This window comes from Myotis nattereri, assembly GCF_964212035.1.
Source record: "Myotis nattereri genome assembly, chromosome: X".
NCBI lineage: Eukaryota > Metazoa > Chordata > Mammalia > Chiroptera > Vespertilionidae > Myotis > Myotis nattereri.
Genome location: NC_138078.1, coordinates 108,916,648 through 109,154,112, shown reverse-complemented (window position 1 = coordinate 109,154,112; position 237,465 = coordinate 108,916,648). Strand labels below are relative to the sequence as shown.

General features: G+C 39.7%; 1 protein-coding gene across 1 annotated transcript; it reads right to left on the bottom strand.

The window, feature by feature from the left end:
- Positions 1-29,629: 29,629 nt before the first annotated feature.
- Positions 29,630-222,131, bottom strand: DOCK11 (dedicator of cytokinesis 11). The gene is made up of 53 exons (XM_081081274.1): positions 221,907-222,131; positions 175,999-176,115; positions 175,818-175,907; positions 175,079-175,161; positions 173,699-173,768; positions 172,696-172,791; positions 157,184-157,318; positions 154,180-154,357; positions 153,706-153,785; positions 151,375-151,458; positions 147,401-147,541; positions 145,993-146,205; positions 140,129-140,251; positions 138,605-138,687; positions 135,391-135,513; positions 135,010-135,086; positions 131,608-131,792; positions 131,451-131,516; positions 129,196-129,288; positions 126,272-126,395; positions 121,740-121,861; positions 121,167-121,253; positions 119,985-120,074; positions 114,260-114,378; positions 112,696-112,765; positions 112,490-112,615; positions 111,781-111,852; positions 108,555-108,701; positions 105,744-105,827; positions 104,810-104,921; positions 102,454-102,632; positions 91,331-91,447; positions 89,834-89,909; positions 89,141-89,250; positions 87,070-87,184; positions 81,162-81,228; positions 79,648-79,695; positions 78,109-78,251; positions 76,703-76,818; positions 74,533-74,670; positions 69,836-70,018; positions 66,552-66,665; positions 62,514-62,729; positions 62,367-62,424; positions 48,198-48,304; positions 45,103-45,225; positions 42,918-43,031; positions 42,233-42,379; positions 37,269-37,479; positions 36,712-36,902; positions 36,202-36,302; positions 34,609-34,747; positions 29,630-31,400 (listed from the first exon to the last, which is right to left on the bottom strand). The coding sequence occupies exons 1-53, from the start codon at positions 222,006-222,008 to the stop codon at positions 31,278-31,280; spliced, it is 6,228 nt and encodes a 2,075-aa protein (XP_080937400.1). The 5' UTR covers positions 222,009-222,131; the 3' UTR covers positions 29,630-31,277.
- Positions 222,132-237,465: the final 15,334 nt, after the last annotated feature.

Genomic DNA, 237,465 nt, shown 5'->3' with positions numbered 1-237,465 from the left:
GGGGGGCGGAGAACCACAGCTCTAAATATAAGGGTCAGTGCCATACTGTGTAATTGGATTTTTTAAAAGCACACAACTAACTTTCCATGTGTTTCTTTTCTGTGGGTATGAATTGAGAGGATGGAAAGTGAGGCAGAAGGATACATATTAAATAGAGAAAGTGGGTGACCAAGGGCCATTGAAGTTGGGAATGGAGGAAACATGGAACCCTTTATTTGCTTCCTATTGCTGCTGTAACGAATTACCACAAATTTGCTGACCTAAAACAATACAGTTTTATTATATTAGAGTTCTGGAGGTCAGAAGTCTCACTGGGCTAAAATCAAGGTGTGGGCAGAGCTGCCTTCCTTTGGGAGGTTCTAAGGGAAAACCTATTTCCTTGCCTTTTCCAGCTTCTAGAGCAGGGTTGGGCAAACTTTTTGACTCGAGGGCCACAATGGGTTCTTAAACTGGACCGGAGGGCCGGAACAAAAGCATGGATGGAGTGTTTGTGTGAACTAATATAAATTTAAAGTAAACATCATTACATAAAAGCGTACGGTCTTTTTTTTTTTTTTTTTAGTTTTATTCATTTCAAACGTGCCGGAATGGCCCACGGGCTGTAGTTTGCCCACGGCTGTTCTAGAGGCTGCCCACATTCCTTGGCTTGTTGCTATACCACTCAGACCTCTACATTCCTTCTTACATCATCTCTCACTCTGACCATCCTGCCTCCATTTTTCATTTCTAAAACCCGTTTGATTAAATTGGACCTACCAGATAATCCACGATAATCTCCCCACCTCAAAACCCCTGATTTAATCACATCTGCAACATTCCTTTTTCCTTTTGCCAGGTAAGGTAACATATTCACAGTTGTCTGGAATTAGGATATGGACATGGTGGGTGGGGAACATTTTATGTTACCATCTCCCAAAAAAGAGTCATGTCTGGATGGATGAGACCCACCAACTGAGGTGTATTTTGTTTGAATTAAGCCAATGTATATACCTGAAATCTGTTGCAAATAATATATCAATAAAAATGCTGATGTAAATACACCTAGTTCAGAACCTCCCCAAAAGCCATGGAATGTTGAACCCATCCAAAACAAAGTCCTCACTCTTGGCCCTCAAATTCAATGCATATTTATTGTCCTTTCAGGAACTGTGGTAGACAGCCATTACAAATACTAGTAGGCCCTACCAACAAAAGCTACATCCAATGCAAGGGGCTATTATAAAGGCAAGAACAAGGAACTGTGGGAAACAAAGAAGAGGCATCTTATGGGAGGGAAAGGACAAGGAGAGCTTCCAGAAGTCAGGCCTGCATGTACTGAATTTTAAGATACCGAGTCCGGTTCAAGGTTCATAATAAATCCTTGCCTGCATATATTATTGAACAAAATAATGTTTATGAAAACATTTTGTAAACTACCAAACCCTGTACAACTGCAATATTATTTTTCAGTTATTTCTTATAATGTAATTTCTAAATTAGCCTGCAGATAGGCCAGTCTCTAACCTAAGACCTCTTCTCCCATCACCACACGCATGCATACTTGTTGACATTTGCCATAAACATTATACAATAAGTTTATAATAATGTCTCCAGAATCATTATGTCATCTGCCTTTAAGAAGTCTCCAGTGAGAACAGGAGCCCCTGAGGACTGGCTGAGTGCCATTGGGTACATTGTCTGCATAGACTAAGCAAGCGAAGACTTAATGAAACAACAGTAATGGCAGGAAATGATTAGGAAAATGAGGGTCAGAGCTTGTCATTAGCCTCTAGAAAACACCCTGAGAATTTGGACAGACATTGTGAGCGAAACGACAAAGGGCAGTGGTGTGGCCTGCTGCTATCTGTGAGTAAGACTGTTGCAGTCATTTCCACATTCTCTGGACCCTAATTATCAAACATTAAAAAAAAACTTAAGGAGGTCGTAAGGGTTAGGAGTGCTGTTTCTTCAACATCAAACTTTTATTTGTAATCTTTATGTCCTTTAACTGAATGAGCATCTTGGATGGAATTAAGCCACTGTCCTGTCTGCAGGAAGATGAAGATAAATGGAAGGCTTTCCAGGAACTGCAATAAACAAGAGCTCTCGTTTTGCCTTGTGTAATCAAAGTCCTGATGAGTCAACATCAAGTTTAGCTGCTTTAACCCTTAATTCATCGAGCCCTGATGACTTGGGTGTGAGACTACCATTTGCCTCTACTTGCACTTTAGCCTGAGGTGGCTGGAGTTCTGGACTGACCTAGTCACCTCAGCCACTCGAGTTGGCTCTCTCCTTTTCTCTAAGGGGAGTTAGAAAAGGGCACAAACAGGAAAATATCTGGGAGGAAAAAATGATGTCCCTCTTTCCAAAGTCAGGCCTTCTTCCAGCCACTTAGAGATACCCTCCTGAGTTCATAGCTAAGAATTCTGGTTCCTTAGGCAAAAGTCTCACAGAGGGTCTTCTACCTTTTATCAAACAAAAACCAAACAGATCCCCACCGCTACTGCAAAGCAAAAAGGGAAGTAGCAAATAGGGAATTTCCCTCTGACACTAGAGCAATGGTTCCCAATGGGGGCAATTTTGCCTCCCCAGGGGACATTGGGCAATGTCTGGAGATATTTTTGGTGGTCATGACTTGGGGTTGTGGGTGTGCTACTGGCGTCTGCTGCATATAGGCCAGGGATGCTGCTAAATATCCTATTAGGCACAGGCCCATCTCCCACAACAAAGACTTATCCAGCTCAAAATGATAATAGTGCCAAAGTTGAGAAATCCTGAGCTAATGTCCTCTTTGTTATCTTTTGTACTTCACCCCTACCCACCCATTCTCCTCATGCCCACCAAAAATCCCAGAGAAATTAATGCTAGAAGTAGTTACCTTTGACACCTCTTTTCTTTGTATCTACTGTTCATAGTTTCTCCACCCCATCATCTAGTCATGTAATCACTCGCATCATAAAACACCTCTCAGATCTCTTCTCTACCCTCCTCACCTCCACAGTTATACTCGGGTCCTTATGGCCCTTCCCTTATACAATCAATACAGTCTTCAAGTCCACCTTTCCTGAGATAGATCTTTCCAATGTGCAAATCTGATCCTTTCACTCCCAGCTTATGTTTCTTAAGTGACCACACCTTCCCTCAAATTCGACAAAAGGAAGTCCCAACTCCTTTGCCTATAGTCTTGTTTCTTCATGTCGCATTCCCCACTCTGCCCAGCTTCATCTCCAGCTAGTCTCCTCAAGTCACTTGGCACTCTTATTCTCCTAGCTAGCTGGCCATCTTTGAGCAATTTTGTTTGGTCTACGTCATGTTTAAGTTTATTTAGATTTTGATGTCTAAAATGAAAAGAAAATCAGGAGATTTTGCATAACACTCCCTATTTCCAGCTTCTCTGGGGAAATCACAAGTTCTGGTAACATTGGACCTGCAGTCCAGTGTGCCAATAGTCGGCAGGCCTAAGCAGGGGTGACCACTTTAGCAACAGGGCACATGCTCCCTGGCTGACCTTTAGCAACAGGGCACATGCTCCCCAGCTGTCCTGGCACTTATTACCTGCCTGGATCCTGTTTGTCACCTCTGATATTTTCTCACTGTAACTCTTTCCTCTTGCTGTTCTCTTTGGCCAGAAAGCGTTTCCATTCCTCAAATGCCATTTTTTTTTGGCTTAACCCACAAATGCAAAATTCTTTACTCCCTCCTATATGTGTGCTAATAGCACTTAACAAATTCTCAACCATAGCAAATAATACAGAGGTTTGTGTGCATGTCTATTTCTGCCACTGGACTCAAGCTCCTGAAGGCTAGAGACTCTGTCCAGGCTGACCACAGGAGTTTCACATAAGAGGGGCTTAGGAATAGTAATCTGATTGGAAGACACAACATCAGGGGGCTTGACTTGAAGCCATGTGTGTACAGGAAGGACATTGCCCTTACTTAGATTTTAAATTTATCTGGGACAGCTTGAGGGAAAACACCATCTGGCACCACAGCGAAGATAGAGATGAAAATAACATGGTAAGTGACATCATGCACTCAATGCATGGTTTAATTGACTTGAAGGTTCCGGTTCTTCAGCAAGTGGTTTTCTTCTACTAGTACAAGTTCATTGTGGCTCACTCAAGGGAGTACTGTTTGCACAAGATCCTTTGAGTTTAGTCTGAGGCAGAGTAGCATGGTGCCAGGTGTCTGAGCCAATCTGCTGAGGCCCATCAAACTCTAGATCTCTAAAGTTTACAGCAGTTATTGAACTGACTCTTGGATTCAACAAGGCACTCCGCTACTCAAAACTCTCCAATGGCCCCCAAGGCCCCACACCATTCTACCGCCTAACTTCCTCTCTTTCTGTTCTCCCCCATGCTGACCTCATGGCCATTGCTCACACCAGCCAAGTACACTCTGCCCAGCCTATTTCCTCTGCTGTTTGTTCCCACCTCAAAGAGAGCCCCAGGTCTCATTCCCTCCCCTCAATCAGAGACCGCTCATAGAGGCCACCCTGGCCGCCACATCCAAAATTGAAACCCCCATCCACACTCACTTGCTATCCATCCCCCTTCCTGGGTGATTCCAGCTCTCCACACTGGAATATAAGCTTCACCCATCAGGGCAAGGAATTTCTTCTGATTTGCTCCCAGCTGTATCCCCAATACTCAGAACCATCTTTGATACATAGTACATATTCAATAAATATGTTAATGAGTGAATAAATTACACTTTGCCAGGTGCTGTGAGGGATAACAACCAACCAATCAACCAACCAACCAACCAACCAAGAAAAAGAAGCATTTCTTGTTGTTGTCCTTGAGAAATTTCCAGTCTATGTTGTGGAAAGTTATGTAAAGCAATTAGAGAAAATGCAAAAAACAAAAAAACAAACAAAAAAACCCCAGAAACAATAAAAAATGCTCATTTGGGATATAGGCTTCAGAGAAAGGCGAGACAGACCAGTGTGGTTGGAATTGCTTTTAAAGGTTTCTTGGAGTAGATTGGAGTTGAACTAGACCTTGAGAGAAGGGAGGGAAGGAGAGGGAAGGGGAGTGGGGAGAGGAAAAAGGCAAGGGAGGAAGAGAGAAGCAGTCAGTTTATAGCAAGATCTTAAGCAATAAGGAGTCACAGCAGACTTTTACAAGCAAGATAGTTTATTTTAACAAATGTTATAACTTAATAAGCTTTCTTGTCATTCTTATGTGTCTAGTATGTTTTTCCACATCTTTACTTTCCTGTCTCTACCATTCTGTTTTAGATGTGCTCTTGGAAACAACATGTAGTGCAAATTTGTTTTTTCTCTCCAATGGGCAGTCATTGTCTTTTAACTTTAGAGTTTAGTTCTAATATATTTATACTTATTTCTACTATCTGATTTTGTGCCATTTGTCCCATTTTTTTTTTCTGTTTTGTTTTATCCTCTCCCCTCTTGACTTCTTTGAAATGTTGTGGGGGACTTGGATTTTGTTTTTTCATTTCAAGAGCATTTTTATCTTTTGTAAAATAGGCATCACAATAGTGTCTATCACAGTGTTTGTGGTAAGGATTAAATGAGATGAAGAAACTCATATAAAATGTGTATCCAGTGCCCAGCACATAATAAACACTAATAAATGTGAATTATTATTAGAAGTTCTAGTACTCGTTCATCTTTAGGGTTCCCTCATCTCTTGCGGTTCCGCTTCTGATGTTCTCCTTTCTGCTGACAATGTCCCATTTGTTCTCAGTCCTTTTTCTTTCATTTCTCCTTTGCTGCCATTCAATTTCCTGTTTCCTCTTAATCATTCATGCCCAGGCCAGCTATATGTACAGGCTTCCATGATGAAGGCTCTTGGGGAAGAGAGTCAGGGTGGAGAGGTTTGGTGGCACAGCAGAGCAGGAGGAGAGACAGTGGTGCCTTGTCCACTGATTCTCATTCCACAAGATGACAAAGACACTGCCCAACACACAGACAACTCTGCACATCACTCTAGGCTGGCCATGGTAATATTGGATCAGCTGGAATCATCACTTACTCTGACATGGGTATAAAGACAACTCACCAGCTAGGATACCATTTGCTTCCTTAGCACCTTCACCTGTAGATGCTCACTGTCCACTCTCAAGAAGGAATCTTGCTGTGGGAGAGTGGGTGTCACCCCACTAGAAATTTGTATATGTACAAACCAGAGCCTGGAAAGAGGAACAAGTTGTGCTCAAACACATTGTGGTCAGAGGAAAATTTTGTCATAATTGTTGTGACATAGCTACAACTAAATTTAGCAAGCTGTGTATGTGTATGTGTGTGTGTATGTGTGTGTGTGTGTGTGTGTGTGTGTGTGTGTGTGTGTGTGTGTGATGCTTAGAGAAAGCAACACATTATGGTTCCAAAAAGCAAAAACCCTTCAGATCAAACAAGAAGCCTCCTTCTAATTTGGTATTTGATTGCCATGGCAATTCCTTACTCCAGTTACTTCATATATTTGCTTTTACTGTGTCCTCTTTCAAGATAGATTGTGTCACTGGAGGAACAGGGTCACTTGGTGGAGTTTTGGGTGTTTTTCAGTTCTCTGGTGGTTTCCACACTTGGATCATGCTAAGTGAAAAAAGTCAGTCAGAGAAAGACAAATATGTATATGTGGAATCCAAAGAGCAAAATAAACAATCAAACAAAATTGAAAGAGACGCATAGACAGAGCCCGAACTGGTGTCTTGCCAGACAGGAGAGGGGTTGGTGGGCTGGGTGAAAAGATGAAGGGATTAAGAAATACAGATTGGTAGTTACAAAATAGTCATGGGGGAACGTAAAGTGCAGCATAGGGAATAAAGTCAATAATATTGTGATAACTACTTATGGTGCCCATTGTGTACTGGAAATATCAGGGGAGCACTGTGTAAAGTATATGATTAGCTAACCACTATGCTGTACACCTGAGACTAATACAAAATAATATTGAATTTAAACTTCAATTTAAAAATAATGATTCCATGAGAAAAAGGAGGCCTTGTCCCCCTGGATGTAACTGTGTGTCCTAAGTCACTATACATGTATCGCTATATGTCCTTTGAATAATATTCAAATCAGTATGATCTGACTCACATTAGATTAAAGGAACTTAACCTTGAAATCCATTCTACTTTGGGATAATTGATTTAAAAAAAAAATTCTGGATTGTAAAAAAATATTCCGGAGAATGTGGATTCTTCTTTGTCTCTTTATTTTTTCTCTATAAACCTGCCAAAGTCCACAGTTTATGTTGTACACTCTATGAGACGCATATAGTGACATGTGTCCACCATTATAGTATCGTATAGTTTCACTGCCATAAAAATCAGCTGTGTTCCATCTATTCCGCCCTCCTCCATAACCCCTGGCAAACACTGATCTTTTTACTGTTTCATCTTATCCACGATGTCATATATTTGCAATCATACAGTATGTAACCTTTTACTATGGGCTTCTTTAAGTGCATTTAATTTCCTTCCAGTCTTTCCATGGAACACCAAGACTGTGCTCCAACAATTGACAAATCTGTCTATCTATAGTGCTAATTGAACATTAATATACAAAGACAATCAGTTTTGACAGTTATTGGCAAACTTGCAGAATTTAAGGACCCAAACCAGAGACTGTATATTATTTATTTTCTTGCTAATCCAACATGTAGAGAAAAGTCTTTTTTTAAGTACATTAATTTAATTTAAAATATTAATTCATTACCTTTTTGTACTATAATATCAATATAATACAAATAAAATAAAAATTTTATTTTTCATTAAAATTATACTGGCATCATTATTTAGATAAAGTTTAATAAAATAATATTTTCACTGTCAAAAATAAATAAAAATACAATTTAAAAAAAGAAGTAAAAGAGGTATTGAACTTACATATTTTGAATGGGCCTCACTTGAATATGAGAGTCTAATCTTTTCTTGTTTATTGAATTTATTGGGGTGATATTGATTAATAAAATTATGTAGGTTTTTGTTTTGCTTTTATAATATTATTATTTTAAATATGTTTTTATTGGTTTCAGAGAGGAAGGGAGAGGAGGAGAGAAAGAGAAACATCAATGATGAGAGAGAATCATTGATCGGCTGCTCTCTGCACACCCTACACTGGGGATCAAGCCCGCAACCCGGGCATGTGCCCGAACTCTGACCTACTGGTTCATAGGTCGACGCTCAACCACTGAGCCACACTGGCTGGGCTATATAGGTTTTGAGTATACATTCTACAGCACATCATCTGTACACTGTATTGTGTATTTACCCCCTTGAGTCTCCTTCCATCATCATTTATCCCCCTTTATCCTCTTCTACGTCCCCCCACCCTGCTTTCCTCTGTGAATCACCATACTGGTCCATGAGTCTCTCTATCTTTTTTTTTGCCTTTGGCAATTAAGCAAATACTTTTATTCTTCACCATAAATTTTAAATAGATGGTGTTGTATTTTTAAATATTTTTATTACAAAAGAACAATTTCAACTTACAATAGAGATGAAATGCACTACATTTCTGACTATATACAATAACAAAATGCCTTGCCATGATTGAAAATTTCTAAAATTACGAGCTATATAATGTATTGGATCTGTCTTCATCAAAAAGAATGCTGCTACCAGCATGGAAACAGGAGCAATTTAATTTCCTGCAATGCACAGAAAGTACATGGAGTAGAAGGTGAGATAAACATATGCTGCAGACAGAGGTGCAGAGTGAAACACATCTAGGAGGAGAGAGAGTTTTAGGAAAGAGTGGGAAAAGGAATGGAGAGGGAGAGAGAAAGGGAATGGGGAGAGAGAGAGGCAGAGAAATAGGGGGGGAAATGGGAGAGAGGGTCTTGTTGCAAATTTAGTAGTCAGATAAATATTTGATTTACTAGTAAAATGACTCTGAGGGAGTTTACCTCCCCTAGTGTTCTTTAAACTTTTTAAAATCTGAAGACCCCCTTAAATTCAATCCTACTTTCTTTCCATCTCTCCCACAGGTATTCATTCTAAGGACATGCCTTACTTAGCCTGCATTATAACTCTGTCTCAGGGTTTACATCCTGGGGAACATAACCCGTGACAAGCGTCTAACACGGTGCCTACCACATTTATGCTTAAAGTATTGAAGCAGTTAGTTTCCTCAGTTCCAGGTAGACTTGACTTTAAACAAACTAAATTTAATAACTTCTAAACACTTGTGAGGATTATACATTTTATAAACATGTTCTTTAAATATCTTAAGGTATTTAGGAGACAATGGGATTTATTTAAAATAAGGTATAATCATTAGGGAAGTACAGATCAAAACCACAATGAGTTACCATTTCACAGCCATTAGGGTGACTATTATTTAAAACACACACACACACACACACACACACACACAGGAAATAACAAGTGTTAGTGAGGATGTGGAGAAGTTGAAACTCTTGCGTATTGTAACATGGTGCAGCCACTGTGGAAAACAGTTTGGCAGTTCCTCAAAAAATTAGACATAGAATTATCATATTATCCAGCAAATCTACTTCTAAGTCAGTGATGGCGAACCTTTTGAGCTCAGCATGTCAGCATTTTGAAAAACCCTAACTTAACTCTGGTGCCATGTCACATATAGAAATTTTTTGATATTTGCAAGCATAGTAAAACAAAGACTTATATTTTTGATATTTATTTTATATATTTAAATGCCATTTAACAAAGAAAAATCAACCAAAAAAATGAGTTCGCGTGTCACCTCTGACATGCATGTCATAGGTTCGCCATCACTGGTCTAGGTATATATCCAAAAGAACTGAAAGCAGTGACTTGAACAGATATTTACAAACCCATGTTCATAGCAGCATTATTCACAACAGCTAAAACATGAAAGCAACCCAAGTGTCCATTGATGGATAAATGGATAAGCAAAATGTAGAATATACATACCATGCAATATTATTCAGTCTTAAAAAGGAAGAAAATTCTGACACATGCTACAACACTGATGAACATTGATGACATTATGCTAAGTGCAATAAGTGAGTAACCAAAGGATAAACACTGTATTATTCATTTTATATGAGATCTTTAGAATAGTCAGGTTCATAGAGACAGCAAGTGCAATGGTGGTCGCCAGAGGCTGTGGGGAGTGGGAAATAGGGAGTTATTGCTTAATGCATAAGTGTTTCAGTTTGGGATTATGAAAAAATTCTGGAGATGAATGGTGGTGACGGTTGCACAACAATATGAACATACTTAATGCCACTGAATTGTACACCTAATGGTTAAAATGGAAATTTTTTATGTTATGTATATTTTACCACAGTAAAAAGTAAAATATTTTCAAAAGTATAAATATGACTGAAATCTTGCAGTACATTAGTAAATTGGTTGCATAGAATAGTTAATGAATTATTTCTTTTTATGGCGAAATAATAGCTCATTGTATGGCTATACTACCTTGAAAACATTATGCTAAATGAGAGAAGCCAGTCACAAGAGACCACATATTGGCTGATTCCATTTATATGTGATGTCCAGAAGGGGCAAGTCTATAGAGACAGAAACTAGTTTAATAGTTGCCTACAGCTGGGAGGAGGAGTGGGATGAAAAGAGGAATGACTGCTAACGAGGCTAAGACACACAGGGTTTGGGGACAGGAGGGATGGGGTGATGAAACTGAAAATCATTGAATTCATTTTAAATGAGTGAATTATATGTCAATAAAGCTGTTGTTAACAAATACATTAATGAAAAACAAAATAATAGAAAAGACTCCCTTGAGGAATATCTTTCTTGATTCATCTAGGAAATTAAACTCTTATGCCTCAATGTGAAAAGGTTCATGGGTGTTCTTGTATTTCCTGTCAATCATTCAGTAAGTACTTAGTGAAAACTTTTTGTGGATAAATAACACTATTAAAGGTACAAAGCAATCTACAAAAAATATTGTCTTAAAATACATGTCTGCCTTTCAGAAGCTTGCACTCTGATTAAGGAGACAAGATATACACACATGAAATGAGATTAAGGCAATGCCATGTTGGAGTTCAATTATCAACTCATGATAATGATTCCATTTGCCACACACAACCAACCAAATTTATTATTATTATAAAATTAGTGATACTGAACATAAGATTTCATAGTGGCTAAGAGCAAGGGCTCTGAAGCCAGACTGCCTGGTTTGAATCCTGGCTCTGTCACTTCCTAGCTGCGTGCAATCTTGTGCAAGTTTCTTAACTTCTCTGTGTCTCAGCTTCCTCCTTTTGAAAATGGGGATGATCATGATAATAACATACTTCAGAGGGTTGTTGTGAGGATTAGATATGTTAATTCATGTAAAGTACTTAGAAAAGTTCCTGGCACATAGCAAATGTTCAATAAAAGTATTAGTTACAAAAAAAAGTATTAGTTACTGTTATTTCCAGAAAATAGTGAGAAATCCCTTTGATGAATATTGAATATTTAAACATACATTTTAAATATATTTCTTAACAGAGCTGTGACCCTTTTACCGGAGATTTCGGCAATGCATATGCCAGGATGTCATTCAGAAATGTCACAGTGTTATTGGCTCGGGGTGTCAAATGTCTAATATCCTGGCTGGGCACAAAGTAGGGGTTCGATAAGTAATAGAATTCAATGAAAAAATGTAGTTTAAAATGTTAAAAATTTTGGTTGATAAGATTATGCCATTTTTTTTGCTCCTTTCTTTTTCCCCAAAATGATTGGATTACTTTTATTTGGTTTTATATTTTTACTAGAGTCCCGATGCATAAAATATGTGCAAGAGTAGGCCTTCCTTCCCCCAGCTGCTGGAACCAGATTCCCTCTGGCACCCGGGACCCGGGCTTCCCTCTGGCTGCTGGCAGGCACCCGGGACCCGGCTTCCCTCGTAGCCCCAGCTTCTTCTGGAAGGTCGTCTGGAAGGATGTCTGGTCTAATTAGCATATTACACTTTTATTATTATAGATTGTTAATATATCAAACCTACAGAAATGTATAGGGACCAACATGATGGACACAGATATACCCATTAAACTCAGTTATAACTTTAATAAGGTTAGCTTTATTAAACTGTGATCCTATACCATATTTGCCTGTGTTTGCTTTCCCTCTTTTTAAGAATTAAGACATTATAGATAGAATTGACACCCATATACACTCTTCCCAGAGTGTCTCCTAAAACCATCTCTCCTTAGAAGTCTCATTATGTCTAATATTTTTATACTACTACTACTACTACAATGAGTATATTCATAAATAATGTGGGGATATTTTGCATATTTTAAAACTATGTAAAATGGCAATCTATATACATGTCATTGTAAAACTTGCCTCCTTCATTCAGCATTTTGTTTGTGAGATTCAATGTTAACACATGTAGCTATAGTTCATTCATTTTCCTTGTAGAATATTCCAGAGTATGTATGTTTACTTATCCATTCTGATGGAGGACATTTGTATTGTTTCCATTTTTTCACTATTACAAACAGGACTGCTATGAACATTTTTGGCATCCATGCAAGTTTCTCTAGGTGTCCATCTAGAAATGATATTTGCATCTTCTACTTTACTCCATATTGCCAAATGGCCCTGTAAAGTCGTTATACTCTTACCAGCAGTGCCCGCAAATTTCCATTGCTTCACCTTTTTGCCAAAACTTATTTGTTGTGCTTTTAAAAGTTTTGCCAATTTGATAGGTGTAAAATGGTCTCTTTGTAAAACATTTGGAATGATGCCTGGTAGATAGTGGGGTCTCAAGAGGGTGAGTTATTATTTTAATTAACATTTCCATAATCAATATGGATGTTGGGTGCCTTTTCCTTTGTTTACTGGTCATTAAAGTTTCTGCTTTTGTGAACTACTAGTGCCTTTTCATGTCCTTTCCCTATTGTTTTTTACTAGGTTATTTGTCTTTTTCTTATTGATTTATTGTGTTATTTTTCTTGCACTAATCCTTTGTTGCTTACGTAGTCTGTTGCATGTTTTTTACTTCATTTATGGCAGGGGTGGACAAACTTTTTGACTCGAGGGCCATAATGGGTTCTTAAACTGGACTGGAGGGCCGGAACAAAAGCATGGATGGAGTGTTTGTGTGAACTAATATAAATTCAAAGTAAACATCATTACATAAAAGGATACGGTCTTTTTTTTTCAATAGTTTTATTCATTTTAAACGGGCCGGAGTTTGCCCACGGCTGATTTATGGTGTCCTTTGTAATTTAGAATTACATTTTTTATTTCAATGTATTCAGATTTATCATTTCCCCCTTTGGGTTCTGCTTTTTATACTTTGTTTATAAAATCCTTCCTTATTAGTGGTTATGATTTGTCAAAGAGCTCTGTTTTTCTGTCCAGAACACTCGGTAACCAATCTTTCATTTAGTCTCCTCTGTCAATGGACAGGCTTTTTTCTAATTTGCCATTTCACTGATGGAATAACTAATTGAGGGTCCAGGACTTATATGACACTCTTGGTTTCAAGACCTTAGCTCCTCTCTATGCATTGTGCTGAAAGCTGAGAGAAACAGAATTTAAAAATAGTAGTGGCATCAACAAGAGAATAATTTGTCTCACATAACAGTCCAGACTGGTATGGAATGTTTGTCCATACCGTGCTCTCAGGGACCCAGGCTCTTTCTATTTTGTTCTTCCAATCTATGTAGCCTGTTTTACAGATGCCCTCATGGTCCAAGATGGCTGCTCCTTAAGCAGCCTTCATTTTTACATTGCAGCCATCAGGAAAGAGTAAGAGGTCAAGAAGACAAGACATGACAGCTGTCATTCAAGGAAGATTCTCTGTAGCTTCTATATGACATTTGCTTTTGTATCTCATTGGTAAGAACGTAGTCACAGTAGTCTTTATTCTGGGTGGTCATTTGTCCAACTAAAAACTGGGAATTCTGTTACTATGGATATGGAGGAGAATGGATATCAGGGGATAACAAAAGGTCTTGGCCATAGTGGTCAAATCCCAAGTCACTAGATCATATGTTGCCTGTATACCACTCTAGTTTTTAGTTCTCTTCTCTTTTCTGGCACCTTATTTTCTCGCAATCTCAATTGTGCCTTTCAGCCATTCATTCAGTAAATATTTATTGAGCATCTACTATGGGCTAGGAACTGTTTTCAGAGCTGGAGTTATAGCAATAATGAGACAAAGACCCTGCCCTCATGAAGCTTACATTCTAGATGAAAGAGACCGTAACAAACAAGAAAATGCAATACTATAATGTCAGAGGGTGTGAATTGGTATGGAGAAAAATAAAGCAGGTTATAAGGGGATGGAGAGTGCTGGGAGTGGAGTGAACAGTTATTATTCAGGGAAGGACTCTGTGTTAAGGTGACATTTGAATAGAAATACCGGAATGAAATGAGGAAGAAAGCTATGACATTATTCTTGGCAAGAGCATTTCAGACAGAGGTAAGAGCAAGTGTAAATGCCCTGAGGTGGAAGTGGACATAACGTGTTCAAGAAACACTTAGGAGGCCTGTGTGACGGCAGCAGAGCGGGGAAGTGGAGAGGGATGGCAGCAGTGCTCCAGAGGTACCAAAGTGCCAGATCAACCAGGGCTTTTGCTTTTATTGGAGAAGAGAAGCCATTGGGAGATTTGAACATAGGCATGCCATGATCTGCCTTACGTTTTAAAAGAATCACTTCAGCTGCTGAGTTGAGAATGGACTTGAAGGTAGTAAATATGGGGAAGATGGGGGTCCTAATATATGGCAACAGGAGAAGATTTGGCTTTGGGTAGTGGGCACACAGCTCAATGTACAGATCTTATAACATAGAAACCCATACATGAAACCTATATGTTCATGTTGACCAATGTCACCCCAATCAATTTAATTTTTTAAAAAGGTAGTAAATAGTGGTTTCAAGGAGGTAAGTTAGAAGGCTATTGTTGTTGGCCAGGCAGGAAATGAAAGTTATTTGGACTAGGATTGTAGTGATGAAGATGGTGAGAAAAGGTAAGATTAGAGCTGTATTTTGAATGTACACCCAAAAATATTTGCTGAAGGATTAGATGCCAGGTGTGAGAGAAAGAGAGATGATGGATTGGCCCCTTAGGTATCTGGCCTGAGCAACTGATTACGTGGTGACACCGTTTACTGAGATGGGGAATTCTGGGAAAAGAGCAAGTTTTGGGGGTGGAAACCAAGAGTCCTGTTTAACCAGGTTAAATTTGAGCTGTACAAGGGGAGAGGTCATTATAGAATTGGGTATAGGATTTTTGAATTTAGAGAAATTTGAGTTGGAGATACAAATTTGGGCACCATCAGCATATCCATGGCCACGAGATTAGATAAAATCACCAGGAAAGGCAGCAGAGAGGCTGGTAGATTTGGCAACCAGGAGGGTGAGGACATTCTCTTCTTATTTCTCCTGATTTTTTCCTTAGTGAAATCAGAAGAAAGATAATTTGCTGAAAGTGAGATTGCAGAGAGGAAACGAGGTTAGAGGAGAGGGCAGATGGTATGAAATAACTGTTTGTGAGATTATATTTTAAAAACATTTCTAGGTGTTTGTTGTGATTTTTGCGTTATCCAATGATTAGTTTGCTGTCACAGCTAATTTTTATGAGGATAAAAGGTCATTTTAAATTAAAATACATGTAGATACTTAACAACCATCCTGTCCAAAATAATCCAAAAGATGGTTTATTCAGAAACGGACTCATTAGACAACATAAAAAAGAAACAATAAAAAATGTTTCTTAAATTACATCAAATGAATAAAAGAAAATAGGAACTGGATCGGCTTTCCTCTTTATTTACACAAGAGGGCTGACACCAGAGTGATTTACCTTGTTCCCAGCAAGATTTGGTGAACTCCCATGATAGTTTGCCACTAGTCATGTTTCCAGAAAAGAATGCTACCCCTGCCCAATGCCACATTGAGAGTATAGACAGGGCAGAGGACTAAACATTGAGAAGCAAATGCCTCAGATGTCCTTGTCAGGTTAGCTGGGTCCTAGCTACATGCAGATGGTGTGGCTCCAAGCTAAAACAGGTCTGTATGTCCAGTCTGGAGAGCATTGGAGGAAAGGGACCAGACCCAGTGCAGCCAGCCTCTGAGGTTAGACAGAACCAGCATGCGCTCAAGTTGTCTCTCCATTCTTTGCTTTGGAGTCCCTTTCACTGGGACTAGATTACAGAGAACCATTAACTCTCCTTCCAGGCCACCTCAGAAAACAGTGGCACACAACAAACATACTGTTTCTCCAGTGCCAGGTGAAGGAAGAGGCAAACTCATCTGTAGCTTATACTTCACCCTACCAGGAATTTAAAAACATGAGAAGCACGTGTACTTCCGCATATCTTGGTTGTAATGGATCTTTCCCTGTAGTCTTCACTTTTGCTTAACCGTCCATGTCAGAAAACAATATGGACAAGCACCTGAAGTAAAATAGTGTAAGTATGGATGAAGAAGGGGGACAGATTCAAGAACTGTTTAGGAAGTGAGCTTTGTAGGACTTGCCTGATTAGATGTGGGAAGGAAGGAAAGTGAGGATTCCAGAGCAGTTAGATCCAGCCCGCCTTTCTCTATAGGATGAACCCAGGACCCAAGAATGGATTTTCCATTTTTAAATAGTTGGAGAAAAATCAAATGTCTCTCCATTCTTTGCTTTGGAGTTATTTGTAATCTGGGACTAGATTCAGTGGTTGAGTGTTGACCCATAAACCATGAAGTAGAAGTTTGATTCCCCATCAGAGTTGTGGGCTTGATCCCCAGTGGGGGCATAAAGGAAACAGCTGATTGATGATTCTCTCTCATCATTGATGTTTCTATCCCTCTCTCCCTCTTCCTTCCTCTCTGAAATTAATAAAACCATATTCAAAAAACCAAAACAAGAATATTTCATAAGATATGAAAGTGTTATGAAATTAACATTTCGGTGCACATAAGCTTTATTGGAACACAGCCCCATCCATTTGCTACATATTGTCTATGGCTGCTTTCTTCCTGTAACAGCAGAGTTGATTAGTTGTGACAGAGACTGTATGGCCTGCAAACCTTCAAATATTTCATATTTGGCCCTTGATGGAAAAAGACCATTACTCTAGATGACTTGTAGGTTTCTGGCCTGGGTAACTGGATGGCAGGTGGTGTCATCACTGAGATGCAGAACACAGGAAGAGGGGCAGGTTCCCAGGGAAGAGGTGGAACCATGGTGATTGTGAGGTGCCTGTGGGTCCCCAAGGGGAGAAGCCCAGCAAGCAGCGGGTATAAGGCTCTAGAACTCAGGAGAGAGGCCAGACTAGAGAATGTGGATGTGAATGTTGGCACTCTTTTCCTCCAGAAGTGAATTTCCACATTTCTATAGTCTCTTCCCACTGTTTTGATAGGGGGTTTGGAGCTCCAATTTTATCTTCAATTTCAGTGTTTGTTTTAAACATAAAGTTTTAATTTTTGTATAGAATCCTAAAGGTGTGGTACAACATGGGTGAAGACTGCAGAGTGGGTTCCTAAGAATATATTTGAGAAACTAGAGTTACCTTAGTTTCCAGTCTTCCTAGGATGTAAGGCCTTTTCTTGTTTAAATTATAGCTAAATGGTGGGGGAAATGGCATAAGTGGATCTTTTGGGGTTTTTCTTCTAAGTTGTGCTTAGATAAAAACAAAACCTAAAAGGCAGCATTTTGTATTCCTGAATGCACATGGATTCCTTCTGAAAACAATGTGTTGACACTCAACCACTGAGCCATGCTGGCCGGGCTGAAAACAATGTTTTTCACAATATAAAGATAGCATTGATTTTTCTGGACACCATTTATTTCATTCGTTTAAGCCTTTTTGCCAAAAAAAGAAAAGAAAAAAAAAAGACAATAGCCGAAACTGGTTTGGCTCAGTGGATAGAGCGTCGGCCTTCGGACTGAAAGGTCCCAGGTTCGATTCCGGTCAAGGGCATGTACCTGGGTTGTGGGCACATCCCCAGTGGGGAGTGTGCGGGAGGCAGCTGATCGATTTTCTCTCTCATCGATGTTTCTAACTCTCTATCTCTCTCCCTTCCTCTCTGTGAAAAATCAGTAAAATATATTTTTTAAAAAAAGACAATAAACTCTTTTGCCAAAATCAAATGACCTTAGGAAGCTTTGATAACAGAAACAGAAGTGGGGGTTGCAAGAGCCTGGGGGTGGCTGGAGGAGGCTGGGTACCATCTAGCAACTGCCGTCTGGTGTCAATGAACTAAATTTTTTCTTTCTTCCTTCCTTCCTCCTCTTTTTATTTTCCTGGATCTCTCTTCTTTTCCTCTTGATTCCATTTAGTGTGGAGGCTAAGAGCATGAATTTTTACATCAGATTCTCTGGGTTCAATCAAGCTCTGCCATTTATTGTGTGAACTCAAACACGTTATCTAGCTTCACCATGCCTCAGCTTTACCATTCATAAAATGGTGGTAGTATTAGTAATTACCTCACAAAGTTGTAGTGAGCATTAAATGAGTTAATTTGTGCAAAGCATTTATAACAGTCCCAGGCACATATTTAACTACTATATGAGTTATTATTAATATCATCATTTCCTTCCCTAACCTTTGTTCTTCTTTCCCTTGTTATTTGCTGCTCTGCAATTACCCTACAGATATTACTGCCTAAGCATGAGTCTTGTTTTACTAACGTTGAGGTGGTTGTGTTTTGCTTAGATGTGGTTCTGTCTTTGGTAGTTGCTTTTTTCAGCCAACCAGAGCAAAGTGGAACCTCTATGACTCAAGGGTGAGTCCTCACCTGAACAAGTCCAGTCCAGGTGTCAGTCACCTTGGTAAAAGGCCTATGTTCGGGAAAGTCTTCATTGGCATGTCTAGTGAAACTGACTCTCCATTTTCACCAAGAAGATGTCAAAATGTCTGGGAGGGGCCTCCTAGGGTGAGAATTTTGTGGGGGTGAGAAGCAGGAAGAAAAAGCAAGGAATTTACATGTCTCTGAAGTGGAGCCAGCCTTTTTTTTAAGGCTAGATATCTCAGATGTTCATTTCCCTTTTGTTCCTTTTTAGAGTTCCATAAAGACATCTCCTCCTCCTCCTTTGACTATTATTGTTTTTTAAGTTCCCTTTGATTTATTAAATAAAATATAAAATTAATAATATTTCAGGTGTTTACATTTTCATATGAAAATGTCAAAGTGTAATTTTCCAGTTGATAAATTGAAACCTTGCTATATAATAGTATCCATAAGACAAAACTTTTTATAATAAGGATATAACTAGGAACTCTTCCCAGTAGGATTATATACATAACGTGAGCTAATGCCACACACAGAGCCCTAATCAATTTTCCAAGTGGGTATAGAAAGATGCTTCATATATCTCCACTAAGAAATGGCAGATATTATAGGTGGATAAAAAATGATGGCAGTTAAATGTAAATGCATCCTAAAAAATATTATAATGATTATGTGTTTACTTGTATGCTTCCCAAATCTCTGTTAACCAGAATCATTTGTTTTTATTAGTTGCTATTGTACATAAAACAATTATAGCATTATTAAGGTATTAGACATAATAAGGATGTTTTGCTAATGCTTACCCTATTTACTTCTTATAATGAAGAAATTATAAAGACGGGAGAAAGTTCTCTTTAAACTATTAAAATACAAAAAATGTTAGCAGTCATTTAAAGTTAATCACCAATAAGTACTTAAGTATACAGGAATCTAGTATGAAATTCAATGTATCTCTATTAGATATTCTTAACTCCAAGACGAATTGCTTATATTTCCAACACTGAAGATCAGAAGCAGATTTTCTCCACATAATGTAATAAGGCAAAGACAGAAAAGTTTTTCACCTTTTCACCCTCTGTAGCAATCTGGATAACATTTGGGACGAGTCGAGCAATTTTCTCCTTGGTCATGAAGGTTATATTCTTTAAAGCAATAGAAATTGCCGTTTTCCATCTGAAGACGTTGCTATGGAAACATAGGCAGTTTTCTGAAAGGTATAGTTGTCCCTGAAGCAAAATGTCTCACAGAAGAGCACAAGCATAATCTGCTATCAGTTTCTCTGTAACAGGTAGATATGTGAACTCTCGTCTGTATTCCTCATTGACTATTATGTATGTATTTATTTTTAATCCTCATCCAAGGATATTTTTCCATTGAGTTTTAGAGAGTGGAAGAGAGAGGGAAAGACAGAGAGAAATATTGATATGAGAGAAACACATCGATTGGTTGCCTCCTGCATGAGCCCCAACTAGGGCCCAGGCCAGGGAGGAGCCTGCAACCAAGTACTTGTCCTTGTCTGGAAACAAACCCAGGACCCTTTGGTCCGCAGGACTATGCTCTTATCCACTGAGCCAAACCGGCTAGGGCGATTATTATTGTTTTAATTTGCATTTCTTTAATAAGGAAGTTGAACATTTGTTCCTGTTTATCAACCATTTATATTTTCATTTCTGAAAATTGCCTATTCATGTCCTTTACCCATTTCCTACTTGGAAATTAATCTTATTGATTTGTCAGTGCTCTTTTTATACTAAGGATACTTATCCTTAATCTATCATATGTACTACAAAGATTGCATTTCAAGAAATAAATCAATAAATGGTGTTGGAATTATTCAATAAATAGTGTTATAATAATTGGCCAAGTATTTGCATGAAATGTAAGGTATCTCTACCTTACTATTTACACAAAAATAAATTTCAAGTTGATCAGAGATTTAAATGTAAAAAACAAAACCCTTAAAGAACCAAATTGAACATGTATAACTATGTGTACAAACTTGAGGTTGGAAGGTCTTTCTAAGAAAGACTCAGAATCCAGAAGTCAAAAAAGAAAAGCAATTAATACATTTGATGACATAAAATTTAAATTAAAAACATAAGTAGTCAAAAGAAAAATAAATAAAATACAGGGGTTGGCAAAAGTATGTTTACAGTTGTGCGTATGCAAAACAGAGTTAATGAAGCTATTGTAATCATAATAACCTGCATGTCTTTTTTCATACAAACAACTGTAAACCTATTTTGCCCACCCTGTATTTGTAGTACATGAAGATTTTTATATACAGCTGGATGTTATATTACATTCTTCTGCCTGTGTTTCCATATTAACAAATTCCCAATTAAAAAAATTAAGACTTTTTTAAGAGCAGTTTAAGGTTCACAGCAAAATTGAGGGGAAGATACAAAGACTTCCCATACAGCCCTGCCTCCACACATGCACAGCCTCTGCCATTGTCAACATTCTCCACCAGAGTGGTATATCTGTTAAAATTTATGAACCTACATTGACACATCATAATCACCAAAGTCCAAAGTTTATATTATGGTTTACTCTGGTATTGTACAGTCTATTGGCTTGGACGAATCTATGACGACATGTATCCTTCATTATGGTATCATAATGACTATTTTCACTGCCCTAAAAGTCTTCTGTGCTCCACCTCATCATCCCTTCCCACCCAACAATCCTTGGAAATCACTGTTTTTACTGTCTCCATAGTTTTAGTTTTGCCTTTTCCAGAATCATACAGTATGTGGCCTTTTCAGATTGGCTTTTTCACCCAGTAATATGCATCTGAGGCTCTTCCATGCCTGTTCATGACTTGACAGCTCATTTCTTTTTAGCACTGAATAGTACTCCACTATCTGGATGTACCACAGTTTATCTATCCATTCATCCACTAAAGGACATCTTGATTGCTGTCAAGTTTTGGCAATGATGAATAAAACTTGTAAACATCCATATGCAGGTTTTTGTGTGGACATAAGTTTTCAGTTCCTTTGAGTAAATACCAAGAGCACAATTGCTGGATCACATGGGAAAAGTAGGCCTCATTTGTGAAACTGCCAAACAGTCTTCCAAAATGATTGTATCATTTTGCATTCCCACCAGCAATGAATGTGAGCTTCTGTTGCTTGACATCCTTGCCAGTATTTGGTGTTGTGTTTTCCAGATTTTGTCCATTCTAATAGGTGTGTGGTTGTTTCTCATTGTTTTATGTTTATTTAAATTTCTTCCTTCTTGAAAGTTATTACAGATATCCCCTCTCCCCCACTGATGTCCTCTATCCCATTGCCAAATGTCCCGTGGTAGCAAAATCACTCCTGATTAAGAACTACTGCTCTGAGATCTAAGGGACGATGAAGCAAACAAATAACCAAAGTGAGCATGTGAGGTCAGCTTGCGGGTGCCAGTGGTGAAGGTTGTGGTCTAGGCAATTCAAAGTCTTAGTCAGTTGGTCTCCTGGAAAGGGGAAGTACAAGATAACCCAGCCCAACTCTGCCACATCCTGGTAGAGGAGGTGGGATGGTTGGGTAGCTGGCTTCTTAGGATTGTCCCAGCATCAGCTTAGGCGGTGAAAAAACAGACCAGGGGCAGAGACCCATTTGCTCATGGCCATCTGAATGAGGGAGACTGAGGGCAGAGAGGTATTTATCTCTGAGAAAAATTCCAGATTTGGGGTGTTGAGAGGAAAAGTACAGTTAATTTCACTTCAAGATGTTTACTTAGTGCAGGTTTGTAAGATGCTAACTAAATGTCAGTTTCCCTGAATCTGCAACAGCTGTGGAGGCTTGCTAAAATGCCCTTAGGTGAGATGGGCTGGAATTATGGGTCATGGTTGTGGAAATTGATTTATCCAGACAGTGGGCATTGTGAACCTGGTGAGAGTGCCCAGCACAGGAGTATGCAGGTGCTCCTGGAACTGAAAGGACTGAGTGGGTTAGTGCACTGGGAGGTAGGGGTGAGCATTTTACTAGAATGCAAGGAGACAGTAGACCTCAACTCCAATCCCCATCACCTAAAGCAGTGGTTCTCAACCTTCTGGCCCTTTAAATACAGTTCCTCGTGTTGTGACCCAACCATAAAATTATTTTCGTTGCTACTTCATAACTGTAATGTTGCTACTGTTATGAATCATAATGTAAATATCTGATATGCAGGATGGTCTTAGGCGACCCCTGTGAAAGGGTCGTTCGACCGCCAAAGGGGTCTCGACCCACAGGTTGAGAACCGCTGACCTAAAGAGAATGAAATGTCTATAAATAGGTTTAGTTGGGCAATATTTCCCTTTAAGGGTTTCTATAGCTACAGAGAAATGGACAGGAGATGGGGCAGGGGAACTCTGAAAAACTTTCTGATCTATTTTAAGAGAGCTGTAAAATAATTATCTGTGAGCGTTGACAGTTGAAATCCAAATGAAAGGTATAAATTAAACTCAATTGAAGGAGGCTGTGTCTTAGATTCTGTAAAGGGAATACTGAGGGAGCAAGTCCCATCAGTTCAATCTTAAATAAAAAATAACTCTGGGTAATTCAGATAGTAAGAGGAAGCCAGAGGAGGTGCCAGTAAGCAGAGAAACCTTACAGATGGGGAGCATAAGGGGCTCCTTCTCAATGTTCAGATGTGTATGGAATCTATAAACAACTGGTTTCTGTTCAGGAAGACAGACACAGGGACCGGGCTAATATTTAGCCAGGATGCACCAGTATGGCAGCACTGGTTGTGAACAGCTAGTATCTCTGTATGTTGGCTGGCACCCATACTGCACAGGAAATACTGTCCCTCCATGGGGGTGGGGGGGGGGGCGGGCAAAGATCTCCATCATATAGTGAATCTAGTGAGGCCAGAGGTGATCTGTGGAGTATCAAATGGTAACAAGGCCTGTCCTCGACCTGTCCATTTTCCCTCCTCCCCTTCCACCTGGAATGGAGGAATGGTTCTCATAGATGTGGTGGCTAGCAAAATTCTGCTATGCTTTGGGGTAACAAGTATACAGATGTTACCAATTATATGTAAGTGCCAGGTAGTGTTCTCTATGCGTTACATACTTGAATTTTCACAATGTTAATAGGTACAAGTTTGCAGATTCGAAAATGAAGGCACAGAGGTTAAGTAATATGCCCAAGGTCCCACAGCTTGGTAAATGACAGAGCTGGGATTCTCACCCAGCCAGCGGAGCTTCAGAGTCTGTGCACTTAATACCTAGGTGCTATATAGAAGTAATGCCAAAACTCTCAAAATGAGAGTCGGCATTAGAGGGCAGCCAAAGTCCCCAGATGAGATATGGGGACCAACTAGCCTATCCCCAACAAAGAGTCTCATCTAGAAGCACAGAGTTATGAAATCCCTGAGGCCATCACGGTGGTGGCAATTCAAGAGAAATGAAAAAAACCACAAAATGTTTAAACCAATGGGGACAGCTCTGTAATTTTCCTGGCTGAAGATTCTCTTTCCATGGCTAAACTTTGACTGAGTTTTGTTTCCATAACAAAGGAAGTGGTGGTGGTGGGTTACTTTGTTTTCAAAAACAAATATTCTTTGTATATATCCAAAATTATTTCCATGAAAATAATTTCTTTTACATGTGACCTGAAATGTATTCAGATAACCCTGTAACTACTTGGGGTAGTGGTAGAACAGTTTCCTCCTAGAAGTCTCTCATTTTCATTGTACTTATTCTATTAGGGGTAACTTTGTCAACATAGCCCCCCTTTCCTCTCATCCCTTTAGTTTGTGTGCCTACCTTTAGTCTGGGATTAGGAGGGCACAGTACTTTCATCATACTGATACAGTGGCTCTGGAGGCCTCTCAAATCCTGGCTATGCCATAAAAAAATTCTGAAATAATTCACATGAGTACTATAGGAACTGGTCAGCTCTGCATTGAACATAACTCCACATCTACAATGGCTTTGCTTTTGCTTCTAAATATTAAATGTTCAGGTATATCAGGGCTAAGCACTATTATTTATATCTTTCAAAGAGACAGAAGGTGTTTCTCTTCAAGGATATAGCATTCAGAAGACTCAGTGACTGAAAAAGACTACCCTTGAATTACCTATGAGATTATTAACAGTTTATCTGCATATCTGCCTATTGAATACTGACTGCCTTGATCATTCATATATGCCTGGCTCACAGTAATCAATAAATGTGTGATGAATGGTCTGCAATTGCCAGATTGCAGCCATGACCTGCTCACATTATAGCTTCCATTTGTTTTCTATCAAAGGAACATGCGGGCAGCATGCAGGATAAGGAGTCCAGAGCCTTTAAGATTCTCAACTCTATGAGATCTACTGAAGCAGTTATTACAAAATACTATAATACAGAAAGCACAAGACTTACAGCTCAGAAATTGAGGTTGCCTGGGGAATTTTCTACCAGGAAAACAAAGCAAATTGAGCATAGTTTTTCCGGACAAAAAGAAAAGGCTGATTTACTCAGTTTGAGTCTAAGACCAGAGGATAAGGGAGTCTGAGAAAAACAAGACAGAGAATGTTACCTGATTTTATATGCATTCTATTATTATTTTTGCTTTGCATGTCCCGTGCAGTAGTGGTCAGTTCATATAACAAAATGAAGAAGTTAATTTTTAATTTCCTGTTAAAAACTCTGCCTAAGGTGCTTCCTCAACACACACACACACACACACACACACACACACACACACACACACACGCTAGTTCCTACCCATCCTTCAAGGCTCTGTCCATGATTGTCTCCTCTGTGAGCATATTTTTGTTCTACATCTAGAAGGGTTCTGTCTACTTGCACACTTGTCATTAGTACTGATTTACTATTAGTAGACCTCTTTGTATTCTCTTTTTTGTTAATCCTCACGCAAGGGTATTTTTTCCATTGATTTTAGAGAGAGTGGAATGGAGAGGGGAGAGACAGTAAGAGAAGCATCTATGTGAGCGAGACACATCAATTGGTTACCTCCCACACGCACCCTGACCTGGGCGGGGGATCCAGCCTGCAACTGAGGTATGTGCCCTTGATCAGAGTCAAACCCAGGACCTTTGAGTCCACTTAACAAAACTGGCTAGGGCTGTATTCCCCGCCCCTCCCCTCCTCCTCTCTCTTTGTGCTGTTAATCCTCGCCCTAGGATATTTTTCCATTGATTATTTTAGATAATGGAAGTGAGAGGGAGAGACACAGAGAGAAAAGCATAGATGTGAGAGAGACACACCCACTTGTTGCCTCATGCACGTGGGATCCAGCCTTCAACCCAGATACGTGCTGACACTCTATCCAATGAGCCAAACCGGCTAGGGCCATATTCTCTTTTTATATGACTATATTTTACCTTACAATTTCTTTGAGCACTGTAATACTGTCCACATTACCTTGTACAAAGTGAAGGCTCCAGAAGTATATGCTTGTCTAAACTGGCTTTATTTCCTTGAGACTGCTTAAGCACTTATTCTGTGCCAAGCACTTTTAGGTTTTGGAGAAAAGGAGGTGAAAATCACAGACTCTACCCTTATGAAGCTTACCTTTTTAGTAAAAACATAGAAGAATTGAACCTTTTTTGGTCTCCCTAGAAATTGCAGCAAACCACAGGATAACATATAAAACTAGAGGCCCAGTGCACAAAATGCGTGCAGGGCGGTCGGGGGGGAGACCCTCAGCCTGGCCTGCGCACTCTTGTAATCCCTAGAATTGGGCCTAAACCGGCAGTCTGACATCCCTCTCACAATCCGGACTGCTGGCTCCTAACTGCTTGCCTGCCTGCCTGAGTGCCCCTAACCACTCACCTGCCTGCCTGCTCAGTGTGCGTCATAGCAACCAGTCATTCCACTGTTCAGTCAATTTGCCTATTACCCTTTTATTATATAGGAGAGCTGAAAATACTATGGACTGTGAGTCAGAATACTTTGGTCTCATTTCTAATTTGATGTGTATATTGAATACATTTCTTAACCATTGCCATCTATTTCCCTATACACCATATAGGAATAATATGGTTACTATGAGAGCCGAATCAGAAAACAGATGCAAATCATATTGGAGGGGAACTGTCTCAATCTGATAAAAAGCACCTATGAAAACCCCACCCCTAACAACATACTTAAAGGTGGAAAGACTGAAAGCTTTCTCCCAAAGATCAGTAACAAGACAAGGATGTCTGCTCTCACTACTGCAAAGTTCAAAGTAAGAAAATGAAAGGAAAAGAATGAAGATCGGAAATTAATAAGTAAAAGTCTCTGTATTTTCAAATGACATGATCTTATATAGAAAATGCTCATGAATCCACACACAAAAATAACCTTAAAGCTAATAAATGAATTTAGCAAGGTTTCAGGATACAAGGTCAATATACTAAAATCAGCTATATTTCCATAAACTAGCAATGAACAATCCGAAAATGAAATAAAAAACTCCATTTATAATAGCATTAAAGAGAATAAAATACTAAGGAATAAATTTAACAAAGTACATGACTTGTACACTGAAAACTACAAAACACTGCTGAAAGAAATGAAAGACCTAAATAAATTTTTAAATCCTGCATTCATGGATTGGAAAACTTAATTTGTTAAAAAGGCAATACTCCTCAAATTGAATTATTCACAGCAAAGCCTACCAAAATCCCAGCTACCTTTTTTTTCTGCAAAAATTGACAAGCTGAGTTTAAAATTCATGCAAGGGAAATATGAGGAATCCAGAATATCCAAAACAATTTTGAAAAAAAAAGAACAAAGTTAGAGGACTCACAATTTCCAATTTAATAACTTACTACAAAGCTACAGTAATCAAGATTATGTTGTACTGGCATAAGGACAGACATATACTAGTAGATCAATGGGAATAGACTGAGAGCCTAAAACAAACCTTTATACTCGTGGTCAAGATATTAAGGAATTACAAACTGTCACTGAAATATTTGAGTCCCCTATTAAAATACAAAATTAGCCTTCAATAAATAATTTCATGTGCCCCTGAAAACTTAAAAACGACATGTAAAGAAAAATGGCCAAGGGATTACTGGTTTCTGGTCAAGATGTCAGCGTAGGTAAATGTGGTATTCATATTTTTCCACAAATATATCAAAATTACAGCTAAACGACAAAACCACCATTGTTCAGAACTGCCTGAAATCTAGCTGAACAGACGTCCTACAACTATGGATAGAAAGCAGAAGTCACATTGAGACTGGTAGAAGGGACAGAGATGCAGAATGGGCTGGTCCCACACCCACAGGCAGATAAAAATCAGGAGGGATATCTCAGCTGCAGACATCACCACTGAGAAGTGAGGGGTCCCAGCATGACACCAGGCCCCTAGACCAGTGTTCCAGTGCCAGGAAGAGAAGTCCCCATAACTTCTGACTGTAAATACCTATGGGGATTGTGGCTGAGTGAGACTAAGGCTGCTGGAGTGAGTCCCAGTTGTTCCTCTTAAAGGAACCACAGACAGACTTACTTGGACTCACTCCCTTTGAGCTCCAGCATGGGGGCAGAGCTAGAAAGGCACCAGGAACATATGGGGAGAAACTGAATTATCTCTCTTCCTCTCACTCTAAAAAAAGCAATAAAAACATATCATCAGGTGAGGATTTAAAAAAACAACAACACACCACTGGTTATAAGGATGCTCAATGAACAGAGATAGGAAACATAAAATGGAACTAGAAAACATAGCAAGGAACCAGTCAGAAATGAAGAATACATGAACTGAAATGGAAAATACATTACAGGAAATCAACAGTGGAATATATGAAGCAGAGAATCAAATCTGAGATTTGGAAGATAAGGAAACGGAAAACACCCAATCAGAACAGCAAAAAGAAAAAAAGAATTAAAATAATGAGGATAGTATAAAGGAGCCTGGAGACAACTTCAAGCATACCAACATTTGCATCATGGGGCTGCCAGAATATTTGAAAACCCTATACAAAGATATAATGATGGAGCCCTACCTGGTTTGGCTCAGTGGATAGAACGTCGGTCTGTGGACCAAAGGGTCCTGGGTTCGATTCCGGTCAAGGACATGTACCTTGGTTGCAGGCCCTGGTTGGGGTGTGTGCAGGAGGCAACCAATCAATGTGTTTCTCTCACATTGATGTTTCTCTCTGTCTTTCCCCTCTCTTCCATTCTCTCTGAAAGATCAATGGTAAAATATCCTCGGGTGAGGATTAACAACAACAATATATATAAAACTTCCTAACCTGGTGAAGGAAATAGTCTAGGAAGCACAGAGAGTCCAAAACAAGATGAACCCAAAATGGCTCACATTGGGACACATTATAATTACAATGCCAAAGATTAAACAAAAAGAGAGAATCTTAAAAGCAACAAGAGGAAAGCAGTTAGTTACCTACAAGGTAGCTCCCATAAAACTTCCAGCTGATTTCTCAAGAGAGACTTTGTAGGCCAGAAGAGATTGGCACAAAATATTCAAAGTGATGAAGAGCAAGGATCTACAACCAAGATTACTCTACCCAGCAAACCTATCATTTAGAATGGAAGGACAGCTAAAGAACTTCCCAGGCAAGGAAAAGCTAAAGGAATTCATCATCACTAAACCAGTATGATATGAAATATTAAAGGGTTTTCTTTAAGAAAAAAAAAGATCAAACATATGAATAATAAAATGGCAATACATATTTATCAACTGAATCTAAAAAAGCCAAATAATCAAACAAACTGAACAGAAACAGACTCATAAATACAGAGAACTTTTTGACAGTTGCCAGATGGGAGAGGGTTTGGGGGGGATGGTGAAAAAGGTGAAGGTATTAGAAAGTACAAATTGGTAGTTACAGAATAGTCATGGGATGTAAAGTACAGCATAGGAAATACAGTCAATAATATTTTGATAACTATGTATGGTGCCATGTGGGTATAAGATTTATTAAAATGATCACTAAGTTATGTAATGTCTAATCACTGGGATATACACCTGAAACTAATATAATAGTGTACGTCAACTGTAATTGAAAATAAAAAATAAAAATGGCCAAATCAGATGCATAATCTCAACGATTTACTTGATCACAAAGTATTTAAAAAGCCAAGGCTCCATACAATCCATTTATATTTCAGTGTCTGTTTTTTGTGTGTGTGTCTGTAAAATAGGCTAAACTACATAAGAAAAATAAGTCTAACACTTAAAATTTACATGAAAGGCCGCCAAAATTATATGGATAATTCAAGCTAAAAAAGTTCTTCACATCTTGGTTTTTCCTGATTTATTTAGGTAGTCTGAGATTTCTTCATTATTAGAAATGTAATCCCTAACTCGCAGTTGCTAAGTCTGCAGTGGTTATGTACATTGACCCAAGAAATGCTGCAACCATCAAGTTCTATCAAAATACTTCCTAACCTTGTAAACTGAAGAAAATAATCATTACAAATTCCTACCTCAGGCTCTGCTGCTAAAGCTTTGAAGTAGCATAGTATGTACTGACTGAAATTTCTCAGAAATGTTTTGTTTAGCTTTATGGATAGCCTCAGATGATAAAGTTCTGGCAACAAATGCCACTTGCTAGGGAAACCCATGCCACATAGGAATCCCTTGTCTTGTGTGTTGGAAGAGACCAACTTGACTACTTGGCATCATCAGGTCAAAACTTGAAGGAAGTTCGGCTGGTGTTGCTCAGTGGTTGAGCATCAACCCATGAACCAGGAGGTCACAGTTCGATTCCCCGTCAGGGCACATGTCCAGGTTGGCGGCTTGATCCCTAGTAGCGGGTGGGGGGATGCAGGAGGCAGCCAATCAATGCTTCTCTCTCATCAATTTTTTTAGAGAAAGTGGGAGGGGGAGAGAGAGGAACATTGATGTGAGAGAGACACATCAATTGGTTGCCTACTGTAGGCACCCAGACTGGGGCTGGGGAGGCAACTGAGGTACATGCCCTTGACTGGAATCAAACCCGAGACCCTTCAGTCCACAGGCTGAGGCTCTATTCACTGAGCCAAACTGGCTAGGGAAATTCTCTCTCATCACTGATGTTTCCATCTCTCTCTCCCTTTCCCTTCCTCTCTGAAATCAATAAAAATATATTTCAAAAAGACTCGAAGGAACAGCAATCTTGGTATTTTTTATGTATGTGCTTTCTTTGTGAAATTTTCCTTATTAAATAATGCTTTTGTCTCTTCTAGCCCAGTCTTGACTACCAGTAGGCAAGATTTCAAATTATCTCCCCAATCAGAAATACCCATGTCTTATGGAAATTTGATCATTTTTTCCTCTAAGGATCAGTATAATGAATTGAGCTTCCTGCCAAGAAAAATGCTAAGTTCAAAGTATTATTTTCTTCACTTCAAATTACAAGTAAGTTTTACCTTTTATTGTGTTCTGTTATACAATTTTACATAGTACCATTATTATTTTAAGCAATAATTAAGCAATTTGGATTTATGTTTTTGAGCTCTATTCCTCAGTATATAGATTTACCTAAAAAAAGTACAAACTAAGCACAGGGGTGCAATTTTCCAGGCACTTCCACGTTGCTTAAATATTTACAAATATGTAAGCACCCTGTTTGAAAGCATGAAAATTTTGGTGTCAGAAGGGAACACTCCATGTATATCAAATCTTTAAGTTTTAACATTTGCACAGCTCCAAATATTCCTGAGAAAGGTCAGTCTCGTCCTCACTTTACATCTGTGGGTCCTCATATTTCAGCAGTGTATCTTGGGGAACCATAACCTCTGTCACTCGATGTACCACTAATTGCACAAAATACATGTAATGTGTCGTTCATCCAGGGAGAATGCATTGTGTCTTCTTGTATTATCTAAAACAAAGGAAATATGCATGTTTATAATGAAGCAAAACAGCCACTGCCAAAAAAGTATGTGTATATGAAATTACAGGCATATTTCAATTTATCAATGACACTTAGCTATTTAAAATGACATCAAGCAAAAAGAGCAAAAAATAACATTACCGACTTAAGTCTTCAAAGCTGTATTACAAAGGCAGCATAGCAAAAAAGCAGAAAATATCTGGTTATTCATTAAGAAAAACAAGACTGTAAACTGAAAAATTCAGTAAGAAGTGAGGGGTAATATAATCTTTAAAATATTTTTCTAGCACAGAGTCATAATAAGATCTCTAAACAGTGGACTCTTTGACAAGAGTTTATGGACCATCTTTTAACACAGTGGTTCTCAAGATCACCTGTGGGGCTTTACAAACATGCTGATACCCATGCACCTTCCCTGGAGATTTGGGAAATAATATTAAATGAAGAGAAGTGTCATGGTGCATATTTCTAAGCACACACTATAATTATATAAACTAATTGATACATAAGATTTTTATGGAAATGAAGAATGTCATCAAATATATTTCATAGCCCATAAATATATAAACACATATAGTCATATTAGTATACATATTTTTAAATGATCTATTTTGTGTGATCAAAAGCAACAGAGCTCTTATGTTTAGATTAGATGAAATAAAAGAATAGCACATATATAACTTCCAACATCTTCATTATACCATCCCAACTTAGGTTTCAAGTTTTCAATACTTGGTTCTCTCAAGTTAGCTCTGAAACTTGAGTATTAATCCTGCAAATCGGTCTATGGTGGCAGTAATGCATCATTATCACTTATGTTGCTATAAATCATGTCTTATATAAAATCTGTAAGAGACAATTCCTCTTTACAACAATCATCATTCATGACACGAATCTGAAAGCATATAGAGTTTTAAGAGATGACTAACTGTCCATACCTTTCAGATGTGACCAGTGAAATGGGCAACTCATTGTAAATAAAATAAAACATACTGAACAGACACTACAATGGCCACCACAAACTCTAAGAAATCTGTAATTAATAGTTTTAAGATAATATAAGTCCCTTTGAAAAAGTCAACAGCTTCAATAAGTTTTTAAACTTCTTTTTAAAAGGACTGTATATTTTGGTATACTGTGACAGGTTATATTGAAAAGAAAAAGCCAGGCTATATGTTTTTGTTAAGTACTCATTTATCAAACTCAACAAAATAAATCATATTTCAATACACATTTACATTTTTAAATTTTGTATTATATTTTCCTTTGGGAAACAATGTCTCAATGTATATGATTGAAAAGGAGCTCTCTTTTATGTGAGAATCTAATAAAAATATTGATTTACAAAAAAAATCACTATAAAGTCAATGTTTGCCCCAAGTAAGGCACATTCGAATATGATATATTATGACAAGAGAGCTTGCATAAATATAAACCAATAGAAACTAAGATTTTTCTTGGTTAGCTAACAATATATAATATCCAGGGTCTAAAATATTGGTCTCTACAACTAAATAAAATAGTCATGATTTATGGGAATTAAATGAGACAGTTGAAAAATATAAGAGCAGATTTGTAAAATCTATGGTTCAAGGGGAAAAAAACTATAAGATGACTGCTCTAAATATCTTGATCACAGTCATAGCAGTAAATTGAATAATTTGTTTTCAATTTGAATAACAGAGTTCATGCAGCTAGGTCATGCAGCTGCATGCAAATTAAACAATTTTAATATATACACATTGGCTTAAAATAACATGTATAATTATTTTATATCTTCTGTGAAAAAGGAACTTTTGCTGTTTATTTCCCTAAGGATTATGAAGAACAGAAACCCATAGACTGGACAGTTTCTAGGAATAAATTATGTCATCTATTTGATAAAAGTATACCACAGAAAAGTGATGGTAAAGAAAGGCATACCCCCTCTGATGGACTGAGCTTGAGAGAGAGACAATAAAGAAAGTGGAATGGTTCCCTACTTTCCTAGTTTTGATCACCTGGCTGCTTTAAGAAAGAGACAAAAAAGAGCCTATGAAAACTGAACAGCAAAAGGATGCCTTGGAACAGTATACACTCATTCCTAAGGGAGCTAACAGAAGTAAAAATAGAAAAAGAAGAAAAATAACACTGATTCCTGATTCCTTAAGCCAATAAGATTCCCAGCTATAGAGAAGGGCAATTAGGAGACTGGGACAACCAACTGGTCATTTAAAGATGGGATGATGAAAGTCTGGTTGACTGGATTCTCTATACTGTGATGACAATGGTTAGAAAGTTAGACTTCTGGTCACTCAATGCAGCCTTAGGCTAATAGTAACTAAATTCCCTATTGCTCTTCCTTAGAAAAAGCAGACAAAATAAATTCAGCGAGTAGAGCTTGATTTAAAGTCAACTAGTTGTTTTTCTAGAAAAATTCTTCTTTTCCCCATCATCCCACAGTTCTTTGGGTGCTAACCACTGTCAGACTGTTTGTAAGAACACCCTTTGTGTGGCAGTCTCACACAGGTGAGTGCCTTCAAGCAATCACTGAAATACAGACAGCAGGACAGATGTTGGTCTCCTTTCTGGAACCAGCTTTAAGAATGTGTTATCTAAATGGTTGTAGTTTAATGGCATAATTTGGCTCTAAGTGCTGAATGGATCTTCGCTTCTATACTTTTCAGGTTGGGTTTTACTAAGTTAGCTATAATTGTCATTAACACTCATAGATTAAAATGCTAATAAGTTTTATAAAAATAGGGAGTTTTGCAGGCTGTATGGGTATTAAGACAACTTCCAAATTTTGGAAATCACTCGGGATCTCACCTAAATAACAGTATCTAGTTTCTTACAGCCACAATAGGGATATTCATTTAGGGATTTGGCTACTGAGCCAATCATTAACTTCTTTAGGACCCTTCTATAGAGACTCATCCATGTTCACAGTAGAATGATGCAGACTTGTTCAGCTAGTCACTTCGAATGGCATTGTGACACAGAGCACAATATGGTTTATTTCTGATAATTGCTTTAGCAACTGCCTCAGATAATTGCTTCAAATTTGATTTGCATTATGTCATGTAAATGATTAACAATATGAGCAAATTTTAAAATACAGACTGAATAATTTCAAGGTAATGCATTTTGAACAGATTTTGTTAAGTAACACTTAAGGATCCAAGATCTTGTCATGTTCAACCACCCTAAAACTTACCTGCTCATGGATTATGTCAGACAATTCTTTCACCATTTCTCTGAAATTTGACTTTAGGCCTTCATGGTACTCAATTTGATCCTCTTTAATTAGCCGCTCATTTAGTTCAAGTGCAATGCTGCATGCTTGTATGAACTTCCTGTGGATGAAGATCAAAGATAAAGGTTTTGTTATTTACTCCCAGAAAGTCTCATTGATAATCATTTTGATATTAACTTTATGGCTTTTTTGCCTATAAGAGTAGAATTCTATAATTTCTCACTGTGCCTTTGCTAATGCCACATCCTATTTGAAATGCCCTTTCCCTTTGTTTTCTATCTTTTCTCTCAAGTTTCAAATGTCCTTAAAAACCTGGTTCAAAACATATAACCCTTAGTAAGCCTACTCGCTCAGTCATTTACTTGATATTACATCAACAACATTTGTGCTAACACTAATTTGCATCTGTAGATAATGAGTCATTCATTCAAAAATACTTTATTTTGGGCTCACTATGTACCCAGGACAGTGTTGGGTGCTATTGGTATGAAGTATCTGCCCCGAATTCATAAGAATGGGGGCAAAGTTGATGACTTACCATAAAAGTACTTTTCCATTATTTCGTGTATTTATGTTTAATATCCATAATTAGAGTGTAGGTGTTAGGAGACAAAGTACTTCATTGCTCATTTGTTTTTTATTCCTGTCATAGCAACTAGTAGAATATTTTTGTACATGCCAAGCCCTAACAAATACTGGTGAATGAATGACTACTGGTTACTCTGCAACCCAGAACAGCTGGTGACACACAGGAAAGTAAATGAAGTAAGTTGGGAGCAAATGAATGTATAACTTTAATCTACTTTACTTACCTGTCTCTCTTATTCTGAATGTAAACTCTTTTCATATATTAAACAGCTTCAAACATTCCTTAGCTTACAGCAGTGGTTCTCAACCTTGGCTGCACATTAGAATCACCTGGGAATCTTTTTAAAATCCTGATTTCTGGGCCTCATCCTCCAGAAATTCTGTTTCTTTGTTATGGGTTGGCCCACAACATTAGTAACAAAGAAACAGAATTTCCAGAGATTGAGGACCAGAAATCAGGATTTTAAAAAGATTCTCAGGTGATTCTAACGTGCAGCCAAGGTTGAGAACCACTGGCTTACAGTGATGCTCACTCAAGACAAGCTAGTACATGTGTGAGACTGGCAGAATTCAAGTGGAACTAAGGACATAGGACAGGAGGCAAGCTTCTCCAATCCTTCCAGTTCCACTTTTATTCCTACCCTAAATGGTCAGAAATGCTGTGGCATGAGGTCAGTGGGGCAAAGGAGGAAACTGCGTAATGAATTTAGGCTGTGTTTGTGTCACAACATCCAAAGCAATAAAGTAAGGTGGTTTATTTAATCTCTTGCATCACTAGGGCATTAATGTCCTGCAGCAAGAAAGAGATCCTGCATTTACTCTGTAATTACCATTAGGAGGTCACTTAAATATTGTAAAAGAGAACAGAAAATGGCTTTTTCTGGACAGATATTATTTGGTGAATATTTTGGTTTCTTTTAAGAAGAAAATGGAGTACAAGAATAGTGAAAACTACAAAGCACTTACCTAAACATGTCTTTCAACTCACTGACTTTCTTAGATGGATACTTGCTAGCTTGACTGTCATTTAAGAAAGCTCTTGCATATGCTAATGGACCAGCATTTACCTAGATTACAGAAGAAGGAAAATGAGAGCTGTTAGAATGTAAATTTTTGCATTTCTCTTAAGAAAACAATACCCAAATACATTAAAAATCTGCATCTGAGAAACGTATTTACTATTCTTACTGTAAGCTTATTTGAAAAATGATTAACTAAAGCAAATAATCTGCAAAGATGATATTCTAATAAATTAGTTAATGATTTCTGATATGTAAATATGGAATTTGGCTATCATCAGAGGAATTTATGTTAAAGTTCTCTTACATAACACAATATTTATTCGAATTGAACATAATTTCTGTATTGAGTTAATCAAAATTAATGCAAAGGTGTTTGCACTCAATAAGACTATACCACTTAGGAAAGCAAGAAAACACCAAGAAACATCTAATACGTGTTTGACAACCAACATACCTGCACTGAAACACAGCCCTGCAATTTCAGTTGGAGCTGAATCATGTCCACATCAGCAGAAGAGCAAAGTTTTTGCAGCTCTGCAGTTTTATCTTTTATTTCATCAGTAGCAACATCAATTGGCTTTAAATTAATCTGCTGTTCATAGTTTATAGGGATCCTCTTTTTCACATATGGAAACGAGTTTGAAGCTATTAAAATATTAAGATTGATTTACTATCTCAAAAAGTCATTTGTTCCAACAGTCAAATTCATTTTAAAAAATCCACTGTGCTTAATTTTCCCCAGGCCTTCTCTAGACAATACTTTAGGGTACCATAGAGAACCTTATTACTTCACTATTGAGAAAGAAATTATCTTTATGAGACCTTCAGAGCAATCACGATTTACATATAGGAAAACTATGATTTAGCACATCCCTGTTTGTGCAAGCCAGTGACTTAACAGCAGAACAATGAATGATTAAAATTTCAGTTACATTTTCTGGCTGGCCAGCTGCTATCTGTGTTTATTTCAAAGGACCAAGTCAAACAAGTCATATGCAAAGTCCTACTTACTAGTCAGGATTGTACGACGTTTGCACTGTTCTTCTATGCAGCCTTGCTTTTTGCCGGATAATGTATAAGGAGCCTCAAAAACAAATTTGTTGATATTATGGTTTCTTTCAAACTCAGTCTTTCTTTCTGTGAGTTCTTTGTCATCAAAGTAGGGCTTCACATAGGTGACTTGGATATGAGCATATTTTGGATCAAGCTCTTTGGCATTTACCTATAAATAAGAAAGTTCTGGTTTTTATTGAATAAAATGGGAAAAGGGGTACAGGTAAGCTACTAACTCTTTTGAGATCAATTGAGGTACATTGCCACTATGACTGTGTTCCCAATTGAACAGATACCTGGAGGAGGTCTTTGTTCTTTTTTAGGGATCATTTCCTTCTATATATAAGTTACAGAAACCTATTTGTAGATTACAGAAATGTAGGAAGAAGATAAAAACTATAATCCTACCACTCAGTAGTGACCATCATTTACATATTCATACATTTCCTTTCAATCTTTTTCCTATGCACATATATTTACAAAACTGAGATAACTGTTTTATAATCTGAGTCCTTAAAAATATATTAAAATGGTTAATTGTATATTTGAATTCCGCCTCAATAAACATGTATTAGAGCAGCGGTTCTCAACCTGTGGGTCGCGACCCCTTTGGGGGTCGAACGACCCTTTCACAGGGGTAAAACACATATATAATTACATATTGTTTTTGTGATTAATCACTATGCTTTATGTTCAATTTGTAACAATGAAAATACATCCTGTATATCAGATATTTACATTATGATTCATAACAGTAGCAAAATTATAGTTATGAAGTAGCAACGAAAAAAAATTTTATGGTTGGGGGTCACCACAACATGAGGAACTGTATTAAAGGGTCCTGGCATTAGGAAGGTTGAGAACCACTGTATTAGAGAGAGGACTCTGAGATGACAGAGCATCAGAAATCTACCTTCCTACCTAGACAACAGTTATATTGGCAGAATCTGTCTCATGAAACTATTTGGGGACTCTCTAGTCTGTTGAAGATTTGCAACTTCTGGGGAAAGACCTAAACAGAAAATTGCAGGTGATTTTTATTTTGGTCAGTTTCAGCTCTCGGCACAATGGCAGCTACTCATACACCTCACCTCAGCCCCATGTCAGGCAGCTGTGCACATGTTCCTGAACAGCATTATTCACAACAGCAAAAACATGAAAGCAACCCAAGTGCCCACCAACACATGGATAAACAAAATGTGACACATACACACACACACACACACACACACACACACACACACAAATATTATTCAGCCTTAAAAAGAAAGAACATTCCACAAGATGAAAATTGCTTTGAAGATGGTGAGTGGTAATGGCTGCACAACAATGTGAAGTAAATTAATATCATTGAACTATACACTTAAAAATGGTTAACACAATATATTTTACTGGAGGCCCGATGCATGAAAATCTGTGCAAGAGTAGGCCTTCCTTTCCCCGACTGGCTTCGCCTGGGCCCCAGCTTCGTCAGGAAGGACGTACAGAATGACGTCCAGAAGACGTCCAGTCTAAGTAGCATATTACCCTTTTATTATTATAGATGTACTCCATATCAGCAGTCGCCAACCTTTCAGACATCACAGACCACCAGTGATCCAGGGATTAACAGTTGGCGACCACTGCTCCAGATGGTGCCTAGGATCCTCTTTCCGTGTTTAAGCCAACTAACATTTACTTGTGCCATTGCCAATATCTTTTTTTTATTATTATTAGTTAAGGTATTACAAATGTGTCCTCATCCCCCCCATTAACCCCCAACCTCCCCCCCCCCCCAATATCTTACATTTTATGGCAGTCAGGCCTTTTTGTGTTTAGTGTAGGAAGCAAAATATCAAACAAACAACAGAAACCTTCTAAGAAATAGTCTCTGTAACTCTTTTTCCCTCCACATATATAAGATGGACAGGGGATAGAAAGTTACTTACCATCTTTTAACTTCTCCAAATCTATTCTACTTGCTCTTACATAAAAACCTAAAAGCCTATTTCCAGAAACCTTAACCTTCTTTTATCTCCCATTAAAAAGCTAGATCTCTCCAGAGAGCCATCAGGAGATAGTTAATTATCTGGCTAAGACAAAATACAGAAGTAAAATAAAAAAGGCCACGCCTGATTTTAACTTTATAAAGTGAATTATGTGTGATAAATCATTCCAATAGTACACAAGGGAATATATGAAAAGTAAAAAATATCTTTCTTCCCAGGTAAGACTCTAGTTCCCGTCCTCAGGGCTAACCATGGTTAACAATTTTATATGTATTGTTCCTGAAATTTCCTAAGCATAGCTTATACAAGTGAGTATACGTGAATAAGTTTTTACACAAATGTGATCATACTATCTATACAACCTGCACCTCATCTTTTTTCCTCCTAAGCAATATATCTTGGTAGATTTCTAAGTATTGATATGAAACTCTTAACACCTAGGTTACTATATCCATTCTGTGGGTAATACCACCATTTCTTTAGCCATATGGACATTTAGACTGCTTTCAGGTTTTTTCTATATAAACTTTGCAGCAATAAATAACTTTAAACATACATCTTAATGTATGTACATCTACAAAATAAAATTTTAAATGTGCAACTGTTGGGTCCAAGGAAACATACAGTTTAAAATATTGGGATATATTACTGAACTGCTCTTTACACTGTCTGTATTCTTAAGCACATTTTGTTCTTTGGCAAAGTAAAAGAGTGTTTTTTAATTTTTACTCTTACACACTAAGAAATAAGGATGTTAAAAGCAGCAACTTCTTATTATATCTGTTGCCTATGGGGAATGACTAAAATATTGTGCATACAAATAATGTCAGGAGTCCAGGCACCTGATGGTGGTTTGTCATTAGCACATGTTGTCCAGGTTTTCAGAGGCAGAATAAAACAGAAAACTGTATGCTGTTCAGCAAGCCTGGCTTTCCATTAATTTCCCATTTATAATATCAGTAGTGTGGTGGCAAGCCTAAGACTATCTGGCTACAAGGAGATAAAAATCTTTTGCTCTCTTAATACAATAAGACACAAAATAGTTAAAACTAGTAAGGAAAGAAGCAAGGAGGTCCTGCCAAATATTAATGAATTTTGGACCTACCAGTAAATCTATGTTTATATGTCTCAAGTTAAAGAGATGTAGGTAAATCTACAAAGTGAAGAGATGATTTTCACAGTGGGCAGTGAAGTCTCCACCATTGCCATGGGCTTTGCACTCTGGCAATGCTGCCTACTAGCTGTTAAGTGCTTTGCAAAGCACCATGTCCACTGGGAAATACTGCTGTGGCCTACAGATCCTAACTATATAGGTCCTTTCTATCTTAAAAATCAGCTCACTGTGGCAAAAAGTATGGAATTTCCTCAAAAAATTAAAAAGGGAATTCCCATTTGACGCAGTAATCCCACTTCTAGGAATAGGAATATATCATAAGAAATCAGAAACACCAATCAGAAATAACATATGTACCCCTATGTTCACAGCAGCACAATTTACAATAGCTAGGGTTTGGAAACAGCCTAGGTGCCCATCAGCAGATAAGTAGATTTAAAAACAGTGGTACATCTACACAATGAAATTCTACACTGCTGTAAAAAAGAAGAAATTCTTACCATTTGCAACAGCATGGATGGACCTGGAGAGCATTATGCTAAGCGAAATAAGCCAGTCAGAGAAAGATAAATATCACATGATCTCACTCATTTGTGGAATATAATGAACAACATAAACTGATGAACAAAAATAGATCCAGAGACAGAGAAGCATTGAACAGACCATCAAACCTCAGAGGGAAGGAGGGGAGGATAGAGTAGAGATCAACCAAAGGACTTGTATGCATGCATATGAGCATAACCAATGGACACAGACACTAGGGGGGTGAGGGCATGTGCTGGGGGTGGGAGTGGCCGGGGAGAGGTCAATGGGGGAAAAAGGAGATATATGTAATACTTTAAACAATAAAGAATTTAAATTTAAAAAAATCAGCTCTGTTCCTGGGCACTCCCATGGTAACTAAGGATGGTCAGAAATTTGTGCTATGCTTTCCTGAAATTCTGTCTATAGGGACCTATGCATTTCCCATGAAAGGGCCTCTCTTGATGGAACTTTTCTCATCCTGCCTTGGCAGGGCCTGATGAGATGGATAACCTTTAGAATAAGACCCAAGGTATCTCTCCTAAACCCACTTCATTATAAATATAACTACTGAACTAAGGATATCTTTAGAATAAAATGTGTGCCTTGAGATGATTTTAATCATTAAGTATAACATTGAGAATCATGATGAGCAACAGCAATCACAACAATAGCTAACATTTATTAAGCATGCTGGCTTCTATTATTATTAATGAATGTTTTTTATGTACCAGAAGCTCTAACCACTTTCCATATATTTACTCATTTAATCCATATAAAACTCCACAAGGAAGGCACTAATTACTATTATTTTAATCCTCAACAGAGGACATGCTTTTTATTGATATGAGAGAGAGGCAGAAGGGGGAGGAGGGGAGAAAGACACATCGATCAGTTGCCTCCCATAAGCACCCTGACTGGAGATTGAACCCACAACATGTGTATGTGCCCTGACTGGGAATCGAACCCGTGACCTTTCTGTGTATGGGATGACACTCCAACCAACTGAACTACACAAGCCAGAGCAAAGGCACTATTATTATCTCAATTTTACTGAGAAAAATAAGGCACAGAGAGGTTAAGTAACTTCCCCATAGTCACACAGCCAGCAAGTGACAGAAAATGGAGATTTGGATCCTGCTCTCTCTGACTCCAGAGCCCCTGTCCTTTCTTTCACTATCTGGAAAGATTCTATTTCCATGCTTCTCCTCCATCAGCTAATATAAAAAAAAAGTCAGGAGCAATATACCATGCTTGGAACTACCAAATCATGATTTCACAATGTAGGGTATAGTTACCTTGTCTGAATCCTGAATTATTTTCACATTCTCTGTACCAAATTTTTCACCATAAAGTTTAACAAGTCTCAGGGAAATCTCTGAGAGGCCAGTGAGCTTTGGCTCTTTGTAGATGTACTCCTTTCCATCTTCTTCTTCAAAAAAAGACTGTTGTAAAGTTAAACATAAAATCATTTATAAATTGTATGAGCAAACAGCATTTAAAGAAAACCTACTGAATGGCTACTAATAATGCATTTGAAATACATTTGAAATAAAAGTACTGAAATCCATGTCCATATATTACCCCTTTTAACTTCAGATAAATGAGAATTTTCAAATTCACAGTCATATGAACATGATTGGCCTAAAGATTTCCACACTAGATTTTTCTAGTTTCCAGTATACTTACCTGTTTTTTATTTGAAAGCTTGAACTACTAGATACTAAAAATATACTTTTGGAAGCTTAACAGAAAATGAAAGTGAGGGAAAAATTCAAATGCTATATGCTGGACTCTGACCTAATGGGTTTAGATATGAGAGCCACGGTGAACTTTGTACTTACAACAGAGGCTTCCTGTGGTTGTGATAGGCACTCTATCTGGACAGAATTCCAGAGCCAGTAACTGCTGCTATGGTTATCTAATAATGTAAAGGTGAATATTTAAAAAGAAAAAGAACTTTATGAACTAATGTGTACTTACTTGGCCATAAAAAGCAACTCTGAAGAAAGTGCCTAAAAGTCTTTTTTTTGTGTGCATAACCTCCAGAATTTTTGTGTAAGCTCCATGAAGAGTTCTATAAACTTGAGTAAGTTTCTGAAAAATGAGAATATACAAATCAGCTTTGTCTATTGGTTAAATATTAAATGTCTTTAAGATAAATGCCCAGGGATAAAAAAAAAAAAAAGATAAGTGCCCAGGGGATAAAAAACATTTCCTTGTCAAAATGGTTTTGATAGGGTCATTCACACCCCCATCCCTACTATCACAATTAGACAAAATCTTAACTTTAGGTCTAAGGATAGAGCTAAAAACAGTCAAACAACACTGTATTTTGAAGTATCATGCTTTATTTCATTAACATCTGAATGGTAACATGCACGTTAAAAATACTATATTATTACTGACTACTACTATTTTTGATATTTCTGAATTATTTAAACTGAAACAGAAGCAAAATGCTTTGCTTGAATCCTTAGGTGGAGAGATAGAATAAACAATTCATGCAAAAACTTTTGGAGATGAAATACAGATACAAAAATAAGTAATAGTATAAGCCTCAGTGAGACGTGCTTTTATACATGTACACAGATGTTTTCAAAGACTATGTTCTTCTGCACACCCAGAAAAGGAAAGCACGTGGTGCAAAGAACATTATCAAGAATGTGAAATGACAACCTATAGAGTGGGAGAAGATTTTTGCAAATTAAAATCTGATGAAGGTTTTGGATTCAGAAAATATTAAGAACTCTCATAATTTTAAAAAAAGACAAACAACCCAATTTTAAAATGGGAAAATCAACAGGTACATGAAAAGATGCTCAACATCACTAATTATTAGGGAAAAGCAAATCAAAGAGATACCACTTCACACCTATTAGAATGGCTCTTATCAAAAAGGCAAGAAATAAAAGCTGGCGAGGATTTGGAGAAAGGGAACTCCCTGTGCACTGTTGGTAGGAATATAAATTGGTGCAATTACTATGGAAAACAGTATTGAGATTCCTCAAAAAATTGAAAGTAGAACTATCAACTGACATGGCAATTCCATTTCTGGATATTTATCTGAAGAATGAAAAGAAACATGCACCCCCATGTTCACTGCAGCATGGTGATGGATGTTAACTGGACTTATTGTGGTGATTATTTTGCAATTCAAATATTGAATAATTATTTTGTACCCCTGAAACTGATATAATGTTATATCAATTATATCACAATAAAAATTATATATAAAAGAAAAAATATGGGCAAAGAACTTGAGTATACATTTCTCCAAAGGAGATATACAAATGCTCAACTAGTACATAGAAAGATGTTCAAAATCATTAGTCATTAAGGAAATACAAATCAAAACCACAATCTGACACCACTTCATACCCACTAGGATGGATTTTTTCTAAAATATATTTTTATTGATTTCAGAGAGGAAGGGAAAGGGAGGGAGGGTAAGAGGGAGGGAGGGAGGGAGGGAGGGAGGGAGAGAGAGAGAGAGAGAGAGAGAGAGAGAGAGAGAGAGAGAGAGAAACATCAATGATGTGAGATAGTAATTGATCGGCTGCCTCCTGCACACCCCCTACTGGGAATCGAGTGCCCTTGACTGGTTTTGAACCCAGGACCCTTCAGTCCACAGGTTGACACTCTAGCCCAGGGGTGGGCAAACTTTTTGACTCGAGGGCCACAATGGGTTCTTAAACTGGACCGGAGGGCCGGAACAAAAGCATGGATGGAGTGTTTGTGTGAACTAATATAAATTCAAAGTAAACATCATTACATAAAAGGGTATGGTCTTTTTTTTTTTAGTTTTATTCATTTCAAATGGGCCGATCCGGCCCGCGGCCCGTAGTTTGCCCACGGCTGCTCTAGCCAGTGAGCCAAACCAGCTAGGGCTGAACAGTATTTTTAAGGATTGTAACTTTCCAAGTGGACAAATGTTTCAAATTGATACATTAAGTATTTATATTCTATGATAAGAAAGAAATGTCATAATATAATTAACCTTCTATTCTTCAGAGGTCATATAGGAATAGTAACATAACTATATTACTACTTTTTCCAAGACCAAAATAAAATATTAAATCACAGATTTAATAAAGGTTTAATATCTAGAAAATATAAAGAACTCTCACAATTCAACAAAAATGGGCAATGATGCAAACATGCTTACCTCAAACTCACGGCGTTTCTCATAAATTGGAATGATCAGCTTGGAAATCTCAGAAATTACTTCATAACGTTCTGCTTTCCATAAGCCATCCACACATTGTTCTAGCAACTCCAGCAAAACTTCCTGCATTAAGAGAAAAAATGTAATCAGGAATTAAAAATAGTTTTAGAGTTCTGGGCAAATAAATTATGAACCATTTCAAGTTAACAAAAAATAAACAGAATGTACTAATTAAAATGAAATGCACAGGATTATATTTGTGTAACTATAGTTTGAAATAAAATACTTGAAATATTTGAAATTGAAACCATCCTTAAAAATATGAAACGAATGTTGACAATAGTAAACTACATTCGTTTTGTTTATGCATATAATGAAGACGTTAACTATACTTACAAATGGTAATACACTGAGAAGGATTATCTTTGAAAAGGGGTAAGTTGTTTGTTCCAAACTGAGGAGGTCTAAATTAAATTTTATTATTATTGGTTTAACTCATATATTTTAATACAGGCACTAAATCAGGGGTGGGGAACGTCCAGCCCATGGGCCGTATAAGGCCCATTAAATCATTTGGTCTGGCCCTGCCAAAGTATTAGGGGTGAGTTAATTAAATGTTTGACCAAGTATAGCAGGCTAATTTTTAAGTTGGTAATTTTGTATGGCCCAAGAATGTTATAAATATCCAAATGGCGCTTGGCAGAAAAAAGGTTCCCAACCCCTGCATTAAATGGAAAACCATTTTTATTTTTCATTTAAATAAACTTGGAAATCAATGTCTTTATTTTTCTATAGGCTAGTGTATAAGGAAGAAACCTTATTAAGTAAACTAAAACATTAAACAGCACTTCATAGAACATGATTTTATCTGTATATTTCAAATAAAGTATATGTATAAATTATGACTGCAGATCACAAACGAGTTGTAACAAATGTGTTTACACAGAACATTGAGTATAGTTATTGTCTAATAAGAAAAATTACTGCTTTCCTTGAGAGTATAAAAGAGAGTCAGGCTCAAGGACATTTTTATGAAAAAGCTAAAGCTGCTTTTTGGAAAGCAAGGACAAAACTTCAGTTGTGTTGATCCATTTATCTCCTCTGAACTCCCTGGAATCTTTCTGCTGCCAGTCATAACAACTGGAATTCTATGGAAAGTCATCTAAGACCCAAAAAATGAATTAATTTACCCAAAGGGTCACAGTCAGATAATGAACTGGAACTAAAATTCCAGTATCTCGATTCTGTTATGATTAATCCAGCAAACGTGTTTTAAATATCTACTCTTCTAGATTCTGGGCATAAAAGGAAACCTCACTCTCAAGTAAGTCAGTGATAAAGCTTGACATTTATGCAGCACTTAATGACCTATAAAGAGCCGTCAGGTTTATTGTGAAGTAACCAGGACAGTATTACTATCTTTATTTTACTGACCAGGAGACAGACCCGTACAGAAACAGTAGGTAAAGCTTCTAGGCATATCATTTTAGCTTAAGTAAACTAGAGTTAATTGAGATTTGCTTGTATTATAAAAAACAACTCATAAAGTATTTAGTATTTATGAAGTGTGTCTCTATCACTTTAACCTGACTGCTTCTTGTTTTTCTTAATACAACTTAAAAATGTATTCATATGGGACTACAATTCCTTAAATCTCTCTGCTTTTGATTTTTTCTTCTTTTTTTTTCATGTTCCCATTCTTCAATTGTAAAGTTCTGTATGGTTCAGTCCCTGGTCCTCTGGTCTTCATTTGCTATATTATCTCCCATCCTCACTCTGATTTAATTCTTACACAGATATGACTTCCAAATGCGGATTTCCAATCCTGATCTCTCTGCTTAGGTCCAGTTCTGAATTTCTCATGGCCTAATGTTTATTTCTATCTTGATAACCTTTTACTTCAAATTCAACACACATCAAAAACTGAATTCATAATCTTACCTGTAAAATCATCCATCTATCATTTTTCTCTAATATCCAAACCTGAAATCTCAAAGCTACTTTGACTCTTCCCCTCCTACAGTCAGCAAGTTTTCCTCTTTGTGTCAAAGTTTTGCCTGAATCTGTCACTATCTGGGTTTAGGCCCCAACTCAATTGCATCACATTGGACCCTTAGGGTAGCCCCCTCTCTAGCCTCTGCCTCTAGCCCCTATCTATCTACTTCCAATACATACTACCACTGAATTAACCTTTCCTCTTCTTTGCTTTGACCTTGTCATGATTCAGCTCAAAAACCTTTAATAGCAATTCAACAATGAATAAAGCCCAAATATTCATAGTTTCTCAAAATTAAGACCTCAGCTACTACTTTTCTCTATACAAATCCACTGGTTTAGTCCAAAGGATCCACTTACTTGTGCCTAAAACCTGCCTTATACTTCCCCACCACTTAACTTTTGTCTCTGCTATTCTCCTGTTAGTACGCCTTCAAGATGAACTCATTCTTCAAACCCCTCTCTAACCTAATACCTCCTCTGTTCTACTTCAGCTCAAAGGTATCTCTTTCACCTTTGACTTTGCATGGAACATACTGTTTATATTATTCAAATGGCACTATCTTATTTTCATTTTGTGATGGTGTCTTATCTCTCAGGTAGACATTAGAGGTTAAAGATCAGACATATCTAATTATCTGATAGCTCCTATATCATCAAGTTCAGAACCTTGCTCATAAGTCAGTGCTCAGTAAATATTGGTTGACTGTGTGACAACTGAATCCGTTTGCTACCCATATGAAGTTTAGAGTAGAAATTTTCCATTTCAAAAATACTTGTATGGATCCTCTGCTTAACTGTTACCTTAACAATATTTTAATGGAAGATTCTCCAAACTATGCTGACCCTGATCTGGTTACTGTGATGGTGATTTGAAGATAATAAATGTTGCATTTCTAAAACCAGACATTAGGAAGAGTTCCAGAGACAGGGTTCTCCACATTCCTAACAGGAACATCATTGCTCTGGGAAGTCTTAATGCTTACAGTTCATCAACCTTAGATACCTTCCAAATTAAGTTAGTTGTAATAATTGTTAAATAAACATATATTTAAGAAGTTAAATTTATATAACTGGCAGTGCAGGCCCTGGAATATTACTTCAGTATAATGGACATCCATCATTCCAGCATCTTCTTTCATTGCTCCTTCTTCATCTATATTGGGAGTAATTTTCTTGAAGGCTGAACATCCATTAGGGAATAATTCTGTATGAACAAAAAAACAGTGAAGTAAATTTATATATGAAAGTGTTTTGTAAATAACAGCCTTAGAGTGATTGGTTACCCTTAAAAATAAACATGGATATTCTTTGTGAGGATCAAAGGCACAAGTACAATTTTCAGTTACAAATATTTTAATAACTTATTTTCATTTACTATACATTCTACCAGTCTTTTCCCCCAAAAGTGAGCTCAACTTATTTACAACTAAGTTTCATTCTCTGACTACATATCATTTTCATTGGCTAGTACAGTAAATGTTTCTCTAGTGAGATCTAAAAACTGTTACAAATAATTTCATCCTGTGTTCAACTATGGTCTCACCTAAACAAGGAGGGCATGTACTTTTCAGGTAATCACTGAAAGAGTTTCTGTAACCATCTGTAGCTCCTGACTTTACTGGAAATTTTTGGGGAAAAGTCAGTTGTTGTGGGAGGCCTAACCTAGGACTTGTAAGACAGTCAGAAAAATAAAACAGATGGCGCTCACTGGAGCAGCTCAGTAGTTGAGCATCTACCTATGAACCAGGAGCTCTTGGTTTGATTCCCAGTCAGGGCACATGCCCGGTTGCAGGCTTGATCCCCAGTGGGGGGCGTGTAGGAGGAAGCTCATTGATGATTCTCTCTCATCATTGATGTTTCTACCCCTGTTTCTCTCTTCCTTCCTCTCTCTGATATCAATAAAACATCCTATATAATAAAGAGCTAATATGCTAATTAGACTGAACAGCAGAACGACCATCTGGATGACAGTCCAGATGAAGCTGGGCTGCAAGGGGCTGTGAGGGCTAGCCGGGCCCAGGTGAAGCAGCTGGGGCCAAACCCCTTGCACGAATTTCGTGCATCAGTGCCCTTGCCACTCTAGATGATCCAGCCCTTGCTGACATGCTGGAATTGGCTCCCCAAACCTGAGAAGGAATGATTGCTTGCTATCAGACAGTTCAGGGCATCTCAGTCTACATGTTATTGCTCCCTGTTGGCCAAACACATCGGGCCTCTAGTATTTTAAGAAAATAAAATAAAACAGATGGAAAGTATGAAGCATTCTTGGAAAAACAGGACAGGACACAGAAGAACCAGAGACTTGGAGCTAGATAGACCCACTTCTGTCACTAACTGTGTGCTTTTAGACATGTTTCTCTCTCTAAAACTTGGTCTCATCATCTGTAAAACAGTGATAATTAACTTATGATAATTAAATGAAAGTAAAGTGTTTAGAACAGTACCTATCATATAAGAAGTATTCAAGCCTTAACCAGTTTGGCTCAATGGATAGAGCATCGGCCTGCAGACTGAAGGGTCCTGGGTTTGATTCCAGTCAAGGGCAGTACCGCAGTTGTAGACTCCTCCCCCAACAGGGCCCTGGTCAGGGTACATGCAGGAGGAGGCAACCAATCGATTTGTTTCTCTCACGAAAATGAATCTGTCTTTCCCTCTCTCTTCCACTCTCTCTAAAAATCAATGGAAAAATATCCTCGGGTGAAGATTAAAAAAAGAAGTAGTATTCAATGAATTGTTATTACCAAACAAAGCTGCCAAAAATATACTAGCTTCTCCAAAACAGAATAAAATAATTGCTGCCAGCTGGTATACTAAATGACTCTGCAGCTGGATCCCTGGGAAGTAGGAAGTGAGTTCAAGCTGAGAACAGGTGCTACAGGATCGTGGACCAAATTGTCACTGTCAGGCAGGAGTTTAGGTACAGAAGACTACATGGTTGCCCTACAGATTCTGGACAGAGGAAGATGTCCAATAACTCCTGTTGTTGCTACGTTTACCCTTATCTAAGTGGGTAATTTTAGAGTTAAGGAAAATTCAGCCTCCTTATGACAGAATCTGCTAGTCAGTTAAAAGTGGCTGGTCACAAAGGGAACAAACACCTATTGCAATCTATTCTACAATCTAGAATCAATTGCAATCTAGAAAAAAACTATTCTAAAATTTCTCTAATAGTGATGCTTAGAAATAATGACTACTCACAGCTAAATATCTGGTAAGCATCCCAGGTGAGAAGTTGGAGAAGGAAGAAGGAAGGTTTAAGAAAGCCAAACCACATACTGCGATTTCTCAGAATTCTTGTGGGAAAAGATCATGTTACAGGACTTAGAGTTTGCCAACTCTTCTTGTCTAAATGAAAGCTAACAAGACACACGTGTACCTTCTGATATTATGCTTGATACAACATGGGTTATCAAGTAAGAACCACACTGTTATTAGAGATATGGAATTCTGGTGAGGGAATATGGAGTTGCTTTAAAGTACTTTGTCAAGAATGGAGAAACACATAGGGGGTGGTCAGTGGATTTCTGTTAAGGCAGAAGGCGTGTCAGAAATAATGAAATTTACTGGGCTTTAGAACTGTTTCTGTTCAAGCACATTAGCTAATAAAAACCACTGAAGAAAGAGCATGACACACTTCTTTTGAAAGTATGACACTTCATTTCCGAAGATAAGCATGTCTAAAATGGTCTGTTACGGACTTCTCTTCAAAGTACTGACCACAGCAAGATACGGAACCCATACCAGAATGTAAATCAATTCATTTCCTTCTTCGACAGAGTCTTTCCATGAAAAGAAAAGCAAGAGTCAGCTGAACTAAACATTGTACTCAGTGACACAGTTGATTTACATTCAGGACAACATTCCTCCCGATCATGGACCAGTAACAAACAGGCCTCAGACTGGCAGCTGGTCTCCAGGGCACTCAGAGTAGTCTTGCAGTAAAACATCTCAAATTTAGGAGAAAACCTTCCATTTTATCATCTCTATGAAATTAAGAGCTAGGCAGTAAGGAAGAGGGCCCTAAAACTTGAGTGAAACCACTCCCGTGGAGGGTTGGGCAGTGGGAGAAGGGGCAGCAGCCAGGCAGCCCAGGTTCCAGAAGGTTGTCAGCACTCGCCTGCCCCCGCAGCCATAAGGCCAAGAAAAAGGTCAGTTCCACCAAGGGGACAGTGAAGGAGCCTAAGAGGAGATGGGCAAGCTTGTCAGCTAAATCTGCTCCTGCAAAGTGGAAACAAAAAAAGTAAAAACAAAAGGGGGAGGGGAGCAAAGGGAAAACAGGCCAAAGTGGCTAACCAGGAACCTAAAGATCTGCATAAAGTGGAGAAACTAAAAATGAGGGGAGTCCAGACTTGGATGTAGCAGAAGAGAAAGAAGCCAGGTCTGATTAATATCATGTACCATGTCTCATCAGTGGTCCCTGCCTCCCTTGTATAATCCAGAGGAATATTTATATCAACTATTTTGGAAATGCAATGTTTGTAGTAGCTCTAGAAACATTTTTAAGAAGGAGGGAATTCCACTTCATCCCATTTTTTGTCTAAATTTAGCTTCTTATGCTGGTTGGGTATTTTTTTTTTTTGCGGGGGGGGGGGGGGGGGACAACCAGAAAATAGTGGGATATTGAATATTGGGAGAGGATTTGATTATCTTGGGTGTCAGCTTAATATTCCATAGATGGGGTAGTTTTTATATCCTACAATACAAAAGCATCCTAAATGGCAATATGGAATTAATCATGCATTTAATATGTCTTGAACATATTAAATTACTTCTATTCTCATGTTTTTGGTAGAATTATTTCCTAAAGAAAACCACTCCTTGATCTTGGCCTCTCCCTTTCAGGATTTTGTGCATCTGCAACATCTTTGGTATAGTAGTTCCAGTTTTCCTAGTAACTTTGTTAATGTGCTGTGAAAGATTGAAGATTTGATTATCTAGAGCAGTGGTCGGCAAACTCATTAGTCAACAGAGCCAATTATCAACAGTATGATTGAAATTTCTTTTGAGAGCCAAATTTTTTAAACTTAAACTATATAGGTAGGTACATTGTTATTAACTTAATTAGGGCACTCCCAAGGCTTAGGAAGAGCCACACTCAAGGGGCCAAAGAGCCGCATGTGGCTCGCGAGCCGCAGTTCCACGGATCTAGAGCATCTGATATTAAATTGTGAACTAGTGGGACTTAGATGTAAAAGCGTATCAACATTTGAAGATATTGGTACTTGATACTCTATTAAGGAAAATTAGCTAACTGCACATTTTATGCCAAAAAGTCACCGAAATAACTGTTTAGGAAAGAATCACAACTACATGACTTTTTAGATTTTGGGTACAAAAGTTAAGAATTGTGTACAAACTGAAATGTCTGTGTACTTAACCTCAAAACAACTGATAAAATCTCAATTATGAAAGAAAAATCTTGAGTGAAGAGATACAGAATGTAGTCTTTACCAAGAAAAAGGGTCAATCCCTGAAGGCCTTAGGCTGCTAGTCCATGGCTGAGGAAATAATTCCTGTCTGCTCTGAGGAGATTATTACTTTAAGTGATTCCAAAATCTGGGGTTTTTCATCATTTCCTTCTTCAATGATGTATATAATGCTGTGATTTGGGGGAGGACAAAATGCCCGAGATCAGATAAGGCTAAAGCATCTAGGGAGAGTGCCTTTTAGAAGAAGGGTAATTAGGTGTCTTCTAGAAACAGCTCAACATCTACTTTTGAAGGTTGTGTCTACATCACCTGGTATAACGACTTCTAGTGTGATTTTCAACTTCAGAGTCCACTATTTTTGCTTATGTGGTTCCTATGCCTGACGATATCTCTCTACCTAGAGGAGACTATTTCTCCTTTTTGCTTAACGTTATCAACACCCAAACAACTATCCAAGGATATGAGGGCCCTTTTGTTTGTTACCATCTTAAAAATACTTGGGGGAAAATTCTGATTCCCCTTAGTTCCAGAAAGATTTTCAGATGAAACAAGTGACTGATTCTAGAAGTGGCCAGTGTATATATCACAAGAGAAGGAGGCATGTATTAGAGGGCTCTCACAAAGCCCTACGTAGCATTAGATAAAGTGGTCTTGGAGAGACTATCGATTTTTCTGCTATGTGACCTAGATTCCTGACCTTGCCCTTCATAAACAGCTGTAGTTTCTGTATTCCTGGCTGCAATCCTAAGGAAAACAACATGCAAACTGTCCAACCCTTGATAAAATAAGACTGCTAGTCAGAAGAAGGGTAAGACATAAAAGTCCTGAAGGGAGGGCCAAAAAAGAAAAAAGAAAATCTGTGATTGGCAAGGCACTGGGGAATAAAAAGCTTTATAGAACCTAAACTACTAGATCCTGAGTACAAAACTTGGGAAAGGGATCAACATTACCCTATAAGGAATGAAAATAACAGACTCTCTGGGAAAGAAAATTCCTTTTCCAGGGTTGATGGGGGAGCCCTACAGGCCTAAAGCTTTGCTGAACCTTGGGTGCTATGTGGTGGTGGAAGAATGCAGAAAATTGACTCTGGAATTCCCTGGGAGAAAACAGTTGTGCCCTCACTCAGCAAGAGATACATAAAGTCTGACCTCCAGAGAATGAGATCTAGAACATTTTGAGGTTCTCAGACAAAACAGAAGTAAAGACATTTAGATCTGTAATTTTATATTTTTGGGGATGGGAATAACACCCAGTATCACCACCTCAAGGTAACTTTGGTAAAAGGAAGAGAATGATAATCCTTAAGGTCTGTCTAGTAGAAAGAACTAAAGCTCTAGCTGTAGGAAAGAAGTTTGAGGCTAGGGGCGTGGCAGGGAGAACTGTACACTCCCCACCCCCTTTCCCTTTCAGTTCAGTGTCTAAAACAGCGGTTCTCAACCTGTGGGTCATGACCCCTTTGGGGGTCGAACGACCCTTTCACAGAGGTTGCCTAAGACCATTGGAAAACCCATATATAATTACATATTGTTTTTGTGATTAATCACTATGCTTTAACTATGTTCAATTTGTAACAATGAAAATACATCCTGCATATCAGATATTTACATTACGATTCATAACAGTAGCAAAATTACAGTTATGAAGTAGCAACGAAAATAATTTTATGGTTGGGGGTCACCACAACAGGAGGAACTGTATTAAAGGGTCGTGGCATTAGGAAGGTTGAGAACCACTGGTCTAAAACATGAGAAAAAGGATTTGTAGACACCCCTGGGGAGCAAGGGCTAAAGTCCTTGCTTGTTTAGGCAACCACCCAACAAGACAAACTATTTTTTTTTCTTAAAAACACTATACAGGAAAACTTGTCTCTAATGCGACAGCTGGTCAGTAGTATTTTCATTCCACCTTGATTTAAACCAGGGGTGGGCAAACTTTTTGACTCGAGGGCCACAATGGGTTCTTAAACTGGACCGGAGGGCCAGAACAAAAGCATGGATGGAGTGTTTGTGTGAACTAATATAAATTCAAAGTAAACATCATTACATAAAAGGGTACGGTCTTTTTTTTTTTTTAGTTTTATTCATTTCAAACTGGCCAGATCCGGCCCGCGGGCCGTAGTTTGCCCACGGCTGATTTAAACAATGCTTCATGCCCTAGCTGGTTTGGTTCAGTGGATAGGGCCTTGGCCTGCTGACTGAAGGGTCCCGGGTTCGATTCTGGTCAAGGGCACATGCCCGGCTGTGGGCTTAATGCCCAGTAGGAGAGTGCAGGAGGCAGGTGATCAACAATTGCTGTGGTTTTTTTGGATGTTAGCATGACGCAGCTTGCCTGAACACCAAACACTATGTATGACATGTTTCAACAAGTGTAAATAGTGCTTTTAACTAATGATTTAAATATTTATTTAATAATACCTTCAAAGTTCAGTAATTCTCTCTCATTATTGATGTTTTTATCTCTCTCTCCCTCTCCATTCCTCTCTGAAAGCAATAAAAATATATTAATTTTTTAAAAATAAACTGCTTCGTAATGACTTCAAGAGAAATGGCATAAGACTTTGAGAAAACACAAACTTTTTTGGCAATTAATATGCCAGAGATTTATGATACAGCTAACTCTCCTTCCCTTTTGTGTTAATTATCAAAGGACGCTTAATGATAGAAAATAAAGGGCTCCGGAATTACTCAATTATTTTTGTTAAATAAATTTGTCTTAAAAGTATAAATGAAACTTTTTTTTTTTAGTTTTGCATTCAAATATACTTTCATTTACTCTGTGAATATCCAGGTCTTGCCTAGATCATGGAGTTCTCTGACTGGATGACAGGTTAGATTCAGTTTTTAACTTGTTTTAAATTAGTAGTCTCCTTTAGCATAACTATCATAGTTTGATTAGATAATTAACAAAAGAAGGTGTTTTAAATCATATGAATGATTGAATCTAAGGGAAAAAAAGTCTGAGGATTTTCCCATTGCCACCATTTTAGAATAAGGTTTTCTAGTTCAAGCAAGTAGCATAGTCCAGATTTAAAAATAGACAGCACCTATAAATAAACATGTGAATTTTTCCTAAATTTAACATTATTTTTGTTTAAAATGAAAAACATCACCTTTTCCTACTCAGAAAGGGCTCTTTGATTTCTATGAAGTATAACTTCTAAAAAAACTTTGAAGGTATTATGAAATAAATATTTAAATCATTAGTTCAAAGCACTATTTATACTTGTTGAAACATGTCATACATAGTGTTTGGTGTTCAGGCAAGCTGCGTCATGCTAACATCCAAAAAAACCACAGCAATATATATCTATAATAATAAAAGCATAATATGCTAATTAGACCAAAAGTCCTTCCAGACAACCTTCTGGATGAAGCCAAGGCTGCGAGGGAAGCCGGTGCTGGCAACTGGGGGAAGGAAGGCCTATTCTGCATGAATTTCATGCATCAGGCCTCTAGTATTCTGTATTAGTTGCTATTTTATCTCCTACTAGAGGCCCAGTGCACGAAATTTGTGCACTGGGGGGGGGGGGGAGAGTGGGGTAGTCCCTCAGTCCAGCCTGCTCCCTCTTGAAGTTGGGGACGCCTCAGGGGATGTCCACCTGCCGGCTTAGGCCTGATCCTCCCCCCGCCCCCACAGATTGGGCCTAATCCAGCAATTAGACATCCCTCTTGCAGTCCAGTGCTCTTGCAGTCCAGAACCCCTTGCTCCTTACTGCCCACCTGCAGTAGAGGTGGGAGAGGCTCCCGCCACCACTGCTGCGCTCACCAACTGTGAGCCTGACTTCTGGCTGAGTGGCACTCCCCCCGTGGGAGTGTACTGACCACCAGAGGGCAGCTCCTGCATTGAGCATCTGCCCCTTGGTGGTCAGTGAGCATTATAGCGATCAGTCATTCCACCAGTCGTTCTGCTGTTCGGTTGATTTGCATATTAAGGTTTTATTATATAGGATAGTTATATTTCTAAAGCTTAAGGATTGAGAATGGAAATAAAAAATTCTTGAGTTTTGATTCATTTTGGGGTCTTTGCATTTGTGAAAAATAATTCTAGGAAAATAGCCTATACAATAAAGAGGTGATATGCAAATTGACCATCAAACCCTCACACAAGATGGCTTCCCCATGTGGTCACAAGATGGCCGGCAGGGGAGGGCAGTTGTGGGCGATCAGGCCAGCAGGGGAGGGCAGTTAGGGGTGAACCCCTGCAGGGGAGGGCAGTTGGGGGCAACCAGGCTGGCAGGGGAGGGCATTTGGGGTGAATGGGCCGGCAGGGGAGCAGTTAGGCATTGATCAGGTTGGCAGGAGAGTTGTTAGAGGGTGACCAGGCTGGCAGGCAGAAGCAGTTAGGGGCAATCAGGCAGGCAGGCAGGCAGGCAGGCAGGTAGGCAAGCGGTTGGGAGCCAGCAGTCCTGGATTGTGAGAGGGATGTCCGACTGCTGGTTTAGGCCCGATCCCATCCCACCGGCAGTCGGTCATCCCCTGAGGGGTCCCAGATCGGAGAGGGGCACCCCCCTCCCCCAGTGCACGAATTTCATGCACCAGGCCTCTAGTTTAATATATTTAACTATTTCAATATCTAAAGAATATAGTTTTACACTTAGCAGACAAAAACTCTTATCTCACATGTTGACTAATTTAAAAGCTGAGATAATATAAACCTAATTTCTCTGAAAGATACACTTAAAATTTATTCAGTACTGTGTTTAGGGTTCTCATATCTGTTAGTTTATTTGGAATTGCAGTGTTCAAGTTCAATATTTATTTTTACTGTAATTTCACATGTGCACCAAAAGGAGAAAACTAGAGTATACCAATTGCAAGCAAATGCATTGTTCAAAAAAATTTCAGTATCAAAGCCCTAGACAATTTGGCTCAGTGGATAGAGCATCTGCCTGCAGACCGAAGGGTCCTGGGTTCAATTTCGGTCAAGGGCACGTACCTTGGTTGCAGCTTCCTCCTCAGCCCAGGCCCTGGTTCGGGCTCATGTAGGAGGCAACCAGTCAATGTGTTTCTCTCATGTCGATATTTCTCTCTGTCTTTCCCTCTCTTCCACTCTCTCTAAAAATCAATGGAAAAAAAATCCTCAGGTGAGGAATGAAAAAATTTCAGTATCAAACAGAAAGTGTTAACTTAAAATATAAGTAAAATGAATCTACATTTTTAAAAAAATATATTTTATTGATTTTTTACAGAGAGGAAGGGAGAGAGATAGAGAGTTAGAAACATCGATGAGAGAGAAACATCGATCAGCTGCCTCCTGCACATCTCCTACTGGGGATATGCCCGCAACCCAGGCACATGCCCTTGACCGGAATCGAACCTGGGACCTTTCAGTCTGCAGGCCGACGCTCTATCCACTGAGCCAAACCGGTTTCGGCATGAATCTACATTTTAATCATGATACTAAGTTTGGGAAGACTCTTTTTAGAAAAAATTTCTCCACATGAGTGGTATTAATAGAGGCAATCAGACTCTGAGCCTTAGATGTAAAATGAAAGATACATAGTTACTGGTAGAAATTCTGTAATTAAAAAACAAAACAAAACATGGCTGTATTTTTCATAGCCAAAACCAGAGTGATATCACACCCACAATATGGTTTCATTTTGATCTAAGATTACTCATTCAACTGCCTTAAAAGAAGTAGCTTGGCCATTATGATAGATAGTGAGAGATTTCTTTGCAATGTCCATTGCCAATTATTTTTTTGATATATAACACTGTATAAATTTAAAGTACATGTGTTGATTTGACACACACACACACACACTGAAAATTAACACAATAACGCTAATCAGCACACATAATTACCATTTTTGGGGCGGGGGAACATTTAAGATCTACTCTCTTAGCAACTTTCAAGTATATTTTGTTAATTATAATCATTATGCTATATTAAATCTCCAGAACTTATTCATCTTGTAAGTAGCAAGTCTGTACCCTTTGAACAACATCAATAAAAGCCAAACTTATATAAAAACCATTGTACTCTGTTTTTATGCAAGTTTAGCTTTTTTAGATTCCACATATAAGTGAGATCATATAGTTCTTGTCTTTTGCTGTCTGACTTAATATAATGCCCTTGGGAGTCCATCTTTGTTGTCACAAATGACAGGATTTCTTTTTTTTTTCATGGCTCAATAATATTCTGTTGTATATTCTGTTGCCACATCTTTATCCATTCACACAGATCCTTTTCACATGTTTCCATATTACTAATTAGCATCCTTCTATTTCAGCTTGAAGAACTTTCTTTGGCATTTCCTGTAAGGCAGGTCTAGTGGTGATGAATTCCTTCAGCTTTTGTTTGCCTAAGGAAAGTATTTGTCCTTCAATTCTGGACAGCTTTGCTAGATAGAATATTCTTGGTTGGCAGTTTTTCTTCTTTTAGCACTTTACATACCACCCCACTCCTAGCTAAGGTTTCTGCTGAAAAATCCACTGATAGCCTTATGGGGGTTCCCTTTTAAGTTCTGTGGATGAAAAGCGGGCCACATAGTAAACCTGAAAAGCTCAGGGGAGGTCTGTGTGGCGGCCTTACAAACTCAGAGACCTCAAGTAACCACAAAAGATGGTCTGAAATTAAAACTTTTTAAACTAAAAGCAGTTTATGGCAGGTAATCATGTCCCAGGCTAGAATCTTCCTTGAAAAAAGTCAATCTTGACCTTAACTGAACCTGAGCCTGTCTACTGTCTTTTACATCTGTGATAACAGGCCTTTGGAATGCCAAGGTAACTTTCCATTTTCTGGACATCTCCAGACATACCACTACCAGAGCAGAGACCATAAATCCCCTCATTATTATTGTTATCATGTTAATTTTTGACTGTTATCTATCCTGTAACCAACTAGGCAAAATATGTCTGTCATTTTACTTTTTATCCAAGCCCAGAGGTCCCCCCACACCACTGCTTTGCTTTCTCCAGCCTCCCTAATCTGTCACTAATGGATTTCACTTCCTCCTCCTCCTCTTTTGATTGTAATGTATAATAAGGTACAAAACTGTCATTTTTGGGGAGCATTTTCCCAATCCACTGAGGTTTGGCTTCCTAGCAATTGTCATCTGTTTGACTAAAAAAACTCATACAAATTTTTACAGGCTTGGGTGTTTCTTTTTTAAAAATATATTTTATTGATTTTTTTATATAAAGGGAGAGGGGTACAGTGTTAGAAACACTGATTAGCTGCCTCCTGCACACACCCCCTACTGGGGATGTGCCCGCAACCAAGGTACATGCCCTTGACCGGAATCAAACCTGGGACCGCAGGCCGATGCTCTATCTACTGAGCCAAACCAGTTAGCAGTGGTCAGCAAACTGCAGCTCGCGAGCCACATGCAGCTCTTTGGCCCCTTGAGTGTGGCTCTTCCACAAAATACCGACTTCTGTGCATGGGCCACGAAGTTTCAATCGCACTGTACGTGCGCACCCGCATGTGGTATTTTGTGGAAGAGCCACACTCAAGGGGCCAAAGAGCCGCATGTGGCTCACAAGCCGCGGTTTGCCAACCACTGGAAGGCTTGGGTGTTTCTTATGTTGACACTTTCTTCATTCTTTTTTCTCCTCTGACTGGATAATTTGAAAGGTCCTCCCCTTTAATTCACAGATTATTTCTTCTGTTTGATCCTGCTGGTAATACTCTCTATTTCATTTTTCACTTCATTGTATTCTTCAGCTCAAGAGTTTGTTTGGTTCTTTTTAATGATTTCTATCTCTTTGTTTAACCTCATTTTGTTCATGTATTTTTTTCCTGATTTCATTGAATTTTCTTTCTATTTTATTGTAACTCAATGCACTTCCTTAAACAGCTATTTTGAATTCTTTATTAGGTAAATTACAGCTCTCCAAGTGTTTGAGTTTGATTACTGGAAGGTTATTGGTAATGTCATGTTTCCTTCATTTTTTCCCCTTTATTAAGTTATGACAAATGTGTCCTTATCCCCTCATTGCCCCCCCACTCCCCAAATCCTGCCCTCACCCTCACCTCCTGTTGTCTGCGTCCATTGCTTATGCTTATATGCATGCATACAAGTCCTCTGGTTGATCTCTCCCCCTTACCCCCATCCTCCCTTACCTTCCCTCTGAGGTTTGAGCATCTGATCAATGCTTCTCTGTCTCTGGATCTGTTTTTGTTCATCGGTTTATGTTGTTCATTACAATCCACAAATGAGTGAAATCATGTGATATTTATCTTTTCTGACTGGCTTATTTCATCTAGCATAATGCTCTCCAGCTCCAACCATGCTGTCTGGCATTGCTGTCTTCACATTTGAAATAGCAGTCACTTCCAACTGTCTTCACTGACTGACTTTGGGAGAGAAATGCTTTCCACCTGCCTTGCTAGGGATTCTGAGGGTTGCACAAATTTTTTTATGGATACATCTTCTCCATACTTCTTGTTCCCTCTTGTGGCAGAATTCGTAAGTTTGTATGCCTTCTCTCCATCATGCAACACACTGGGCCAGGTGCAAACAGCCTCCATTTTTGCTTTCCCAAGAGTGGTGATAAAGTTCAAGTTTGTGGTCTCTCCCTGGCCCACAGATTCTGGCCTACTTTTTGCTTGTGCTCACTAGCTATCTGCTAAAGCTTGCTCTTGCTGCCATCAGGAGTATGCATAAGAAGTTGGCTATAGAATAGGAGAGGTGTGGTTGAAGCACATGGAGCACTGGAGGGTGCTTATGGGCCACTTGGAGGGAACCAAAGGCTAAATGTCCCTAGCAGCTTGTCGGTGGGCTTCTTGAGCTAGTATATGAACCATGTCTCTTTAATGCCTTCTGAGAGTCCTATTTGCCACTTTTCCAACTTCTTCCTGCCCCCATCCCCAGTCCTGAAGCTCACAACTCAGCACTCTGGATGGGGCAAAAGAGCAATGGGCCTCTTTGGCAGCATCCTGTACAGCTGGGGAAGCCAGGTGTCCATTCTCATGCTCTCTCTTTCCCCGTGAAAGAAATCACAGACAAGATGTCTCTCTTGGCACTGAGCTGTGCCACCTTGGGGAAGGGGTGACATGAGTAAAGTAAAACTTTACCCTCTCCAATGCATTTAAACGTGTGTGTGTGTGTGTGTGTGTGTGTGTGTGTGTGTGTGTATACTCTAGTGGCATGCTGGAATTTCTCCACTGGACTCCTACATTTCCACCAAGGCTCTCTTGTCTATGGGTGATTACATAAGATAGTATTCTCCAGGGGCTCCTAGACTGGGAAGGGCTGGAGCCAGTGCATGAGCCATTGCAGGATCCACAACCAGGACTGAGATCTGTCTGCCTATTACCTAATGCAGAGGTTGGTAACATTCCTCCCAGGTTCCTTGGCATAAGGCACTAGGTCCCAGAGCTCCCACAAAGACAATTTTGTCTCTGGATGGATGCCAAATTGTTGTGGGGGGGAGGACAAACAAGGAATGTCTTATTTGGCCATGTTGATGATGTGCTGACTACCCTTTAATACCAAGGTACTGTTGCATTAAAGCGGCTGTGGAGATTAAATCTGTGGGCAGTTGTTGGTGAACTTGAGGCAGATGAGGGGAAAATACGTGGATGGTATTATCCAGAGCTTCTCATGAGCCTTACGAAGAATTTAATCTGTGGTAGACTTCCAGGGAGACAGTGTTGGAAAATAAACACTGAATATCAGGCTATTTAACTCTTAATGAAAGCAGAAGGCAAAATGAACAATCTAGTTTTGTTTTTTTAAAGAACAACTGCTGTTAAACACTGAATGAGGCTAAAGGTGAACATTTTTTCAGAGCTCAATTATATCACATTCACAGCTGCAAGCTACAAGGATAAAAACTATTGCACTAACTGAAATTCTCCCTATCTCTAATAACAGAAATATCTTACTTTTTCGATGAAGAAACTCTGCAACCAAAGCTGCTACATGGACATAACACATTGCTGCCTGAAAAAAGGATGACAAAGAAAGAGCTGTTAGAATGTGCTCCAGGGATTTGGCAAGGCTGTGTTTAAAACAAAGCCTTAAGTAGTTACCTCTGAAAAATCTCCATTTTTTACATGAATCTTGGCCATGCTATCAAGCCAGGTTTTCCTGAGCTCTGGGGTGCTTGCATAGGACTTGGCTAAGCTATACTGGAGATCAATTAGCATTTCAGGGTCTTTTTCATGCTCTTTCATTTGAGCAGTGGCCATAAGAACGGTACGAATTCTCTTGGTCAAATCTTTGACTTCTGTGGGAAAAGCAGTTGCCTAATTTAAAAACAAAAAACACATGTTCATTAATATTACTGATGTGCTCTAAACCTCAGCATTCAATCCTAGGAATAACATATGATTTTTTTTTAAAAAAAATTGATTTTAGATAAAGGAGAAGGGAGAGGGAGGGGGAGGGGAAGGAGAAGAGAGAGAGGGAGGGGGAGAGAGAAACATTGATGTGAGAGTGAAACATCGATCAATTGCCTCTTGCAGGCATCCTGACCAGGGATCAAACACACAACCTGGATATGTGCCTTGACTGGGAATTGAACCCACAACATTTTGGTGCACTTCAACCAACTGAACCATACCAGTCAGGGCAACATACATTTTTTTTAATCCTTGTTACAGTTCTGGGTATTTGGTTCTTGGCATGGGACATGTCTAAAAAACTTTAAATTAATTCTTTTCAAAATATCCAACTAGCTCAGGCTTCAAAGGCTCTAAACTTGATGGCAGTATATTCACAATACCTAAAAGCATGGACACTGGAGTCATGCTACCAAGCCTTGAACCCTAGCTCCTCCACTGAATTCTACAGCCATAAGAGTAATCTACAATCACTTTATTGTGTAGTTTTAATTACAACAGTAACTAAAAATTTTTTGTTGTCTTCTCCCTTATTTTATTTTTTTCATCATCATTTATCTCCTCTTCCACCTCCACCAATCCCCTCCCCCGCAATCATCACACTATTATCCACATCCATGAGTTCTCTTTTTTTCTTTTTTGTTCAACCCTCCACCACCAACCCTAACACCTCCACACACACCAGAGTTGTCTGCCTGCTCTCTATCTATGAGTCTGTCTCTATTTTGCTTGGTAGGACAATAACTAAAAATTGACAGTATACTTTGTATTAGGCAGTGGTCTAGGCATTCTTACAACAATCCTGTGAGCTAAGGACTATCATAACTCATTTACCAACATAAAACTGAGGCACAAAGCAGTTAAGTAGCTTGGTTAAAATATTATAGTCGGTAAGTGGTAGAGACAAGATTTACACCCAGGTAGTTTGGCTCCAGAGCTAGTGACCTTAGCCTACTCTTCCATACTGACAAGCATACCCATCCCATCCACCAACTACTACATGCATATACTAAGGGGAAAAAATACTACAAAGTGTCCACTTATACAAATTAGAGCTTATGAATCATAGAGAACTCTAAAGAGTTTAAAGAGATAATTAACCTCTCTCAAAGTGTTGTTTTGATCCCCCCCAAACCAGTAAGTTACAGTTTCCTCTTTATTATGGCCATTAAAATAGTCCTATCACTTTCTCTTAACCCCACTGAAGTAATCACAATTATCTGTATGATTAAAGATATAGGGGTTAGGGAGCTTTCCAGTGTGAATATAACCCAAAGTGGAGGAAATCGTTTTTAAAAGTGCCTTCTTTATCCCTTTAAAGTAATACTTATATACATAAAGTATCTTCTTATTCATTAAGAGAGATTCCATTTACTGGAGCAAGGCACTCCCTGTTCTAACAGGGTTTATTGGTAGTGAATGACCAATAAACTAAGTGACTGACTAATAAAACTAAGTCATTTAAGAAATGAGTCAATGCAAAAGATTTCCTATCAAGGAAAGCCAAAACACACCCCTATGACTGTGAAAAAGTTGGCTCTTCTAACTTTTATATAACATGGAATTAAGGATGGTAACAACTCTTAGAGTATGAGTAAAAGATCCTAAATGACAGAAGCCATTTCTGTGTTCCTATACTTATCTCCTGGGGAACCAGTAGAACTGGCTGGAAAGCAAACTTTCCCAGCCTGACAGTGTTTTGTTTTGTTGGTTTTTTTTCCCTTTTCTTCAGTCTAAGCAATGTTCCTGTGGGAATATTTTTTTTGCTACATAGATCTACATGTCCCAAACATCAAGGACACTATGACTGTGAGCTTTATTTTTTTTCAGATTTTAAACAATATTGTCCAATTATGTTGGAAGATGACCTTTCCCAAGAATGGAGATGATTCCTCTGGGAGGAAAATTTCTTTATTGGCAAAGGATTTCTCTTTCCTTGTACACATATAGTACTGAAGATCAGAACCTGCTTTCTGTGCAACAAATGAATTTTGACAATGGTATAGGTTTTAAGCAAATAGGTAAGAAAGAGGAATGGAGTTCAGGGTCTTTGGGAGTGCCAATAAGTATCTATGGCAAACCTGACAAACTAATTTGAAAGAATATATGCACCCTTATGCTCATAGCAGCATTATTTACAACAGCCAAGATTTGGAAGCAGCCCAAGTGGCCATCGGTAGATGAGTGGATAAAAAAGCTGTTGTACTTTTACATAATGGAATACCATTCAGTCATAAAAAAAGAAAGAAAGCTTACCTTTTGCAACAGCATGGATGATCCTGGAGAGTATTATGCTAAGTGAAATAAGCCAGTCAGACAAATACAAGTGCCATATGATTTCCTTTATATGTGAAATCTAATGAATAAAATAAACTAACACAGTAGAGACAGACTCATGGATACAGAGAACAGACTGACAGCTGTCAGAGGGGAGAGGTTTGGGGGCTGGGTGAGAAGGGTGAAGGGATTAAACAAAGAAAAAAAAGGAAAGACTCATGTACATAGACAACATTACAGTGACTGCCAGGGGGAAGGGGGCTGTGGGAGAGGTAGAAGATGGAAAATGGGAGATAAATGGTGATGAAAAGAGACTTGACTTGGGGTGATAAACACACAATACAATATACAGTTATGTTGTAGAATTATATACCTGAAACTTGTATAATTTTATTAACCAATGCCACCCCAATAAATTCAATTTAAAAAAGGAAAAAAATTATCTATGGCAAGCCACAGTTAACAGATGATTCTTAAAACTCATCAGATAATAAATCTCTTCTGTGCCGTTCCTCATCTGTTAACAATGGATCAGGCGGCTGTTAACTGCTCTAAGAAGTGAGATTTTGTGAAATTTCAAACTCAGTGCTTAATTAATCAATATGGGAAATAGTTAACAACTGTTAAGAAAGAAAGGATCCATTTATATTCAGAGCAAGTTTAGAAATCAAGCTCAGAAAAAAATTCCAATCCTACTAGCCATAACAACTGTGCATACACAGTATAGTCAATCATCCATTCATTCAACTAACATTGATTATTTGCTATGTACCAGGCAGTTTTCTAAGTGCTAGAGATACAGTGGTGTATAAGACAAAGCCTGGAATCATGAAGCTTACATTCTCTATACTCTATTTTTTTAAAATATATTTTTATTGATTTCAGAGAGGAAGGGAGAGGGAGAGAGAGATAGAAGCATCAATGATGAGAGAGAATCATTGATTGGCTGCCTCCTGCATGCCCCCTACTGGGGACTGAGCCTGCAACCTAGGCATGTGCCCTTGACCGGAACTGAACCCGGGACCCTTCAGCCCGCAGGTCAATGCTCTATCCAGTGAGCCAAACTGGCTAGGACTATACACTATTTTACTAAAGTCGTGAACCTGCCCTAGCCAGTTTGCTCAATGGTTAGAGCGTTGGCTCAACTGAAGGGTCACAGGTTCAATTCTGATCAAGGTCACATGCCTCTGTTGCAGGCTCAATCCTAGGCCCCAGTCGGGGCATAGGCAGAAGACAACCAATCTATGTGTCTCTCTCACATTGATGTTTCTCTCTATCTCTCCCTCTCCCTTCCACTCTCTCTGGAAATCAATGAAAAAAATATCCTCAGGTGACGATTAACAACAACAACAAAGTAAGTCACGGATGCAATAACAGTTTAACTCTAGGAGTGTAAACTTTTCTGACAGTGAAGGTGCTTCTAATTTATTACTTGAAGTGAGAACATACCTTCATAGGTCTGTCACTGTTAGCAAAATTATTGATAATGAATAAAGACTCCTGAAATCTTGATCCTCCGCTTAGTGCTACATCAGCTATCAGCTGACTTACAGCAATTATTATCTGTGGGAAAAAGCAAATATTGTTTTTCAATTGTCTTTTTAACAAATGCTATTTATTTTCATCATTGTATAAGCCCATAAGCATTCATATGAAATGTTCTTTTAAAGATTCTACAGTTCCACCATAATCTACTTTCTTCAGACATGAGAAATTTAAATTCTTTTATGGAAAATAGCAACTTCAAAGGCCCCAATTTCAAATATTATTGGGACTTTCCTTGGTTAGATGTGAAATTTTTTTCTAAGCTCATGGTACAGCTAGATCCAAAACTGTTTCATAATAGTGAACTGAAACTACGGTGGGTCAGGTCTCCATTTTGAACATGCTTGCTAGGTAGCAGCTATGGCAAAGTTGGGAATAAATGACATTTTCTTCTATGGTTTCTCATTCCTTTTCACTGGTCTATTTTAGTGTCCTGAACTTCCAATTCCAGCAACTCAGCTCCCTTCTTTGTTTCTTTTCTTTTGTTTCTTTTTTCTTTTTCCCCCCTTCTTTGTTTCTGACTAGCACCAACCTAGTTAAGACAGCCCTACATGTAATGCCTTTGATGGTGCTTTACAATCTCTCAGGATCCCTTTGAGGAATGCCTAAAGGATTCATGGTAAGGCGTTAATGGCTGGATGCTTTACCTCTGGTCTTGGGAAGCAGGAGCTATGATTGCAGGCTCTATCAAACTGCTTCAGATGCAAATCTTGACTTTATCAATTATTCCCTGTGGGGCTTTAGAAAATCTATTTAACCCTTCCATTCCTCACTTTCCTTAATTGTAATAAGGTTATGAAATGTTCTGAGGATTAAAGAGATCATAATCATAATACTAGGTAACTCCTTTTTGAGCACTTACTATGTGCCAAACATGGTTGCAAGTCTTCATACTTACTAATTCATTTACATTTGTATAATGGACTTGAGAGAAATAATGGTTTGACCCAGAAGAACATACCCTAATGGGGAATTTCAGGCATACTGGCACACTAATTGCAGAAATGTTTTGGGGAAAGATGGTATTCAAATGATACCTCATATAAAGGTGAATTATAAAGGCCCTTATTATATAACCCTGCCCCTAGTATCCAAAAGTAACTACTAGTATTTAGTAGATTTTTACAGAAAGAATACACTTCCATCGGATTTCCACGTTACTGATAACATTTCTAAAAACCTGGTAGGCTGTTTCCCCATTTATAACCCATTTCCAAAAAACAACTGCAATGGGACACACCATGGCAGTGAAGATATAAATATAACCAAAGGTTCCCCATACTACAAAGAGGTTTACTAAGCTAAGAAGTCCTAATTGTGTTTTAGTTCAAAGCAGTTCCATTAAATAAGCAGAAAAAATATGGAGATGTTGAATAACAACTACCATGTACTGAGTGTTTATTACATGCCAGTCATTGTGCCTGGCACTACACACACTTTATTTTTATCCCTCATGACAGCCCTGCAAGGTGAAATATATTTGGCCTCACTTTACAGATAAGGCAAATAGTTAAGATAGATTGATACACCTGGCTAGGGTCACATAGTAAGTAGCTGAGCTACAATTAAGCCCAGGTAGGTCTAATTCCAAAGTTCATTCTTTTCACTACACCTTGAGACTTCTCTCATGTTTCACTTACTGGTCATACTGAAAAGTGAAACACACAAACTGTATTATTACCTACTACAGAATATTTAATGAGTGTTTTGTTTGTTATTTAAGCATCTCATTTAATCCTCACAACAATTGTATGAGGCAGGCACAAATATTTACCACTATTTTACATATGAAGAAACTGAGGCACGGACACACTAAGGAAGTTTCTCAAGGTCATACAATGTGTGTTGGTCCTGGAACCTGAACTAGAGTCTAGCTCATAACACCTATGCTCTAGAATAGCACTTTCCAATAGAAATATGATGTGACCCATGCATGTAATTTTAAATTGTCTAGTAGCTGCATTAAAAAGTAAAAAGAGCCTGGCTGGTGTGGCTCAGCTGGTTGAGCGTCATTCCATGCACCAAAAGGTCGCAGGTTTGATTCCCCATCAGGGCACATGCCTGGGTTGTGGGCGCATCCCCAGTAGGGGGCATGCAGGAGGCAGACAATCCATGTATCTCTCTCATGGATGTTTTGATCTCTCCCTCCCTCTCCCTGTCTCTCTCTCTCTCTAAAAAAAATCAATTAAAAAAGTAAAAAGACACAGGTGAATTTAGTTTACTTAACCCAATATATCCAAAATACCATTTCGACATATTGTAAATATAAAACAATTGAGACATTTTACTCTTTTTGGTATTTAGTCTTCAAAAGCCAAATTTAGGGCACATATCAATTCAGACTAGTTACATTTCAAGTAAATGTACATTTCAAGTGCTAAATGGCCACATGTGGCTAACAGCTATTGTATTGGACTGGGTAGCTCTAGATCTTGATCTAGGGCAGTGGTTCCCAACCTTTTTCTGGCCACACCCCACCTAAGCATCTCTAAAATCCTGATGCCCCCCCCACGACATATAATTTTTATTATTCAAAAAGTGAATTCCTATTCACATGGAGGAAGCCTAAAAGGCCATTACCTTGGTCTAAACAAGCTGCCAAAGAACATGGCATCCATGAAAGAGAAAAATAAAAGAAGGAAAGGATAGTTGAAGTACTGAGGAAGAAATCACTAAGAAATTGTTAAAAAATATAAAGTGATATGAAAAATTAGCAGATAAAGTTTCAAAACATATAATAGAGAACTGAAATGTGTAAATATGTCACAATATATATTTCTATACTGGATATGAGGCCCCTAGAACCATAAGAAAAGCAAAAAATTCACTGTTAATAACTCATTCTCAAATTGCCCCCCTTAAAAATCAAATTGCTCCCCTGTGGAGTGGTGCCCCACACCGGCAACCACTGATCTAGAGCAGGGGTGGGCAAACTTTTTGACTCGAGGGCCACAATGGGTTCTTAAACTGGACCGGAGGGCCGGAACAAAAGCATGGATGGAGTGTTTGTGTGAACTAATATAAATTCAAAGTAAACATCATTACATAAAAGGGTACAGTCTTTTTTTATTTTTTTAGTTTTATTCATTTCAAACGGGCCGGATCCGGCCCACGGGCCGTAGTTTGCCCACGGCTGATCTAGAGGCTAAAGACTGAATTGAAGAAGAGGAGCTTTGATTTTCACTGACCTGCAGATGTGTTCTCAGAAAGGTCTTCCTTTTGGTATATTCAAAGTTGTTTCTCATCAGAAGATACAGAAGTGCAGATGCTTCATTCCTGGTTGAGCTAATCTTCGATGTGCAGCACTTTAAAACCTCATAGCAAAATGCAGCACACATGTTTACCCTTCCTTTGAAAAAGGCTGAGGGAAACTAAAAAACAAAACATAAATATCTGAAAACCCAATCATAAAAATCAATCAACTATCAAATGCCAACTATATTCCCACTTAAATCTATGCTAGGTGTCTTGAAGATACATTATGAACTTAAGATTAGGGCTCTGCTCTGGAAAACATGAACTAGTTAAACACACAAAGGCCAGCATGTGTCAATGACAAAACAACTCAAGTAAGTACACAAGTCACTACAAAAATGTGAGGTGCTAACAATAAATGGTACAGATTGAGAAGAGCTCATCATGATCTGGAAAAAAATGTTATGTAGGTTCTTGATAATATATATGCATTAAATTAATGAATGACTGAAATGATGAATGATTGATGGGTCTCGATCTGACCCTTAAAAATGGGAAGGATAATCTGCATTATTTGCTCTTCTGCTTTATACTTAAACAGTTCTTTAAGTTATAAACTCCCAAATGCTGAGAAAATTATACTGGGAATCTATTGAGCAAGTAAAGTTGACCTTTTAACAAAACGGGGTGTAGATGAAGTGTAGATGCACAAACATATATGTGTCCTTTACTCATGAACAGTGTTAATTAAGATAAATTTTGTGCCTGGCCAGTGTTGCTCAGGGGTTGAGTGTCAACACATGAACCAAGAGGTCCCCAGTCGGGCACATGCCAGGGTTGCAGGCTCCATCGCCAGTAGGTGGCGTGCAGGCGGCAGCTAATTGGTGATTCTCATTGATGTTTCTCTCTATCCCTCTCCCTTCCTCTCTCTCTAAAATCAATTAAAAAAACACAAGATATATTTTTGCATAGGGAAATTAGTCAACATTATCATAACAACTTTGGTGACAGATGGTTAAGAGACTTATTGTGGTGATCACATCTAAGGAATGTGTCAAATCACTATGCTGAAAATAATATAATATTGTATGTCAACTATACTTTAAAAAGATATATATTGGCATAGAGAGTACAAAAGTGGCTGTCTAAATCAGTGATGACGAACCCTTTGAGCTCGGCGTGTCGGCATTTTGAAAAACCCTAACTTAACTCTGGTGCCGTGTCACATATAGAATTTTTTTTGATATTTGCAACCATAGTAAAACAAAGACTTATATTTTTGATATTTATTTTATATATTTAAATGCCATTTAACAAAGAAAAATCAACCAAAAAAATGAGTTCGCGTGTCACCTCTGACACGCGTGTCATAGGTTCGCCATCACTGTTCTAAACAGTCAAGTGGCTGTTACTTTGAGAATGTAGTCAGTCTGCTTTGTGGAAGATAAAATATACATATAACATAGGCTTTTTATAATCTCTAATGCTTACATGTCTAGGCAAGCAAGGAGTAAGCTGCTACAGAGTACACGATGGATGTTTTTCAGGGAATATGAAGCTAGAGGGCCAACCTTTTCAAAATAACTTCTTGGGAATCTTGAATTTAAAACCATGTTGTAAGAATCAACCTTCTTTTTATCACATTAAGACCAAGTGCAATGCTATGCAGATATGAATGTTTGATAAATGTTTTCTGATTGGCTGCCCGGAAATCTCATCAACAGGTTCACCAGATGAAAACAAACCTTGCTGGACAAGATATTCTAGTATGAAAATGAAAATAAAGGTGTATGGGAGGGCATAGCTGTAATGTAGTTAATTTACTATATGAAATCTTCTACCCACGTCACTTCTGAGTGGGCAAATGGCCAGAATCAATGGTGACTTCATAACTGTCAATTCCAATGGGCTTCCCTTCCCCCTTATTAGGACACTCTGTATCTCGTAATAATGTTGACACTGTTTTCTCTTTTGGCTTCCACAATAGCCTTCTTTCTTCCTACTTCTGTGACTGCTTCCTTTCATCTCTTCTACACATTTCTCTTCTAACCCTTTCCATGCTGTTTTTTTCCAATGTACTAATTTTGACCTATTTTTTTGGTTCTTCCTCTATATACACTTTAGGAGAAATTAAATCATTCCCATGGCTTCAACTACACTCATGCTGATGATCTTCCTAGTTCACTATGCTCCAGCTAAACTGTACCTTTTAGTCTCCAGAATTTCAAGCTCTTTCCCAACTCTGGGCCTTTGCATATGCATGTCCTTCTCCCTAGAGCAGCGGTCTCAACCTGTGGGTCACCAACCTGTGCGTCGCGACCCCTTTGGGGGTCGAACGACCCTTTCACAGGGGTCACCTAAGACCATCGGAAAACACATATATAATTACATATTGTTTTTGTGATTAATCACTATGCTTTAATTATGTTCAATTTGTAACAATGAAAGTACATCCTGCATATCAGATATTTACATTACGATTCATAACAGTAGCAAAATTACAGTTATGAAGTAGCAACAAAAATAATTTTATGGTTGGGGGGTCACCACAACATGAGGAACTGTATTAAAGGGTCGTGGCATTAGGAAGGTTGAGAACCACTGGGTTAGGGCAAATAAACTATTTTTTAATCTCTTTCCCTCAGTTTCTTATAAGATGCTTATAGTGAACGCAGTTTTCCATTTATTTCTTTATTCACAAATTGTATTAAATAGCAATTTTAAAAAACCTTCAAATCCACCTAATCTCTATATCAATTAAATGCAATAAGTAGTGATGACAAAAAAGCTTTCCATGCTTAGTTATCCTATTATACAAATCAATTAATTGAATTTCTTTATCTTGTTAAAGTTACACATACCAGAGAGGAAGGCCTGAACTGTGCCTTTCCATAATTTTAACTCCATTTTGGTTTATGATGCTTTTTATTACATTTAAAAGCTATCAGAAGCAGACCAGAAATAAATCTTTGCTATCTGTTTCAGTCATATTTATTCCTAAAAGTCTAGCCTGAGGTTTCTTTAAAAATGAGGTAAAGCCTGAAAATTTATAGCCAACAGATGCCATTAGCATTGAAAGGAAGGGCTCATTCATTTGACCCCATACTGAGTCTCTCTCTCCCTCCTTGCTCCCTTCCACCCTCTCTAAAAAGTCAATGGGAAAAATATCCTCAGGTGAGGATTTTTTTAAAAAAGGATATTAACACCCTGTTAATTTAAAAATGCTTTTAGCCAAGATTTCCTTATAATTACATTAACAGGCTATTTTTTTGTCATTAATTCACTGTTGTTTTTTGTTTTGTTTTGTTTTTTGTTAACCCTCACCAGAGGATATTTTTTCCATTGATTTTTAGAGAGAGAGAGAGAGAAAGAGAGAGAGAGAGACAGAGAGAGAAACATAGATGTGAGAGAGACACATCAATTGATTGCCTCCCATACACACCCAGACCAGGCCAGGGATCAAAATGGCAACCCATGCCGAAACCGGTTTGGCTCAGTGGATGGAGCATCGGCTTGCGGACTGAAGGGTCCCGGGTTCGATTCCGGTCAAGGGCATGTGCCTGGGTTGCGGGCACCTCCCCAGTGGGAGATGTGCAGGAGGTGGCTGATCGATGTTTCTCTCTCATCAATGTTTCTAGCTCTCTATCTCTCTCCCTTCTCTCTGTAAAAAATCAATAAAATATATATATATATATAAAAATGGCAACCCAGGTAAGTGCCCTTGACCAGGAATCAAACCCACAATCCTTCAGCCCGAAGGCAGATGCTCTAACCACTGAGCACGCTGGCCAGGGCAATCCACTGTTATTTTTAACAAATTTTAGTGAGTAGGCCATACATTGGAAAAAAAACTAGTAATTTACCAACATAAATAAATATAACATATTTACAACTATAGTCTGTCAGGGGTCCTCAAACTGCGGCCCGCGGGCCACATGCAAATACAAATATTGTATTTGTTCCCGTTTTGTTTTTTTACTTCAAAATAAGATATGTGCAGTGTGCATAGGAATTTGTTCATAGTTGTTTTTTTTAAACTATAGTCCGGCCCTCCAACGGTCTGAGGGACAGTGAACTGGACCCCTGTTTAAAAAGTTTGAGGACCCCTGGCCTATGTATTTAAATCCAGGAGTCACACTGCTCGTAAACAATGTTCAGTGAGTGATCAGCATGTGATCACACCACTTGGCGCATGGTAAATGGTTCTGTTGTAGAATGGCATGGCTTTCTGCAGCAGTATTGCCGGCAGATGTTCCCACTTTCCCTAAGCCATGCCCCAGCCATGTTTACTCAAGGTGACTGGTGAATGCATGCATTTACTAGACCTATTCAGTATAAATTTAAAATTACAGTAATACATATAGAAAACTTTTCTGTGAAATTAAAACTTTTCATACATACTTAATTTTAATTACACAGATGTGTCTACTTAAGTAAAAACAGGTAAACTAATTTATCAAATTTTTAACATATGCATTCAGAAAACCTACTTTATTACATGACAGACTTTCAGCTTTAACAGAAACCCCCTCGCCTGAATTAGTCTGTTATATGGAGGTTTTACTGTACTGACTTAATGGGTTCAGTGTCTGAGGTTTGTAGATGTCATAACAATAATCCTCTTTCCCCTCTTTTTTTCTTGCCATGAAGCAAGCCCACTAGCAGCTAGCCATAAAGCTTTTGTCCTTACCTTACTGATGAAAGCTCGCAATGAAGCAAATACATGTTTCAGCGACACCTCAGATTGTCCATTTTTAAGAAAAGCAAGATGAATATCAAATACTTTTTTCATTAATGGGTTGTGGCCATCATTATTTAAAAGTTGACTCTAAAAAAACATGAAAATAAACATAATTTTGGCAGAAACAGTTTATGTTACCCCTGCTTAGAATGAGAGATCTGACTTACCAATACCTGTTTATCAATCCATGTCTGAAAATTCCAGGAAAACAAAATGTTTAAAACATCTGTGCCATCTTTCAACTTGGAAATCTCAAAATACTACATAAACTACATCTATACTTGCTTCCATCATTTTATGCATAAGATGAAAAAATATTTTTCCAATGTAACACACCAAATACAGAACTAGGATGGGAAGAGTAGTTTCTATTAACCTAGCCATATTACTTTTCAAGTAAGAAACCAGTAAATTTAAAATAAATGGATACAAGTGTATTTCTCTGAGGAATACTAAGTAATGTAAGAATTAAGGAAAATATCAATCATATTTTAAAAGTCCATTATCTAATTTAATTTTTAAGTATGTTTAGTATAAGATATGTTTAGTCGTTGGTGAAAAATTAAACCCTCTATGAGTAGAGGTAATAACAGGTGTCACAATTGAACAGACCATATAAATTGTTTAAATGCTCCATGTAAAGAGACATAAATGAAACAATAAATTATAGAGAAATAACTATTGGTTTGTGAAACTTAAAAAAAAAGCATTGGTTAACTTCTCCAGCCCTATTCTCCTATCCCTCAAAAAACTAGCAGGTTACAACTTGGCCAAAAACAACAACAAAAAACTGACAAAATAATATTCAAAGTTTTGACAAATCTAATGGTAACATCAACAGCCAGAATCCATGCAGGGTGTCAGATTTTTCTGGCTCTTTCCTTAGTTTATTTCCAAACATGATATATGGTTAGAAGCTTAGACCTTTGTGATAACTGGCCTAGATCTGAATCCTGAGTCTGCCACTGACCAGCTATATGACATTAAATTCCCTGTGAGCCTCAGTTTGCTCGTTTTTAAATGGGAATAATAATAGTATCTATATCAAAAAGCCATATGAAGACTAAAAGTGAGTTCATATTTGTATTTTTTTAGTTTATTGGGGTATAATTTATATACCATAAAATTTACCATTTTTAAGTATATGGTTCAATTATTTTTAGTAAATTTACAGAGTTGTACAACCATCACAATCCAATTTTAGAACATTTCCATCACCCCAAAACCTCCCTGGTGCCCATTTGCAGTCATCCCCATTTCCCCCAGCCCCACAATAAAAAAAACCGATTTAATATTCATAAAGCACTTAGGGTAGTCCCTGACATCTACCAAGAGGTATGTTTGTTAATAAATGAGACATATATGACTAGGAGGAAGGAATACAATGCAAGCCTCGAGACCAAATATCCTTAGTTATTGGCACAATGAATTTGGTTTGCATTTTAATGAGAACTTAATATTTCATAAAGGGATACTGATGCCTATTTCTTATTAGTATCTAATTCGATTTTCCTTTGAGCCTCATGAAAAGCACAGAGGGGGGAGAAAAGAAAAAAATTATCTGTATAACTCAGGTGAAAGTGAGCACAATTTTTCACTTTTGAGTTCTCCCACCGATATTATATTACAGCTATGTAGTTTTTATTCTTTAAACACATCTATTAGCCCAATTTACTCCTTTAACAACCCTGAAAGTTCATTGCTTTGGCCTTATTCTTTTTAATCATAGTAATAATGATTTGTACTGAGGCAAACATCTGAGAAAAAACACTAAGCGCCTGACCAGGGAAGCCAGCCAGGCTGCCTGGACATCATCTAACCTAGAGACACCTCATGACAACAGGCATTTGAGAAAACCAATTCAGTCATGATTTGGGCTAAAACTACTGAATATTTTAATAAAAGTATGAAAGACATCTATTTTTAACCAGGAAAATGAAACAATTGGGTGTGGCAGGTGAGTCTTGGTGAATTCCCAAGGTCACACAGTAGCCAAACTCAGTCTATCATCAAAGTTTCCTGAGTGCTCATTGGGGCTTTTATTCCTATGACTGGTTATGTTTTGTTATAATGTTTTCTTTGCAATGATGCCAGCTGAATTTTAACTCTTCATTTTTACCTTGAAGCACTGGGTAAAAAACGATATGGTATCTAGCACTGTTAAAGAAACTTCAGTAGCAGTATTGCCTTCTAGAAGGGCCTGATGGAAAATGTCTGCTTCAGTTGTTGTAGAACCTAGGATTAAACAAAAAGTAAATTAAAACTGCTGAACAGAGATTCACATAATAGTTTTGAATGATTTCCCCTCCAAAAAACTTAGAGAGACAAGCAAGAAGAGAGGAGGCTCTCGATACTTGCAGACCTAATGAGTTTCACTGTGTTTGTTCCTAAATCAAATATAGTCTTGGTTAATCAAGTCTACCAATTTTTACTTAGAGCTGTGTATCAACAGCTCTGCACACATAATTAGGAGCCCACTCCTTTGGAGACAAGATTTTAGTGATGAACTATGGCAATATAACTAGGAAATAATGTGGGAGGCATTTTAGGCCGTGCAGGCTGTAAGCCGCATTTTTTAAAATGTCTTGAGTCTGTCGCGTCAGGACCCACCTGCTCAAGACATTCGTTTTATTATTAGTCCTTAATACAGGACACTTTTGCTGGCTTCCTTCTCTGCATCCTCCAGAGGACTGTATGGAAATGCAAGTTTTCTCACTCTTTGACTTTTTATTAATATTTGCTTTTCAAGGGATAGCTTCCAATTATATAACCCTCTAGCTTTCCCAGCTGGGCAAGATTTCTCTCCTTGTCCTACTCGCCTTATCAATACTTCAACCTGTGTGAAACACTTTTGTCAAAAAGTATTTACAGTTCTTTAATCTCTGCATTCAGCTCAGCATGTGTAACCCCTTAAAATCATTGAACAATAACTCTAAATAAATACTGCATACACTATTATGTTATATTATTATGCTAATATTTGCGTTAAAGTTTAACAGTAGAGCCCTGGCCAGTGTGGCTCAGTTGGTTGGGTGTCCTGCTTTGCATCAGGAGGTTGCTGGTTTGACTCACAGTCAAGGGCACATGCCTAAATTGTGGGCTCAATCCCCAGTAGGGGCCATGCAGGAGGTGGCTGAACAATGTGCACTCTCTCACATGGATGTTTCTTTCTCTCTCCCTCTCTCCCTTCCTCTCTAAAAATTAATAAACTATTCTTTAAAAAAAGGTTTAACAGTAGTAGTGAAGGATATTCAATGTAAATAAAAACACTTCAGTAAGAAAAACTGATTTAATAATGAATTAAGAAAAACAATACCATTACCTAAAATTGCTGAAAAATTTATGCATATTTTATTATAGTCATATATTATGAAATGATGATATATAAATACACAGATATGCAAATAGATCTATGTCTGTGAAATCATTTTCAATCATATTGGTTATTTAAACCAGGATTTCTTTAAAGTAAAATAGTATTACATATCTGTTTCAAATGGGGACCCCACACACATTTTCACTTACTGTGATTAAGTGTAAATGAACTTTCCAGGCTACTAAGATGCTGAAGCCGGGCCTGCATTACTCCTGATCTGTTTCGAAGAGCTGGCATGGTTTGAGATTTTCGGTCTACTCCAAAATGTTTTGACAGCCAGGCATCCTGTATCCTAAAATAAAATTTAAAGTTAGGAATTGGAGTACTCTAATACTATATCTCAATGTTAGATGTTTTTTAACTAAAAAAAAAATTAGGTTTCCACATAAACACAATACTATGATCAATATTCTTTCAACTATTACTTGGCTTAAATGAGACATCACTGGAAATTGTATGAAGTTTTAATATATATTTAAAAGAGCTGATACTATAAGAATATAATTAGGGAATTTAGAGTTATTTACTTCCCTCTTTCTCATCAAAAATATCAGTGTAAAGTAGACAACACTCTAATAAGATTCAGTCTTTTCTCAGGAGATGAGGAAGGGCAAGTCAGCAAAGTCAGTAAGAGGGCTGCTCAAAAGTTGAAATGGGGGAGGGGATTCCTGAATGAAGAAGGAGTGTCAATCAAATGTTTCTAAACTTGAGTTAAACTTGGACCAGAAATTTTTACTCTTTAAACATGTCTATTGCAAGAATTTGTAATTTTCTTCTTTAATATTAAGGTTTTATTAAAAATTACAACTGGGTCATAGAGGAACAAAATAAGAAAAATAGTGTGTCTATTCTCTAGGAAACATAGGGGGAGAGTCAGCAGAATGTTAGAGGTTAAGGCTCATGGTGGTAGTTACCATGCCAGTTTCAAGTTATGGGGAAAGACAGTGAAAAATGTCACCTGAATTATCTATTATTAGAATGTTCCAGAGACTCAGCAATTATAAACCCTATCCAAACAGCCTCTTCAGTTTTTGGAAGTGCAATGGAATTTAACATTAAAAAAATGAACTCTAGTTGTGTTGCTTTAATGACTACAAACTCTACCCCAACAATTTATCTCATTGAAATAAGCAAGTAGTATTTTCCTTAGGGTCTCTGAAATATTTTAAAATTATTTATTTCACTAAGACTTAAACAGCAAAAAGAAAAAAAATGCTCATTTATAATGTTATCCCAATCACTGTCGAGAATTTCTGTTTACCTTAGCAACTTAGGTGAGTACTGATAGTTTGTAGATAAAAATACAAATCTTACAACTGTCCTCAGTTTATGGTTTCCTGCCTTCTCTTGGATCTAGCCCTTCCTCACACATTCTTTAGAAAAGACAGCATCTGTTTCAGGATTGAGACAGAAACCCTGCACATAGGGCTAACCATTTTCCTTTGGAAAACTTAAATGTATCAGCTCACATTAGTTTAATTTAAAGTTTGAGTTGAGATATACATAAATCATGGGTTGTCCTTTTAAAAATTTGTATTGAATTTACTGGGGTAACATTGGCTAATAGAAATTATATAGGTTTCAAGAGAATTCAAAATGAATAATGTACTTTTTATATGGCATGATCAAGACTGCCCTCTGTTGGAAGAAACAGAAAAAAGTGGAAATTGCCATGCTATGGGAATTACCTTGCTATGTTTCTTTTTCCCATGTATCTAAAGTGAAACAAACATACTCTAGAAAGAAAAACAGTAGCATGTTAGTAATTATCTGCAATTTAACAAGTAATATTTGAAAATTCATGTGCTACAAAGAATGACTACTTAACTCATATTGTAATGTATGTTTTGATAGACAGAAATATACACATAACTAATTGGGGGCTTGCCATATTATATTTCTCTACATTTGCTAAAATTACATTGATATCAAAAAGGCCCATGTCTTCATGTATAATTTTAACAACATAAAAGAACCTATCAATGTTAATCATCCTTTGTTTTCTATATATCATAGCAAAAGTCTCTAGTATAGTTAATACCTAAAGAAAGTTTCATAAGCCCTAAAAGTTGGGGTAATTGCTATGCTTTTTTATAATGACATTAAAATACTTTCTATGACTATAAATCGCTAACACATACAGAATTAGGGAGGATAGCATACTAACCTCCCACATACCCAGCACCTGCCAGCCTCAGCAATAATCAATTCATAGCCATTTTTGTTTAATCTCTACCCTGAATAGGTCCTCTGTTGTCCTTCCATCCTTCCTATCTACCTACCTCCCATAGTTTTTAAAGTAAATCCCCAACATCATATATTTTCATTAGCAAAGATATCAATATAATTAGAGTAGTTTATTTTCTTTTTAATCTTAAGTACTGTTTTGATTGCTGCCATTTTCTGCAAAATTTTGAAATACTTTAATAAATATTTATGAATTATCCTCTTTGTGTTTTGGTAAACATGCACATATTTTATATATATCTGTACTATTTATTCAAAAGTTTGCTAGATTTCATTCTAATTTTTATTTTAGTTTTCTTAAATAATATTAAAATACCTCAGCATACCATACAGGGTGGGGAAAAGTAGGTTTACAGTTGTTCATATGGAAAATAATACAATTATTAATAAGTAATGATACAAGAATAAACTGTTTCAAGTAATCACTACTGTAACTACTTTTACCTCACCCTGTATATAACAACTTTCCACTTCTACCTAGAAAAAAAAAAGATTAGATTTTCCCAAGTGCCTTGGAATGGAGATATCTATATTAATCTATTAATCTATCATCTATTTATGTATCTGTACATTTCTGAAGTGGGTGAAATTACTCAGCTCTACCTTAGAGTACAAATTATAAATTCCAATAAGTTAAGCTGCTCTATTAAGCCAGCATTTGCTCTGAATGATTTAGTACAGTTGATGCCACTTCTAGTTTTCCAGAACACAAAAAGACTCCTGCCAGGCTATAAAAATTGTCTATTATTGGCTAGGCTTTTCTATAATATCACAAGTTTTATTCTCCATGTTTTTCCTCTATATGTGAAGAACCTGAATGTCAGCATCTATATTATCAAAATTTTCCACATTATTAGCAAATAAGATGTTGAAACCAAGAAAAAAGTTAACATTTTATTATGTATAAAAATCAAGCTCCCCAAATAAGGGGATATATATGAAAATGTTAACTTACTCTAAAAGTATGAGAATGTTTATGAGCTCCTGAGGAGATACTTTATTCCAGTAAGTTAAGAGAGTATCTGAAAATGGAATAAATAAAGCATTAGATCTGGAAATAAAGCAAATAACACAGTGAACCTCAAAGTACCAATAATTTAGCTTAAACAACCATCAATGCATGGCTAGTTGTGCACAATACACACACTGTATTCTTTTGAATTAATTCCAAATATGTATTTTAATTTCAACATTTTTATTTTTTAAATCTTCTTTTGGATAGCTCATCCCAATCTTCATATCATCCCTGAAAACAAAGGAAGGAAGCAGACCTGGGGTTTTTAATGAACATCCTAAAATTTTATGCAAGTTGGTGCATTTATGTGCATTTTGCTGAACGGTGGGGGTGTCTAGTACCTCTGTCTGCTACTTAAAGGGCTCTCTGAACCAAAAAGTCTAACAAATGTAAACTTTAGAGAGAGATAATTTTTTCTCTTCTTTGCCTTTGGGTTATAAACTGTGAAGTCCTGTCAATACACACAAATGTAGTATTTCAGATATAAAAGTCCCTTAAAATCTATTACATGTACTTATCCTTTTTTACCTATTTCTCCACTTTCAACACACCTACTTATGGATATTATTTTTAATATAAGAAAACTGCTGCCACTTAACTTTCCAACCCTTTTCTCATCCGACTCAGATATGTCAACAGATCCTCTTCTAAAATGTAAACATTTTGTAGGTATCGCAAAAGTAGGCAAACGTCCGAATTGCAAGCCCAGCGAGAGCCCCCTGCAGACAACAATGGAGGGCCAGGCAATGTTGGTCATATGGTGGGGGGGGGTTCCTGTGGGGTTTTGACTTCACTTCCAATTTTTTAAAGACCAAGAGTATTGGTAGTTCCTAATGATTATAAAATACTGATCATCTAGAATAAAAATGCTAGAATTGAGTCCAATTAGATTCGTGGTGCCTTTTAAAATTAAGGTATAAGTGACTTCCGGTTACCGCACCCCCCCTGCCTTTGGATGCGTTTCCCTCAGAGAAGGTGGGCTCCCAGAAGTCACTGGATTTCCGGTTGACTGAAGGCGCCATTTTCCCTTTGCTACGGCGCCATTTTCAGCTTGCCGCGCACCGGTTTTTCCTGTCAAAAAGCTGGTGGGACCTTCTTTCCACCCCTGAGCCGGCCAGCATCCACACCGTGCCCTGAGGCAGCTTCGATTAAGGTCTGTAAAAAGGGTGAAGGGCTTATCCCTGCTGTGGCCCGTCAGAAACTCTTAAACCATCTTCTAGTCAGTGGCCGAGGGCGGCGGCGGCGGCATAAAGCCAGAGGCCAGTCTCAGCCGTTTCCAAATCCCAAATCGGTGAGACATAATGCAGGCAGGGAAATTTGGTGGAGAATACAGGAAAGGTGATAAGAGACTTTCAGAATCTGAGAAATTAGACTTAAGTGTATGTGACGTGTCGAGTGACGAGTTTAAAAAAGCCTGGCTAACACTAAAAGAGCTCCATGACAAAGAGCTACACCGTTTACAGACCAAATTAACCAATTTGAGGAAAGAGCGATTGGGAGATGGAAGGTGGACAGGCTCCACAGCCAGAATTAAAGAGTTGACTGAGCAACAAAAAGTTCTCAATGGGACCATTCAAGCCTTGCGAGAACAGTTGCGCTCAAAAACATGTGACCGCTGTTCCGTGAATGAAACATATAAGAGTACACTACAGCAAGAATTTTACGATATCCAACAACGAAACCTTAAGTTTATTGCTGAGATCACTGCAGAAAGGAATAAACTAAGAGAAGAAAATAAAATGCTTTCTGAAAAACTTAGAGTGACTCAGCAAAAGCTTAGTTCTTCTGATAGTAGTGATGAGTTCGTTCCTTGTGCTCAAAAGACTGGGTCCGTTTTTACAGTCAGGGATCCTACAAATGATCAGCCGCTTCTGCCTAGGAGATCGAAAGAGCGGCCAAATACTGCACAGATTAAATCTAGAGGGAAAAAGGAACAGCAACACAGTCAAGAGTTAGCAATTCTAACTCAGAGTCCAGACCTCTTTGACCTGGTAGAGACATCTTATGACAAGATAGCTTCTAATACCAGTAAATCTACCACAGAAGGTACTTCCACCCAGAAGACACCTACACTTTTTCCCTTATTATATACACAGAGTAGTCAAAGGGAGCATGAATTTCAAGTTGTCTCTAACCTTTCTGAAGAGAAGCCTGGCCAGTCAAAAAAGCTAGATTTATTTACACAAAAGGCCTCCACACAGAGGGCCTCTACTCAGATGGACTTCCCTTGGATCTTTTCCAATTTTGGTACAGAACAAAGCCCAGTAATTGAAGCAGTATCTGAAACTTCAGAGGAAAACATGCCTGATAATAGACTCACAATTCACTCTTATTCAGAGAAAAAGCAAAGAATCTCTGCAAACGTATTTCCTCTTGACTATACTTCAAGAAGGAAAAGATCATTGATTGGTATTCCTCGTTACAACATTGGGTATTCAGAGAGAAGCAGCAGTTACCAGATACCTTCCATTCAACAATCAACTTCAAAAAAGAATACTAATGAATTTACAGTTGCAACAGGGTATGGTACTGACAGGCTTCAAGGTGATGACCAGAGTTCCATTGTGGGGTCTAGGATAAAGAGAAAAGCCAAGGTGCATACTGAAAGAAGGAAGTAACGCTCCCCCATCCTCTCTTTTAAGGAAACTGTTTTTCTTTCACAAGAGGACAGTCTTCCAGTGAATTCAGACTATGTAACTAACTGATAACCCCTAACTCTGACTCCATTTCTAAGAATGTAGTAAACAAGGCAGTAAGACTTAAAACAATTTGGAAAACGTCTTAGACTTTGAAACATTTACTTGTTGCCAGTTAATAAACTATAGCTCCCTCTACTTTCATATAAAGTATCTTTCTGTTGAAATTTAGTTGCTACTGTTGATGAACTAATAAAAAAGAAAGCCAAGAGAAGACCTGAAGGGAATTCTTTTCTTGTTGAAATTAAGTTGCTACTGTTTATGAACCAATATAAAAGAAAGCCAAGAGAAGACCTGAGTGAGTTCAACATTTAAACACATATAGAGTGACTACAAATATTTACCGGACGAGACAAATAACTAGAATACATCTATTGACAAGGACCCAGAAGCTGATATTTTTCAGAATACAATGAATGTGACTTTATAGATATCATATAGCATGACTTTACATGTATAAAAGCTAAAAAGGAGCTGTGACACTGACTGTACACTACTTATTAAAAATGTGCTTTTAAAAATCAAAAAGCAAAAGCCGAAGAAAGAACAATCTAATTAACAAAGATCAGATGTTTAGCAAGTAAGGTCAACATTTACAAGATAAGAACAACTTATGAAGTTCTCAAGAAACAAAGAAGTTATGGTTTTACCCATGACATTAAAAAAGCAGCCAGGACTTTGTCACTGGTATTACAGTTTATGGTATGTGTGTGTGTGCGCATCCGTGTGCCATGCACGTATGCCACAGTATATGGTGTGTATGTGTGTGTGCATGCATGTGCCATGTGTGTATGCCACAGTATATGGAGGGTGTGTGTGTGTGTGCATGCATGCGCCATGTGAGTATGCCACAGTATATGGAGGGTGTGTGTGTGTGCATGCACGCGCCATGCGCGTATGCCACAGTATATGTAGGGTATGTGTGAGTGAGTGTGTGTGTGTGTGTGTGTGTTTGTGTGCGCGCGCACGTGTGTGCACATGTGCATGCATCATGTGCATATGCACAAGTATTGGAGTGGAAGAAGGGAGAACTAGTCAGCAATGCATCTCACGCCTCCTTTCTTCAATCTGCCACCCCCAACCCAATTTTACTTTCCTTGAGCTGTGGTGGTGGTTAACATTTTTTTTTCATGTGTTTGTTTTTTGTTGTTGTTTTCTTCATGTATCTGTTGGGTCTTTTTTTTTAAATCAGATTTACTGAGAAAGTTATTGTGCCTTAAAAATCACCCATTTAAACAGTATACTGTATAACACTTTATAGTATATTTGAAGAGTTGTAAAACCATCACCACAGCTTTAGAATATCTTCATCACCCTATGAAGAAACCCCGTACACATTAGCAGTTACTATCTACTCTTCCCTACTTTTCATCTTGTGGGAAGAAAAAACAGTGAGTTATAGCTGTAGTTGTCAACTGATCCATCATCTACTGAAACAAAAATCCACCAGCTTGAAAATTATCTCCCTTTATTTATTTGTTTTACAAAACATGGAGGCCCATCACATAGCCTCAATATATTCTTTGTTTTAATAAAGTACTATGTAAAGCAGTGGTTCCCAAACTTATTTGGCCTACCGCCCCCTTTCCAAAAAAAATATTACTCAGCGCCCCTTGGAAATTAATTTTTTTAAATTTTAATAGCAATTAAACAGAAAGATATATGTATTAATGTTTCTACCTTTTTCGTAAAATATAGTAAAGAAAGGTGTAAATTAGGAACATTGAAGTTTGAAATTGTGAAACTATTTATTGAACTCAGAATAGAAAGATTATACAAAAAAAGTTAAAACAAATGCACCTGTGGCCATGAACGCCCCCCTGGATCGCTGCAGCGCCCACCAGGGGGCGGTAGCTCCCACTTTGGGAATCACTGATGTAAAGCCTAAACATATATACTTTTACTTTTAAAATATTCTTTTCTTGGTAATAGTTTTCTTTTTTAAGTGTTAACAGTATTGCAGATGCCCCCCCATATCCCCCACTTTGCCCCCCTCCACCAAGCCCCTGCCGCACCCAAAGACCTCCCCCAACTATTGTCTGTGTCCATGGGCTATGCATATATGCATATGTTTTGACTTTTACTTTAAGTTCTTTAAAGATGCTATTTATGTTTTTATCTACTGTTTTATTAATGTACCTTAGCATTTATTATTGATTTGTTTTAATATCAACTTATTTTGTTTTTATTACTATTTATCCTGCATTGTTAAAATAGATTTAAAGCAAGTTATATAGATACTGAAAATAGAATATAAATTAATGACTATGATAATCAGAACCCAGGTGCTTTTAAGTTCTTCATTCCTGCATTTTTTTTTTGAGCAAAAGTATTCAGAAAAGGAAGAAAACTGTATGAATAAATGTGGTATTTGGAAATAAGATAACCTGATTTGACTTCCACGTCCAGAAGACATGAAGTTTATCAAAATCCTTTGGTTATATTCTATCATATAATATAGAAAGGGAATGATAATACTAATAAATAATATAATTATATAGCAAGGAGAAAAAAAAGTGTGAAAAAGAGCCTGGAAATATACAAAACCATAGAGTTGTACTATGTAACAATGGCATTCCTTACCCTCAAAGAATCCTTCCTATCTTTTTGTTTGCTTTTTGTTTTCCAAATCTTGGGTCAAATAAAAGTTAAAGCATTAAATATGACTCTGGTTATTATGTTTCTCTGTTTATATTGGTCATTTAATGCATTATATGCTCTGCATGAAAAAAAGTTTAGCTGATCTCTCCCCCTTTCTTCCACCAAAGGACTCGTATGCATGCATATAAGCCTAACCAATGGACACAGACTACAGGGGGGGTGAGGGCATGAGTGTGTGTGGGGGGCAATGGGGCAATAACGACACATATGTAATACCTTAATAAAGAAAATAAAAGTTTAGCACTTCCAATACTATTGCCTCATTTTAGAAATTAAATTTTAAAATAAAAAAAATTGTTTCAAAGAATCAAATTATATGACTAAAATGAACCTATTTTAAGTTAAAATACAGGAACATTTAAAAGGTCAGAGTCTTTAAAGATCTGTTTCTAATGAGCATGTGCTCTAGGCGATGGTCAAACACTGTATGAAACTGAGCCTGTGAGGGTAAATGTGTAGTAGAGTCCAGGCTTAGTATGCTGGTAACTCACCTTCAGAAATCATTTTTACTATATACAGATAGCACATCAAGAGGCTTCTGATTTCATACTGATCCAGTCGGTTATACTGGGATGATACGCTGCTCCTCGTAGAATTCTGCCGGGTCTATAATATAAAGACAGCAATTTTGTTAACAATATTGGTACTATAGTTTCCCATATCCTTTAATTCAAAAACTATTTTTATCATTCGTCCTATTTGGGAAAATTCTAAGCATAAATCCAAATTTTTAAAAATATGTTTTTATTGATTTTTGAGAAAGAGAGAAAGGGAGAGGGAGAGAGAGATAGAAACATAAATGAGAGAGAAACATCGATCAGTTGCCTCCTGCAATCCCTTACTAGGGATCAAGCCCACAACCCAGGTATGTGCCCTGACCAGGAATCAAAGCAGTGACCTCTTGGTGCATGGGATGACACCCAAGCAACTGAACCACATTGGCCGGGCCATAAATCCAATTTATATCACACTTGGAGGGTAAATGGGCTGACTCTGTTGCCACTGTACCTAGTAATAGCACTGGAAATTACCTTGGGGTCTTCACCAAGAGATAGCCATGAATACTGTGAATGTTTAATTCCCATAGGTCCTGTGTTTTAGTAGTAAAAATGTTAAATAATTATATATGGCTATTCCCAGAAAAATAGCTTTTACATTGAGGAGGAACTTAACTAAGGTACATGAAAGTATAAGAAACATTTTACACTTTTTAATTTTAATCTCTCCTTGAAGTCTATTAAAATCCAAACTGCAAATTATAGGTCAAAAAATCTATCTTTAAAAAGGCTAATCATATTATAGATAGTTAAATAAGGAGGATCCAGCAATACTTCAAAACTAGAGCTTCTACAAAGAAGTGATGTTCCTATTATTTAATTTTGTTGAAGTATCAGTTGTTAAGCATGACAAGATTTGACCTTTCTGAGGATTTATATGAATAACTAAATAATTTACCCTTGTTAAAAATCAATACTTTCAATTGAGTTAAACTGTGCTGGGGATATACATTTCATAAAATAAGATTTACTAAGAAAGAACTTTCAGTTGGAGTAAAACATCTAGGATCTGAAAGATTGCTAGCTGTGTGACCACTAGCAAGTCATTTAACCTTGGTCCTTTATTTGCCTTACCTATGATAGTGTCTGTTGTCATAATTCTAAATGGTGTGAAACAGAAACCTTTGTACATAAATTACTATTTATCCAAATCCTCAAGGAAGTATCCTCCGGTAGTTCTCAAGGGGTGGTTCCCAACCAGCAGCATCAGCATCGCTTGGGAACTTAGTAGAAATACAAATTAGCAGGCCGCACCCCAAACCAACTAAACGAGAAACTCTGGGGCTGAGGCCTGGCCATCTATTTTATTAAGCACCCCAGGAGATTCTGATGCACACTAAGAGTGCTGGAATTAGAAAATCTGGTTCCAGGTCTGGCCCTGCCAGAATTGTGTGACTGTCCTAAATCACAATCTCAGTTTTCATTTGTAAACTGAAAATTGAAATTTATTATTTTCATGGACCTTTCTGTTTTTTATATGATTCTATGATTTTACATAGCAGCATGGCAAGGTTTTACTGGTCTAAAATGAAGTTTCTCTAACTCAGGGCAGACATATCTCATAAACTTTAATGTTAGGCTTGAAAATATGAGATGGAAGAGTTGAAGAATATATTCTGATACCAGATGCTGAGATCCTAATTTGGAGATCCATTTTTTCTCTCAAATTAATATAATTACTCTACTATAAAATAATGAAAGGGGAAGAGATCAACCTTTCCTCTCTAGAACAGGTACAGTACAGTGTGCTACAGGTTCAAGGGGGTATTCTGAATTAGAAGTCTTAAAGATAAGTGTCTCAGCCCCTATACACAGTTTAAGATATCCAAGTAGCAGCTGCCAGGATAGGAAGCAAGTGCTAAAATATCCAAAAATTATGGGATTTTTTTTTTTTACAAATCCAGGACAGACTACAGGAAAGTAGAGAGCCTCTTATTTACACAAAAAGAAAGATTGTTGTAGCCAAAGGTATCATTAAGGTTATCTTACATATTTAGGTTCTTACATTTTCGCCAGTGCTGCCCTGATCTGGAAATCCTGTTGCTCCTTCTGGGATCAGGGAACCTCTTGAGTCTTCTCTCTTAAGTCCATGTCCATTTTGAAAAGACCCATAAGCTAGAAAATAAAAGCCAAGTCCTTATTAGCAACAGGAGGGACTGCCAAAAATATAAATTAAGTACTGGGTTAATTTAAGTAAATATACTTTTAGGGATTAGACCTTCGTCATCTAAAACTATGAAGTTTATATATTATATCAAAACACATAAGAAGCCAAATAAAGGGTTAGCTTTTTTTTTTATTTCTTGAAACACTTTACTATGTATAAAATCACAAGAAATTCCTTGAAAATAATCAAAGAAAGCCACACAATTTGAAAGGTGCTTTTATAGATAAAGAAATTTGGGCCCAGAAAGGGGAGGTGTCTTGTCCAAGATTAAAGACAGATAAGAGGATTGGAGGCCAGTGTTTTTCTCATTATCCTCTAATTTCTTAGTATACTAAGATACATTTTTGACAAGCTTAGACGAGGAAATCTAAGCAAAGAAATGTATCTGCAATGGAGGTCAGATTTTAATTAAACTTTAGTAGAGATCACACTATGCATAGTTTTTATTATAAAATATTTCAAAAAACACAGAAGGACAGAGTACATTTCTAAACAGCCATGCAAGGCATAATCTTTAAAGGACTTAATTACCAGTATCTTTGTCAGTGCTCAGACTCCCTCTATTTGTAGGTGAAGTGAAGCCATATGCAAATTCATCCCTGGATGCCTGTAACACAATGTGATACCTCTATCACTTAAACAAATTTGTACACTAGGGTAAGAAATCAAATTAATAGACTAAAATGATGCCCTGATTTTAAACAAAGCTCACTGGGAAAGTCCAGTATCAATATCGGTATTTAGGAGACAAATCTTTAAAAAATGGGTACTAGCATATTGTAGTAACTATGACCTCTGGCTAAGGTACATAACTCTGGATGGCTGGTAAAAGCTGCAATTGGTGCAGTCTGGTTCAATTCTCCTTGCTTGGAACCAGGAGCAATGCTAGAAGGAGGGGTGTGACCAGAAGCCCTACGTGAACTTGAGCTGCAAAAAGAAACACAGGTAAGAAAAGTATTTCCAAATATCACTGTCAAATGTGGAGTAAGCAGAAGTATGAGCTACTGTGTCTGTAAAGAAAGACCAGCCTGACATTCAGGTGGGTGATATAATCGGGAGCTACAGGTAATCAAGCCATCAGGGAGGCTTAGAAGTAGCTTTCTCGGGAACCTAGTGCTGGCTTGACAAATCGAGATAGGGGAATTTCCAAAGGAAGCTGTAAAGGTCACAGTTTAACCTGCCACTCAGTAATGTGACAGGACTACCGAAAATGTAAAGGTGATCTTGGGCCATACAGAACATGGAGTGGGGGGTAAAGTAGGAGTTAATAGTCCCACTGGGCAGACTATAGTGGAGATAGCCGATCTGGAGAAAAAATTAGAAGGCACATGTGTAAGAGGTATCATGTAGTTGTAGGAATAGATTGTTCTATGTACTATCTCTAGAAGACAAAACTAGGACAAGTGGACAGAAAACCTTTTAGGTCTAATGTGAGAAGGAAGTTTTTATTATTATAAAGGCAAAAGGTGTTTGGCCATGTGGGAGACTGATCACCCCCCAAAGTTCCTTTCAACTATAAGATTCTAAGGGGAGAAAAAGGCAAGACAAATTGTGATGAGCTAAAAGCAACTCTTCAAGAAGTACTGAAAGGAGGCTGTTAAGGGAGGGGAGAAGCCAACGAAGACAGTTTAGTCCCTGGTGCCTAATATTTTGGAAGTGAAAAATCTTTTGTTTCGTTTTCAAATTGAGTAACTATATGAAGACATAGAACAACAGCAAACACTGGGTACAAGGGATTCTTGGTGTTCTCTTGGACCTTGTTACTTAGTATGGTCCTTGGACCAGAAGCAGCCAAACGCTTGTGAGAAACACATAATCTCAAACTCTATCCAGGCTGCTGAATTAGAATCTGTTTTAACAAATTCCCCAGGTGATTCATATGCACATTAAAGTTGGAGAAACATTGCTCCAGGAAGAAGTATAAATGTAAAAATGGAGTAAAAAGTGAACCATATAGCATATGATCCCAATTCCAAATGTAGTTAATAAAAGAAAATAACACGTCAATAGAAACACATTACTACTTACAGAATTAGGCATGGCTGCACAAGAATACAAGGTATCTCGACCTGCTAATCGCTGTATATTTTCCAAAAGCAGCCCAACAAATGGGAGGTACAATTGTGCTATTTTGGCTTGTTGGTTCTGAAAGATAATTATCGAAAGCTTATAGGTATAATGATTTCACTAATTATGGAATCTAAAAAACAAAATAAATGAAAAAAAACACAGAATCTAATAGATACAGAGTATAAACAGACTGTTGCCAGGTGGAAGGGATTGAGGGTAAGGATTAAAAAGGCGGAGGTATTAAGAGATACAAATTGGTAGTTATAAAACAGTCATGAGGATGTAAAGTATAGCATAGGGAATATAGTCAATAATATTGTAATAACTATGTATGGTGTCAGGTGGGAACTAAATTTGTCAGGGTGATTACTTCGTAAGGTGTATAAGTGTGTAATCACTATGTTGTACACCTGAAACTGATATATTTTATGTCAACTGTAATTTAAACTACATTTTTTAAAAAGCTTAATAGGTATAAAATATGTATATATTACAAATGAAGTTGGCTTCATCTATTAGCTTGAAGATTAAAGAAGGCTAATATCAATAACAAATTAGTGAAGCATGAGTCTATTTATACTTAAAGTCTCAGAATTACTACAGAACATTGTTGGTATTTGGATTTAAACACAATACAGAGTCAAATCACATGCTTCAAACACAACTACATAACATAAAAGGCAAAAGTTTATTTTTTAAATAAGATTGACCTATAAAGCAGATCATATTAGTCCTATTCTTTCACTCCAGTGAGGACTGAATTTCATGAGAGCAGAGATCATGAGTCCTATTCACTGCTTTATCCACAGTGCCTGGGCACATATACAGTAGCTGAATAGCAGAATGAATTAATGAAGTGAAAAAAGAATAAATTCCTGTATTCACTCAAGAAACTTTTTTGCTTTGATTAAAACAGCAATTAAAATAATGTGATCTTAGCCCCCTAAATCAATTATAAAACTTGGGAGATTAATATACTTGTAAATATGTAAAAAAGCTGGCCACAACAGTCTTACCTAATGTGAAACCTCTGAGACAAATTTATTTATTGCTTTTCTCAGCTATAGACATTCCTCACCAGATATGTGCATACACTCATATCAACAAAAACAGTGGTTTTCATGACACAAGAGTTGCCCTCCATATTTGAGGACTTTAGGAGGCTTGTCTAGAGATTTAGATAAGACCTCTAGGGCACAATGGTCAACCTAGAGAACACAGATCAAAAGTATCTCATCTGACTTTACTCTGCATATTTGCATTTATTCTTGAACAATTTTTCGTGTTAATTGCCCATCTGCACTTCTTTAGTAAATTTCAGGAACCCATCTTAACAGACTTCTAATTTCTAACCCTATCAATAGTCTCATATCACTAGGAGATTCTGGTTCAATAGGTCTGGGCTGGGTCCTGGGAATCTACCCCAGATGATGCTGATGTGCCCAGAGGTGTGAAAACATTGATCTAGTCCAATGTCCTGTTCAAGGCAGGAATGGCCCTCATCCATATCCCTGACAAATGGTTAGTTTTAAACTGCTCCTTAAATACTCCAATTCTTTTTAAAAATATATATTTTATTGATTTTTTTTACAGAGAGGAACGGAGAGGGATAGAGAGTTAGAAACATCGATGAGAGAGAAACATCGATTGGCTGCCCCCTACACACCCCTCACTGGGGATGTGCCCACAACCAGGGTACATGCCCTTGACCGGAATCGAACCTGGGACCCTTCAGTCCGCAGGCCGACGCTCTATCCACTGAGCCAAACCGGCCATGGCTCCAATTCTTTCATGGACTGTTAGAAAGGTCCTTTAGCTGATTTACTCTGTGAAGGTTCTACCTGCTATGTATAGCTCTGTCCTTTGGAACTACAAAGAATAAGCCTACTTCCACTTTACATGGCAACCCTTTAAATATTTGGAAACAGTTACCATCAATTGTCTTAATTCACTCTTCACAAGGCTAAACAGCCCTTATTTTCCTTTATTCTTCACAGTAGTGTCCTGGTGCATGGATTTGTGCACATTGAAAGGAAATTAATTAGTCCTGGTGCAGGGACTAACGCAGGCAGTTCCGGGTGGTGGCTGGCAGGGCGGGACTGGGTGAGAGATGCGCGGACACGCCCTGGAGCCAACCTCCCAAGGTCCCTCCCTGGCCAGCGGCACCTGGGGCAGCACCGGGGCATCTGTGAGTGAGCGGGGGTCCTTCTCACAGGTGAGGTCCCCAGCCTGGCCTGCGGGGATCCGGCCAAAACCGGCAGTATGACATCCCCCTAGGGGTCCCGGAGTGCAAGAGAACATTCTGCAAAGTTGCTGTCACTCAGCAGCTCCTGTGTTGAGCGTCTGCTCCCCCACAACCCCCTGTGGTCAGTATGTGTCATACTGGCCGGCCTTTTATATGTATATATAGGTGGCTTTGGTTTCAAAATTTTTTACCATCATGACCACCCTTTCTTGGCTATTCTCTAATATTACAGTGTCCCACTTAAGATTTGAGAGGCAATACAATATAGTGGGTAAGAGCATGAATTTTGGATTTTAGAAACACATGAATTCCAGCTCTCCTGTTACTAGTTATGTGATTGTGATCAAGTCACTTAATCATAGTTTTCTATTTGGTAAGTTGGGGATGATAATAATAATTCATGTGAGTTATTTAATAGAGTGTCTGGCATAGAGAGTCCTCAATACATTTTAGCTGCTATTATCAATATGACAGCTTCCAGATCAGAGCCCATTTTAATTCTGATAGTGAGTGATCACTAGGGAAGGAGAGGCTACAGTTCTCTTAAGTGAACAGGAACACAGGAAAACATACAGTCAGTGAAAACTATATGGAAAATTTTGCCTGCACAAAAGATAGATGATAACCTCAGAATCTATTAATAGAAATGGGTAAATAAATATAATAAGGTATATCCATATTTGCAGTGTACCATCATATAATGGTACAACTGCAAAGATCTACCTTTAGGGCAGCCGTGGGCAAACTACGGCCCGCGGGCCGGATCCGGCCAGTTCGGCTGTTCTATCGGCCCACGGAGCCGAAAGAGCGGAGGGTTCTCTTGCTCTCCCCTCCGCTCCTTCACCAGCAGCAGTGTTAACATGTATTAGTTCACACAAACACTCCATCCATGCTTTTGTTCCAGCCCTCCGGTCCAGTTTAAGAACCCATTGTGGCCCTCGAGTCAAAAAGTTTGCCCACCCCTGGTTTAGGGTGTATTGTTAAAGGAAAAAAGAAAAATACATAATGGTTTCTATTATATAGGATGGGGCAAAAGCAGGTTTACAGTTTTTCATGTGGAAAATAATACAATAATTAATAACACAAGAATAAACTGTGTTTCATGTACTCACAACTTTAAATCTACTTTTGCCCTATCCTGTATATACATTATATATAGGCTTGTGCCTGCATAAAGTAGAAGTATATAAAAGAAAATGATAATAGTAGCTGCTTTTGGAGAGATAAATTGGAGCATGGAGGTAAGGAATGTGAGAAAGGCCTTTGATTGATTGATTGATTTTTACTCTGTAAACAGATTACTCTTTTTTTAAAAAGGAAAAAAAAAAAAGATTTGCCCACAGCCCAAGTAGAAATTGCAATTCTCTTAGGTGTCAACATCACTTGCAGTGATTTACAGGAACTTTTATCGACCCCAGAACAAATGTTAGACATTGAACATTCTTGATCTGAATAGGAAAGATGTCTCCTGGTAATTATAAGAAGTTAGGAGATCTCCCATTGCAGTTATGAGTAACACATAATAGGGACCAGTGACACCTCAATAATTTCATTAGAGGAGGAGCTGAGGAGTGGCAATGTGGTTGGAAGTGGGAAGAGGGGCGGGCTAGGAGATCTAGTCTCAAAGCAGCCTTTCTATAGAAAGCATTTTCTTTTCTTGACTGTGTATTTGTTTGGAGTCACTTTGGGGAACATGATGATAGAAATTATAGGTACTTGAAGCTCCTCTCTCTACCCTCACTTTGGCATCATTATTTGTATTTGACAAATGTCCTCTTACTCAGGCCATCTGTGAATTCTCTCAACCAAAGACGGAGAGGAATTGAAGCTTTGGTTAACCAGGCCCATGAAGCAAAGTTCTATTGGAGAGAATCCTATACTCATTCATACCTAAGTTTTTGAACAAAGAGGAAAGGGCTTTAAAAATCAATGGGAGAGAAGGACTTATATGCATGCATATAATCATAACCAATGGACATAAGACACTGGGGGATAAGGGAGGCCAGGGGATTGTCAAGGGGGCGGGGGAGGAAACATATGTAATACCCTTTGTAATACTTTAAGCAATAAAGCTAAAAAAACAAAAAAATAAAAAAATAAATAAATTTTAAAAATCAATGGGAGAGTAATGAGCTTGGCATTTTAATCTTTCCCATAGTCTAAAACCTCAAAACACTCAAACAGGCATAATATTTAACTTATTTACAGATAACAATAGGTGTGTGTGTGTGTGTGTGTGTGTACATATACGATTTTCAGAATTTTAAAAAGTATTTTGGACATTTAAAGAATGTCCAGCCCTGGCCAGTTTGGCTTGGTGGATAGAGTGTCAGCCTGCAGACTGAAGTGTCCCAGGTTCGATTCCGGTCATTGGCACATGCCCAGGTTGCAGGCTCGATTCCCAGTGCGGGGGCGTGCAGGAGGCAGCTGATCAATGATTTTCTATCACCATTGATGTTTCTATCTCTTCCTTCCTCTCTGAGATCAGTGAAAATCCTATCTAATAAAGAGGGAATATGCAAATTGACCTTCATGCCTTAACAAGATGGCTGTGCCCACAGTGAAGACAGGGATTCCGTAACACAAGATGGCTGTGCCCACAGCAGAGGTGGGGATCCCATAACACAAGATGGCTGCACCCACAGCGGAGGCTGAGTTCCCATAACGAGCCTTAATGAGCAATCATCAGGGACCTGAGGCTGCGTGGCGCTGGGTCGGGCAGGAAACCTGAGGCTGCACCCCCTGCCTGGTGGGGTTTGACAGGGAACCTCAGGCTGTACTCCCCACCCTGGCACCAGGCTGGGGGACCTCAGGCTGCGCCCCCTGCCTGGCAGGGCTTAATGGGGGACCTCAGGCCACGCCCCCTGCCCCAACGCCAGGCCGGGGGACCTCAGGATGTGCTACCTGAGGTCACACCCCCTAGCCAGCGGGGCTTGATAGGGGACCTCAGGCCATGACCCCCACCCTGGCACCTGGCCAGGGAACCTGAGGCTGCACCTCCCGCCCCGGTGCCAGGCCAGGCGACCTGAGGTCACGCCCCCCACCCGGCAGGGCTTGACACGGGTGGGGCCTGCCAGGTCTGGATCTAGCCCAATGGGGGTGGGGCCAGTCAGGTCTGGGTCTTGTGCAATTTCAAGGCGCACATGGGTGGGTGGGGACTTGACTCTGGTTCCCATGGCACGCCTGAGACTCTGACAGGAGTAAGATTTTCATATACATTTTACTAATTTTCTTACATCTCTGACACTTCTTTTATAGAGAAAGGGCAAAAAGCAATATTAAAATATTTCCTCTATGCCGAAACCGGTTTGGCTCAGTCGATAGAGCGTCAGCCTGCGGACTGAAAGGTCCCAGGTTCGATTCCGGTCAAGGGCATGTACCTGGGTTGCGGGCATATCCCCAGTGGGAGATGTGCAGGAGGCAGCTGATCGATGTTTCTCTCTCATCGATGTTTCTAACTCTCTATCTCTCTCCCTTCCTCTCTGTAAAAAATCAATAAAATATATTTAAAAAAAAACATTTCCTCTAATTAACTCCCTTTTAATGTGCACAAATTTTGTGCACCGGGTCACTAGTGTGTGTGTGTGTGTGTGTGTAAATTATTGTGTGTGTGTGTATATAAATTATTTTTAAAAAATGAATGTCCAAATATGTGACGTAAAATACAGATTGTCCCCATCTTATGATGGTTCAAGTTATCATTTTTTTTTTACTTTGCAATGGTGTGAAAGCGATATGCATAGTAAATTACATGAGATATTCAACACCTGATTATAAAATAGGCTTTGTGTTAGATTATTTTGCCCAACTGCATGCTCATGTAAGTGTTCTGAGCACATTTAAGGTAGGCTAGGCTAAGCTATGATGTTCGGTAAGGTATGTATTAAATGCATTTTCAACTTATAATATTTTCAATTTACAGTGGGTTTATCAGTATGTAACACCATCAGAAGTTGAGGAGCATTTGTATTTAAAATTCCACCTCTAGGTAAGACACTAGTGAAATCCCGTTTTCCTTCACTTTCATCTAAAGAGATTGGGTAAGGGGGAGTGCAACTTCCTGCTTCACAGAAGTAAAGTTCATTTTGTGCTTTTCCCATGAATCCTTTGAAATCACAGCTAAAAACATATTCCTCTACATTGCATAAGATCCTTTTCCCAACTACTAGGTATAAACAACAGTTAACCAGAATCCTATGGTAACTAGCAGTAACTAGCATTTTTAAAGGAGTGACTAAACTTGGTTGGAATGGATGGCTTTAAGATAGCTTTTCACTTAGATATATTATACCAGTTAACTGTGTTAAATCAATATCAACATTCACCAAAAAAAGGGGCACATAGCAGAGCAACCATATAAACTGAAAGAATATTATTTTATTACAGTTATAATGTGACAAAATGCAAACTGCAATAAGTAATTAATAACATCTTAAAGGTGAGAAGTTTAAATCTACTTTATAATAAAATCACATAAATAAAACTAGCAAATATTGTAAGTAAAAGATTTAATTAGGCCAGCTGGCATGGCTCAGTGGTTGAGCATCGAACCAGGAGGTCATGGTTCAATTCCCAATCAGGGCACATGCCTGGGTTGCTAGCTCGATCCCCAGTGGGTGATGTGCAGGAGGCAGCAGATCAACGATTCTCTCTTATCATTGATGTTTCTATCTCTCTCTCCCTTCCTCTCTGAAACCAATAAAAATATATTTTTTTAAAATTTAATTAAAGAAATATAACTGGATGTACCTGTCAGGCATTTTCCGTTTATTACGGACAAATGGAAATACTGCAGAAAAAGAATAAAATCCATCTCCAAGTCAGCTTTCCAAAGTGATTACAAGAATAAGGTACATAATTTTATTTATGTCCTATATAATAAAAGCCTAATATGCTAAGTGTCCAGGCATCCGTTCAACCAATCAACCAATCAAATATAATATGTTAATAATATGCTAAGGCCCCTCAACTGCTCGCTCTGGTGTGCACTGACCACTAGAGGGCAGACGCTCCAACCCATAGGTTAGCTTGCTGCTGGGGTCCAGCCAATCGGGACTGAGCCAGATGGGCCGGACATGCCCTGGAGCCCTCCTGCAGTCCCGCCCTGGCTGGCCAACCTCCCACATCAACCCCCGGCCTCGATTGTGCACTGATGGGGTCCCTCGCCTTGGCCTGCACCCTCTCGCAATCCAGGACCCCTCAGGGGATGTCGGAGCGCCGGTTTCAGCCTGATCCCACAGGGCAGGCCGAGGGACCCCACTGGTGCACGAATTTGAGCACCAGGCCTCTAGTTTGAATATAAAAACAAAGGAACACATGATTAATTATGAAACAATATGATGCTACCTTAAGCCATTTGATAGCAGGTGAGTTAGGTTATTCTAAATCCATATAGTTTGCAGTGTGCTTTTTCAAGCCCATAGAATTTAATGTTAATCAAATTTGAATATTTATGTTAAAGGTGCAGTAAATAAAAACTATAGCTGTGGCTTCCACACACAGACTTGTGTAATTTATATAAGGTTTACAGCCACAGCCACATTTATTTAGTAAGGAAAACTTCCTATTACATATTTTACATTTGACATACTTATATCTTATTAATCACTTATCAATAATATATTTATTTATGGATATGTATTAAGCTATATTTATAATGGCTATATATTAAGGTATATATTTGAAAGCGTTCACATGGCTATAACAGCATGTGATTTCTTTGGAAAAATCATAAATTGTTTATATAACAAATCAAGAAGTCGTTATGTTGTTCTTATAACATGAGAAAGCAGTGGTTTTATTGGTTTTGTTTTTGTTTTTTTACTAAAATACTTTCAGTTCATTCAGGGAAGGCAAATACATTTTTTCACATTGTTTTTGTATTATAAAAACAATCCCATTTAGTTGCCAGAGAATGATTACTTTTTTCATTGAGGTGTCCATCTTTTAGATGTGAAATTGTCCTAAGTAGCTATCAAAATTTTCATCTGGGTATAAATAATATAGTAAACATATAGACTCTATTAAGAAAAAGAAGGCACTTCCGCTGGGTAGCGCACCCCGCAGGCTCCGAGCTGCCTCCACCCGCTCGGTGCCATGGCGTCTCAGGGTCCACGGCGGAGGCCGCTGCGAAGGCCCAAGACGGTGGTGCGGAGAGAGGCGATGGAGACCAGAGCCAGGCGCGCCTGGACCACGATGTGGCGGCCGCTGTGAGCGGCGTGTACCGCCGGGCGGGCCGCGACGTGGCCGCCCTGGCCAGTAGGCTGGCGGCCGCCCACAGCGTGCGCCTGGCGCGGGGAGACCTCTGCGCGCTGGCCGAGCGCCTGGACATCGTGGCCAGCTGCTGCCTGCTGCCTGACATCCGTGGCGTGCCCGGGGCTGAGCCCGAGCAAGACCCAGGGCCGCGGGCCTAGCCTGGACCCCACGCCCCGCCTGCCTCTGCGTCCTGGGGGCTGAAGGGGGCTTGTGACCTGGCTCATACCCTATATAGCCCCCCTCCCATCTTGCTGTCATGCTCAGGGCCGACCCACCCCCTGGATAACGTTGTGTATGTGTGTGGGGGGTGGGGTGGGGGGGGGAGTGCAATGGTGCTCAGCCCCACCGCTTGCATCTGGTTCCTCCCGGTGGTCCTGGCCCTTCTCCCTGATGCCCCGCCTGTATCTGAGGCTTGGCTCCAGCCCCTGGATAACTGGCCACCTCTGGATCTGTCTCCATCTTGGGGGCTCACTGTGCCCCACCTTTCCTTGCGCTCTGCCTTTCTAAGTTTGGATTTGGCCCTCAGGGGCTGATGCTACTTTTTCCCTGAGGAGCCCCTGCGTCTACTAATGGGGGCTGCCAATCTCCTCCCTCTACAGACACCGCCCTCTTCCTCTGGGTTGCGCATCCTGCAGACTTCGGGCTTCCTGGCGCCTTCCTTCACCCTCCTGCCTCTGCCTCCACTCCTAGCTACACGTCTGGACCCTTTTTCTGTTCCCCAGGGCTGGCCCTGGTTCCCTCTTCCTCCTAGCGTTAGCCCTTGCTCTGCCACCTCCCAGCTGCTTCTCCTGGGGCTTAGCTCCTCCCCTTTGGCCTGATCCTTCTCCTGGGTCCAGTTTACCCTTAGGATTGGTTTTGCTTCCTTTTTGCGTTTCCCATCCTGCTCATGCCACCTGCCTGATCCTGGGCTCTGGAAACCCTATGGTTTCTCATCAGGCCCAAGATGGGGCCGCCTCCTCCCCACTCTCCAGGCTCAAGATGGCATCTCATCCAGACCCAAGTGTGTGGTCCCCCCACACTCTCGAAGCCAAGGTGGCACTTTGTGCCTGAGCATGAGATACAAAATGGGCTTCCTCCTGACTCTCCAGGGGGACAGTGGCGCCCCTCAGGCACTTCAGGTCCAATATGACTGCCCTGGTACCTTGGGTGCAATATGATACCACTTTGCAGATAAGGGCCACACGCGTGTTGTTGGTTTACTGTTGACCCCAGGATGCTAAGAGGACTTGGATTTCTGTTCCTGCTTCTGGCTCCAGCCCTAGTCCCTCAGTCCCATTCACATGTATTCCCCTCCCCACTCTTTTATCCCAACCTAAAGCTGAGATCTGAGTCCCAGGATGGAGAAGTGTGGGAGAGCGCTCTATGGCAGATTCATTAAAAGGCAAAACATTTAAAAAAAAAAAGAAAAAAAAAAAAGAAAAAGGAGAGCATCTACCAATGAAGAGGACAGCAGCACTGGGAAGCCATCCATGAAGTTCAGACTCAAAATCACATAATGATACTAAAATAGCAGGTCTATGAACAGAGTGCAGGGGAAGAATTGGTTGATTTGGCTAAAAAACAAAATCACTAAAAACAGTGTCTAAATCCACCAGTCTGTTCAGTCAAAATGGCTGACCCAGTAGCCCTGATAAATATTTTAACAAATGAGGATTTATAAGTGTCATGTCCTTCATCAAGGTAAAACCAATGCCAGGTCCAAGGACTGCCTTATTTCATGAACCATTCCAACATATCAGATCAGCATGCCCAGAATCCCACCTGATAGTCTATAGCATTTTCTATTGGCAGGTTCCAGTGTTGGAATAGCAAGTTTAATTTTTTTTGTCTTACAACTCTATGGTAATAAACAGAGGAACTTCGACATATTTCTAGATGTGTTTCATAAAGTTTGGCTTATATAACTTTTGAGGCATGTATACCAGTGAATAGTACTTTATGCAAAATCCCTTATCACTAACTCATAAATAGTAAGTGTTTTGGGGGTGATTTATATTTGGACATGATAGTGGCAGTCGGGGCAATGTGTTGATGTCCTGGAGAGCAAATCAATCCACAGTAGTGCTGCTATTTGTGACAGAAAATGTTTATTTCCTCAGCCCCAGTGATAAAAGAAAAATGATTTTGGGGTGGGGCGGTATAAATAGGACATCTATTAAATGTAGTGAAGAAATTTATCAGGCCTGAAGAAACCATTAAAAGGAAGAATGAAATAAATTTATATCATGAAATAGAATATCCTACTTCTGATAAAACACAAATCAGCTTAAATTTCGTTATCTCAGTAGGATTCTAAGTGGCTATTTTCAATTGCAATTTCATTCTTAGTATTCTCCCAAAATCCTTACTCCTCAGAAAAGCAGGGCAAAATATGGCCAAAGTGAGAAACCAGTGTTTTCTTCAACAGTTAAGGAAACAATATTTTAAAAACTAATCATTTGAAACAGAAATAAAACTTATTTATAAAAATAAGTTCATCAATGCTCATAGTATTTTTCTCACAGAAAACTTCCATCTTTAGTGCAAAATCTTAGCAGAAATTTACTAACATGATACTGATGCGTTATATAGACATCCTTACCTTGTGCTGGTATCTAGTATCAAATGCATGTTTTATCAAAAGATTCTTTATGACAGAGATAGCTGTATATCTGATCTCATAATTGTCTTGAAGAGCAATGGAGGTTTCCCTCAGAAGCAGACCAACCAAGAAGTGATGCTTGCAATACTCATCTGATAAACTGTATTCAAGATTTGGATCTGCAGTACAATGAAATTTAAAGCCCATTTACAAAAATATTCAAAATTATTTTAATATTAAAATAACAGACTATAATTTATTACTTAGTAATATGTGATCATGCTAGCAGAAGGTTTTATTTTACTAATGAATCAGAACAATTATTTTATCATTTAAATGAGCATGCAAACTTTTACAAGACATGAGCACTCATAATTAGGGCTAGATGATAGCCTTAATAATAATTTTAGTGGGTAGGATAGTCCCTAGATTCTTTTCCCCATACTTCTTTTTAACTCTGGAAATCTTAGGATAGAACCTAGAATGAAAGAATACCATATTTGGCAATGTCTTAACATATTTCTTGATTATCTGAAGAGATTTAGTTGTAACTACAAATTGGAGTAATTCTATATAATAATACTTGATTTACTTATCTGTTTATACATGCAAATTAGGAAAAGGAAGAGAAACTAGACAACTGAATCATTCTAACAGTACTATTGGCTGTTCTAGTAAATGTTACATATTGACCTGAATACAATGGGACACAAGAACAATAAGAAAAGCAGCCTCATCCCACTCCAATTCATCATCACGCAAATACCAATCTTTTATCTCATAAAATCAATACTTCAAACTATGTCTTTCACTCCCTTTTGGATCTTCTATCCATTTTCAATCCCAGCTGCGAATATCCTGGTTGGGACTTGCCTTATAACTACTCAGCAGGGGTTGTGATCCAGTTTAGTAATTTTTAGAGTGGATTTCTACCATATTTCCTGTATGCTTTAATTTAGTTAGGCCATAAAGCCGAAGGATACATCTTCTATTTTGTTTTTCGGTCTCTTTAGCACTTGATATAATGCTATGCATTCAATTAGGAGTGAATAAGTGTTATGAGTAGTCAGATTTAATCCTAAGTCCTGATGATCTGTCCACCCTTTTTCTCTGACTTCCTCCTCACAGTGATAAATACTGGGAGAAGTATGTGGACTATACATGCTCAAAATCTAATAATGGAGTGGTTGAATATTCTTCCTCCATTTTCACTGGCTGTAATTCAATCAATAAAACCACTGCTCAGCTACTCCCTAGAAACCAAGCCAGCTGACTTTCTTCCTGCCACTGGCCATACTCTTTTGTGAATCCCTATCGCTTTCTATGCAAAAGGGCCAGTACTGACTAACCTGGGTGGCCTTATCTGGGTAGATTTTGCAATGGTAGTTTTTCACTTCAGTGACTTAAAGAAATCTATTCAGATGGGTTTATCCACACCTTTAAAATTGTGCCCAAGCAGTCATGGCACAGGTCAAAGAAGCAAAGCAAGCATGGAAAATGACGCACACTTAAAGGACAGCTACCCTCTAGCCCCCATGCTGGCTTGAGCGAAAACTTGTTTTCTGACAATAATGTTTTCAAGTTGATTCCTCTAGCAATTAACACTCAAAGCTTGTCTTAAAAGCAAACAAATACATTGCCTCCTACATTTTATGGGTACATTAACTAAAGCCTCATTTTGGCTAGGGAGGATTTGAAAAGCAAACAAAGCCCCCGTCCATGTTAGCCATTCATCAAATCAATTGTTTTTAAAGAAAGCAAACTACTTTAGAGTGAACCGAGTTAAACCTACCTACTGAAGTCAAACGGTCCACCGCAAATGAAAAAAAATCTAATTAATATATGAAAAGAAAAGGGACAAATAAAAAACACAGTAACATAAGAATAGTGCTACACAACAAAGCATTCAATAAAACTAGCAATGGAGATAACTGAAGGCATTTCACAAATTTAATACATACATATTATTGTTTTATTCTGCCTTTATACATTTCTTTTGATGCTCCTTTCAGCAGAAATGTATTGATATGGTTTTCTTAATTCAGTCTCATACAAGAGTTCAAACACTACTACAGAGAGCAATTTTTCTAATATCTAACATCTGTTTAAGCAACAATCTACTTAACACACCAGATTTCTTCATACTACAAATACTAGCATACTGACACTCTGAAGGAAATGCAGAATACTATTAACAAATCTATCTTCAGATAGTAACAATTCTGAGGTTATCTGTAAATTGACTGTTTTAACTAGAAAACATTATACTACACTAGTGCTAGCAAAAAAAGAAAGAAAGAAAGAAGAAAAAAAAAGGAAAACACAATTCTAAATGATGGAAAACGCAAATACCCACCTTGAACTCGCTGAAGTTTAGGTTTTGCAAATGCCATGGGCAAATTCAGAGGAATGTAATGTTCGTGATTGCAAATTGTTTGCAGGAATTCAAACTTGTATTCAGCCAGAACCTAAATGGAAAGAAATCATACACGAATACGTATTTACTATTTTAATAACTAAATACAGAGTATTAATTTTCAAAAGAGAAGTGTTTAGTATTTTAAGCATACCTGGAGAGGTGACCTGTGCAGGAAAGAGTTAACACAACAGGCCTAAGACTGCTCTCCTTAAAAAGACTGGCTGGTCTTTGGCTGGCATTTGAGAAATTGGATTTTGAAACGTTTCCTTTATGATAAGGATGTACGTTCTGTGCCAGTGTGCTCAGGCTGTCTGTACAAACAATGTGATTTATGGTGAACACCTGCTTTCCTTTCCGTTCCAAGACTCTGGAATTTTGACCAGCCTCCAATACATGAATTGCCCCCACTAATAACCTTAAACCCTGAGTCTTAAATGGGCTTCCCTGAACAGAAACATTGAGTGTGTGACTGCATTTGCGCTGCTGGAGAGAAGGTGTGCTGGGTGAGCCTTCACAGGAGGATGGGCATGCCCAGGAAGCCTGCACACACACTGCCAAGGACTCCATTTGATGTCTTTTCCCTTATGATCCAGCTGAGCATCCTTGCTGTGTCACTGTAATGAATCTTAGCTGTAAGTACGACTACATGTTGAGTCCTGTGTGTCTTTCTACTAAACCACCAAACATGTGGATGGTCTTAGGGGACCCTCCCCCAAAACACTATGCAATATTCCCTTCTTTGAAGTACAGCTATACTCAAAGTACCTAAATGGAAACAGCAGTCCCAAATCCTTCAGAGGACGATAAATGTCACCCTTAGCCTCACACTGTAATGTCTGACATTTACTACAGTTATGTTCTTATACCTTACCTTAGGATCTTTGGGGCTGAATCCAGATATATAGTCATTTATCAAATTGAAAATAAATCCTCTATCCATTAGTGTCAGACAGCGCTATAGAAACCAAATCAAAATGAACAGTTAGTTGAGTAAGTCTGTCAAGTATAAGTTTTTTAATTTTTTAAATTTGTTTCACATCTACAGGATGATACTCTCTCTTTTACAGGAAATAGAGTAACAGCTTTCAGAGCTTTAGGTGACCCTAAAAAAGAGACAGTTATCGTTGGAATTGGAATGCAACTGTACAATTTTATAAATAAAATTTTATGTATGTACATATACAAATATATACATATATCTATATATCCATACAAATACATATACATACACATTTATGTAATCTATTCAGCTGTACTGCCTCATTTTATTCAACTCTCAAAGTGAAAAGTGAGGTGTAAAGTGGTCATTTAGCTATTGAAAGTGAGGCTTGCCTATGTAAATATTTCAGACCACAAGTTTTTCTTGGTGTCTTGTGAAGTCTTGGCTATTAAAATATTCTTCCTCTGTGACTGCCCTCCTAGTTGTTACATTTGCCTGCTGTCATTCTCCTAGTTAAGGCTCTCATTACCTTGCCAACTGAACAACTGCAGTGAGCCTCCTAACCAGTTTCCATGCCTCTTTCCATCCAAGTGCTTCCAGATTAATCTCTAACTCCAAGCCCTAATCATGTCACCTTCCTTCCTAAAAGCTTTCAAACTCCTTAGCTTAGCATTCAAGGACACCCACAGTCTTGTCCCAACCTACTTTCCAGTTTTATTTCCCAATACAGTTCATCTACTTATTATCCCCTCAAGATGTACTGTACAGTCCTACCTTTGGGTCTTTGCTCATGCCAGGCCTAGCTAGAAATTCTTTTCTAACTTGTACCTAATCCTGCCCATTCTTCAATAGTCTGATAAAGTTCCATCTTCTTTACCACTTTAATCCACAGGTTCTTTAAATCACTTTCTTACTAGTTTTTGTTTTACTTATTATTTCCCTGTGTTTTCATCTAGATAGGACAACAGAAACTATTTCTTTTTCTTTATGTTCTCCACAGTGCCTAGAATATTCCTGTGAAATAGAAGGAACTCAATATTTGATTAATCAGCCATTTGCATCTCACTTCTCACCTCTCTTTTCAACTTTCTCTGCCATTACCCTAGGTCAGATCCTCATCAGCTCTCAATTCTTAGATTAATGAGGTAGGCTTCTATTTATTCATTCAACCAACAAAGATTTTGAGGATCTACTGTGTTTGAGACAATGTATTACATTCTAGACAAATACAAATGTGATTAACAAGACATGGTCTTTATTCTTGTCCAATGATAGAGACAAATAAATAATTATAATACAACACAATAAGAAATATATGAAGAATGGGTAAAACCAAAAGGTGATTGACACTGAGTGGGGAGGCTAGGGAAGAGCTGAGCTTCTAAAAGATGAATGGACTCTGACAGGCAGACAAGGGGGAGGGATTTATCTTCTAATTGGTTGTCTTGACTGATCGTTTCCTCACTTCTTCCATCATACCAGCAATAAAATTATCCTCAAAAAAATCTTTGGTATTTCTCCATTGTGTAGGAACCAAAATCTAAATTCCTTAGCTGGATATTTAAGGCTTTCCATCTTTTGACACCAGATGGCCCTTTCAGCTCCACACACCCTAACCTGTCTGCACAGTGACGTTCTTGCTAACCCCTTAACAATTTCTGAATGTGCACATCACATCTTTGTTCATGGGATCCTCTACCTACAACACCTTCAACTCTTGTCATGGTGAACTATGCTTCTAGTCTCTGTTCACACTCCCTGGTTATAATCCCTCTCTTTCTTGTTTTCCTATTGTATTTTTTGTACTCTCATCACACTTTATCTTGTATATGTATTTGCATGTGATTGCAAAGACAGCCTCTTGCATCTTTGAACCCTCACAAAGAAGGTGGACAAATGTTTAAACTCCATGGAAGAAAGTGAGATTTTACATTTCAGGTAGTCTCATCCTTAGTTCACTTTAAAAAGATATGTGGCTGTTTGGTTGTTATACACAAACAGTCTTATGTAGTAGTGTTAAGACTATTTTAATTTTGGCAAAGAATGGTCTTATATCAGAAAATCATACTCTGGAGATCTGAAACCTAGCTGTGAATTTTTAATAAGAAAATGTTAGCCATCTAACTGCTTGAATGGATTACTGACCATCAGGTTCTTAATGTAAGGTTGATACATGATAAAGAGCTATGACAAGAGGGGGAGTGGAAAGGAGCAAGTCAAAACCAAGTGCATTACAAAACCAAGCCCCTTCTCTACAGCATATCAAATAGTGTTGTTACCCACTTTATAGCACTGCATTCTAGCATTGCCTTTACATGCTGATAACAAAACATAACAATATAATTCAAAGGCTTCAAGTTCAAAGGGCCAATTAGGGGTCAGAGAAGTGATGTAAATGGCATAGAGGGTCAGGGGTACTCTAAGGAGTATGGGGATTTGGGAACCTAACCGAAGACACTCAATTTAATATATTTGAAAAAAACATTATGTAAAACATGCCTCTAGCTAAGCCACCAGTGTGGGACTGCTAATTTAATTAATTAGCTATTTCAGTGGGAAGAAAAAATCATTTTGGCTGTTTAATAAAACTGATAAATTAATTCGCTTACAAGTTTCTCCAGCAGGCTTATAAAGACATCGCTGAATCTCTAGAAATTAGCTAATTTTTTTTTTCCTTTTGGCTTTAAAGAAGATATTGGTGAAGAAGAATTTCTTACCATGTTCTGGCTGCCTTTAACTCACCTTCAGGAAGCTAGCCAAACTATAATTGACATTTCTGGACTCATCAGGAATCTCTGCATAGCGAATAGTCACATGGGGAATTATTGCAAGAAGCAAAGAATGTAAGACATGATGATATGCCTCAGGAAACCTCTGGCCTCTGGGAAGCTTAAATTAAACAGGCATAGAAAAATGTCAGTTGCAAAAGGTCTAAATCAAATGCCATTGTTTATTTTCACATACATTCTACATATACTAGTAAATGTGTATCTTTTTAAAATATATTTATTGATTTTCTACAGAGAGGAAGGGAGAGGGACAGAGAGTCAGAAACATCGATGTGAGAGAAACATCGATCAGCTGCCTCCTGCACAATCCCCACTGGGGATGTGCCCGCAACCAAGGCACATGCCCTTGTCCGGAATTGAACCCGGGACCCCCGAGTCTGCAGGCCGATGCTCCATCCACCGAGCCAAACCGGTCAGAGCATAAATGTGTATTTTTTACTAGAGTATAATTTTTCTTCCAACTAAAAAATGACATATTTTACATCATTATAGGAACTATCTGGACCACTAACAATTTAACTGGCTGAAATAATCAACAAGAATAGGTAATCATGACCTAACTTTAGAATCATGTCCCTCAGATGCAGCCGCATCCCAGTTTTTCATCCCAATTTTTTCCTGCACCTCAATTTCAGTAAACACTTTCTCTGAAAAGAATAATTAAAAATGATACATATGAGGTAAATATTTATTTGTTTACAAGTCTTGGCTTTATAATTTCTATAACTAAGAAAATGTCTTTGTACCTTAAAACAGTTTGAAGACACAACTAAATGTATACACCATATTTCAGGAACACATCTATTGCATAAAGTGTTTTTAACCTTGTTTATGCCTTTGACCTTTCTAAAAGAAAGGTTATTTCTGATTTGGTACTTGTTATTCCAAATGAATGTTTTCAACATGGACACTTTAAAACCATAAGACAAATGGAAAGATTCAAAGATAATAAATTTTACATGGCAAACAACTAATATGAAAGAATCTAGGTAAAAGAGCCTCTCAAAATTAGAGTTTAAAAAATATGAACTGTCGGTTTGGCTCAGTGGATAGAGCGTTGGCCTGCGGACTGAAAGGTCCCAGGTTCAATTCCGGTCACGGGCATGTGCCTTGGTTGCAGGCACATCCCCAGTTGGGGGTGTGCAGGAGGCAGCTGATCAGTGTTTCTCTCTCATCGATGTTTCTAGCTCTCTAGCCCTCTCCCTTCCTCTCTATAAAAAATCAATAAAATATATTTTAAAAAAATATGAACTGTTACCCGGCCAGTGTTGGTCAGTGGTTGAGCATAAACTTATGAACCAGGAGGTCATGGTTCGATTCCCGGTCAGGGCACATGCCTGGGTTGCAGGCTTGATCCCCAATGCAGGGCATGCAGGAGGCAGCCAATCAATGATTCTCTCTCATCATTGATGTTTCTTTCTCTCTCTCCCTTCCTCTCTGTTATCAATAAAAATATATTTAAAAAACATGTCAGACCTCAGATTTATGCAATACATTAAATAATTTTTTATTTTTCAATTACAGCTTACATTCAATATTATTTTGTATCAGTTTCGGGTATATAGCGTAGTGCTTAGACCAGTGATGGCAAACCTTTTGAGCTCGGCGTATCAGCATTTTGAAAAACCCTAACTTAACTCTGGTGCCGTGTCACATAGAGAAATTTTTTGATATTTGAAACCATAGTAAAACAAAGACTTATACTTTTGATATTTATTTTATATATTTAAATGCCATTTAACAAAGAAAAATCAACCAAAAAAATGAGTTTGCGTCACCTCTGACACGTGTGTCATAGATTCGCCATCACTGGCTTAGACAATCATATCCTTTCCAAAGTATTCCCCTGATATTACTAGTACCTACCTGGCAACATACATAGTTATAACTATATTCCCTATGCTCTACTTTATATCCCCATGACTATTTTGTAACTACTAACTTGTACTTCTTTGTTTGTTTTTAATCCTCACCAGAAGATACTTTTTCCATTGATTTCCAGACAGACTAGGGGGTGAGGGAGAGCTGACAGAGATTGAGAAACATTGACATGAGAGAGACACATCAGTTGGTTGCCTCCCACACACACCCATACCAGGACTGGGGAACCTGCAACCAAGACATGTGCCCTTGACCGGGAATCAAACCCGCGACCCTTGGGTCTGCAGGCCAATGCTCCAATCACATAGCAAAAGTGGCCAGGGCCCAACTTGTCCTTCTTAATCCCTTCAGCTTTTGTCACCCAGTCCTCCAACACCCCGCCCCTCTGACAAGCAACAATATGTCCTGTGTCTATGAGTTTGTTTCTCTTTTGTTTGTTCATTTATATTATTCATTAGATTAGACATATTACTGAAGTCATATGGTATTTTCTTCCTCTGACTTATTTCAATCAGCATAATGCCCTCTAAGTCTATCCATACTGTTGCAAATGTAAGATTTCATTCTTTTTTATGGCTGAGTAATACTCCATTGTATTACTTTTTTACCCACTCGTCTAATTATGGGCACTAGGTTTGCTTCCATAGCGTGGCTATTGTAAATAATGTTGCATTGAACATAGGGGTGCATATATTCTTTTGAATTAGTGTTTCAGGATTCTGCAGATATGCCCAGAAGAGTAATCAGTGGATAATAAGGCAGTCCCATTTTTAACTTTTTTAGAAACCAGAATACTATTTTCCTTAGTGGCTATGCAATACATTTTTAAAGAAAAATTTTAAAAGTGAACAGCATGGATGGAACTGGAGAGCATTATGCTAAGCGAAATAAGCCAGTCGGAGAAAGGTAAATATCACATGATCTCACTCATTTGTGGAATATAATGAACAACATAAACTGATGAACAAAAACAGATCCAGAGACAGAGAAGCATCGATCAGACCATCAAACCTCAGAGGGAAGGTAGGGGAGGGTGGGGGTAAGGGGGAGAGATCAACCAAAGGACTTGTATGCATGCATATAAGCCCAACCAATGGACACAGACAACGGGGGGGGGGGGGTTGGGGCATGAGTGGGAGGGTGGGGGTAATGTGGGGATAAGGACACATATATAATACCTTAATCAATAAAGAAAAAGAAAGTGAAGGGTTAAGAGCCCTTAAATATAAAAGAGGCTTTGCGTGTTATACAGTTAGCCTTCTTTGTCTATGTTAAGTATTACCCTTGAGCCTACTTACCTTAATTTTATTTTCTTCCAACAAATATATGGCCATAGACTTTGCAATGATTTCAAAGAAAAACCATGAGTACTAAAATAAACAAAGAAATAAAATCAATCTTCAAGAGTTACCCAAATTTTTGAGCCTTAGCAAAGTTTAACCAATACATATGGATCTTATCTCTAACATTAATAACATTTTAAAGGGATCTAAACTCACAAAGTTCCACAGAGTAACTTCAATTGGCAGAAAGATAAAGTACCTCAGAGCCAACTGTGATGTACAAATGGGCTGTTGGTAAGAACGTTTGCCTAATGGAAAATAATGACAGTAATAAGAGCCACCATTTGAGTGCCTACTATGTGCCAGAAATGATGTCTTAAATGCTTTCCTTATATTTCAGAAATGAGGGATTAAGGCTCAGAGATGCTAAATAACAGCCCCAGGTCATAGAACTATTAAGTGGTGGATATATGATTCTAACCTATGTCTACATGATCCAAAATTTTTTCTGTTATACATTTGACTGAGGGGGGAGTGTGAGGTGGGTGGGGAGGGTGAAGAGAATGAAATTCTGGAGAACTTGAGGGAAAAGGATACATGGGCAAAGTGACAAGGAAAGTGAGGGTCACGTGAAAAAAATGATGAAAGACTAGAACTGAAATGGGAGGGTATCAAACAAATATTTTTCTGGCTGCTTTTTCCCTGTTGCATCCTGAGCCCTTACCTTTAACAGTTTGTTTATTGCTAAAAAGTCTGCAGACTGTTTCAAAATTGCTATCATCGTAGTAGCCAGAATTTCATGTGTTAGCTGGGCCTGAGAAGCACTCGGTTTTTCAGGTCGGAAGCTATACTACAAATAAAGAAAATGAACCGTAAGGCAAAATTCTTCCACAAAATCAACTGTTCAGAAAGTAAGTTTTTCCCACAAACCTTTATGAAGGATCTTAAATAATTATCCAAGCCTTCTTCATGACACTGTGAGACGATATGTAAAAGAACCCTGAAACAACATTCACAGAAGCCAGCATGTCAGGCTAAAATTAATTACCACAGTTTGATTGTTAGATAAGACCTAAAAATTCCTATCACTGTCTGAATAATTAAAGGTGAGATGATTGCATAAGATATAATGATAATTTGGGTCTAACTGATTCAAAAGAAAGATATTTCATTTTGGCATTCCAGATGTTTCATCTCCTTTTTAAATCTCTGTCTACATTTGAAGTACGGTCATAGCCACTATATAGTAAAAGACGATGATTAAGGTAAATTCTGAAATTCTCTCTAGTGAGAAGAAATAGAAAAATAAAATGAACAGCATGTCAACAGATGGGATAAAAAGGAAGGGAAGAGATAGAACAGGTATAAGGACATGAACTGAAATTGGAAGTAAACATGAAAGTCATAGAAAGTTTTAAAGTTAAGAGATTAGTAGTGGTTCTCAAAATTTAGCACGAATCAGAATCACCCAGAGGGGAGACTCCTCAGCTCCCTCTCCCAGAGTTTCTGATTTTTTAAGGACTGAAGTGAAGTTCAATGATTAGCAGTTTAAATAAGCTCCCAGGTGATACTGATGCTGCTGGTCTGAGAACCACATTTTGAGAAGCCCTGGACTAGAGTAATGCTCCTTAAATTTCCAACCAGACCATCCCCAACAGCAAGCAGAGAAGAGCAAACAGTGTGCAGGTGTGTGTAATCTGAGTCCTGATGGTGCAACAGCAGAAGCAGCAAGGCCAGAAACATCCAGCACTAAGCTCACATTTTTTTTTTGTCTCCTGTTTTAATTTCAAAATCCAGGTACATTTTATGCTCTACTCTACAATATAACCATATCTGTTTCATATAAAAATAACACTCCCTTATCTTTTAAGTAAAAAATGATGGCTTAGGGCCATTCTGTCTAATATATGAGAGCCATTAGCCACAAGTGACTATATAAATTTAAATGGAATACAATTAAAATTCAGCTTTTCAGTTACATTAGTCACATTTCAAGTGCTCAATAGCAAAATGTGGCTAATGGCTACCATATTGGACAGCACACGTGCATCAGTACGTTTCCATAATTGGAGAAAGTTCTATTGGACAACACTGATCAAGGGCAATGGTTCTCAAACTCTGTTGCATTATGGAATAACAGGAAAAAATTTTTAAAAAATACTAATAGAGTTCTACTGCCAGAGATTCTGGTTTCATTGTTATGAAGTGTGGTCTGGCAGGGGAATTTTTAAAAGCTCCCCAGGTGATTCTCCTGTGCAGCAAAGTGTTAGAACACCTCTGGTCCACGAAAGCACATTAAGTTTACCCTATGGATTATGGTACCATCGATTCCTGGGGACACAAGTCCCCCCATCTGAGAAGCATGAAACTAAAGAAAACCAATATTAAATTTCTGATTTTGGGGTTCTCATTTGGAAGATCAATTTATATTTAAAATGAAGAAACGCAAAAGGAAACAAAACTTGCTTCTTTGTATTACAACACCAAAACTCACATGGTACAGTTGATAGGAACGTCATCTTCATGGGTCATGTTTGTGAGAACTCGGAAGAGTTGCATAAGAATTACAGGTAGAAACTGTATCATGACTGGGATCTCCATGACATGCAAACACTAAAATAAGTCATTATTAGTTATGAAAACAAACAGAAATATGATATAACTTGCAAATGTGAAACAACAAAAAAATCAAGTAATGAAAAATATATTCACTAGAACATAAGCTCATTTAAATGGGAACTTCATGCAACAGGGGACTTTGTTAATTATTTTACCTGCATCTCTATTTTGGCACTCAGAACTCATTAGTATATTTAATAGTAAATGCTTTACTGAAGTTAACAAGTATAACTGAGATCAACAGGTTTTGGAATAAAGACAACTGACCTTTGGTAACCTAACACTCAATTGAGGAGAGAGCAGATGTGTTTGGAGGTACTGGAGATGCCTACTAGCCCCCAGCACTCAGCGTGTTTTACAAGGGAATGTGGGCCATCAGTTGTGGGATTCAACAAAGTATGTTTGTATATATAGTTGGCTTTCCACTGGCACCCTCTACAAAACTGAACCAGTTCTGCCTTCTAACACCCTCATAATACACTTCCTAGCACTCTATCTCTAGTGAAAGGTGTGTTAACAAAAAAAAAAAAAAAAAAGGAATGTGTTCATATACACCCAAAAATGATACAAGAAGCAAAATTTATAAAATTTCTTTCTTCTTCCTCCCTTTCTCTCCACATTCACTCATTTAAGCAACCAGCCAACCAAAAAAATGAAAACAAATCTCACTGAGCACCTCCTACTACATCAACTCAATGTTTAGTGTTATGGGAAATACTGAGATAGATGGAGACAAGACTCTGTGCCTAAGGAACTCAATATTTAGCTTCCAATATCCCTGACTTTTGCTCCATCTTCCCATCCTTACTCTCATCATCCTTTTTCAGGACACTATCATCTATATCTGAGTCACATCAACAGTGACCTCTTAGATCTCTGTTCAACTTCTGTTCAATCAGATGCATAAGACAAGATATTGAGCTCAAGGAACCCATGGTCTATCCTTCAAGTTTTTCCTTCCTTGCCCCACCTTTCTACCCTTACTACTACCATCGTCCCTTTTCATGACCTTCTTACCTATAACTAAAATAGTCTAGTAATTTCCTGGTAGTTCTCTGTACAATTTCTCTTTAATACATCTAACTCTCATTTCCAAATTAATCTTCCTCAAATACTGATTACATCAGACCACCTTCTGCCAAGATTTTTTTTGAAGTTTCCCCATTACCAAGGGCAGTGGATCTCAATCAGTGGCCACTTTCCCCCCCAGAGGACATCCGATAATGTCTGAAGACATCCGATAATGTCTGAAGACATTTTGTATTGTTACAACTGGGGGATGCTACTGACATCTAGTGGGTAGAAGCCAGGGATGCTGCTAAACATCCTACAATGCACAGGGCAGCCCATTACAACAATTATCCTGCCCAAAATGTCAATAGTACCAAGGTTGAGAAATTATGACCTAGGATATTAAGTCCAAGTTCCTTAAGACCCAACCTACATTTTTAGCATTAACACTCATCATTAGTCACAAGACCAAACTAGTATCTTTACTCCTCCATGAATACATGTATCATATGCATTCTTACTTTTGTGCATTTGTCCACAGTTTTTAGCCAAATTCTGGCTACCTTTCCAAGTCAAGCTCAAACCTCCACTTCAATGAAGCCATTTGTTCACTCATTCAACAAAGACACACTGAATAAGCTTCTAATTACCAATCACATAAAAAACCTACCATCAAGCCATTCCCAGTCTATGGGGGAAAAAGACAAGAAATGAAATCACTGTGATACAAATAATAAACAGTACAAGAGTGGTGCAGTGGGGCCTTGACTTATGAGTGTCCCGACTAACGAGTTTTTGGAGATACCAGCTGTCTCTTGGCTGATTTTTTGCATTGAGTTGAAAGAGTAATTTGAGTTAACGAGCTCCTTAACGAGCTCGGTCTCGAAAGGAATTAAACTTGTAAGTCAAAGCCCCACTATATATATAAAATGCAGGAAGGAAGAAGCAACTGAGTCTGCAGGTGGGTAGGGAATGTCCGAGAGGAGGAAGTTTAAAGGATAAGCGGGACACTGTACAAGAGGAACAAGAGATGGGCATTGAACGCAGAATTGGATCTCCCTGCACCAGTGTAGCTCCTCTCTCATTTATTCTCAGGACAGCAGCCAGAGTGTTCTTTATGAAAGGCACACTCGATGTCATTTCCCCTTGTGGAAAAACAAAACAAAACACCATGAACAAAAAGCTGTCAAGGGCTTCCCATGCCTAGGTGACCCTGCCTCTCTCTCCAAATTTATCTCATGCCATCTTCTCCCATCGCTGCTCACTATGCTCTAGCTCAGGGGTGGGCAAACTTTTTGACTTGAGGGCCACAATGGGTTCTTAAACTGGACCGGAGGGCCGGAACAAAAGCATGGATGGAGTGTTTGTGTGAACTAATATAAATTCAAAGTAAACATCATTATATAAAAGGGTACGGTCTTTTTTTTTTTTTTTTTAGTTTTATTCATTTCAAACAGGCCGGATCCGGCCCGCGGGCCGTAGTTTGCCCACTGCTGCCTAGCTACACTGTCTTGTCTTTTCTTTCCTGTCCTTCATACATGCCATCACACCAGGTTTTACACCTGCTGCAATATTCTGTTAACCTTTTACACAGCGTTATCACCTATGTTTGTCTTCCTCTCATCAGTCTCTTTTTAGCTTAACATGTCGTCTCCTCAGAAAGGTCTTCCCTGACAGTTCTATCTAGAATGCACTCCTGGTCATGTGAGATCCCCTTAACCTGGTCTGTTTTCTTCACAGCCATCAACTCTATGTAAAATTACTTATTCAGTTAAAACCTCTCTACCCTAACTCCTGCAGGTATGTTGTCAGAACTGTTCCCCATTATATTCTCAGCATCTAGTACATTATCTGGTCCATAGTAGGTGCTCAATATTTGGTGAATCACTAAATCAATTAATAAAATCAGGAACCAAAGGGTAAAATAAAAATAGGAGCCTCTAGTTTCAGTAGTTCTTCAGTTCACTGAACGCTCTGCACTTACACCCAGTATCCCGTGTTTGACATTTCATCACATATTGCTTGGGACTATCATTTGTAGTGCTGACTTATATTACTTATATTGTCATTTAACTTGTGTGTACAGTCTCTCCAAATAGGGAGTAAGATCCCTATGGACAATGACCTTAACTTATTCTTCTTCACAAGCCCCACAGCATCTAGGGAAATGTTAAATACATACTAAGAGCTCAACAAGTAGCTTTTAATTGAATTGATGAAACAATGACATTTACAGGGACAACAAATAGCAAGGTTTCGTAGAAAGAACATGAAACTAGGAGTCAAGAGACATGTCACAGGCTCAGCTCAGCTCCGTTACTAACCAGCTGAATGGCCAAAGAAAGTCACCTCTACTTGGACTTCAGTTTCCTCATCTGTTAAAAAAATCTCTAAAATCTTCTTCAGCACTAACATTCCTTAGAGGTGGTGGACTATTTCTGTAATCACAGAGCATTTCACTCACTGCCACTAGAGGGAGAGCACAGGTCACAAATGTCAGAAATTTCACACCCTTAAAAATACAAATACGACTACTTTCTTCCTTCCGTTTTAAGAATACCACTATATGAAAATGATGTCCTGCTCCATTTCATTCTGTAAAAACCTTTACAAAGCTTCACCACTAGAAAAGAACTCAAAGATCTTAACAGACTAAACATCCATTCATCCATAAAGCTAGAGTTCTACATATTAACTGAGGAAAGGATTTAAAAGCTAGATGACTATTACTTTTTTTTTGTACTACTGTACTTCTTAATGGTAATTAAGAGATCAACCAAAGATATTGTGTGCATATATGCATAACCCATGGACGAAGACTATAGGGTGGTGAAGGCCTGGGGCAAGGGGCGGGGAAGGGGACATCTGTAATACCTTCAACAATAAAGATTTTTTTAAAAAGGAATAATGACTGCTATTTGTTGACTATCTCCCTGCTTCTACCCTTCCAACAGTATATTTCTATATGACAGGCAGAATGATACTGTAAAAATGGAAGTCACAGGATGCCACTCCTCTGTTCAAAGCCCTGTAACGCTTCCCATCTCATTGGGGTACAATTCAAACTCTTCATCATGGCTTATGAGCCCTTAACCCAACCAGCTCCCCAGCTACCTTTCTAGTGTGGTCTCCTAGCACTCTGTGGGCAGCCACAGTGGCATTCCTGCTGTCCCATGAATGCACCAAGCAAGCTCCTCAGAGCCTTTGTACGTGCTGTTCCCAGCTCTCCCCCAGAAATCTATTGAGCTGGTGCCCTCATTTCCTTTAGGTCTCTGTCAAATGTCACTTTACCATAGAGATCTTCTCTGACACTTTGTCTTTAAGAGGGACTTCTTATCACCCTTTATTCCCCTTCACCATGCTTTAGTTTTCTTTACAGCACTTATTACTACCAGACATGACATATATATGTATTTAATTATTTATTTGTTTATTGGCCATCTGCTTCCACAAGAAAGCAAGCTCCTTGACAATAGGGACACTGCTTTCTTCACTTACATACCCCATGCTTAGAACATGCCTGGCCCATAGGAAGTACTTAAGAAGTAAGTGTGGAATAAATGATTCCTCTATAGCAGATACCCTATCTCGCTTCAGCCTCACATGCACCCTACAAGTTGGCGTTATTGTTATCCCTGTGACAGAGGAAGAAACAAAGGTATGGGGAAGTGAAGTAAGTCGGTCAGGGTCAATCACTAAGCTAGTAAGTCACAAGTATGGGACACAAAGTCAGTCTGTGATTCCAGAACCCATCCAGGTCATCTCATGTCATACTATCTCTCTAAAAGAAATGAACATTTTTGTTTCCTGAGACTATCACTAAGCAACAACATGGGTCCCAAGGGAAATCCTATGGAGGCTTCATTTAAAAATCAAAATTCCTCAGACTAGCCATGGCTGACCTAGTAAAGGAACAAGTAGAGAAAGTGTTGTTGTCAGCTAGGTCTTTTTTTTTTTTTAAATATCTTTTATTGATTTTTTACAGAGAGAAAGGGAGAGGGATAGAGAGTCAGAAATATCCATGAGAGAGAAGCATCCATCAGCTGCCTCCCGCACGCCCCCTACTGGGGATGTGCCCGCAACCATGGTACATGCCCTTGACCGAAATCGAACCTGGGACCTTTCAGTCCGCAGGCCGACGCTCTAGCCACTGAGCCAAACCCGTCAGGGCTGTCAGCTAGGTCTTATGACATGAATTTCAGTCCTAGCATGTGAAACGACATCTTGGGTTTTCAATACATTTGATAAATAGATATCCTGGCCCTTTTCCCCATAGCATTCTCCACCTTTCCTGGGCAGTCAGCAGGAAAAGATCTAAAAAATCAATTTCTGGAACTGAAATAGACATTGTCATGAGATTTTCCAAAAGATGTCGTCAGATTCTGGCTATAACAGTTTCTTCCTGATGTAGCAACCCTGCTTCTAAACAGTCATTTGATGGAAAAATACTTAACAGAAAGTGTCCTCTTGAGGATACACCTCCAAAAGTATTTTAAAGTGCTACTCTGACCTCCCTCCCCATCAAAATGTGGCAACAGAAAGACATCAATCAAAAACAAACCTTTCACAGAAAGCTGCTGTTCATTTACCTTTAAATATTTAATGAGCTCCCCTGGAACTTCTTTCGAGCCTGACTGAATCAGCTGGCAATGATGGAAGAATTTGTGCACATGTAGATCCTGGAAAACAGATGGACACAGCCGTATGAAATTTGATTCATTACCCTCAAATGCAGGCTCTGCCTTCTCCCTCCTCCTGCATCTTGCAAACCTATTTATCCGGGTATTCTCATGCCCAGACTTGGCAGCTGTAGCCACCAACACGTGTCCATGTCCCATAGGCTTATTGACCATCCATCCCACAAAGCAGCAAGACCAGGTCAATTCAGCATGTACCTGAGCACATCATGTAGGCCACAGTTTATGGCCAACTAGCCAACATTCATTTAATTCCTTTTTTGACTGGTGTAGTCTCTGAAGTTGGGCCACTTCTACATTTGAATGAAATGAGCAGAAACAGAGGTCTGAACTGACAGGTGACGCAAAGATAGCAGCAGGGGTTCCAAGAACAATAGTCCCAGGCATTCAGTGCCCAAGTTACCATGGCACTTCAACGGCCAGTGAGTCCAGCTGTCCTCTATGGAATTTACATACACTGATTCTGTGGACAGCACAGAGTACATCAGGCATTGGAATAATGACATTTAGATTTTGATCTGCTTCCTCTAATTTTATTACTTGTGTAATGTTGGGTAAATCACCTAACCTGACTAAGCCTGTTTCTTCATGTATAAATGGTGGCGTGGGCAGCGGGAAGTGAGAAGGACCTTGGAGGCCACATCAAAGAACATGAACGTCTTCTTCTCGGGCCATGATTTTTCAAACTGTGCCTGAGGCTTCCCATAGACATTTGATTGTAATTTCATGGATGCTGAGGCTAGGAGTCAATTATACTATCCTCACAAATTTTCTGGAAATCTAAAACTGTTCAAAAAATAAATTTTTTAAATGGTGGTAATAGCCTCCATATTCCTTTCAGAGTTTTATGAGGCTCAAATTTATTAATGGGAATAAAAGGATTTTGTAATTTGAGAAGAATTACAAAATTTGAGCTATTAGTAATATTATTATTATTAAGAATGATATTATTACTAATGAGAGAGTCTTTCAGGCCACAACTTCTCTAAGGATGCAGGAATCAAATGTAGTCTATTTTAATTATGAAATATATTCAAGTATCAAAATGGACAAAATTCACATAATGACACTTACTTGACTGTAAATGGTAGACTCTAAGTGGCTTTTAATCTTCAACAAAGGCTTTGCACCATCTACCCACTTAATATCCACATTAGATTGCTGGGAACAGAAAATACGCACATGAGTTTCTGTACATAGCAATGGCTAAATGAGCAACATATCACACCTTTATTTATTTCAACTTTTATTTTTTCAGAAATGAATGTGTGAGTTTCACACAAAGGAAATTATTGGAGAAAATAACCTGCCTTTGGTATAAATGTATCCTAGATCATTTCAAATTTCCAATCCTTTGCAGGATACTTTTATAAATTACAATAAAAATGAATTACGAAATAAATGAATTTTTTTAAATGATGCACAAAACCCGAAACCATTTTTAAGATTATTAGAACAAACAGACATGAGGTTACTTTTTCAGACTATTCTAAAAGTTTCTAATTATTCATTTTCCATACATATCTTTGTTGCGAACCAGCAGCAGTCCTAAAACTACACTAGACCAAACTATTAACTAGGCCAACAGAATTCTGCTTTTTCAACATTTCATCATGATTACTTCAACAAATGCAGATGTTTTCCTACCCTTCTTGATTCTGCATCGTTCAGGTTCAAGTAGCCTGGGGGAAGATTGGCGGAAACTGGCAGCTGCTGCTCAAATGTGATGATTCTACCATCCTTCAGCAAAGGTACCCAGGCAAAGCCAACTGCCAAGACAATGATCAACCATGAGAAATGAAAACACAAATGCAATTAGCTACACAAATGTCTGGCTGCTGAGGAGCAGGACAGAGTGGTGATGTTTCCCGAGGTCTGCACGACGGAGTCCAGGTGTTGGGCATCTGAGTACTGGGGAAGGAACAATGAGTTTGGGTCTCTTCCTAACCCCAGCATGGCCACTAACAAGTTACTTACTTTATTCCCTTGACTATAAAAATGGAAATAACAACTGCAATCTTTCCATCTAACAGAGTTATAGAGAGACCAAAATGAGATAAAATACTTGAAAGTATGAAAATACTTTAAAACGTGAAAAGTATATCGATATCATTATCTACACTTGGGGATCATTTTGGGTAGACTTACTTTCTAAAGATCCAGATATCTCTCACCTATTTTTACTAAGAGTGCAGTCCCCTATTTGAGTCTATCTCGGACAGCCATCACCAGGGTCCAAAATTTCTTATAGCAACCCTGGGGCAAGGGACTATGAAAAATTAAGGTTGCAAGTCCAGGTTGCAATCCATATTTTCACAAGGCAGTAACTGGTTGGGCAGCTTCCCTGATTACAGAAGAAAGAGGTATAGTAGAAGAATATAGTTAGGGCATAGTGTTTACAACTTGAATCCACTGAGAGATTTCACCCAGTCTCTAGGTTTCTTAACAGTTCTATCCAGAAGAGCCTCTTGGCTTTGTATTAGAAAACTCATCATGTTCTAGCTAAAAAAGCCAGAACCATCTGTGTCAGTATTTCAATTATAGAGATTACTCTGGGTTTCAAGTGTTTATAACTCAGCCGTAAAAAGCTTGCTCTGGACAGTTTTGGCATTTGAAAGGGGGTGTTGGCTGGAGAGCACTTTATAAAGCCGTTGCTTTCTGATTCTTTAAAATTCTTTGCGTGAGTGTGTGTGTATGTGTGTTTTTATACTGTGAACACAGAAGTCAACACAAATATGGTTAGAATATTTTCGTTCACGTGTTTAATTTGGCAAATGCTTTAATTCTTAAAAGAAGACAAATATGTTGTTTTCTCTAAGTAGACTAAATGGTTTTCTCAGACTCTGAAACACATCTGAAGGGCATCTTTACTAGTACAATTTCAGAAATGGTTTACCCAGAACTCTTCTTTTATAACAGGCACCGGAAAGTAACATGAACAGAAAAAACATTCATAAGGACTCTGTCAAAGTAATTAAACTGAAATTAGACAAATGACAAAAGGTTTCCAGCTCAGAAAATAGGAAACTATATTTCTTGTTCTTAGGCAATATTTCATACTCACAGAAATTTTTATTGAGATATAATTTAGATACCACACAATTCATCTGTTCAAAATACAACTCCATGGTTTTTATATTCACAAAGTTGTGCATCCATTGTCACTATCTAATTCCAGATTTTATTCATCACCCCAAAAGAGACTCCATATCCCTTAGAAGTCACTCCCCATTTCCCCTTCCCCCAGGCCCTGACAACCATTAATTTACTTTCTGTCTCTATGGAATTGCTTAGGCAACATTTTCCCACTGTGATTTCTTCACAGCACAGCCAGGTGTGTCTCTCAGTTAAAACTCATACAGAGCACCTGGAAGCTGTAACGGTTCAATGTTAAGCACACGCCATCTGGCTCTAAGGTGTGAAGCCACTTAAAGGATGGACAGTTAAAAGTGTTGAGTGGCACATAAAATATCTGTCACATGCTCCACTGAGCCTCTTACCCACTTCTGTCTAGGATTTGGAGAAGGAAATAATAATTTGTCTTGCAGGAGGTATACCGTCATGGATGGGTTCGCATTGTTCTGCCAGATTTCTTCTCAAACCTCAAGGTTCCTGCCCTGAACAAATTGCAATTTCCATGGGGATACAGAACAAGACCACACCATCCACAAAGGAAACTTCCTAATATTCAGTCCTGCCACCTGCCAGACATCACTCAGATGTCAAACTCAACATTGGTCCAAACCATCATTCCCATCTACAATTCTGTTACTTGGCAATTCAGTTGGCACCAACCCCCACACAGTCGAAATCTGCATACAGCTTAAATCAATCCTCCACGCACATAATTCCCAATTGCCTTCCTTTGAACAACGCAGTTTTGAACTGTGCGGGTCAAGTGAAAAAAAAAAATCCAGTATGTACAAGTGGACCCGTATAATGCAAACCTATGTTGTCAACTGTATCTTCTTTCCAGAAACTGCAGTGCTAACTCTGAGTCACCTCTCCAGTAGCCACTCATTTGCTAGGTCCAATATATTCTTATTCTGTAATTCTCATTTTCTCCATCCCTCTGCTACTGCCGCAGTATGCCCTCTTTCTTTCCTGGGCTCTTGAAATACCCTCTAGCTGGTGTTCCTTCTCACCTTGCCCATTATATTGCTACCTGCTGGATTTCTTGCAAAGCAGCCCTCACTGATATCTATAATGCTTTAATATTTTCATATTGGTGACAGAATAAAATCAAATCCACAGCCTGGCATTCAGGGCTTTCCACAATCTGATGCCCCCTTTTCAACTGACATCCAATGATTCCTCTCCCAGTACCCTGTGCTTTGTTTGTATTGAACTCCTTGTGGTTCTCTGTCCATTTTCCTCAATACTCTGCCTCTGTATAAGCTGGTGCTTTATTCTGGAATCCTCCACCTTCACGTCATCATTGCATTATCAAAGTCTACCCTGCCCCTAAGGCTTCACCCAAACACCATTGCCTCCTGGAAGCCCTCCCTAACTCCCAGCCATGTGTCCCTCCACTAGCTGAAGTAATAACTCACTCTTCTCTGAGATCACACAGCACCACTGGTAACTACTACTTTCTATCTTATATCACAGTTGTCTACATAGGTCTAATGTCCCCTACAAGATCATATGCTTGCCCAGCCAGCACGGCTCAGTGGTTGAGTGTCAACCTATGAGCCAGGAGGTCAGGGTTCGATTCCTGGTCAGGGCACATGCCCAGGTTGCGGGCTCAATCCCCAGTGTGGACTTGCAGGAGGCAGCCAATCAGTGATTCTCTCTCATCACTGATGTTTCTATCTCTCTCTCCCTCTCCCTTCCTCTTTGAAATCAATAAAAATATATTTTAAAAAGATTATATGCTCACTTTAGATGAGATCTACCTTTGACTCTCCACTGTATTACCCACAGTGCCTACTACAACATCTTACACATAAAAAATACCCAGACATATTTGCTGAATGAATGACTAAATGAATGAATTTAAGATTAATCCAGGCTAGTTTGAACCCAAATCATGAGGCATGCTGACATTTATATAGTAGAAACTTCTTTGTTCTCCCAAGGATGCTTCCCATTGGTTTATCTAAAGCCTTGCTGAATGGGACCAGAACTGGGGGCTTTACTACTCAAACTTACTCAAATTCACCAAATCTGTTCTATCAATTAGCCCTCAATCTCCCTCAGTGCCGGGGTCCAACCCCAGCAGGTCCAGGGGTTCCCAAAGGCGTAGACGGAGTCGGCGAAGAAGGAATGACACGGAGACAGTGTTCAGTTGATCAGCAGCCTAGCCAGGATCTCCAGCCAAGTTCTGGTCCCGATCTCCAGAGAGGTTCTGCTGTTTATTGTTTTGTTACATCCATATTTATACCAGTTGATTTTAATCCTGTCAATTTCTATTACAAAGGTTAGGGCGTTTCTTATCTCCATTCCAGGGAGTAAAGATTATGTAGCTTAAGCATGATTGTTTGTAGTTAAAGTGATTAACTACCCGCCTGGCACTTAGTTAAGGAGTTTCATCCCCTCCCTGACTTCAGGGAAAAATTCCTACCTGGGGAAACAACCTTTCTAGGAGAGGCATCCCCTCCCTGACTTCAGGGAAAAATTCCTACCTGGGGAAACAACCTTTCTCGGAGAGGTGACCTTGGTTAAAACACACAGCGCTAAGGGGAGCAAACATATTAAGAACAGTATGTTATATACGCCAGGTCCCTTGAAACATATGCTGTGCAGATGTTTCTTTCCTGCAGCGACTGTGTCAAGCAGCAAGGATGGACCGGCTTCCGGCACCTCAGGCCCCAAAATGCCCCTAACTCTACTTCCCTTTTCCTCAGTGAGCAGAACTGGAAAATTTTGGTTACTCGGCTATTCTACATAAAAGAGATACTACAAATACTGCATAGCAATATGTGTTTCTCTCTGAGAAGGGCAATATTACTTACATTGCTTATGGTAGTCCAAGCACACTGGCAAGCATTTGGACATTTGGTAGAAATCATGATAAAGTGAACATATAATTCATCTTCTACCAATTAAAATTTTAACTCAGAAATGGGACTTTTGGGTGAGGAAAAGAAGTGGTCTGTAGCTTTATGAAAGGAGGTTGTGATCTGGACAATTCCATCTCAAACAGCCTAAGAGACACATTGAAAGTACACACGTACCTGGAGTTTCAACTGTGTCTTGCTTTTTGGTTGTTCCCTTCGTGTTAATTTCACAACTTACATGATAAAAAGTGAAAAGCAAATGATGTTTTTGATGCAGGTGAATAGGAAGCTCGATTTTAATCTGAAATGACAAAATTACATGTAGAATTTTGTTTTAATTGTCAAGCTGGACTGTCAGTCCTTGAGTTGTTCCATCATACTTTTCAAATGTCAAACTTTTCTAAATGACAGGTCAAGTGGTCAAATAGATATCATTTAAGTGTATTCCAAATGATTTTCTGGTCAGTTTCAGTTTGAAGACAATATTCTCCTGGGTTGTGAGGGCTGACATTTTGACGGAAGTCCAGTGGATTCTCCTGGATTCCACTTTGCAGCAGGATTTTCTAAAACAATGGATCAAAACCACATCTTCATAGCCCAGGGATGCTATATTACTCAACCTAAGTCAGCAAATACAATCAATCTAAAATAGGCACTGAATTTGATGCCCTGACCCATGTTTCTCAGTGGTTAGAGCATCAGCCTGCTCACCAAAGGGTCACAGGTTTGATTCCCTGTCAATTGCACATACATGCAGGTTCTATCCCCCTCCCCAGTCAGAGCATGTGCAAGAGGCAACCAATAGATGTATTTCTTCTCACATCGATGTCTCTCTCTCCCTCCGCCAACTCGCTCCACCCTCCTTTCCATTCTCTCTGAAAATCAATAGGAAAAATATCTTTGGATGAGGACTTAAAAATAAATAAATAAATAAATAAATACATGTATAAGTAAATACATAAATGGCACTACATTTGAAAAGCTACCTTATTCTAAGTTGTTGCACACAAAAAAATTAAGCTTTGCTATTAAATGTATAAAAAGTCACTTTGGTATTATGTATATACAAATTATAGTTCGTATAAATTTCTATAGAAGAAAAATACAACTTGATCCATGAATAAAGAAGTAAAATTTGTCATGGCTGACATAAATTTAATCCCATGTTGGTAATGCTCTTGAAAGTATGTGAGACAAACTATAAATTTCATTGACTTAACACACATGCATGTACCTACACAGAAATGCATGCAAACACTCTTCCTCTCACTCTCTCCCTCTTCCCGCTTCTCTCTCCCTCTCCCCTGATCTCTCTCTCTTTTTCTCTTGGTAAATCTATAGTGAATAATTATAAAGCCTGTTTAGTTCTGGCTAAAGATAATATGGATTGCTTTCTACATTATCAAGTTTTCTGTAGTGACTGGCGTTGACTATAGAGGGGGCATGTTCAACAGCTCGGTGAGGGACATCTGGCCTAATTATCATTCACACAAGGCATGGTTCCGGTGTTATAACTAATTTCTGTTGTAGGTATATTTCTCCACAGAATGTGCCTATTTGCATCATCCCAACCATCTGGTTACCTCATGCTCTGCTGTACATAAATATGGCCATACTCCTTCCCTGAATTGAAGAATGAAAGGCCACTATCCTTCTCCCCATCCCCCATAAGACTAGGGGCACTGGATGGAGAAAGGGATGAGTGGGGTCCAAGACTGGGGCACAAGGCCTCCATGTGACAACAAGCAGACCTGGGGACATCGTGACAGCAGGGAGGATGGTTTCACACAAATCCAGGAATGGAGATATGAGGCCTGAGAAGCAGAAACAGCAGAGCTTCTGGCCTGGGATTTACATCCAGGTGCCATGGAGACAGACATGTAGGAAGGCAGGGGAGGGTGGGTGGAAAGAGATCAACCAATGAACTTGTATGCATATACAAATAACCTGTGGACACAGACAATGGGGTGGTGAGGGCTGGGGGCGAGAGGGGGCGTTGAGGGCTGGGGGCAAAGCAGGGGTGGTGGTGGTGGTGAGAGCCGGAGCGGGGTGGGGGGTGGTGAAGGTCAGGGGTGGCATATGGACACAGACAATAGGGTGAGGGGGAGACAAGAGTGGGCTGAAGAGGTTAATGGGAGAAAAAGAAGGACCTATATAATACTTTCAACAATACAGTCTTTTAAAGAAGAAAAAAAAAGCAGTCTGTAGATGTGGATAAGCCAGATACATACAGACTAGACGAGGCTGTGACAGAGACACGAAGAGAGCCAGTGGGGAATACACAGTCATAGAGACAGAGACATGGGAAGAAAGAGAGGCAGAGACAGGGTCTGCAGAAGGGAGTGCAGTGACAGGGAGACCATGCCACTCAGCACTGCAGAAGCATGTGGTACAGCCAGTGGGATTCTGGTGGCCCAGCCATACTTCTGTCTCTCAAAGCATTTCATTTACAGAGAGGCTGCACCCTCCTATGCAGAACAGGAAGAGAAAGCTAGAACGGCCTCAAAAGAACCTCTTCTGAATTTCTTATTTTAAAGTTAAGGGGAAATGGAGACTCAGAAATGGGAAGTGACTTGCTCAAGTCACAGAGCCAGTTGATGTCAAAGCTAGGGCTAGAAACCTAGTCCCAGTCTGGTGTTTGTTCCCTACATTGTTACGTCACGCCAGAGCCCTTCAATTTGTGGGCAAATCTTCCCCTGTTATCAAAGGGCACCAAGCAGACAGTGGTCCTTTGTTTTGATGTAACATTTTTCATTTTCAAGGGATGAAACATTCAAGGGATTAAAAGTACAGATAACATGATGAAAAGAACTGAAAGAGAAAAAGAAGCCGAAACCGGTTTGGCTCAGTGGATAGAGCGTCGGCTTGCGGACTGAAAGGTCCCAGGTTCGATTCCGGTCAAAGGCATGTACCTGGGTTGCGGGCACATCCCCAGTAGGAGATGTGCAGGAGGCAGCTGATCGATGTTTCTCTCTCATCTATGTTTCTAACTCTCTATCTCTCTCCCTTCCTCTCTGTAAAAAATCAACAAAATATATTTAAAAAAAAAAAAAGAAGAGTAACCACTGTGTTTTATAAACATCAAAATAATGAAATTTTACCTCATCATAGAACTCTGGATTTTGGTTGTGATGTGAAACAACAGCGTAAGCATTTGTGGTAAAAACAGATCCTGCAGGTTTTCCATAAATACACTGCAAAAGAAGAAACAGTCACCACTCTCAATGCAGGTCTTCAAACGTGATGCTATGGAACCACATACAGTTAGAAGCATCTGTGAGCACAAGGCCACAGCCAAGCCCACTGGGCTCTCACCATGGGCTTATAAATTCCGAGTCATTTACAGTCACTCCAGACTTCACCCAGGACTTCACCTAACTTGGCTACATAAATGCTTCTGAATTTCTGGCCATCAAAGAAATGCAATTCCGAACTCGTTGCCAGTAAGAAGTTGAACACAGCTACTCATCTGGGAGGAAAACACTCTCAATCCTATCCTGGAAAACTTCTCTCATGCTTTTTGCATTTCTTGACATGAGAAGTTCCCACTCAGCCAGTCACTAACATTTGTTGAATGCTTGTTGTGCAGTGGGCAACGTGAAGAGTTAAAAACAAACAAACAAACAAACAAACAGCCTGGCCCGTGTGACTCAGTGGTTGAGCCTTGGACCATGAGCCAGGAAGTCATGGTTCGATTCCCGGTCAGGGCACATGCCCAGGTTGTGGGCTCGATCCCCAATGGGGAGCGTGCAGGAGGCAGCCGATAAATGATTCTCTCTCCCTGAGGTTTCTATCTCTCTATTTTTCTCCTTTCCTCTCTCTAAAATCATCAAAAATATATTAAAAAAATAAAACCAGCAGACACATTCCTAACCTAAAGGAATTAAAAATTAAGCTACAGACAACTTACTGTTCTATAACTTTACGAGCCACATTTTAAAAGTCACTGACTTTCTGTTATACCAGTGGTCGGCAAAATCAGTCAACAGAGCCAAATATCAACAGTACAAAGATTGAAATTTCTTTTGAGAGCCAAATTTTTTAAACTTAAACTATATAGGTAGGTACATTGTTATTAACTTAATTAGGGTACTCCTAAGGCTTAGGAAGAGCCACACTCAAGGGGCCAAAGAGCCGCATGTGGCTCGCGACCCGCAGTTTGCCGACCATGGTGTTATACCAATAAAATACATGTAAGGCTTTCTATGGTTCCATGGAAAGATCCGATTTCATTTCTAGTGTGAGTTTTTCACTTCCATAGGCCTAATAAGCTCAAGGATGAATATGGAGTCAGCATGCCAAGGTATTAATTGCCTCTGTTACTTCAGAGCCAGCCTTTAGGCTGGCTAAGAAATGAAATTGAGACTATGTGAGTACAGAGCCAGCTCTCCTTAAATATGGTTATGAAGGCAATTTGCAGGAACTGCTGAGAGGTAACCTAAGAATCTTTAAGTACACAAAAAGAGATTGCATGGGGGGGAAAGGAGCAGTTTTTCTCATCTCCATTGAAGGAAGAACCAGAATAAACAGGCTTGATTTGAGCCAGCATTAATTTAACTTAGGCTTTTCTATGAAAAATAAATCTGTTTTCAAAGGTGGGGGCTATAAAACACTCAACGATTTAGTTAGGGGGCATTCCAGCCTCTTTCCCTAGGTGGTTTGAGTGGACGACTAGCCATCCATCTGTCTGATTGAGGCTCAAGCGAGAGAAATGGAGAGCTAGATAAACACTTTGCGATGAGTAAATGTTCCACCTTTTCTTTCAGGCCTCTGATTAATGGGCTAAAGAGCAAAAAGTGAAAACCAGCTATAAAGAGTGAAAATCTAAGAGCACTGTGAAGTCACAGGTCCTTAAGGATTGCCGTATCAGATAATACTGAGATGCTGCTTTTCATAGATCACTAATCCAAGTTTGGAGGCACCATTTGGCCAGTCACAGAGTGGATGTCTATCTCAGATCAAAGCAGTCATGCTGTGCTTCTGTCAGCTCAAAGCCCGGTCAGGTTTCAAAACCAAAGGAGTTTATATTCCCCTGATAGTACCATTATAACTATCTGGTCAAAGGAGAAAATGACCTTGTTCTTGGGCATCAGAGAACGCGAAAATCAAAGTAGAGCAAAGGCAAAAATCTGGTATATGAAGCTTACCCATTTTTAAAGCTCCCACCTCATTTTGTTATTTCTTAAAGTTTAACTAATGCTTATGGTTCATATGTAACAGTAGAAAAGACAGTATTATATTTATCAATTCAGTACACTTTCTTTTTGACATTGAAACAAACTAAACAGCGTATGGAACTACCAAGCATCAAAATCTCTATCTCTACCGAAAGTGCTCGTCAGTATCATAAACAAACCTTTAGAGCTTTGGCATCACTTTCATCTGAATCCCGGAATTCCACGCAGACCGCAATGTTCCTTGCCTAAAATGATTAATCACTCCAAATGAGTCACAGAATGAGAAGATTATAAATAACATTTTATACCCCAAAATGTATAGTTTGCACTGTTTACCTTGGCAAATGTTTTCTGGCTATCGTATTTTAACTGCAAGGGATATACATACAGATGGTTTTTGTAAATGGTAAATGGATAACAATATTTTGTCATTTCTGGAACAAACTCTTCAACCTCCACAGTAATATTTTGACAATTTTTTTCGAAAGGCTTCAGGGGCACATATGAAGAAGTAATACAATCTATAGCCAAAAAGAAATAAACAGGTAAAGACAATACAATTTAAAAATCATTGACACATTCCTCCATTTATAAAAATATACATTGATTGTGTTCACAAAGTGATTTTTTTAACTTTGTAATATTATTTTTTTTCATTTTTTTAAAATTTTGTTTTATTGCTTAAAGTATTACAAAGAATTTTTTAATTTATTTTAGAGAGAGAAGGAGGGAGGGGGGAGAAAGAGAAAGAAACATGGATGTGAGAGAGAAACATCAATTGGTTGCCTCCTCTATACACTTATATGTTTCAGGGATCAATCCCGAAACCTGGGTATGTGTCCTGACCGGGAATCAAACCAGTGACCTTCGGTACATGGGATAACACTCAACCAGCTGAGCCACACCGGCCAGGGCTCAAAGAGTGATTTCAAAAACAGATTTCTCAGTGAGTGACAAAAAGTCATACAACCACTTTAAGAATCCCAAAATAAAAGCTGGAGTAGCCTGATGATGGTTTCAGTGGAACCCTTCAAGCTAGACATGGATTGCTATTTCATTCTCAATGTACAGTAGACTGATTTGCCAAATATAACACATCATAATTTTGACAAATTTAATCTCTACAAAGAAATCCATTACACTTTTCCTCCTGGGGCTTCAATTTCGCTTTCACTGCATATTTTTATTGGTATCAGGGAAATAACAGTAAATTTATGCCTCCAATTAGCTCATGGCCAGGCACTTTTAAAAAGTTAACTTGGTGCAGGTGCAAATTTTCACCTAAGAAATAATGGAAGCCTTTTGAAACTACAGATTTTATGATGTGTTACCAAAAATAAATGCAATACTCCTGAGCATGAAAAGTGTAGCAGCAGAGTTTACTAGTATTGAAGTAGCCACTGTACTAAAGGTTATTGATATATTTAAGGGCTCTATGACTGCTTGTCCTTACTGCAAACTCATATTGATGGAGAAGGAAGATCCAGCGAGAGTCAGACCTGGGGACACAGTATTTGGGGGGGGGCGGGTGTTGGTTTTCTCTGATTATTATAGCAATACTTATAATGAAATATCTGGAGTAAAGGTACACAGACACAAGTGATCATTCCACTACCCAGAGATAACTACTGTTAATATTTTGGCATATTTTCTTCTAGTCTTCTTTCTATGCATGTTTTATATAATAATAATAATAATAATAATAATAATAATAATACAGAAACTTTACTATATATGAAGAACTTTATCCTCTTTTGGGGGCATTTTATCTATGTCTTACTTCACAAACTCTTTATAAACATCATTTTTCATGGTTGCATAAAGTTTCATGACATCGTAGTACCAATAATTGCCTTACCCTATCTGGCAGTGTTGGACTCTGGTTGTTTCCAATTTTCTCCCAATATAAACAATGCTGCAAAGAAAATCTTTATGCAGAAACTACCTGCATTTTATATTACTTCTATAGGAAAAATAAACCACTGTACTCTTAGATGTTTTAAAATGTAAATTGCTACTCCCCTACTTACAATCCTTTCATGACTTTTCATTGCACTTGGAATAAAATCCAATCTTTTTGTGTGTGTTTGTTAATCCTTACCCGAGGACACTTTTCCATTGATTTTTATAGAGAGTGGAAGGGAGGGGGAGAGACAGGGAGAGAGAAACATCAATGTGAGAGAGACACATCAATTGGTTGCTTCCCACATGTGGCCTTGGTCGGGGCACTGGGATCAGCCTGCAATGGAGGCACATGCCCTTGACCAGAATCCAACCTGGGACCCTTCAGTTCGTAGGCTGACACTCTATCCACTGAGCCAAAATGGCTAGGGCTAAAATCCAATCTTTTAAGAAGTTATCATGGTCTATACAATTCCCAGCATGATGTGACGCTTTTCACTCCTCCTATTTCATCTTATGTCCCCCTTGTTCCCATTACACGCCACACTAGAACCACACTGGCTTCCTTTCTGTTCATATAAACCAAGCTTTTTCCCACTGCAAGGTCTTTTCATATGCAATGCCCACAGTGGGGACCACTGCATGCTGGTTGGGCCACATGATAGGCCTTCTTTGGCCATCCTTTTTAAAGCAGCCCATCCCAATCACAGACTGAAATTAGTCACTTATTTGTTTTCCTATGAATTGTTTGTCACTCCTTCTAGACTTTAATCTCCATAATTTTAAAGCACCTAGTAGGCATTCAATAAATGTTTACTGAATAAATCCTTATTAAGTGAGTAAATGGATAGATAGAATCTCACTTAGAATTCCTTAGTTATGGACTTCTATGGGTATCTATTGCCAAATTGTGCTCCTACTCATGATAGGTGATGGTGTTTGGCCAAAACTAAGCCAGAATCAGACGGCTGCACTTTAAACATTTTTTGTAAGTTTGATAGAGGAGCAAAAGCTGTTTTAATTTGCATTAGCGGCATTATTATTAAGATTGAACATTTTCAAATATTTACTAGCCACTTAATTTTATTTCCTGCAAAGTGTCTTTTGTGTCTTCTGTTCATTTTCTCCTGAGATTTTAGACTCCTATCTGTAGAGAAGAAAAGAACATCTCCTTTTGATCCCTTAGTTGATGAAAGTTTTCCTTGGCAAAAGGCAGCAGAAAGTGACTGGGGCACACTCACAACAGCATATATTATATATGAAATAGTATCTTATACAATCAACTTTCTGTAACTATTCACCATGTGTACGGGGTTGAATTAGTGTCCCACCCTCCCCCCAAAATCATGTCCACCAGAATCTCAGAATGCAACCTTCTTTGTAAATAAGGTCTTTGCAAGATGTAATTAATTAAGATGAGGTCATACTAGATTAGGGTGGGCCCTAAATCTAACGACTGGTGTGCTTAAAAGAGGGAAGATGGCCATATGATTGTAGAGGTAGAGAAAGAAGTGATGCAGCTACAAGCTGAGGCTGCCAAGGATTGCCCGGAGCCAGTAGAAGCTTGGAAGAGGCAAGGAATGATTCTTCCTTAGAGCATCAGTGAGAGCATTCAGTGGGAGCACAGACCTGCTGACACCTTGATTTTGACTTCTAGCCTCCAGAACCATGAGAAAAAAATTTCTGTCATCTTAAGCCACCCAGTTTGTAATACTTTCTTACAGCAGCCCCAGGAAACAAATAAACCATGTAAACCTCAAGAAAAATATAGAAAAGGTAAAAATCTAAGATTCAAACATATTCATTAAGGTTTATTTGCAATACATGAGTTCTTACTTGATAAATCCACAGGAACACATTCTACTGTGATGTTTAGCTGCCCAGGAATAATCTGCAATTTGGTCTTCTCTGGCCTAGGTGTAAAATAAGAATATTTTATACTTAAAAATTATGATTACTAAATGGACTGGTTTACCATGCATCCAAACTTAAAATTTTGAAGCATTCAGTTTCTCCCTTAGAGGGTGGGGCAAAAGTAGGTTTATAATTGCTGAGTACACAAAACAGATTATTCTTTTACTATTTATTATTGTATTATTTTCCATGCAAACAACTATAAACCTACTTTTGCCCCATCCTGTATGTGACTCACATTCATCATTTTAAGAAATTAAAATTCTATTATATTGATTTACTGCAGTAATTCCACACACTTACTTCTTGTACTCTGAGAGCAACTTGAGAATGTCTTCATTTGAAAGCTTACTACTGTCTTGTTTATACAAAGGAGAAAATTTCCCATCCAGGTCCAGAGAGCCTTGAGCATCTTTGAAAATAGGTCTAAATAGCAACAAAAAGGGTTTTTAATTTTTTTTACAGGATTGATAAATAACAAAATTAGAGCTAGTAGTATAAAATTGTGAAACTAGTTTGGAAAATAGTTTGGCAGTTTCTCAGGAAGTTAAGCATGCACCCTCCCTATGATTCTACAATTCCACCCCTAAGCATATAAGCATATTTATTTCCACATAGTATATGAATGTTCACAGCAGATTTATTTGTTATAGCCCCAAACTGGAAACAATCTAGATATTAATCAGAGAAGCATCGATCAGACCGTCAAACCTCAGAGGGAAGGTAGAGGGGGTGGGGGTAAGGGGGAGAGATCAACTAAAGGCTTGTATGCATGCATATAGGCCTAACCAATGGACACGGACAACAGGGGGTGAGGGCATGAGTGGGGGGGGGCAATGGGGGTATAAGGACACATATGTAATACCTTAATCAATAAAGAGAGAAAAAAACGTGACTGGATAAGCAAATTGTGGTATATTCATACAATGAACTATTACTCAAAATGAACAATTGAAACATACAATAATATGGGTGAATTTCAGAAACAGACTGAACAGAAACAACAAAATAAAAGGGTACATATTGCATGATTCCACTTACATGAAGTTCTAGAATAGATCAAAGTCATCTATAGTGACAATCAGATTGGTGGTTGCCTGGGTAGGGGTGGGATGGCTAATTAGACAGAAAGGTGTGGAAACTTTCTGGAGTGACTGACAAGTTCTCTATTTTAGTTGGGGTGGTAGTTACATGACTATATACATTTGTGAAAATTCATCAAGTTGGACATATAAAATGTGTACATTTTCACCAAAGGTAAAGGATATCTCAAAGTTGATGGAACATAAACTAGATCTTTAAGATCAATTTATATAGAGTTTATAATATATATGTAGAATTTCCAATATGAATTTGATTATTTCCTCTCCTACCCCTATCCCATGTTTAAGCAGATATTTTACTGCAAAAAATGGGAACTGATGTACAAGTATCCAACACACTGGAGTAGCTATAGCCAGAAACATAGTTTCCCAGGCGGAGCCTCTGAAGATGTGATCATAGGCATTAACCACTGTTCCTACTTCTAAGCATACATCCTTTATTTTCAGTAAACAAAGGCTTATCATACATCTTTTAAATACCCCAGCCAAGCCTGTAGAGTGAGTTCCTGCTACTAATGACAACCAAAATAATTTATGAAGGAGAAATAGCATAATTCCTCATCAGAACTGGGGATCAAAGCTTCTAACTTTGAAGAGTTTAAAATTAATTTTTCTATTGGCAAAACAGCATGAAGCAGCTACTGCTATGGCCTGAAGGGGGCGCAGTGTGCAACAGTGGTCTAGAGTAGGCTTTGAAGTCAGGAGCCATGGGTTCCGATCCCTGCTAACACACATTCTGTGTAAACTTGAGCAGAAACTTTGTTTTACTGTTGTGCCTCAACTTCCTCATCTCTAAGGGGATAACAGTATCCACCTCTTAAGAAAATGTAAACTAATCACTTAGACCACTGCCTTATACAGAGCTAGCACTCAATAAGTATTAATAATAACAGCAGCAACAGCAATTGACTTTTCAGGCTGGGGCATCACTAAGGATGCTTATGTTTACAAAGTCATATTTCACCTTATATAATGCCTAACTATACTATCCTCCCCTACTCTTTGCCATTCACCTATCCTTGGATATCATTTTTTAATCATTCTGTAAAACAAGGACAATGTGCCTTTTCATCTACCAACATACAATGCATTTTGGGACCTTCCCAAAAATCTAAATGATTATAAATAGTGACAGAAGAGTTCATTAACTTAGAGTCTCCTACTCTTTTGCTACTCCCAGCACACATGGAACATAATTGATTGAATTATTCAGAACATGGTGCCCTTTCCCCAGTTCTAGTGAGTTGTTGTACAGGCTGTACCACAAACAAGCCAATGAACCTGTACTTCAAAAGTGGCATAAGCAAGAAACACATTTTAAGTCATCAATGTATGCAGACTTCCAATATTGGGGGGGGGTATGTAAATCTACCATAGGACGTGGTATAGATCAGCAGTCGCCAACCTTTCGGACCTCATGGACCACTGGTTGGCGACTGCTGATATAGATAACACATTTCCAAATAAATACACACACTACCTCTAAAGAGTTTACTGAATTAGTCATTAGAAAGCAAAACAAACAAACAAACAAACAAACAAATAAAACCTATTAATTACAGACTTGCACTTAACAACTGGATTTTTTGCCTTCTCATTTTTGGTATGTTTTCCAGAATTATTCTATGCTAGTTTTTCAAAGCATAAATCCAGTCAACTCTGAAATAGTGCGCATACTGTACTTCATTTACAATAATTTCTGGTTTTCTGGAAAAAAATTCCATCACTTAAGAAAATTAGCTCTGCTTTAAAGTACAATATAATTAAGTGGTGTCAGTGAGATCAGTAATCCAAGCCAAAGAAAATTTCCCAAAAGCGAGACATATGAAGAAATTAAAGGGTCTTTGATGTACAGCAAATTCTAAGACAAAGAATTCTTATATCCTGTTATGGACTGAATGTTTGTATCACACACACCCCAAGTTCATATGTTGAAATCTAATCCCCAAGATGATTATATTAGGAGGTGGTATCTTTGGGGTGATTAGGTCATGAGGGTGGAACCCTCATGAATGGGATTAGTGCCCCTGTAAGAACAGACCAGAGAGCTTGCCTGCTCCCTTTCTGCACTGTGAGGACACAAAACAGTCAGCTGTCTCTAACCTGGAAGAGAATCTCACCAGAACCTGACCATGCTGGCATTCTGATCTTACGACATCCAGCCTCCAGAATTGTGAGAAATAAATGTTTGTTGTTTAAGGCATAAACCTTTGGCTTAAACATTTGTTGTTTAAGCAGGTAATTTGTTATAGGACCCAAAGGGACTAGGACACATCCCAGGTGCCCCAAAGCATAACTGGCAAACTATAAGTGGTTTGTCAGAAACAAACTACTGACTGCTGCTAGCAAAAACAACATCCCCCAAGTTCACATATGAGTGTGATGAGAAGGGTCCGGATTACATTTGTACACACCTGGCAGCCCAGGCAAAGGGCATTCTGTATTGTCCAAGGCGGCTGCACACTTGCTTGGCTGTTCTGTGCACCTTCTGGGCCGTCTAAGGTCAGAAATAAGAAGATAGGCTCATATTTGTTCAAACTACCAGGGATTCCCCCAAAAATAATGTTCCCAATTTATCTAATATAAAATACCAAAATTTAGAAAAAAATATATTCAAATAGCCACAAATAAAAGACAACATGCATCAGCTACACACTTTCCAAGACCAAAGCAGTATTTCCTAAAGGTTTTGTGTTTTTCCATTGACAGATCTTCATCAAGATATCTGAAGACAGACAAATAAGATGTAGGGCACATTTTGGACCGGACTCCCACTGGGAAATTTTTAAGCAGTTAAAACGTGTATTTCTTTTCACACAAGAGCAGACAGACACTGGACATTCTTGGAAGAAGTGGATATAGTTGACCTTTTTACTCCCAAGCTAAAAGGCAAGTGACCAAGAGTCAATACAATTAGTTTTGCATGGGCAGGAGCCGCTATATGCAGAGGCACTGGGAGATAACAAAGGATATTATCGGCCTATAGAATATCAACGGGCTGTGAAATGCTGGCTACACACTTAACGTCAGGGATAGAGATGCTAGAAGCTGTTATCTATATCGAGACCTTTTTTTCTTCACAAATTAGTCACATGTGTCCTCAGCATCTTCCACTTCATAAACACTGCTCGAATACACAAGTAAATGCCACGTAGAACAGATGGACTCTTCATAAATACTCAGTAGATGGAGAGCTGCTAATGAACTGTGCCACAAATACATTCCCTCTCTGGGCCTGTTTTCTCATTTACAAAATGAGAACAGAGGATTCAATCAATAATTTCCCTAAGTTTATATGTCAGGGTCCAAAAATTTGGATAATTATATGGATTGCTGACTTTCAATGTTGCCATTTAAATACAAGAAACAGTAAAAATCCCTACCATTTAATACGCCAACATTTCATGAAGGATAGAAGGAATGATTACAAAATGGCAAGGGCAAAAATCTCAGAATAAAAGAACAGCCCTTTGAATTGAATACATTTAGCTTCATGAACCACTCACTATCTCGTTTTTCTTTTCTCACGTCATCTTCATACAGGAGTAAATTTGAGAACAGACTGGCTTTTGGGAACTACAGAACCGGATCATCTTTACCATCCCACCTCTGATATTCTAGGGCTGGGCTTTAAAAAAAGTGGCTATTGCCAAGAATACAGTGTCATTGAACAGATGTTGCTGAAAAACCTTTAGCTCTTATTTTGATAAGCCAGCAGAAATCAGATTGTCATGTAAACAGAACATAAATGGAAAGGGGAAAAACGTCACGTTCAAGCTTTAACATGCATAGTCACCTAGCCTAGTATACAATATTTCACAGTATACTGCATGCTGAGTGTAAGTTTTTGGGGTGTCATTGACAATCCCATTTAGAATATCAGTAAAAGGCAAGTTCTACATTACGCTGAAATGTTCACAGATGATCTTTATAAATACCTTTGCTGGGTCTGAATTTTTGATGTAGGGTTCTGCACAGTGCGCAATGTTGCCCTGGAGCACCTTTTCAATTCGCGCAACTAGAAGAATTTCAGGATGTGGAATCGTCACTGAGAAAATTCCCTACGGAAAAAATGACATCCATTAGTTTTTATGTAATCTCATACATACAGTTGTTGATTAAGGATTCCATGTAGTGCATTTAGCATAGAATGTTGGTAGTCAACATAGACTCATGTCTGGCATGATGGAAATAGATAACAGTTCCTTTCAAACCCTTCCCAAGATCCCAATGTTCCTTCCAAATGGATTTTCTATTTTGTCACCAATTTCACATCTAGTAGTCTTGAAAGTGCAGGTGGTCACACTTGCTGCTTAGCTTCTTGTGTTTAGCTGTGTTTGCAAGGTGCATTGTTGGATCTCATTAATACAATGTATATTGTTTGGCTTAATCGGCATATGCTAAAATACTGTGCATTTCTCAAATAAAACTGGATAAGTATTTTTATTTTTTGTTAATCTTCACCCAAGGATATTTTTCCCATTGATTTTTAGAGAGAGTGGAAAGGAGGGGGAGAGACAGAAAGAAAGAAACATCAATGTGAGAGAGACACATCAATTGGTTGCCTCCCACACATGCCCCGATCAGGGCACGTGCCCCGACCAGGGCCAGGGATCCAACTTACAACCAAGGTATCTGCTCATGACAGGAGTCAAATCTGCGGCCCTTCAGCCCTTGGGCCAATGCTCTATCCACTGAGCCAAACTGGCTAGGGCTGGATAAGCATTTTTAAATGTGGCCGCATGTGACTCCAGAGTAATTCAGTCACAAGTAATACTGACTGCAGCTAAGAGGAAGAAAATACGGTATTGGTCTGTGTAACAGTTTTCAAACTGCATAACATAAAAACTAAATCATCTTATAGAAAGTATTCCTTTGTGACAGGTAAAGAGCTCTGGGGCTTTCACTGTAAAGGTAGGGGACACAGGATCCAAACCTCATTTTGTTCCTGTGCGCTTTACTTAAGGGTACTAAGGTAGATGCAACCAAATATACAGAAGTTTTCTCTGAATGCATGTGGAACAACCATATACCCTGTCCAGCTCAGCTCTTTCCAAATATAATGCCTTCCAAACAGCTTGTTAGTTGATTATGTCTGTTGTTTAAAGGAGCATCACACAAAGGAATACAAGTGGAAAAATCCATCATTGGGACTCTACCAAGTTTTGTTTTTCTACTTGGTGTATTACCAACTGTGTTAAGAGAGTGCTTTCCAGTTTTCAAAGCATTTCAGACACATTATCTCATTTGTTCCAGATAGAACCCTCTGAGGTAGACAAAGCAGAAAAGAAAAATGAGTGCAAGGCACTAAGTAATTCCTTCCATACTCCAAAAGCTTGTAAGGATCCCAGGTTAATGGCTGATACAGTTTTGAATTCCCAAGCAGCAAGTATGGAATGATGTGGTTAAAAACTGCTCGGAAGCACAATTTCCTGGGCTCAAATTCTGGCTCCACCATTTACGGGGTTTAGGCAAGTCAGATCCTCTCTACGTCTCAGGTTTCTCATCTATGAAATAGGGATGATGATAGTACTAGCTACTGAATCAACAACTCGTATGGATTAAATGAAGTCATGCACATTGGTACCTGGTTATTACTAGAGTGGCCCAAAGCCACTCAAGTCACAGAATTGGATTTCTACTACTGCCAGGAACACGCTGCTCGAACTGTGGGATGCGGCTGGCAGACTGCCTCAAATGTAATTTCATGCATACCAATTGTCATGTAACTGTGCTAGATGGTTTTCGTGCATTATCTCAGTCTTCATAAAAACCTTTAAAGCAGGCACTATGATGTACATAGTTTTTAAAATATATTTTATTGACTTAAGAGAGGAAGGGAGAGAGAAACATCAATGATGAGAGTCATTGATTGGCTGCCTCCTGCACATCTCCTACTGGGGCTAGAGCTTGCAACCTGGGCATGTGCCCTGACCTGGAATCCAACTGTGACTTCCTGGTTCATAGGTCGACACTCAACCACTGAGCCATGCTGGCTGGGCAATAATACATATTTTAAAGATTAATAAATTGAGGTTTATGCAGCAAGTAAATGGGCAAAAAAGACTGTGGCCAGAGTTTCCAGACTATACAGTCCATGCTATACTGCCTCTCAACCTCGGGGCCCCTGCAGCCAATGTATCATGCAATGAGGCTGGATGAGAACAGTAATACTGATTACTGTTGTAGCTAACATCCACTGAGTACCTTTAGTTCCCCATTCCCTGTACTCTCAGCATTTCCCCACACTGACGATGCCAGTTAGGAGTATTATGATCTGAAATGATTTGACAATTGATAAGAAGAGCAAGCTGCTTTTACTCGTTTATCTGTGATCACTATTACTGCTGCCCCTACTAGCAGCCACATGGTACTGAGCAAACACAGTGGGCCTGGTCCAGTGCTGAGTGCTCTCCAAGATAGCATGCCTTGCCTGACCCTCTCAGCAGCCCTGGGACGCAGGTACTAATGTTACCTCCAGTTGATGAGGATGCTGAGGCACAAAGATGCTCACTTTTTAACTGACCAGGGATTCCAGTACAGGGGGATACTCTCTGGAGCTGTTCTGCCTTTGGTCCAATTAGCTTCTAGCCTTGCCATTCCCAAAACACAGAAGGATAGCCAGAGAGAGTCCAGGAAGCCCACATAGGCTAGGAGTCTGCCCTTTAGGACAAGGCCTCTGGTCCAGCCCTCCTTTCCCACTAAGGAGGTACAGACTGCGCGCCCCCCCCCCCCCGCCCTGCCCCCAGCATAGGGTAACTGTTACTCATTTCAATGATCTCTCCCTCAAAAGAATAAGGCAGGTCCCCCAATCCCCATCACTTACACAGCCCCCTAAGGCATGGCAAGACATGCAGTAGTGGGGGGGTAGCTCTGTACTCTTTCACCAATCCAACAACTGCTACCCTCCAGCAGGGAGCCTAGAGCCACAGGTAGGCAACCCCCAAGAGTCAGCAGCTCCCCCACAACCCCAACTCAACCTTGGGGGACATGGAGCATTGAGCTCTACCAGGGTATCTGGGAAAAAACTGCCAGGAGGCTGAGAGTAAAGTGACTGCTCACAGTAGCTGTTTGGTGTCAGGGAAGCAAAACTACTGGATGGAGCCAACTTCCTCCATTTCCTATGATCACCCCGTGGCTCCTCAGGAAGCCACTGGGGAGAAAGATTCTAAGGAGCAGGTGGGGAGAGCCTAGAATGGTCCCAAAACACCCAACATCCACCAAACCCTGGAAGCCGCCTGTCCCCATAGATAATGCTGCTACTTGAATAGCCTTGCTGGAAGGGAATAGTCTACCATCAGCCCTTCCTGGGAGTGCTGGAGAACTGGACTGCTTTCTTCTCTCTAGGGTGACATGAAAGCAGTACAGTATAGGGATAAAACTATGGGCTTCTTAGGGAGCCTGCTAGACCTAGGTTCATGTCCTATTTCCTCATCTTATTAGCTCTGTGACCTTGGGCAAGCCACTTGACTATTCCGTGCTCAGTTTCCTCATCTACAAAATGGGGATAGTAACAGTACCTACCTACTTTACTGGGGTGTTGTGAGAATTAAATGGCTTTATACAGATAAATACCTAGAGAAATAGATCAGCAATAGTAAGTGCTTGAATTGTTGTTATTGCTGGAAAGTGGTTGAGCTGAGATCGGCTAACACTAAGTCTCTCTTACATAGTACTGTTTCCTCGTCCTAAATGGGAAGAAGTTAAGAAAAAGACTTCTTCCAAATAAAAGGTTCAACTCTGAAGTAAATGACCATTTCCTGGTGTCTTCAGCTGATCTGAGAGAGGGTTCAAAATGATAAAGCCCTTTGAGGCCACTGCCCATTATTCTCACCAGCCCAGCTCTCATCTATTCCTTTGAGGTCTCTCTCAAGCCCCCCATCTTCTGTGGACTCTTCTAAGTGAACTCCTGAAGACTGACCCCTCCTCACATTCTAAACTCTTCTACTACCATTATTCTGTATATCTCAGCACATAATTGCGTCCTGCCTAACATTGCTGATTGAGGTCTTTCAAACAGGCCTACATTCAAATCCTGCTGGTAACACTACTGACTCTGTAATGGTGGACAGCTTACTTAACCTCCCTGAATTGCAGTTCCCTCATCTGCAAAACAGCAATAATTATACTATTTCAGGAGAATATGATGATTCCATGAGACACCAGTGGAAAATTCTGGCACACAGGAGATATTCAAAACATGCTGGTTGTATTCCTGACTTAGATTACAAGTGGGATGACACCTGGAAGCACAATTTAAACTTCTTGCATTGAACATACAACTAAGTACATTGAAGTAATACAGTAAATACATCGTTGGCTTAAAAGGACTTATTTGATATCATGTGGGAAATTTTAAACATACAATTCAATAGCAAGTTCTCAAATATGTATCCCACTGAACCTGCTCAATCTCTCTTTTAGAAGCATAGGCCGTTTTGTGGAATGTACACATATGAGACAACTATAGTCTGAGTAACAAACAAAGGGGCCATGAGGGAACTAGGGGTAATGGACAATGCAGGGAAAAGCTACCAAAGATCTGTAGCCTAAAGAGGGTAGTGACATCACATGTAAAGTCTTCCCCTGCCATTTAGCAGTCTGTACCAATGAGCATAATCGTTGACCCTCAAAACTCCAAAACTGGAAATTTATTCTAAGGAGATAATTCAAAAAATGAGCTAACATGTACACACAAGGATGTTCAATGCAGTGCTATTTATTATATCCAAAAATTATAAATATTCTAATTAGTTAAATCAATGGAATATCATATTAGCCTTTAAGAATGTGACTATCTAAAAATGTTGATAATGATAACCATGTTAAATGAATACAGTAGGTATAAAACAGCATGAATATGATACACATGTATAGTCTTATACAAACTGTATGTGTTTACACATACATACAACAGAGCTATCTAGAAAAATGTTTGCCAAAATGTTAATAATTACCATCTATGGCTGGTGATTTTTACTTTCTTCTTTATACTTTTTGTATTGTTTGAATTTTCTATATGATAATATGTATATCTTTATAATCAGAAAATAAGATCAGTTTTATTTTGGGAAAAATAAATCTCCTTACAATGACAGCTGCTTTGTTCTTCCTACTCTAATTATTTGCCTCACTCTATAGTTTCCTTTCAGTTGCAAAAGTCTAGAAGGCAATCAGTTCTGCTCTGCCTAACCTCTTATAGCTGCCACTCTGGTCAGAGGTCAAAATGCCAGGGAATCGTTAGGCTCTTTCTAAAGGAGATGCTTTGCACCACATAGGACAGAAGAGAGTAGCATTACAGTTGTGACACAGCAGTTCCCTCCCATTGCTTTTCAACCAGAACTCCTTGTATAAAGAGCCTTTATGCTCCATTAAAACTATCTACTCATAATGGAAATAGGAATTAGAGATGGGAGGTCAATGTAAGGTCACTGTTTCTTCAAAGAAACAAGCCTCGCAGGCACCTATTGCCTTGCTCAGAAGTATGCACATGGGTATTCATGTGTGCATGCATGCATGCATGTCTGTGTGTGTGTGTGTGTGTGTCTATGTGATCTGCAGTCCATGTCACAAAACACTTTTGAGACTCACATCATGATCCCAATTAAAATGTTACTTCGCAAGTGTATTACCAGCATATTTATTTTTCTGGTTTCTGGGTTTTTTCTCTCCAATTACAGTCACTAGAAAAACACCAATACACAGACCTTACAAGAGATGAAAGCCCGTAATAACATTGGCCTAAAACAATGAAATAACCCGAGGGTGTATCTGTTTCTTATTCTAAAAGATCATGGTTTACCTGCTTTACATAGCGTAGCTGAGACTCAGCAATTCCATGAATGAAAGACTCTGGTGAAGAGCTTTTTGCATTTCCATCACTGGTTAGTTGAGTTGAGGTGCCCCACAGCATTTCACGAACAGAAGGGGGATTCAAGTCTATATGGAAGTCAGCTGAAATCTTACAATTGTTCTTCACATCAAATAAGGCAAGATTGATAAAAAAGGGTTCAACCTGGGAATGAAGACAATTCCATTTTTAAACTAAAATGGCTTTTTTAGGTGGAGTGTGTGAAGGGACACAAATTACAAAATATTTTTTTTATTCAAGTTTCTGTGATTACACTTTTTTTCTGAGTTCAGCATTTAGTTAAAATTGCATTAAAGCTCATTTGCACATAAGAAAGAACATTCTAACAGGCCTACAAATTTTAACTTTTGTCAGGTATAAATAATTTCACAAGTTATAATTTTTTTAATTGATGAGTAGAAATTGGAAGCCAAATTTAAAGCACACCAATTGTCTAACAAATAAAATTTAATTTTCTATAGGTTTATTGAAGTTGCCCCAAAATAATGCCAATATTATAGAATCGAAATAAATCTTCCCTTTTGTTATGTTACAGCTTACTGGATTTACATTTAATAAAAGCTAATAACAGTCAACATCACATTACTTGACAAAAGCTTTGTTGCCCCATCAGCAGTTTTGGAAAACATGATTCCTCTCTACAGATGGCATTTGAGAGCTGGTCACAAAGAGAAATTTCATGCCAGATGGCATAAAGATTAACCCTTTACACACAGAAAGTCTGCTAGTGAGTTTCAGCTACATTGTAAGAGAGAATAAATCATTGTGGATATTTTTCAAAGACAAAACTAGAACCAAAAAAAAAAAAAATCAAGATGAACATAAAATTCAGACTCTCTGGCAATTTTACATTTATAGTTTCAAGAATTTCTGAGCAAATCAAATGATCCTTAATAGCTAATAATTAGAATTTTCTGTGCAGAACAAAATTAATTCACTCTGAGAACAGTGAATGAAGCTGACTGCATAGCATCTGGACCCCTGCATGGCTTTCACGTTCATTACTCATGGCTATGAGCCAATTTCACAGAAGTCATATTTTCTAGTAGAATTCACAAATTTGAAGGTTTACCAGGTTCTGGGGATATGTCTCTCTTGAATGTCAGGAGCCTATTCTATCTGCCTTTTGAATAGGTAAAACTTTCACAAATCTTTCAAGATGAAGACATATTCACATTTTGGCAAAAGAAAGACATATATAAAATTCTTCCATGTCAAATGTATCAAAACATGTAGCAATAGAATTTTCACCCAGTAAATTAGTTCTCAGTTATAAAAAAATTAAGATGTTTTCTTAATGCACTGGTTTAGGGGAAGTAGAAGGAAAAGTCATACATACATTTGTGGGTGGTCCTTTTACATTGTCTCCAACTTGACCCAAGATATTAAAAGTTAAATCATGGCAATTTACCAGGAAACGTTTATTACACTTTTCTTCAAATGGCTTTATATCAGGTTCAATTCCTGAAAAGTCCAATCTCTACAAAACAGATAATATGAATTATTTCCAAAAGAAAATCGGATTCATATTAATATAGATGTATGAGTAAAAACTGCAGTATCCAACAGTTCTCTGTCCATTCTTCATTTGAAACCTTTTTATTTTTTCATTCAACAGCCTCTGTAGAGCTCTTTGACTAAGGTTTAAACACCATTAAAGGAATTTTGGAGGGAGATGAGACTATAGACTCTGATCTAAGGCAAAGAAAAAGTCACAAGTGTACCCTAACCTAAAAAGCCCTATATATTATGACTGCCTACCTTCCCCCCACTCCTCTGACCTGATACCCTACCACTCTTGCCTTTCCCCCTACCCTCTCTTTTCCAGTCACACTGGCATCCTTAGTTGTTTCTCTAGCACAAGTATACTCCTACCTCAGGACCTTTGCACTTGCTGTTCTGTCAGGACCCCTCTTTCCCCAGACGGACACATGGCTTATTCCCTTTATTTCATTCAACTGACATTTCCAGAGTTTCCCTTAACTCTCTATAAAAACTGCACATACTCTGAGAGTCTACTCTCCCTTTCCTTGATTTAGTTTTCCAACAATGTTTTTTAAATATTTACTCAGGTGTTCATTGTTTCTCTTCACCACAAAATATATGTTTGAGAATGGTAGGAGTTTGGGTTCTTTTATGAGCTGTACAGGAAGCAAAACTGACATGAATGGACATGGGAGGAATCAAGAATTACACAATGGTCTCTACCTTGGAAGATTTAATAGATTGTGATGTAATGCACTTACCTGTGAAATAAAGATGGGGGGAGAATGAGTATAGATGAGTTCAGTTTGGGATGTGTTGAGTTTGAGGTGATGTAAGTGGTTGGAAAAACAGGAGAGGTCTGGGTTGGAGATCTGGATTTGGGAGTCAGTGGCAACCAGGTTGAAGAGGAACCCTGGTGACCACCTCTCTTTAAATCAGGGGTGGTGAACATCCCTCAGGGCCATGTAAGGCCCATGAAACCATTTGGTCTGGACTGCCAAAGCATTAGAGGTGATTTAATTAAATATTTGATCAAGCATAGCAGGTTAATTTTTAAATCAATAATTTTGTATGACCCTACAATGATGTTATAAATATCCAAATGGTCCTTGGCAGGAAAAGGGTTCCCCACCCCTGGTTTAAATGATGAACAGAGAGAGAGGCATCTGCTCAGGAAACTGATAAACACTGAGCTTAGCTTCTAACAGAGCTGGGGGGGTGTACCCTGGCTGCCACAGAGATATACATATATTTAATTTCTGATATTACAAATTTTTTTACGTTTCAAACAAAGATATTGAGAGTCAAGGAATTTCTCTGAGCAGGGGAGGAATCTGTCCCTCCCCAAACATACTCATAGAATCCTCCTTCCCAGCTCACAGAGCTCAGGCAATCTAAGTCCGTCTGTTCATTGTGAATGTCTAACCAGACTTACATTCTGTTCACAAGTGGGAGGAAAAGTATAGATTGTGGGACAACTTACTATACTTTCAATTAAGACGAGAGACATGGTAGGCGGGAAATGATTGGGTGAATCTAGGCAGAAAATGCTGCCAATATGGAAAACTCAAGCCAAGAAACACAAGAATTTTTCTCAATTGCTTAAGTACTTCAAGCCAAAACAGGTATTGTGCCTGAAGAATCTTGGATAAATGTAGCCATTCTGACCCAGCTTGCATCAGTGATAAAATCCTCCTTAAAAGAGCCTAAAATATAATATGCATACCTGAAAGCACAATCTCTGTGCACCCCACCCTCAAGTCTATTTATCTACAAAAGGAATACAAATGCGTGGGCCTAGACAGCTCCCCCTTGAACACTTATCTATCTGTGGAGCCAGAGGAGGCAAGTCATTGCCATGGAGATCAATTCTAATTTCCACCAATTTATCTGCTCTCCTTTCTATCTCAGACAGTGGAATGTGAGGAGAAACTGGACTAAATTACTAAACCCCAGCCCCCAAATCCTTTCCTTTCTCAGGTCTGTGAGTGCAAATAGTGGGACATATGGCCTTCCCCAGTCATTCAAAGTTGGAGCCATTCACTTCAGTAGGTCAGCGTTGCTTTATTCTATAAATCCATGATAGAAAGCATATCTGTAAACACTGAAACTGTGGCCAAAAGAGAAGGCTGATGTTATAGGATGGCACTTCGCCTAGTAAAGGTACTCAACACAGACAACATGGATTTCTCTGTAATGAGCCTGCCTTCCATAATCAACACTAAATGCAATCTTTTGTCCTTAAAGTTTCATCACAACTGTGTATTTTCCTCTCACTTGTAGCTCACTGATAAGCAATTCAAACATAAAATCAGTTTAGTTCCATGACCACAAAAACACTACACCACATTCCTTTTTTACAGATGCTGAATTGAGTTTCAACCACAGTCAATTGGTTTCTTTGTATACAATGAAAGGGGCTGACATATCCAATTAAAGCCCAATCATGGTGCTTGCAGAGGGGGGAGGGGGATCAAAGCCTCAGATATGTTTGGAACAAGAAAATTTATGAATGAATATCTTAGAACTAAAAATCCTGAGGTCTGATATACTTTTAAAAAATCATATAACTTACACAATGTAATAATGATGGGGGTGGGAGAGATGAAACATTTAAAACAAATTTTCCCCGAATAATAAAAATACCACAAAGAAAATAAAATTACTTGGAAAAAAATTCCGCATTATTTACAGACTATATACTTTTCCCATTTCAAACTAAAAAAATATTGTAATTAGGAAACTGTATGAAGCAAAAAGAAAACACCAAATCAGTCTTCACAAAATTATTTTATATTTTCACTAAATAAAACTGCAATGCTTACATACTGCATATATTTCTATTTTCAGAACACCCCAAAGATTTGAATAATAAATCATATGTGGAAAAATTAAAAAGAAAAAAATTAGTCTCCCCTCAAATAATTTCATTTTCTCATAAAATGTGTTTTCATTAGGAAAAATACGTATAATACATAAATGCTGTAGAAATTTTGTATTTAAACAAATCAGCAATTTAATTAGAAAATATCATGAAATTAGCCCAGACAGCGTGGCTCAGTGATTGAGTGTCAACCTATGAACCAGGAGGTCATGGTTCGAATACCAGTTAGGGCACAAGCCCTGGTAGCTGGCTCAATCCCCAGTGTGGGGCGTGCAGGAGGCAGAGAATCACTGATTCTCTCTCATCATTGATGTTTCTATCTCTCCCCCCATCTTCCTTCCTCTCTGAATTTAATAAAGATATACTTAAAAAAGAAAATATCATGAAATTAAATATTAACTGCATATCTCTTAGTTCAAAAAGTACCTAACTCCCATGGAAAAGGTGAAAATCCACATGCACATAAACTTGCACTTCCTTGCACCACTATCCATTTAGAGTAAGCCAGATGTAAAAATTACCCCAGTTTTCCAGGCCTACGTCAAAACTGGAAAATAAATCACCTGTCTCATATGACCTGGTGTTCTTCATGCTGCACATACTCACTATTACTAGACCACAATTGTATCTAATAGGTTACAAGAGCACTAATACCATCTTTAAGAATTCTTTAACTTATCCATTTTGAGGCATAAGATGAATTGAAAAGAAAATAGAGAACTGGAAAAGAAAACCACGTATATTCAGTCCCAAACTATTTGCGTATGTGACAGTCCTCTTGAGTGAAGTTAGTTGTTAAGCTACCTGTTCAAAGATAACAAGACAAATATAAAGCAATCAACATTACGCAGGGGTGCAAAAATCAGTGATTTCAACATTTTAAATACGTTTTTTTTTCCAAATAAGCAACAATTGTAGGATTATTTAAAGAAATATATTAATACCTGAACTTCTGAATCAAAAGAAAAGAGGTTCTGTCTTCCATCTCCTCTACTGAGTTTGTTTAGCTGCTCAGTTTCTCTTCCATACTAAAAAATTTAAAACATATATTTACATATATGTACACATACCAAACATTCCTTTAATTCCTTCAAAACAGTATTAAATACCATTTAAATATATAGCTTCCGTGAAACTAGCAATCTGGCACAGCTTCAAAAATATACCATTCTCCATTTCCATGTACTTAGGATGGATAAAGAATACTTGCGTGGAGGAGAGTCGCTGTAACTATGACCCACAGTAAGCTATAGATCAGGTTTTTAGACTCTATGTTCCTCTCATAACATCAAGCACAATATTCAGCCCTAGGAAGTTTGGCTCAGTGGATAGAGTGTCAGCCTGCATATTGAAAGGTCCTGGGTTCAATTCCGGTCAAGAACACATGCCTGGGTTGTGGGTTCAATCCGCAGTAGGGGGTGTGCAGGAAGCAGCCGATCAATGATTCTCTCTCATCATTGATGTCTCTCTCTCTCTCTCTCTCTCTCTCTCTCTCTCTCTCTCTCTCTCTCCCTCCCTCTCCATTCCTCTCTGAAATCAAAAAATATATTTTAAAAAATATTATTCAACCCATAGTACTACAAAAAGGAATCCAAGAGACTTTGAATGCAGAAGAGAAGTAAATAAGACAGAAAACACTTTACATATCCATGGTGTTAGCCATAGACTAATATATACCACTAGAGGCCCGGTGCACGAATTCGTGCACAGGTGGGGTCCCTCGGCCTGGTCAGTGATCAAGGCCTATCAGGGGGCCAGCCGGCTGGGGTGAGGAACCCCAGGAGGTTGGCCGGCCAGCCTCCCCATCAGGGCCCAGGGGAAGGGACTGCAGGAGTTTGGCTGGCTGGCGGGGTGAGGGAAGGGTCACATGAGGTTGGCCGGCCAGCTGGGGAGAAGGACTATGGGAGGTTGGCTGGCTGGCCAGCCAGGGGGAGGGGCCACAAGAGGTTGGCCGGCCGGGGGGAGGGACCGTGGGATGTTGGCTGTGGGAGCAAACTGACCACCAGGGGGCAGCTCCTGTGTTGAGTGCCTGCCCCCTGGTGGTCAGTGTGCATCATAGCGACTGGTCGACTGGTCATTCCAGTAATTCAGTCATAAGGGCTGCTTAGGCTTTTATATATATAGATTCTGATTCTGTCACCTTAGGAGAAACATAATGGGCTGTACAGTTTGAAATTACAAAGAGTCAGAGGGGATACATTAAAATCTATAAAATCATAGAAAGCCTAGATCAGGGGATCATGAGTATGTTCCTAATTTTTGGAAAATAGCTTTGAAGCTTAAGAGAAGGATAATTGTAAAATATAAAAAAGTTACTTATAAAATTATGTAACTTATTCCAGGAAGCGGACTAAAGTGAAAATAAATAGGTTTGACAAGGATTTAAATAAATAAATGGGTTATTAAACCTTTTAATCTATTGTAGTATAGACTCTACAGAGTAAAATATCTCACCCTACTAAAATAGGTGTGATAATCACCTCTATGCTTTGAAAATTAGCTCATTTCAAACTCCAAGAAGCAGAGTAATTAACACAAATGATATATGCTCACCAAAATTTTTATCTGATGAAATTATTTATATACATATGTATTTACATATAGAAACTAACATATATAAAATTATGAAATTAACATACATAAATCATTAGATTGAATATCATGTTCAATCTGCATCAACAGCCACTTGAAAAAAGCCACTACACTCACGGATTCAACCAACCACAGATCAAAAATATTTTAAATGTTACACTTTTGCTGAGGCATAGTATGTAATGAGTCCTAAGATGGTTGTAACAGCTATTTACATAGTATTTACATTATAATAGGTATTATAATAATCTATAGATAACTTAAATTACACAAGAGGATTTGTAAAAACTATATGCAAGTATTATGCCATGTTATATAAAGGACTTGAGCATCTTCAAATTTTGGTATCCCCCAGGATCCTATAACCAGTTCTCTGAGGATACTGAGGGATGGCTGTAATTGAACAGAATATGAAGTAGCAAATAAAATTAATAAAGTCATAACAATCTTAAAGAACTTCTTGGCATCTAGAAAAAAAATAAGATTTTCCAAACTGTTAGTTGGCACTTCATAAGTCCAACTTTAGGAGTATAACTTTCCTTTTAAAATCTCTACCTGTTGTACTAATTTACTGTGGTTTTTAACTTAGAAATGGTATTGCCAAATGGAATCCAGCATTAAAATTTTAACAGCTAACCCTGCATTGCCTCAGCTGAAGGCAAGTTGCCATAAGAAAGATGTACCTTCATCAGTTCCGGATGCATGCTCCTTTCCAAACTGGCCATGATGCTCTCGGCTTTGCCTTGGCTGCTAGTTTCATCATCTGTAAATTCATTAAAAGCAGATGTTCCAAATCATACAAACCATTACTAATCACCTAAGAGGAATATCCTAACTATCTCTTCTCCCACCCCATCCTCACCTACTAGATTTATTGCAAAGAATTTTGATTATGAAAGCATAGGGGAAACTTTAATGGGCTTTTGAAAACCTGCCATGAATTCCCTATCCATTTTAGTCTGGTTATATTTCATGTGTCTGAGTCTATACACTATCAACTCTGAAAAACAAATATATCAACCTTCAGAGTCACTTTTAATGAAGAAGCAGGTCAACCTTTAAGATTAAGAGTTCTATATTCATCCCACACAACAGACATTTCCATAGATTAAAGACAAGGGCTTTACCTCAATAACGAATCATTTAAAAATTCTGACCTTGTGCTGCTTCTACTGTCTCCTTTTTCTCTTGCACCAAACTGTCGGTATTGATCTGGATAATCTTTCTCAAAGTTATCAACCATTCTTCCATCTCCTGTTCAGTTTCAGCAGCCAGATAATGGCTGTACTTATCTAACATCTTGAGTTCAAAAGCATGACGGCGCATTTTAGGGCACTAGAAGAAAAAAAAACACCGCATTGATAAGTTAGTTTAGTTGCTCTTTTCCTATTAGATTTCATTAGTTTATTTCTACCTCAGAACAGCACATAGATATACCAATACTTTTATGAAAGAATTGCTTCTTTCAACTAGACAATAAATGAATGACCACATCGAACATCTTTTTTTTTTTTGTTCCCTCAGTACTGAGCTCAGTGTTATATGCACAAAGTGGGTATAAAATACTACTTGTTGAGTGAGTATTATCGTTTAAGGCCTTTTGACATCCATCACATTTAGATAATTACACTGCCACATGAAAGTAACCAAATATTTTATAATTTCCCCCTGCTCAAAGTTTTCCTTGCATATTTATAGATTTTCCTGGCTCTTAAAAACAATCGGCCCTTAAATGTGACCTGAAATAAATCTGGCACTTGCTTTATATCATAACATAAAATGCAATATCAATACCTAATTCATTTTACCACATATAATATGCACAAAAGAAAACTTTACTTGATTCACATTAAATTGTGGCTCTCTAGATTTATTGCAAAGGACAATATGGAAATGGCCAATGCTGAATACTAGCACACAAGGCAAATAAAATCTACCTCCTTTCCTCAAACATGATGACACATTCATTTATATTACCACCTTCTCTGTCACGACCAAAGAAATGACACACTCCCTCTCCCAAATAACACAGTGTTAGTTTTAAGAAAGGTTCATGAATCAATAATTTTCCACTGCATAGTCATTACTCAAGAAGGAACCAAGAAATTTCCTCTTTCTCATCTTCAAAGTATAGTAAAGGGTGACATCAAACTGCTGTAGCAAGTCACAAAGATTTATATATTTGAAAATATTTGGAAGGGGAGATCATAAATAGATGAGGAAAACAGAGCCTAGGAACAAATGGTCAATCCAGACTAAAGCTAATAAAGAATTTTTGTAATTTGTGTGTGTCCTCTTTTTTCAGTAATATATAGATAGATATAGTGTCCCCCAAAAAGTATACACACTGAATAGTTATGAAGGCAGTTTATTAAAATACATTTCATTTTCAAAATTGAGCTATCAGCTATTAAAGTGTGTATATATATTTTTTGGGACACACTATATATATCACCTTCTAGTCACATAGATTTTCATATTCTTACAAGTTGTTTTTCATTTGATCCTTATAATAATCTCATTTGATCAGAAAATAGACACTTTAGTTTTGAAAATTAAGATTCAGGTCGGTTAGGGGCATTGAACTCACATCTCATGCCTCCTAATCAGCCCTGTGCTACTTCTGGTCGACCATGCTACCTTGGCTCTGTAGTAATGGCTCCTATCTTGGTGAACTGACTTCTTATTTAGATCATCTCTGTGTCCTGTTTCCCACCCAGTCTTTGTTCATGCCCCCTCAATAATTCAAATCAGTAAACATTTGTTAAGCCACTGCTGCTGTGTGCAAAACACCGCTAATTATTATAGAGGACACAGACATGATGAATATGACATGGTCCCTTAAAGTCTAAAAATGAATGTGCAGAATTACCCACAAGTTAGAGTATGATTCACAGATTAGAGTATAATAGAGAAAAAAAAGCCAAGTGGTCATACAGGGGAGGTGGTGCTTAATTCCACTTGGTGGGCATGAGGGTAAGGAAGGAAACAGAAAACATTTCATGGCAGAAGTGCTATTTGAGCTGAGTCTTAAAGATAAGGTTCAAACAGGAACTGAAGGGGAAAGTATATGTCAAGCAGAGAAATAAATGTAAGAAAGGCATATACATGTGAAGCTATGATTAGAGCACAGAATGTATAAGGGAATGCCAGGGGATGAAGTTAGAAAGCAGGGTGAGGGCCAATCACTACGGTAATGATTCTGCCTGCAATGGTAAGACCTTTAGATCTCACTATGCAAGACAATACATCAAGAGCCACAAGGTTTTGGGTAGAAAGTAAACGACCCCATCTATGTCTTAGGAAGATAAATTGGAGCAGGACAACAATTCAGAAGGCAGGAAGGTAAGATTCTAGGTAAGAGAAGAGAAAATGGAAAACCAGAGGAAGCACAGTGAGAATGGGAAAATGGTAAGAGATTGAATAGGTCCTTGAAAGCCAGACTTGAAAGGATTGGGTAAACACCTGAATACTAGCACAGAGCAAGAGTGGGCCAATTGCAGAGGATTCTGAGTTGTCTTAGCAGATGAGATGCCATTAACCAACAGAGAAAAATGACGAGATTCTTTTTTTTTGGAATTGACATTTTTTTAAAATTTCTTTATTGATTAAGTTATTACATATGTGTCCTTATCCCCAAGCCAAGTTGATCAGCCCAGCTGGCATGGCTCAATGATTGAGCTTCCATTATGAAGGTCACAGTTTGATTCCAGGTCAGGGTATATGCCCAGGTTGTGGGCTCCATCTCCAGTGTGGGATGTGCAGGAGCAGGCCATCAGTGATTCTCTCTCATTGATGTTTATATCTCTCTCTCCCTCTTCCTTCCTCTCTGAAATCAAGTAAAATCTATATTTTTTCATTATTTTTTAAAATATATTTTATTGATTTTTTACAGAGAGGAAGGGAGAGGGATAGAGAGTTAGAAACATCAATGAGAGAGAAACATCGATCAGCTGCCTCCTGCACACCCCCTAACTGGGGATGTACCCACAACCAAGGTACATGCCCTTGACCGGAATCGAACCTGGGACCCTTCAGTCCGCAGGCAGACGCTCTATCCACTGAGCCAAACCATTTAGGGCAGAATCTATATATTTTTTAAAAGAGTTGATCAATAACCATTTTCGAGAAGGGGAAGAAAGATTACCTCTACAGCCCTACCTGAACAACGTCAATGCAGGCGTCCAAGTAGATGGAAGTTTTAGGTTCTTTTGAATTTTTTTCATCTTTACAGGAATTGAGAATATATGAACCATCAGGAAGTTGAGTTAAGTAAAAATACCGTCTCTTGAATACCTATGGAGGAAGAAACAGCAATGATACATTTGTCACATATACATTGCATTTGAATAGTTTCTTTGAACTAAAAACTTTGAAAAACTTGCCACAGGCATTATATGTGGACAACCTTCAGACAACTCTGAAAAGTGTTAGGAATTACAATTATCTTCATTTTTTTAAGATGGAGAATTTGAAGTCAAGTGATTTACTCAGTTAATCAAATATCTAGAGAAGAGGTTTTAACACTTTAAAGTTTATAAAGTAATTTTGTATCTGAATTACTGTCTATTTCATTATAGCATCCATTTCCCATTTAATTGCAAACCATGACTGGATTCTTATCATTTCCATCATATCATCACAAATCCAAGTATAAATATAAAATATATACACAAACACACCCCTCTATCATTTATTTATCTCTCATCTGCACATCTTCCTGCACTCACCTATGCTGTTTCAGTATCCCTACTTGTGAAAGTAAAGCTTATAATGCACTCACTGAGTCATTAGTTCCTTACCATTGTTGTGCGCTCTGAATGCTGAGATTTTAATCAAAAGGCCCAGTGGGATTGTGCCATTCGTTTGCAATTAGGGATTCACAACAGTGAAGAAGTAGTCTGTTACTACAACTCATAGCAAAAGCCACAGGAATTGGGGAAAAGGAAAAGTCTGATACATTCATGCTACCTCTCTACTCTCCCCTAAAAAGAGTCTTGGACCCGATGAAGGAAGTGAGAAAAGGGGATTCTGAGCTCTCTGATGAATCTATGCTTCTTTCAATAAGCCACAAACTCTAAGCTGTGTCAAGCATTTCTTATAGTAAAATTCCCCAGGATTATGGATCTAAAATAATGTCAGAAAATGGGAAGAGAGACTAGGAAATAGATTTTTGGTGATTATTGGGAAAATGCATTGCAATGCATCTTATGTTACTCACAGGAGTTCGTTTTTAGATTTAAGGTTGCCATTTGCAATCACTCATCTAATTATCCAGTTATGATCTCTGACTATTTTAAGAACTATAATTATGAAAAGAGTTTTATTTGGCAACATCGTTCTTGAAAACTACTTCACTTCTGGCAAAGTAGCTGAAATATCCACAATTTATTTCTCCATAGCATGAGTAAACAAAAAAATAGAAACATGTTAAGGGACATTTCTTTTTAGGAAAAGCAGTAAATAGATGTAATGAGCTTGCAGTTATTTTGGACTTGTTTAAACATCATTAATTTTGCAATGAATGACAAAAATATAACAGTGGGAGGAACACCCTAACAGGTTAGACTGGTAAATGCTACAGCTTCTATTTCAGGGAGTGGCCATGTGGGCTATGTCTTATCAACAAAAAGGAGTCCAAGAAGAAAAATATTGCTTTGTTTTTCAATGCCAATCAAGTAAATGTTGCTGCATTAGTTTACAAGGGTAGAAAGTGTGTGTGTGTGTGTGTGTGTGTGTGTGTGTGTGTGTGTGTAGCATATACATATATTTTCATATTTGATTCACCCACAGTTAAGTTTACTGGAGCTACAGTTAAATAAATCTAGATTCATACACAAGTATACACATGCTAAATACATACAGAAATATATAGAGAAATATATGTATGTTTGCTTATTTTCACAACAATGGTACATTCACATCTGTTATTAAAATGATGGAACCAGAAGACCTAAAATTACACACTGAGCTTATTTAAAATGAAAAAACACCACTTTCTAAAGTTATTATAATAACTATTTGAGAAAATTTTTGAAAAAAGATACATTTTCCAGGCAGAAATTAACATGAAAAAATTAACACCAGATTAGAATGTGAACAATGATCAAATCTAGAACTCAGTGATACAATCTGTAGAATCCACTTGCAGAGTCCATAGCCAGCAACAAAGAGGGACAGAGGAAGGGAAAATACAGAGCAAACAGTTGTGGCACAGAGTCAAATTATAGTCTATAAAAATTTTTTCATGCACAGCTGCCTCACCAAGCAAAGACATTTTGTGGCAGCCGCCACTTCCAATATTAGCCAAGCACATCATTACAAAAGAGATGGAAAGGGATCTGAAATTACAGTAAATCACTTCCTGTAACATTGTAATTATGTCTAAATGTGACACTGAGGTAGGTAGCTCATGAATCTGGGGAGAGGGCAGATGCCTGCAAGTCATTTGATCTTGATTTGCAACCAGCACTCCTGCTTGTCAGCAGTGAAGCTGTCCTCGAGACTCTGCTTTTCTCAGTTTCCTCACTTATAAAATGATGTAATCAGACTACATAATCTGTACGATCATTTTTTTCATGATCTACAAATAATTTTATTGAAACTCAATGAATAACACAGCAGCCTTCCTAGGCTAGGGGTAACCCTCCCCCAAATGATTTTCTACAGGAAACTGGGGGTGGGATAGAAGAGGGTGGATAAATGGTCTAAAAGGAGATTTGGCTTGGGATGGTGAACACACAATACAATATACAGATGACATGTTATAGAATTGTATGCATAAAACCTGTATAATTTTATTAACCAATGTCACCTCAACAAATTCAATAAAATAAAAATAAGTAAATAGCACAGTTTGTAGAGAAAGGAAGTTTTGAAAAGTCATTTCTGTCAAAATCAGACTCTGCCTCAACAGATCTGTAAAATCTCTCCTCTTTCTAATATTCTATGAGATGTTACATTTCAACATCTGGGAAGCTTTTAGGGTGACTTTCAAAGAAAAAAAGGAGAGGCCTAAATCTCTCATGTGGAACCAAAAGGAAAATCAGAAAAATGACTTCCCTGACATTTTTTAAATTTCCAAGATGTTGCTATTTCGGGTACAGGTCTACACTGGTTTTTTTTTTTTCCATTTCAAAAAGAAGACAGCTGTTAAAATAATGACTATACAGTGGTAATTATTCTATATCATACCTTTCATCTGAAGGCCTCAAGTCCTTTGTAACCAATAACTAATTATTTTAATGTCACTAAGGAATAAGAATCATTATCCACATTTTATCTAATAGCAAACTGAGAGACCGAGAACTCACTCAAATTCACAAAGGCAAGTCAGTTTTGGAACTAGAATCATAATCATGTGACAGAGACAAAGAGAATTTTGCCCACACCCATCTAATGGCTTCCCATCGAGGTTCAAATAAGACTCAAAATACTCACCATAGCCTAGGCTGATGTACATGATCTGGCCTCAAATGATCTCTTGGACTTTATTCCTAATTCTGCCGCTCCAACTACACTGGTTTACCCGCTGTTCCTCAAACACCCCAAGCAAGCTCCTTTGAGCTTTTGCATTTTCTGTTCCCTTAGCCTGGAATTCTCTCCCCCCCCCCCCCCCCCCGTATCCACATTCTTCACTCTCTTTATTTCTTTCAGGTCTTTGCTTGAATCTTTCCTCCTCTGAGAGGTCTCATTGTAGCACTGTATTTTATTTTTTTCATAGAAAGATCACTATCAGCATATATATTATTCATCTATCTGTTTATTTATTAATTGTCTCTGTTAGACTGATAAGGTCCATGTCTCATCCACTGCTATATTCTCAGGACCTATACCAGTGCCTGGATTCAATAAAATGTTGCAAAATGAATGATGAATGAATAATTCATTCTTCAGTGCAAATTCTCCAATGGTTTCATACAATAGAATGGTTTCTTAATGCCCATATTCTTCCTTCTCACCTTTATTATTTTTCCTAAATGGTGAAGTCAGCTGAAAACTTCCCACCTTAATCAGTGAGAAGCATAAATTCTGACCAAAGGCCCATTCAGACCACCCAGAAAAATAAATAAAACAGAGAGGAAGCCGGAGGAGATCATTCTGAAGGCCCTCAGCTGTGTAGATGAGAACCTTTTGAACATGACCCTTTCTGGAGCAAGAACAAAGGCCTTTTAACACTCATCTGAATCAAAGATGGAAGGCAAGAAATTTTGAATACCTAGTATCCTCTAATTTAGGAGGCCCTTTTATCATCTATATACTAAAGAGCCAGGGTACTAACGACCAATTACCACCTAAGGCTTGACCAGACCTGAAGTCATTGCTGGGTTGCCACGGTGACCCAGCACTGACTGGGGCCACTGTGGGCACCTTGACCCAGCACTGACTGCCAAGGGGGCTATGGATCAGGCCCGGAGAGAGGGCTGCAGAAAGAGAGGTAGGGTCTGATCCGTAGCCTCTGTAGCAGCTGTTGATCAGAACTTGCCTCTTTTTCTCTCCCAGCCTGGCCAACAGCCGCACCTCCATTTCTCTCCAGGCCTCCACCCGGGCTGCTGATCAGCCCTGCCTTTCTGATCAGGCCCCATTGATAGGCCCAGAGACGCTGACTGGCATAGAAACTGACCAATCAGAACCAAATTGGCTGGCAGAGGAGGGCAGTTGGGAGCAAGATCAGGCCAGCAGGGGAGGGCAGTTAGGGGTGATCAGGCAGGCAGAGGCAGTTAGGGGTGATCAGGCCAGTAGGGGAGAGCAGTTAGGGGTGAGATCAGGCTGGCAGGGGAGGGCCATTGGGGGCGAGATGAGGCCGGCAAGGGAGGGCAATTGGGGGCAACCAGGCTGGCAGAGGAGGGCAGTTGGGAGCAAGATCAGGCCAACGGGGGAGAGCAGTTAGGGGCGAGATCAGGCCAGCAGGGGAGGGCAGTTGGGGGCTCGATCAGGCTGGCAGGGGAGGGCAGTTGGGGGCTCGATCAGGCCGGCAGGGGAGGGCAGTTAGGGGCAATCAGGCAGGCAGAGGCAGTTAGGGGCAATCAGGCAGGCAGAGAAGTTAGGGGTGATCAGGCAGGCAGGCAGAGGGGTTAGGGGCAATCAGGCAGGCAGGTAGGTGAGTGGTTAGGAGCCAGCGGTCCCAGATTGTGAGAGGGGTGTCCAACTGCCGGTTTAGGCCCAATCCCTAAACCAGCAGTCAGACATCCCCCGAAGGGTCCCTGATTGGAGTGGGTGCAGGCTGGGCTGAGGGAACCCTGCCCCCTCTGTGCACAAATTTCATGCACTAGGCCTCTAGTTTTACATAACAAATCTTGAGTGTTTACCTATGTGTGTTACCTAAAGGGTAATTATTTTCTGCTAAATTACATGAACCAGGACCCCTGAGAAAGGATGCTCTAAAGGCTTTAGAGCAAAATAGGTAGGCAAAGTAGGTGGGACAGGAGCAAAGCAGAAATGGGGCCAGGGAAACTGACTTGACTAATGTTTCAGACAGAACAAAAAAGAGGCAGTGAGGAATGGGACAAAGCAGGACAGCAAGAGACATACTGGATCTCAGAGCTGTTCTACAGAAAGGTAAAAGGCACACTGGGGAAGAATACCCCACAACTCACCAGAAAACTGAGTTATGCTTAATTGCAACAAAATGCCAAGAACGTCATCCTGCTGCAAAACCCCTACCAGTAAGGTGGCAATCTAATGTATTACTCATCTCTCTGCACCATCTCATTTTACAGTCCTACCAAGTTTTAATATATCACATAGGCCTACCCACTGGGAAACAGGTTAAAAACCAACGAGCTTTTCATAAGTAATTCCACCATAACTGGGCACTGGAAATTTTTTAACTATTTAGTTTGAGGCAAAGTCTAGTAGGAGGGATCTACAATCTATCCTTCTCATTACAGATGAACTGTTTTATCAGCTTGTGTTCAGCATCTCATGGCCCTGCTCAAATTTTCAGTGACCCTCAATTACCCACATGGCAAGGCTCACATGCCTGATCCAGCATTCAAGGCACTCCCACTATTCTACTAATAATATAAAATGATAACAATTGCTGACATCTATGGAGTGCTTACTCCATTACATTTGCTGGCTAAGTGCTTTCTTCATAATGTATCATTTAATGCTCATAACCACCCTGTGTGGTAATTATTATTATCATCTCCATGTTATAGAGGAGAAACTGAGGCACAAGGAAATATCAAAGGACCAGACCAACTTTATCTCCCATTACTACTCAACTTCTCCTAACACAACTGCCCTGTACATATTGCCTGCCATACTCACCTCATTTCTCATTCCCTTTCTTTGAGGTCCCACCTCCTTCATGAAACCTTCTCTGACCCCAGGTCACAGTGATCTGGACTCATGTAACAACTGGTCTCTGTACCACCTTTAGACAATTCATTATTTTTATTGTGTCTCATCACCCCAAATAGGTTGTAAGCTCTACATGTTACTTCTTTTCAGCCTCCGCAATGCTAACATGTTTTACTAGCGTTCAACATATATTTGATGATGAATTCATTGATTTCTAATAGTATCAGGTATATAAGAAACCCCTAATAAATGATTTTTGACAGTCACCAATGAATAAGGGGAAATAAAACATAAAAAACAAATTCATATTACCTATAAAATGAGTGCAATCCATTTGTTAGCTGTGAGAGACAGTGTAGTAGACTTGGAAATACAACTCACTAACATATCAAAGATGAAAGATTTTCTTTTTGTTCCAACAAACACAGTAACCTCAGCCTCCCAGCAATTATTTTAATATTGTATGTGCTTTTAAAGGCAAAATCCTCTTTTGATTTGTTGTTCTCCCACTGTAGAAGGGGGAAAAACCCTCCCATAACAATCAAAGAGTTAGTGGGGACTTTTAGACTTCAGATATATAACAAATTACTCTCTTTTGTACAAAAAAAGGGCACCAAAAGTGAGTCATATATCAAGCAGTTGAACTTGCAACCCCGATAACATACCAAAACACTTCAACGTTTAATTGCTGAGCATGGGGAGGAGGAAGCTAGAGGAATGTGATCAAACTGAGCCAAGAAGATGCATAAAGGTGGGTGTCCCAAGGGTTAGCCAAGAATCTGCAGCAGATTTTTTTAATGAAAAACCACCCTTGAGAGCAGATTCTTCCTTATTTCATATATCATTATATCCCTTAGGAAAAACAGTTCTAAATACCACGGGAAGGTCATGTCCAATATCATAGCTATCTAGTTCACATTAAATTCCTTCACTAATACAAAAAGAAGTTAACAAAAGCAGATGTGTCCACCAACTACTTGAGAAAGAGGGAATGAAAATGAATAGGTTTCTGTGGGAATTGGAATCTCTGTCAAAGGGATCATTTCTTTTCTATGATCTTAAACTTCTCTCCAAAACTTTTCCAGGAATTGAAGAGTTGCAATGGGTGTGTTTTCATTAACAAGAAAGTACAAATTGAGGATATGAATAACCTATGACAGGATTTGTCTTGTTTTAACATGAACACCAAGAATAAAGCAAATTACAAGCTCTGAGTAAAGTGGTCACTGGCCCCAGGCAACCAAGAGAGCTTCTGTAAGAGCTGTGTGAGGCCAACGTCCTCCTAGTGAGCGGAAGTACTCAGGCACTGAGACTGTGACTTGTGGAGTGATCCACGTCATTAGCCTCTCTCCAGTAGTCTGAGTTCCTCCGGGCTGCTTTCTCAGTCAATAATGGGGATGCTCAAAAAGCACTTCTGGGGAAAAATGACAATTGCAGAAAATGGTGAAGACTATATCTTAACAACAGATCAGATCTGAGGGGAAGGCGTACACTGGGGAAAATGCAAACTTTTATTCCATAAAAAGGGGATGTATAATCTTCACCAGCCCCTTTTTCCCTAGAGCCCATCACCATCAACCTGAATGTTCTTGAAAGCTCTGTGGCAGCTAGCTAGGGAGGTTTAGCTTTCTAAAGCAACCCATATATGAACTACTTTAGCTACATTATTCAATCACATTACAAGTCATGTGGCTGCTTTCTTAAAGGACCTTATAGTAGGCACCTTCTGATTTCCTTTTATCTACTGGATTTTGCTGAATCTCTTCTCTTTTTTCTTCTTTCTTTTCTTTCCACCTTCTCTCATAACTTTATTTTCCCCTTCATTGTCAATGCATTCCCTTATTTCTGAGAGTCAAAATGTCCAGGGCCCAACCAGCATGGCTCAGTGGTTGAGCGTCAACCTATGAACCATGTAGTCATTGTTTGATTCCTGGTCAGGGCACATGCCCAGGTTGCTGATTGCTGGCTCAATCCCCAGTGTGGGGCATGCAGGAAGCAGCCGATCAGTGATTCTCTCATCATTGATGCTTCTATCTCTCTCTCCCTCTCCCTTCCTTTCTGAAATCAATAAAATACATAAAAACAATAAAAATAGAATGTCCAGGAAAAGAACTTGGACTTGTTGATAAAGGCACTTTAAAGTGGTTGCAAATCATTTCAAACCTTCCAAAGGATTAATTCTACATAATTTTTCAAATCCAGAAATTTGTACATGAACAAAAACCCTTACATGCACAGTTCACACTAAAAGGCACCAAGTTGCCCTGCTTTAATACATGTCAGCCCCAGAGTGATCTACAGGCTAATGTCAAGCCACAGCGCATCAAAAAGGCACAGATGAAATAGGAGAGAATATGCGTGGCTCCTGCAGGCTGTTATTTGCCAATGAGTCATGATGAATACCCAGATCCTTCTGCTGTAGCTTCCTGGTCCGTCTGCTGTGAGTTTACAGAGCTATCAAAGCTTGAATTTTCCAATAGAAAAGGTTCTCTGCTCTCAACTTGGTGAGCTCTAGCCCTGTGGTGCTCGTTGCTAAAGCTACCAAAGCTTCTCACCAGTGTGGGCTGAAGGTCTCAGCAGGCAGGGGCCTCCAGATGCATCCAGGGTAAAACTGCCACCAACACCAGGAAAATGACTAGATAATAGCACGCCGGAATCATCTTCCCGTCTGCTTGTGAGACTCATTAATTTTCTTCACTTTAAAGCCATCGGAGTAGAAACAAATACCAGTATATAGAAATTTCCTTTCAGAGTGTCTCATAGATTCTGTCAGCCCTTTATCTCAGTTCTTCTGCCTCTGCTCTTCCCAGCTCTCCTAGAGCTGTGTCAGCCAGTCACCCCACCTTTAGGTTTAGCCTCTCTCCTAGGCCTGAGCCAATCCAGGCCTGAAGCAGGAGGAAGGTGTATGACCCCCACCTTGGAACAGAACACCTCAGGGTACAAGCCCGAGTCCCCTGGTGCACCTTGGTTGATAGGCCTGGACTTCCACTACTCCAAATTCCAGCCTGGCAACTACAAAATGGCTGCCCATGCCCAATCCGCTCCCAGCCCGCTCCATACACTCACGTGCCCTCTACTTATATACAGAGAGGGTACAGTAAACATTGCAAGTTTCAACTAATTTCAACGATGGTGAAATAAATAACAGTTAAAACACAATTACTCTAGGAAAAAAATATCTTGGCAAAATCCCTCAGATGCCTTAACTGAATTGGGCTGAACCTTCCTCTCATGTCCATTCTAGCAGTGATTAATCCTGCAATACAACACTACTGCTATGGCTCAGGAGGTGAAACCAGGAGAATACAGGATATATATTCACCTCCCAGAAATCCAAAATGGGGACTCATAATCCATAATGGAAAATAGCTGGGATAAGTGAAATCCATACCCAGAGACAATTCCCAAATCTCATTATAGGCTTTACTGTTTCAAAATAGTCCCTATTCTATTTTTTTTCTTTTTAAAGCTGTGTAACACATATGACCAAGTTGGTTTATTCTTCTTTTCCTTCCTTTGCCTACTGGTTGGTAGAGGTTTTCAAAAGAAATGTGTTTTTATGTTCTGTGAATTATACCTCACAGAAAAAAAAAAAACAAGTGTCCAAAATATGAACAGCTGGAGATAAAAAGGGGGAAAGCAAAGAGCCTGTGCTCAGCAGCAGCAGAATAACAATTAGCTGGAGACAAACCGCAGCTGTCCCCTTTAGCCAGGCCACGTGGTCATCAGGTTTCCTCAGACCCTGCACCCTTACATGAATTTCTGCTTCCTGGCTGGCCCCTGTAAGTGGTGGACTTTGCAACCTTGGAGATAGATAATACACAAGCTAAACAATCGACCTCTGACTGACTGAATTCATCTTCTATTGCTGTTGTAACAAATCACAAACTTAGTGGTTTCAAACAGCACAAATGTATTACCTCACAGTTCTATAGGCTAGAAGTCCGACATGGGTCTCGCTGGGCTCAAATCAAAGTTGTAGCAGAGCCCTGCTCCCTTTCAGAAGTTCTAAGGTAGAATCCTGGCCTCTTCCGGCTTCCAGTGGCTACCCACATTTCTTAGCCCATGGTTCCTTCCTCCATTGTCAAAGCCAGCAATATGGCACCTCTCAACATAGCTTATCTCTGCCAAAACCGGTTTGGCTCAGTGGATAGAGCGTCGGCTTGCGGACTGAAAGGTCCCAGGTTCGATTCCGGTCAAGGGCATGTGCCTGGGTTGCGGGCACATCCCCAGTGGGAGATGTGCAGGAGGCAGCTGATCGATGTTTCTCTCTCATCGATGTTTCTAACTCTCTATCTCTCTCCCTTCCTCTCTGTAAAAAATCAATAAAATATATTTTAAAAAAAAAAAAAAAACATAGCTTATCTCTTTCCCTAACTCTCCTCTTTAGCCTCCCTCTTCCTAGTATAAGCACCCTTGTGATTAGTTGCCCCCCTCCCCGAATAATCCAGGATAATCTCCTGATCTGCTGATTAGCAATTTTAATTCCCCTTTGCTAGGTAAAAGAATATTTACAGCAAGCATGTCAAACTCAAAGTATAGTGGGGATACCTTAGATCAGTGATGGCGAAACTATGACAGGCGTGTCAGAGGTGACACGTGAACTCATTTTTTTGGTTGATTTTTCTTTGTTAAATGGCATTTAAATATATAAAATAAATATCAAAAATATGTCTTTGTTTTACTATGGTTGCAAATATCAAAAAATTTCTATATGTGACACGGCACCAGAGTTCAGTTAGGGTTTTTCAAAATGCTGGCACGCCGAGCTCAAAAGGTTCGCCATCACCGCCTTAGATCAAGCATGTCAAACTCATGGCCCACAGGCCGTATGCAGCCCATAACGAATATTGTTGTGGCCCAGCCATTATAACGGTATGTAAGAAAATTTTTAATAAAATTTCTGGTAACTTAATTTTTACAAAATCCTTTTATACATAATTATTAATAACGAACTACAAAGTTTGCTAATGACTGATTACTATAATCGTGCTGCATTCATTTCCCTTATGCCCCTTATGCGCAGGTGCACCATTCTTTCCACTAATACTAGCAGCGGATATTTTAGCAGTCGATTGCCATGTCGTTAGTCTTGGACTGACTTATTGGTGTGCGCAACAGGAAATATTTCACTTTCACAGAACAAGAAAAACAGGCTTATTTGTGTTACGCTTATTAATTTGTGCAGTTATTCAGTGTCTGGTTAAGTTAATGTTCAAGAAAACATATTAATTTTTTATTAAAATGTTCTGCTATTTTATGTTAACAATAACTCATTTATTTCAGCCCTTTGTCTTCAGCATGTTTCTATCAAAATAAACTTACGTTTCTATGAAAATTAAAGCTTTTTTTTTTTTTGCAGCCCACATAAACTTAAACCTTGTTTAGTTAGCCCATGTTAGTCTTTGAGTTTGACATGCTTGATGTACAGGTTCCAGGGATTAGAACATGGACATTTTGGGGTGTGGGGATATTATTCTGCCTACCACATCAACCAATCCATATTTCAAAAATTAGGAAAAAACTTTAAAGCATGTACTTTTTATAGGCAACTGTATTTTGATTTATAATATAATGGAGACCTTAAGAAAGTTTTATGTAAATCAAATTATAATTTACAGGCATTAGGTCAATTCACTATTGAAAGGAACCCTGTGGTGAATTGTTTTATAAAGATATTAGAGGCCCGGTGCACAAAATTCATGCATGGGTATGGTCCCTAGGCCTGGCCAGCGATTGAAGCATGAGCATCTGGCATGGAAGGGTAGGTTCCAGCTGACCTCTGGGCCCTGGGCAGCACCTGGGCTCCTGCTCGCACCCACCTTGGCCTGGCGCCACCTGCTCACCTGCTCCACCATCCTGCTGTGGTCCCGCTCTCATCGGGGCTTATCAGGGCTGGCAGTGCCTCCACTGCCACCCGCTGCCAGTGCTGCATGGCCAACACCAGCCACATTCCACGCCATCCCCTGGTGCTCAGCACACATCATAGCGAGCAATCAAACTCTCAGTCTCCCAGTCGAATGACCACCCAAGGGGACAATTTGCATATTAGGCTCTTACTATATAGGATTAATTCCCTAATGTTTTATTTTATGCTTGAGCATGGACAAAACTTAATTTTTTTGAGAATGTTAAGGGGAAAGGAGTGGAGTCAAAAACTATAAAACTTCTGTAGCCAGTGTGGCTCAATGGTTGAGCATTGACCTATGAATCAGGAGGTCACAGGTTCGATTCCCAGTCAGGGTATATGCCTGGGCTTCAGGCTCAATCCCCAGTGTGGGGCATGCAGGAGACAGCCGATCAATGATTCTCTCTCATGATTGATGTTCTATTTCTCCCTCTCTCTTCCTCTCTGAAATCAATAAAAATATATTTAAAAAACAAACAAACCATAAAGCTGTCCTGACCAGTTTGGCTCAGTTGGTTGGAGCATCGTCCCACACACCAAAAGGTTCAATCCCCAGGCAGGGTGTGTATGGGAGGCGGCCAATCAATATTTCTCTTTCTTTCTCTCTCTCTCTCTCTATCTCTATCTCTCTCTTTTTCTCTCTCTCTCCTTCCTTCCTTCCCTCCCTCTACCTTCCTCTCTCTTAGATATCAATAAAAGCATATTTTTCAAGAACCATAGAACCATTTTCTAATAACCTGCACAGAATTGTAACCTTCACATATGCATTCCTTTACCCAGGTAACTCTTACAGTAGATATAATAAAGACTTGCGACTCATCCACTCAGCCAGTGAGCACCAAGAGTGTGCTGGTTAAGAGCAAAGGCTCAGGCATCAGCCTGTGTAGGTACAAATCCCATCTCTGAAAAGTTGGAGTTGTGTGACCTTGGGTTAATCACTGAATTTATTTGTGCCTCACTTTCCACATCTATAAACTAATAATACAGTGCCTCTAACACAGGGCTTCCATGAGGATTAATTGAGATCCAGAATATAAAACACTTAGTATGGTGCCTGGCACATACTCACTAAATGGATTCTCATAATCATGTGCAAAGGCCTGTGATTAGGTGCAGGAGACAAATAAGAAGCATCCTACAACTTATTATTCATTATTTTCAGAGCTTGAAAATGAAAGTGAGAACAGGACTTGACCACTAAATGGAAAGCAGCAAGTGAGATATTAAATCAAGATGAAATTTGAGTCTTTCCTTGGTAGATACCCATGATTTCTGCTTGCAGGCAATGTGCAAGACAGAATGACCTTCAAAACTTAATGGAAGTGTGAATCATCTTCAGCAAACCACATGATCTTATACTGAATATCTGATAGAACGATTCTATTGGGGTATCAGAGAATAATTTATTTCCCTGCTCAGAATCTCCAAGGAGCTTGTTAGTTTTACCTTTGGATTTTAATGGTTCTTCAGTCTACCAAACAAAGCCAACCTCATGTCTGAGACATTCAAGGCCCTGCACAATGTAATCCCTTTCTCTGTTTCTACCTTGTGTGACAAAGCCCTTACACAGACCCACTATTCTGACCAAACTAGAAAACTCTCTAGTTGTGCTTTAGCTGGTTTGGCTCAGTGGACAGAATGTCAGCCTAGGGACTGAAGGGTCCTGAGTTTGAGTTTGATTCTGGTCAAGGGCTCATGTGAGGGTTGCAGGAGGCAGTCGATCAATGATTCCCTCTAATCATTGATGTTTCTAACTCTCTCTGCCTCTCCCTTCCTCTCTGATATCAATAAAAATATATTTTACACAAAACGAAAAACTCTCTAGTTCTGACAGTACTAATGTACTGCTTTATGTAGTAGTTAATTTGATATGTTTTGTATCTAGCTAGCCTGGAAGTTATCGGAGGCAAGAAACCCCCATCTTACATAACCATGTATTTTCCCTCTACACATTACATTTATTTCCACATAGAAATCTTTGCCAGAAGGTAGGGGGTTTGGGGGGCTGGGTGAAAAAGGTAAAAGTACAAATTGGTAGGTACAAAATAGTTACAGGGATATAAAGTACAGCACAGGAAATCTATTCAATAACATTGTAGTAACTATGTATGGTGCCAGGTGGGTACTGGAAATATTGGGGGGAATCACTTTGTAATGTATATGATAGGCTAACCCAGGGGTGGGCAAACTTTTTGACTCGAGGGCCACAATGGGTTCTTAAACTGGACCGGAGGGCCGGAACAAAAGCATGGATGGAGTATTTGTGTGAACTAATATAAATTCAAAGTAAACATCATTACATAAAAGGGTACGGTCTTTTTTTTTTTTTAGTTTTATTCATTTCAAACGGGCCGAATCCGGCCCGTGGGCCGTAGTTTGCCTACAGTTGGGCTAACCACTATGCTGCACACCTGAAACTAATAGGAAATAATATAAAATGTAAACTGTACCTGAGAAATAAAAATCCTATATAATAAAAGCCTAATATGCAAATTGTCCCCTCGAATGGTCGTTCGTTCAACCGGGAATTCAACCAGGAGACTGGGAGTTCGACCGCTCACTATGACATGTGCTGACCACCAGGGGATGGCGCAAAACATGGCAAGTGTTGGCGACTCACTGTGACCTCTCGTCGGCTACTTGGGGGCGGGGGTGACAGGGACGGAGGTGCGTTGAGAATGTGGTGTGTTCACCCAGCTCACTCTCACTCCCCCTGCTACCCTCCCCTGAGATGCCGGGGCTCTCACGAGGAGCCTGCCCCACACCCATGCTGCCTCTTCTGGATGAGCCTGGCCGCAGCCACTGGGACTGCAGGGCCCGGTCGGGCTCCCTATGGGTTCACGCAGGAGCTGGTCTGCGAGGCCAGCCGGGAGAGAGCGTGCTGCCCACTGGCTTCTGTGCGGCGCTGCTAGAGGCCCACGCTGTGCCCCCAACCACGGCGTCCAGCCACGCTCACTGCATCTCCGCATGGGGACTCGGGTGCCTTGATTCAGACAGAGGGGGGCATGCGGGGGCCAAGGGACTGAGGTGCTTTCCAGGGTCCAGAGGTCAGCTGGGACCTGCCCTTCCATGCCAGACACTCATGCTTCAATCGCCGGCCAAGCCTAGGGACTGCACCCATGCACAAATGTCATGCACTGGGCCTCTGATAAGTAAATAAAAGAAACAGAAACTTTGATGCCCTTTTGTTTCAAAGCTACTTTCTTTATTCCTCTGAAGGTCTCCTTTTTCAACTTCTTGATTCAGAAGATAATAACTACTTTTCTTTTAAAGTTACACTTCTTAATTCATCCTGAGACTTCAGATTTTTAAAATTGCATACATCTGTGAGAATCTTCTCATTAAAGTTTTTTTTGTTAGGGTTCATTGCAAAAAATTTTTTAAAGAAATATTCTTTTTAGACAGGCTACTAATGAGAATATCCTTAAAATAATGAAATACTATAAGTACTTCTTACCTTCATGGTAACTGTGATGGTGCTATTTACATTTGCTTTGTACAACCAGCCTTGTTTTATCACACCACCCTTCTGAGAACACAAAGAAGATGAATCCTGAAAAGAGCAAAAACCATCAGTGAAACAACAGCCAGCCATCTAATCAAATAGTATTTGGGGGGGCATGAACTAGGCCCTGCTCCAGTTTCTAATCGAAGCCTTACGGTCCCTTCCCTCCAAGAAGATGCCTGGTTAAACTTAAAATGAAAGACTCTGTGCTGTGCACACAGTAGGCACTCAATATTTACTTAATTGTATGAGCCGTCATCTGGGAAAATCTTCTGCATTATGTCAACAAGCAAAATGCACCTCAAAATGTCACAGACATCCGGGCCATCTGTCCCCTGAGGGATATATCAGGCAGGAGAGTCCAGATGAATCATCACATCACATACCCAGTGCAGGAAAAGCAGCTCCACAAGCATGTCCCACAGGTGGTAAAACATTCTATATAATCAAAGCCTAATATGCTAAGTGTCCGACCATTCCTATAACGTGCACTGACCAGCAGGGGGCAGACGTTCCAACCAGTAGGTTAGCTTGCTGCTGGGGTCCAGCCGATCAGGACTGGGTGAGGGCCCTGGAGCCCTCTTGCGGCCCCTCCCTGGCCCCGATCATGCACCGGTGAGGTCCCTCGGCCTGGCCTGCACCCTCTCACAATCCGGGACCCCTCGGGGGATGTCAGAGAGCCAGTTTCGGCCCAACAACCACAAGTCAGGCCAAGGGACCCCACCAGTGCACAAATCTGTACATTAGGCCTCCAGTGTTTATATAAAATCACAGCCCAGTTCACTTGATTTTCCCCCCCAATTCCATTTGTAAATGCAACTTTTTTTAAAATATCTAATTAGTTTGAAAGTTGGCCACAGGTCATTCAAATATAATTCTTCCCCTCATCTTTTCTTAAGGAAATCCTCAATAGAAGGGACCTTGAAGAAACCAGTGCAGTGGCCCCAATCTTTACCTCATCTTTCTCACAGTCCTCATCAATTTCAAATACATGATTGGGAATCTTTTCTGGTCTCATGGATTTGCTGAAAATGCAAGAGAATTGTCTTAAATGCTGAACAGAATAAAAAACATAACATAATAAGAAAGACTTCTTTCTTTCACAAGAAAATGCCAAGACATGAAGAGGAGAAATTCTTTTCTCCTTCCCAAACTCAGATTCTCTCCTCTGACTAAACTTATATTACCTTATATTACCTTTTAATTGTATGAGCCGTCATCTGGGAAAATCTTCTGCATTATGTCAACAAGCAAAATGCACCTCAAAATGTCACAGGCATCCAGGCTATCTGTCCCCTAACGCAGTCCTTTTATATAAGGACTCCCACATGTGCAGCCAGCAGCAAAGATATAACTAAGCCCAGATACTTTATCAGGGAAGGACAGAAATTGTCAAAGAATGTGTACCAGAGCTGTTATTGGTGGCAAAACCTTATCTTTCCCCAGGTCAAAAAGCAACACAGTGTCCTGGCCACTGTGGCCCAGTTGGTTGAGCGTCATCCCATGCACAGAAAGGAATTCAGTTTGATTCCCAGGTTGCAGGTTCCATCACTGGTTGGGGTACATGCGGGAGGCAACCAGTTGATATATCTCTCTCTCTCTCTCTCTCTCTCTCTCTCTCTCTCTCTCTCTCTCTCTCTCTCTTAAAAGCAACAGTGTAATTACAACTCTATCATTTGTTTGGTGTATGACCTCCAACAGGTCACCTTAGGACTCAGTTTTCTCCTCTGAGAAAGTGCTTTAAAAACTATAAAAGGATATACAAAGTCTTATTTCTCCAAAACTTTATCTGTATGCTACCCTGTGAGGTTGGCAGTATTATGGATGAGAAAAGGGGAAAAAAATGAGGGCTCAAACGGACTGAGTGACTGGCCCAAGGTCATCCAGCAAGTATATGGTAGAAATAAAATTTGAACATTGACTGTCTGACTCCTGAGCCACTGTACTCATGGTGGTCCTTCAACTCAACTGAAAGAGATACACTTTGTCAAGCGATTATCTGGGGTCATCAAATTGAGCCATATATTTTCTAGCCTTTTCATTGACACCACTGGAAAGTACTCAGTATGTTATCCAGAATCAAATAAAGATCATTTTATGGTCAATATAGATAGACCAAAGCCAAAAAGTGAACTCGTACATTTTGGAAAGAATTTCAGCGAGCAAAGTGAAGACATATTCAGTTACCCAAAATATTGCATTTACAAAACATGCTGGTTGCTTGAGGTTTTGCTTTACCATAAATTATAACTAAGAAGTTTCACAAGTGCTTAAAAAAAAGATAAAATGCTTAGTAATTCTCCTTCTGAAGGCTTCACTTGAATTCTGTACTTACCATGGCAACATTCGAAAGTCTCCAGAGAAGTCTTCATACTTGTAGTTTACCACATGCCAATCTGTGCTGTAAGTTTTAATACACTGAAAGAAAAGAGAAATCTTTAATTTGATATGTACAAAAAGTATACATATAGCCATTTTTTAAAAAATCAGGTAATGAGCTATAAAACTTAAAAATCACTTGGGAAATTTTGTTACTTGGATCTTCCTTTGGGGATTGACTGTGTTTCTCTAAACCAGTGATGGCGAACCTATGACATGTGTGTCAGAGGTGATACACGAACTCATTTTTTTGGTTGATTTTTCTTTGTTAAATGGCATTTAAAGATATAAAATAAATATCAAAAATATAAGTCTTTGTTTTACTATGCTTGCAAATATCAAAAAATTTCTATATGTGACACGGCACCAGAGTTAAGTTAGGGTTTTTCAAAATGCTGACACACCGAGCTCAAAAGGTTTGCCATCACTGCTCTGAACCAACTGGCAGCAATAAATGCCAATTCTTATGCTCTCTTCAACACTGAGTCCAAGTGCAGACAATATTCAAATCCAAAAGAAAAAGACTAAGAACACATGCTACTTGTGAAAGTATTTAAGCTCTAATCTCTGTATCACATCATATAGACTTATGAAGGTCAGTTAAAGTAACAGCAATTTTATTTTCCATTTATAATAAAAGGAAGAATATTTGAAATATACGATGAATGTTCCTCTGTAACCTTTGAGCCTCTTACCTCCTTGACAAACAGACTCTGGGCCCTTTTCTCAGCATCTTCTGGGACAGTGGATTGCACTGTTCTGCGCTGACGACTTATCACCGAGATCTAGAAGACAAGGATCATTCTTGCTGTAAAAACTGGCTTGGCAAATGCAGGGTTTTATTTCTTTTTTAAAAATAAGTGCTTGTGAACTCACGGATATGTCTTCCATTGGAAACATAAGCAGGTCTCTGAGGGGGTCACTGTAAATCTGGGTTTTTCTTTGCAAGATAACATTCTCATAGTCCAAGGGCTCAACAACTTTGGTCTTCTCCTTAATAAGAAATAAAGGGGAAAATTAATATGGTCAAACTCATAAGGTAAATTTCTCTCCAGGTGCTAAAGATACATTATTTCACAAGAGAAGAGATTACAGATGATGATAAGCACTTAAAGGAGACACTTTTCAAGAGATATATCCTCCATATCTAGACACACACAACAAATGCATACACATAGACCTCTCTGCTACAGACAAGAGTTCTGGTGAGATGACAATGTACTCTGCTTATCCATGTGCCTTCCAAAATTTATTGAATTTAAAGTAACACAGCCCAGCCAGCATGGCTCAGTGGTTGAGCATCAACCTATGAACCAGGAGGTCACAGTTCGATTCTCGGTCAGGACACATGCCCAGGTTGCAGGCTCAATCCCCAGTGTGGGGTGTGCAGGAGGCAGCCAATCAATGAGTCTCTCTCATCATTGATGTTTCCATATCTCTCTCCCTTTTCCTTCCTCTCTGAAGTCAATATATTTTAAAAAGTAACACAAAAAGTTGATATTTATTGAATATGCACTATTCACTGAGTAACTGGGGGAGAAAGTATCAACATTCATGTGTCTACTCTGTACCAGGCACACTGTCCAAAGGATGTATCAATTTCTGGCATAGTTGGGGCAAGCACAGGTACAAGAGATGCTTGATCCAATGGTCATGGCATAAAAGGGTAAGGTTCCAAGTAGCAAAGTCAGTGGATCCCTGTTGGACTTCCAGGCGACCTGGGCATTGATAGTAGGGCCCCATCCTGAGGCTAAAGTTACAAGGAGCAGGGTCAGTGACTCTGAGTAATCTAGGATATGATTTATTAATAACAGTGCTAAAAGCATTTACTGAGCCTTTCTATATACAAGGCATCATGCCAAGGCTTTCTCTACATTTTCTCATGTAATACTCAAAACAATGCTATAAAATAGGTTTAATCTTTATCCTCATGTTATAGGTGAGGAAGTCCTGAACTGAATTCAGGTTAAGTAACTTGCCCACCTTCAGAGCTGGAATGCAAACCTGGGTCTATGACAGTGGTCGGCAAACTCATTATTCAACAGAGCCAAATATCAATAGTACAACAATTGAAATTTCTTTTGAGAGCCAAATTTTTTAAAGTTAAACTATACAAGTAGGTACATTGTTATTAACTTAATTAGGGTACGCCTGCGCCGCGTCTTCCGTCGCCCGACTGACCGACACCCCCCATTTCTTCTAACACCACTTCTTCAAAATAGACTCGCCCAGGCCAAAAACCAACTTCTGCACATGGGCCACGAAGTTTCAATCGCACTGTATGTGCGCGCCCGTACGAGGTATTTTATGGAAGAGCCACGCTCAAGGGGCCAAAGAGCCGCATGTGGCTCGCGAGCCGCGGTTTGCCGACCACTGGTCTATGACTACAAAGGTGCTGCTCTCTCTACCCCAGGCAGCCTTTCCTCCCCTCAGAAATAACAAACCTACTAATGTTCAAGGTACTGATCTTGGAATAGAGTCCCATCACCTACCTGCCTACCATCTTTTCCTTCACTAAAGTTCTATAATCTGACATACCATCTATTTACCTCTCTGCCTATCTAAGAACAGGGATTCTCCTTTATAGTTCACTGCCAAAATCCCAGAACCTAGAACATTCAGTAATTGTTGAATGAACTTTGACATATTCAGATTCAACCAGAGCCTTGTCTCAATACACTATGCTAAACCAACAGGGGTATATTAGCGATTTCTAATAATATTTTACTTAAAGTATTTTTCTTAAAAATTTTATAATAAATTATTGGGATGATCACTTAGTAAGTTATAAAATGTCTAATCATTGGGGTGTATGCCTGAAATGAATACAACACTGCATGTCAACTGCAAAAATTAAAAATGATTTTAAAAATTTATAATAAAAACTATATAAAGAAAACTTGAATTTAAGATATATTAAAACATCATAACAGATGAATTTAAGATTATATTAAAACTTAACATCATGATGGATTATGGGGTTATATTTATATTTGTGTACAAAGTATCTAAGGCAGTTTCCAGTACAAAGTATGAACACAATCCTTTGATAACAGTTTTTAATTGGTTCACAACAGGTCACAGCAATAGCACAGTTCCATATCTGAAAGGCATCTCAGAGCTTCCTCTATAAGATTACTTAGAAAGATAAGTATAAACCACTCTAACCAATAAGAATCAGTGTTCAACAAGTCTAAAAGATTTTAACAATAACAGTACAGAGGTTCTTCCACAAATTAAAAAAAGAACTACCATATAATCCAGCAATCCCACTTCTGGGCATATATCCAAAGGAAATAAAATCACTATCTCAAAGAGATATCTACACTCTCATGTTTATTACAGTATTGTTCACAATAGCCAAGACATGGAAACAACTCAAGTGTCCCTACAGATGAATGGATAAGAAAATGTGACAAACACACACAATGGAATGTTGTTCAGTCACAAGAAAAAAGAAAATCCTGCCATTTGTGACAACACTGATAAATCTGGAAGGCATTGTGTTAAGTGAAATAAGCCACACAGAGAAAGACAAATACTGTATGGTAACACTTAATGTGGAATCTTAACAAAGTAAGTAGAGCCCAGTCAGTGTGGCTCAATGGTTGAGCATCCACCTATGAACCAAGAAGTCACTGGTTCAAATCCTGGTCAGGGCACATGCCTGGGTTGTGGACTCAAACCCCAGTGTGGATCATGCAGGAGGTATCAATGGTTTTCTCTCATCATTGATGTTTCTCTCTCTCTCTCGCCCTCTCCCTTTCTCTTTGAAATCAATAAAAAATGTATATTTTTTAAAGTAAGTAGAATGGTGGTTTCTAGGGGCAGAGAGTTAAAGGAAAATGGGGGAGAAGTTGGTCAAAGACTTTCAATGTAAGATGAATAAGTTCTGAGGATAGAATGTACAGCATGGTGATTAGAGTTTACTTGTAAGTTGTTGAGAGAGTAGATCTGAAAAAGTTTTCACCACACACACAAAAAATGTTAACTATGTGAAGTGACAGATGTGAATTAAGTTGACTGTGGTAATCATTTCCCAATGTATAGATATATTAAATCACCACATTGTATAATTTAAATATGTACATTTTATTTTTCAATTATACCTCAAAAAAGCTAGGGGAAAATTTCCTAACAAAGGTATACTTCACTTCAAGTCCTAAATTTGGACTTGTAGAACCGTGAGATCAAATCAAGTAGATCACCCCTATCATGCTTGTGAATACTTATGAAAATTGAGTCAAAATAGAAAAAAATCCTATTTGGGGACCTCAGAGATTTTCTAATAGGAAAGTTGGACTCCTTGTCCCTTATGTACCATGTTCGCATGGACCCCAAGAGAAAGGAAACTGTGGCTGCAGCTTCTAGCTCTAACACTCAAAGTCTGTGATCAATTTCTCAGAGAAATTAAATTAATAAAGCCGCATCTAAGAAGGCAAGCTTTAGGCACTGAAAATAATTTCAAAGTCTTGCCTTTGTGCCAAGCATCCTCCTAATACAGATTGCAAAAAATGGTCCTCAAATTTCAATGTTTAACCTGTTGATTTGCATCTGTTAATCTCTCCATACAATAATTTCACAAGTACCTTCTCCAAGTAACTTTGGAAAAATAAAAAGAAAATGCTCCAAAAAAAAAAGAAAGAAAAAAAGAAAATGCTCCTTTCAGCACTGCAAGGTAGTTGACAAATTAATATGGAAAAGCATATGTCAAAATGAATCCTTTTTTAAATATATTTTATTGATTTTTTACAGAGAGGAAGGGAGAGGGATAGAGTGTTAGAAACATCGATGAGAGAGAAACATCGATCAGCTGCCTCCTGCACACCCCCTACTGGGGATGTGCCCGCAACCAAGGTGCATGCTCTTGACTGGAATCAAATCTGGGACCCTTCAGTCTGCAGGCCGACGCTCTATCCACTGAGACAAACCGGTTAGGGCATGATTCACTTGTTTAAATGCACAGTATATGCCTTCTAAAAATGAAACTCGCCGAAACCGGTTTGGCTCAGTGGATAGAGCGTCGGCCTGCGGACTGAAGGGTCCCAGATTTGATTCCAGTCAAGAGCATGCACCTTGGTTGCGGGCACATCCCCAGTAGGGGGTGTGCAGGAGGCAGCTGATCGATGTTTCTCTCTCATCGATGTTTCTAACTCTCTATCTCTCTCCCTTCCTCTCTGTAAAAAATCAATAAAAAAATATATATATAAAAAAATAAAAATGAAACTCATAGTTCCCCATGTGTTTTGAAAGCCATATATTCACCTTAAAAAAGGTTTCACTTTTTTATTGAAAACTGATTAAACTAAGCATCCTGGGTCTTCACTCCTACTTCTTTTGTCAGGGCTAGCTCAATTACAGAAAAAGTTGGGGTGGCTATTCTGGGTCCACAAAGCTTCCCCTAATAAAAGATCTAGGCCTGTGAATCAGACTTCATCTTTTAAAGAAAAGAGGAGGGGCTGAGCCACAACACCCACACCCCACCCCTGCCTCCAATCCCCATTCTGAACTCTAACCCTCTCCCAGGCATTAAAAGCACAATTCAAACTAGAAGTGGAAGAGAGAGGCTATAGTAGGAGTCAGTCCCAAAGAATAGCACCCTACGTTTCCCTTCCAATTGGATTCTTGTAACTCTGTTGGCATCCAAGATGAGGCACACCTTTGACTTTTTGATTTACGATTTAATGGTGGCTCTGCCTTGCCGTCTACAACATATCCCTTATCTAACCTTATTTATTATTTTATTATTTGACTTATTATTAGGGTTACCCTAAATAAAGCTATCATTCTCTCAGGGTTTTCCTTCCTGCCTGTTTGTGCACAAATTGGCCCTAAAGGTGCTTTTTCACAACAAGGAAACTGTCTGATAATAAACAGTACTTTATAAACACTCAAATAATAGCAAGGTCCCACTGTGCACTACTGTACAGTTCTGTAGCAGTTTTAAGTAAAAGGCAAACGTGTTTATACAATCTGGAGAGAAGCAAGCATATGTTTCATACTTCTCTCTTCCTAAATAGTGACAGAAAAACCGTCAACCGAAATTTGGAACCTACTCAGTTTCCACCATGAAAGGGAAAAAACAAAACAAAACAGTTTGCCTTTGAAAGTTCTCATTCACTGATGTCCTAATCTCTCTTGTAATAACTTGCTAGTGATATTACAGGTTATTGTTGTTTAACTTGAAGATCACTTTGCAGTCTTAAAAAAACACTTTCATATCATTGTCCAACCACTATGCTGTACACCTAAAACTAATATAAAATAATATTGAAGGTCAACTATAATTGAAAAATAAAAATTTTCAAAAGTGAACCCCACTTTCAATATACATTCTACCTATTTCACACAAAATCCTTTCCACTAGACAAAGAAAATACTATCATTTCAACTTGTACATGAAGAAACTGGCTCAGAGGCTTAAGATCAGCTGTCTACATTTAGTAGCAGAAACAGGATTCAAATGCACGTTTGAATCCTGCTCCTCTTTTCTTCTTTATTTTCTTTATTTTTATTATCTTTATTGTTGAGAGTATTATAGATGCCCCCCTTCTCCCCCTTTCTTCCCTCCCTGGTTCCCACACCACCCCAGGCCTTCACCACCCTATTGTCTGTGTCCATGGATTATGCATATATGCATATAAATTCTTTGGTTAATCTCTTCCCACCCACCCACCCCCTTCTCTCTGAGATTCCTCTTTCTTTTCTTAGCAGTGTTTCCCAAAGTTGACTTACGTACAATTGTCAAAAATTTTGGCACATCTTCTGAAATAGCACATCCTATATAATAAAAGTGTGATATGCAAATCAACCGAACAGCAGAACAACTGGTCGGCAGAGGGTGGAGCCGGCAAGCAGGTGTTGCCAGGCCAGCGAGCCAGCGGGCAGAGGGAGGGGATGGCAATTGAGGGGCAGCAGTGACCTCAGTCAGACATCCCCTGAAGGCTCCCGGACTGCGAGAGGGTACAGGCTGGACTGAGGGACCCCCCCCCCCACCCTGAATGCACAAATTTTTGTGCACCAGGCTTCTAGTATTTCATATTTTTCTTCAAATCAAATCTCTTCTTTATTGAAATACCTTTATTGAAACAGTAATCTTATATCATCCTCATACAAGAAAATAAATCAGTATTTTCCAAACCTCTAACAAAATAAAATTTAAAATGTCATCTTTGTTTGGTTTGGGACACCATGGTTTGGGACACAGTGCACTCTTCCAGGCTTGTTCAGGCCACTAAGGACCAAATCTAAATGGACTTCCTCCTTGTGTAAGCCCTAAAACTGAAGAAATATATGATTCTACAAATGGAGATAATGTTCTGATTTCTAACGTAGAGTGGAAGGACAGACAGTGAAAAAGGAAATTTATCAGTGCAGATTCAGTTACAGTCTGGTTTCTTGGTCCAAGGAGAGGAAACATGGATCCTAACTAGTAGTCATTAACAGCATCAAATACTTAGACTTAATGATTTTGTGGTGATTCCTGTGCATCCTGTACAGGATGATTAATCTTTCATTATCTGAACTATAGCTGTACAAATATAAAACCCAGCCAGTAATCCTAAAATAAATATGTATGTGCCATGTAGATATTCACTCATCTAAACACACATGCATTTAAAAATACACATGGCCCTAGCTGGTTTGGCTTAATGGACAGAGCATCGGCCTACAGACTGAAGGGTTCTGGGTTCGATTCCAGTCAAGGGCACATGCTCGGGTTGTGGTCTTGATCCCCAGTGTGGGGCATGCAGAAGGCAGCCAATCAATGATTCTCTCTCATCATTGATGTTTCTCTCTCTTCCCTCTCCCTTCCTCTCTGAAATCAATAAAAATATATTTAAAAAATACACATGACTAGCAAGCCTATTTATGCTATCATTAGAAACACAACTATATAATTTCAATTTTATTTAAAAAGCAATAATAATTGCATGACATTTATCAGTCAAGAATGTGAAAAAAGGCTGGGTTACTTCTGCTTAGATATTACACCAAAGGTCATTAGTTTCCTGGGAAATCTTTTACTTTAGAAACAAGTTCTCCTTAAGAATTCTAAGAATGTGTCTTCTGCAAGTCTAAAGTGAACACTCACTGGCTTCACAGAATCCCTCCTATAGCACTGGGAAGGAGACAGAAAGCTTAGCAGTGGGGCACAGGGCCAACTCAAAAATCTCCCTGCACCACCACCATCACCCAATTCACTAAATTAAATTTCAGTGCAAAAAGGAGAACAGCTGGTTTAAGAAAGAGAATTATTTTGCCCAAAAGTTAGCAGTTCATTTTCACAGTATTGCTGTCAGACTACAGTTTCAATGACATCTGAGCCCATTCTCATCCTATCTAATAAAGAGATAATATGCAAATTGGCCATCACTCCAACACACAAGATGGCCACCCCCATGTGGTCAAAGATGGCCGCCACAAGATGGCCTGCAGGGGAGAGCAGTTGGGGGCAACCAGGCCAGCAGGGGAAGGCAGTTGGGGGGTAACAGGCCTGCAGGGGAGGGCAGTTGGGGGCAATCGGGCCTGCAGGGGAGGGCAGTTAGGGGCAATCGGGCCTGCAGGGGAGGGCAGTTGGGGGGACCAGGCCTGCAGGGGAGGGCAGTTGGGGGCAACCAGGCCTGCAGGGAGGACAGTTGGGGGGCACCAGGCCTGCAGGGGAGGGCAATTGGGGGCAATTGGGCCTGCAGGGGAGGACAGTGGGGGGGGGACCAGGCTGGCAGGGTAGGAGAGTAAGGGGCAATTGAGCCGGCAGGGGAGCAGTTAGGCGTCAATCAGGCTGACAGAGGAGTGGTTAGGGGGTGATCAGGCTGGCAGGCAGGCGAGCAGTTATGGGCAATCAGGCAGGCAGGCAGGTGAGCGGTTGGGAGCTAACAGTCCCAGATTGTGAGAGGGCAGTCGGACATCCCTTGAGGGGTCCCAAATTGGAGAGGTTGCAGGCTGAACTGAGGGACACACACACCTCCCCCATGCATGAATTTTGTGCACTGGGCCTCTAGTCCTATATAATAAAAGTCTAAGTGACTGTTAAGGCAGAACAACCAGAACAACTGGTCACTATGATGCGCACTGACCACCAGGGGGCAGACACTCAATGCAGGAGCTGCCCCCTGAGCCCCGCTCAGTCAGAAGCAGGGCTCATGGCTGGCGAGTGCAGCGGCAGTGGTGGGAGCCTCTCCCGCCTCCATAAGCAGTGCTAAGGAGCAGCAAGCTGATCAGTAAGGAGCAAGGGGTCCCAGACTGCCTGGGGAGCGGGCCTAAGCCAGCAGGCGGATATCCCCTGAGAGGTCCCAGACTGCAAGAGGGCACAGGCCAGGCTGAGGGACCCTCCCCACAGTGCACAAATTTCATGCACCCGGTCTCTCGTTGAAAATAACAATCTTATGAAAGAAATAACATACTCAAAAAGAGGGCATTACTCAATGAGTCTCTTCTTCCCATCCTTTCTCCACCTCCTTCTCTTGGGGATTTCTCTAAACCCTCTGGGCATCCCGCTCCCTTTTCGTTTCAGACATTTGTACCACAGTTTGGAGTGCTTTCTCAAAAGAGAGTATCTTAAAAATAACAATTCATGCTCAAAATGGCCACTGGGGGCATGCAATTTCCAACAATGCAGAAAAGAGAGTTGGGTGTAAGGGAAATTAATCAAGTCCCTACTATGCTCTAAGCCTTGTGCTGGCACCTGTTAATGTAGAGATGAAAAAGAACCAGACTCTACCCTTGAAAAACTCACAGTTTAGTGGGGAGAAAAATAAACCCAAGACAGTCTAGTTAATCACTGAAGCTATGGTAACTTATAGCCCCACTTGGCTTCCATGCATCTGTCATACTCTCTCACTGCCACATCTTGTTCCAGCAAAGCGAATGCACAAGTGTTTTTGCATGCTCGAGTGTACAAGCCCATCTATCCACATCTATATCAATCAGAAAACGTCCCTGTATGGGTATTTGTGGTCCCTGACCATCTCCGTACAAGAAAATGAATCAGTATTTTCCAAATTGCATGTTGTCTCCTACTTTTATTGAAAACTCCGTAAGATCAGAACTAAGTAACTGTCAAGAGTGGGAGAATGAGGAGCAGCAAAAGTTGTGCTGTGACTAACAGAAGAGAGGAATGTCACTACGACACACTAGAGATTTCTAGAGGAGGACCCTACACAGCTTGGCAATAAACCATAACTATATGGAATTTTTTTCATAATGTTCAAAATAAACAGCATGTGACTTTGTTATGACCTTTTCTTGTCTAAATCATAAGATTACCTTCACCAGATCATTTCTTTTCCTCTTTCACAGTAGGAACTCCAAGTACTGAAGATCCTTCGAATTAAAATAACTTGGTGATGATGCTAGGGGAGGGGAAGCCACCTTTTTAATTAGTACAACTCAACTTGGCAAAACAGATGAACATATTTTAATAGATTGTTTATCAGAGCAAATCTTGGCACAAAATCCCACGTACAAACTGACCTTTCTTAAAGCTAACAAGTAAGGGAAAAATCATACTTCATGAGACCCATTGGGTTATGCTTAATCCTAATCCACACTCTGACTCGTGTTCTTCCTCTGACAGCCCTTATTGCCTTTATGACCACTGTGGCATTTACTGATATAGAACACAGAACAGCTTTGTGGGTAGTTTGCTTAATAGTCTCCTTAGGAGGACTGTAATCATCTGGAGGGAGGAATACAGTGCCTTGTACTTTCTCTACCACTTGCTTAAGCATTTTATATCTATTATCTCATTTAATTCTTTCAAAAACCCGACAAGGGAGATTATTATGCCCATTTTACAGATTAGGAAATTGAGACTCAGGCAGGTCTAGTGTTACACATGAGTGGAGATGGGATTCAAACCTATATCTGATGGACTCCAGAATCAGTGCTCTTAACCATGATACAAACTAAATTTAAAAACATTTCTCCTCCCTCGCTCCTACCACTTTTCATTTCCTTGAATGGACTTTGCATTTTAGGGTTTGCTAAAGCTTCCTCAAACTTCCCTATCATTTTAACCAAACTGAGATCTTGCCTTCTCATCAACCTGATGATGCTGAGCATGACTGGCTTAGAGAGTGTGTAATGCAATTGGATAAGGAGTTTTGCATTTGTAAACTGTTACTTCGATTTAGCATTTGCCATCAATGAATAGGGATTAGCACCTTAGGTCTTTTACTTTGGGGGAAGGGGTGAGCTGACTCAACTTCAAGTGGGTAAGAATCGAATTACCAAAAAAAAAAAAGAACCAGTAAGATATTGTCAGGGGACCAGGTCTTAGCAGAGAGCCCTGAGAACTACAAAGCCAGAAGCTTTTGTGGCTCATGAGGGACAACCAGCTGAGTAATACAAAGAGACTGATCTTACATGCATATGCCTTCCAAGCCAAAATGGCAGCACACGATGAGAGGGAAAAGTAATTGCTAACTAAGGCTTTCAGAACTAATTATCATATCCAGCTTTAATTTAGAAACAATTTACTGTTCTAAGAATCAGCAAAATAAGATTTAAATCTAATATAGAAACACTGGGGAAAAAATAAAACACATTTTTTCCTCTTTAGAGTTTTTGCACAGGGAGGAAATCTTTTTAAATGCCAAATTATTTCCCTTTTCCAAGTCTACTTAGCTATTTATACAAACTGAAGAACTATTTTTTAAAACTTAAAACAAAGTTATATATTTTTAAAGTCATGAAATAAGCAAGTCCGAATACATACTATATTAGTTCCAACTCAGCAAGTAGTTTTTATTACAGTCAACTCAAATATTATGCAATAATCTAGATTATCTTCTAATGAATAAATAAAATTTTGATGAACTCTATACCCCAAAACTTCATTTTAACCAATAATTTTAACTTTACTCAATATGCTGGCTGACAGTAGGAAAATTGATTTGCATTCAATCACTCCTGACCTTTTGTGTTCATTTTGTGTTAATAGGCATATAAATGACTCAGAGATAAGACAAAAAGAGGTAAAAATGAAAAGAAAGACTTGAATAAATTGTGAAAATGACCAAGTACCTTTTTAAAAATAGAACATTCTTTCAATTCTTTAGCAAACCATTATTGACAAAAAGAGAAAATGTGCCTTGGTTATACATAATGGCTTTCTTCCTAACAATCAAAGAATTAACAAGTTCACACAGAAATACAAAATTATTGCAATAATTCATTCATGCAAGGAGAAATTAGATCATATTCATTCTGTGCCTGTCAACTAATTTATAACCTGCCTTGGATCTTGGTGCCCACTGTAAACTTTTAACAACAACAAAATCTCACTGATTTTTTTCCTGAGTTTTATAAACAGAACCATAACATACCTTGCATTCTAAGCAGAACAAAATGTAAAGGTAAAGTGCACTGATGTCCTATGGGTTTGTGGATTTAGTTAGTTAGATTAACATCCCTTGGACAATCATCCCTTCGTTATTCAGCTTTTTTACACACCTTCCACTTTTAGAAAAATGCCTGCCCTATCTATAATCTTTGTTTCCTTTTTTAAGCCAATTCCCTCCCTATTGACAAATGTCCTGTCACCAGACATACCATTTGAAATAAGTGTCTCAGGGGTTGACCCTTATGAAAAGTTCTTTGAAAGTCTTAAGTAAAAAACCTTTAAGTGATGAAAATGTTCCAAAATTGGTTGTGGTCATAGTTGCCCATTATTTGTGAATATACTAAAAACCACTGAAATATACACATTAAATGGGTGAGTTGCAAAGCTATTAAGAAAACTAAGAGAGAGAAAAATAACCTTCCCACTGAAAAAGTGAAGGGATTAAGTAGTACAAAATGGCAGGTACAAAAGGGTCACAGGGATGTAAAATACAGCATAGGGAATATAGTCAACAATATGCATAGTGCCAGGTAGGTACTGGAAATATTGGGGGAACACTTAATAAGTTATATAAATGTTTAACCACTGTGCTGTATACCTGAAACATAATAATGAATGTCAACTACAATTGAAAATTTTTCTTTAATAATAACCTACTCAGTTTCGCTTCCCCATACCTAAAAAAGTCCCTCTAATATTTAGTAAGAGGTAAGTCCCTAGTACAGATAGTACAGAAACCATGGTGCTCCTCACTAGAATGGTTAGGTGTTAATGTCTGAGGATCCTACACTGTAGCCATAGATCCCACTGCCCAGCCAAGTACAAAAGTGAGGTTGCCCCATCGTTCCCTGAGGGCTCTTCTGGAGATCTTATAAACAGAAATCCAAGCACAGAGCTTAGCTCCATAAAGTCACTGAGTACCAACCAGGAAGTGGGCCACAAAACTGTGAAAACAAAGATGGACAAGGTATGGGCCTTATACTTCACGAACTCATTGGCTCAAGGGAGAGATAGACCACTAACGAGAGAATTAAAATATGATGGGGTAAGGGCTAGCATGGGAGACCCAGAGAGTGCTGCAGGTATGCAGGTAAGGGAGACATTAAATCCACTGGTGAAGGAGGCTCGGAGAGGAGGCAGCAGGTGTGCTGAACCTTAAAGGACTGAATAAAAATGCTCATGGCAGGCAAGGTGAATAAAGAAAGGCATTCCAGGCAAAGAAGAGAGCATAACAGCATGGAGTAACAGCATGTGCTCAGCGTCTGAAGATGAACAGAATAGGGAGAAAGGACCAACATGAGCTGGAAAGGCATGTTTATGGAGGACCCCGTATGCCCAGGCAATGAGTTTGGACTGTTTCCTAGTGTAGGCGATGGGGAGCCAGCAGAGGTTTTTAAGCAGGGGAATGACATGAACAGATGTTTTACTCATATTTATTATGCACGGAAAGCCAGTAGGTCAGCTCTAATGGAAATTAATCCATAAAATGATACCATAGGCTGAAAATTTGCCCCATTCTCTACATTTTCCAGGAGCAATATGCTGAATTTTGGAAAACTACTTTTTAGAGTTGCATACAAAACTATTGAGGAAAATAAAGTAGGAGCTGTATCTGTGAAGAGCCTTTCTTTGAAAGGAAGAAATACTTGCACCTTCCTTGTGTGACAGAGACTAAATCAGCCTGAATATTTCATTGTAAAAAGATCAGCTACCAATCTGCACTTACCTAATTTGTTTCCACACCTTCTCTTCTTTACCCCCCAAATTTTAAAATATTTTTAAATTGATTTTTAGAGAGGAAGGGAGAGGGAGAGAAACATCAACTGACTGCCTCTTGCACACCCCCTACTGAGAATTGAGCCTGCAACCTGGGCATGTGCCCTGACTGGAATCAAATCAGTAACCTTTCAGTGCACAGGACGCCGCCCAACCAATTGAGGCACATGGGCAGGGCTTTCCAACACCTTTTCAGTGGCTAATTTGATCCCACACAGTTACACTTTTGATAAACATAAGTTGGATCACAGTATTCCTTTGTTTAAACCCCTGTAATGGTTCCCTATAACCTGCAGAAAAAAGCTCAAACTGTTCAGGGCTTCTAAGATCCAACCCCCACCCCCAGCTTACAGCCCAGACCTTCCAACCACAGTGGGTAATTTCCTAATGGGCCTGTTATGCCATCTTTGCAGATCCTGAAACCTCTGCCTAGCTCCCTCCTAGCCCCACTGCATAAGGTGCCAATCTTTCTAGGTATAAATGGCCACTCTGTCTATCCATTGCTACCCACCTCCTCAAACCCAGAGCTAGTACCTGTACTTGCTTCCCATCCCAGCCCTATCACAAGGTGCTGAAGGTGCACTGCCTGTTCACTTCCTTTTTCTGTCTCCCCACCCCCACAACCAAAATGAAAGCTCTATAATTGCAGTCTTTGTCTTATTCACTGCTCTGTCCCCAACTCGCCCAAATTCTATCTTGAATGATTGAATGAACAAACTACAAATCCATTGTCAATCTTTCTAATCTTCAGCATTAAGATTTTCTGTCTCTCCCAATTTTTCAAGATGACCACAATTTACAAAATATTCACTGAAATACAAACATCTGGGTAGCTGTTCAAAGGAGCCCTGCTACTGAACACTTTCATAACATAAATAATCACCCATTGGCTTCTCTTTTGGTAAATTCACGATGTCATATATAAAACTTTCATAGAACTGGGCACACCTTCAAGAAGAAATGTAAAGTGTCAGGAAGTAGAAAATCGTGTTGGTTGGGCATTCAAATTAAACCAGAAAGAAAGTTGATGACTCAAGCAAAGTTCCATTTGTGCTGATAATAGTTTCCCTCCCCATTGCCAAACTTTCTCCTAAACAGCCTCTCTCTCCCCATCTTTCCCTTCCTCCAGCTCACATTTACTCTGTTTACTGAATGTGCCCACAGGTACATCTTTTTGCTTCTTCCCCTAAAAGTAATCCAAAGTGTATCCCCGTCACACATGCCCAGCAGTAAGAAGCACTCCCCCAAGTCCTGATCTAAGAATTTTGCAATGCTGACCCTCATCCCTTGCTAATGCCACCATGAGACAGACTTATAACAACCCTGCCTCTACCTACAGCATGTGGCTGAACCACTATCATAACAACAAAATTCTTCTTTTCCCAGAAAAGAATCTCTATACCTCCTCCCCAGTACATTCTCCAGCCAGACTAACATAAGCCCATTCTTTCAATATGACAGTACATTCCTGCCTTATTTTCATTCTCATTTCAACCTGGACCCCCCACCATGACCAATAGTCCTCTTACTAACCCCTTGCCATTTTGAACTACATCTACCACCAATCCCCAGCCCTGGATCAACCCCCATGCACACCACCCCCATCATCCCTCCCCATCCTCACTTATTTTTCTTTGCTGCTGCTGGTAAAAATCCTGTCAGGGACTTCATTTACACAGATATAAACCTTAGGCTGAGCTGGCCCTCAGTCCCACCCTCAAGGGTTTTACTTATACCGGGTTAGCTCCCTACCCTATAGAAGAACAGGACATTTGGGCTTTCACAGATGGAAAATCCCCTCTCTCTTAAAAAAGCCTCCTGATTGAATTACATAGCCTGACCCAAAGGCTGTGCTACTAAATCAAATGTCCCCACACTGATGTTAACAACACACGTATAACTCTACTTCCTTCCACATTTATTTGGCAGCCAACCCCTTTTTGGGTGCCACTTTCTCCATTCCGAAAGTGAGTCCTAATCTGGGGTCTTGATCTCTGGATGGGCAACATGGGATGTGAAACTCTGATATTATATGGAAAATGCTCTGTGTACATCTTTCTAGGAAAAGGCACCAGAGCGTTCCAGAATCTCAAAGGAGTCTGTGACCCAAGAAAGTTTAAGATCTACTGCCTTACTAACCACATATAAACAGGTTATATTATTTTTATATAAGATGGATTGGTTTTGTATAATTATAAAATACATGTTCATTGAAAAAAATTTTAATCTGGGACTGAGGGTGGGGATAACAGTCATGTGTTTAAGGGTACAAATTTGTAATGAGTAGTAAATAACCCATAGAGATCCAATGTATACTGTAATACAGAAAATAATACTGAACTATAATTACGTAAGTGTGATAAATATTGCTACACTGGCTATCATACTGCAATTTATAAATGCATCAAAGTAAATCCTTGCACACTTTAAACATACACAACATTACATGTCAAATTTATTCAGTTTTTAAAAAGAAAGAAGAGCCCGGCCTGCGTGGCTCAGTGGTTGTGTGTCAACCTATGAACCGGAGGTCACCGTTCGATTCCCGGTCAGGGCACATGCCCAGATCACGGGCTCAAACCCCAGTGTGGGGCATGCAGGAAGCAGCCAATCAATGATTCTCTCTAATCATTGATGTTTCTTTCTTTCCCTCTCCCTGCATTTGAGATTAATAAAAAAATATATTTTTTAAAAAAGAAAGAATTGGAAAAAATGAAACTTCCACTCTAATGTGGGGAAAACATTTTTTTAATCAAAAATTTTTAAAAGGAAAATAAAAGTCACTTAGAATCCCACGCCCATAGATTACTACTATTGCCATTTTAATGTTTCTATATTTTTCTCTCTCCACATGGGATTCACACTGTTGATTTCTGATAGTTACAGTGTTCCAAATAATATAAGATAAACTTCACAGTACAAAGAATTTGGGACAAATGTTCAAAAATCCAAGACACATCCACCAGGAAATATTTATTGAGCACCTCCTGTGTGCATGACATACTACCTCCAAAATAACAGAGGGAAATCCTTATCCAAGTTTCTCACACAAGGTGTTTAAAAATTCTAGAGATTTCAATAGGCTATGTGAAGCCCCCGCCTAAAAAAGAGGGGGGGGGGCAGACAGCAACAATGATGTCATTGTAGACTTAGAGAAATGTAATTAAACCAATAGAAGTCAGGTTTCTTTGTAAATGATAGTTTTACTTTATTATCAAAATACAGACTTTCATCTAACGATAAAAATAAATACATATGAGAACTAGATCATAAAGGCCCTGGTAACCTCATATGACCCATCAACTCATTCTGGGGGAAATTCCATGTTTTGAGCAATAACATTAGGGAGAAACAGTGGCCTCCTATAGCGGTGACTATTCAAGGGACAGCATATGTTTGCATGAGGAATTCCACTGTGTTTAAGGAGGAAGATCAGTGTAATTACTTCACCATCACTGCTTACATATTTCACAATCAAGATAATTCTGGGAAAACAGGATTACTGGTTCTCTGCTTTAAATATATATAAGGCAGAGGATGGGCCAGCTGAAGGATTTCTTGCCATTTAAATCTACTCTCTACAATGCAATTCTCATCCCACATTTAAATAATATCCTGTTTTCTAGCAGAAAAGCAAATAAATCTCTTTCCAGAATTCAAAGCAGAACACCGTGAAATGCCTACGAGCTTTCTGTTAGGTTGCCCCATTCCCTGCTAAACTATTGAGCCTTTTCCTCTTTCCTCTGACCATAGGAGGTTTCTCTGAGGGAGCAATCGAGGCCTAGCCTAATAAGAGTTTCCTGGAATTCAGGAATGTACTAGCATCTTCTGTAGAAGCCTCAGCCTCTGGCCACTTCAAAGGCTTGCCCTGCTTTCTTGTAAACACCACAACCAGAGAGCAGCCGCTTAGCTTTCAGGCTGTAAATGAGGTGCTCATCAGGCAAACAGACAGAGGAGGCCCCTTGTGATGCTGTGGCATCTTTCTCTCCCTCAAGAACCTGTGGCCAGAGCTTCTTTTGGAAGGCCCCGTGGTATTCAGGGGACAACATGGCTGAAAGTGGACACAAGAGATAAGAGCCACACCCAGTATAAAGAGGACTTGCATGATGACTAAATGGGATGCTGCTTCAGAGCTCAATGTGTAGCATGAGAATGAGCAGACCTGCAAGCCCTTTTATATACTTCCAATAAAACTGTAGCTAGAAGCCAGGCCCAGTGACCCTAGGGCCCTGTGCTCTCGACAGCAGCAGCTCCCACGATGCGGTCACGGCCTGAGAGCCACTGTGCCGCTGAGGAAAGGCTTTGCAACAGGAGGCCTGCAGTGGCTGCCATGGTTTTCACTACACAGTGGCCTTTTTTACTTCTTTTCTGTTTGTGAGCACCAAAATTTCACCAAGGAATGAGTAGGTGCTATTGTACCACCCATTCAGGAAGTGGTAGAAAGTGACTGTCGTTTCTACTGACAAAAGGAGGGTAGTCAAATGAGTGATGGAATTATGGGTAATTTTTTCCTTTTCTATTTTTTCCTGAAATGTTTCTAGCACAAGTATTATTGTTATAATAAAAAAAACACATAATCTGCCGAAACTGGTTTGGCTCAGTGGCTAGAGCGTCAGCCTACAGACTGAAGGGTCCCAGGTTCGATTCCGGTCGAGGGCATGTACCTGGGTTGTGGGCACATCCCAGTAGGAGATGTGCAGGAGGCAGCTGATCGGTGTTTCTCTCCCATCGATGTTTCTAACTCTCTCTCTCCCTTCCTCCCTGTAAAAAATCAATAAAATATATTTTAAAATAATAATAATAATAATAATAATAAAACACATACTCAACTTTGTTTTTTATTATGTTAATATACACAACATAAAATTTACCATTTTAACAATTTTTAAGGGTGCACTTCAGTGACATTAAGTAACTTACATTGTTTTGCAACCATCACCACTATCCATTTCCAAATCTTTTCATCACCCAAACAGAAACTCTGTGCCCATTAAATGCTAATCCCTCCATCCCACACACCCCTACCCCTGGTAATCTCTAATTTACTTTCTGCCTCTATTAATTTGCCTATTATAGGTACTTAATATAAGTAGAATCACATAATACTTGTCCTTTGTGTCTGGCTTCTTTCACTTAGCATGATGCTTTCAAGGTTCATCCATGTTGTGGCATGTGTCAGAATTTCATTCCTTTTAAAGACTGAATAATATCCCATTGTACAGATATATCATGTTTTGTTTACCTGCTGATAGACATTTGGGTTGTTTGGACCATTTGGCTTTTATGAATAACTCTGGTATGAACACTGGTGTGCAAGCACCTAGACATGTCCCTGCTTTCAGTTCTTTTGGGTATATACCTAGAACTGGAATTGCTGGGTCATATGGTAATTCTATATTTAACTAATTGAGGAACTTGCCAATCTCTTTTCCTCAATGGTTACGCCATATTACATTCCCACAGCAGTGCACAAGGGTTCCAATTTCTCTACATCTTTCCCAGCACTTACTGTTTTACATCTTTTCTATTCTTTTAAATATATATATTTTTTATTGATTTCAGAGAGGAATGGATAGGGAGAGTTAGAAACATCAATAATGAGAGAGAATCATTGATTGGCTGCCTCCTGCACATCCCACACTGGGGATCAAGCCCACAACCTGGGCACGTGCCCTGACCGGGAATCCAACTGTGACCTCCTGGTTCATAGGTTGACGTTCAACCACTAAGCCACACCAGTTTTTTAAATAACAGCTACGTGGTGTGAAAATGCATCTCATTGTGGTTTTGATTTGCATTTATCTAATGATTAGTGATGTTGAGTGTCTTATTGGTCATTTGCATATCTTCTTTGGAGAAATGTCTCTTCAAGTTCTTTGCCCAGTTTTCAATGAAGTTGTTTGGTTAAGTTGTAGTTCTTCATATATTCTGGATATTAATCTTTTATCAGATATATGCTTTACAAATATTTTCTCCCATTCTGCCTTCTCATTCTCTTGACAGTGACCTCTATTACACAAAAATTTTTAATCAATTCTATTTTTTAAATGAAGATACAGGTAAAATCTTTAGGGAGTAGGCAGACAGCCTAAAGTATAGATGTGGAAGAGAATCCTTATGCCTCTTTTTAGACTTCCCTTTATGGCCAAAGGAAGAACTGAGGTCTTCTCAATGAGGTAACAACTCATAACTCCTCCCCTCAACTTGACTTCTCCCTAGACATCTAATGCTGTAGGACACTCGTGTGCTAGTGAGAGTCACAGAAAGGGAACTCATGCTGGGTGTGGTAGGTGAGCCCAGTGGGGGCAGGGATCCTGTAGACTTTTAAGGTTCCTCAGTCCCACCCAGTAGACATTTCTTTTTTTGTTTTTTTAAAACAAGCTCTGGACAGTTAAATTAAAGAATTTTTTTTGCGTGAATTAATTTTCACCAGTCTGTTCTGGCATGCTTCTAATGATATAAGAAATCAGCTGGGCCCTAACCGGTTTGGCTCAGTGGATAGAGCGTCGGCCTGCAGACTGAAAGGTCCCAGGTTCGATTCCGGTCAAGGGCATGTACCTTGGTTGCGGGCACATCCCCAGTAGGAGGTGTGCAGGAGGCAGCTGATCAATATTTCTCTCTCATCGATTCTAACTCTCTATCCCTCTCCCTTCCTCTCTGTAAAAAATCAATAAAATATATTTTTAAAAAAAGAAATCAGCTGGGTCAGTGAGAGCCAGTGTGCACACTCTATAGTATTTTCCATATGCTGTGCCCAATTCAATATTATTGCCGCTGTAGCGATGGACACCAGTCTTGGCCAACATGGTGTCGTACTCTATTTCCACAAGACTGGCAGTTGTTGGTGAGGATGTCCAGTTTCACTTTGCTCGTCTGGTCATTTTTAGACTCTGCCTGTATCCCAGCACGTACTTTCCACTCTTCATAACAAGTGGAGCCCAGAGTTGATAGACTCCAGCGACTTTTTTGCCTTCTTTGTGGCCACCATCTTTCTGCTTTATATGTGAGATGGCCCCCATCCAAAAGCAGCATCGGAAATGGCCAGGGAATGAGACTGGCCAGGCAGAGGTTTCAAAAGCTAGCCCCCTTCTCTGGCTGGGTCTTGATTACACACAAACTTCCAAAACTTCCAACTTCTCACAGGGAAGATAAACATGCAGGCTTGTTATTACTAAATGGAATGTTTATGTCATTACTGTGAAAAGTGACACCCAAGGTCAGTACCATACTAAGAATCAAATTCTCCAAAAGTGATTCCCTCCATTTGTAAATTGGAATCATTGCCTTTTTTGTTTCTCCACTCTTTGGTTTTTTGCTCTCCTCTTCCCCTCCCTTCCACTCCTAACAGCAAGATGGGGCTACTCAACAACTATCACGTGGGAATTTACTTTCCAATTATTTCTGAAGTATAATCAATTTCAATAAGAAGCAATACATACTCATCTTCTTCTAGGGATGGCCCTGGAACTCTCAGGGGATAGTCAAATCCACAGCAATGACTGTGTCTCGGGAGCTTATGTGAATAAAACAAGTCTAAATTTCAGGACTACTGTGAGGCTGAACTGTTGAATATCCTTAGACTAAAGGTGAGAAACCCAGTGAAGGTCCTGTAAATTGATATTCCTGCTCTACAAAGTAAGCATTTGTTATCAAAGTTATTCTCAAGTATACATCACTGATCTACGAGAGTGTTTTTTCATAGGTAGACTAATATCTGAAACTTTTTCCTTAACTAGGAAACATACCTCAAACCCCAAGGCAGAAGGGAGCATGAATTGTGTCCTGCACATGCATACATTTAGCAAAGAATCAAATTAGAAAGATATCTGTACAAAGGCCTTCATCTAGACCAGCGGTTGCCAACCTTTCAGACCTCATGGACCACCAGTGGTCCACAGACCACCGGCTGGCAACCACTACTCCAAAGGTTTTCTTAAACAAGCGGTCGCCAACCTTTCGGACCTCACGGACCACCAGATTCTAGACATGCCAAAGCAACTAGCTTAAAAATGTGTTTTAAATAACCTTTATTCTTAGGAAATCAATTAGGGAAAAAACCTCAACTCCTTTACCATCCGCTCACATGCTGTACCTTCAAAGCCATTTCATTAATGGGGTGGGGTCCGGTGAAAGAAAAGGTAAGAGGAGAAAAAGAAAAATGAGCTCTTCTCTACCATGAGTCTAACATGTATTGAAAGCTAACATTTATTGAAAACATTTATTGCTAAGCACCAGGTGCTGTGTTAAATGTATTACATATGTATCTCATTTAATTCTCAAAATAATCCTACAAAGTAGAAAATACTATCATTACTCAGATTTTATCAAAGAGAAAGCAAAGACTAAGAGAGGTTAGGCAACTTGCCCAGGTAAGCGATATAGACAGTGTGGTAGGCAGTATCCCAAGATGCCTGTTCCCAGTCTACTGCCCCTGTGTAATCCCCTCCACTTCAGTGTAAGACCTATGAATATTATGAGATGTCACTACTCCCCTGATTGTTACTAATAAATTGCCTCTGAGATCATCAAAGGGGAGATTATCCCGAGCCTGGCCTAATCAGGTGTTCCTAGAAGAGGAACTAGCCCTTCCTGGAGAGAGAGATTCACCTGTTGGCTTTAAAGAAGCAGACCAGTTATGAAAGCCCCACATGGCTAGGACCTAAGGGTGTTCTCTAGGAGTTGACAACTATCCCCAGCTCAGAGCCAGCAAGAAAACGGACCTGTCAGCCCTACAACCACAAGGAACTGAATTGTGCCAACCTGAAGGACCTTGGGAAAGGCCCCTGAGTCTCCACATGAGAACACAGTTCTGCCAACATCTGTAAAACCCTGAGTAGACTCCAGCTAAGCGCTGCCCATACTTCTGATCCAGAGAAACCGAAATGAGAAGTGTTATTTTAAGCTGCTGTGTGGCAATTTGCCACAGAAACAGAAAACTAATACAGTCAGGATTCAAACCAGGGCTGTCTAACTCTGGTGTGCATGCTTTCAACTACTTCAGTAGTTTCTGTATCAGTTTCACAAATTCCTAACCATTTTTAACTCTTTGAAAAGAATAGAGACATACATTTCTATTGAACAGTAATGGTTATGATCTTTTCCTTTTCTGATGCAGTTTTCAAGTTCTAGAAATGTTTTCATCACATTCTAGTGTAGATACACATTTATTGATTCAATAGAAAACTGCTCAAATACAGTGTGATAAGAAGTTGTGAAAAAAATCAATAGAATGTAAAATGTAAGATTTTATTTACCAAAAACACCTTGTTAAAGTAGGTGTGGCTTTGGTAAGGGCTCCAGGCTCAGGCTGTGCTACTTTAGAATATTCGACTATTGGGTGATCTGTAAGACCTGTCATCTGATGCCTCCAAGGAGATGACAATACATTACCCTTTTAACAGGGCCAAATTCGTTGAACAGGAGAAGCCAGTGAATTCACTGCTGGAATGAAATCGATTTAAAGAGAATCCCCCAAAATTAAACCCTACAGTTGCTTCTTTGAGGTCATCAGTTAACAAACTCCTATTTCATGGTCCCCTTTCACACACAAATACAACCACACAAACAAACTACACATGGCAGCAAATTAGATGAATAATAATAACTAACACTAACTGAGCTGATGCCAAGTGTTTACCATAGATTATCTCATCTAGGCCTCACTTACCTTATGAAGTAGGTATTACTATCACCATCACTCCCTCCCATTTTATATGCAAAGAAACTGGGATTTAGAAAAATGAAGTGACTTTCCCAATATTGAACAACCAGGAAGTGGCATTTCAACTCACATGCTGACACCAGAGCAGAGCTCACATTCTCAGTCACTCTGCTGGATTACCCGTACTTCTGCTGCTCTCCAACTAGGAAGTTCAGCCATCCTTCACAGTACCTAGCAAGGTGCTTTCACATAGGAATGCTCAAGATATGTTTGCTGATGATGATAAAGAATGAGGCCTGGGCTAGTAGTAGGTAAGGCTACCAGGCCATTCATCGCTGTGAGAAGATGGGAGATATGGAGAGGGCAGAAGTTGATATGGGATAAGGAAGCAGGCTGAAGGCAGCCCCACACACTTATGTGGGTACCAATTTAAAAGTAAGTGAACAAGGATGAGAACTCCAAATATCTGTTGGCTAATCATATACAAGAAGATTCGATTCTGGCACTAAGATCATAAAAAGAAACTAACCCGGTTTTCCAGAGTTTATTTGGAAAAGTTGCTGCTACACATCTGGAAGTGATTTTCTAACACACTAGTTCCAATGAGTCATCTACAATATTAAGCAATGATTCCATAGGGTGAGCCCTGATCATATTTTTCCCTTAAGTGGCATCCACTGAGGTCAATGAAAGGCAAAAGCTGACCCAAACTTGGAGAACGTCATCCTCCACAGCCCTATTTTATATTGTCAAGAACATGAGTTTTAAGAGGTACAGGAATGCAATCTATCTCCCAGCGCTAATGGAAGGCATTCTAATACACTTAATTTCCTCTCACTGGTCATGTGCAGAAGATGGATCCAAAAGCTGCTTGAGGGGATCACTAACCCGAAGTAGAGTTGGCAGAACAAACATTATGGGGCCCTGTGTAAGCATGGGACAGTCAGAAATGCAGGGTGGGAGGCTCCTGAGCAAAGAATAAGACAACCTGTGGTACACAGAGTACAGTCAGAGTTTAAGACCCTTAAATCTGCCAGCAAGATTTTCCCCAAGGATTACTATAGAAAGGTTGCCAATTCATCCTTGCCCTTTCAGCCACATCCTATTATACTCACTCCACCCATCAACTTTCAACCCATATCATAATGGTTTCCTAATATTTCAAACCTCTTATATTTGTGTTTAGAAGTATTAACTTAAGGCCATTTCCCAGTGTCTTTTGACACTTGGATTTCTTTCAGATTACAAAGGAATGAGTCATGTTCTTTCAGAGACTGTGGAGCCACTTACAAAGGCTATTTTAAATCTTTCAGGTGACAAGGGTATTATTTAGTTCCCAGAAACAATCATTGACTAAATGGCTTCCTCAGATTTGAAGGAGTTAATGCAACTTCCCCAGAGATTCTCCTCTCCCCGCCCCCACAGCAATTGGATTTTAAATGGCACAGGAGTTGAAAAAAACCTAAAGCATTAACTCCCATCTTACAAAAGATATAAATTAGTGGGTGTCTATTTGCATTATAAAGGATTCTTTGCTTTGCCAAAGGATTCCAATCAAGTTTATTCAAAAATCAGATTCCCCTAATGTATGCTAAATTGGTACATGGGTTTCACTGAGCAAGCACAGCTGTACCAAAGCCTGAGTTTGATTAGCAAGTACCTGTTCACTGTGCTTTGCATTGCTTCCAGAGTCAAACAGTGAGGTGTCCACCTTAAAATTTCTGACTCACTCCCCCCATTCTAACAATAAAATTGCTTTGCTTTTACCTAGCACTTTTCATCAAAGTCTTCAAAGTGCTCAATACACATTTGCTAGTCTTCATAATTATGCCAAACAAGTTGGCAAGAGAACTGGAAATGCATCCTTTCCAATCTTTCGGCAGGGGGGGGGGGGATAATTAGAACCATCGACAGGCAGAAAAATTAAAGTTTCACGTAAGTACAAAAGAACTACATTTAAGTTTTGTTTTTTACAAAAAGGAAAACAAAATATTTCATGCTTCTTACTTTTTAAAAATAGGCTTTATTTTTTTAACAGTTCACAGCAAAACTGAGCAGAAATTAGAGTTCAGTTCCCATATACCTCCTACCCACAAAGAAGCACAGCCTCTCACATTATCAGCATCTCCCATCAGACTGGTGGTATATTTGTTACAATCAATGAACCCAAGTCCATAGTTCAAATTACAATTCACTCTTGGTGGTGTACATTCGATGGGTTCGGACAAATATATAAGGACATGTATCACCATTAGAGTCTCATACGGAGTATTTTCACTGCCTTAAAAATCCCCTGTGCTCTGCTTCTTCATGCCTCCCTCCCCCTACTTAAGCTATCAAGAAGAAAACTCAATTTAATACAACAAATCCATTTTTATATATGTTTTATATTATGATCAGAGTGGGGATTGGAAAAAAAAGAGTGAGAATGTAGTGGAGAGAAGACAGATGAATAGAAACAACAAAAAACAAACTCAAGGATGGGCATGCTGATGGGAAAAAAAGGCACAGTAGAGACAGAAAAAGAGATCCAGCTTACCAAGAAGTGCACCAGAATCTAATTATCTTAAATGTCAGAGGCAAGACCTTTCATTTCAAAGCCAATTCATCAGTAATTTTCCCATGCATTTGTTCTTAAATCCACAGAAATCTCAAGATTATTTTTAAATAAAAAAAAAAGATACAGCATGTTCAAAATCAGGAAAATTGCAACCAGACATCCTTACCATATCAGTGTATATCATCTATTAATTAGCTTTACACTTGAAATTTAAGCTCCTCTAGTGATTAATATTGTTAATGTCAGCAGAGGATGACTATAGTAGCAACAACGTAAGACACATTTCACATGCGAGAAAGATGAGAGCAACTTCACATTTCAGGAAATCAGGGTAGGCATTTCTGCTTCTCAACAATTATAAAGATAATATGAAATATTAATTACATAGCTATATGGAGACATACAGGCATATACAGCATGTGTGTGAGTGTATATACATATACATGTACTCTCTGAAACTTAAATTTATAAAGAATGCATAGTGATCAAAATTTGGGGAATATTTAAGCAAATGGGAACAAATCAAATTTCTAGAACATCTTAATTTTATTGGTTCAACAGAAAGATAATGGGAGATAGACAAACTGATGGTCAAGGACCTGCAGGATTATAGGAGAAATTATCTTAATTATAATAGCACCATGCTAATTACCACATTGATACTGTATGTCATAGAAATATAGCAAACTGAAAAGTATAAAACTTACCTGAAATGTTCATTTTTCCATTATAAAAATACATGGTCATTGTTTGACCTTTTACACTCCCCCGCCCACATGCATGTAAGCATAACCAATGGACACAGAAAATAGGGGGATAAAGGCCTGAGCTGGAAGACAGGGGCGGCTGGGGGAGGACAATGGGGGGAAAGGTGGACATCTGTAATACTTTCAACAATAAAGAATTTAAAAAGCACATGTTCAATGTAAAATAAATGAGTAAACATTTTTATCACATTTATTGGGGTGACATTGGCTAATATGGCCATATAGGTTTCTGGTGTATGTTTCTATGATACAAGATATGTATATTGCAGTATGCCTACCACCCAAAGTCAAATCATCTTACATTACCAGATGTTAGGCCCCCTTCACCTAACCTCCACCCCCACCCCAATAAACATTTTAAAAACAGAAAATATAAAGCAAGAATAAAAATTACTCATAATCTCACTACCCAGAAATATGTGTTAATATTATATACACACACATACAGTGTAGACATAGGCAAACTTTTTGAGAATGTTTTCTTTGACTGTAACAATAAAAATAGCTAATATTTATTCAGTTCTTCCTCGTGTTCTAGGCATTATTTTAAGTGCCTTTCTGTATTATTTTACTCAATCCTTACAGCAACCCTGTGAGGTCAGTACTATCATTATCTCCATTTTACAGATGAGGAAACTGAGGCACAGTGTGGTTAAGTAACTAAATTCACATATATCACATATGCATTATTTGATCATAAGCAAAATATGATCATGCCTCGCATGCTGTGTCATAACCTAAATTTTCTCGTCAATAATATAGATGGCTTTTTAATTTTATTTTTAAAGATTTTTTTATTGATTTTTAGAGAGAGATGAAGGGAAGAGGGAGAGAGAGAAACCTCAATGTGAGAGCGAAACATTCACATATGCCCCAACCAGGGATCAAACCCACAACCTGGGTATGTGCCCTGACTGGGAATCAAACCCGCCAGCTTTTTGGTGTCTAGGACAACACTCCAACCAATTGCGCCACACTGGCAAGGGCTATAGATGGCATTTTAATGATTGCATGATTTTCTGGTGTTTGGATGTATATTTGCCCAGTCCCTCACTTTTGTACATTTAGGCTGTCTAAGTTTGAGTATATGTTTGTTGTTGGCTTTTACTTGTTCAACTATTATAAATAACTCTGTAAAGTTCATTTAGGTCGATACCATTTCCACTGCACAAATGAGCACAAGGAGGTTCCACAAAGTTAAACAGCTTGTACAAGGTAACAGAGATAGTCACGGGAATCACTGGGTCCTTCTGGCCCTGGGATTAAGCATTAGCTCCTTCCACTCTCCTGCCAGATCCTTAGTTATGAGGCAGAATGAAATCAATCCTCTCTAAAACTTGAAGAACTAGTATAATAGGATGAAAAATGCATCCCAAAGACATGCAGGCTGAAAAATGCTCTCTGGCCGTCCCTCTCCCCACCCCACCCTCCAAGACATACACCCATTGAAATCCCTGGAACCTGCTAACATTCCCATAAAGGGTCTTTACACAGGTGACTGAGTCAAGGGTCTTCAGATAAGGACATCATTCTGGATGATCTGGGTGAGTCCTAAATGCAATCACCAACGTCTCTATATAAGACAGAGGGAGATTTCACACAATTGAAGAGAAGATGATTTGCAGCTACAAGCCAAGGAATGCTGGCAGCTAAGGGAGCTGGGTAACGCAAAAATGGATCCTTCCCTAAACTCTCCAGAGGAAGTGTGGCCCAGTGATACCGATTTCTGATTTCTAGAAGGGAATAAATGTGTTATTTTAAGCCACCCAGTTTGTGACCATTTGTTACAGCAGCCACAGGAAACCAATACAAACTGGAAAGAGGCTATAATCCTGCAGGAGCAATGTGCTCCAAATTGGGGGGAAGAGGGGGAGAGGGAGAGGTTTCACCTAAGCCCTTCAGGAGGCACAGGATTCCCTTTAGCAGGGAAGGGTTTGGAAGGGCATTCTAGGAAGAGGGGTCAGCATATGCAAAGGCATGGAAGTAAGAAAATGTACAGTGCGTTTGGGCAGCAGCAATGGGCAGTATCAATGTAAGAAACATTCAAATCTGTGGAGAATTTTTGTGAGTTTACTTGAACCAAACTGTCGACAATTACTGGGAGACAGAATCTCAACTGAGAATGGCAGTTTTGCACCTTATTTTATACATTAGAGGCCCAATTCACAAAATTCGTGCAAGGGGCTCAGCCCTCGCAAACATGGCAGCTTGCCTTGGCCCTCACAGGCCCAGGTTCGTCTGGAAGGTTGTCCAGAAGGACATCCGGAAGGTCGTTTGGTCGTCAGGTCTAATTACCATATTACACTTTTATTATTATAGATTACAATCAAAAGAGTTACATGAAATTCACTGGTGATAGATTAGCTAAGCAAAAAGGAGGGGGGCCTCTGGGATTGGATAAAAATGATAGGCATATACATCTTTTACATAGATGGGTACAGGATAATTAACAGCCAACAATTAACACTTGATAACTATAACAATGAGGGGATTTGTGGTGGTCTCTGCTCTGGTGTGGTTGTTGGGGTCGAAAAAGGGAAGTAACCTTGACATTCCAAAGGTATGTTATCTTAGATGCAAAATACAATAGACAGGCTCGGTTAACATAAAGATTGACTTCGGTCAGAGAAGATTCTAGCCTAGGACATGACTACCCACCATGACCTGCTTTTAGCTTGAAAGGTTTACTTTCAGACCATCCTATGTGGTTACTTAGGTCTCTGAGTTTGTAAGGCCACTGCACAGGCCTTCCCTGAGCTTGTCAGGTTTAGCATGTGGCTCCTTTTTATCCACAGCCATGACATGGCTAGAATACAGGTAGGAATGTGATGGAAGAGGATTCAAAGGTGGAAAGGGCCTTCCTGATGGACAGGAAGGGCTGCTAAGAAATCTGGGTGCTCGCCGAAACTGGTTTGGCTCGGTGGATAGAGCGTCGACCTGCGGACTGAAAGGTCCCAGGTTCGATTCCGGTCAAGGGCATGTACCTGGGTTGCGGGCACATCCCCAGTGGGAGATGTGCAGGAGGCAGCTGATCGATGTTCCTCTCTCATCGATGTTTCTAACTCTCTATCTCTCTCCCTTCTTCTCTGTAAAAAATCAATAAAATATATTAAAAAAAAAAAAAAAAGAAAAGAAAAGAAATCTGGGTGCTCATTCATGGTAATGTAGAGCCAGTGCCAATGGAATTGGTATCTTCATGGGTTTGGGAATGTGGGTATTTTCCCTCATCTTCTCTTGAGAGGCAACAGAATGATGGTCAGTTACTAGTTAGAAAGACAATAACATTTTTGCTTACTGCTAAAATGGTCCACCCTGATTTGTCAAAAACAAATAGCCAAAACAAAACAAAAAACACCAAACACGCACACACACACACACGCATGCGCGTGCGCACACACACACACACACACACACACACGCGCGCGCGCGCAAAAAGCAAACAAAAAAACAACCCTGGGGATATAAGAAAAAAATCCTGCCTAAATTATTTCTCTAGGGAAGGGGTGGGGGGAGGATAGCAGTGAAACAGACCTACTCAATTCTACCTGGTGTCAACTGGGAAGATGCTCCTGCACCCCCACCCAACACACACACACACACACACCTCCCCACCCCCTCCCCCCTGCAGAAGACAGACCAACTCTGAAATGTACTTGGTTGCTCTGACCTGGGCATGGCTTCTGGCAAATAATTACCCAAACAAAGCAAAATCCTCCATTCAGTTGGGCCACTGGAACTTCATCTGTCTCTCACTTGGAAGGTTTTACTTTTGAAAGCTCTACTAAGCCAAAGGCCCTTCTTTTTCCCAATTAAATCGACCAGGGGGAAAAAAGTGACATAAACTGGGCTCTGTAGTTGTAATTATATCATTTCTTACACTCTTCATTCTTACGCCATAATTTCACAGAACAGAACCTCCACTTCTTTTAGTTGGAACTAAATCCAAAGCCAGGACATTTTAGGGAATAACCTTGCCAGATGTGTAGCTCCACAACATTCCCTTACCATCCAGGTCATTGAATTTCCAGAAAAGGCAACCAGCCATCACTTGGTCAGGCCTCTGGAATTTTCCATCTTTGGCTAAAGAAAAATAAACACAGTAATAGTCCTGTCCCATGGAGAACACTTTTTGAGCAAACACTGAGGAGAAGAAAGAGAAGGAAAAGGTGAGAAAAAGATGAGAAGGGGGGAATGGAAATGTATCCACAATGGAATGAGCATGGCGGAAGGGAAAGCAAAGGGGCTGGCTATGGGAGAGCTTATGGCAGTGGAGTTGGACCAGGGCGCCAGTTTTACAGATTATCTTGGAAGGTGAGTGACAGTGCAGAGAGGTGAACAGTAAGAGCATCAGTTGAGGAAAATCAGAATGAGGGGATAACAGTAGGGGACAGAAGGTGGAAAGGGGGAAAAAGCAACTTGGTAGGGAGAGGATATAGTAAGAGGAAGCCAGTCCCAGTGAGGGCTACTCTCACAGGAAATCGCAAGGGCTCAGAGGGACACCCTTCAATGCTCCCTTTCCTGTCTAGCAGGGTTTGCTGCCTTGAGAAATATGGGTCTGGTAACAGTTGTGAGCTGTATCCCCCTTCTACCTGAGGATAAAGGAAGTGAGGGTAGGCCAACCTGGCACATGAGTCCCCCCACCCTAGAATCCTCAAAAGAAATCTGGCCTTTACAGGTTTCTGGTGGTCACAAGTCTCTGTCCATCTAAATTGGAGAACTGGGTTCCTACTATCATAATCAGTGGGGAAATGCATACAAGTATTCACTATGTTCCTTAACTCATTGTCTTAGGGTCTTGAATTATGCAAGTTTACAGCGTGCAACTTGGGACACTCGCTGCTTGGGACACTCTTCAAAACAAGAGGCGGTTGTTGCAAGGTAGTGTTATTTTACTTGCAGCAAGGAGAAGAGACAAGAATTCTTACCTAAAGCTCTGCCTCCCTGAAGGAAAGCTTAGCCATTGCTTATATATGCTATTTGGTCAATTACATGTTGATTTCTTCTTTGCAATTGGCTACTTTCATCCCTTTGTATTCCTGTCAGCTCATCTGTTCACAACTGCATCTACAAAATACTATGCTATGCTATATTTTAACATTTAGCAAGAAATAACATTTAGAAATGCCCAGACCTTGAGACCCTTGTCCTATCTAACAGTTCCATTTACCTAGTACAGTTTCTAAAGGGTTGATTTCTTCCTGTCTGAATCTAAAAATATACTGCTACCCTCATTAAATATTGTTAATATTTTAATATTTGGTCTTTTGATCTATTACAATGGGGGGGAGCTCTTCCTTCCATCTTAACATTTTTTATCTTTTAGTTTCCTCAAATTAAGTCCTTGTCTTGCCTTCCCTTCCCCGACCCCCTCTGCAATCTTGCCCTAAGTGGCTTTAATCCATTAAAAAGAAATCAGTGGAAATAGATTCTCTGCTTCTTTTCAATTCAAGCAACAGTTCTAAAAGCATTTCCCTTGGGATTTGAGCATGAACCGAAGAGTATCTTTCTTTTTCTTCAGCTAAGGCTCTCTCCCACAGCTCAGCATGCCTTTCTCTCCCTTTAGCTCCCTCTCTAACAACACACTTGCTTTCTATTTCTAGTTCTTTCTAGTATACACCACAGCCCCAGATGTTCAAGTTCTAAGTCATCAAATCTGTCACAAAGCTCACTGATTGAATGCATTGATTATAGCGCGCCCCCCGCCCCATAAGCCATGAAGGTCAGATGAGAGCCAGTAACAAAGCAAAAATCCCCTTGCCCTGACCAGGTAGCTCAGTTGGTTGAAGCATCATCCCTATCCATCAAGGTTGCTGGTTCAATCCCTGGTCAGGGCACATCAACCAATGAATGCAAAAATAAATAGAACAACAAATCCATGTTTCTCTCTCTCTCTCTCTCTCTCTCTCTCTCTCTCTCTCTCTCAATAAAAAATTAAAAAGCAAAAATCTCCAACAGAAAAGCAGTAAATCAGTAAAAGAATATGAAATAAAATATAATAACCAGGTTGAAGGGAAAGAGCCTTAATTTGAAGAAAATGAACACCAATTTCTAAAGAAGATTTAAATAGAACTACAGTTAATAAATACCCTTTCATGTTTTGGAAATAGTAGAGATTAGTAGTATATAAATACATTAGAAAAAATTTAAGATAATTATAGTGAAAACATCTGAATTTTTTGACTTATAAAGAGAATTGAAACTGTTTTCCTATTGAGGTAGAAAAAAAGGGATAATGGAATAGGCGAAAGTGAGCGGTTAATGTATATTTTATACATATTTTGAAATAAAATCTGGGGGTTTCCTAACTTTTTACATAACAATTTTCAGTCCATCACAGCCAAGTCAGTTATCCAAGGGTCTAAAAAAAAAGGAAAGAAAAGCTAGGCTAGGCCTCTGAGAAATATAGCCATGGCCAATTAGAATTGATGTAAAAAATAGAAAATGCAATCCACATCTGATAGAGTACTTCTTCGAGGCAATAAGGCTCTCTGCCATCAGCTCATCATGGATATTTTACTAACCAGCATAAGAAGGGCTGGTGCTAATGCGATCAGCCAGGAAGCTTTTGTGGTGCCTGTCTCTAAAATGGCAGTGACTGGATTTGGCGAAGAGAGGAAGTTTCAATTTCTATCTCAGTTGAAATCATGAAGCCGGAAGGACTATGAGATTTTCCAGTCCTCTCTGCTTCTCTAATCATGTGTTTTAGAAACCCATTTCTGAGAAAGGGTCCTACAGTTACGTTGGGAATGCAAGAGGGCCAAGTATAGTCTAACTTGACCTTCAGGATGGTTGAAGTGCCTCTCACATGGGACATATGAGCGTTGTCTTAGGGCTTATCAGCCAAAGAATTATTCTGTGATGTGAAACCATCCCTTTCTTTTACACACACACACACACACACACACACACACACCCCTCTTTACTCTGTTCTTTAACTGAGGCTGGAAAATTCCATAAGCCTAACCTGGCTAAGTGCCTGCTAAGTGTCTGGCCAGCTTGTATCCTGAAACACCTCAAGTCTGAAAGCAGTGCCCACTTACAAGAACTCCAGACTGAGGGAGTTTTGTGTGGGATAAAAATTTTTAATTATGAAGAATTTAAAAAAAACCATCCAAATTGAAACTGCAGATTGCAAACCTATATTGCTTTCTTTCAGCCAAAATTCTCAAAAGTGATTATTCACCCTTGTTATTCTGTGAAGGCTTCTGCACCTGGCTAAGTTTGCCAGTCTATTGGATCCCCATCCCTCTGCCACCATGTCAGTATTCACATTTGGAACCCACCTGATCCCAGGATTCCACCATTTCTCAACCTACAGCAATGCCTGCAGAGTAGGCAGAATAATGGTTTCCCAAAGATATCCACATCTTAATCCCTGGAATCTGTGACTATGTTATATTACATGGCAAAGGGAGCTTGGCAGATATAACTGAGTTAAGAAGTTTGAGATGGGGAGATTATCCAGGATTATCCAGATGGGACCAATGTAATCATAAGGGTCCTTCCAAGTGAGGGAGAGGAAGAAGAGTCAGAACCAGAGAAGGAGATGTGATGGCGGTGGCAGTGTCAGTATGATGCGATGTGAAGAGGACTGGACCAGCCACTGCTGGCTTGAAGGTAGAGGAAGGGACTATGAGCCAGGGAGTGCAGGCAGCCTCTGGAAGCTGGAAAAGGCAAGGGAACAGATTCTCCCCAGAGCTTGTGGAGGGAGTGAGGCCTGCGGACATCTTGGTGTTAGCCCAGTGAAACCCACTTCGGACTTCTGATCTCCAGCACTGTGAGATAATAAAGTTGGGTTGTTTTGAAACACTAAGTTTGTGGCAATTTGTTACAGCAGTCACAGGATACTAATGGGCCATGCACCTAGTCCAGTGGTCGGCAAACTGCGGCTCGCAAGCCACATGCGGCTCTTTGGCCCCTTGAGTGTGGCTCTTCCACAAAATACCGACTGCTGCGCATGGGCCACGAAGTTTCAATCGCACTGTACGTGCGCGCCCGCACGTGGTATTTTGTGGAAGAGCCACACTTAAGGGGCCAAAGAGCCGCATGTGGCTTGCGAGCCACAGTTTGCCGACCACTGACCTACTCCAACCCTCAGCAGTGCCACTGGCTAGAACTCATCACCTCGGACAATTTGCCTCCTCTGAGTTCTCTAAGCAGATACCTCTTCAGTCCACCATCCCACCACGCTGACCTCAAGCAATTATAAGGTTATAGGACAGGACAGCTCTCTTCAAGACCAGCAACAAGAACAGACCACACTCCTAGAAGAACTGGGCAACTGGCTGGAAAACCAAAGCACAGGGTTAGATACAGGGTAGGGGCTCAAGATAAGGACACAGTGACTGGGATGGTGACACAAGGGGACAAAGAAGATAAAACCCAGTGACTGGAAATGGATTTTTAAAGACAGAGCAGAACCAGCGGCCTATAGGACTTGAGGCCCAGAGGCTGGGCTCTGAATGTGAGAGCCCTCTGATGTCCTCTGCATAGTCCCAGGCTGGTCTCTGGACCTGGTGCAATGCTGAGCCAGCTCTGGACATCAGAGTAGCTCCCGCTATGTGCAGAGATAGGAGGGAAGGAGGCAGGGAGACGGAGCTAGGCTTCAATTATAAAACTGAAGCAAGCATCTTATGGAGTTCTCCTCTGGCTCTTCCGGTGAGAATTCTGCCAGACCATTTTGTTTGAAAGGGGCAGACAGAGGCCAAGTTCCTCTGAAAGCAGTCATGTTGGTCACTAGTGAAGAAGCAATTATCCCTCAGGGGGGCAGGTTAGCAGAGAGCATTCTTTGCCCCACAAGCAATAGAGCATGATGTAAACACTTTGCTGGGCAGAAGGCGCCCTATTGGCCCCTGTGAGCTTTTAAATAACGATTTTGTTCAATTTTTGCAATAGCTGATTCAGAGCCCTAGTGAACTTGTTATTTCTTGGTGGTAAATTAGGCACCTTGGAAGGTGGTATTCCCTCCTGCAGGTCTCTGGGAAACCATTTAATGCCGCAAAGCATTAGGAACTTGGTAACCTATGAAAATAAATTGGTTATGCCAACAGCACTTTTCCCCTTCCACCACGAACACTGACAACAGGTCCTGTAAGGCATAAAGCTGGCAGTTTCTCAAGTGGGAAAACTAAACTAACATAAAAGGCATGGAGAGAAATATATATGTTGTTATTTTTGGACAGCACTAACCCACTTGAAAAAAATCATAAAAACAATTCCATGAATATGATCCCAGGGACCTCTGCAGGGCCAATGTCTGTAGCCTTTTTTCCATACAGTTATTCAAATAGCAAAGAAAGGAAGAACGCCAATTGCAAACAGTTCTCAAAATCCTCAGGCTTATTTTGGCAAGGAAAAATCTATACTGATCATACCCACATTTCTCACTAACAACCCCACCCCTCCTTTTTTTTTTTTGCCTCACCTCCTACTTTCCCACTAAAAGACCTAAGCTTGTTCAGAAATAAATACTATTTCCCAATAGAAAGAGATAATCACAAAAGCCACATAAAAAAAGCTTCCTCCACCTGACTTACTGTGGAATCAGGAGTTAGTACTACTTTACCTAATTACTCCAAAGGAACCAAGACACCTGGAGTACATTACCTGTTCTGGCATTTAGTAAATATGGATGACCTACAGCCTGCCTCACTTGAAACCATGCCTCTGTTTCCCCACTTAGAGAAGAGAGGTGACAATAATGCGGTATGTTTTTAATAATTGTGACCTGTAAGAACATGCAAGACCACAAACATAACAGCATTTTTAACTCTTCCTAAGTTGGGGGCTATAAAAATACAAGCTCTTGTCATCATCTTAAAAACATTTCTGCTTGCTGATGTGGCTCAGTAGTTGAGCATAGGCCCATGAACCAGGAGGTCACTGGTTCGATTCCTGGTCAGGACAAATACCTAGGTTTCAGGCTTGATCCCCAGTGGCAGGGCATGCAGGAGGCAGCTGATCGATGATGTTTCTCTCTCAGTGATGTTTCTATCTCTCCCTCTCCTTTGCTCTCTCTCTAAAAATCAATAAAAACATATTTAAAGGAAAAAAAACATTTCCCCAGTCTCCTGACACATTTCACTGAAACCCTTCAAATAAAGATGCTCTGTTCCAGGGACTTGGAAGAACACTTTACTTCTTAGTTAAATCTCACCCAGTAAAATGTTTCAGTCATTAGGGAAAGCAACATGATGGGAAAGCTCAAGTACCAGAATATCTTCAAACATTACACAGCAGCTTGAAACATATACAATCTGACATAAGCTGTCAGGAAAGACAAAAATACAGCTTCCTGTGAGCAATAAACTCAATGGGTAATAAAAATAAGGTGGAGAAGAATTGCAGGAAATCATTATTAGCAAATTTAGGCGTGATCGTGTGAGGTTGTACACAGAGACAATAGGTAAACTACATGTCACTGGAACAGCCGGCGTACTTTCTGCGTTTACTGACTATGCTGGAAACGTGTCCACACTATTCCTAAGAGAACTTATCCTGCTACCACAAAAACAGAATAGCCAAATATAAAAGTACATTGATTTCTTAGGAGGCCTTTAAGCTTTCAAATGTTTCCACTAAAAATACATATTTCCAAAATAGAGCTTTAAAAAGGCATTTGAATTGCAATATTCACTTGATTTTTGAAAGTGAAGATGAATGAGTGAAAGAGAAGTTAATAAAGTTCTGAGAGGGAAAGGAAAGAGCATTGAAGTTCCATTTTCCCATACAGAGCCTAACTCTCTTTTAGCCACCCTCTGCTTAAACCACACTGAATAGACTGTCATAAAGGTGACTGCTTCTGCCAGTGGTCACTCACACAAGTTCCCCAGACTGGAGGACCTTCTCCCTGGGCACAGGACTGAGTAGTTCTCCCTACTAGAGAAGCAGCCTTCCCACATCAGACTAGTCTAAATGCAAGAACTGCCCAAGACTCAGAGCCCTAGTCACATCCCCTGAGTTCTTCAATATGACCGAGTCTGACAGGAAATGGTTATTACCAAGAACATAACGGAGATGGAGGGGTCTGCCAGCTTCTTTTTCCAGGAAAAGTATGATTCCTGGCTCAGACATGTAGCTCACCCTTTTGGGCATGATTTGGAGCAAGGAAATAAAATTTAAAAGCAAGGATACCTGTTTCCCTTCTGCCAGCTTACTTTTGTCTGTTGGCTTATAACACACAAAATACTTCTCTTGCCCCCAACTAAGCCTGGGAATAATAATGAGAGCCAACAGTCATTCAGTGCTTTCCATGTGTCAAGCCCTGTTCCAAGTGCTTCACATGCAACGACTCCCACAAGAGAGTTACCAAGGTACAGGAATATAACTGGCCCCAGGTCACAAGCCAGTAAGTACATAAGCTGAATTTGAACCTGGGCTGTGTACTTCCAGAACCCACTCCGAACCACTCTGCTCTGACAAGCACAAGCTTCCAGGCAAATTCCAGCCAAATAAGACTGTCCCTTTGCCCAGCTTACTTCTCTGGGAGTCTCCTGGGTGGGGACCTGCAAGAAACAACAAGGCATCTGGCTTTGGGTTGATACAAACTGGAGGCCAATGTTACCCAGGAACCCCTCCCTCTGCACTCCCGACAAACGCTAAAGGAAAACAAGAGATAAATCCCAAAGAAATATGTATCATAAAATTACTGTTAGCATTTACAGAAAAAAAGAACCTGCTCTAGCTACTTTTCCCTCCTGTGGTTTCTGGCCTTACCTTCTGGTTTTGTTTTGTTTGTTTGTTTTTAACTAAAAAATTTTCAATATGCCTTACTGACAATACTATATCTCAGAAGAAAGCAAAACCAGGTACGTGAACAAATGAATCCCCTTAATTCCAATAAACTCCTGGGGATTTGGGAAGGTAGTAAATAAGCACTTTGTACAGTCCACAGAGGTCAAGTAAAGAAATGCCAAGGTGACTTACACGCGTACATTATATGTGAATTTCTCAGAATGTTAGACCTACCATTTACTTCCCCCATTCTCATTTTTTTATTCTTTTTTAAAATATATGTTTTAATTTATTTCAGAGATGAAGGGAAAGGGAGAGATAGAAACATCAGTGATGAAAGAGAATCATTGGCAGCTGCCTCCTGCATGCCCCCTACAGGGGATTGAGCCCTCAACCCCAGCATGTGCCCAGACCAGAATCCAACTGTGACCTCCTGGTTCATAGGTCGATGCTCAATCACCAAGTCACACTGGCTGGGCCCATTCCCCCTTTAAAAAGTATATTTTATTTATTTTTCAAAGAGGAAGGGAGAGGGATAGAGTTAGAAACATTGAGAGAGAAACATCACCTGCCTCCTGCACACCCCCTACTGTGGGATCGAACCCCCAACCAAGGTACATGCCCTTGACCAGAGTAGAACCTGGTACCTTTCAGTCCAAGGGCAGATGCTCTGTCTACTTAGCCAAAGCAGTTAGGGCCCATTCCCATTTTTAAAAAGGTCACTGTAGTCAAATAAATGTGGGAAATGCCATAGAGATTAACACTGTTCCTTAGCAAAGGCCTACTGAACACAGAAAAGACCAAAAAACATTAAGGATCACAATAAAAGAGCTTGAGGCAGAGATGTTGTAACAAAGTAGAAGGCAGAACCACTAGCCTCCTGCTGTGCTTCTAACTCCTCTGTTCTTTGCATGCACCTAATCTCCCTTCTTAGCCTGTGAGTCCCTTGAGCTCAGGAAACATCCTATTCAGCTTTTTCAGGTACCTGGGGGAACAGACTAGTCAGCCCCTCATCAACATTGCTCAAACCCTGTTAGTGGAGCTGCCCCAGGAGTGTGACCTAATTTACCATCACTGATCTAACTGGAAATATGGGGCTGGCCTCCACACCCTGCCTGCCTTCCATTTCCCTAACCACCCGTTTTGGTGCAAACCTCTTCACTCAGCTAATCTCACAGTCTCATCTCTGTCCTCAGCCCTGGCTCTTCTTCCCCTTCCTGATCCCACTTGGAACACTTCTCTGCCCTCATGAACCTTGGTCTTTGGCCAAACACATCGCTACACCGCTCAGCCTGGAATGTTCTCTCCACCACCTTGCTTAGATGAAACCTGGCTTTGTGCTGACAACACTCTCAAGTTGAGGTGGCTCACTTTCTTTTCCCTTCCCCTAGCACCAAACATGCTTTTCCTCCAGTTCACCAAAGCTGAGAAACCTCAAAGTCATCTTGACTCCACCTCCTCCCTTACCTCTCTCTTCCTCCCACTTCTTCCTCCTCCCTCTTACTCCCCCTTCAAGAGTTACCAAATCCTGTTGATTTTATCACTGAAATACCTCTTACACTTTTCCCCTTATCTCCATTCTCACTACCTCAGTTAAAGCCTTTGTTATATCTGTCTCTGGAACTACATATTTTAACTAGTTACCTGGCCTCCAGACACCTAACATCCGGTCCATCTTACATATTTTTGCCAGTACATTTTCCACTGAGTACCTACTGCATTCCAGGCAGGGGGTGGAGGGGAGTGAGGCACTGGGAACAGAGATGGATACACAGTTTCTGACTTCATGACTCATATCTAGAATGCGTGGGAAATATTTTCCCCTTCCCCCCTTCCAGAATACATTTCTCCCCCTCCAGATCTCTCTTTTTTTAACCTTTATGCTTTACTTATATATCAGACACTTTCCATACACTAATCCTCACAAGAACTCCATAGGTTTGTACTATATATCCCCATTTCACAGATGAGAAAAATGAGATCTGGTTATTTGCTTCAGTTCACAATGCAAGCAGGTTATAGGTCATATTCAAACCCAGGTCTGACTCTTGGGCCTGTACTCTTTCTCCCACATTTTAAGTTGGAAACTGAGACCTTGGAAAAGAACCCAAACAGGCTGACCAGGATGGTGAAGAATCCTGAAACCAAGTAATGTGCAGAATAAAGGAAATAAATGAAGGCTCTTTTTTTTTAAATATATTTTATTCATTTTTTACAGAGAGGAAGGGAGAGAGATAGAGAGTTAGAAACATTGATCAGCTGCCTCCTGCACATCTCCCACTGGGGATGTGCCCGCAACCCAGATACATGCCCTTGACCGTAATCGAACCTGGGACCTTTCAGTCCGCAAGCCGACGCTCTATCCACTGAACCAAACCGGTTTCAGCTGAAGGCTCTTTTTAAAGAGTAAATTTAGAAATGACATGGTGGCCTTGGCCAATTTTTCTCAGTGGTTAGAGCGTTGGCCTGCTGACCAGCGGGTCTTCAGTTCAAGTCTCAGCCAAGGGCATGTACCTCCGTTGTAGGTTCAATCCCCGGCCCTGGAAGGCCCCAGGCCCCGGTTGGCCCCAAATGGGACAGCCATTTGATGTGTGTCTCTCTCTCCCCCTCTCTCCCTCCCTCCCACTCTCTCTAAAAAAAAAAAAATCAATGGAAAAAAATATCCTTGGGTGAGGTTTAAAAAATAAATAAATAAATATGACACGGTGGCTGCCTCCAAATATTTAAAGGGTTGTCATGTAAAAGAGGAAGCAAACATATTCTGCATAGCTGCAAACAACAGAGCTAGGCCTAGCCCGTGATGGAACTTCAGAGTAAGTTCCAGCTCAAGAACCTTTTCTAACATAACCCTCTAAAAGGCAAGAGTATTTAAGGAGAAGCCAAACAATAATTCTGTCAGGGATGCACATAAGGGACATTCCTGCCTTGAGTGGGCAATGGGCCACAACACCATTTCTGTGCACATCAGACTCACCAGTTTTTAAAAACACAGATGCCTGGTCCCACCCCAAACCAAACAGAATCGTGGGGGGTGGAGACCGTTTTTTGCAAGAATGACAAACAAGGAAATAAGTCTGTAAGAAGATTCAAACCCTCAAAATGAGAAACACAAATGGCTAATCAACATACAAAAAACTGTTCAACTTCAAGAGTTCTCAAAGAAATGCAAATTAGAACTGTGATGTACCACTTATCTCCTATCAGATTACACAGGTTAAAAAATATTGATAACCAGTGTTGGCATGGGAGAGGGGAAATGAACACATATATTCTGTTGGTGAAAAGAGTAAATAGCAACAACTTTCTGCAGAGCAATTTAAGAGTGTGTTTAGAGGAATTTTTAACACTAAAAAATTGTCTAATGTCTGCACAAGCAATTCCAATGCTAGAAGTTTATTTGAAAGGGACAATCTAACAAGTTTGACAATGCCTACTCAAAGATGTTCATTCAATTCATGTTTATACCAGTGCTGTCCAAAGGAACTTTCTATAATGATGGGAATGTTCTCTGTCTGCCATCCTATGTAGTGGCCACTAGCCACATGCATGTGGCAACTGAGCACTTGAACGGTGGCAAGTACAATTTAGGAGTGAATTTTTATTTTTTAAATTAATTTAAATTTAAATGTGGCTAGTAGTTACTGTACTAGACAGCTCAGGTTTATAACCCCACAAAATTAGAAATTACCAAAATATCAAACAGTAAAGGATGATTACCTACTGTACACACATAGTGGAAGTTTGGCAGTCATTGGTGTGAAGAAATATTCAGAAGATATTGGTAAGTGAAAAAAAAGTATTTTAAAGTTTATATAATATACTTATTCAATCCATTTTTTCCTACACACAGGGGAGACAGACATGTATACATATGTTAGAATATTGAGTTCCCTGAGTGATGAGATTCTGATGGTTATTCTTTTCCAGTTTTCTAACTCTTCTATAACACACATGCATTATGTAATGAAACAATAAACGTTTCAAAAAGAAGGCTTACTGAATATTAGAATAGGAAAAGAATCAATCTGGAGAATTTAACATGTTCATCTTAAAAAACAAATTCTAACACTTGGTGCTTCAAAGAGGGTTGAGTGAGGAGGCCTCTCTGGTTTCACAGTAAACTCAGCCCTGGGCTTTTGGAAAGACCCTCCAGGAGTGACTTGCCTCAGGCTCTCCTAACCTGGAAAAGCCCACATGCGTGGTGAGGAGCCATATTTAGGAGCCAACAGTGAGGTTAACTTTCCTGACTCTCAGTTCATTCAGATCCTGGCTAAGTCTCTGAATTGGAAACGCGTGGCCAAGAAGCCCAATGAAACTGGCTTTATTCCCCATTGTCAGTTCTTTTGTCCTATATTAAGTACTTTCAGCAAATTCCCCCGGGGATGATGGAGCAGAGGAGCTCCCCAAGTCCTCTTCAGGCCTTCCCTAAATTCCAACTTAACAAACATTGCATGCAAAGGTAGTGTGTGCCTGGTGGGGGGAGTCAGCAGCTGCAGAATCTTTTCAGCCATTCTCAGCTTTGGGGGAGCTTTTCTCTACTGGAGTTATTATATGAAATCGGGCTGATGCTAGCCAGGAGATACTGCACGCATTACCCTTGCCTCAAGGGGCTACAACCGTAATATCTAGCAACTCTTTCCTGATCCTCTGGCACACAAAGAATTGAGGGTAAATTCAGCAGCAGCAAGCAAACAGTATTTAAACACCCAGTAGGTAACTTTCCCAGGCACAATGACTCCTCTTAAGGAGCCAGAATACAACAGGTTTATCAAATGCCTTTGTTCCCCCAGATACAAATAGCTATATCCTGAATTATAACAAAAACAGCATTAAAAAGTCTGCATTGAAAACATGTATATATGTAAACACTTCTCAGTTAATCACATACATTCTCAAGTTATAATATTCTTCCCAAGCCTCCCTTGAGAAATCTCTGCCAATGTTCAATTCTGTAATTACCCATTTCCCTGGGTTAAAACTGGCCTTCATAAAAATGCTAAACTTACAGGAAAATGCAGCAACGAAACAGTGTCTCTCTGTGTATTTCATTATACAGCTAACAGATTCCTGAAAGTACTACTAACTGAATGAAGGTCTGAATACACGACTACATACTATATATAGCCCATGCCTTCTGAATTTTTCAAACAGTGAGCAAAACGGAATGATGTTAGCAATATACCTACAAGGGTATGATTGTAAAAAAATAAAATAAAAAACAAAACAAAAAACCCACCACCTAAACAGGAAGCACTGTATATTTGTTCAGCTTGGTGGGTTTTCAAAGTTCTAGTGAGAGATACACCAGAGGAAAGCTTCAACTGCTGTGAGAATGACTCCATACTGAAGTCCTAACAACAGGAGTGCCATGGGTTTACAGCAGCAAGTGTATGCCCAACTTCAGATATCCCTAATAAACACTTTAGGGCTTATATCGGAAAGGAATCAGAAGTTATGGAGACAGCTGTACCGTGGTGCACTGGCTCTCTGGCCACCGTGACTTTGCTAACTTTAGTTATCAGCTCTTTGTGTCAAAAAAGCAGGGGCCAAGAAAGAGAGCCATTTAGGAGAGTACACTCCATTTAAGACCATTTCCTTATTTCTTAACTGATTGAACTGCTTGAAAACAACATTCACTAAGTTACTATGAATAATCAAAAAGTGACTTGAATACATATTCTGGATGTTCTTTTGACAAACACATGCACACAGACAGATCCAACCCCGGTTGGAATTAATAAAAATAAATGGAGAAAAATTCATCCACATTCACTTATAATTATAGGGCATCAGGCATTATGTCTTGCACAATGATAGAGGTTCGATAGATTTGGTTGATTGAGGTTCCTAGAATCTGTTCTCCCCCGCCGCCCAAATCTCAATGTGGGTCACACACCAGAGTAGTAATAAATATCACTCCTGTGCCTTGCCTGGTAAAAATCTATGGCCTCTGTTCCAATAAGCTACACAGGCACTGTCTCCCAGAAGACTCTCCTCCCACTAACAGTTTTTCCAGCTTTGCCACAGAGTCAATGGTTAAGAAGGGGCAACTGCACCTGTGCTACACAAAATTCTTTTAAAAACCTGAGCAAGAATGCTAAGGTTAACTTTTTGCTGCTGAGGGTGGCAGGTCAAATGCTGGTCAAATCCCAGTGGAGATTTGCTGAGTCCCATTTATTCTCTTGAGACCATGTGTCCACTTCACAGGCTCCCTTCACGTGATGTGCTAAGCCGGCCACCCCTGCTCAAGCAAGGTTTTCTTTTCTTCCTGAATTTAGGAAAGCATTTCTTGTGCTAGACTGATTGAATCACTTGTTAACAATTACGGAAGAGAAAGCCCTGGTATAAATGCCCTACACACAGCTTGCCTTCCTCTCTTAACTGGCTGATGACAATCTAGGTTCTAATCTGACCCAACAGGACCTCATTCTAAAATCAGTGAGATATACAATAAGCCAAGTCCATTTAAAAAAACATTAAAGGTCTGGGTTTTGCTCTGCTAAACAGCAGGATTAAACTTCCAAGGGTTCAGCCAGATAGAGAGATTTCTTTAAAGTCACTTGGCTTTGCACAGTTGTAGCTATTAGGGATCAGATCATTATCTCAAAGGTACATATTTTACCTTTGATCCTCCTCCAGAACTCCCACTAATGTCAACTTTCTCCACTGTTGGGATCAGGCCCCTGGCCTCCCTTTAATGTTGGTTTTATCGCTGATTCTACAAGATCAACAGAAAAATTACAAGGAAAAGCTGTGAAGTTCCCTTTCGATGATAAGTTGTTTTAACAAAAAGAGCCCACTCTATGAAATTTAAACACAGCAGATGATACGCTGTAAGGTAGAGAGGATGGCGGGGAAATAGAACAGCAAACAAACAAACAAACAAAGCCAAAGTAACAAAAACGCTCGTTAACCAGTCCGATTGCTTATTGAGGGCTTGCACCCTAGTCCAGGAAATTAGCGACCAGTGTCTAGAAAACTGGAGGAGCAGCAAGTGCCCCTTAGCACCCATGATCTTTCTCCAGAGTCAGACAATCCGGATGAGGCTGAGGATGTGATGGGAGGTTCCCAGGGGGTCGGCGCGATTTCAAATCTCCATCCCCCCAGGCCTAAGCAGTGGGGCTCTCACCCCAGCTTCGCCACACCTGAACTGAAAAATTACAAGGAAAAGCTGTGAAGTTCCCCATCTTCCCCCAAACCCTCACAGCCCCCCATCTCCTGGGCCCCAGGGGACACCTCGCCCTGAAGCGGCCGACCCCACGCCCACCAGCTCTGGAACCCCGTTGTTCCCAATCCCCACCCTCCGCGGCTGCAGCGGCAGAAGCACCCCTTCAACACCCACCACCACCCTTTCTCCCCAGTAGCAGGAGGAAGTCGCTCTGCTTCCTCTGTTCTCATCGCCCGCCAGAGCTCGGACGCTCAGGGCGTTTTGGGTGGGGTTCTTTTTTTTTTTTTTTTGTATTCATGGTGTGTGTGCGTGTGTGTGTGTGTGTTCGCGCGCGAGCGCTAGTGTGTAAGTGCAAAACATTCAACGCATCCCTCTGCCTAGGCTGCCTCAGGTGACGGCAGGCGGGAATCGGGATCTCTTAGCGCCTGATTCCCGGTTCTTTGTGGCGGGGCTAGGACAGCGAGGGGTCCGCTCCCCAGCTCACACCCCGGGCCCGGACCCCGGTTCCGAGCCCCCGATAGCCCGCCAGAGTCCAACCGGGCGCACACCCTCGCCGCGCACGGCAGCCGCGGAGCTGTCAGCGGGCTCCCAGGACTCCGACCCTGGCCAGAGGCGGCCGGTGCGCAAACTTACAGAACCAGAGATGGGGAGCGCGGGAGCAGGAGGAGCCGCCCGGAGCGCCTTCTCGGTCCCAGCCCCCGCACGCGGGCAGCCACGCCGTCGCTCCGGCCCGAAGCGCGTCCCCCCAGACGCCCCGTGCCCCGGCCACTCACCAGCACCACGGAGCCGCGTACGGCCTCCGACACGCTCTGCCGAAGCTCAGCCGCCGTGCCGGGCTTGCTGAGCCGCTTGGTGAATTTGCGCACTTCGGCCATGGCCACGGGCGCAGGTCTCGGCGGGTGTGCTCAGTGCCCCGGGCCGGGCCGGCCGCAGCCGCTGCTGCTCCCTGTTTACCCGCGGGCCGGCCGGCCACATCGCAGCGCGGCGCCCGCCGCCCCTCCCTCCCTCCCCCGGCTCCTCCCCCGTCCCCTCCTTCCCTCCCGCGCTCGCTCGCCATCCAGCCCCAAGGCAGCGGCGGCCACTCCCTCCCCTAGAGAAATCAAGCCCTGCGCGCGACCTGCTCAAGGAGGAGGGCGTGTCTGGGAGAAAGGGTGTGTGGATGGAGGGGGGGGAAGACCTGGGGGGGGGGCGAGGTCACGAGGGAAGAGGGGGGAAGTGGCAACCGCTCGGGCTCCGCCCGCAGACGCTGTTGCTGGTGCAGCCGCATCCGGGAGGGAAGGTCTGGCTGCTGCTTTTTTTGCGTGTGTGCTGGTGGTATTGGGGCGGGGGGGAGGGTGGAGAAGGTCTCCTAGTGTGGGGCGTGCGCTACCCCAGAGTTCCTTTGCCGCCCCAGAGGCTGCAGTGCCCGAGAAGGGCTGTGGACCTTTGCGTCCTCCCCACCCGGCAAGCTCCCGGGCGCAGGCGGCCTCGATTTCGAAAACAACGTGGAGCTGCCGCCTATTGTGTGCTCCGCCAGGGAGGGGTCGCACTCCTGTGGAAGAAGGGAGAGTGGTTTTCTGGCCCGAGTGGCTAGCCTGGATCCTCACCCCTCCCACGACGTATTTCTTAATTGATCCTCCTTCACGGAGGCCACCTCCTTAGAGAGCGGTGAGAACTGGAAACTTGCTGTGGCAGACCCCACCAACACCACCACCAGGGCTGGAGAGGTGGTGGTGAAGACTGAGCCTAAGGCAGGTTGTCTAGTTCAGCAGTAACTGCTCACCAGGGATGTGGTGAGGGTGGCATTGGGAAGGCCATTGCCTGGGCTCTGGAGGACTACCAGTCTTCTAGAAGCTTTTCCATGTGCCCTGCCATCACCTCTCCATTTCCTATTCCTTTCCTTATCGTCTTCACCTTCCAAAAATTGTTTTCCAAGAATCAAAGGACATTTTCTAACTAGTTGTAAGACAAACATGCTTAAGGCAAAAATAAGAATGGGAACCTTGAGGTACTAGTGACCCTGTAAAACCTCCCCAAGTGCAAAGAGAGAGAGGCTCCACTGATCTAGCAGTTTCTGTCTGGTTACTTCATTTGTGGAGAGTTTCAAACTGGCCCATAGTTTCTGAGGAACCATGCAGACCTTCTAAGAGAATTCTTACAACTGCCAGAGGGCATTTTTCCCAACTTCAAAGACCAAGCAGTCACACCTTCATAAGGAACTTTGTTGTGAAAAAAGGACATGGTTAATGGTTTCTGGGAACCTAGCAAAGAACAAGTCTCTTAGCAGCAAGTCTATTTCAGCAGTCTTCATATTAGTCTCTCTCTCTCTCTCTCTCTCTCTCTCTCTCTCTCTCTCTCTCTATATATATATATATATATATATATATATATATATATATATATGTATATATATATGTATGTATATATGTATATATTTCAGAGAGAAAGGGAGAGAGAGAGAAACATCAATGATGAGAATCATTGATTGGCTGCCTCCTGCATGCCCCCCACCGGGGATCAAGCCAGCAACCCAGGCATGTGCCCTTGACCAGAATCGAACCCTAACCCTTCAGTCCAAAGGCCGACACTCTATCCACTGATTCAAACCAGCTAGGGCTTCATATTAGTCTTGATAAAGCATAGATGGAGGATCTTGGAGGCCCTGTGACTCTAAAGGCAGAAGGGCAGAAGCCTTGTATCAGCAGTCTTTGCTTTGCACACTGTGTGTGTGTGTGTGTGTGTGTGTGTAATTTGTTAATTGTTGAATGTAGGTGTATCAGCATGAATTCATACCCTCCATTCCTTGAATGCCTGCATGGCCCACACTGTTGATTACCTCCATGATAGCCATAACAATTTTTTCTTGCTTCAGGTATAGGACAGAGCCACAGGGCTTAAGGAAGGTTGGCCCAGGTCCAGGTGATGAATTATGACTGGTTTAAAAAATCATGATAAATCTCACTCTGTTTACTAGTGGGATAGTCTTGACACAGACTCAATTTGAGCCAAATGGAATATAAAAAGGAAGTGTGGGAGGAGTGCTCTTGAGAAAGTCCTTCCACCTTGACAAAAAGGGATGGGCAAAGAGACATCTACTCCTCCTTTTTGAGAGAGATATTTTCTTGTGATGCATCTACCCTTGGTGGCCATTTTGCAACCACAAGGGAAGACCAAGATCATTGCAGAGATCCAGAATCTGGATAGCACTGAACTGTTGAACCTATCTTAGCACTGCCTACCACCGAGTTCCTTTCTATGGGATACAAGTAAACCCTTTTGGTTATGCAATTTTTCAGTGAATATTTTCTTACTTTCAGCCAAAAGCATCCTTACTACTACAGACTCTATTGTAGCCATTGAAAGTACAAAAGGTTGAACAAGACAGACAAGGTCCCTCTCCTGGTGGAGCTTACATTCTAGTGCAAGCAAATGAACATGTTAATTTCAGACAGATAAATTCTATGTGGAGAATTAAAGTGACATAATAGAGAGTAATTGGAGTTGGGGACCAAATTCAGAATAGATGGTCAAGGAAGGCCTCTTTGAAGAGGTAAAAATCGAGCTGAATATTGAAGGGAAAGAAGCCAGCAGAAATCAGGAGGTAGAGCACTCCAGGCAGAAGGATGACAGTTGGGGATGAGAGCAGACTTAGTGTGTTCAAAGCCAGAAAAAGGGCCATTGTGGCTGGAGCACTGAAGGAAGGGGAGTGGTATAGAGTTGAAGAAGATGACAATTTCTGCAGAGCCTTGTGAGCCATAGGAAGCATATGTCACACTGACGGTGTGCAAACACCATCTGGTCATTGTGCAGGCTCCATTCTCATTCCTGAAAATGTAGGTTGCACTTTTTCGCTTTAGAGCTTCTGTTTAATTACATTGTGCTATACACTGAGTGAGAATGCAGGATGAATTAAAGACACTGTCCATTCAGGAAAATGAAAGTCTAGTAGAGGATTTATTTCTGACTCAAGGTAGTCTGTGATAAGGGCCATATTTGAGGTAAAGAGGCACATGAGAGATCACATCCAATTAGGGTCTATGGAGGCTTCTTGAAAGGAGGGGGCATTTAAGCTGGACCTTGAGGATGAGTAGAAGAATTTGAACATAACTATGTACACATATAAAGGGAAATTGTAGGGGCAATTGTGCAGCTTCCAATAGGGCATTTTATTGGGTGGTTTATTTTACACATTTGTTAAATAAATATCTGATCCTAACACAAATTTACCTGTCATGTGAACACTATCCTAATTGAACATGAGATTCAAGTATTAGAAATGCCATTGAGCTCTTTGAATCAATGCCAAAGAAAAACTCTCACATATGAACTGAGAAGCTTACAAAGATATGCTCATTGTATCAACATAATAGCAAAGTATTAGAAACACCCTAAATTATGCCCATCGATAAGGGACTGCTTTACCCTTAATCCCTAGACATAGTGGGTGCTCAAAAATATTTGTGGAGTGAATTAATGAATAAATGAACATACATGATTTAACATACAGCTATTTAAAAAGAATGAGGTATATATGTATGTACTTACATGAGAAAAGCTCCAATAGAAATATAATGTGAGCCACATATGTAATTTTTTTAAAATTTATCAGTAGCCCTGTAAAAATTCAGTAAAAAGAAACCAGTGAAATTAAATTTTTTAATATGTTTTTTATTGATTTTAGAGAGAAAGGAAGGGAGATGGAGAGATAGAAAAAAACATTGAGGCAAGAGAGAAACATAGATCAGCTGTCTCCTGCATGTGCTCTACCTGGGATCGCGCTCAAAATCTAGGTGTGTGCTCTGACTAGGACCTTTTGGCACATCAGATGACGCTCAACCACCTGAGCCACACCGGTCAAGGCTAATTTTAATAGTATATTTTCTTTCACCCAATAGACCAAAAATACTATCATTTCAACATGAAATCAATATAAAAATTATTAATGTCAACTTTAAAAATTTTTCTGTAGTAAGTCTTTCATCAGAAATCCATGATCTGTATTTAGATTTCCTTTTGGTTGAAATGGTGATTCATATGTCCAACTTGTTTAAAAGTTTGCCAGTAACTGTATTGCACATCAGTTTTTAAACTTAAATCTAAATTAATTGAAATTACAATTTCAATTCCTCAGTTGCACAAGCCACATTTTATGTGCTCAATGGCCATATGTGGCTAGTAGTGGTTGGACAGGACAGACCCAGAACAAAAGGCTCAGCACCTATGAGTCACTCAATAATTAATTAAAATATACAAATTTATCATGTGAGGCTTTTCCAAAGAGAATCTATTTATAGTTACTTGGATAAGATAAGCTTATAAGGAGCAAACTGTAATTTTGGACAGCTGTATAGTCTCCAAGCACATTGATATTCATTATCTCTTTCAATCCTCAAAACAATCTTGAGAGATAGGTAGAGCCAAGACTATTTTTCCCATTTTACAGATGAAAAAACTGAGAAAGTTAAGTCACATTGTAGTTGGCAAAGCCAGAAATAGAAAACAGGTTTTCTAGTTCTCTTTCCAATACACCATATAGTGTCGGGTAGCATGACTGGCCCTGAGAGAAACTCCATCTCACTTTATCTCATTACTAGAGGCCTGGTGCACGAAATTCATGCACTTGGGGCGGGGGGGCCCTCAGCATGGCCTGTGCCCTCTCGAAGTCTGGGAGCCCTGGGGGGATGTCCGACTGACGGCTTAGTGGGCCTAAGCCGTCAGTTGGATATTCTTAGCATTGCCACGGGGGCGGGAGAGGCTCCCACCACTGCCACTGTGCTAGCCAGCCGTGAGCCTGGCTTCTGGCTGAGCAGCACTCCCCCTGTGGGAGTGCACTGACCACCAGGGGGCAGCTCCTGCATTTAGTGTCTGCCCCCTGGTGGTGAGTGTGCATTATAGTGACCAGTCATTCCACCATTTGGTCATTTGCATATTAGCCTTTTATTATATAGGATACTCTGTAGATGAGGCCCTCTAGAACAGTGATGGCGAACCTTTTGAGCTCGGCGTGTCAGCATTTTGAAAAACCCTAACTTAACTCTGGTGCCGTGTCACATATAGAAATTTTTTGATATTTGCAACCATAGTAAAACAAAGACTTATATTTTTGATATTTATTTTTATATATTTAAATGCCATTTAACAAAGAAAAATCAACCAAAAAATGAGTTCATAAGTTCGCCATCACTGCCCTAGAACCATAAGAAATGCAAAAAATTCACTGTTAACTGATTCTTGAATTGCCCCCACTTAAAATCAAATTGCCCCCCCCCCCCCGTGGGGCGTGTGCTGCACCTTGGGAACCAGTGGGCTTGACACTTTTCCTCTCTTGAGCTTCATTTCTGAATACATATGCATATACCATGGGAATTGTAATCTCTTCTCTGACTACCTCACTGGGTTGTCATGAGGAGGTTCTGAGCTAATAAACCTAGAAATGTTTCACCAAGTAAGTGATGTCTAAATGGGAAGGGATTGTTATTTTTAAGCCCATGGGTACCCTGGCAGGTAGCAGGTGCTGATTAGGGGAGGAGGGCATGATTGTTTCCTGGGACTGTAGCTATCAAAGCTTTGCAGAGGGTTCCGCAGGCCTCGGAGGGGCGGGCTCTGGCCAGCAGCCCTATAGCAGTGGTCTTCCCTGGAGGTGGTGGTGGCGCGGGGGTGGGGGGGGGGCGGGGGGTGGGGCGCTAGGGGGCAGCGAGGCCAAAGGGGGAGTAACTGCCAAACCTCCCCACTTGGCACTATTCTTTAAAGTGTACGTAGCTGTTTCGCAGCTGTATGTGCTCAGGGCAGGGCTCCAATCTCCTGGAGTGGGGTGGGGGCCGGGCCAGGGCAGAGCCAGGCTGGCTAGGAGGGCAGGTTTTGCCGCCCCCCAGTGAGGTTGCAGCACGCTTTCTTTGCGTAGACTGTGCTGCTGCTGGGGGGGGGGGTGGAAGGGTCTGACACTGGGGGGCCTCTCAGGCCTGCCTCCACCTAGGTCTGGAGTTGTAGGGAGGAGAGGCATGCTTGGCCCCAGCAGAGGGGCCCGGCAGCGGTGGGCCACGGGCCCTGGGTGCCTCAGGGGTGCTGACGGGTTGTCCTGGTGTGTTATTGTTGTGGGCTCCCATGACGGGGGTGGTGGTGGGGGGAAGAGATTGGGAGTCGGAGGTGAGGGCTGCAGCTACCCCCCAGGTTGGGTCTTCTCCCCATCCTATTAGCCTCCCTGTTCCTCCAGGGGTGTGGGGGCTGGGGTACCTGGTCTGTCTGTCCCCCCCGGGGGTGCAGGGGCTGGGGCAGGGTGTCTGTGCAGGGGGATTGGAAGAGCTCCCCATGGTCGCTTCCTCTTCCTTCTTTGCAGTCCGGGCTCCTGTCAGGCGCTCTCCTCAGACCCCTGGGAACTTGGCTCCAGCCATCCTGCCCCTCCATGTCTCCCTGCAGCCCCACCTCACTGGGCTCTCCCCAGCTGCCTGCCTGTCAGGAGGCTGCCGGGGCGCCCTGCTGTGGGCAGCGTGGTCCTGGGGCAGGGGGTGGGGGTGTGGGGAGCAGCTCCAGTAAAGTTTAGTAAAGCCTGGGTGGGCATCGGGATTCGGCTGTGGGGCGCAGGGGAGCCTGCCTGGGCAGGACGAAATGGTGCTATACCTGGAGTCCCACCCTGCGGCCCTGCAGCCCCACCCACTCTGTGAACGGTCGTGATGTGATGCGTCCTGGATAATTTGCATATCCCTCTATTTTAGATATATAGGTGGACCCATCATCCATGAATTTATAGTAATGGTGTCAGATTGGATACAATACATGAGTATTTCTAAAAGTTATTTAAAAAAAAAAAAAGCTGAAGCTGGTTTGCTCAGTGGATAGAACATCGGCCTGCGGACTGAAGGGTCCCAAGTTCGATTCCGGTCAACGGCATGTGCCTTGGTTGCGGGCACATCCCCAGTGGGGGGTGTGCAGGAGGCGGCTGATCAATGTTTCTCTCTCATTGATGTTTCTGACTCTCTATCTCTCTCCCTTCCTCTTTGTAAAAAATCAATAAAATATATTTTTTTAAAAAAAGTTAAAAGCCCTATTGCAATGATAAGACATTTAAAATAATATAAACCTTATGGAATATATATTAACAGCCAATTGCACCATTTTGAATGTTGAGAATTTTCTTATTTCCCAGACAAAGCTGAAATTTTCACCCTCTTTTTTTTTTAAAATATATTTTATTGATTTTTTACAGAGAGGAAGGGAGAGAGATAGAGAGTTAGAAACATCGATGAAAGAGAAACATCGATCAGCTGCCTCCTGCACATCTCCTACTGGGGATGTGCCCGCAACCCAGGTACATGCCCTTGACTGGAATTGAACCTGGGACCTTTCAGTCCGCAGGCCGATGCTCTATCCACTGAGCCAAACCGGTTTCAGCTCACCCTCTTTTTTTTAACTTTTTCCAAATTCACCTCCTTCCAAGAGTGTAATAAAAATTCTGTACCCAGCCCTTGCTGGTTTGTCTCAGTGGATAGAGCGTCAGCCTGCGGACTGAAAGGTCCCAGGTTCCATTCCAGTCAAGGGCACATGCCCGGGTTGCAGGCTTGACCCCCAGTAGGGGGCGTGCAGGAGGCAGCCTATCAATGATTCTCTCTCATCACTGATGTTTCTATTTTTCTCTAATTCTCCCTTCATCTCTGAAATCAATAAAAATATATTTGAAAAAAATTAAAGCCACACACACACACAAATTCTGTACCCATAAAGTGTTTGTGGATTTACGGTTGATCCTTTCCCCTGCAGGAGGCTAAGGATATGTCTCTGATCAAATCTAATAAAATTAACAATGTGGGTGTCTTTAGTATTTCAAATACTGTAGGAAGCACTAGGTGTTACTTGTAACTGTATATTCCCCAGTGGGAAACTCATAAAAACACCAAACGGTCTAGGCTGGGGAAAGAAAATGAGGACTTGGTGCTGAGCAAGTTGACTGGAAGCTATCTTTGGAACAGAGTTGAAAAGAGCAAAGGCAGACTTTCAGGAGCCTTGCGAACAGATAGGTTGCATCCAGGAAATTTCAGGGACTAGGATCAGAGGGCAAGGATAAGGAGCGCATACACTTAGAGTTGCAGCAAACTTTACAAATTACCTGGTGACTAGATTCCAGTTCAAACTGCTTCATTGTACAAGAGGGAAGACTAGGTTTAATTCAGACATGGAAAAAGAAACCACCTAAAAGATGGGGCCATGTCACAGGCCAGAGGAAGCACCTAGTCTGACACCTAGTAGTTGTGCAATAAACATTTATTGAATAAAAAGGACTTTGCATCTACTGATGCCAAACTTAGGGCCTAATGGTAATAAATGCAATGAAAATTGGATGGCATACTAAGGGGAAAGGAGGAGAGTGAAAGTTTTTTGAGTTCCTATTATGTGCCAGGTACTATGATAACTTCTGCTATCTGACCACCCTTGGAAAACTAACAGTAGTGTAACAACCTACATGATTAGGGCCTATGAGAAGGTTTACAGTTAACATGAGAGAAATTTGAAACAATAAGGATATTTGGATATAGATTAGATATTAAATGATATTAAGGAATAATTGTTAATTTTATTAGATTTGATCATAGTATGAAGGTTATGTTAAAAAGGTCTTTATAGGTTTGAGATGCAAATTGAAGGTTTTTGTTTGTTTGTTTATGTATATTTTTATTGATTTTAGAAAAGAAGGGAGAGGGAGAGAGAGATAGAAACATCAATAATGAGAGAGAATCATTGATTGGCTGCCTCCTGCATGTCCCCTAATGGGGATCAAGCCTGCAACCCGGGCATGTGCCCTTGACCGGAATCAAACCTTGGACCCTTCTGTCTGCAGGTCGACGCTCTATCCACTGAGCCAAACCAGCTAGGGCAACATCATGTCATTTCATTTGTAAAAACTTCAGTTTGGCAATTGAGAAGTTTTGACAGTGGATTCTTAGATTTGACACCAGGATCCTCCAAAGAAAAAACAGATAAATAAGACTTCATCAAAATTCTAAAAACTTTTATGCATCAAAGTGCATTATCAAGAGATAACCCACAGAATGGGGAAATATTTGCAAATTATATATCCAATAAAAATTTAGTATCCAGAATATATAAAGAAGTCTTGTAACAACCCAACTTAAAAATGGGCAAAGGACTTGAATAGACATTTCTGCAAAGACATACAAATGGCCAACTAGAACATGAAAAGATGCTCAACATTATTGGTCTTTAAAGAAATGCAAATCAAAACCACAATGAGATACTACTTCCCACCCACTAGGATGGCTATAATCAAAAGCAGAGGAGGAAAGAGAGAGGAGAGAGAGAGAGAGAGAGAGAGAGAGAGAGAGAGAGAGAGAGAGAGAGAGAGAGAGAGAGGAAGAAGGGTATGTGCAGAATTTGGAATCTTCATACATTGCTGATGGGAATGAAAAATGGTGCAGCTGCTATGGAGAAAAAACATTTTGGAGATTCCTCAAAAAGTTAAAAATAGCCCTGGCTGGGAAGAGAGGGAGGATAGAGGAGAGAGAGAGAGAGAGAGAGAGAGAGAGAGAGAGAGAGAGAGAGAGAGAGAGAAAGTGCAAAAATTGGAATCTTCATAAATTGCTGATGGGAATGAAAAATGGTGTGGAAAAAACATTTTGGTGATTTCTCAAAAAATTAAAAATAGCCCTGGCTGGTGTGGCTCAGTTGGTTGAGCGTCGTTGGTGCACTGATATGTCACTGGTTTCAATCCTGGTCAGGGTACATGCCGGGTTATGCCTCAATCCCCAGTCGGGGTGCATGCAGGAGGCAGTGGATTGATGTTTGTCTCTCACATCAATGTTTCTATTTCTTCCTCTCCCTCGCTCTCTAAAACCAATAAAAATACATTTTTTTAAAAGTTACCCCTAACTGGTTTGGCTCAGTGGATAGAGCATTGGCCTGTGGACTGAAGGGTCCCAGGTTTGATTCCGGTCAAGGGCATGTACCTTGGTTGCAGGCTTAATCCCCTGTAGGGGTTGTGCAGGAGGCAGCTGATCAATGTTTCTCTCTCATTGATGTTTCTAACTCTCTATCCCTCTCCCTTTCTCTGTAAAAATCAATAAAATATATTTTTTAAAAGTTAAACATAGAATTATCATATGATCAAGTAATTCTAATCCTAGGTATATATCTAAGAGAAGTAAAAGTATGTGTCCATATAGACACTTGTACATGAATGTTTATAGCAGCATTATTCCTAACTAGAAGCCCGGTGCATGAAATTCGTGTGGGGGGGGGGCGGGCGGGGGAGGTGTAGTCCCCTCAGCCCAGCCTGCACCCTCTCCAATCCAGGACCCCTCTGGGATCGGGCCTAAACCAGCAGTCAGACATCACTCTCACAATCCGGGACCACTGGTTCCTAACTGCTCACCTGCCTGCCTGCCTGATCGCCCCTAACTGCCCCCCTGCCAGCTTGATTACCCCTAACCACCTCTGTCTGCTGACCTGATCACCTCTAACTACCCCCTACCCCCGCCGGCCTGGTAACCCCTTACTGCCCCGCCTGCCAGCCTGGTCGTCCCATGGAGCCTGCTCTTCAGTCATTTAGTCATCCCTCACTAACCCCCCTGCCGGCCTGGTCACCCCACACAGACTGCTGTTTGGTCACCCATCTGGTTGTTTTGGTCGTGATGGCCCTGGCTTTTTATATAGTAGGATAGCCAAAAGGTGAAAACAACCCAAGTGTCCATCAGTAGATGAATAGCTAAATAAATTGTAGTATAGCCATATGATGAAATATTTTCAGCCATAAAAAGGAGTGAATTGCTGATACATGTTACAGCTTGGATGATTCTTGAAAACATTATATTAAGTGAAAGAAGCCAAACACAAAAGGTCACATTTTGTATGATTCATTTATATGAAGTACCCAGAAAAGGCAAATCCATAGAGACAGAAAGCAGGTTACTGGTTGCCAGGAGTTGGCAGAAGGGAAAATAGAGTAATTAGTTAATGGGTATAGGCTGTTCTTCTGGGATGATGAAAAATGTTTGAGCCCAGCTGGTATTGCTCAGTGGTTGAGTGTCAGCCCATGAACTGGGAGGTCATGGTTTGATTCCTGGTCAGGGCACATGCCCTGGTTACGGGCTCAATTCCCAGTAGGGGGCATGCAAGAGGCAGCTGATCAATGTTTCTCTTTCATTGATGTTTTCATCTCTCTACCCCTCTTCTTTCTTCTTTCTAAAAATCAATAACATATATTTTAAAAACATGTTTGAAACTAGAGAGAGGTAATGGTTGCACAGCATTTTGAAAGCACTAAATTGTACATTTAAAATTATTAACTGTATAATACTATTCAAACTTTTATTTTAAAAATATTTTTATTGATTTTATTTTTAGAGAGAGAGGGAGTGGGAGGAAGAAAGAAACATCAATGTGACAGTGCAACATCGATCAGCTGCCTCCTGCATGCCCCCTACAGGGGATTGCGCCCACAGAACAGTGCCCAATCAACTGAGCCACACCAGCCAGGGTATATTATTCAAGCTTTCAATGGAAGGAAATCCTAACACTGCTACAACATCTATGAACCTTGAGGACATCATGCTGAGTGAAATAAGCCAATGACAAGGACAACTACAATATGATTCCACATATATGAGATATCTAGAGTTGTCAAAATTATGGGAACAAAAAACATAAATTTTTGCCAGGGGGAGGAGGGGTAGGAGGAAATGGGTAGTTGTTCTATGAGTATAGAATTTCAATTTTGCTAGATGAAAATGTTCTAGAAATCTGTTATCTGACAATGTAAATATCGTGAACTCTACTGAACAGTACACTTAAAATGGTTAAGAGGCCCTAGCCGGTTTGGCTCATTGGATAGAGCATCAGCCTGCTAATTGAAAGGTCCCAGGTTCAATTCCGGTCAGGGCACATGCCCAGGTTGTGGGCACGATCCCCAGTGGTGGACTTGCAAGAGGCAGCCGATCCATGATTCTCTCTCATCATGAATGTTTCTATCTCTCTCTCCCTCTTCCTTCTTCTCTGAAATCAATAAAAATATATTTTTAAAAAATGGTTAAGAGATACCTGGCTAGTGTGGCTCAGTGATTGAGCATTAACCCATGAACCAAGAGGTCACTGGTTCGATTCCCAGTCAGGACACATGCCTGGGTTGTGGGCTCCATCCCTGGTAGGGGGCCTTCGGAAGGCAGACCATCAGTGTTTCTCTCATTGGTGTTTCTCTCTCCCTCTCCCTCACCCTTCTTCTTTCTCTAAAAATCAGTGAAAACATTAAAAAATGAAATCATGAAAAAAAAAATGGTTAAAAGGGCAAATTGTATATTATGTGTTTTTAGCACAATTAATTTTTAAAATTTAAAAATAATTAACTATAGCCCTAGCCTGTTTGTCTCAGTGGTTAGAGCATCAGCCCATGGACTGAAGGGTCCTGGGTTTGATTCCAGTCAAGGGCACATAACTGGATTGTAGGCTCTATCCCCCGCCCTGGTTGGGGCTCAGGCGGGAGACAACCAATCGATGTGTCTCTTTCACATTGATGCTTCTCTCTGTCTCTCCCCCTCCTTTCCATTCTCTCTAAAAAAAAAAATCAATGGGAAGATATCCTCGGGTGAGGAATAACACACACACACAAAAGGATTAACTGTATGTTATAGAATTTTAGCTCAATAGAAAAAAAGAAAAACTACAGGAAAAAAAACAACACCACCATAGGGATGGGGGTGGTAGATGAAACAAGTTTTTAAAAAGCCTTTAACGGCCCTCCTTTTCTTGGCGGGGTTCGGGCGTGCGGTCCCGGTCCCGGTAATGTACGGAGGCAGAGGGAGAGGGCTCCGGCCCCCTTGGCGTCATGTCTTCGGTGCCGATGGTTGCCAGTCCGTAGGTTCTATCCTCAAGCGCAGGGACACGGAAAAAAAAAAAAAAAGCCTGTAACTGTTGAAGCTGGGGGATGGGTACATGAGGATCCTTTCTGCTTTTGTTTGGGATGTACAGTATATACAATTTCCATAGTGAAAAATAGAGAAATTGTGCTTGTAAAACAGTAGCAATATAATACGTATTATCTGTTTTCAGAACTGTCCTTACTTTAACAGTCTGAAGTTAATCATGCCCTAATACACTGCTTGTGTATGATGGTTTAATGACAAAAAAAAAAAAGACTGCAAGGAAACCAGAAAGTGTTGGGAATGATAATGTCTACCGGGACACATTCATATAGTTGCTGTTATTTTTATGTCCCTTCAAAATCTTCCTTTTTTGAAACTGATTTGAGAGAGAGGAAGGGAGAGGGAGGGAGGGAGGGAGAGGGAGAGAGAGAGAGAGAGAGAGAGAGAGAGAGAGAGAGAGAAGGGAAGAAAGAAAGAAAAAGAAAGAAAGAGAGAGAGAGAGAGAGAGAGAGAGAGAGAGAGAGAGAGAGAGAGAAAGAAAGAAAGAGAGAGAGAGAGAGAGAGAGAGAGAGAGAGAGAAAGAAAGAAAGAAAGAAAGAAAGAAAGAAAGAAAGAAAGGAAGGAAGGAAGGAAGGAAGGAAGGAAGGAAGGAAGGAAGGAAGGAAGGAAGGAAGAAAGAAAGAAAGAAAGAAAGAAAGAAAGAAAGAAAGAAAGAAAGAAAGAAAGAAAGAAAGAAAGAAAGAAATGCACCACCCGGATCGTGGATCAAACCAACAACCTGAGTATCTGAACTGAGACTCATCAGTGCACAGGACTATGCCCAAATCAACTTAGTCCCACTGGCCAGGGCTGTGATAGTCTGCTTTTTAAAATGGTGTGCCATGTCCAATAATTACTGAAAGTCCATAAAAGATTATCAGGAGAATGAAAACATGATAAGGAATGAATGAATAGGCAATATTTATCAATTAAACATCACTGAAATATATTGTCCCCCCAGTGATTGCAGTTTCTGTGACACTCAGAACTATTCATTAAGCATATGCACCACCACCAGGACTGCCACGCTGAACAATTCTAGAGAACTCCGATCACATCCTAGATTACTCGCATGGCAGCCACCTGGAGATGTGTAGGGACAGTCTGTTCAGCCGTCAGCAAATGGCCATGTGCTGTATAAACTCATTCTCCTCACTTCCTGGGGATATTTTGGTTGAAAGAAAAGTTATAAATAAACAAACAAATAAATAAAAAACCAGAGTCTTACAGTGCTCAAATAAGTCTGAATCTAACAAAGATAGAGTTAGAATAGTTGCAAGTGAATGCAAATAATTAGAGCTTTTGATTTCTAAAAACTCAGGAGCTAAGTAATCTGGAGTGAAATAGTGATTTCTGAAACAGCTGAATTAAAGAGAACCTAAATATTATAAAACAGGGTATTTGTGTTCCTCCCTTTGCTCCAATAATATATTGTCCAATGGCTTCTTCATATTAAGTTGCAATTAAAACAAAATATAGTGGGGTAGTGATTACATGGATATGCATATGTATTCATATATATACAGGATGTTCCCCAAAAAATGTATATACATGTTGAATAATTATTAATTCCAATGGGTTATATCTGAAAAGAAAGAAACATCAATTGAGCTATCAGCTGTTAAAATGTGTATAAATTTTTGGGGACACACACATCCTGTATAATAAAAGGCTAATATGCAAATTGACTGAATAGCGGAATGACTGATCACTATGACATGCACTGACCACCAGGGGGCAGACACTCAATGCAGGAGCTGTCCCCTGGTGGTCAGTGCTCCAGAAGCCAGGCTCACGGCTGGCGAGCACAGCAGTGGTGGCAGTGCTAAGGATGTCCAAGGGTTCCCGGACTGCGAGAGGGCACAGATATGAGAGACCTCCCCACCAATGCACAAATTTTGTGCACCGGGCCTCTAGTATATATATATATATATATATACATACATACACACACACAGACAGTCCTCAGGTTACATTGAACTCAACATATGTCGTTTCGTGGTTACATCGCCATCTCCCATTTATTTATAAAAAAAAAGTTCTGTCATTTTGACGTATGTACATATGTGCTTTTTATTTTTTATTTACCACAAGTAAAGGTTAGGAATTGTTATCTTTCCTTTAATTTTTTTTTTTACTGTTTCACTTCATTACTGCTGTGTATGTGCTCCATGTGAGTGACGCAGGTGCTTATGTAGGTGGGTTCCGCCTTAAGGCAAAAATTGCGTTATGTTGCACCGTAGGAATGGATCTCTGACCAAATCCGAGGACTTACTGTATATATATATATATATATATATATATATATATATATGAGTGTGCTTGTGCTTTATTATTGAAAATTCTAGCTCAATAAAATTGTGTACACACACACACACACACACACACACACTTGTCTATTTAGTCACTGTTGGCATGCCTGATGGCCCAATCTTTGGAACTCTTTGATAGCTAC

Bases quoted from the DNA above. Each gene is read 5' to 3' on its own strand.
- DOCK11 (XM_081081274.1), bottom strand. From the start codon at position 222,008: ATGGCCGAAGTGCGCAAATTCACCAAGCGGCTCAGCAAGCCCGGCACG. The intron at 131,793-135,009 runs GTAAGAACTCAT...TTTTGGCTATAG, and splicing joins TGTTCCTGTGGATTTATCAA to ATTGTATTACTTCTTCATAT. The intron at 42,380-42,917 runs GTAAGTACACAT...ACTTTACAACAG, and splicing joins GAGTTGCTTTTTATGGCCAA to TCTTTTTTTGAAGAAGAAGA.